The sequence below is a fragment of the Mobula birostris genome, chromosome 30, assembly GCF_030028105.1.
Source record: "Mobula birostris isolate sMobBir1 chromosome 30, sMobBir1.hap1, whole genome shotgun sequence".
Lineage (NCBI taxonomy): Eukaryota > Metazoa > Chordata > Chondrichthyes > Myliobatiformes > Myliobatidae > Mobula > Mobula birostris.
The window spans coordinates 33,769,379-34,033,115 of NC_092399.1; the positions used below are offsets into that span (position 1 = coordinate 33,769,379).

General features: G+C 45.3%; 1 protein-coding gene and 1 long non-coding RNA gene across 2 annotated transcripts; one reads left to right on the forward strand and one right to left on the reverse strand.

Moving 5' to 3' along the window:
• Positions 1-63,648: 63,648 nt before the first annotated feature.
• Positions 63,649-203,780, reverse strand: LOC140190473 (potassium voltage-gated channel subfamily KQT member 4). Its single transcript, XM_072247087.1, has 2 exons — positions 203,336-203,780; positions 63,649-63,715 (listed from the first exon to the last, which is right to left on the reverse strand). Exons 1-2 carry the CDS (start codon positions 203,689-203,691, stop codon positions 63,649-63,651), a joined length of 423 nt encoding a protein of 140 aa, XP_072103188.1. The 5' UTR covers positions 203,692-203,780.
• On the forward strand, positions 177,040-184,950 carry LOC140190608 (uncharacterized). The gene is made up of 3 exons (XR_011883648.1): positions 177,040-177,191; positions 183,610-183,653; positions 184,835-184,950. It is a non-coding gene; the product is annotated as an uncharacterized lncRNA (long non-coding RNA).
• Positions 203,781-263,737: the final 59,957 nt, after the last annotated feature.

Sequence of the window (263,737 nt, forward strand, 5' to 3'; positions counted from 1 at the left end):
CAGTGTTTAACAGTCAGAGACAGTAGGGTTTAACAGAGATTTACCGGCCTATGTCAGGATATTGGTACAGTCAGCGATGTACCAGTTTCTGAGGCGGTCTTTAACAGTCAGAGACAGCAGTGTTTAACAGAGATTTACCCGTCTGTGGCAGGATGTTGGTACCGTCGGAGATGTACTTGTTTCTGAGGCGGTGTTTAACAGTCAGAGATAGCAGTGTTTAACAGAGATTCACCGGTCTGTGGCAGGATGTTGGTACAGTCAGAGATGTACCTGTTTCCGAGGCAGTGTTTAACAGTCAGAGACAGCAGTGTTTAACAGAGATTTACCGGTCTGTGGCAGGATGTACAAACAGTCAGAGATTGACCTGCTTCTGACGCAGTGTTTAACCGTCAGAGACAGCAGTGTTTAACAGAGATTTACTGCTCTGTGGCAGGATGTTGGTACAGTTGGAGATGTACCTGTTTCTGAGGCGCTGTTTAACAGTCAGAGATAGCAGTGTTTAACAGAGATTTACAGGTCTGTGGCAGGATGTTGGTACAGTCGGAGATGTACCTGTTTCTGAGGCGGTGTTAAACAGCCAGAAACAGCAGTGTTTAGCAGAGATTTTCCAGTCTGTGGCAGGATATTAGTACAGTCAGAGATGTACCTGTTTCTGAGGCAGTGCTAAATAATCAGAGACAGCAGTGTTTAACAGAGATTTACCCGTCTGTGCCAGGATGTAGATACACTCAGCGATGTACCAGGTTCTGAGGCAGTGTTTAACATTCAGAGACAGCAGTGATTAGCAGAGGTTTACCAGTCTGTGGCAGGATGTTGGTACAGTCGGAGATGTACCAGTTTCTGAGGTGGTGTTTAACAGTCAGAGACAGCAGTGTTTAACAGAGATTTACCCGTCTGTGGCAGGATATTGGTACAGTCAGCGATGTACCTGTTTCTGAGGCAGTGTTTAACAGCCAGAGACAGCAGGGCTTAACAGAGATTTACTGGTCTGTGGCAGGATATTGGTACATTCGGAGATGTACCTTTTTCTGAGGCAGTGTTTAACAGTCAGAGACAGCAGTGTTTAACAAAGATTTACCGGCCTGTGGCAGGATGTTGGTACAGTCGGAGATGTACCTGTTTCTGAGGCGGTGTTTAACAGTCACAGACAGCAGTGTTTAACAGAGATTTACAGGAATGTGGCAGGATGTTGGTACAGTCAGAGATGTACCTGTTTCTGAGGTGGTGTTTAACAGTCAGAGACAGTAGTGTTTAAGAGAGTTACTGGTCTTTGGCAGGACGTAGTTACATTCAGAGAATTACCTGTTTCTGAGGCAGTGTTTAACAGCCAGAGACAGCAGTGTCTAACAGAGATTTACTGGTCTGTGGCAGGATATTGGTACAGTTAGCGATGTGCTTGTTTCTGAGGCGGTGTTTAACAGTTAGAGACAGCAGTGTTTAACAGAGATTCACTGGTCTGTGGCAGGATGTTGGTACAGTCGGAGATGTGCCTGTTTCTGAGACGGTGTTTGACAGCCAGAGACAGCGGTGATTAACAGCGATTTACTGTTCTTTAGCAGGACGTAGATATATTCAGAGATGTACCTGTTTCTGAGGCGGTGGTTAACAGTCAGAGACAGCAGTGTTTAACAGAGATTTACTGGTCTGTGGTAAGATATTGGTACAGTCGGAGATGTACCTATATTCTGAGGCGGTGTTTAACAGTGAGAGACTGCAGTGTTTAACAGAGGTTTACCGGACTGTGGCAGGATATTTCTACAGGCAGCGATGTACCTGTTTCTGACGCGGTGTTTAACATAGATTTACTGCTCTGTGGCAGGATATTGGTACAATCAGCGATGCTCATGTTTCTGAGGCGTTGTTTAACAGTCAGAGAAAGCAGTGTTTAACAGACATTTACCGGACTGTAGTAGGATATTGGTAAATTTGGAGATGTACCTGTTTCTGAGGCATTGTTTACCAGTCAGAGACAGCAGTATTTAACAGGGATTTACCGGTGTGTGGCAGGATATTGGTAAATTTGGAGATGTACCTGTTTCTGAGGCGTTGTTTACCAGTCAGAGACAGCAGTGTTTAACAGAGATTTACCGGTCTGTGGCAGGATGTAGATACATTCAGAGATGTACCTGCTTCTGAGGCGGTGTTTAAAAGTCAGAGACAGCAGTGTTTAACAGAGATTTACCGGTCTGTGGCAGGATGTTGGTACAGTCGTAGATTTATCTGTTTTTGAGGCAGTGTTTAACAGTCAGAGACAGCAGTGTTTAACAGAGATTTTCCGGTCTGTGGCAGGATATTGGTACGGTCAGAGATGTACCTGTTTCTGAGGCGGTGTTAAATAGTCAGAGACAGCAGTGTTTAACAAAGATTTACTGGTCTGTGGCAGGATGTTGGTACAGTCGGAGATGTAACTGTTTCTGAGGCGGTGTTTAACAGTCACAGACAGCAGTGTTTAACAGAGATTTACAGGAATGTGGCAGGATGTTGGTACAGTCAGAGATGTACCTGTTTCTGAGGTGGTGTTTAACAGTTAGAGACAGTAGTGTTTAAGAGAGTTACTGGTCTTTGGCATCACGTAGTTACATTCAGAGAATTACCTGTTTCTGAGGCGGTGTTTAACAGCCAGAGACAGCAGGGCTTAACAGAGATTTACAGGTCTGTGGCAGGATGTTGGTACAGTCGTAGATTTATCTGTTTTTGAGGCAGTGTTTAACAGTCAGAGACAGCAGTGTTTAACAGAGTTTTACCGGTCTGTGGCAGGATGTACAAACAGTCAGAGATTGACCTGTTTCTGACGCAGTGTTTAACAGTCAGATACAGCAGTGTTTAACAGAGATTTACTGGTCTGTGGCAGGATGTTGGTACAGTTGGAGATGTACCTGTTTCTGAGGCGGTGTTTAACAGACAGAAACAGCAGTGTTTAGCAGAGATTTTCCGGTCTGTGGCAGGATATTAGTACAGTCAGAGATGTACCTGTTTCTTAGGCGGTGTTAAATAGTCAGAGACAGCAGTGTTTAACAGAGATTTACCCGTCTGTGCCAGGATGTAGATACACTCAGCAATGTACCAGGTTCTGAGGCAGTGTTTAACATTCAGAGACAGCAGTGTTTAACAGAGATTTACCCGTCTGTGCCAGGATGTAGATACACTCAGCAATGTACCAGGTTCTGAGGCAGTGTTTAACATTCAGAGACAGCAGTGTTTAGCAGAGGTTTACCGGTCTGTGGCAGGATGTTGGTACAGTCGGAGATGTACCTGTTTCTGAGGCGGTGTTTAACAGCCAGAGACAGCAGGGCTTAACAGAGATTTACTGGTCTGTGGCAGGATATTGGTACATTCAGAGATGTACCTTTTTCTGAGGCAGTGTTTAACAGTCAGAGACAGCAGTGTTTAACAGAGATTTACAGGTCTGTGGCAGGATGTTGGTACAGTCTGAGATGTACCTGTTTCTGAGGCGGTGTTTAACAGCCAGAAACAGCAGTGTTTAGCAGAGATTTTCCGGTCTGTGGCAGGATATTAGTACAGTCAGAGATGTACCTGTTTCTTAGGCGGTGTTAAATAGTCCGAGACAGCAGTGTTTAACAGAGATTTACCCGTCTGTGCCAGGATGTAGATACACTCAGCGATGTACCAGGTTCTGAGGCAGTGTTTAACATTCAGAGACAGCAGTGTTTAGCAGAGGTTTACCGGTCTGTGGCAGGATGTTGGTACAGTCGGAGATGTACCTGTTTCTGAGGCGGTGTTTAACAGCCAGAGACAGCAGGGCTTAACAGAGATTTACTGGTCTGTGGCAGGATATTGGTACATTCGGAGATGTACCTTTTTCTGAGGCAGTGTTTAACAGTCAGAGACAGTAGTGTTTAACAGAGATTTACCGGTCTGTGGCAGGATGTTGGTACAGTCGGAGATGTACCTGTTTCTGAGGCGGTGTTTAACAGCCACAGACAGCAGTGTTTAACAGAGATTTACAGGAATGTGGCAGGATATTGGTAAATTTGGAGATGTACCTGTTTCTGAGGTGGTGTTTATCAGTCAGAGACAGTAGTGTTTAAGAGAGTTACTGGTCTTTGGCATCACGTAGTTACATTCAGAGAATTACCTGTTTCTGAGGCGGTGGTTAACAGTCAGAGACAGCAGTGTTTAACAGAGATTTACTGGTCTGTGGCAAGATATTGGTACAGTCGGAGATGTACCTGTTTCTGAGGCGGTGTTTAACAGCCAGAAACAGCAGTGTTTAGCAGAGATTTTCCGGTCTGTGGCAGGATATTAGTACAGTCAGAGATGTACCTGTTTCTTAGGCGGTGTTAAATAGTCAGAGACAGCAGTGTTTAACAGAGATTTACCCGTCTGTGCCAGGATGTAGATACACTCAGCGATGTACCAGGTTCTGAGGCAGTGTTTAACATTCAGAGACAGCAGTGTTTAGCAGAGGTTTACCGGTCTGTGGCAGGATGTTGGTACAGTCGGAGATGTACCTGTTTCTGAGGCGGTGTTTAACAGTCACAGACAGCAGTGTTTAACAGAGATTTACAGGAATGTGGCAGGATATTGGTAAATTTGGAGATGTACCTGTTTCTGAGGTGGTGTTTATCAGTCAGAGACAGTAGTGTTTAAGAGAGTTACTGGTCTTTGGCATCACGTAGTTACATTCAGAGAATTACCTGTTTCTGAGGCGGTGTTTAACAGCCAGAGACAGCAGGGCTTAACAGAGATTTACTGGTCTGCGGCAGGATATTGGTACATTCGGAGATGTACCTTTTTCTGAGGCTGTGTTTAACAGTCAGAGACAGCAGTGTCTAACAGAGATTTACTGGTCTGTGGCAGGATATTGGTACAGTTAGCGATGTGCTTGTTTCTGAGGTGGTGTTTAACAGTCAGAGACAGCAGTATTTAACAGGGATTTACCGGTCTGTGGCAGGATATTGGTAAATTTGGAGATGTACCTGTTTCTGAGGCGGTGTTTAAAAGTCAGAGACAGCAGGGTTTAACAGAGATTTACCGGTCTGTGGCAGGATAGTGGTACAGTCGGAGAAGAACCTGTTTCTGAGGCTGTGGTTAACTGCCAGAGACAGCAGTGTTTAACAGAGATGTACTGGTCTTTAGCAGGACGTAGATATATTCAGAGATGTACCTGTTTCTGAGGCGGTGGTTAACTGTCAGAGACAGCAGTGTTTAGCAGAGATTTACTGGTCTGGGGTAAGATATTGGTACAGTCGGAGATGTACCTATTTCTGAGGCGGTGTTTAACAGTCAGAGACAGCAGTGTTTAACAGAGGTTTACCGGACTGCGGCACGATATTTCTACAGGCAGCGATGTACCTGTTTCTGAGGCGGTGTTTAACATAGATTTACTGCTCTGTGGCAGGATATTGGTACAATCAGCGATGCTCATGTTTCTGAGGCGTTGTTTAACAGTCAGTGAAAGCAGTGTTTAACAGAGATTTACAGGACTGTAGTAGGATATTGGTAAATTTGGAGATCTACCTGTTTCTGAGGCGTTGTTTACCAGTCAGAGACAGCAGTGTTTAACAGAGATTTACCGGTCTGTGGCAGGATGTACAAACAGTCAGAGATTGACCTGTTTCTGACGCAGTGTTTAACCTTCAGAGACAGCAGTGTTTAACAGAGATTTACTGGTCTGTGGCAGGATGTTGGTACAGTTGGAGATGTACCTGTTTCTGAGGCGGTGTTTAACAGTCAGAGATAGCAGTGTTTAACAGAGATTTACCGGTCTGTGGCAGGATGTTGGTACAGTCGGAAATGTACCTGATTCTAAGGCAGTGTTTAACAGTCAGAGACAGTAGGGTTTAACTGAGATTTACCGGCCTATGGCAGGATATTGGTACAGTCAGCGATGTACCAGTTTCTGATGCGGTCTTTAACAGTCAGAGACAGCAGTGTATAACAGAGATTTACCCGTCTGTGGCAGGATGTTGGTACCGTCGGAGATGTACTTGTTTCTGAGGCGGTGTTTAACAGTCAGAGACAGCAGTGTTTAACAGAGATTTACAGGTCTGTGGCAGGATGTTGGTACAGTCAGAGATGTACCTGTTTCTGAGGCGGTGGTTAAGAGTCAGAGACAGCAGAGTTTAACAGAGATTTTCCGGTCTGTGGCAGGATATTAGTACACTCAGAGATGTACCTGTTTCTGAGAGGGTGTTTAACAGTTAGAGACAGCAGTGTTTAACAGAGATTTACTGGTCTGTGGCAAGATATTGGTACAGTTAGCGATGTACATGTTTCTGAGGTGGTGTTTAACAGTCAGAGAGAGCAGTATTTAACAGAAATTTACTGGTCTGTGGCAGGATGTTGGTACAGTCGGAGATGTGCCTGTTTCTGAGACGGTGTTTGACAGCCAGAGACAGCAGTGATTAACAGCGATTTACTGTTCTTTAGCAGGACGTAGATATATTCAGAGATGTACCTGTTTCTGAGGCGGTGGTTAACAGTCAGAGACAGCAGTGTTTAACAGAGATTTACTGGTCTGTGGTAAGATATTGGTACAGTCGGAGATGTACCTATTTCTGAGGCGGTGTTTAACAGTCAGAGACAGCAGTGTTTAACAGAGGTTTACCGGACTGTGGCAAGATATTTCTACCGGCAGCGATGTACCTGTTTCTGAGGCGGTGTTTAACATAGATTTACTGCTCTGTGGCAGGATATTGGTACAATCAGCGATGCTCATGTTTCTGAGGCATTGTTTAACAGTCAGAGAAAGCAGTGTTTAACAGAGATTTACCTGACTGTAGTAGGATATTGGTAAATTTGGAGATGTACCTGTTTCTGAGGCGTTGTTTTCCAGTCAGAGACAGCAGTGTTTCACAGAGGTTTACCGGTCTGTGGCAGGATATTGGTAAATTTGGAGATGTACCTGTTTCTGAGGCGTTGTTTACCAGTCAGAGACAGCAGTGTTTAACAGAGATTTACCGGTCTTTGGCAGGACATAGATACATTCAGAGATGTAACTGTTTCTGAGGCGGTTTTTAACAGTCAGAGACAGCAGTGTTAAACAGAGATTTACTGGTCTTTAGCAGGACGTAGATATATTCAGAGATGTACCTGTTTCTGAGGCGTTGGTTAACAGTCAGAGACAGCAGTGTTTAACAGAGAATTACTGGTCTGTGGCAGGATGTTTGTATAGTTGGAGATGTACTTGTTTCTGAGGCGGTGTTTAAAAGTCAGAGACAGCAGGGTTTAACAGAGATTTACCGGTCTGTGGCAGGATAGTGGTACAGTCGGAGAAGAACCTGTTTCTGAGGCTGTGGTTAACTGCCAGAGACAGCAGTGTTTAACAGAGATTTACCGGTCTGTGGCAGGATGTTGGTACAGTCGGAAATGTACCTGATTCTAAGGCAGTGTTTAACAGTCAGAGACAGTAGGGTTTAACTGAGATTTACCGGCCTATGGCAGGATATTGGTACAGTCAGCGATGTACCAGTTTCTGATGCGGTCTTTAACAGTCAGAGACAGCAGTGTATAACAGAGATTTACCCGTCTGTGGCAGGATGTTGGTACCGTCGGAGATGTACTTGTTTCTGAGGCGGTGTTTAACAGTCAGAGACAGCAGTGTTTAACAGAGATTTACAGGTCTGTGGCAGGATGTTGGTACAGTCAGAGATGTACCTGTTTCTGAGGCGGTGGTTAAGAGTCAGAGACAGCAGAGTTTAACAGAGATTTTCCGGTCTGTGGCAGGATATTAGTACACTCAGAGATGTACCTGTTTCTGAGAGGGTGTTTAACAGTTAGAGACAGCAGTGTTTAACAGAGATTTACTGGTCTGTGGCAAGATATTGGTACAGTTAGCGATGTACATGTTTCTGAGGTGGTGTTTAACAGTCAGAGAGAGCAGTATTTAACAGAAATTTACTGGTCTGTGGCAGGATGTTGGTACAGTCGGAGATGTGCCTGTTTCTGAGACGGTGTTTGACAGCCAGAGACAGCAGTGATTAACAGCGATTTACTGTTCTTTAGCAGGACGTAGATATATTCAGAGATGTACCTGTTTCTGAGGCGGTGGTTAACAGTCAGAGACAGCAGTGTTTAACAGAGATTTACTGGTCTGTGGTAAGATATTGGTACAGTCGGAGATGTACCTATTTCTGAGGCGGTGTTTAACAGTCAGAGACAGCAGTGTTTAACAGAGGTTTACCGGACTGTGGCAAGATATTTCTACCGGCAGCGATGTACCTGTTTCTGAGGCGGTGTTTAACATAGATTTACTGCTCTGTGGCAGGATATTGGTACAATCAGCGATGCTCATGTTTCTGAGGCGTTGTTTAACAGTCAGAGAAAGCAGTGTTTAACAGAGATTTACCTGACTGTAGTAGGATATTGGTAAATTTGGAGATGTACCTGTTTCTGAGGCGTTGTTTTCCAGTCAGAGACAGCAGTGTTTCACAGAGGTTTACCGGTCTGTGGCAGGATATTGGTAAATTTGGAGATGTACCTGTTTCTGAGGCGTTGTTTACCAGTCAGAGACAGCAGTGTTTAACAGAGATTTACCGGTCTGTGGCAGGATGTTGGTACAGTCAGAGATGAACCTGTTTCTGAGGCGGTGTTTAACAGTCAGAGACAGCAGTGTTTAACAGAGATTTACTGGTCTTTGGCAGGACATAGATACATTCAGAGATGTAACTGTTTCTGAGGCGGTTTTTAACAGTCAGAGACAGCAGTGTTAAACAGAGATTTACTGGTCTTTAGCAGGACGTAGATATATTCAGAGATGTACCTGTTTCTGAGGCGTTGGTTAACAGTCAGAGACAGCAGTGTTTAACAGAGAATTACTGGTCTGTGGCAGGATGTTTGTATAGTTGGAGATGTACTTGTTTCTGAGGCGGTGTTTAAAAGTCAGAGACAGCAGGGTTTAACAGAGATTTACCGGTCTGTGGCAGGATAGTGGTACAGTCGGAGAAGAACCTGTTTCTGAGGCTGTGGTTAACTGCCAGAGACAGCAGTGTTTAACAGAGATTTACAGGTCTGTGGCAGGATGTTGGTACAGTCAGAGATGTACCTGTTTCTGAGGCGGTGGTTAAGAGTCAGAGACAGCAGAGTTTAACAGAGATTTACCGGTCTGTGGCAGGATGTTGGTACAGTCGTAGATTTATCTGTTTTTGAGGCAGTGTTTAACAGTCAGGGACAGCAGTGTTTAACAGAGATTCACTGGTCTGTGGCAGGATGTTGGTACAGTCGGAGATGTGCCTGTTTCTGAGACGGTGTTTGACAGCCAGAGACAGCAGTGATTAACAGCGATTTACTATTCTTTAGCAGGACGTAGATATATTCAGAGATGTACCTGTTTCTGAGGCGGTGGTTAACAGTCAGAGACAGCAGTGTTTAACGGAGATTTACTGGTCTGTGGTAAGATATTGGTACAGTCGGAGATGTACCTATATTCTGAGGCGGTGTTTAACAGTCAGAGACAGCAGTGTTTAACAGAGGTTTACCGGACTGTGGCAGGATATTTCTACAGGCAGCGATGTACCTGTTTCTGAGGCGGTGTTTAACATAGATTTACTGCTCTGTGGCAGGATATTGGTACAATCAGCGATGCTCATGTTTCTGAGGCGTTGTTTAACAGTCAGAGAAAGCAGTGTTTAACAGAGATTTACCGGACTGTAGTAGGATATTGGTAAATTTGGAGATGTACCTGTTTCTGAGGCGTTGTTTACCAGTCAGAGACAGCAGTGTTTAACAGAGGTTTACCGGACTGTGGCAGGACATTTCTACAGGCAGCGATGTACCTGTTTCTGAGGCGGTGTTTAACATAGATTTACTGCTCTGTGGCAGGATATTGGTACAATCAGCGATGCTCATGTTTCTGAGGTGTTGTTTAACAGTCAGAGAAAGCAGTGTTTAACAGAGATTTACCGGACTGTAGTAGGATATTGGTAAATTTGGAGATGTACCTGTTTCTGAGGCGTTGTTTACCAGTCAGAGACAGCAGTGTTTAACAGAGATTTACCGGTCTGTGGCAGGATGTAGATACATTCAGAGATGTACCTGTTTCTGAGGCGGTGTTTAAAAGTCAGAGACAGCAGGGTTTAACAGAGATTTACCGGTCTGTGGCAGGATAGTGGTACAGTCGGAGAAGAACCTGTTTCTGAGGCTGTGGTTAACTGCCAGAGACAGCAGTGTTTAACAGAGATGTACTGGTCTTTAGCAGGACGTAGATATATTCAGAGATGTACCTGTTTCTGAGGCGGTGGTTAACTGTCAGAGACAGCAGTGTTTAGCAGAGATTTACTGGTCTGGCGTAAGATATTGGTACAGTCGGAGATGTACCTATTTCTGAGGCGGTGTTTAACAGTCAGAGACAGCAGTGTTTAACAGAGGTTTACCGGACTGCGGCACGATATTTCTACAGGCAGCGATGTACCTGTTTCTGAGGCGGTGTTTAACATAGATTTACTGCTCTGTGGCAGGATATTGGTACAATCAGCGATGCTCATGTTTCTGCGGCAGTGTTTAACAGTCAGAGAAAGCAGTGTTTAACAGAGATTTACCGGTCTGTGGCAGGATGTACAAACAGTCAGAGATTGACCTGTTTCTGACGCAGTGTTTAACCTTCAGAGACAGCAGTGTTTAACAGAGATTTACTGGTCTGTGGCAGGATGTTGGTACAGTTGGAGATGTACCTGTTTCTGAGGCGGTGTTTAACAGTCAGAGACAGCAGAGTTTAACAGAGATTTTCCGGTCTGTGGCAGGATATTAGTACACTCAGAGATGTACCTGTTTCTGAGAGGGTGTTTAACAGTTAGAGACAGCAGTGTTTAACAGAGATTTACTGGTCTGTGGCAAGATATTGGTACAGTTAGCGATGTACATATTTCTGAGGTGGTGTTTAACAGTCAGAGACAGCAGTGTTTAACAGAGATTTACTGGTCTCTGGCAGGATGTTTGTATAGTTGGAGATGTACCTGTTTCTGAGGCAGTGTTTAACAGTCAGAGACAGCAGTGTTTAACAGAGATTTACCGGTCTGTGGCAGTATATTGGTACAGTCAGAGATGTACCTGTTTCTGAGGCGGTGTTTAAAAGTCAGAAACAGCAGGGTTTAACAGAGATTTACCGGTCTGTGGCAGGATAGTGGTACAGTCGGAGAAGAACCTGTTTCTGAGGCTGTGGTTAACTGCCAGAGACAGCAGTGTTTAACAGAGATGTACTGGTCTTTAGCAGGATGTAGATATATTCCGAGATGTACCTGTTTCTGAGGCGGTGTTTAACCGTCAGAGATAGCAGTGTTTAACAGAGATTTACTTGTCTGTGGTAGGATATTGGTACAGTCAAGGATGTACCTGTTTCTGAGGTGGTGGTTAACAGTCAGAGACAGCAGTGTTTAACAGAGAATAACTGGTTTTTCGCATGACGTAGATACAGTCAGAGATGTACCTGTCTCTGAGGCGGTGTTTAACAGTCAGAGACAGCAGCGTTTAACAGAGATTTACCGGTCTGTGGCAGGATATTGGTACAGTTAGCGATGTACCTGTTTCTGAGGCGGTGTTTAACAGTCAGAGACAGTAGTGTTTAACAGAGATTTACCGGTCTGTGGCAGGACATAGATACATTCAGAGAGGTAACTGTTTCTGAGGCGGTTTTTAACAGTCAGAGACAGCAGTGTTAAACAGAGATTTACTGGTCTTTAGCAGGACGTAGATATATTCAGAGGTGTACCTGTTTCTGAGGCGTTGGTTAACAGTCCGAGACAGCAGTGTTTAACAGAGATTTACTGGTCTGTGGCAGGATGTTTGTACAGTCGGAGATGTACCTGTTTCTGAGGCTGTGTTTAACAGAGATTTACTGGTCTGTGGCAGGATGTAGAAACAGTCAGAGATATTCCTGTTTCTGACGCGGTGTTTAACAGTCAGAGGCAGCAGTGTTTAACAGAGATTTGCTGGTCTGTGGCAGGATATTGGTACAGTCAGAGATGTACCTGTTTCTGAGGCGGTGTTTAACAGTCAGAGACAGCAGTATTTAACAGAGATTTACCGGTCTGTGACAGGATGTTGGTACAGTTGGAGATGAACCTGTTTCTGAGGCAGTGGTTAACAGCCAGCAACAGCAGTGTTTAACAGATAGTTACCGGTCTGTGGCAGGATATTGGTACAGTCGGAGATGTACCTGTTTTTGAGGCGGTGTTTAACAGTCAGAGACAGCAGTGTTTAACAGAGATTTACTGGTCTTTGGCAGGACATAGATACATTCAGAGATGTATCTGTTTCTGAGGGGGTATTTAACAGTCAGAGGCAGCAGTGTTTAACAGAGATTTACCGGTCTGTGGCAGGATATTGGTACAGTCAGAGATCTACCTGTTTCTGGGGGGGTGTTTAACAGTTAGAGACAGCAGTGTTTAACAGAGATTTACCGGTCTGTGACAGGATGTTGGTACAGTCGGAGATGTACCTGTTTCTGAGGCGGTGGTTAACAGTCAGAGGCAGCAGTGTTTAACAGAGATTTACCGGTCTGTGGCAGGATATTGGTACAGTCAGCGATGTACCTGCTTCTGAGGCAGTGTTTAACAGCCAGAGACAGCAGGGTTTAATAGAGATTTACCGGTCGGTGGCAAGATGTTGGCACAGTCGGAGATGTAGCTTTTTCTGAGGCGCTGTTTAACAGTCAGAAACAGCAGTTATTAACAGAGATTTACAGGTCTGTGGCAGGATGGTGGTACAGTCGGAGATGAACCTGTTTCTGAGGCGGTGTTTACCTGTTAGAGACAGCAGTGTTTAACAGAGATTTACTGGTCTCTGGCAGGATGTAGAAACAGTCAGAGATTTACCTGTTTCTGAGGCAGTGTTTAACAGTCAGAGACAGCAGTGTTTAACAGAGATTTACTGGTCTGTGGCAAGATGTTGGTAGAGTTGGAGATGTACCTGTTTCTGAGGTGGTGTTTAACAGTCAGAGACAGCAGTGTTTAACAGAGATTTACTGGTCTGTGGCAGGATGTTGGTACAGTTGGAGATGTACCTGTTTCTGAGGCCGTGTTTAACAGTCAGAGACAGCAGTGTTTAACAGAGATTTACCGCTCTGTGGCTGGATGTAGATACAGTCAGCAATGTACCTGTTTCTGAGGCAGTGTTTAACAGTCAGAGACAGCAGTGTTTAACAGAGATTTACCGGTCTGTGGCAGGATGTAGAAACATTCAGAGATTTACCTGTTTCTGAGGTGGTGTTTAAGAGTCAGAGACAGCAGTGTTTAACAGAGATTTACTGGTCTGTGGCAGGATGTTTTTACAGTTGGAGATGTACCTGTTTTTTGAGGCAGTGTTTAACAGTCAGAGATAGCAGTGTTTAACAGATATTTACTGGTCTGTGGCAGGATATTGGTACAGTCAGAGATGTACCTGTTTCTGAGGCGGTGTTTAACAGTCGCAGGCAGCAGTGTTTAATAGAGATTTACCGGTCTGTGGCAGGATGTTGGTACAGTCAGTGATGTACCTGTTTCTGAGGCGGTGTTTAACAGTTAGAGACAGCAGTGTTTGACAGAGATTTACCGGTCTGTGGCAGGATGTAGATACAGTCAGAGATGTACCTGTTTCTGAGGCGGTGTTTAACAGTCAGAGACAGCAGTGTTTAACAGAGATTTACCGGTCTGTGCCAAGATGTAGATACAGTCAGCGATGTGCCTGTTTCTGAGGCGGTGTTTAACAGTCAGAGGCAGCAGTGTTTAATCTGAGTTTTACCGGTCTGTGGCAGGATATTGGTACAGTCAGCGATGTACCTGTTTCTGAGGCGGTGTTTAACAGCCAGAGACAGCAGGGTTTAACAGAGATTTACTGGTCTGTGGCAAGATGTTGGTGCAGTCGGAGATGTACCTGTTTCTGAGGCGCTGTTTAACAGTCTGAGAAAACAGTGTTTAATAGAGATTTACTGGTCTGTGGCAGGATATTTGTACAGTCGGAGATGTACCTGTTTCTGAGGCGGTGTTTAACAGCCAGAGACAGCAGGGTTTAACAGAGATTTACTGGTCTGTGGCAAGATGTTGGTGCAGTCGGAGATGTACCTGTTTCTGAGGCGCTGTTTAACAGTCTGAGAAAACAGTGTTTAATAGAGATTTACTGGTCTGTGGCAGGATATTTGTACAGTCGGAGATGTACCTGTTTCTGAGGCGGTGTTTAACAACCAGAGATAGCAGTGTTTAACAGAGATTTACCAGTCTGTGGCAGGATGAGGTGGTGCTTAACAGCTTCTTCTCTACCATCTGATTTCTAAATGGACAGTGAACCCATGAACACCACCTCACTACTTTTTTATTTCAGTTTTTTTTGCAGTGCCTACTTTAACTTAACTATTTAATAGACATACAGTATGTATACTTAGTGTAATTCTGTTTTTTTTCCTCTATACTTATTTATCATGTATTTCATTGTACTGCTGCTGTAAAGTTAACAAATTTCACGACATGAACCAATGATATTAAACCTGATGCTGATTCTCAACAGTCAGAGAAGGACCTGTTTGTGAGGGGGTGCTTAACAGTCAGAGAGGTAAGTGCAGCCCTCAATCCTGATTCTCTTATTGATATCAAAGCTCCCATAGCATTGGAAATGATGTCAGAGTGACAAAATTTCAAATCATAAACAACTCAGGGCTTTGGGGTGTGCTTTCCCTACAACTGACTGAATGATGCTAACCCATACATCCAACACCAGATCTTAGGTGATCACTCATCTTCCGTGCCATCAGAATATTTAGCATTCCCATCGTGCTATCCAAGGACACAACTCTGATTCCATTTTCCATCCCATAATCCCAGTGTCAGAATGCTTCAGCAGATATTGGCTGCTGTCACCGAGAACATGAGAGTGAATGAACAAACAAGGCTGGTGCAGCAAGCACTAGTCACTGGGATTAATCAGGAATACGGTCTTATTTCTGTCCTTTATGATGTAAAATCTGTTGTTTTGCAGCAGCAGTACAGAGCAAGACATAAACTTACCATAAAATACAAAACAAATCAATAGTGCAAGAAATATTCATGGCAATGATCATGCGTTCATGGACCATTCAGAAATGTTCATTCAAATATATTCATGGTAGTGATTCGTGGGTTCATAGACCATTCAGAAATGTTCATTCAAAAATATTCAAGGCAATGATCATGGGTTCATAGACCATTCAGAAATGTTCATTCAAAAATATTCACGGCAATGATCATGGGTTCATAGACCATTCAGAAATGTTCATTCAAAAATATTCATGGCAATGATCATGGGTTCATGGACCATTCAGAAATGTTCATTCAAAAATATTCATGGTAGTGATTGTGTTTCATGGACCATTCGGAAATCTGATGATGGAGTGGAAGAAGCTGTTCCTGAAACACGGATTGCAGGTCTCAAGCTCCTGTACCCCCTTCTTCTCGTAGTGTTGAGAAAGCACCTCCTGAAGATGTCCTTCATGGTGGGGAGGATTGTACCCATTGCACAGTTTCTGCAGACTCTTGTGATCCTGTGCATTGGAGCTTCCATTCCAGGCGGTGATGCAACTTCTCAGAATGCTCGACACCCTACATCTATAGATGCCTTTGGTGTTAACCCTCAGTGAACAGGACAAAGTGTTAACCCCTGGTAAGCTGGAGAAGAAAAGTCGACAGGATGCCTTGAATCTCCATGTAACTCCAGCACCCTCCCCGACTCAAAATCAAATTGCAAGCTGGAGCATCACTGACAAAACTGAGGCAACGTTGTTCCTTGACGTTTGTACTCTTTCTGTATCTGTTAGCTGTCCTCCCACCTGTTGCATTCTCTCTCTTACTCTTGTGACTCTTTCTGTCTGTTTCTTGCTGCATCCCTCTGTCTCTCTCATTCCCTGTGCCTAATTCTTACTGCCTTTATAGTTACACTGACCCTGCTCTGCTTTTGCTGATCTCCTCCCTGCTCAGTGTCCCTTTCTGTCGAAACAACACCCACAAAATGCTGGAGAAACTCAGCAGGCCAAGCAGCATCTAGGAAAAGAGTACTGTTGACATTTCAGGCTGAAACCCTTTGGCAGGGCTGGAGAAAAACGCTGAGGAGTAGATTTGAAAGGTGGAGGGAGGGGAGAGAGAAACACAAGGTGATCGGTGAAACCTGGAGGGGGAGGGATGGATTAAAGAGCTGGGAAGATATTTGGTGAAAGAGACAGAAGGCCATGGAAGAAAGAAAGGGGAGAGGAGCACCAGAAGGAGGCAAAGAGATAAGGTGAGAAAGGGAAAAGGAGATGGGAAATACTGAAGGGGGTGGGGGTGGAGGTGGGGCCATTACCAGAAGTTTGAAAAATCAATGTTCATGCCATCAGGTTGAAGTCTTTCACCGTTTCTGTCTGTCTTTCACCGTTTAAAATCAGATAGGTTTTAGCTGGGCTAGACTAATTACCGACCTAGATCCGAGGCAGAGAAATCTGAGCAGTGAACAGGCAAACAGGTTTGAGTGGTCGAATAGCAGACTAGGACTCTATTCCTCATTGTGTCTGTCTGACTGCCCCAAATGAGAAAGATATCATGTTCATATCCTTTAGAAAGGATGTTAAACCATTCACACAAGAAAGTCTGCAGATGCTGGAAATCCAAAGCAACACACACAAAATGCTGGAGGATCTCAGCAGGCCAGGCAGCATCTACAGAGATGAATAAACAGTTGTCGTTTCAGGCCGAGACCCTTCTTCAGTTCTGAAAAGAAAGGGAGAAAATGCCAGAATAAAAAGGTAGGGGGAGGGAAAAGAGAATAGCTGGAAAAGGAAGAATCTGACAGGAGAGGAGAATGGACCGTAGGAGATTGTGAAGAAGGAGAGGCACCGGGGAGCTGATAGGCAGGTGAGAAGAGGTAAGAGACAAGAGTGGGGAATAGAGAAGAGGGGAGGTGGAGGGAAATACTTTTTTACAGAAGGAGAAATCGATGTTCATGCTTTCAGGTTGGAGGCTACCCAGTTAGAATATAAGGTAACACACACAACACGCTGGAGGAACTCAGCAGGTCGGGCAGCATCTGTGGAAATGATCAGTCAACGTTTCGGGCCGGAACCTTTCGTAAGGTATTGCTCCTCCAGTCTAGGGGTGCTCTCATCTGGGCACAAGAGGAGGCCATGGACCAACATGTCAGAACGGAAATGGGAATCAGGGTTAAAATGGTTGGCCACCAGGAAGTTCCAATTTTGGTTGATGGAGCAGAGGTGCTCAATGAAGTGGTTCCCCAATTTACGATGGGTCGCACTATTGGTTAAACCATTAATCAGTTTTTACTAGTTAATCTTGGTTATTAATGAGACGGGGGCAGGGGTTGAACCGGAATTGTGCAGAAACTTTCTGGGCTTTGGGGCATTGCAAATTCTTTACAGCCAATGAGGTTTATGCAGAGTACGTGCAGGTTTAATGCAGAAGGGCACAAAGGAATGATTGTTGGTTGGAGGGCCAGTATTTGCCAGAACACCGGAAGGGGTTCCCCGTTCTTGTCTGGAGCCGCTGAGTGTCATGAAAACTGTTGTTCTGTGGCAGTGCAAGACATTAGAAAAGTTGCAAATATAAAGAAACACATTGTTCTGTTGGTGGTACTTCTGCGATTCAGAGGGTCCACGGAAGTCAAGGATGAAGCATTAATTTGTTGCTTGTGGCTGTTTTATTAAATGTTAGAAATACAGAAAATGAACAAGAAAGAGGAGCTGAGAGAACAAAGCAAAGGCAAAAGGAAATAAACGGTTGTGGTCTTCTCATACTCAGACCAGAGATAACACAACATTCATAATAACAATTAATCTAGAAAAATAATCAGGCTCAACAAGTGTGACACCTGCTACTGAAAACCTTCTAAAAAATACAGAAACAACTGTGCTGCAATTACAGAAAAACTCACTGAACAAATAATGTATGCAGGAGATTATACTAAATCCACATCCCAACAACTACGAAGTGGAAACTCACCAACACTGGCAACTTTTGTCCCCGCTTCCAGATCAACATTGTATTTTCTGTTACATGAAAGTGATGTGCTTCTCCCTGCATCCAACCCTTCCTTTTCCCTTCTTACTAAACCCATGGTGTTTAAAGGTCTCAGCTCTCCCATCAGCTGAGGCGTGGAAGGGCAGACTGACTGATACTCTGGCCTGTGCTTTCACTGGCTGTCAGGGACTGAAACTCAAGCTTGTTGGTTAATCTTCACACTCACTCTAAAGTAAAGATTAGTGGTCTGGGCAGTTTGTACTTGGCTAAACACAATCAGGAGGCTCAGATCCCGATCTCATAAAAATTGCACAGGCTGTTATTTTAAGTTAACACCTCTCTGCTTCAGTCTAACACATGCCACGTACATATTTAACACCTGGGAAAGGTTTCACTGCTAACGTAATGGTCTTTCTGCAGAAGCAGTGTTTGGGTTATGGTTAGAGATAACGGGGGCTTTGGGATGTGAGCCGTTCAATGAAGGGAGTGTGCTTTTGAGTTGTGTGCCTGATCTGGGTCTTTTGTTCAGCAGAAGATGGAGAAAGGAGATGCCAGGAAGGAGAGATCGTAGGCACCTGGAAGGAGTGGACTTGGAGTGGGGCGGGGAGTCGACGAAGCCCGGGGAAATCGATGGAGGATCGGCGAAAAGGGAACCGCGAGCTCCAACTTGTGCACATTGGACTGTTTCACTAAAATGGGCCCTTTTCTTTTTTGTTTTACTTTCCTAACCCTTTAGTCAAGTTAAGAATTATAAAGCTAAATCATTTAATTGCATATGGTGCACTGTCTGTAACTTCGTGGTACTGATTTGTAACAGGGTAACACATCACGCAGGATCCACTCAAACAGGAAGATTTGCACCTCAATTTCACATGTTTGGCGGGGGGGGGGGGGGGGCCCGAGATTGTCTTCCTTAGAATTACGCAGCCAACAGAACTTGAGGGTTACACATATAGACAGACGGTAGATCAGTTTTCAGCTCATTCCAATATCAAATCTCCCACATGACCATTAACTCAACCACCACAGTAATGAAACCATTTTCACCTGTTATACCCCTGACTGTCCCTTCCAGTTAGTGCATTTAAAAAGGCACGTTTCCCTACACTGAGTTATAAGAACAAATTTGATAACTTCATGTTTCTCTCCATCTGCAACCATCTTGCCAATTTACTTAACCGTGTTCTTGTATAATTAAAACGAACCGTATTTCATTGTTGCCCACTGCTGAATCTCATCCAGGAATATACCTAGTTCTGATGAAACATCAACAGTCAGAAATGTCAGCTCCGTTTCCCTTCCCCACAGATGCTGCTCGACCTGCTGAGTATTTCCAGAACCTTCTGCTTCTTTTTCAGATTCCAAGCATCTGAGGTGTCCTGCGTTTGAAACATGGCTTGCTAAGACTCTGAACTGTCACCTGCTGCCACAAATATAAAACTCAATTCCCTCGCTCGTAAAAAAAATGGAATATCTTAGGACACTACCACTCTGACTAATGGCAGGACGTGACGAGGAATGTGGCATTGTCCACCTCCCTCCCCAGCAGGATCAGAATCAGAATCAGGTGAAATTTGTCCATGGGTTCATTGACCATTCAGAACCCTGATGGCGGAGGGGAAGAATCTGTTCCTAAAACATTGATTGTGCGTCTCCAGGCTCCTGTACTTCCTCCCTGATGGTGGTCATGTGAGGATGATATGTCCTGACTGGGGTGATCACCCACCTATCTGAGGCATCGCCTTTTGATGGCAGGGAGCCTAGTGCCCATGATGCACTGGGTGAGCTTACCGTCCTCTGCAGCCTTTCCTGACCTTGAGCATTGGCATCTCCATACCAGATGGTGATGCAACCAGTCAAAATGCTCTCCACAGTCCATCTCTAGAAACTTGCTAGCGACATACCAAACCTCCTCAAACTCCTAATGAAGTGACGCTGCTGCATGCCTTCTCAGTAATTGCATCAATATGTTGGGCCTGGGATATGTTGACACCCAGGAACTTGAAAATGCTCACCCTTTCCACTGCTGATCCTTCAGTGAGGTCCACCCCCACCCCCACTTCCCCTTCCTGACGTCCATAATCATCTCTTGGTCTTACTGACACAGAGTGCAAAGTTGAGTGGCTTGCTAAAACCTGGATCCCAGTTGGAACTTCATAGGTGACAAGATGCAGCCCGGAAATTGTCAGGGACCTTCACCAATATTGCAACCAACTGACAGAAATATAGAACATAGAACACAGAATAGTACAGCACAGCACAGGCCCTTCGGCCCACAATGTTGTGCCGACCCTCAAACCCTGCCTCCCATATAAGCCTCCACCTTAAATTCCTCCATATACCTGTCTAGTAGTCTCTTAAATTTCACTAGTGTATCTGCCTCCACCACTGACTCAGGCAGTGCATTCCACGCACCAACCACTCTCTGAGTAAAAAACCTCCCTCTAATATCCCCCTTGGACTTCCCACCCCTTACCTTAAAGCCATGTCCTCTTGTATTGAGCAGTGGTGCCCTGGAGAAGAGGCGCTGGCTATCCACTCTATCTATTTCTCTTATTATCTTGTACACCTCTATCATGTCGCCTCTCATCCTCCTTCTCTCCAAAGAGTAAAGCCCTAGCTCCCTTAATCTCTGATCATAATGTATACTTTCTAAACCAGGCAGCATCTTGGTAAATCACCTCTGTACCCTTTCCAATGCTTCCACATCTTTCCTATAGTGAGGTGACCAGAACTGGACACAGTACTCCAAGTGTGGCCTAACCAGAGTTTTATAGAGCTGCATCATTACATCGCGACTCTTAAACCCTATCCCTCGACTTATGAAAGCTAACACCCCATAAGCTTTCTTAACTACCCTATCTACCTGTGAGGCAACTTTCAGGGATCTGTGGACAAGTACCCCTCGCAAGTCCACGACAACTCTACTTCATTGGCACAGTCAGCCTGTCCTGCAGATTCCACATCAGTGCAGCCAGTGACAATCTGGCAACCTTTAACTCCTTGTTGGAAATAACATCACTTCCAATTTCCAACCTAAATGGAAAATTTCTGAATCCACAGAAATGTGGAAAATTATGACTAAACCATCTGAAGTTTCTTTAAATGTTTCCCCTGACAATCTATGGCAAATTTTCTCTGTTGTCCTGGAGATATATTGATCATAAGGCCTATTACTTTACCTCTCTATATCAATTACCATAAACTTACTGTTGGATTATTTGAGGCACCGATCAATGTCTACAATCTTGGTTCACAAGGATGAATGCGCGTGTGTGTGTGTGTGTGTGTGTGTGTGCGTGTGTGGGTGTGTGTGTGTGTGGAGAAGGGAGTGGGGTGACAGTAATGTAGACCGTGGGCAGGAGAGAATAGGTCCCAATGCACAGTGTGTCCTGCCTGCCCTGAGATTGGTGCCTATGTGTATCAGGAGATAGAATCCAGCTCTTCCTCATGGTGACTGCAGCCGAACACTCTCTCAGATCTGCAACTGCTCTCAAGTGTGAAAGGCACATTCCCTCTCACCTTAAGTTAAATTTATGGAACTTTGGCAGCAGTTGATTGGCTTGATCTTGTGATGGAAATCTCAAGAGTACAGTTACTCCTCAAACAATCTGAAGCCAAACAGAAAGGGAGCAGCCAGAACCCAACGTTTTAATGGAAAATCAATGCTTTTGCACCAAATGTTATTCTGAATAAAGACATTCAGTTGTAAATATTTTACAACACACATGAGATTGAGGTAGTGCAGTCTGAGTGGTTTAACTGTCCAAGATTCAGTCCAGGGTGCTGCTGAATGAATCCATGCTACAGTTGACAAGTGTGAATCATTTTGAGAGACTACAAGTGACTGGCAAATCAGACAGCACAAGCACGTCCCCTGAAAGGTGGCAGAGGAACTAAACAGTATTAGCTCCAATGTTTCTCCTGCAATTAACATCAGCAATCATGAAAAAGTCATGCCAGCACCTGGTCAGGAGATGTGCCATGTCAGCAAGTACTCAAGCAAATTCCTACTGACGCACTGCTGAAAGTATCGTGACTGGTTGCATCGCAGCTTGGAACGACATCTCAGATGCACGGGAACACAAGAGGCTGCGGACACCGCCAGTTCCATCGTGAGCACAACCCTCCCCACCATTGACAGTTTCTACTGCCTCGAGAGGGTGATGCTTGACATCAGGGTTCCCCACTGTCAAGGCTATGCCTTCTTCTCACTACCTCACATCAGGTAGCAGCTGAAGACCCACACGACCAAGTTCAGGAACAGCTACTGTTCTGAACCCACCTGCACAGCCCTAAACCTACCAGAGACCAAGAGACACAAGGGACTGCGAATGCCGGAATCTGGAGCAACAAGCAATCTGCTGGAGGAACTCAGCCGCTCGGGCAGTACCGGTGGGACGAAAGGAATTGTCAACGACACAAGGGATTCTGCAGATGCTGGAAAATCAGACCAACAGACACAAAATGCTGGAGGAAATCTTGCTGAAAGATTGGAGCGACTGGGGTTGCATACACTGGAATGAGAGGGGATCTGATTGAAACATATCAGATTATTAAGGGATTGGACACGCTAGAGGCAGGTAACATGTTCCTGATGTTGGGGGAGTCCAGAACCAGAGGTCACAGTTTAAGAATAAGGAGTAGACAATTTAGAACGGGGTTGAGGAAAAACTTTTTCACACAGAGGGTTGTGGTTCTGTTGAATGCTTTGCCTCAGAAGGCAGTGGAGGCCAATTCTTTGGATTCTTTCAAGAAAGAGTTAGATAGAGCTCTTAAAGATAGCAGAGTCAAGGGATATGGGGAGAAGGCAGGAAAAGGGTATTGATTGTGGATGATCAGCCATGATCACAGTGAATGGTGGTGCTGGCTTGAAGGGCTGAATGGCCTACTCCTGCACCTATTGTCTATTGTCTATTGAAATCAACAGGTTAAGCAGCATCTATGGAGGGGAATAAACAGATGACATTTCAGGCTGAGACCCTTTATCAAGACAACCTTTTCCACATCGTGAATTTTTTTTTGCACTGTCTTACTTTTGCAACCTTATTTTCCACTCTGGTATAATTTTAAGTACAATTTCTGTATGATTTATACTCTATGTGTTGCCTGTGATGCTGCTGCCAGCAAAGCTTGTCTTTGTACCTGTACCTCACTGACTATCGCTGATAAACAGGTCAGCTGTATCTCTGCCCATTAATGACTTTGCTTGGCTTCTGAAAATGTGACTTCAAAAGAAATGAACTGGCAAGCATAAGGAGGAGGTGATCCTTGGCAAGAAGTGATTGAGTACTAGACAAATATAAGTTCTTTCGTTAAGTCTCCAAAGATTAGTTGTTACGTAAATTCAGTTGTTTTACTGATGACGGGAGCTTTGCAACCCACAGGGATCGCCAGATCCTGGCCAAGAGCAATATGGCTTCAATCCAGAAATACTATCCACATCCAACCATTAACATCTGCAGGTATATGAGATCCTGATTTATGGGGGCACTTAAAGACTGGGGCCATTGCAGTGTCTCTGTTAGCAAACCTTCTCCAGTACTGAGAGGGCCCCCTCAGCCCCTCAGTTGCTTGGCAGGTGACTGCATCACTAAGTGCGGGGCAGGAGTGTGGATCTGAACTGAGAGGATTGACAGGTCAGTTGCTGTCCACCAAGCAAAGCATGAACATCAGACAGGGCTCCAACTGTTGCTCGTCGCCCAGTGAGATTAGTCGACAATGGGCTCAGTCGTGGTTCAAATGGACAAAGGGCTCTTGCTCAGACTCTGAAAGAACATCTGTCTGACCAAGCACAAAGTCTACACTCAAAGACAATGTAAAAGAATGTCACTTAAAGATTCAATTATTTAATCCTAGTTGGGGCCTTAGAGCGGGTAAGGCACGTGTATTGATGGACTGAATCCTTTTGACCGAAGAAGAGCAACAAAATCCTGAGAGAAAGCGATTTTCAGAACCTCTGCTAACAGGGTGTATATGAGGAGCCTACTGAAAGGCCTGGGAAGAGCAGACATGGAGAGGATATTTCCATTAGCAGAAGAATCTAGAAACCAGGAGACTACCTCACAATAAAGGGATGTCCTTTTAAAACTCAAATGAGGAAGAATTTCTTCTGCCAGAAAGTGGTGAGTCTGTGGAATTTGTTGTCACACTGGGGTGTGGAGGCCAAATCACTGGAAGTATTGGAGGCAGAGATTGATAGGTAGGGGTGAGGGGTAAATGTTACGGGAAGAAGAGGGGAGAGTTAAGTTGAAAAAATAAGTCTGCCATAATTGAGTGGTGGCTATTGATATGATCAAGTCAGTTACTAAGAAAGAAATTTCGACAGAAAAACCACCAAAGCCACCAGTAAAGTATTAAACAACAAGTGATTATCACCACAGGCCACCAAGACTGAGGAAACCCTGAGACTGACACCAAATGTTTATGTCACGCAGCCATCTGTGGAAAAGAGTAAACAGTCAACGTTTCGGGCCCAGGCCCTCCTTCATCAGGACTGGAAAAAAGATGAAAAGTTAGAGCAAGAAGGTCAGGGGAGGGGAGTTAGAAGTACAAGGCAAAATAAAAACTGTTTATTTTAGGTTTCCAGTATCTGTAGTTGTTTTTTTTTGTAAATGGTCATTCAGTGTAACATTCTGACTGATTTTATCTTAACAGTTATTCGCATGCAGACTCAACGGGCCAAATTCCCTCATTCTACTCCTAAATCCATCGGACCTTAAGACATAGGAGCAGAATGAGGCCATTCAGCCCATCAAGTCTGCTCCACCATTCCATTGCGGCTGATTTATTATCCCTCTCAACACCATTCTCCTGCCTTCTCCATCAAGAACCTATCAATCTCCGCTTTAAATACACCAATAAGCTGGCCTCTACATCTGTCTGTGGGCATGAATTCCACAGATCCAGCACCCTCTGGCTAAACAAATTCCTCCTCATCTCTGTTCTAAATCGACGTCCCTCTACCCTGAGTCTGTGCCCTCTGGTCCTGGACACCCCCGCTGTAGGACACATCCACTCGATCTAAGCCTTTCAATATTGTTTTATAGACAGCACGACAATTTGCTCTTCAAAGCAGGTTGAACAAAGAGTTAAAAATTCATCGGGTTTTACAAGAACCACAGAGAAGACAAACACAAAGAACCTGAAGATTGGGTCTCCAAATAGAATTATGATTCACTGGCTAAACAGCTCCATTCCTTCTGAAAATGGCTATGAGCCAAAGAAACCACCTTCTTACTCCTCACTGAATGCAGTCCTCAGCTTATGATCTGTGTTACGCCCTGGTCAGGAGCTCCTCCAATCCCTCCCCCTGCTCTTCCCAGGGCTTTGCCCCTCTCCCTAATGCAGCCGAGGGTCAAATTCCGTTTGATGTCGTTCCTGTGAAGCACCTTATTGAGGGCTTTGGATAATTGTAAAAATTCACCGTTGTCTGTGTTTAAAATGAATAATAACTGAACCAGTTCATGAGGTTACAGTGGACTGCGGGGACTCCTTGTTCAGGCACACGCACTTTCCATTGGTATGTCATAAGTCCATGATTTATTGTGGCATATGAGTTATTGACAACGCTTCATTTATATTCCTAAACTGTTAACAACTGAATTGAACCAGGCGTTTAGTCCTCATTACCACAATGATGCATACCAGAGAAGGCTGGTATATCTGGCAGAAATTTGTCATCATGAGTAAAGTGGCAGGCAGAGTATAGGTAGCTTTGCCCACTGCCCCAGACCACCACCCCCTTCCCCTCAACCCAAGGGCATCCAATACCGAATTCACTTGCAAGAATGTCGGCTGTCTATCTGTACATGGCGCAATGATACAGCACAGATGGAAGCTCCTTGACATGAGATGACTGTGCCAGTTCTGTGAAAAAGCTATCCAACAGACCTCTTTCTACGTGAGAACTATTCTTTTCAAGGTCCACCTCTTGTTTACATTTGCACTCACCACCCTTGCACTGCTGCTTTGATCATCACAACTTACTGTGTTAAAGGAAAACTTCCTCAGCTTTCCCTCTGCTCCTGCCAATTATCTTTAATATACGTCCACTGGTTACCAAGTCTCCAGACACTACAAACAGATTCTCTTTATTTACTTTAGCAAGTCCTTCTCATCTTTCCTGTGGATCTTCTGCCAGTTATCTTAAATCATTGTCCTCTGCTTACTCACCTGTCAGAGAGTAGAATTTCCATTTCTTACAATATCTAACTCGCTCTGTATCTCCTCTGGTTTCAGACCGTTTTACGAAATTGCATTCAATTTGACCCAGATCTCATCTGCGCCTACAGAATATTGGTTCAGAAGACAGCAACTGAGGGTACGTACAGAGCTCAGGAAGGGGTCAGCAAGATGGGTAAAGAGACACAGGGTTCGCCTCTCTTACAAATTTTAACACTCACAGACTTTAACATCCGCTAAAGTCGGAAACTTTAAATTCTTGGCGTTATCATATTAGAGGACCAGTCCTGGGACAAACAAGTGTCATCACAAAGAAGGCACAACTCTACTTTCTTAGAAGTTTACGTAGATTCAGCATGTCATCTGAAACTTTGACAAACCTCTATAGATGCACAGTGGAGAGTATCTTAGTTGGTTGCATCACGGCCCGGTATTGAAATACTAATGCTCAGGAATGAAAAATTCTGCAGAAAGTGTGGGATACGGCCCTCTCCATCACAGGCAAAGCCCTCCTCCCCATTCAGCACATCCACAGGGAGCGCTGCCTCAGGAAAACAGCATCTGTCATCAAGGACCCTTCTCAGATAACCTCTCTTCTTGCTAATGTAGGGTTTCTCAGTAATGTTAACTGCTAAGGCTAATGTAATGGCTTTCCTGTAATGCTAACTGCTGATGTAATGGTTTCTCTGTAGCAGCAATGTTTGGGTTATTACTACAGATAACAGGTAGCTAACCAATGGGAGACAAGTTATTCTTTCTTGTATGTCTGGGAACCGGGCTTTCGGTCGAGGAGGAAGGAGAGGAAGGACGTGTGTGAGAGCGCTGGCAGACCACCAGACAGTGGAGACTGGAACCTGAGGGTCCGAGTGTCTCAGCGTTTCGGAAGAGGTTGTTTGTGGAGGAATACCTACTGCGTGAGCTCCAACTATTTGTTGTGCACAAATTATTTTATAAAAGTGGCACCTTTTTCTTTTATATTCTGTTTCTCTACTAACCACATAGCCAAAGTAAGAGTTATAAAGTGTAATCATGTAATCGCATATTGTGTACTGTCTGATATTTCACGTTGTGGGTTTGTCCTGTGGTGCATTACACAGCATCCACACAAACGTGATTACACCGTTTGGCCAGGCAGATGGTAGCTCCCCCTAGACGAACCTGAGTTAATCGAGCCTGAGTGTTACCCACCAGGAGCCTTAGGTCCCACACCACCAGATTCAGTAACAGTTATTACCATACAACCATCAGGCTCGTCAAGCAGTGTGGACAACTTCACTCACCTCAACCTCCAGACTCACTTTCAGGGGTCTTCAACTCATATCCTCAGTATCATTTATTCTTATTTGGACATTAGTTGCTTGTCAGTCTTTATGCATGCCTTTTCATAAATTCTATAGTATTTCTTTAGTTCCTGCAAAAGCCCGCAAGAAAATGAACCTCATGGTAGTATATGGTAAAAACTATGTACTTTGATAATAAATTTACTTTGAATTTGAGCTTAAAGTTTGTGATGGAAAGTTTGAGGTGGATCCCAGTGGAAGTAAAATTGGTAGATAAGTAGAGCGTAAAGGGTTTGGGGCAGAAGAAGAAAAGAAAGAAGATATTGAGAAGGAAAACGAGGGAGAGAGCGAACAATAGGAAGAGAAAGAACTGATCGTACAAAATGTGGAACTAGAGGAGAGTGAGAGCAGGAGGGGAGTAGGAATCAGCCTGAAAGAGGAAAAGGTCAAGATAAAACTAAAGGGGGAAGAAAGTGATGAGGAAGTATCTGAGCTTCCCTGAGATCGTACAAGGGAGCTGAGCATTCAAATGAAAAATACCCAACTGTCCTCTCTTTAATTCCTTGTCCTCTTCTTCTGAAGCTTTGCTCAATGGGGTCTGTGCTGTACACATCTGCCTGCCAGCCTCCAGTACCGCACCCTAGGGTGTGTTTCTCGGAGTACACCTGAAATGAGGACAATGGGTCACCAAGCTACCCCTGACCTTCAGCTGAAGCCTGGGCGAGGGGAGGATGACCCTCGAGAAGTGTGGGGTTTATGACTGTGGTCACACAGGCAGGGTAGTTGCTGTAGGATATGGGAAAGGGGAGTGACTTAATATCTCCAATGTATACAATATACGGACACGGTGATGGTCAGGCAGCACAGGACATAGCATTGTGCCATTACCTTTGCTCTACCTGCTGCAAAAGGCAGCATCAACTGCTGGCAACCCATTCAAATTCACATCCCCATTCCCTTTCTGACAGGTTTGTCCACGGCCTCCTCTGCTGCCACAATGAGGCCAGGCTCAGGCTGGTGGAACAACACCTCATATTCTGTTTGGGTGGTGTCCAATCTGATATGAATATTCATTTCTCCAACTTCTGGGATTGTCTACCTTCTCCCTCCTTCTCACTTTTTCCATTGCCCATTCTGGTTACCCTCTCCGGAGGGTTTCGGCCCAAAATGTCAACTGTGCTTTTTCCCATAGATGCTGCCTGGCCTGCTGAGTTCCTCCAGAACTCTATGTGTGTTCACCCTCTCACTCTTTCTCTTTCCCTCACCTGCACATCACCTCCCTCTGGTTCCTCTCCTTCTTCCCTTTCAACCATGGTCCACTGTCCTCTCCTATCAGGTTCCTTCTCCCCTATCATCTCCAGGTATTTCACTTTGTACCCCGCCCCCATGCCCACCCACCTTCCTCCTCACCTGGTTTCACCTATTACTAGCCAGCTTGTGCTCCTTCCCCTCACTCACCTTCTTGTTCTGGTTTCTACGGTCTTCCTTTCCAGCCCTGATGAAGGGTCTCATCCTAAAACACTGGCTGTTTATTCCCCTCCGTAGCTGTTGCCTGACTTTCTGAGTTCCTCCAGCACTTTATGTGTGTTTCTCTGAATTTCCATCATCTGTCCAATCTCTTGTGTTTCTGCCCTTTATGTCCAAGGTGGGTATCAATTACCCACCCACAGCACTCTCATTTACCAGCCCTTGGTCCACAACCCTCTGTGCCCATCAGTGTTTATCATGTAACTTCTTAAACGTCATGAGAGTCTCTGATTCCAGCTCTGCCTCCTGCAGTGCCCTCCAGATTACAACCACACCCTGGCTGGGAAAGTTCTTCCTCAGACCCCCTCTAACCTCAGTACCCTAAAGTTTTAGATATCTCCGGTACGTTCCCTGCAGGCATAGGAAAGACATTGAGGGATATGGGCCAAACGCTGGGTGATGAGAATCACGGCCAGCATGGACCAGTTGGCCCGGAAAGCCTGTTTCGATGCTGTCTGGCTCTTCGACTCTATCTTACCCTATTGATGCCTTTCGCCATTTTGTCCAGTTCTATCAGGTTCCCCCCCCCCTCCCCCTCAGCGTCTTCCTCTCAAAAGGAAACAAACCCCAGCTTCTCTTTTATTTTCTTTCTAACTGAAATACTCCATCCCAGGTCACAGAACAAAAAGTAGGGATGGGCCAGAGGGGTATGGCTTGGATGCTTCCACTGTGGTGAGCGGTTTTCCTTTAACTAGAACAAGGCACCGCCATCCGAGTACAGAGACTCGCTTTAACTAGAGAATAAAGGGAGTGTATAACAGGAACGTGACAGTCAGAAGGAGCCAGGGATTACAAGCAGCTCAAAGCATTCCTGAAATGCATATTAAACGTTATCAGGATCCATATTTATTTGGAGAGATTACATAACTGACACTTCCTGTGCAAACTGGCAATAAATGAGGAGTTTCCCAACACATCTGTATCTCACTAGAGGAAGGAGTACCAAATGAACAGCGCACCGTTGATGTCTCCTGGTACAGTGACGAAACGTTTGCAAATGAATTGCCAAGGTCGGAGAACAAGTCAACCCAACCATCAACCACTTGAGTTATACATTTTCCGAGGTTTTTTTCGTTTATTTATTTATTAATTAAGCTGCAGCCCCCAATAGGCCCTTCTGGCCCTTCAAGCGGTGCTTCCCAGCAACTCCGGTTTAACCCTTGCCTTATCATGGGTCAATTTACACTGACCAGTTAACCGACCAACCAGCACCTCTTTGGAGTGTGGGCAGAAAGGGGAGTGCCCGGAGGAAACCCACTTGGTCGTGGGGAGGATGAACTAACAACGGCACGCACTGAACCTATGTCGCTGGTACTGTAGGGCATTGTGCTCACCACCACGCTGCCGTGCCCCCCACCACCACCCCCCGCCAATGAATAAAGTAAAATAAGGGACTGCTGAGAAATGGGAGAGACTGCAACTCTGCTCTCGTTGGCACCACAGTGCCTCATGGTTTCCTAGTTCGGCACAGGGGCTGCGCCACACATCCTGGCGAAGGCGAACTCAGAGCGAAGGTGCGATCTTGATGATAGAGGAGTTTGGGAGGTGAGAATGATGAAAATTATAGGATACAAAAGCCTTGGAAAAGAACAGACAGATTAAGTAGTAATCCTGTTGATCTGCGTGACATTTTGGAGGGAGATACTAATCGCTAACGTCACGGCACCCAATAACCTGGCAACGCCATGTCTCTGAGTGATGAGCTCACCACTCTGGTATCGCTGGTGATAAGCATTGCATGGGAGGTCACATACTATCTTTTGAAGTGTATTATCTTTTTTTTCTCTCCAGCTGGGCTTTCCTTTCCTGATGTGGCAGAGGATTTGTTTGGATGGACTGAAAATATTCTTTTTCACATTCTTGCACAAATTGCTTCAGTAAAGCAGCGAGCATAAAGACTCCACTCATCCAGACATTCCCTCTCCTCCACTCTCCCACCGGGGAAAAGATACAAAAGCCTGAAAACACGGTCTACTAGATTCATGGACAACTTCTATCCCACTGTTATAGGACCGTTGAATATTTTCCTCGTGCGATAAACCATACTATTGACCTCATAATCTGCCTCATAATAATCTTTCATCTTAATATTTATCTGCACTGCACCTTATTCTATATTCTGTTATTGTTTTACCTTGTTCTACCTCAATGCACTGTAAAATGCTCTGTTCTGTATGCATGGTATGCAAGAAAAGTGGTGGTACATGTGACAAAAATAAACCAATTCCAAAACTAAATAATCATTTGATCTAGAGGAGTAGATAGTACTTCAACAAGAGGACAAGGCACTAGAGTTAGTTCTGAATCATTACAGCAAAGTTATGCATGGACACAACATGCCAAGAGATCTCCATCCAGTCTGTATACTTCCGTAGCCTAGGATCTAGGCTCCGAAATACACTAGTGAAATCCAAAAGTCCTGGAATAACAAAAGATTCAACAAATAACGTGGTAAGTTGTAAGCTACGTGTGATTTGATCAGCTATTATTGGCTGAGTAACCTCCCTTTGCCTCATTATTGAAGTGTAAGCAAACCCAACACACAACCCTGGGGATAGGGTTACATACCTGGAGTCAGCCACCAGTACGTAGGGATTCTGCCAACTACTGGAGCTATCCACACTCTGCCCACCTTCCACGTATCACCCTTCTCTGTTATCAAGGTACTGAAGATACTAGACTGCAAGTGGAACCTGGTGATGGACAGTCGTACGAGCTGCCTGGATAGTCAGCCATGTTGTTCTTATGCCAGGACCCTGGAAGACTGGAGTTGACCTGACGTTGCCTACAGCAACTTCAAACATAAACATGCACTGCTGATGCACTGCTGATGCACTGCTGATGTCTCCTCGCATGGTGATGAAACGTTTGCAGAACAACACCACCCAACCAAATAAATAAATCAAATGGTTGGCCAACTCTGGTTGACAAAGGGTACAGACAATCCTACCAGGCTTAAAGGCATCCGTTAGTCTTGCGAGACCATGGATCTGCGCCTAGAAAGTCTTCACTCTCCAGGGCACAGGCCTGGGCAAGGTTGTATGGAAGACCGGCGGTTGCCCATGCTGCAAGTCTCCCCTCTCCACAACACCAATGTTGTCCAAGGGAAGGGCACTAGGACCCATACAGCTTGGCACCAGTGTCGTCACAGAGCACTGTGTGATTAAGTGCTTTGCTCAAGGACACAACACATTCCCTCGGCTGGGGCTCGAACTCACGACCTTCAGGTAGCTAGTCCAATGCCTTAACCACTTGGCCACGTGCCCACACAACCAGGCTTACTGGTATAGTAAATGAGATGGCCACATGATGAAGTTGAAGCTGTACATTCTACGTTCCTGCTTACAACACCCAGTGTCCTCTGTGCAACTTTAACGGTCTTCCTAAACCTCTTTGCTGCATGTAAGGAGTCCATGATTCTACTCAGAGGTTTGTGCACGTACACACGCTGTCTGTCTTCACCTGCAGCCCTTTCAGAATTTTATCCTTTATATTAGATTGCATGTTCTCATCCATTCTGCACTCAGTGTTGTCTGCCATTGCAACAGCCAATTCTGTCATCAATTATTGTCCTATTGTTCACCGTGCTGACACATTGAGTCACCTGCAATTTGTAATCTGTAATGATGTACGAGTCATTAACGTATGCCTTTGCTCACCTCCCTCCAGCCCAAAGGGTATCACTGTGACTTTATATTCCTTTTTCCTTGGTCAGATTTATGTCCGTACTGTTTTCGTATCCCAACGAGTTTGATTTTGAACAGCATTCGCTGTCACTTTATATCGAAAAACCCAATAACTGTTAGTTAACTTTCTTCAACATTTTAGCTGTTTCAGTTTAATCTAGATTTATCCTTTGTGTACACTATAGTTAATTAAGGCTCTGTTGAACTACAAACTTTGCCCCCCGGATGTTACTGCTGTTGCTGCTTCCTGCACCCACCTAGCGTGTTCCCCTGAACCAGAATCAGCACTTGTTCTGCGCTCTCTGGGGTGGACAAGAGTTGATAGGAAAAGTTCTCCTAAACACTTCTCAGAAATTCTACCCGTGTTTATATTGTGTTCAGTTCTGGCCAGTTCATTGTAGAAAGGATGTACAACAGAAGCTTTAGAGAGGGTGCAGAGGAGATTTATCAGGATGTTGTCGGGATTAGAGAACAGCTCTTATAAAGATAGATAAGGCGAGCTCGGGCTTTTCTCTTTGGAGCAAAAGAGGATGGAAGGTGACTTGATAGAGGCGTACACAATGATAAGAGCCACAGATCAAGTGGACAGCAGAGACTTCTTCCCGGGGCGGAAACGGCTCACAACACGGGGCATAGCTTAAAGGTGTTTGGAGGAAAGTACGGGGGGATGCCAGAGGTAACTCTTTTACACAGCGAGTGCTGAGTGCATGGAATGCCCTGCCTGAGGTGGTATTAGGGAAAGATGCATTAAAGGGATTTAAGGAACTCTTGGATCACCACAGGGCTATAAGGAGGGACGGGCTAAAGGGCTAGCACAACATTGTGGCCCAAAAGGTCTGCGCTATGCTGAAGTGTTCTATGTTCTATGTTCTGCCTTCTACATCATTAACAACCCTCACAGTATTAGGATAGTTAAAGTCCTCCATTATCATTACTGTATTGGTCTTACACCACTCTCTCCCTTTTTGAATCTTTCTCTCTCTTTGTGATTTAAACGCAGAAATCCCTTCTTTTACTTCTTGGCTCTACGCACATGGATTCTACATGTGCCTATATTAGACCATAAGACACAGGAACAGAATTAGGCCATTTGGCTCATCCAGTCTGCTCTGCTGTTCCTTCATGGCTGATTCATTCTATCTCTCATCTCCCTTCTCTTGCCTTCTCACTGTAAGCTTTGATGCCCTGATTAATATAGAATCTATCAACCTCCACTTTAAATTCCACAGATGCACCACACCCTGGCTAAAGAAATCCCTCCTCATCTCTGTTCTTCGTAGTGGAGTAAAGAGAGTTACAGAGGCATGAGAGAGGAGCTGACCAAAGTTGGTTGGAAGTGGACGCTATCAGGGATAACAGCAGATCAAAAATGGCTGGAGTTTCGGGTGGCAATTCAGAAGGTGTAGGATAGATAGCTGAAGTATTCTAAAGGGGATATGAGGCAATTATGGCTGACAAGGTGACAGGCCCTGAACAATCCTAATACTTATTGACTACAGCTCAGTGTTTAACACAATCATTCCCACAGTTCTGATCAAAAAACTCAAGACCCTGGGTCTCTGTACCTCCCTCTGCAACTGAATCCACAACTTCCTCACCAGAAGACTACAATCTGTGCAGATCGGAAATAACATCTCCACCTCACTGACAATCAACACCGGAGCACCTCAAGGATGTGTGCATAGGCCACTGCTCTACTCTCTCTACACCCATGACTGAGTGACTACCCACAGGTTAAATGCTATCTAGAAGTTTGCTGACAACAGAACTGTTGTTGGCAGAATTTCAGATGATGAGGAGATGTACAGGAGTGGGATAGATCAGCTGGTTGAGTGGTATTGTAACAACAACCTTGCACTCAACGTCAGTAAGACCAAAGAATTGATTGTGGACTTCAGAAAGGGGAAGATGATGGAACAAACATCAGTCCTCATTGAGGGATCAGAAGTGAAAAGAGTGAGCAATTTCAAGTTCCTGGGTGTCAACATCTCTGAGGATCTATCCTGGGCCAACGTATCGATGCAGTTACAAAGAAGGCACAACAGCGATTATATTTCATTCGGAGTTTGAGGACATTTGGTATGTCACCAAAGACACTCGGAAATTTCAGCAGGTGTACTGTGGAGAACATTCTAACTGGCTACATCACAATCTGGTATGTGGGGGCACTACAGAGGATCAGAATAAACTGCAGAAAGTTGTAAACCCCGTCAGCTCCACCATGGCCACTAACCTCCCCAGCATTCAGGACATCTTCAAGAAGCAATGCCTTAAAAAGGCAGCATCCATCATTAAGGACTCACGTCACTCAGGTCATGCCAGGTATATATATATACCTCTTCCTGTAATTTACAGTTTTATTGTTATGTATTGTAATGTACTGCCGTCGCACAACAACAAATTTCATGACATAAGCCAGTGGCATTAAACCTGATTCTGATTCAAAGACAGCATAAAAAGCAAAAGAGAGTGCATATAATAGTGGGAAGATAGAGGATTGGGATGCTTATTAAAAAAAATGAAGGCAACTAGAAAACAATGAGGAGAGAATATAAAAGAGTTGTTCATATATTTAAAGAGTAAAAGAGAGGTAACAGGAGATATCGGACCGCTGGAAATGCCTGAAATTTGAGAGTGCCAGGGGTGGGGGGGGGGGGGGTGGCAGAAGAGAGTGTAGTTACTATTACTATGGAGAAGGAGCTTGGGAAGCTGAAAGATCTGAAGCTAGATAGGTCACCTGGTCCAGATGGATTACATCCCAGGATTCTGAAAGACATAGATGAAGAGATTATGGAGACATTAGTATTGATCATTTTCAAGAATCCCTGGATTTTCAAATGGATTCGGTGGGAAGGAAAACTACAAATGTCACTCCACTCTTTAAGACAGGAAGGAGGCAGAAGAAAGAAAATTATAGGCCAAGTAGCATGACCAGTAGTTAAGAAGATCTTGGAGTCCATTATTAAGGATAGGGTTTTGGGGTACTAACAGGGAGGTGATAAAGTAGGCCAAAGTCAGCATGGTTTCCTTAAGGGGAAATCTTGCTTGATAGACCTTTTGGAATTCTTTGAAGAAATAGCGGGTTGAATAGACAAAAGGAGAGCCAGTGGATGTTGTTTACTTGGATTTTCAGAAAGCCTTTGACAAAGTGTCACATATGAGGCTGTTACACAAGATAAGAGCCCATGGAAATACAAGAAAGACATGACCATGGATAGAAGATTGACTGACTGGCAGAAGGCAAATAGTGGGCATAAAGGGGTCCTTTCCTGGTCCACTGCAGTGACTAGTGGTGTTTCACAGTTGTCGGTGTTTGGACTGCTTCTTTTTATGTTGTTATTATGTCAGTGGTTTAGGTGATTGAATTGATGGCTTTCTGGCCAAATTTACGGATGATACATAGATAGGTGGATGGGCAGGTACTGTTGAGGAAGCAGGAAGTCCGCAGAAGGACTTAGATTGGGCAGATGGAACATACTGTAGGGAAGTACATGGTCATGCACTTTGGTAGACGGAATAAAGTTGTAGACTATTTTCTAAACGTGGAGAAAATTCAAAAATCAGAGGTGCAAATGGATTTGGGAGTCCTTGTGAAGGATTCCCTAAAGGTTAACTTGCAGGTTGAGTCTGTGGTAAGGAAAACAAATAAAATTTTAGTATTCATTTCAAGAGGACTACAATATAAGAGCAAGGATGTGATGCTGATGATTTATAAGGCAGTGGTCAGACTTGGGGTTTTGTGAGTAGTGTCTGGCTCCTTGTCTGAGAAAAGATATGCTGACACTGGAGAGGATGCGCAGGAATTTAACAAGAATAATTCCAGGAATGAAGGAGTTAACATATGAGGTGCTTTTGATAGCTCTGGACCTGCACTTGCTAGATTTTAAAAGAATGAAGTGGGGGGAGTCTCATTGAAACTTATCAAATATTGGAAGGCCAATATAAAGTGGATGTAGAGAGGATGTTTCCTGTAGTGGATAAGACTAGAGGACACAGCCTCAGACAGGTAGATGCACATTTAGACAGAGACGATGAGGATGCCAGAGGGTGGTGAATCTGTGGAATTGATTTCCACAGACGGCTATGGAGGCCAAGTCATCGGGAATATCTAAAGTGGAGTTTGATAGGCTCTTGATTAGTCAGGGCATCAAAGGTTAAGGGAAGAAGGCAGGAGAATAAGGTTGAGAGGGATAGTAAATCAGCCTTGATGGAATGCCACAGCAGACTTGATGGGCTGAATGGCCTAATTTGCTCCTATACCTTATGGCCCTGTAGTGTAAAGAGATGGCCCTCTTTTCTGAGGCTGTGCCTTTTGATCCTGGACTCCAGCACTTTTGGAAACATCCTCTCCACACTCACTCTATCTAGATCTTTCAATATTTGATAGGTTTCAATGAGTTCCGCCCCCCCACCCCCAAACCCGCCATTCTTCTAAACTCCAGAGAGTACAGGCCCAGAGCCATCAAACACTACCTATACATTAACCCTTTCATTCCCAGAATCATTCTCATAATAATCCATTCATCCAGTATTGAAACATGTTTCCTAATCAATATTGCCTTGCCTCTGCTCCCGTTCCTTCTCTCAAGACCAGGTCTAAAATTAGTTAGTAGGCTAGCTTGGCTCCCTACTCTGTCAAAGAAGCCAGTATTCAGCCAAGTCTATGTATGCTAAGAGACAGAAACAGCATTGTAACCCCACAAAATGCTGGAGGAACTCAGCAGGACAGGCAGTATTTATGGAAATAAATAAACAGTCGAAGTTTCAGGCTGAAACAGTTCCTCAAAGTTCAGCCTGAAACATCTACTCTTTATTAATTTCCATTGACGCTGCCTGACCTGCTGAGTTCCTCCAGCATTTTGTGTGTGCTGCTGAAGATTGTCAGCATATTCAGAATGTCCCTGTTGTAATACTGAAGGTGTTTGCACCAGAGTTAGCCTGTTTCCTGCCAAGCTGCTGTTACAAATATAGGTCGCAACATGAAAACTTCCATGGATAAGCATTATGTGGTAAAGGCAGGACAGGCTCCATCCAATTAACTGCTGCCCCATCAGCCCAGTTTCAGACATCAGCAAAATAAAGGGAAGTGTCATTGATTGCATCAGCCACTTACCGATGCTTAGTTTGGGTTTCACTGATAGCATTCAACTCCAAGTATCACCTTATTGGTTCAGTAGAAGCAGAACTTCTCAAGTGTAGCTATGACTGCTCTGGACACTGAGGCAGCACTTGAGTGAGACTAGCATTAGGGAGCCCTGGCAAAGCTGAGGGCCATGGACATCACTATATAAATAGTCCAGTGTTACCGCTGAAATCCAAACTTAGCATCAATAAGCTGGCCACTGGTAGGGTTATATTATCTATGACACCATTGCTGATGTCTCAGACTGTGCTGGTGGAACAACAATTATCTGGATTGGACCTGTCCTACTTTTAACGTTCAGTACTTGCCACCCAAGTCACATCTTGCATAGAGGTGGTGGTAGCTACTGCATGTCAATCATCTATGGACACCACTGGAGTCCTCAGGGCAGTGACATGGTCCCATACGTCTTCCACTGCTTCATCAATGTCCATTCTTGCTCGGCGAGCCTGACAGGAGATATTCACTCATTTCCTTCGCTCATAGCCACGTAGTTCAATTTGTAACTCTGAAGAAAATGAAGCACTCTGTGCCTTCATATAACATGACCCAGCCTATATGCTAATAACATTTGCATCAGAAAAGTGTCAGGCAATGGACATCTCCAACAACAGAAAGTCTGACCACCTACCTTTGATATTCAATGTTAAATGTCTCACTGAATCCCCACCATCAATATCCTGAGGGTCACGTTTGACCAGAAACTATCACTAAATACCCAGTGTATGCTAAGCACTAAGTACCTTGCAGGGCCACCAAACCACACAGCAAACCCTTCCCATTACTTACAAGCCATGTCTGAGGCGTGGTGGAATGGTCCCCTGTTGCTTAGATGAATACAGTTCCAGTAAGGCTCAAGAAGCTTGTGATGTTGCACATTATAATTTATCTGCACTGTTTTGTTTGATAGCTTTCACACTTTATTCAGCATTGTTAATTTTTTACCTTATTCTAGCTGAGTGCTCTGTTAAATGTTGATGTAACCTTTTTGGATCAGTAATAGAGATTCTTCCTATTTGCTCACATTCCTGGTTTAACCATTCTTCTTTGGCTTTTTGACATAAGCTTTTAACTTTTTTATCTAAGGACTTATATTCTATAAGATTTGTTTTCTTCCGTCCCCTTTCTTCCATTAGATTTTTGATTTCATCTGTCATCCATTTATTCTCTGTGCTTTTTTCTTTTTTAGGAATCACTGACTTTGCTGATTCTACCAAGGCATCCTTTAGAGAGTTAAATTTCATTTCTACATGATTGCTATCATCTTCAACAGATTCTATTTCTAGACTTTGAAATCTATTCCTTACTTCAATTGTAAATTTTTGTCTTAAGTTTTCTTCTTTAATTAATTGCAAATAGTCAAGGGATTGTTCAGGTTTTTGCTTCTTTAGTTTTTTAAGTTTTACTTTTATATGACATACTACTGGGTTATGGTCACTATTACAGTCTGCACCTGGATATGTTTTGCATTGAGTCACTGAGTTCCTAAATCTTTGGTTTATAGTAATAAAGTCAATTTGATTTCTAGTGTTATCACCTGGACTTTTCCAGGTCCACAAGCGTCTGGGATGGTTTTAAAGTAGGTATTCATAATGACCTGATTATTCATCTTGCACCATTCTACCCATTTCTCACCTCTTTCATTTCTTCCCCCTAGTCCAAATTTTCCTATGGTATTTCCATCAGCACCTTGTCCTACTTTAGAATTTAGATCTCCATGACAATAACAATATCTTGAGATTTGCATCCATTCTTTGCTTGTTCAAGCTCTTCATAGAATTTATCTATATCCTCATTTGTTCCATCTGTTGATGGTGCATATACCTGTATAGTTGCTAAATCAAATGTTTGTCCTCTGAATCTAGCAAGGAGCACTCTTTCTGATATTGCCTGATGTCCTAAAACACTTTTTGCCACGTTTTCATCCATAAGAATTCCTACTCCATTAGTATGGGATGTTCCACAAGAATAAATTAGTGTTTTATTTCTATTGTGACATGTTCCAGCACCTATCTAACGAACTTTGCTAATTCCATTAATGTTAATCTTTAGTCTTTCCATTTCATTTATCACATTGTCCAATCTTCCTGCTTGATATAGGGTTCTTACATTCCAAGTGGCAATAATTTTCTTTTTGCACAAGTGAAGCACAATAAGTTATTTGAAATATTACAGAAAACTCTAGATCTAGATTCGAAAGACCCTCACCTCATCAGAAATCTGTACTGGGAACAAACTGCCGCTGTAAGAATAGCTGGAGAAGTGAGTCAGTTTATGAAAATCAAGAGAGGCGTTAGACAAGGGTGTGCTTTCTCCCCTGATTTATTTAATGTGTACCATGAAACAATATTACAAAAAATAAGAGACATCTTGGGAATCAAAGTTGGTGGTGAAAACATCAATAATTTCAGATATGCAGATGACTGTATTAATTGCACGTACAGAGGAAGAACTACAAAACTTAATTGATGTAATTGTTGGAGAAAGTGCAAAAATGGGTCTATCTATCAATTGCAAAAAGTCAGAATGTATGGTGATATCCAAAATGAAGGAGAATCTTATTTGCAGGCTGAGAATAAACGGGGAAGACATAAAACAAGTACAGAACTTTTGCTACTTCGGAAGATGGGTGACATCAGATGGCAGGTGCGACATGGACATCAAAAGAAGAATAGGGATGGCAAAAGACACCTTTACGAGAATGAAGAGTATACTGACCAACACTAAACTAGGCATGACAACTCACCTCAGAGTACCGAAATATTACGTTTATCCAGTTACGTTATATGGCTCAGAATGTTGGACAATATCTAGTAACATGAGGAAACGAATTGAAGCAGCAGAGATGTGGTTTTTGAGGAGGATGCAAAGAATATCATGGATGAAGTGAATATCTAACGAGGATGTCATGAACAGAGCAAACACAAAAAGAGAAATAATGTATGAGATCATGAAAAGGCAGCGTAACTACATCGGACATGTGATTAGGAAAGAGGAGTTAGAATGCATGGTAATTATGGGAAAGATTGACCTGAAGAAAGCAAGAGGAAGACAAAGACAAATGATGATGGAGACAGCAGCCAGAGAACTGGAAATGAATACTAATGAATTGATCCACTTGACCCAAAACGGTAGTGTGTGGGCCATGGCAGTCAAAGCTCAAACTGGGCATGGCACCTGACCATGATGATGATGATGATGATGCAGTGTTAAATAATTTGTTCGGTATGAACAGTGTGCACGATGAGCTTTTCTCTGTGACAGTAATAAACCAGCACCGGTAAACCAGGACTAATAAATCAACACCAATAAACCAACACTAGTAAACCAACACTAGTAAACCAACACAAGTTAACCAACACCAATAAACCAATTCCAGTAAACCAACACCAATAAACCAACACCAGTAAACCAACACAAGTTAACCAACATGAATAAACCAATTCCAGTAAACCAACACCAATAAACCAACACCAATACAGTAAACCAATACCAATAAACCAACACCAATAAACCAAGATCAATAAACCAAGACCGATAAACTAACACCAGTTAACCAACACCAGTAAACAATTTCAATAAACCAACACCAGTAAACCAATTCCAATAAACCAACACTAATAAACCAACACCAATATCCAGCGTAAGAAATCAGTACAGGGCAAGACATAAACATTATAATAACTTAAAAAATAAACAAATACTGCTAAGACAAATAATGCAGAACCCATAAACACTACCTCATTATTCATCTTTTACACTATTTATTTATGTTAGTTTTATTAATATTCATCTTGTACTGTACTGCTGATGCAAAACTACAAATATTACGACATATGACAGTGATAATTAACCTGCTTCTGATTTCTTCATCACACCCACTACACACTCGCTCCCTCTTCCACCACATATTTTCACAAAATCATTCACGAAATGAATGCTCCCTCCCAAATCCAATCACTGAGCAAGTCAGGGACAGTAGGCACAGGTAGCTCTTAAGAGACGGCCGGCAGCTCTCAAGATGCCCTACAAGTCCACAAAAAGCTAATGGCATGCTGGCCTTCATAACAAGGGGTATTGAGTATAAGAGCAAAGACGTCCTTCTGCAGCTGTACAGGGCCCTGGTGAGACCACACCTGGAGTACTGTGTGCAGTTTTGGTCTCCAAATTTGAGGAAGGACTTTCTTGCTATTGAGGGAGTGCAGTGTAGGTCCACAAGGTTAATTCCCGGGATGGCGGGACTGTCATATGTCGAAAGATTGGAGCGACTGGGCTTGTATACTCTGGAATTTAGAAGGCTGAGAGAGGATCTTATTGAAACATATAAGATTATTAAGGGATTGGACACACTGCAGGCAGGAAGCATGTTCCCGCTGATGGGTGAGTCCAGAACCAGAGGCCACAGTTTAAGAATAAGGGGTAGGCCATTTAGAACGGAGTTGAGGAAAACCTTTTTCACCGAGAGTGGTGGATGTATAGAATGCTGTGCCCCAGAAGGCTGTGGAGGCCAAGTCTCTGGATGCCTTCAAGAAAGAGATGGATAGAGCTCTTAAAGATAGTGGAGTCAAAGGTTATGGGGATAAGGCAGGAACTGGATACTGATAGTGGATGATCAGCCATGATCACAGTGAATGGCGGTGCTGGCTCGAATGGCCTACTCCTGCACCTATTGTCTATTGTCTATTGTCTAAAAAGAGGTGGATACAGTCCATTCCATCATAAGAAAAGCCTCCCCGTCACTGAGCACATTTACAAGGAGTGCTGCCACAAGAAAGCAGCAGCCATCATCAAAGTCTCCCACCATCTTCTCACAACTACCAGCAAGCAGAAGGCACAGAAGCCTCAGACCCAGTTCTGATGGGGAGTGATGTCGGATTCCACACCACCAGGTTCAGGAACAGTCATCCTACAATCATCCTGCTCATGAACAAACGGGGATAACTTTATTCACCTCAACGCTGAACTGCTCCACAACCTATAGACTCACTTTTAAGGACTCTACAATTCATGTTCCCAGTATTATTTATGTTCATTTGCACAATTTGTCATTTTTTTTGCACATTGATTGTTTGTCAGTCTTTATTCTGCATAGCTTTTCATAAATTCTATTTATTTTTTTATTTTCCTGTAAATGCCTAGAAGAAAATGAATCTCAGGCAGTAAATGATGAGACATATGCAATTTGATACTAAATTTACTTAGACTTTGAAGTTGGACATTTCCCCGGTCTGGAAACCGTCATCACTCCCCATCATCACTGAACGTCCATCGTCACAGCACTGTGGGAATAACTTCGCCACAGGGAGCTCGGCTGCTCAAGAAAGCAGCTCACCTTCACCTCCCCAAGTGCTCGTATGGCTGGTATGAAGATCTGGTGTTGTCAGGGATGCCCATGTCCCTTCACTGAAGAAATGAGTTGCTCATTCAATCCATACACAGTGTTGTTACACCAGGTAAACCAGTTTACAGTGTTTGCATTTTGAGCTATAATTCACCATGTACACAGGCAGTTGCTCGATGCACTCAGTTATGACCATGAGACAATAACACGTTGGAGCAGAATTAGACCATTCAGCCCATCAAGTCTGCTCCACCATTCCATCATGGCTGATTTATTATCCCTCTCAATCCTGCTCTCCTGCCTTCTCCCCACAACTTTTGACAACCTTACCAATGAAAAACTTATCAACCTCGCTTTAAAATACTCAATAACTTGGCCTCTACACACTTCTGTGGTAATAAATTCCACAGATTCACCACCTCTGACGAAAGAAATTCAAAGTTCTAAGTAAAATTTATTATCAGAGTACATATATGTCACCACATGCAGCCCTGAGATTCCTTGTCTGTGGGCATATCTACAGAACAGTGACTGTAAGCAGGATCTCTAAACTGTAAACATCAGAAACGGGAAACAAACTGTGCAAATACAGATATAAATAAACAGGTAAACAATAAACAAAATTTCTCCTCATCTTTGTTCTAAAGGGACGTCCTTCTACTCTGGGGCTGTGCTGCCGGGTCCCAGTCTCTCCCACCATGTGTGTGCATACACACGTTCACAGAGTTGCTATACATGCACAGATTTTTTATTGCACTGGCACCCAGCTGTTTATTGTGCACAATGTTAATCACTGTGTCCACAGTCATTCATTGTCTACAGAGTGTCAAACACTGTGTCCGCAGTCATTCACCATCCACAGAGTGACACACACTGCGTCCGCAGTCATTCACTGTGCAAAGAGTGTCGTAAACTGTGTCCGCAGTCACTCACTGTCTATAGAGTGTTGTACACAGTGTCCGCAGTCACTCACTGTCTATAGAGTGTTGTACACAGTGTCCGCAGTCATTCACTGTGCGCAGTGTTGTACACAGTGTCCGCAGTCATTCACTGTCTATAGAGTGTTGTACACAGTGTCCGCAGTCATTCACTGTGCGCAGTGTTGTACACAGTGTCCGCAGTCACTCACTGTCTATAGAGTGTTGTACACAGTGCCCGCAGTCATTCACTGTCTATAGAGTGTTGTACACAGTGTTCGCAGTCATTCACTGTCTATAGAGTGTTGTACACAGTGTCCGCAGTCATTCACTGTGCGCAGTGTTGTACACAGTGTCCGCAGTCATTCACTGTCTATAGAGTGTTGTACACAGTGTCCGCAGTCATTCACTGTGCGCAGTGTTGTACACAGTGTCCGCAGTCATTCACTGTCTATAGAGTGTTGTACACAGTGTCCGCAGTCATTCACTGTGCGCAGTGTTGTACACAGTGTCCGCAGTCACTCACCGTCCACAGAGAGACATACGCTGGCAGCTATTGGTGAAACCGCCAGCCCCACACTTCTGCACCTCACAATAGAAAGTAAAACTCCGTTTCAAAACTAAACTGCGTCATGGGACGAATAAGCAGCACTGCGGCGTATCTGACTGACGATCTAATTGAAAATAACTGCGTCACCAGGGGTCTCCCTTTTATATACCTGTTGAGAACAGGTCATCATGTGACCTCACTTGCGAGAAAATTACATCATGTGACCTCGGCAAGACCATTCATCATCCTCAGTAGACAGTCACAAGACATTCATGAAATATGTAACACCAGTAATTCACTGTCCACAGAGTGTCGTACACTGTGTCTGCAGTCACTCACCGTCTGTAGAATGTCATACACTGTGTCCGCACTCATTCACTGTCGACAGTGTTGTACATTGAGTCCGCAGTCATTCACTGACCACAGAGTGTCGTACACTGTGTCCACAGTCACTCACCATCCACAGAGTGTGATACACTGTGTCTGCAGTCATTCACTGTGCGCAGAGAGTCATACATTGTGTCTGCAGTCACTCAACATCCACAGAGTGCCGTGCACTGTGTCCGCAGTCATTCTCTGTCCACAGAGTGTCATACACTCAGTCTGCATTCTTTCACTGTCCACAGAGTGTTATACACCATGTCTGAAGTCATTCACTGTACATAGAGTCTTTTACATTTTGTCCGCAACATTGACCAGCAACAATGAATATAGAATTGAGTCAGGTTTTATAAAAACAAACAAACATTTATTAACCTTTGCTCAAAAATAGAGAAATTTACTAAAAACAACTTAATTAACTGTAAGTTAACTGCAATACGGCAACTCTGGAACCCCTCTTAATAGGGTAAATGCGAAAACAGTTCTTAAAATAGTGAACTCGAAAGTACTAGAGATTTATACAGTCAATTAGGAGAGACTTTCCTGAAGTAAAGTATTCCGTGAAGACCTCATGTTACCGCTGATCCCAGCCGGAACCTACCTTGACCGCAGAATTCACGACAACGGAAATAAAACGGTTCAAAGGACCTGACCTTTTCCTTTGTAGAATAGACACTGCACAACCTTTTCTGCTTTAGCAGAGGTTATCTCGTGCAGATCACTCTTTTTTGAACGAAGATTCAATAATGGTCGATCCTATCCAATACTGCAAACGATATCAGCTTTACTCGATTCCTTCAGGTTCCATACCTTAGTAATGTCTTCACTCTCCAATACTACTGAAAAGATACACCAACAAAGCTGGCAGCTATTGGTGAAACTGCCAGCCCAACACTTCTGCACCTCACAATAGAAAGTAAAACTCCGTTTCAAAACTAAACTGCGTCATGGGACGAATACACAGCATAGCGGAGTATCTGACTGATGATCTAAATGAAAACTAACAAGAGGTCTTGCTTTTATATACCTGTTGAGAACAGGTCATCATGTGACCTCACTGGCAGGAAAATTACATCATGTGACCTCCGCAAGACCATTCATCATCCTCATAAGACAGTCACAAGATATCCATGAAGTATGTAAAAGCAGTCATTCACTGTCCACAGAGTGTCGTGCAATGTACCCGAAGTCATTCACTGACCACAGAGCGTGTACACTGTATCCGTAGTCATTCACTGTACACAAAGTGTCATACACTGTGTCCGCAGACATTCACTGTGCACAGAGTGTCGTACACTGTGTCCGCAGTGTCACGTGACCGGTAACAACGAATATAGAATTGAGTCAGGTTTTATGAAACAAACAAACATTTATTAACCTTCGCTCAAAAATAGTGAAATGTACTTAGATGCCCAACTTAACCGGAAGTCAACTGCTATACGGCAACTCTAGAACAGTTCTTAAAAGGGTGAATGCGAAAGCAGCTCTTAAAATGGTAAATTCGAACACAGTTCTTCGAATGGTAAATTCGAAAGTCCAAGAGATTTATACAGTAAATTAGGAGAAACTTTCCTGAAGTAAAGAATTCCTCAAAGACATCACATTCCCGCTGATCCCCGCCGGAACCTGCCTTGTCCTCAGGATTCACAACGACAGAAATAAAACGGTTTAAAGAAACTGACTTTTTCCTCTGTAAAATAGACACTGCACAACCTTTACCGCTTTAGCAGATGTAATTCATGCAGATTATTCTTTCTTGAACGAAGATTCAATGATGGTCGATCCTCTCCAATATCGCTGAACGATATCAGCTTTAATCGATTCCTTCTGGTCCAGTACCTTAGTAATGTCTTCACTCTCCAATACTACTGAAAAGGTACACCAACAAAGCTGGCAGCTATTTGTGAAACTGCCGGCCCAACACTTCTGTACCTCACAATAGAAAGTAAAGCTCTGTTTTAAAACTAAACTGCATCATGGAACAAGTACTCAGCATATCGGAGTATCTGACGATCTAACTGTAAATAACTGCGTCACCAGGGGTCTCCCATTCATATACCCGTTGAGAACCTCACTGGTGGGCAAATTACATCATGTGACCTCGGCAAGACATTCATCATCTTCCTAAGACAGTCACAAGAAATTCATGAAGTATGTAACAGCAGTCATTCACTGTACACAGACAGTCGTACACTGTGTCCGTAGTCATTCACCGTCCACAGAGTGTTGTACACTGTGTCCGTAGACATTCACTGTCCACAGAGTGTCGTGCACTGTGTCCACAATTATCCACTGTCCACAGAGTGTTGAACACAGTGTCTGCCATGTCACGTGACCAGCAACAATGAATATAGAATTGAGTCAGGTTTTATAAAACAAACAAACATTTATTAACCTTTGCTCAAAAATAGTGAAACGTACTCGAACGACTATTTTAACTGGAAGTTAACTGCTAAACGGCAACTGTGGAACAGTTCTTAAAAGGGTAAATGCGAAAGCAGCTCTTAAAATGGTAAATTCGAACACAGATCTTAGAATGGTAAACTCGAAAGTCCAAGAGATTTATACTGGCAATTAGGAGAGACTTTCCTGAAGTAAAGAATTCCTCAAAGACATCACGTTACCGCTGATCCCGGCTGGAACCTGCCTTGTCCGCAGGATTCACTACGACAAAAATGAAATGGTTTTAAGGAATTGACCTTTTCCACTGTAGAATAGTCACTGCACAAACTTTTCTACTTTAGCGGAGCTAATTCATGCAGATCACTCTTTCCTGAGCGAAGATTCAATGGTGGTCGATCCTGTCCAATACCGCTGAACGATATCAGGTTTACTCTAATCCTTCTGGTCCACGAACTTAGTAATGTCTTCACTCTGCAATACCACTGAAAAGGTACACCAACAAAGCTGGCAGCTATTGGTGAAACTGCCAGCCCAACACTTCTGTACCTTACAATAGAAAGTAAAACTCAGTTTCAAAACTAAACTGCATAATGGGACGAATACTGAGTATATCGGAATATCTGACAACCTCACTAAAAATAACCAGGGTCTCCTTTCTATATACCTGTTGAGAACAGGTCATCATGTGACCTCACTGGCAGGAAAATTGCATCATGTGACCTCCGCAAGACCATTCATCATCTTCATTAGACAGTCACAAGATATCCATGAATTATGTAACAGCAGTCATTCACTGTCCACAGAGTGTCATACACTGTGTCTGCAGTCATTCACCGGGCACAGAGTGTCTTACATTTTGTGCGCAGTCATTTACTGTCCACAGAGTGTTATGTTACATACCGCAAGGAGATCTTGTGACTTTCTTGTGAGAATGATATAATTGTCTTTTGGAGGCGCTTGATATAATTTTCCTGCCGTTGTGAGGTCACATGATGACATGTTCACCGCCAGTATAAAAGGGAAGACCCCTGGTGACGCAGTTAGTTTTCCAGTTAGAACGTCAATGCGATACTCCGCTCCGCTGCATATTTGCAAAATGACGCAGTTTTGATTTTAAATGGAATTTTATGTTCTAATGTAAGGTACAGAAGTCTGAGTCGGCAGTTTGATCAATCGCTGCCAGGTTTGTTAATGTATCTTTTCAGTAACATTGGAGAGTGAAGACAGGACCCTGAAGGAGACATTCGACGGGTTTAGAAAAGATCGACCATTATTGAATTCATTCAAGAAAGTGATCTGCATGACACAGCCTCTGCAGAAAGGCAGCAGAAAAGGCTGTGCAGGATCTGTTCTACGGAGGAGGAAGGTCAGTGCCTTTAAAACCGTTTTATTCTCGTCGTCATGAATCCTGTGGATAAGGCAGGATCCGGCTGGGAGTGGCAGTGATGTCGTGTCTTCGAGGAAGTCGTTACTTCACGAAAGTCTCTCCAAATTGACTATATAAATCTCTTGGACTTTAAAATTTACCATTCGAAGAACTGTGCTTGAATTTATTGCTTTAAGGACTGGTTTCGCATTTATCCCTTTAAGAACTAGTACTGAGTAGCGGTTTACTGAATAGCCGCATACTTGTTTATTTCCGGTTAGGGTTTTCATTTTTTCTAGTTGTTTATCAGGGTTTAATAAATGTTTGTTTGTTTATAAATCCTGACTTGATATATTCATTATTGCCGATCATGTGACAGTCATACACTGTGTCCGCTGTCATTCACTGTGCACAGTGTTGTACTCTGTGTCCAGAGTCATTCACCATCCACCGAGTGTCGTACACTGTGTCCACAGTCATTCACCGTCCACAGTGTCATACACTGTGTCCGCAGTCACTCACTATCCACAGAGTGTCATACACTGTGTCCGCAGTCACTCACTATCCACAGAGTGTCATACACTGTGTCCGCAGTCACTCACTATCCACAGAGTGTCGTACACTGTGTCCGCAGTCACTCACTATCCACAGTGTCGTACACTGTGTCCTCAGTCACTCACTATCCACAGAGTGTCATACACTGTGTCCGCAGTCATTCACTATCCACAGAGTGTCATACACTGTGTCCGCAGTCATTCACTGTGCACAGAGTGTCGTACTCTGTGTCCGCAGTCATTCACTGTCCACAGAGTGTCATACACTGTGTCCGCAGTCACTCACTATCCACAGAGTGTCGTACACTGTGTCCGCAGTCACTCACTATCCACAGAGTGTCGTACACTGTGTCCGCAGTCACTCACTATCCACAGAGTGTTTTACTCTGTGTCTGCAGTGTCCCATGTCCGGCAACAATGAATATAGAATTGAGTCAGGTTTTTTAAAAACGAACATTTATTAACCTTTGCTCAAAAATAGCGAAATGTACTTAAACGACTAACTTAACTGGAAGTTAACTGCTATACGGCAACTCTGGAACAGTTCTTAAAAGGGTAAATCCGAAAACAGTTCTTAAAATGGTAAATTCAAACACAGTTCATAGAATGGTAAATTCGAAAGTCCAAGGAATTTATACAGTCAATTAGGAGAGACTTTCCTGAAGTAAAGAATTCCTCGAAGACGTCACATTACCACAGATCCCAGCTGGATCCTGCCTTGTCTGCAGGCCTCATGACGACAGAAATAAAATGGTTTAAAGGAACTGACGTTTTCCTCAGTAGAATAGACACTGCACAACCTTTACCGCTTTAGCAGAAGTAATTCATGAGGATCACTCTTTCTTGAATGAAGATTCAATAATGGTCGATCTTCCCCAATACCGCCGAACAATATCAGCTTAACTTGATTCCGTCAGGTTCTGTACCTTAGTAACGTCTTCACTGAAAAGGTACACCAACAAAGCTGGCATCTATTGGTGAAACTGCCGGTCCCACATTTCCGTACCTTACAATAGAAAGTAAAACTCCGTTTTAAAACTAAACTGCGTCATGGGACGAATACACAGCATAGCGGAGTATCTGACTGACGATCTAGCTGAAAACTAACTGCGTCACCCTTCTATATACCTGTTGAGAACAGGTCATCATGTGACCTCACTGGCAGGAAAATTACATCACGTGACCTCCGCAAGAACATTCATCATCCTCATAAGACAGTCACAAGATATCCATGAAGTATGTAACAGCAGTCATTTACTGTACACAGAGTGTCGTAAACTGTGTTCGCAGCCATTCACCATCCACAGTGTTATACACTGTGTCCGAAGTCATTCACTGTACACAGAGCGTTGTACATTGTGTCCATAGTTATTCACTGTCCACAGAGAGCCGTACACTGTGTCCCCAATCACTCACTGTGCACAGCGTATTGTACACTGTGTCCGCAGTCACTCACCATCCACCAAGTGCTGTACACTGTGTTCGAAGTCATTCACTGTGCACAGAGTGTCGTACACTGTGTCTGCGGTCATTCAGTATACGCAGAGTGTCGTAAACTGTGTCCACAGTCACTCACTGTACACAAGGTGTTGTACACTGTGTCCGCAGTCATTCTCTATCCACAGAGTGTTTAACTCTGTGTCCGCAGTGTCACAGGACCAGCAACAATGTATATAGAATTGAGTCAGGGTTTATAAAAACAAACAAACATTTATTCACTTTTGCTCAAAAATAGCGAAATGTACTTAAACGACTAACTTAACTGGAAGTTAACTGCTATATGGCAAATCTGGAACAGTTCTTAAAAGGGTAAATCCGAAAACAGTTCTTAAAGTGGTAAATTCGAACACAATTCATAGAATGGCAAATTCAAAAGTCCAAGAGATTTATAGACAATTAGGAGAGACTTTCCTGAAGTAAAGAATTCCTCGAAGACGTCAAGTTACCGCTGATCCCAGCCAGATCCTGCCTTGTCCGCAGTATTCATGATGACGGAAATAAAATGGTTTAAAGGAACTGATGTTTTCCTCTATAGGATAGTCACTGCACAACCTTTACCGCTTTAGCAGAAGTAATTCATGAGGATCACTCTTTCTTGAACGAAGATTCAATAATGCTCGATCTTTTCCAATACTGCCGAACAATATCAGCTTAACTTGATTCCATCAGGTTCTGTACCTTAGTAACGTCTTCACTGAAAAGGTACACCAACAAAGCTGGCAGCTATTGGTGAAACTGCCAGCCCAACACTTCCGTACCTTCCAATAGAAAGTAAAACTCCGTTTTAAAACTAAGCTGTGTCATGGGACGAATACACAGCATAGTGGAGTATCTGACTGACAAACTAACTGAAAACTAACAGCATCACCAGGGGTCTCGCTTTTATATACCTGTTGAGAACAGGTCATCATGTGACCTCACTGGCAGGAAAATTACATCATGAGACCTCCACAAGAACAGTCACAAGCTATACATGAAATAGCAGTCATTCACTGTCCACAGAGTGTCATACACTGTGTCCGTAGTCACTCACCGTTCGCTGAATGTCATACACTGTGTCCACAGTCATTCACTGTGCACAGAGTGTCATACACTGTGTCCGCAGACATTCACCGTCCAGAGTGTTGTACACTGTGTCCGCAGTGTCATGAATCCCGTGATGGGTTGAAAAGGACCAGCAGAAATGGGACACATCTAGAGTCTGGCTTACTATAAATTAAGACTATATTTATTACTACTACGAATTAATATCATTAAACTGAATAATACAATACAAGTTATAAACTATTATATATATATATCCGTAAATGTGTGTGTGGATACAAAAAATAATAGTCCAGGAGGTAGATATCAGTCTTACAGCGTCAGGTAAGTTTAAGCAGTTCAGTTCACTTTGTGTTGCGTCGAGTTGAATTGATGGAGAGAGAGAGAGTTAATTGAGTTGATGTCCAAGTTGGCAGCTTTAGTTGTTCTTGCTTCGAAGTCTTCAGATTCATTTTGTGTGACCCCCCCCCCAACACAGACACAGATGGACAGAGCCCCTTCTAGGGAACGGTCTACTAACCTACAGCACGGGTTCACCACCAGCAGACCCCCACAGGCAAGCTCTTACCCGCACTGGTAATCACGGGTCTAAATTAATCAGTCGTTCGCCTCCACCCTCGTGGTGGTCTTAAGCTCCACCAGAGGTTTCTTGGGTTGCTTCCGCAGTTCTCTCATGCCGTGTCTCCTCTGTCGTTATCAGACCGAAGGATTAACTTTTTACAATCCATCCAAAATTCCAGCCTCCGTTAGCTCAACCACTCTGAGCTGTTACCATGGTGACTTCCCAGCTCGTGTCTCTCTCTCTCTCTCTTTTAATCGCCTCCTTGTTCATTAGACTGCTGAACTTTCTAGCAGTTTCTCACCTGCATGACACCTTCCCCCATTGGGAAAATTTTATTCTACAAGCAAAATTTTGCTGACTCACAAATTCTACACACCGAGCACTACATTCTACTCCACAGAGTGTACATTAAGCATTTACACAGTTTGTCAGCATTTTTAACAGTGGGATAGGCAGTCCGCAATGACATTGTCCGTACCCCTTAAGTATCTTATCTCGATATCAAACTGCTGTAAACACAGGCTCCAGTTTAATAAACGCTGATTTCGATCTTTAATCTTATCTAAAAACACCAAAGTATTGTGGTCAGTGTACACCACTAACGGCTTTTGTGCGGGACTAACGTAAACCTCGAAATGTTGTAATGCAAAAAAGAGGGACAGCAATTCCTTTTCTATTGTCGAGTAATTTTTCTGGTGCACATTAAACTTTTTGGAAAAGTATGCCTCCGGATGTTTAATACCATCATCCCCTCTCTGTAATAGCACCGCCCCTGCAGCTTCATCGCTAGCGTTCATCGCTAGGGAGAACGGCTTGGTGAAGTCCGGTGCCTTTAGCACTGGATGGTGACACAGAATACTCTTTAACTGTTCAAATGCCTCTTGGCAATGCTCATCCCATGCAAATCGTTCACTCTTTCTCAACAGCTTTGTCAGTGGAAGGGCAATATCTGTAAAGTTCTTGTAAACTTTTCGATAATACCCCATCATACCTAAAAACCTTCTCAATGCTCTCTTACCTGTTGGAATGGGTACATCAGTGATAGTCTAAACTTTCCCTTTCACAGGACCCAGTTAACCCTGGCCCACTACATAACCAAGATACGTGACCCTGCCGTGACCAAACTCACTCTTGGCAAGGTTCACTGTCAGATTAGCTTTAGAGAGCCGATCAAATAATTTCTCTACTGTTACAATGTGTTCTTCCGACATGTCGTTCCATACTACTAAATCATCAATGTATGTCCCAGTATTTTTCAAGCTTTGAATCACAGAGATTATCATACGTTGGAATGTCCTGGGGCAGTCTTCATCCCGAAAGGTATCACATTATACTTGTACAACCCCGAGGGGGTGACGAATGCCGATATCTCTCGAGCTCTATCAGTTAAGGGAACGCACCAGTACCCTTTTAGCAGGTCAATTTTTGTTAGGTACTTAGCCTTTCCCACTCTATCGATGCAGTCACCTATTCTGGGAATAGGGTAAGCATCTGTTTTAGTTATTGCGTTGACCTTTCTATAATCTATGCAAAATCTCATTGCACCATCGGGCTTGGGAACTATCACGCACGGGGAAGCCCACGCAGAGGTGGATGGCCTGAATATACCATTGGCCAACATATATTCGATTTCCTGTTCCACTACTTTACTACGTTCTAAATTCATCCTGTAGGGGTGCTGTTTCACTGGATCAGCTTGCCCCACAATGACATCAGGGGTAGCTATACTACACTGCCTCGGTGTATCTGAGAATAGATCGGAATGTTTCCCAATTAGCTCCTTTATCTGTTGCTGCTGTTTCAGTTCCAGGTGGTTAATTTTACTGTCTATGTTCTCCAAAACACTAGCATTCTTGAGTCGAGCTGAAACTAGACACTGCTTATACACTCACCGTTATCTCTGGGCTAGTCTTTGCAGCTGGGTCTTGTTTGGTCATGACCCCAACTGATACGGATTTAGAATCAAAATAAGGTTTGATTAGGTTCACATGCACTAATTGAGTGGTCTTCCTTCTACCAGGTGTCCTGATAACATAGTTCAGCTCATCAATTTTCCTCATTATTTCGTAAGGTCCACGAAATTGAGCCTAGTGAGGGTTATTCTCCAAGGGAAACAAAACCAAGACCTTATCTCCAACCTCATTGCTTTGCTCCCTCGCCTGTCTGTCATACCAGTGCTTCATATCAGCCTGGGAGTCTTGGAGATTGTGTTTCGCAAGGTCACAAGCCCTGCTCAGCCTGTCTCGAAACCCTAAGGCATAATCCTATACACCAATTCGCACTTCCTTATCAGACCATTGCTCTCCCAGTAAGGTCAAAGGTCCTCGAGGCCTATGACCGAACACAAGCTCAAACGGACTGAACCCCAACGATTCCTGGATCGAATCTCTTATTACAAATAGGAGTAAAGGTATACTTTCATCCCAATGTTTTTCATTTTCCATACAGCACATTCTAATCATGGTTTTGAGGGTAGAGTGAAACCTCTTTATCGCTCCCTGGGATTGGGGATGGTATGCCGCGGACAAAATTTGTTTTGCTCCCAGTTCCGTAACTATCTGTTGGAATACAGCCGATGTAAAATTACTGCCCTGATCCAATAGTATCTCCGTGGGCAGACCCACTAACGTGAAGAACTTAATAAGCGCCTTCACAACTGTTTTAGCCTGTAGGTTCCTGAGGGGTATTGCTTCTGGGAACCTAGAGGCAGCGCACATAATGGTTAACAAATATTGGTGGCCACCTGCAGTCTTTGGCAGTGGGTCAACACAATCCGTAATGACTCTGGAGAAAGGTTCGCCAAAAGCTGGTATGGGGTGAAGTGGCGCTTTTGGGATAGTCTGATTCGGTTTCCCTACCACTTGACATGTGTGACAAGTTTTACAAAAAACTGCCACATCCTTTCTTATACCCGGCCAATGAAATTCTTTCATAATCTTGTGCCCTGCCTTTCTAACTCCAAGATGTCCCCCTAAAGGCATTGTATGAGCCATCTTTAAAATTTCTGTACGGTAACCCTTCAGAACCACCACCTGCTGCACCAAGGCCCAGTCCTCATCGGCAGGTACTGTCGGTGGCCTCCACTTCCTCATTGATACCCTGTCCTTCAGATAGTAACCCATTGACTCCCTCTGAATTTCATCCTCAGAAAGAGCTGTCTCTTTTAAAACCGCAATCTCAGGATCCCTATCCTGCTCTTCCACAAGCTTCTGCCTGGACAATGACAAACCCCTCTTATCAGCCTCACTACCTGGGTCTTGGTCGAACACAGACAGTAGAAAAGTTTCAGATAAGTCAGTAGGATCCATACCACTGTCTTTGCACCTGACCCCTCTCATCCAGAACACTTCACTTCTGCAGCCTTCCTTGTCATACTTCTTGTGACGGCACATGCGGGATAAAGTTCACTGTCTGCGCTTGTCTCACTAACAGCAGGCCGGCTTGTTAGCTGTAACCATGGGTATACATCTTTTCCTGCCAGGTCATTTCCCAACAAGACATCCACGTTGTCAGAGCAGTGCTGCCAAGATAATCAAGGACACGACCCACCCAGCCAACACACTTTTTGTCCCTCTTCCCTCCGGGAGAAGGCTCAGGAGCTTGAAGACTCGTACGGCCAGATTTGGGAACAGCTTCTTTCCAACTGTGATAAGACTGCTGAACGGATCCTGACCCGGATCTGGGCCGTACCCTCCAAATATCCGGACCTGCCTCTCGGTTTTTTTGCACTACCTTACTTCCCATTTTTTTATTTTCTATTTATGATTTATAATTTAAAATTTTGATATTTACTAATTTGAACTATTTTTGATATTTTTAAAATTTAATATTTGTAATCCAGGGAGTGTGAAGCTCAGAATCAAATATCACTGTGATGATTGTCTGTTCTAGTACTAATTGTTTGGCGACAATAAAGTATAAAGTATAAAGTTAGCTATCGGTAATTTAGGTCGTATCCCTATCGCAACTGGTTCAGACACTAAGTCACATTTCAAAATTATTTTGTGCAAAGGCATGACCTCTGTTCACTTGCCAATACCTTCCAGAATATTCACTTGGTCCGTTTTTGTCTCGTCACCAAATTCTAAGACATCACTTAATATCAGTGACTGAAAGGCCCCAGTATCGCGCCAGATTCTTACTGGAACTAGGGGTGACCCCTCCTTCACAGACACAAAACCCTTGATAATAAACCACTCAATCCCCTCCTGAACTTGGCCAGACCCCACCTTCCTTCCTGTGGCCTCAGCCGCCGGCGCTCACACATCGGGGGTTTTCCCCTCCTCCTTTCCTATTTCTTTCTTCGGAATAAGACAGTTAGATGCCACATGGCCAGGCTTCCTGCAGTAGTAACAGGTAAAACTGGAAAACTTACTTTTGGTCGGTTTCCCCTCCTCTTTACCTCTGTCACTAGCCCCTCCCTTGTTTACGGTTTTACTTGGCAGATTATCCCGGTAACTCTTCTGATAACCCTTGTTCGGGAAAAGCTTAATCTTGTGAGTCAGGTCAAACTTATCCACTAACCTAGTGGCCGCGGAAAGAGTTTCAACCTCTTTCTCTTCTACGTATGTCCAAATCTCACCAGGGACTCACTCTGTAAATTCTTCGATCAGCATCACCTGTCTCACTTTGTGGTAGTCCTCGTCTACCTCTTTCGAGACGCACCACCGATCAAAGTACTTCTCCTTTTCACGGGCAAACTCTATATATGTCTGGTTCCCAGACTTCCTCAAACCCCGAAACTTCTGTCAGTACGGTTCTAGCACCATTTCATAGACCTTAAGCACAGACTCCTTCACAGTATCATAATTAGTCGACTCAGTCACAGATAAGGCAGAATATCCTTGCTGTGCCTTCCCTTTTAACACACTTTGCAGCAATACTGCCCAGTCCTCCCTCGGCCACTTCCTGTTCTCAGTCACTTTCTCAAAATGTAGGAAGTACCTATCAATGTCTTCTTCAGCAAACGGAGGTACCAACTTAATTTCCTGACTGACATTAATTGATACACCCCTCTCGCCACCACGGCCTGACACTTGACCCTCTTGACACCGCATCTCCCTCTCAAACTCCATCTGTTTCTCTGCCTCTGCAGCCTTGAACTTAAGCCTCTCCGTTCCTAATTGTTCTAGCTGTAACAGGGTCTCCTCGTCACCTATCGGAAACTCCTGTAGCGACTCCTCCTCAAATAACTCTTTCCCAACACAATATTCAGCTATTTTCCTCCAAATTCCTGCCTTCGTCATACTCTTCTGTATTCCGGAAAGTTTCCATTTCTTAGCAATGTCACATAGAACCTCCTTTCTGGCACTCCTCAGAAAAAGAGGAGTAGGGCTCTCTATAAATTCACTAGCCTCCATTTCTGCTGTTTTCCACACACAGATTAATTACAAGGGATTTTCCCAATCAAGACAAGCCCCCACACAATTTCAAAAATTGTCTCCAACCAAATTTGTTTAGATCCCGGATGCAGGCCCCAATTTTGTCACGAACCCCGTGACGGGTTGAAAAGGACCAGCAGAAATGGAACACACCGAAAGTCTGGTTTACTATAAATTAAGACTATATTTATTACTACTACGAATTAATATCATTAAACCGAATAATGCAATACAGGTTATAAACTATTTTAAATATATCCGTAAATGTGTGTGGATACAAAAAATAATAGTCCAGGAGGTAGATATCAGTCTTACGATGTCAGGTAAGTTTAAGCAGTTCAGTTCACTTTGTGTTGCATTGAATTGATGGAGAGAGAGAGAGTTAATTGTGTTGATGTTCAAGTTGTTCTTGCTTCCGAAGTCTTCAGAGTCACTTGGTGTGACCCCCACACAGACACAGATGGACAGAGCCCCTTCTAGGGAATGGTCCACTAATCCACAGCACAGGTTCACCACCAGCAGACCCCCACAGGCAAGCTCTTACCCGTACTGGTAATCATGGGTCGAAATTAATCGATTCGTGGCCACCACCCTCGTGGTGGTCTTAAACTCCACCAGTGGTTTCTCGGGTAGCTTCCGCAGTTCCCTCGTGTCATGTCTCCTCTGCTGTTATCAGACCGAAGGATCAACTTTCTATAATCCATCCAAAATTCCAGCATCCGTTAGCTAAACCGCTCTGAGCTGTTACTATGGTGACTTCCCAGCTCGTGTCTCAGCTCGTGCCGTACTCTGTCTCTCTTTTAATTGCCTCCTTGTTCATTAGACTGTTGAACTTTCTAGCAGTTTCTCACCTACGTCACAGCAGTCATTCACTGTCCACAGAGTGTTGTACTGTGTCTGTAGTCACTCACTGTCTACAGTGTCATTCACTGTGTCCGCAGTTGTTCACTGTCCACAGAGTGCTTTACACTGTGTCTGCAGTGTCACGTGACCGGCGACAATGAATACAGCATTGAGTCAGGTTTTATAAAAACAAGTAAACATTTATTAACCTTTGCTCAAAAATAGCAAAATGTACGTAAACGACTAACTTAACTGGAAGTTAACTGCTATACGGCAACTCTGGAACAGTTCTTAAAAGGGTCAATACGAAAACAGTTCTTAAAGTGGTAAATTTGAACACAGTTCTTAGACTGGTAAGTTCGAAAGTCCAGGAGATTAATACAGTCAATTAGGAGAGTATTTCCTGAAGTAAAGAATTCCTTGTAGACGTCACGTTACCGCTGATCCCAGCCGGAACCTGCCTTGTCTGCAGGATTCACAATGACGGAAATAAAACGGTTTAAAGGAACTGACCTTTTCCTCTGTAGAATAGACACTGCTCAACCTCTTCTGCTTTACTAGAGGTTACCTCATGCAGACGACTCTTTCTTCAACGAAGATTCAATAATTCTCGATCTTCTCGAATACCTCCGAACGATATCAGCTTTACTCGATTACTTCAGGTTCCATCCCTTAGTAATGTCTTCACTCTCCAATACTACTGAAAGGGTACACCAACAAAGCTGGCAGCTATTAGTGAAACTGCCAGCCCAACACTTCTGTACTTGAGGGGGAAGACCTGACAGGGGACGACCACTATGACCGGGTCTCTGGCACTGAGCCTGGCGCTGTTGTGCAGGAGAGAAGGAGGGAGAAGAGGAATGCGGTAGTCATAGGGGATTCCATAGTCAGGGGAATAGACAGGAGATTCTGTGAGCCTGATAGAGATACTCGCATGGTGTGTTGCCTCCCAGGTGCCAGGGTGCGGGATGTCTCGGATCGGGTCCTGAATATTCCGAAAGGAGAGGGCGAGCAGCCAGTTGTCTTGGTACATGTTGGTACCAATGACATAGATAGGACAAAGGAGAGATTTCTGGGAGTTAGGAAGGAAGCTGAGAAGCAGGACTTCCAGAGTAGTAACCTCGGGATTGCTACCTGTGCCACGTGCTAGCGAGGGCAAGAATAGTAGGATCAAGCAGATTGGTGCAGGTGGCAGGGCTTCAGATTCTTGGATCATTGGGATCTCTTCTGGGGGAAGTATGACCTGTTCAAAATGGACGGGTTACACCTGAACCCGAAGGGGACTGATATCCTGGCAGGCAAGTTTAATAGAGCTGTTAGGGAGGGTTTAAACTAATTTGGCAGGGGGATGGGAACCGGAATGATAGAGCGGAGGAAGGGGAAAACAGAAATAAATCTAAGATAGTGAGCAGTAAAGATGTCAGGAAAGACAGGCAGGTGATGGGGCAAATTTGTAGCCACTGGGATGAGTTGCAGTGCAATAAAGTTGCAGTGAAATCAAAGCGAAAAGTACCAAATACTGATCTGAAGGTGTTATACTTAAATGCACGCAGCATAAGGAATAAGGTGGATGATCTTGTCGTACAGCTACAGATTGGCAGGTATGATATTGTGGCCATCACTGAGACGTGGCTAAAGGATGCATATCTCTGGGAGCGGAACGTCCAAGGACACATGGTGTATTGGAAGGATAGGAAGGTAGGCAGAGGGGGAGGCGTGGCTTTATTGGTAAGAAATGATATTAAATCATTAGAAAGAGGTGACATAGGATCGGAAGGTGCAGAATCTTTATGGGTTGAGCTCAGAAATAGCAGGGGTAAAAGGACCCTGATGGCAGTTATTTATAGGCCTCCAAACAGCTGCAGGGATGTGGACTACAAATTACAGCAGGAAATAGAAAAGGCTTGTCAGAAGGGCAGTGTTATGATAATTGTGGGTGATTTTAACATGCGAGTGGATTGGGAAAATCAGGTCGGCACTGAATCTCGAGAGAGAATTTGTAGAATGTCTGCGAGATGGCTTTTTAGAACAGCTTGTTGTTGAGTCCACTGGGGATCGGCTGTACTGGATTGGGTATTGTGCAATGAACCGGAGGTGATTAGAGAGATTGAGGTGAAGGAACCCTTAGGAGGCAGTGATCATAACATGATTGAGTTCACTGTGAAATTTGAAAAAGAGAAGCCGAAATCTGATGTGTCGGTATTTCAGTGGAGTAAAGGAAATTACAGTGGCATGAGAGAGGAACTGGCCAAAGTTGACTGGAAAGGGACACTGGCGGGAAGGACAGCAGAGCAGCAGTGGCTGGAGTTTATGCGAGAAGTGAGGAAGGTGCAAGACAGGTACATTCCAAAAAAGAAGAAATTTTCGAATGGAAAAAGGATGCAACCGTGGCTGACCAGAGAAGTTAAAGCCAAAGTTAAAACAGAGGGCATACAAGGAAGCAAAAATTAGTGGGAAGACAGAGGATTGGGAAGTTTTTAAAAGCTTACAAAAGGAAACTAAGAAGGTCCTTAAGAGGGAAAAGATTAACTATGAAAGGAAGCTAGCAAGTAATATCAAAGAGGATACTAAAAGTTTTTTCAAGTATATAAAGAGTAAAAGACAGGTGAGAGTAGATATAGGACCAATAGAAAATGATGCTGGAGAAATTGTAATGGGAGATAAGGAGATGGTGGAGGAACTGAACGAGCATTTTGCATCAGTCTTCACTGAAGAAGACATCAGCAGTATACCAGACACTCAAGGGTGGCAGGGAAGAGAAGTATGCACAGTCACAATTACGACAGAGAAAGTACTCAGGAAGCTGAATAGTCTAAAGGTAGATAAATCTCCCGGACCAGATGGAACGCACCCTCGTGCTCTGAAGGAAGTAGTTGTGGAGATTGCGGAGGCATTAACGATGATCTTTCAAAAGTCGATAGATTCTGGCATGGTTCCGGAGAACTGGAAGATTGCAAATGTCACTCCGCTATTTAAGAAGGGGACAAGGAAGCAAAAAGGAAATTATAGATCTGTTAGCTTGATATTGGTGGTTGGGAAGTTGTTGGAGTCGATTGTTAAGGATGAGGTTACGGAGTACCTGGAGGCATATGACAAGATAGGCAGAACTCAGCATGGATTCCTTAAAGGAAAATCCTGCCTGACAAACCTATTGCAATTTTTTGAGGAAATTACAAGTAGGCTAGACAGGGGAGATGCAGAGGATGTTGTATATTTGGATTTTCAGAAGGCCTTTGACAAGGTGACACACATGAGGCTACTTAACAAGATAAGAGCCCATGGAATTACGGGAAAGTTATATACATGGATAGAGTGTTCGCTGATTGGCAGGAAACAGAGAGTGGGAACAAAGGGATCCTATTCTGGTTGGCTGCCGGGTACCAGTGGTGTTCCACAGGGGTCTGTGTTGGGGCTGCTTCTTTTTACATTGTACATCAATGATCTGGATTATGGAATAGATGGCTTTGTGGCTAAGTTTGCTGATGATACGAAGATGGGTGGAGGAGCCGGTAGTGCTGAGGAAACAGAGGTCTGCAGAGAGACTTGGATAGATTGGAAGAATGGGCAAAGAAGTGGAAAATGAAATACAATGTTGGAAAGTGTATGGTTATGCACTTTGACAGAAGAAATAAATGCAATTATTTAAATGTGGAGAGAATTCAAAGTTCTGAGATGCAATGGGACTTGGGAGTCCTTGTACAGGATACCCTTAAGGTTAACCTCCAGGTTGAGTCAGTAGTGAAGAAGGCGAATGCAATGCTGGCATTCATTTCTAGAGGAATAGAGTATAGGAGCAGGGATATGATGTTGAGGCTCTATAAGGTGCTGGTGAGACCTCACTTGGAGTACTGTGGGCAGTTTTGGTCTCCTTATTTAAGAAAGGATGTGCTGACGTTGGAGGGGGTACAGAGAAGATTCACTAGAATGATTCCGGGAATGAGGGGGTTAACATATGAGGATCGTTTGTCCGCTCTTGGACTGTATTCCTTGGAGTTTAGAAGAATGAGGGGAGACCTCATAGAAACATTTCGAATGTTGAAAGGCATGGACAGAGTGGATGTGGCAAAGTTGTTTCCCATGATGAGGGACTCTAGTATGAGAGGGCATGACTTAAGGATTGAAGGGCGCCCGTTCAGAACATAGTTGCGAAGAAATTTTTTTAGCCAGAGGGTGGTGAATCTATGGAATTTGTTGCCACGGGCAGCAGTGGAGGCCAAGTCTTTGGGTGTATTTAAGGCAGAGATTGATAAGTATCTGAGTAGCCAGGGCATCAAAGGTTATAGTCAGAAGGTAGGGGGGTGGGACTAAATGGGAGAATGGATCAGCTCATGATAAAATGGCGGAGCAGACTTGATGGGCCGAATGGCTGGCTTCTGCTCGTTTGTCTTATGGTCTTATGGGACCTTACAATAGAAAGTAAAATTCTGTTTTAAAACTAAACTGCGTGATGGGACGAAAGCGCAGCATAGAAGAGTATCTGACGGACAACCGAACTGAAAACTAACTGCGTCACCAGGGGTCTCCCTTTCATATACCTGCGGAGAACAGGTCATCATGTGACCTCACTGGCAGGAAAATTACATCATGTGACCTCCGCAAGACCATTCATCATTCTCATAAGACGGTCACAAGATATCCATGAAGTATGTAACAGCAGTCATTCACTGTCCACAGAGTACATGCGGGTAAATGCGAAAACAGTTCTTAAAGTAGTAAATTCGAACACAGTTCTTAGAATGGTAAATTCTAAAGTCCAAGAGATTCATACAGTCAATTATGAGAGACTTTCCTGAAGCAAAGAATTTGTCGAAGACGTCACGTTACCGCTGACCCTTGCTGGAACCTGCCTTGTCTGCAGGATACACGACGATGGAAATAAAACGGTTTAAAGGAACTGACCTTTTCCTCTGTAGAATAGACACTGCACAACATTTACTGCTTTAGCAGAGGTAATCTCATGCAGATCACTCTTTCTTGAACGACGATTCAATAATGGTCGATCCTCTCCAATATCGCCGAACAATATCAGCTTGACTCGATTTCTTCAGGTTCTGTACCTTAGTAATGTCTTCACTCTCCAATACTACTGAAAAGGTACACCAACAAAGCTGGCAGCTATTGGTGAAACTGCCGGCCCAACTCTTCTGTACCTGACAATAGAAAGTAAAACTTCGTTTTAAAACTAAACTGCGTCATGGGACGAATACACAGCACTGCGGAGTATCTGACTGACGATCTAACTGAAAACTAATTGCGTCACCGGGGTCTCCCTTTTATATACCTGTTGAGAACATCATGTGACCTCACTGGTGGGAAAATTACCTCCGTAAGACCATTCATCATCCTCATAAGACAGTAACAAAATATCCATGAAGTATGTAACAGCAGTCATTCACTGTACACAGAGTGTCGTACAGTGTCCACAGTCATTCACCGTTTGCAGAGGGTCGTACACAGTGTCGGCAGTCATTCACTGTCCAGAGAGTTATACACTGTGTCCGCAGTCATTCACTGTCCACAGAGTGTCGTACACTGTGTCCACAGTCACTCACCATCCACAGAGTGTGATACACTGTGTCCAGAGTCATTCACTGTACACAGAGTGTTTTACACTGTGTCCGCAGTGTCAAGTGACCGGCAACAATGAATATAGAATTTAGTCAGGTTTTATGAAAACAAACAAACATTTATGAACCTTTGCTCAAAAATAGCGAAATGTACTTAAATGACTAATTTAACCGGAAGTTAACTGTGACACAGCAACGCTAAAAACACTTCTCAAAAGGGTAAACATGAAAACAGTTCTTAAAGTGGTAAATTTGAACACAATTCTTAGAATGGTAAATTCGAAAGTCCAAGAAATTTATACAGTCAATTAGGAGAGATTTTCCTGAAGTAAAGAATTCCTCGAACACGTCACGTTACCGCAGATCCCAGCCGGAACCTGCCTTGTCCGCAGGATTAATGACAACGGAAATAAAATGGTTTAAAGGAACTGACCTTTTCCTCTGCCGAAGAGACAATGTACAACCTTTACCACTATAGCAGAAGTAATTCATGCAGGTCACTCTTCCACGAATGAAGATTCAATAATGGTCGATCCTCTCCAATATCGCCAAACGATATCAACTTGACTCGATTTCTTCAGGTTCCATACCTGAGTAATGTCTTCACTCTCTAATACTACTGAAAAGGTACACCAACAAAGCTGGCAGCTACTGGTGAAACTGCCGGCCCAACTCTTCTGCACCTCACAATAGAAAGTAAAACTTCATTTTAAAACTAAACTATGTCATGGGACAAATACGCAGCATAGCGGAGTATCTGACTGACGATCTAACTGAAAATAACTGCGTCACCAGGGGTCTCTCTTTTATACACCTGTTGAGAACAGGTTATCATGTGACCTCAATGGTGGGAAAATTGCATCATGTGACCTCTGCAAGACCATTCATCATCTTCATTAGACGGTCACAAGATATCCATGAAGTATGTAACAGCAGTCATTCGCTGTACACAGAGTGTTCTACACTCTGTCCACAGTCACTCACCATCCACAGAGTATCATACACTGTGTCCACAGTCATTCACTGTCCACAGAGTGTTTTACACTGTGTCCATAGTGTCACGTGACCGGCAACAATGAATATAGAATTGATTCAGGTTTCATAAAAACAAACAAACATTTATTGACCTTTGCTCAAAAATAGCACAATGTGCAAAGATAGCAAAATGTGTTGGAGGGAGGAGAAGATGTCGGCACGACAGCAGTGCGCGCGGCCACTTCGGTGGTGATGTCTGTTATCTGTGAAGTAGGGGACCGTGCACAATCCTGATTTGATGGAGACAGATGTGAGAGCACAGAGGAACATCTGGAAAACTTCTGAAATGCCCGCTTCACTGCCGCTGCTACTGTGTGGTAACCGGAATCTCCGGAGCAGAAGGCCCCGAATCCTCGGCTTTGCTTGTTTCAGCGGCTGGGGCGAGGTCAAAGGCACTCGGCAGAGGATGGCGCTCGGGTGGCTGTATCGAAGAAGCTGTAACTATATGTTTTAATTATGTGGTTCTGTCGGTGTTAGTCTTTGGTTTGTCCTGTTTTCTGTGATACATGTTTGACAAATCTTATTGAATTTTTTGATGAGGTTACTAGGTAAGTTGACGAGGGTAAAGCGGTGGATGTTGTCTATATGGACTTCAGTAAGGCCTTTGACTAGGTTCCACACGGAAGGTTAGTTAGGAAGGTTCAATTGCTAGGCATTAATATCGAAATAGTAAAATGGATTCAGCAGTGACTGGATGGGAGACACCAGAGAGTAGTGGTGGATAACTGTTTATCAGGTTGGAGGCCGGTGACTAGTGGTGTGTCTCAAGGATCTGTACTGGGTCCAATGTTGTTTGTCATACATATTAATGATCTGGATGAAGGGGTGGCAAATTGGATTAGTAAGTATGCAGATGATACTAAGGTAGGTGGCGTTGTGGATGATGAAGTAGGTTTTCAAAGCTTGCAGAGAGATTTAGGCCAGTTAGAAGAGTGGGCTGAAAGATGGCAGATGGAGTTTAATGCTGAAAAATGTGAGGTGCTACATTTTGGTAGGATTAATCAAAATAAGACATACATGGTAAATGGTAGGGCATTGCTGTAGAACAGAGGGATCTAGGAATAATAGTGCATAGTTCCCTGAAGGTGGAATCTCATGTGGATAGGGTGGTGAAGAAAGCTTTTGGTTTGCTGGCCTTTATTAATCAGAGCATTGAGTATAGGAGTTAGGATGTAATGTTGAAATTGTATAAGTTATTGGTAAGGCCAAATCTGGAGTATTGTGTACAGTTCTGGACACTGAATTATAGGAAAGATGTCAATAAAATTGAGAGAGTGCAGAGGAGGTTTACTAAAATGTTGCCTGGGTTTCATCTCCTAAGTTACAGAGAAAGGTTGAACAAGTTAGGTCTTTATTCTTTGGACCATCAAAGGTTGAGGGGGGACTTGATAGAGGTATTTAAAATTATGAGGGAGATTGATAGAGTTGACGTGGATAAGCCTTTTCCATTGAGAATGGAGGAGATTCAAACAAGAGGACATGAGTTGAGAGTTAAAGGGCAAAAGTTTAGGGGTAACATGAGAGGGAACTTCTTTACTTAGAGAGTGGTAGCTGTGTGGAACGAGCTTCCAGTAGAAATGGTTGAGGCAGGTTCGATGTTGTCTTTTAAAGTTAAATTGGATAGCTATATGGACAGGAAAGGAATGGAGGGTTATGGGCTGGGGGCAGGTCGGTGTGACTAGGTGAGAGTAAGAGTTCGGCACGGACTAGAAGGGCCGAGATGGCCTGTTTCCGTACTGTAATTGTTATATGGTTATATATCACTCCGGAGAAACATTGTATCATTTCTTAATGCATGTATGCATTTCTAAATGACAATAAAAAGAGAACTGAGTGTTCTAATAATCTAAAGTAACCAGAAGTTAACTGCTATACGGCAACTCTGGAACAGCTCTTAAAAGAGGAAATGCAAATACAGTTCTTAAAGTGGTAAATTTGAACACAGTTCTTAGAATGGTAAATTCAAAAGTCCAAGAGATTTATACAGTCAATTAGGAGAGACTTTTCTGAAGTAAAGAATTCCTTGAACACATCACGTTATCGCTGATTCCAGCGGGAACCTGCCTTGTCCGCAGGATTCACCACGACGGAAATAAAACGTTTAAAGAAACTGACCTTTTCCTCTGTAGAATAGACACTGCACAACATTTACTGCTTTAGCAGAGGTAATCTCATGCCGATCACTGTTTCTTGAACGAAGATTCAATAATAGTCAATCTTCTCTAATACCGCCGGACGATATCAGCTTTACTCGATTCCTTCAGGTTCAGTAACTTAGTAATGTCTTCACTCTCCAATACTACTGAAAAGATACACCAACAAAGCTGGCAGCTATTGGTGAAACTGCCGGCCCAACACTTCTGCACCTCACAATAGAAAGTAAAACTCTGTTTTAAAACTAAACTGCGGCATGGGACGAATACGCAGCATAACGGAGTACCTGACTGACAATCTAACTGAAAATAACTGCGTCACCAGGGGTCTCCCTTTTATACACCTGTTGTGAACAGATCATCATGTGACCTCACTGGCAGGAAAATTACATCATGAGACCTCCGCAAGACTATTCAACATCCTCATAAGACAGTCACAAGATATCCATGAAGTATGTAACAGCAGTCACTCACTGTCCACAGAGTGTCGTACACTGTGTCCTCAGTCATTCACTGCCAGAGTGTCAAACACTGTGTCCGCAGTCACTCACCATCCACAGAGAGGCATACACAGTATCTGCATTCATTCACCGTGCGCAGAGTGTCGTACACTGTGTCCGCATTCATTCACCGTGCGCAGAGTGTCGTACACTGTGTCCGCAATCGTACACTGTCCACAGAGTGTCGTACACTGTGTCCGCATTCATTCACTGTACACAGAGTGTCGTACACTGTGTCCGCAGTCGTTCACTGTGCACAGAGTGTCACAAACTGTGTCTGCAGTGTCACGTGACCGGCAACAATGAATATGCAGGTTTCATAAAAACAAACAAACATTTATTGACCTTTGCTCAAAAATAGCAAAACGTACTCAAACGACTAACTTAAGTCAGAGGGAGGAGAAGATGGCGGAGCGACGGCAGCGCATGCGGCCACTTCGGTGGTGATGTCTGTTATCTGTCAAGTAGGGGACCGTGCACAATTCTGATTTGATGGAGACAGACATGAGAGCATGGAGGAACAACTGGAAAACTTTTGAAATGCCCACTTCGGTGACGCTGCTACTGTGTGGTAACCGGAATCTCTGGAGCAGGAGGCCCCGAAATCCTCGGCTTTGCGTGTTTCAGCGGCTGGGGAGAGGTCGAAGGCGCTCGGCAGTGGATGGCACTCGGGTGGCTGTATCAGAAAGGCTGCTCGGAAGCTCAGAGTTTTCGGAAGGACGAACTCATTGTCGGTTGTGGTTGGTTGCTTCCAAGGCATCAGCAAGTTGACGGTGCCTGGAGGTTTATGGCAGGGAGTTTCTCCCTTTTGCCGCCTGCTATCGGGGACTAGGGAGTCGATCGACTGGGGGACTTTTGAGACTTTATTTACCGTGCCCATGGTTTGTTCTTCATCAAATTATGGTATTGCTTTGCACTGCTGTAACTATATGTTATAAATATGTGGTTCTGTCAGTGTTAGTCTTTGGTTTGTCCTGTTTTCTGTGATATCACTCCGGAGAAACATTGTATCATTTCTTAAGGCATGTATGCATTTCTAAATGACAATAAAAAGAGGACTGGGTGTTCTAATAGCCTAAAGTAACCAGAAGTTAACTGCTACACAGCAACTCTGGAACAGTTCTTAAAGGAGTAAATGTGAAAACAGTTCTTAAAGTGGTAAATTCGAACATAGTTCTTACAATGATAAATTCGAAAGTCCAAGAGATTTATACAGCCAATTAGGAGAGACTTTCCTGAAGTAAAGAATTCCTCGAACACGTCACATTACTGCAGATCTCAGCCGGAACCTGCCTTGTCCGCGGGACACTGCACAAGCTTTACTGCTTTAGCAGAGGTTATCTCATGCAGATCACTCTTTCTTGAATGAAGATTCAATAATGGTTGATCCTCTCCAATATCGCGGAATGATATCAGCTTGACTCATTGTAATCACTTGTGATCATTTTCCAATGTTCTATAGATTCGGGATCAGTTCCCGTGGATTGAAGGGTGGCTAACGTTGTCCCTCTCTTCAAGAAGAAAGGAAGAGAGAAAACAGGGAATTATAGACCGGTTAGCCTGATGTCGGTGGTGGGAAAGATGCTGGAGTCAATTATAAAAGATGAAATTACGACACATCTGGATAGCAGTAACAGGATTGGTCCGAGTCAGCATGGATTTACGAAGGGGAAATCGTGCTTGACTAATCTTCTGGAATTTTTTGATGATGTAACTATGAAAATGGATAAAGCAGAGCCAGTGGATGTAGTGTACCTGGACTTTCAGAAAGCCTTTGATAAAGTCCCACATAGGAGATTAGTGGGCAAAATTAGGGCACATGGTATTGGAGGTAGAGTACTAACATGGATTGAAAATTGGCTGGCTGACAGAAAACAAAGAGTAGCGATTAACGGGTCCCTTTTAGAATGGCAGGTGGTGACCAGTGGGCTACCGCAGGGTTCAGTGCTGGGACCGCAACTGTTTACAATATATATTAATGATTTAGATGAGGGAATTAGAAGTAACATTAGCAAATTTGCTGATGACACAAAGCTGAGTGGCAGTGTGAAATGTGAGGAGGATGTTATGAGAATGCAGGGTGACCTAGACAGGCTGGGTGAGTGGGCGGATGCATGGTAGATGCAGTTTAATATGGATAAATGTGAGGTTATCCACTTTGTTGGTAAGAACAGGAAGGCAGATTATTATCTAAATGGAGTCAAGTTAGGAAAAGGGGAAGCACAACGAGATCACGAGATCTAGGTGTTCTTGTACATCAGTCACTGAAAGTAAGCATGCAGGTACAGCAGGCAGTGAAGAAAGCTATTGGCATGCTGGCCTTCATAACGAGGGGAATCGAGTATAAGAGCAAAGAGGTCCTTCTGCTGCTGTACAGGGCACTGGTGAGACCACACCTGGAGTACTGTGTGCAGTTTTAGTCTCCAAATTTGAGGAAGGACATTCTTGCTGTTGAAGGAATGCAGCGTAGGTTCACAAGGTTAATTCCTGGGATGGTGGGACTGTCATATGCTGAAAGATTGGAGCAACTGGGCTTGTATACTCTGGAATTTAGAAGGCTGAGAGGGGATCTTATTGAAACATACAAGATTATTAAGGGATTGGACACACTGGAGGCAGGAAGCATGTTCCCGCTGATGGGTGAGTCCAGAACCAGAGGCCACAGTTTAAGAATAAGGGGTAGGCCATTTAGAACGGAGTTGAGGAAAAACTATTTCACCCAGAGAGTGGTGGATATATGGAATGCTTTGCCCCAGAAGGCTGTGGAGGCCAAGTCTCTGAATCCTTTCAAGAAAGAGATGGATAGAGCTCTTAAAGATAGCGGGATCAAAGGTTATGGGGATAAGGTAGGAACTGGATACTGATTGCGGATGATCAGCCATGATCACAGTGAATGGTGGTGCAGGCTCGAAGGGCCAAATGACCTACTCCTGCACCTATTGTCTATTGTCTATTGTCTATTGACTCGATTTCTTCAGGTTCCGTACCTTCGTAACGTCTTCACTCTCCAATACTACTGAATGGGTACACCAACAAAGCTGGCAGCTATTGGTGAAACTGCCGGCCAAACACTTCTGTACCTTAAAATAGAAATAGAAAGTAAAATAGAAAGTAAATCTACTTTTTAAAACTAAACTGCGTCCTGGGACGAATACGCAGCATAGTGCAGTTTCTGATTGACGATCTAACTGAAAATAACTGCGTCACCAGGGTCTCCCTTTTATATACCTGTTGAGAACAGGTCATCATGTGACCTCACTGGCAGGAAAATTACATCATGTGACCTCCGCAAGACCATTCATCATCCTCATAAGACAGTCACAAGTTATCCATGAATTATGTAACAGCAGTCATTCACTGTCCACAGAGTGTCGTACACTGTGTCCGCAGTCATTCACTCTCCACACAGTGTCGTACACTGTGTCCGCAGTGTCACGTGACCGGCAACAATGCATATAGAATTGAGTCAGGTTTTATAAAAATAAACAAACATTTATTCACCTTTGTTCAAAAATAGCGAAATGTACATAAACCATTAACTTAACTGGAATTTAACTGCTATACGGCAACTCTGGAACAGTTTTTAATAGGTCAATGTGAAAACAGTTCTTAAAGTGGTAAATTCGAACACAGCTCTTAGAATGGTAAATTCGAAAGTCCAAGAGATTTATACAGTTAATTAGGAGAGACGTTGCTGAAGTAAAGAATCCCTCGAAGACATGATGTTACTGCAGATCCCAGCCGGAACCTGCCTTGTCCACAGGATTCATGAGGACGGAAATAAAATGGTTTAAAGGAACTGACCTCTTCCTCTGGAGAATAGACACTGCACAATCCTTCCTGCTTTAGCAGAGGATATCTCAAAATGCAGGTCGCTTTTTCCTAAACAAAGATTCAATAAAGGTTGATCCCCTCCAAAACCGCCGAATGATATCAGCTTAACTCGCCTTGGCGAATTCCTGTACTTTGGTAAGGTCTTCATTCTCCAATACTACTTACAATAGAAAGTAAAACTCCGCTTTAAAACAAAACTGTGTCATAAGACGAATACACAGCATCGCGGAGTATCTGACTGACGATCTAATTGAAAATAACTGCGTCACCAGGGTTCTCCCTTTTATATACCTGTTAATAACAGGTCATCATGTGACCTCACTGGCGGGAAAATTACATCATGTGACCTCGGCAAGACCATTCATCATCCTCAGTAGACAGTCACAAGATATCCATGAAGTATGTAACAGCAGTCATTCACTGTGCACAGAGTGTCGTACACTGTGTCCGCAGTCATTCACTGTACACAGAGTGTCGTACACTGTGTCCGCAGTCATTCACCGTGCGCAGAGTGTCGTACACTGTGTCCGCAGTCATTCACTGTACACAGAGTGTCGTACACTGTGTCCGCAGTCATTCACCGTGCGCAGAGTGTCGTACACTGTGTCCGCAGTCATTCACTGTACACAGAGTGTCGTACACTGTGTCCGCAGTCATTCACCGTGCGCAGAGTGCCGGACACTCTGTCAGCAGTGTTACATACCACAAGAAGATCTTGTGACTTTCTTGTAGGAATGATGTAATTGTCTTCCAGCTAGAACATTAGTCAGTGTTTCTGTTCCATTGCATATTTGTTTTATGATGTAGTTTCATTTTTAAAACGGAGTGTTACATCCTATTGTGAGGTACAATAGTGCTGGATTGGCAGTTTACCCATTTCTTCAGATTTGTCGATGTACCTTTTCAGTAGTATTGGAGAGTGAAGAGTTTATCAAAGTACAGGATATGAAGGATTAAGAGAAGTTGGTATCATTCGGCAGTTTAAGAAAGGATCGACCTTATTGTGTCTTCGTAGAAGAAGTAGTGACCTGCGTCGAAGATAACTACTGCCAAAACAGCAACGTAGTTCATACAGGATTAACTGCCAACGGGACATCAACCGTCTCGACTTTACCGCACCTCGTTCCCATTCCAACCTTACTCCTTCGGAACGCTCTGGTCTCCACTCCCTCCGCACTAATCCTAACAGTATTAAACCCGCCGATAAGGGGGGTGATGTTGTAGTCTGCCGTATTGACCTCTACCTTGCCGAGGCACAGCGACAACTCATGGATACCTCCTCTTATTTACCCCTCAATCATGACCCCACTAAGGAGCACCAGGCCATTGTCTCCCACACCATCACCGACTTTATCCGCTCAGGGGATCTCCCATCCACTGCTACCAACCTTATAGTTCCCATACCTCGCACTTCCCGTTTCTACCTCCTACCCAAGATCCACAAACCTGCCTGTCCTGGCCGATCTATTGTCTCAGCTTGCTCTTGCCCCACCGAACTCATTTCTGCATACCTTGACACGGTTTTATCCCCCCTTGTTCAATCCCTTCCGACCTATGTTTGTGACACTTCTCACGCTCTTAAACTTTTCGATGATTTTAAGTTCCCTGGCCCCCACCGCTTTATTTTCACCATGGATGTCCAGTCCCTATATACTTCCATCCCCCATCAGGAAGGTCTCAAAGCTTTCCGCTTCTTTTTGGATTCCAGACCTAATCAGTTCCCCTCTACCACCACTCTGCTCCGTCTAGCGGAATTAGTCCTTACTCTTAATAGTTTCTCCTTTGGCTCCTCCCACTTCCTCCAAACTAAAGGTGTAGCTATGGGCACCCGTATGGGTCCTAGCTATGCCTGCCTTTTTGTTGGGTTTGTGGAACAATCTATGTTCCGTGCCTATTCTGGTATCTGTCCCCCACTTTTCCTTCGCTACATCGACGACTGCATTGGCACTGTTTCCTGCACGCATGCTGAGCTCATTGACTTCATCAATTTTGCCTCCAACTTTCACCCTGCCTTCAAGTTTACCTGGTCCATTTCTGACACCTCCCTCCCCTTTCTAGATCTTTCTGTCTCTATCTCTGGAGACAGCTTATCTACTGATGTCTACTATAAGCCTACTGACTCTCACAGCTATCTGGACTATTCCTCTTCTCACCCTGTCTCTTGCAAAAATGCCACCCCCTTCTCGCAATTCCTCCATCTCCGCCGCATCTGCTCTCAGGATGAGGCTTTTCATTCCAGGACGAGGGAGATGTCCTCCTTTTTTAAGAAAGGGGCTTCCCTTCCTCCACCATCAACTCTGCTCTCAAACGCATCTCCCCCATTTCACGTACATCTGCTCTCACTCCAACCTCCCGTCACCCAACTAGGAATAGGGTTCTCCTGGTCCTCACCTACCACCCCATCAGCCTCTGGGTCCAACATATTATTCTCCGTAACTTCCGTCACCTCCAACGGGATCCCACCATTAAGCACATCTTTCCCTCTCCCCCCCATCTCTGCTTTCCACAGGGACCGCTCCCTACGCGACTCCCTTGTCCATTCATTCCCCCCCATCCCTCTCTACTGATCTCCCTCCTGGCACTTATCCTTGTAAGCAGAACAAGTGCTACACATGCCCTTACACTTCCTCCCTTACCACCATTCAGGGCCCCGGACAGACCTTCCAGGTGAGGCGACACTTCACCTGTGAGTTGGCTGGGGTGATATACTGCGTCCGGTGCTCCCAATGTGGCTTTCTATATATTGGCAAGACCCGACGCAGACTGGGAGATCGTTTTGCTGAACACCTATGCTCTGTCCGCCAGAGAAAGCAGGATCTCCCAGTGGCCACACATTTTAATTCCACATCCCATTCCAATTCTGATATGTCTATCCATGGCCTCCTCCACTGTCTGAGTAGCCTCCAACCTGATGGCATGAACATTGACATCTCTAACTTCTGCTAATGCCCCACCTCCCCCTCGTACCCCATCCATTATTTATTTATATACACACATTCTTTCTCTCTCTCTCTCTCCTTTTTCTCCCTCTGTTCCTCTGACTATACCCCTTGCCCATCCTCTGGGTTTTCCCCCCCTCCCCCTTTTCCTTCTCCCTGGGCCTCCTGCCCCATGATCCTCTCATATCCCTTTTGCCAATCAACTGTCCAGCTCTTGGCTCCATCCCTCCCCCTCCTGTCTTCTATCATTTCGGATCTCCTTCTCCCCCTCCCACTTTCAAATCTATTACTAGCTCTTCCTTCAGTTAGTCCTGACGAAGTGTCTCGGCCCGAAACATCGACTGTACCTCTTCCTAGAGATGCTGCCTGGCCTGCTGCGTTCACCAGCAACTTTGATGTGTGTTGCTCATACAGGATTTGCTCGCCAAAAGAAACGTCCATTGCTTTTAAGCTGTTTATTTCCTTCGTCGTTAATCCTTTGGACAGAACTAGCAGGAAAGTCGCGTCTTTGAAGAAATCCTTCTCCAGAGAAGTCTCTCCCAATTGAATGTATAAATCTGTTGGACTTTCGAATTTATCATTTTAAGAACTGTATTTGACTTTACCACTGTTTTCACATTTATCACTGTAAGAACCAGTACCGAGTGGCAATTTGTTGAATGGCCGCATAGCAGTTAACTTCCCGTTAAGGTTTTTCGTTTTTTTTTATTGTTTATCAGTGTTTAATAAATGTTTGGCTGTTTTTATATAATCTGTCTCGATTTATATTCATTGTTGCCGGTTACGTAACATAAATTGTGGGGGCTCGTTCAGATTTTTCTTGGCAGTTGATCGGGACAGGACTATGCAAGCATGTGCAAGTCAGTCCGTGAGTCAGCGGGAGTATTTAAAAGAGGGCAGTTTGACGGAGCGGGCGACAGGGCAGAGGGAGACAGGGTAGGAAGGCTTTGGTTCGAGAGGCTTCGGTGAGCAGAGGCTGAGGACGAGCTTCACTCCAAGTGAGGACCTCTCCAGAGTCTTCAGCGAGGAGACTATGCCACAGTTGGAGAGGGGGAGAAGTGGTGAAGAGATGACCGCTAGGCTGATTCAGTGTGCTGCGTGCATGATGTGGGAGGTCAGGGACACTGATAGTGCCTCTGGCTCCTAGACCTGTGGAAAATGTGTCCAGTTTCAGCTTCTGAAGGACCGTGTTGCAGCACTGGAGAGGCAACTGGAAGACCTTAGGTTGATCCAGGGAAACGAGAGTTTTCTGGACAGGACCTACAGTGAGGTCGTTACACCCAGGATACAGGAAGAGAGTAGGAGGATGACGATGAGCAAGGAAAGGATGCTTGAAGTACAGGAGACCCCAGTAGATGTGCCTCTCGTAAACAGGTTCTCCCTCTTGGAAGCTGTCGGGACAGAAGATGATGCCAGCCTGAGAGGCGGTCAGGTCTGCGAGTCAACAATTGGCGCTGAAGCAAAGCCGAGGAGACAGACGTCAGGCAGAGCCGTGGCAGTAGGGGACTCCATAGTGAGAGGTACAGAAAGGGGGTTCTGTGGCAACAGGCAAGATTTAAGGATGGTGTGTTGCCTCCCTGGTGTCGGGATCCAGGATGTCATGGACCGATTGCAGGGAATCCTCAAGAGTGAAGGTGAACATCCGGAAGTGGTGGTAAATGTCGGCACAAATGACGTGGGGGAAGAACGGGAAAGACATTCTACGGCGCGACTTCAGAGTACTCGGAAGAAGGCTGAAAAGCAGGACTTCCAGAGTGGTTATCTCCAGTTTGCTTCCAGTTCCCTGTGCTGGAGTGGACAAGAACAGGGAGATACTGGATTTGAATGTGTGGCTGAGGAACTGGTGCAGGAAGCAAGGATTTACATTCTTGGACCACTAGGGTATGTTTCGGGGTAAGGATGAATTGTACAAAAGGGACGGGTTGCACCTTAATAAGCGAGGCACCAGCATTCTGGCAGGCAGGTTTGCCTCTGCAACACGGGTGTGTTTAAACTAAGTAGTGGGGGGGAGGGGACGAACTGGAAACAAAAGGATGGAGTAAAGGGGAAGTGAGAATAAGAAAAGTTAAGACAGACAGCGGAATCAACAGAGCAGAAAGCTGAAGAAGGGATTGTACAGTATGACCAAGTGAAACAGGAATTGATATAGGAGGTGAGGGGAGTAATGAATTAAAAGTATTATATATGAATGCACGGAGTATAAGAAATAAAGTGGATGAGCTTGAGGCTCAGTTGGAAATTGGTAAGTATGATGTTGTGGGATTAACAGAGACATGGCTTCAAGTGGACAGGGTCTGGGAAAAGGATATTCAAGGGTATACGTCCTATTGAAAGGACAGACTGATGGGCAGAGGGGGTCGGGTGGCTCTGTTGGGGAGGAATGATATTCAGTCCTTTGCGAGGGGCACATAGAACCAGGAGACTTAGAGTCAGTATGGATAGGACTGAGAAATTCTAGGGGTAGAAAGACCCTAATGGGAGTTATCTACAGGCCCCCAAACAGTAGTCTGGATGTAGGGTGTAAGTTGAATCAAGAGTTAAAATTGGCATGTCACAAAGGTAATGCTACAGTTGTTATGGGGGACTTCAACATGCAGGTAGACTGGAGGAATCAGGTTGGCACTGGACCCCAAGAAAGGGAGTTTGTGGAGTCCCTCCGAGATGGATTCTTAGAACAGCTTGTACTGGAGCCTACCAGAGAGAACGCAATTCTAGATTTAGTGTTGTGCAATGAACCGGATTTGATCAGAGACCTCGAGGTAAAGGAGCCATTAGGAGGTAGTGACCATAATATGATAAGTTTTAATCTACAATTTGAGAGGGGGAAGGGAAACTCAGAAGTGTCAGTATTACAGTTGAACAAAGGGAACTATGGTGCTATGAGGGAGGAGCTGGCCAAAGTTCAATGGAACAATACCCCAGCAGGGATGACAGTGGAACAGCAACGGCAAATGTTTCTGGGAATAATGCGGAAGGTGCAGGATCAGTTCATTCCAAAGAGGACAAAAGATCCTAAGGGGAGTAAGGGGAGGCCGTGGCTGACAAGGGAAGGAATCGACAGTATAAAAATAAAAGAGAAGAAGTATAACATAGCAAAGACAAGTGGGAAGCTGGAGGATTGGGAAACTCTTAAAGAGCTTAAAAAGGCAATACACGGAGAAAAAATAAGGTACGGAGGTAAATTAGCCAAGAATATAAAGGAGGATAGTAATAGCTTCTTCAGGTATGTGAAAAGGAAAAAAATGGTTAAGACCAAAATTGGGCCCTTGAAGACAGAAACGGGTGAATTTATTATGGGGAACAAGGAAATGGCAGACGAGTTGAACAGGTACTTTGGATCTGTCTTCACTATGGAAGACACAAACAATCTCCCAGATATAAAAGTGGCCAAAGGACCTAGGATAATGGATGAACTGAAGGAAATTTATATTAGGCAGGAAATGGTGTTGGATAAACTGTTGGGTCTGAAGGCTGATAAGTCCCCGGGACCGGATGGTCTGCATCCCAGGGTACTTAAGGAGGTGGCTTTAGAAATCGTGGACGCATTGGTAATCATTTTCCAATGTTCTATAGATTCAGGATCAGTTCCTGTGGATTGGAGGGTGGCTAATGTTGTTCTTCTCTTCAAGAAGGGAGGAAGAGAGAAATCAGGGAATAATAGGCCAGTTAGCCTGACGTCAGTGGTGGGAAAGATGCTGGAGTCAATTATAGAAGATGAAATTACGACACATCTGGATAGCAGTAACAGGATCGGTCCGAGTCAGCATGGATTTACGAAGGGGAAATCATGCTTGACTAATCTTCTGGAATTTTTTGAGGATGTAACTATGAAAATGGACAAGGGACAGCCAGTGGATGTAGTGTACCTGGACTTTCAGAAAGCCTTTGATAAAGTCCCACATAGGAGATTAGTGGGCAAAATTAGGGCACATGGTATTGGGGGCAGAGTACTGACATGGATTGAAAATTGGCTGGCTGACAGAAAACAAAGAGTAGCGATTAATAGGTCCCTTTCGGAATGGCAGGTGGTGACCAGTGGGGTACTGCAGGGTTCAGTGCTGGGACCGCAGCTGTTTACAATATATATTAATGATTTAGATGAGGGAATTAAAAGTAACATTAGGAAATTTGCCGATGACACAAAGCTGGGTGGCAGTGTGAAATGTGAGGAGGATGTTATGAGAATGCAGGGTGACTTGGACAGGCTGGGTGAGTGGGCAGATGCAGTTTAATGTGGATAAATGTGAGGTTATCCACTTTGGTGGTAAGAACAGGAAGGCAGATTATTATCTAAATGGAGTCAAGTTAGGAAAAGAGGAAGCACAACGAGATCTAGGTGTTCTTGTACATCAGTCACTGAAAGCAAGCACACAAGTACAGCAGGCAGTGAAGAAAGCTAATGGCATGCTGGCCTTCAGAACAAGGGGAATTGAGTATAAGAGCAAAGACGTCCTTCTGCAGCTGTACAGGGCCCTGGTGAGACCACACCTGGAGTACTGTGTGCAGTTTTGGTCTCCAAATTTAAGGAAGGACATTCTTGCTATTGAGGGAGTGCCGTGTATGTCCACAAGGTTAATTCCTGGGATGGCGGGACTGTCATATGTCGAAAGATTGGAGCGACTGGGCTTGTATACTCTGGAATTTAGAAGGCTGAGAGGGGATCTTATTGAAACATATAACGGATTGGACACACTGGAGGCAGAAAGCATGTTCCCGCTGATGGGTGAGTCCAGAACCAGGGGCCACAGTTTAAGAATAAGGGGTAGGCCATTTAGAACGGAGTTGAGGGAAAACTTTTTCACCCAGAGAGTGGTGGATATATGGAATGCTCTGCCCCAGAAGGCTGTAGAGGCCAAGTCTCTGGATGCTTTCAAGAAAGAGATGGATAGAGCTCTTAAAGATAGCGGAATCAAAGGTTATGGGGATAAGGCAGGAACTGGATACTGATTGTGGATGATCAGCCATGATCACAGTGAATGGTGGTGCTGGCTCGAAGGGCCGAATGGCCCACTCCTGCACCTATTGTCTATTGTCTATCTTGTTCCAAATTTTTGAGCTTAAGTGCTTGTTGAATTGCCATTCTGATTTGGAAAAGGGAAATACCCGATTTTTTTTTTTTAGTTTGATTGGTGTGTGAGTGGTATTCGGCAGCAACGAATATTGATAACTTTATGGATTCACCTGACCCGGAATTTTTTGCGAATGCGAGAAAATCTGTTGTATTGGAGATTGCTAGAAGGTTGGATATTAAGGGAATTACGAAGAGTACCACAAAGGCCTTAATTCAAAGAAAAATTGCTGAGCATTATATAAGTTTGAAAAAGTTTGAGGATGAGGTGTTAGATAGGTTTCCAATGAGTAATCTGGAAATGCAGTTACATCTTGAACAAATAAAGTTAAAGCAATTAGAAGCTGATTTGGAAAGAAGTCGGTTAGAAGCTGAAAATAAACAGAAGGAATTCTAGGCTAGAGAGGCCCATAAAATAAGGGAATTTAAAGAAAGAAAAGCTGAAAGCCAGAGGAAATTTCAGCTAGAGGTGGAGAAATTAAAGTCCGGAAACCAGTCTTCTGTCTCTAAGAAACAGTTTATTGCTAGTCGTAAGGTTATTTTGGCTCCTCCGTTTAATGAAGCTGAAGTGGACAAATATTTCCAGCATTTCGAAACTGCTGTTCTGAGTTTAGGGTGGCCAAAAGAGCAATGGCCAGTGATGTTACAAAGTGTAATTAAAGGAAAGGAACAACAAGTTTATGCAGCTTTAAATGCTGAGCAAGCACTGGATTATGATACTGTTAAACAGCATATATTAAAGACATATGAGCTGGTTCCAGAAGCGTATAGAGAAAGATTCAGAAATTTGAAGCAATCTGTGGAAAAAAACTTATGTGGAATTTGCCTACAAGAAATTTGTATGTTTTGAGAGATGGGTTTCCTCTAAAAATGTGCATGGGGAGTATAATAAATTAAAAGAGTTGATTTTAATGGAGGAATTTAAAAGGAGCATTCCTGTTGAAGTGAGGACATACTTAAATGAAAGGGACACTGCTACATTGCAGGAGATTGCTAAATTAGCTGATGAGTATGCTTTAATTCATAAGAATAAATTTTCTCCAGGTAGAACTTTTAAAAGGAAAAATAGCACAGAGAGTCAAGGTAAACCAGAAATTAAATCTGAAGTTAGTGAGAAAAGTAAGGATGAAGGGAGACATGTGAAGTAAAGACATTTTGGTATTATTTGTAATTATTGTAAGAATCCTGGACATGTAATAGCTAACTGTTTTCGATTGAAGAAGAACGAGAAGGAAGCAGTTCCAGATGCTTGTGTGCAGCATATTGAAACACCTGTAAATCCACAGGGTTCGATAAATACAAATAAAGCTTTGTTAGAGTCTGACCAAGTTAAGAGGGGATATGAATATTTTATAACAGAAGGATTTGTATCCTTGAAAGGAGGATCCAATTCAGTACCAATAAGAATACTTAGAGATACTGGAGCTTCTCAATCACTAAGATTAGACAGTGTGCTAAGGTTTAGTGATGAGTCTGACATTGATGAGGTAAACTGTATAAGAGGAGTTGGGAGAGCCCTTATGCCAGTACATTTACATAGAATAAATTTAAGTTCAGGAGTAGTTACAGGGGTTGTTAAAGTAGGACTACAACTCAGTTTACCTGTGAATGATGTTTCTCTTTTGTTAGGGAATGACTTAGCAGGTGGACAAGTTTTTCCTGAAGTGCATTTAACAATAAATCCTAATTCTGAGGGACCACAGAGGGATTCTAACACAGATTCTTCCTGTGTTGTAACAAGAGCTATGGCTAAGAAGACTGATGTACAGGATGAGGTTGTTACACATGACTATTCAACTCAAGATTCGAATTTTGAGGATGTGTCAGAAACTATTCTTACGTACATTATTTGATCAGGATTTTGGTAGTAAGTCTGACCATGAAGATTTGTCTTTATCTCGGAAGGAGATCATAGCAGAGCAGGGCAGCGAACCTGAGATAGTCAAATTAAAGGAACAAGCTCTTCCAGATAGTGAAATTGAGAAGGTGGCAGTAGGATATTATTTTGGAAAGGGAGTAGTAATGAGAAAGTGGAGATCGCCTATAATTCCCGCTAGTGAGGAATGGGAAGTTAATCACCAGCTAGTAGTTCCTAAAATTGTGCGTAAACCTAATCAAGTTACTCCAGTGGCTCCACTGCAACCAATTCCTGTATTTGGTGAGCCGTTCTCAAAAATCATTGTAGACTGTGTAGGTCCTTTGCCAAAAACTAAAACTGGACATCAATATTTGTTAACTATTATGTGCACAGTGTCTAGGTTTCCAGAGGCAGTACCTCTTAGGAATTTAACAGCCAAAACTGTGACAAAGACTCTTATAAAATTCTTTACATATTTTGGGTTGCCTAAGGAAATACAATCAGATCAAGGTAGTAATTTTATGTCTGGATTGTTTCAGCAGATAGTTTATAAACTGGGAGTAAAACAGATTATCTCATCAGCCTATCATCCAGAATCACAAGGAGCTTTGGGGAGATTCCATTCTACATTAAAAACTATGATTAGTACATATTGTGTGGAAAATGAAAAGGACTGGGATGAAAGTGTGCATTTACTACTTTTTGCAGTAAGGGAGGCAATACAGGAATCATTAGGTTTTAGTCCTTTTGAACTTGTGTTTAGGCATAGAGTTCGAGGACCTTTGGCCTTGTTGAAGGAACAGTGGATTAATAAAGATTAACTAATTTGCTAGATTATGTTTTAAAATTTAAAGAAAGATTATATAAAACTTGTAGCTTGGCAAAGGAAAATTTAAAATTGGTTCGAAAGAAGATGAAGACTTGGTATGATAAGGAAGCTAGGATGAGGTCATTTAAGCCTGGAGATAAGGTGTTGGTTCTTTTCCCGGTGCAAACGAACCCATTACAAGCCAAATTCCATGGTCCTTATGAGATTAAATCTAAGGTAAATGATGTGGATTATGTGGTAAAAACCCTAGATCGGAGAAAGACAACACAGTTGTGTCATATAAATATGATAAAACCGTATTATGAGAGAGGGATTGTTACTATGACTGTTGTGATCAATAATGAGTCTGATATTTATAAAAATTTAAGGGATGATTCATCTGAAACTCATTTTAAACCCAACGTTATTTCAGCCGAGTTACCAAATTCAAAAATCCTAGAAAATATTGATGAGAAATTAGCTCATTTACAGCCAGAGCAGAGACAGCAGATGAAAGAGATAATTTTTAAATATAGAAATTTATTTCCAGACATTCCTAGAAGAACCACCGTAGCATCACATGTTGTAGATGTTGCAGATGCAACACCCATAAAATAACATCCGTATCCAATGAACAGGGAAAAATGTGAACTTACTGAACAAGAAATTAAGTATATGTTAGCGAATGATATTATTAGACATTCTAATTCAAATTGGAGTTCACCGTGTGTTATGGTGCCTAAGCCAGACAATAGTATTAGGTTTTGTACAGATTACAGGAGGGTGAATGCTGTGAGAAAAACTGATGCATATTCAATCGCTAGGGTAGATGATTGTGTGGATAAAGTTGGACAAGCAAAGTTCCTTACAAAGATTGATTTATTGAAAGGTTCTTGGTGTGTTCCATTGACGGATAGAGGTAGAGAGATTTCTGCATTTGTAACCCCATCTGGGTTATATGAATGTAATTTTTTACCATTTGGGATGAAGAATGCACCAGATACTTTTCAGAGGATGATTAATAGTGTGATTCATGGATTAAAAGATACAGATGCCTATATTGATGATTTAGTTACAGGAATAACTTAATCGGAAGTTAACTGCTATACGGCAACTCTGGTACAGTTCTTAAAAGGTAAATGCAAAAACAGTTCTTAATGTGGTAAATTCGAACAGAGTTCTGAGAATGATAAATTCGAAAGTCCAAGATATCTATACAGTAAATCAGGACAGACTTTCCTGAAGTAAAGAATTCCTCGAACACGTCACGTTACCGCTGATCCCAGCCAGAACCTGCCTTGTCCGCAGGATTCACGGTGACGGAAATAAAACGGTTTTAAGAAACTGACCTTTTCCACTGTTGAATAGATAGTGCACAGCCTTTTCTGCTTTAGCAGAGGTAATCTCATACAGATCACTCTTTCTTGAACGAAGATTCAATAATGGTTGATCCTCTCCAATATCGCCGAACGATACAGAACATAGAATAGTACAGCACATTACAGGCCCTTCGGCCCACAATGTTGGGCCGACCCTCAGACCCTGCCTCCCATATAACCCCCCCACCTTAAATTCCTCCATATACCTGTCTAGTAATTTCTTAAACTTCACGAGTGTATCTGCCTCCACCACTGACTCAGGCAGTGCATTCCATGCACCAACCACTCTCTGAGTGAAAAACCTTCCTGTAATGTCCCCCTTGAAATTCACACCCCTTACCTTAAAGCCATGTCCTCTTGTATTGAGCAGTGGTGCCCTGGAGAAGAGGCGCTGGCTATCCACTCTATCTATTCCTCTTAATATCTTGTACACCTCTATCATGTCTCCTCTTATCATCCTTCTCTCCAAAGAGTAAAGGTGTAGCTCCCTTAATCTCTGATCATAATCCATACTCTCTAAACCACGCAACATCCTGGTAAATCTCCTCGGTATCCTTTCCAATGCTTCCACATCCTTCCTATAGTGAGGCGACCAGAAATTGACACAGTACTCCAAGTGTGGCCTAACCAGAGATTTATAGAGCTGCATCATTACATCATGACTGCACGCAGCATAAGAAATAAGGTGGATGATCTTGTTGTACAGCTACAGATTGGCAGGTATGATATTGTGGCCATCACTGAGACCTGGCTAAAGGATGCATGTCTCTGGAAGCTGAACGTCCAAGGATACACGGTGTATTGGAAGGATAGGAAGGTAGGCAGAGGGGGAGGCGTGGCTTTATTGGTAAGAAATGATACTAAATCATTAGAAAGAGGTGATATAGGATCAGAAGGTGCAGAATCTTTATGGGTTGAGCTGAGGAATAGCAGGGGTAAAAGGACCCTGATGGCAGTTATTTATAGGCCTCCAAACAGCTGCAGGGATGTGGACTACAAATTACAACTGGAAATAGAAAAGGCTTGTCAGAAGGGCAGTGTTATGATAATTGTGGGGGATTTTAACATGCGAGTAGATTGGAAAAATCAGGTCGGCACTGGATCTCAAGAGAGAGAATTTGTAGAATGTCTGCGAGATGGCTTTTTAGAACAGGTTGTTGTTGAGCCCACTAGGGGATCGGCTGTACTGGATTGGGTATTGTGTAATGAACCGGAGGTGATTGGAGAGATTGAGGTGAAAGAACCCTTAGAAGGCAGTGATCATAACATGATTGAGTTCACTGTGAAATTAGAAAAAGAGAAGCCAAAATCTGATGTGTCGGTATTTCAGTGGAGTAAAGGAAATTACAGTGGCATGAGAGAGGAACTGGCCAAAGTTGACTGGAAAGAGACACTGGCGGGAAAGAGGGCAGAGCAGCAGTGGCTGGAGTTTATGCGAGAAATGAGGAATGTGCAAGACAGGTATATTCCAAAAAATAAGAAATTTTTGAGTGGAAAAAGGATGCAACCGTGGTTGACAAGAGAAGTCAAAGCCAAAGTTAAAACTAAGGAGAGGGCATACAAGGAAGCAAAAATTAGTGGGAAGACAAAGGATTGGGAAGTTTTTAAAACCTTACAAAAGGAAACCAAGAAGGTCATTAAGAGAGAAAAGATTAACTATGAAAGGAAACTAGCAAATAATATCAAAGAGGATACTAAAAGCTTTTTCAAGTATATAAAGAGTAAAAGACAGGTGAGAGTAGATATAGGACCGATAGAAAATGATACTGGAGAAATTGTAATGGGAGATGAGGAGATGGCAGAGGAACTGAACAAGTATTTTGCATCAGTCTTCACTGAGGAAGACAGCAGGATACCGGACACTCAAGGGTGGCAGGGAAGAGAAGTGTGCGCAGTCACAATTACGACAGAGAAAGTACTCAGGAAGCTGAATAGGCTAAAGGTCGATAAATCTCCTGGACCAGATGGAATGCACCCTCGTGTTCTGAAGGAAGTAGCTGTGGAGATTGTGGAGGCATTAGCGATGATCTTTCAAAAGTCGATAGATTCTGGCATGGTTCCGGAAGACTGGAAGATTGCAAATGTCACTCCGCTATTTAAGAAGGGGGCAAGGAAGCAAAAAGGAAATTATAGACCTCGATGGTTGGAAAGTTGTTGGAGTCGATTGTCAAGGATGAGGTTACAGAGTACCTGGAGGCATATGACAAGATAGGCAGAACTCAGCATGGATTCCTTAAAGGAAAATCCTGCCTGACAAACCTATTACAATTTTTTGAGGAAATTACCAGTAGGCTAGACAAGGGAGATGCAGTGGATGTTGTATATTTGGATTTTCAGAAGGCCTTTGACAAGGTGCCACACATGAGGCTGCTTAACAAGATAAGAGCCCATGGATTTACAGGAAAGTTACATACGTGGATAGAGCGCTGGCTGATTGGCAGGAAACAGAGAGTGGGAATAAAGGGATCCTATTCTGGTTGGCTGCCGGTTACCAGTGGTGTTCCGCAGGATCCGTGTTGGGGCTGCTTCTTTTTACATTGTACATCAACGATCTGGATTATGGAATAGATGGCTTTGTGGCTAAGTTTGCTGATGATACGAAGATAAGTGGAGGGGCCGGTAGTGCCAAAAACTCCGGTCTAGCGATGCCATAAAGTCGTCAATATTCATTGCTGCCGAATATCACCCACAGACCAATCAAACAAAGGAATTGGATATTTCCCTTTTCCAAATCAGGTTGATAATTAAACAAGCACTTAAGCTCAAAATTGGAACAATCCTTACGAGCCCCCAAATTATGTCACGTGACCGGTAACAATGAATATAGAATTGAGTCAGGTTTTATAAAATAAAACAAACATTTATTAAACTCGGCAAAGGCGAGAAAGGGTGATAGATCCGAGATTGCTAGAAGGTTGGAACTTAAAGGAATTTCGAAGGTTACAACAAAGCCAGTAAATCAGAGAAAAATCGCAGCACACTATAAAGAGTTGGGTGTTTTTGATGAAGAAGTGTTAGATATGTTTCCATTGAGTAATCTAGAGAAGTAGTTACATATCGAACAACTAAAGTTAAAGCAATTAGAAGCTGATTTAGAAAGAAGTCAGTTAGAAGCTGAAAATAAACAGAAGGAATTCAAGGCTAGAGAAATCCATTGGAAAAGGGAATTTGAAGAAAGAGAAACAGAGGAAATTTGATCTAGAGATGGAGATATTAAAGTCCGAGAATCAATCCTCTGATTCTAGGAAACAGTTTGTTGCTAGTCGAGAGGTTATTTTAGCTCCTCCATTTAATGAAACAGAAGTGGACAAATATTTCCAACATTTTGAAATTGTTGCTCTGAGTTTAGCGTGGCCGAAAGATAAATGGCCAGTGATGTTACAAAGTGTAATTAGAGGCAAGGCACAACAGGTTTATACAGCTTTGACTGCTGAGCAAGCACTTGATTATGATATTGTGAAGCAGCATATATTGAAAGCATGTGAACTTGTCCCAGAAGCTTACAGAGAAAGATTCAGAAATTTGAAGAAATCTGTGGAAAAAAAACTTACGTGGAATTTGTCTACGAGAAATCTGTGTGTTTTGAGAGTTGGGTTTCTTCTAAAAATGTGAATGGGGAGTATAATAAATTAAAAGAGTTGATTTTACTGGAGGAATTTTAAAGGAGAATTCCTGTTGAAGTGAGGACATATGTAAATGAAAGGGACACTGCTACATTGCAGGAGTCTGCTAAATTAGCTGATGAGTATGCTTTAATTCATCAGAGTAAATTTTCTCCAGGTAGAACTTTTAAAAGGAAAAATAGCACAGAGAGTCAAGGTAAACCAGAAATTAAATCTGAAGTTAGTGAGAAAAGTAAGGATGAAGGGAGACATGTGAAAGAAAGACATTTTGATATTATTTGTAATTATTGTAAGAAACCTGGTCATGTAATAGCTAACTGTTTTCGATTGAAGAAGAAAGAGAAGGAAGCTGTCCCAGATGCTTGTGTGCAGCATATTGAAACACTTGTAAATCCACAGAGTTCGATAAATACAAATGAAGTTTTGTCAGAGTCTGACCAAGTTAAGAGGGGATATGAACATTTTATAACTGAGGGATTTGTATCCTTGAAAGAGATATCCACTCTGGTGCCAATAAGAATCCTTAGAGATACTGGAGCTTCTCAATCACTAATATTAGACAGTGTTCTAAAGTTTAGTGATGAATCTGACATTGGTGAGGTAAACTCTATAAGAGGAGTTGGGAGTGCCCTTATGCCAGTACACTTACATAGAGTAAATTTAAGATCAGGGTTAGTTACAGGGCCTGTTAAAGTAGGACTACAACTCAGTTTACCCGTGAATAATGTTTCTCTATTGTTAGGGGATGACTTAGCAGATCGGCAAGTTTTTTCTGAAGTGCATTTGACAATAAAGCCTATTTCTGAGGAACCACAAGGGGATTCTAACACAGATTCTTCCTGTGTTGTAACTCAAGCTATGACTAAAGATATTGATGTGCAGGATCAGGTTGTTACCCATGACTGTTCAACTCGGGATTCAAACTTTGAGGATGTGTCAGAAACTTTCTTACCTTCATTATTTGATCAAGATTATTGCAGTAGTCTGACCATGTAGTCTTTATCTCAGAAGGAGATGACAGCAGAGCAGGGCAGAGACCCTGAGACTATCAAATTAAAGGAACAAGCTCTTCCAGATAGTGAAATTGGGAAGGTGCCAGTAAGATATTATTTTGGAAAGGGAGTATTAATGAGGAAGTGGAGATCACCTACATTTCCTGCAGGTGAGGAATGGGAAGTTAATCACCAGGTAGTAGTTCCTAAAGTTTATCGAAACGAGATTTTAACTATGGATCATAGTATACCTTTGGGTGGTCCTTTAGGTGTAAAGAAAACTATGAACAAGGTTTTTAAACATTTTTATTGGCCTAGTTTAAGAAAAGATGTAGCGACATTTTGTAGAACGTGTCATACGTGTCAAATTGTGGGTAAACCTAATCAAGTTACTCCAGTGGCCCCACTGCAACCAATTCCAGCATTTAGTGAGCCGATTTTCAAAATTATTATAGATTATGTAGGCCCATTGCCAAAAACTAAAACTGGACATCAATATTTGCTGACAATTATGTGCACAACGTCTAGGTTTCCAGAGGCAATACCTCTTGGGAATATAACAGCCAAAACTATGACAAAGGGTCTTATAAAATTCTTTACTCATTTTGGGTTGTCTAAGGAAATACAATCGGATCAAGGTAGTAATTTTATGTCTGGGTTGTTTCAGCAGATAGTTTATAAACTGGGAGCAAAACAGATTACCTCATCTGCATATCATCCAGAACCGCAACAAGCCTTGGAGAGATTCCATTCAACCCATTAGGATGTATTGTGTGGAAAATGAAAAGGACTGGGATGAAGGCGTACACTTACTACTTTTTGCAGTACGGGAGGCGGTACAGGAATCATTAGGTTTTAGTCCTTTTGAACGTGTTTGGGCATAGAGTTTTAGGACCTTTGGCCTTGTTGAAAGAACAGAGGATTAATAAAGAGGTACACACTAATTTGCTGGATTATGTTTTAAAATTTAAAGGAAGATTACATAAAGCTTGTAGCTTAGCCAAGGAAAATTTTAAATTGGCTCACGAGAAAATGAAAACTTGGTATAATAAGGAAGCTAGAATGAGGTCATTTAAGCCTGGAGATAAGGTGTTGGTTCTTTTCCTGGTGCAGACAAACTCATTACAAGCTAAATTTCATGGTCCTTATGAGATTAAATATAAAGTAAATGACAAGGATTACGTGATAAAAACTACAGATTGAAGAAAGGCAATACAGCTGTGTCATATAACTATTATAAAACCGTATTATGGAGAGAGTCTGCTACTATGACTGTTGTGGTCTATAATAATGAGTTTGATCCCAGTGGGAACTTAAGGGATGCTTCATATGAAACACATTTTAATTCTTTCTGCCAGATTACCAAACTCCACAATTCTGGAAAATATTTGATGAGAAATTATTTCATTTACAGACAGAGCTGAGAGAGCAGATGAAACAGTTAGTTTATAATTATAGGGATTTATTTCCAGACGTTCCTAGAAGAATCACCATATCTTTGCATGATGTAGATGTTGGAGATGCAAAACCCATAAAACAACATCCATATCAGATGAACAGGAAAAAATGTGAAGTTGCTGAACAAGAAGTTAAGTATATGTTACAGAATAATATTATTAGACCTTCTAATTTGAATTGAAGTTCACCGTGTGTTATGGTGCCTAAGCCAGACAATAGTATTTGGTTTTGTACAGATTACAGGAAAGTGAATGCTGTAACAAAAACTGATGCATATCCAATCCCTAGGGTAGGTGATTATGTGGATAAAGTTGTACAAGCCAAGTTCCTTACAAAGATTGGTTTGTTAAAAGGTTACTGGTGTGTTCCATTGACGGATAGAGGTAAAGAGATTTCTGCATTTGTAACCCCATCCGGGTTATATGAATATAATGTTCTTCCATTTGGGATGAAGAATGCACCAGGTACTTTCCAGAAGATGACTAGAAGTGTGATTCCTGGGTTAAAAGATACAGATGCCTATATTGATGATTCAGTTACAGGAAATAATACGTGGAAAGCACATATTACTGCAGTAGAGAAACTATTTGAGAGACTTTCAAAAGCTAACTTAACTATTAACTTAGCTAAAAGTGAATTTGGTCATGCCACAGTGACTTACCTTGGTTATGTTGTGGGTCAGGGGAAATTAGCTCCTGTTCAGGCAAAGTTTGTTTGGACACAGTCTTATCAAGAGGCCTTTGATAAATATAAAAATATACTATGTAGTCAACCTGTGCTCAAATCCCCTGACTTTGAAAAACATTTTCAGTACCTGTAGATGCCAGTGATGAAGCTGCAGAAGCAGTGTTACTTCAAAGGGATGGAAGTGATGAAGTTGATCGTCTGGTAGTTTACTTTTCTAAGAAATTTAATACCCATCAAAGAAATTATTCAACTATAGAAAAGGAATTATTATCTCTTGTTTTGGCTTTACAACATTTTGAAGTGTATGTTGGTACTACTCAGAGACCACTCATAGTTTACACCGATCATAATCTGTTGGCGTTTTTGAGTAAGATGAAAAACAAAAATAGAAGATTACTAAATTGAGTTTGATGTTACAGGAGTATAATATTTTGATAACTCATATTAAAGGTAAAGATAATCTGATAGCTTATTGTCCATCTAGTTGCTAAATGTACGATGTAAATTTTTTTTGGAGTGGCATTTTAACATTTGTAACACTCCTACTGTATATTAGTTTGCAAGATGCTGTATGATAATACTGTGTATATTGTGTAAGTTGTAAGTTTTATACATTTGTTTTTTTTTGTAAATAGATAATTGTTAAAATTTTGCTCCTAAAAAGACCAAATTTTTTTTTGGAAGGAGGTGTTACATACCTCATGGGTATCTTGAGACTGTCTTATGACCATGATGTATTTGAGTATCTGATGAACATGATGTAATGGTCCTGTGGAGGTCACATGATGTAATTTTCCCGCATGATGTGAGGTCACGTGATGACATGTTCTCACCAGGTATATTAAAGGGAGACCCTTGGTGTGACGCAGTTAGTTTTCCCAGTTGAGTTTTAAGTTTAGTTCGTTATTTAATTCGTCAGATACTCCGTTATGCTGTGTATTCGTCTTATGACGCAGTTTCGTTTTAAAGTAGAATTCTACTTTCTATTGTAAGTAGTATTGGAGAGTGAAGACCTTACCAAAGTGCAGGAATTTGCTGAGTTGAGTAAAGCTGATATCATTCAGCGGTTTTGGAGAAGATCGACCTTTATTGAATCTTTGTTCAAGAAAAAGTGACCTGCATTTAGAGATATCCTCTACTAAAGCAGGAAGGATTGTGCTGTGTCTATTCTCCAGAGGAAAAGGTCAGTTCCTTTAAACCGTTTTATTTCCATCGTAGTGAATCCTGCGGACAAGGCAGGTTACGGCTGGGATCAGTGGTAACGTGGTGTGTTTGAGGAATTCTTTACTTCAGGAAAGTCCCGCGGGTTGTTAGTTTGGTCTTAGTGGATACACGAAACCATGTTGAGCTGAGTGCTGCGGGCCTCAACACGGACTGGACACGCAGCCGGCCTCTGGGACAGCACCCCTGAGGGTGCAATTGCCTTTCATGAAAACATTAGTAACTGAAGGAAACTAAAGAGGAGTAAACCGCAGGAAGTTCTCAAGAAATCAATAATTCCACATGGTTTAAGTACCCCAGCACAGCCTCTCTCTACCTCAGACTCAAATTCAGCTTCATCAACCCCACCAAAAGTGAATTTCAAATTATTACTCCGTTTTGTGTGAGAAGTTTTCCCTCACATGCCCACATTGTCTTTGTCCATCACTGAATGCCTGGCTGTGGTCCTTAACCATTCCACCATTAGCTGCAGTTTATGTCTAAACTAACAGCATTTCTACACCGCCATCAAATCTTCTCTACACCTTTCCTTCCCCAGAAAGAACCATCTCCAGCTTCTCCCTCTGCTCTCCTCCATCCTGCCCTTCCTCAGTTGCAGGGCCAGAAAACGGCAGAGTACTGGGCTGGACAAATGATATTTATAACGGCAGAGTCAAAGTCTCAACTCACTAGAATTCTTCAACAACCTCTTCCTCCTCCCGCTTGCTGTTACCTGATTGATGTTATTTGTTTTAGTCACTCCCTCATCGTTTCTATATTGTACTATGGGTCTGGGTTCCCACTGATCTTCTGCTCAGGAGTTGGTCTTTTATTGAACCCTGAATTTCACACAGATGTCACTAATGCATCTACTTCAGTTGTACAGAAAATCAAAGTCAAACCAAAACAAATTGATTATCAAACTGCATATATGCCACCATATGCAACTGTAACGTTCCGTTATATTGGCTCATGAATGTCTAGGGGAAATCCCGCCCAGCACCTGCTTCAACACTCCCCTCAGGGTCAATCGTCGCCCGAATCAATCACAAACATCAATCATCAGCCAGCACACCCAGTAAATTTTAACACATACACTTTATAGATATTACTAATTCTATGACATTAATATACATTTGATACAGAGAGGAAAGTAATGGGAAAAAAAAAGGCGCCAACACTTATCAAAGTCCAAGTTCTTCGCGCGCTACCGTTGGAGCTCAAGTTCGACGTCAGACGACCACCCAAATTCCGTCGACCCACGGCTCGGGACCACCCGAAGTGATCGACCGGAGCCTCTCCGCACGTCCGCCGTCCTCGTCTCTCCTCTGACTCCCCGCCAAAACTCAGTCCACAGTCATATCATGCAGCATGGCATCCGAAAACAAAACGATACGTAACCACCCATTGGCTAATAGCACCCTCTTATCACCCTCTAAACCACAATAAGCTGCTAGCGCAAACTCTCTGCAGCGTTAAAACACAACAAAGCCGCATTCCACAGATTAACATAACAAAATCGCCATTTTAAATGTAACAAAAGAAAGACCCCGTACACAACCTTGAGAATCACTTATTGCAGGCACTTGCAGAAAAAAAAATGCAATAGAGCTTATGAAAAAGTATACATAAAGAAGACTGACAAACAATGTGCAAAAGAACACAAACTGTGCAAATACATATATAAATAATACTGAAAACATGGTCGTATAGTCCTTGAAAATCAGTCCATAGTATGTGAGTTATTTCAGAGCTGAGGTGAGTGAAATGATTAAGACTAGTTCGGAAACCTGATGGTTGCAGGTTCCTGAAACCGTTCCTGAAGCTGGTGGTGTGGGACTGAAGGCTCTTGTTCCTCCTTCCCAATGGAAGCAGGGAGAAGGGGATATGTGGATATCCTGGATTAGTGGGGGGGGGGTTCTTGATGATAGATGGTGGTTTCTCGTGGCAGTGTTCCTTGTAAGTGAGCTCAATGGTGGGGAGGGCTTTGCCTGCGATGGACTGGGCAGTATCCGACACTTTCTGTGGACTTTTCCGTTCCTGGGCTATGGTGTTTCCATACCAGTCCATGATGCAACTAGTTAGGGCACTTTCAACTGTGCATCTATAGAAGCACTTGCAGGAGCTATGAACCTTTCTCGACCAGCAAACTGTCTGCAAAAGATCTAGTTCAAAGGCTCTCAGTTATCACCAGAAAGCATACTGAAGATCAGCTCAACACAGTCATATGTTATAATGACCTTATTCAGATGGTGTAAATCACTTGGTGAAAAGTACTGTTTCTCTGCAGCCAGACTGAAAAAAAACATATAAAGAGTGGCAACAGATTTTCCATTGACTCTGCCATTTGTCCAGCCCAGTATCCTGCCCTTTTCTGGCCTCGTAACTGAGGAAGGGCAAGACAGAGGAGAGCAGAGGGAGAAGCTGGAGATGGTTCCTTTTGGAGAAGGAAAGATGTAGAGAAGACTTGATGGAGGTGTAGAACTGCTGATAGTTTAGACAGAAACTGTAGCTAATGGTGAAATGTTTAAGGACCAGAGGCAGGCATTCAGTGATGGACAAGGACAATGTGGGCATGTGAGGGAAAACTTCTCACACAGAACCCAGCCGTGATTTGAAATTCACTTTTGGTAGGATTGATGGAAGCAGAATTAGTCAGGGCTTTCACACAGAAACTGAATAGAGAGCAGAAGGAAAGTAATCTGCAAGGTGATGGGGAATTCCTGCTAGGATTGCTCTACATGAACGCAATAGACACACGACACCCTTCACCTCGGTCAGCTTCTGTGACTCTGTTGTTGTTGTTATGCTCTGCGATCACGCAGAGGAAGAGAAACAACACACACAAAATGATGGAGGGAAGTAAACATTTCAACTGCGACCCTTCATTAGGCCTGGAAAGGAAGGGAGCGGAAGCCAGAGAAAGGAGGGAGGGGAGGGGGAGGAGGTGAAGCCAGGTGACGGAGAAAGTGGGTGGGTGGGGGAGGGTGTTGAAGTTAGAAGCTGGGAGGTGATAGGTGGAGGAGGTAAAGGGCTGAAGAAGAAGGAACCTGATAGGAGAGGAGAGTGAACCATGGGAGAAAGGGAGGGAGGAAGGGCACCAGAGGGAGGTGATGGCAGAAGTGATGAAGGGAAGCCAGAAAGGGGAATGAAAAAAAAAGAGAAAAGGGAGGGAGAAGAAGCTTCCAGAAGTTCGAGAAATTGATGTTCATGTCGGAGGCTACCAGGACCGAATATGAGGTGTTGTCAATCTGAGATTGGCCTCATTTTGGCAATAGAAGAGGCCATGGACCAACAGGTCAGAATGGAATGGGAAGAAGAATTAAAATTGGTGGCCACCGGAAATACTTGCCTTTTGTGGAGGATGGAGTAAAGCTGACCCCAGTCTGGGGGTTGTGGCCTCCTCTACATTACCCCTGTAGAGGGGCTGCACTGGGAGCACCAGATACGGTAGATGATGCTGATGGACTTGCAGGCGAATTGGTGCCTCACCTGGCCCGTCTAGCTTAGCACAGATCAGAACAACATCAGTCACAACTGCAACAGCGGGTCTGGGGCATTGGAATGGACAGTAAGGCCACTTCTGCCCCCTTGGCCTGAGTCGACGTAGTAGTAGTGCCCACTCAGCCACCTTCAGACAGCATGGGTTGTCATAGTGCCCTGGGATAGTGGCCATTCCAGCTGAGCTAACTGTCTCAACGGGCCTGTCACTGTCAGGCTTGGCTGTTGGGCTCACCACTGCAAGCAGACTGGACACTAAGCACACTGGACAGCTCAAAGGGCCATAGAGTCATACAGCAGGAAAACAGGCCCTTCAGCCCTACTGGGCCATACTGACCAAGATGCTCACCAAAGCCAGCCCCACTTGCCTGAGTTTGGCTCATATCCCTTTAAATCATTCCCATTTATGGCAACCAAGGCAGTGATCTCCTCGATGCAAGGACTAGAGCATGCCTATCAGGGGGTGACCTGGCTACCAGAGGGATGATAAACACAAGAGATTCTGCAGGAGCTGGAAATCCAGAGCGACACACTCAAAATGCTGGGGGAACTCAGCAGGTCAGGCAGCATCTACAGAGGGGAATAAACAGTTGATATTTCAGGCCGAGACCTTTTATCTGGATTGGAAAGGAAGAGGGAAGAAGCCAGAATAAGAAGGTGGGAGAAGGGAAGGGGTACAAGCTGGCAGGTGATGGGTGAGACCGGGTGGGTAGGTAGGGGAGGGAAGATGAAGTAAGAAGCTGGGAAGAGATGGGTGGAAGAGTTAATGGGCTAAAGAAGAAGTAACCTGACAGGAGAAGACAGTGGACCATGGACAAAAGGGAAGGAGAAGGGGAACCGAGGGGAGGCCATGGGTGGGTGAAGAGAAGAGAAGGAGTAAAAAGGGAGCTAGAATGGGAAACTGAAAAAGAGAGAAGATGGAAACAGGAGAAATTACCGGAAGTTAGAGGAATTGACGTTAATGCCATCAGGTTGGTAGCTACCCAGACAGAATATGAGGTCTTTCTCCTCCATAGATGCGGAAGGAGAGACTTGGGGATTGACGTGCCTGTTTCAGTTTGTTTGTTTTTTTTGTGGGTGGGAGGAGGGATTTGGGGGTTGATGTGTCTGTATGGTTTTTGTTCGTTTTTTTGTGCGGGGAGGGAGATTTTGGGGGTTCGCGCCTTTCTTTTCTTTGTTGGTTCCATGACGACCTAGAGGAGAAGAAGTTCAAGTCGTGTACTTTGATTATAAACGAACCTTTGAACCCACAGGTGCTGCTTGACTTGCTGAGCCAATCCAGCATTTTGTGTGTGTTGCTAGAAGGATGAGACTGGGTCCCTCCAGGTTTATAGCTTAATGTAAAACGAGATCATGCAGCCTAAGGGGATGACAGTATTGTTGCCGACTGCTGATCACTGATACTCCAGTAGGTCCCAAACCAGCTTTGCCTTTGTGCAATACAACTGTGAAATCAATGATGGCCTCAATCGGATAACTTCCCAGAGATGAGATGGTTCAGGGCGCCTCGTTAAAAGTGGCGTACCGATTAAAAGCTTGTGCTTCTCCAGCCCTCACCCAGCCGGCACAGTGTTATTCACAGTTAAACTGTCTCAACAACCACTTCCTGTAATAAATGATGGAAGGTGAGGATTGACAAAAGTTCTCTGAAAAGCCACTTAGAGCTCTGACGGTTCCTTTGGAGGTTATGCCCAGTTCCCTTATCCTGTCACTTTTATTAACAAATACTTCATAGAAATTTTAAACAGTTATTTTATCCTTTCATACACTTACTTTGAAGTGAAGATACTTAAACAGCTTACACATGTGCTACAAAAGAGGGCTACAACATCAGCTCAAAGTGTCCCTTCCATTTTTAGGAACTGCTACATTAACACACAGAGATATGAAGGCTGGAGACAAGAGAGACCACAGAGGAACCTGGAGCTGCTGGGGGGACACTAGTGTGTCAAGCAGCAGCCGTAGAGGCAGCTGACATTTCAGGTTGAGACCCTTCATCGGGACTAAGAGATAACGAGGAGATAAGCGATGTGAGGAGTTGAGAGCGAGAGGGGTGGAGGAAGAGCTGTCAAGAGATAGGTCGATCCAAGTGAGGAAGGGTGCAAGGCGGATGGAGTCAAGTGAGGAAGGGAAGGGTGGAGATGGCAGCTGAGGCTGGGAGGCGACAAAGAAATCCAGATTGTGCAATATTAGACTGGGCTTATTTCCCTCTCATCTTATCAAGATGCGAGATTATTTGTCACGTGTACAGCACAGCTAAAGACAGTGAAGTGCCCCATTTGCATTAACAACCAACACACCGAAGGATGTGCTGGGGGCAGCCCGCGAGTGACACCACACATTCTAGCACCGACCTAGCAAGCCTTCGACGAGCAGATAATGATAGACTGGTCAATCGGTTTATTACTACCACACGTACAGTGAAAGGCTGTGGTTTGCACACCATTCATTCAGAGTATTCCGGCACATCAGTGCAATGAAGTAATACAGAGAAAACCTAAAAACGGAAAGCAGAATGAAGTGTTACAGCTACAGAGAAAGTGCCAAGTGGGGAAACAGTAAAGTGCACTGCCATAACGAGGCAGATCGTGAGGTTAAGAGCCCATCGTATCATACAGGAGATCTGTTCGATGGTCTTATAACAGCAGGATAGAATGCATAATCTTTTCTACAATGTTCTTTGCTCCCTTGTTATAGCACTAACACTGGCCTTTTTCGCTTCCTTTTCACAATTAACAGACTGAATTGTTACACACTGTCGGGCTCCGTAACCAATACTATAAGGTACTGACAAGCCAAACATACCTATCTGCAGTCTGGATAGCAAAGCCATGGGACAATTACAATTCCTACGGGTACACTGTATATCACGGGCTTTTATCTCCTGCCAGCACAACCTGTCAAACAAGACTGTGCCCTGACTGCAATAGCACAGTGTGAAACTGGCCACAGCTAAGTGTCGACATGATTTAGTGTCCGTTTAAATGGATGGGTTTCAACTCATGTATAGGTCTGGTTAGAGGAATGGTGACAGATTTCTTTCCCTGACAGGTATTGGTGGGTGAGGTGAGATTTTTACAACTGGTAACTTCACAATATTAGGACTTAAGTTCAGATTTAGAGTCTGAGGGTTGTAGAGTTGAGAAACAGGGCACTTAGCCCAACTCATCAATGCCAACCAAGGTGCTTTCCGGAGTACTTGACTGCATTTGGGCCGTATTCCTCAAAGCCTTTCCATGAGCCTGTTCAAATATACTGGAAGTACTGTAATCATTACCACTTCCTCTGGCAGCTCATTCCACGTCCCCACTACCTTCTGCAGGAAAAACCTGTCACTCCAGTCCTCTTAAAATCTTTACCCGCTCACCGTAAACTTGCACCTCATGCCTTAGACCAGGTGCCTATGACTGTGACTATCTACACTCTGTGATCTTATAAACCTCTGCCGTCCAGCTTCCTCTAATAACCCAGGAAACATAACTCTTCTTGTGAGCCTTTTCTGCACCTTCTCTAACTTAATTTTGTCCTTCATATAGTACACTGAGCAGAGGTGCTCACAATATTCCAAGTGTTGTCTAACCAAACCTACTATAATTCAATGTCTCTGTCTGTCTAAATAGACAATGGATGGGGCGCAGACTTGGGCGATGAATATGGAGATCCTGGGCTGCCCAGACATCAAGATCCCCCTCTCGGCCTCGCGGATGTGGTCCAAAGGAATGCGAGGCAGTACGTTTGGCATCAGCTTGGCTGCAGAAGCTGCCGGGAGGTGACGTGATATGTCATCCAACCGCCTTAGGGGCTCCACTCCGGATTTGTGTAGGGTTTACTCCTCAGCCTTCTCTTCACCCGAAGATACCCACAAGGCAGTGGGATCCATAACCCTGGATAGGGGCCCATACCGGGTACTGTCAGCCAGAGCCAGCTGAACCCGGGACTCGTGTAAGGCAGGGTCATCACACCCTGTAGTAGTGACATATGAAGCCACTACTCACTACCTGACCTGCTATAAAGATGCAACATAATAACCCAACTCTTGTACTCAGTGCCCCATCTAAAGGGGGCAAGTGTGCAATATGCCTTCTCTGCTGTTTTATCTACCAGTATCACCACAATCAGTAAACTACATACTCGGTCCTTCTGTTCCAGAACACACGTCAGGACCTTGTTGTTTCCGATTTGAATCCTGCCCTGATTTAAGTTCACAGGATGCATCGCTTGTCAGAGTTGAATTCCACCACTTACAGAGCAAACATCTCCACGTTCTGTTTGTTTGTCAACGTTTTCCTTGAGGGACTCCCGGCTGCAGCCAGTATTCTCCCAGCAGCAGGATCCGGAGTGAAGAAGCTGGCACACAGCCGCGATCTTCATTCATGGAGAAGCTGTTGTTGGCATGGTTACATAACCTCTCTCACAGTTTGCATATCTCGCAGGTAATTGGTGGCAGGACACTTGCCAGGACAGGGGACTGGGGAACTGGTGCTGAGTTAGGATACCCATTATGTTACAGGCATCCATCGAACAGTTCTGTGTCTCACAACAGGATGGCAAGTAGCTGACTAGAAAGGGCAGCAACTATCGATGCAGCTGCAAAGAAGGCAAGACAGCGGCTATATTTCATTTGGAGTCTGAGGAGATTTGGTTTATCAGCTAAAACACTCGAGAACTTCCACAGATGTACCACAGAGAGCATTCTGACTGTCTGGGATGGGGATGGGAAGGGGTTGCAACTGCACAGGATCAAAAGAAGCTACAGAAAGTGGTAAGATTAGTCGGCTCCATCTACAGTACTAACCTCTGTTGTATCCAAGACATCTTCAAGGAGCAATGCCTCAGAAAGGTGGCATCCATTATTACAGACCCCCATCACCCAGGGCACGCCTTCTTCTCACTGTTACCATCAGGAAGGAGGTACAGAAGCCTGAAGGCGCACACTCAGTGATTCAGGAACAGCTTCTTCCCTTCTGCCATCCGATTCCTAAATGGACACTGAACCCACTGAACTACCTCACTTTTTATTATTTCTGTTTTCTACTTTAAATTTAACTACTTAATATACATATATATGCTTATTTATTTTCTATATTTATCATGTATTGTGTTGTACCAGTGCTGCTAAGTTAACAAATTTCATGACATATGCAGGTGATAGTAAATGTGATTCCGATTCTGAACTGAGAAGCCAGCACCAGGTGTCACTGTACCAGAGCAGCTTTTGAAGTGGTCTGTCTATTGCAGGACATCAGGTTAGAATATCATCTATCATTCTGCAGGCCTTCCTTCTGCCACTACCCAGGCTGGGACCCGGCTGGATTCGAACTCAGGACCGTCCGCTTCGAAGTCCAGTGCTAATGCCACTACACCACCGGCTGCCCCAAATATGTATATATAAAATAGTTAAATTAAATAAGTAGTGCAAAAATAGGAAATAAAAAAAATAGTGAGGTAGTGTCCATGGGTTCAATGTCCATCCAGAAATTGGATGGCAGAGGGGAAGAAGTGGTTCCTGAATCGTTGAGTGTGTGCCTTCAGGTTTCTGTACCTCCTTCCTGATGGCAACAGTGAGAACAAGGCACGTCCTGGGTGGCGAAGGTCCTGAATCATGGGCGACCAATTTCTCGGCATTGCTCTTGAAAATAACCTGGATACTGCAGAGGCCAGTGCCCATGATGGAGGGAGCTGACTCATTTTCCGACTCTCTGCAGTTTACTTCAGTCCTGTGCAGTAGCCACACTCCCCCCTCCCCACCCATACCAGATGGTGATACAGCCTGGTAGAATGCTCTTATGGTACATCAATAGAAATTTGTTAGTGACATACCAATTCTCCTCAACCTCCCAATGAAGTATAGTCGCTGCCTTGCCTGCTTTATAGCTGCATCGATACGTGGGGACCAGGTTAGGTCAAAGAGATATTGACACCCAGGACTTGAAACTGCTCACTCTCTTCTACTGCACCCTCTATAAGGATTGGCGTGTGCTCTCTCGTCTTACCCTATCTGAAGAGCACAATCAGGTCTTTGGTCTTACTGCAGTTGAATGCAAGGTGGTTGCTGTGACATCACTCCACTAACTGATATGTCTCTCTCCTGTACGCCCTCTCATCGCCATCTGAGCTTCTACCAACAATGGTTCAATCCTCAGCAAATCTACAGGTGGCATTTGAGCTGTGCCTTGCCACACAGTAATGGGGTACAGAGAGTGTAAAGAAGGGGCTATGCACACATCCCTGTGGTGCACCAGCTAAACACAAACAATTGGAGGGATATTGAGCTTGACCGTCGGAGGTGCTGAGGTTCTCTTCTAAAAATGATGCCCAATCCAACAGCTAACTGAAAGGCTTTGAGCCCCTCAGATAGTCTGAATACATAACAGGCATCCTCCTTCGGTCAAACTTATACCTAGTTAAGGATATTCCCTCGCTCTCGTCAGGCCCACTATGTCCAGAGAGTGTAGGAAGTGTGGCTTGGCTACAGAGTCATTGAGCAAAGTGTCAGATGCATCCCCTCTGTATCTTGGAGTTGAGGTACCGTCCCCTCTGTATCTTGGAGTTGAGGTACCGTCCCCTCTGTACCTTGGAGTTGAAGTACCGTCCCCTCTGTATCTTGGAGTTGAGGTACCGTCCCCTCTGTATCTTGGAGTTGAGGTACCGTCCCCTCTGTACCTTGGAGTTGAGGTACCGTCCCCTCTGTACCTTGGAGTTGAGGTACCGTCCCCTCTGTATCTTGGAGTTGAGGCTCATCAGACTGTGCTTCAGCATATGCAGATGTCTAAGCTGTTACTCGGAGGGGCAGGGATGGAGTAAAGTTGATTTGTGAAAGAGACAGAAGGCCATGGAAGAAAGAAGAAAAGGAGGAGGAGCACCAGAATGAGGCAAGGAGGTAAGGAGAGGGAGGGAAAAGGGGATGGGAAATGGTGAAGGGATGGGGGGGGTCAGGGACGGGTGGGGTTGGGAGGCATTACCAGAAGTTTGAGAAATCGATGTTCATGCCATTGGGTTGGAGGCTACCCAGACGAAATAGGTGTTGTTCCTCCAAGTGTGGCTTCATCCCGCCAGTGGAGGAGGTTATGGATGGACATATCGGAATGGGAATGGGAAGTGAAATTAACATGGGTGGCCACTGGGCGATCCCACTTGTTCTGGAGGACAGAGCATAGATGCTCTGCGAAGCGGTCTCTCAATCTACATTGGGTCTCACCGATATAGAGGAGGCCACACCAGGAGGACCGAATACGGTAGATGACCCCGACAGACTCACAGGTGAAGTGTCACCTCACCTGGAAGGACTGTTTAGGGCCCCGGATGGTAGTGAGGGAGGAGGTGTAGGGGCAGGTGTAGCACTTGTCTGCTTGCAAGGATAAATCCACTTGCAAAGGCGGGATACCGGCATCTTAAAACCAGTCGCTTCGGCCAGATGGGGCTCGTCGGCCATGATTGGCAGCTCATCTAGGAGAAAGAAAACAGATTTCAAGTCTCCACTGCCTTGTGGCTATATCCGTACTTGAGGAAGGCTTTGGGAGTAAACCCCGAGGAAAATCTGAAGCTGGAGTCTCGAAGGCAGTCCTGTGTTGACTTCAACACTGACTGGTACCTCCATTGACGCCACCGGTGCCAAGCTGTATCGGCCGCTACCGTTCCTTTGGATCCTTGAGCTGCATAGAGAGGGGCAGCCTGCTGCATGGGTAACAGCTTACTCTCCACATCGTCTGGCCTGGTTTGTCCACTGGCTTGAGTAACAAACACAGACAGTGAGGACACAACATTCATGGTCGACCCCCGAACAACAGAGGGCCCTTTGTCAATTTTGGAGAAGCAGCAAAAAAGATGCTTTTGTCTGTTTAAGGAAGAGGGATGAAGGGCCCTAGCCCAAAACGTCGACTGTCTCTTCCTTCCCAGCCTGGCCTGGTGAGTTCCTCCAGCATTTTGTGTGGAGGAAACGCTCAGAATTATTATGATAGCTCGGAAAAAAGATGAGAGCTGAATTCGTGGGAAGAAAAAACAAAGATTTTCACCATTAAATGAAAGAAAGGTTTAGCTGATGACAGCAGTCTGAATAATCTCTTAACAAAGACCATAGCCTGTATTTTTCTTAGAAGCAAAGCCAAATGTATAAATATTTTGTCCATTCGGGCAAAAACCCATTAGCTGGTAGTACTTTGATCACATGCAGTAGCTGATACAAAGGTCTCAGTGGATGTGGTGGAATGTCAGATGGTTTTTAACAGTTCTTTGGAACTATATTCTGCTTTGCATCAAGGGAACATTTCATAAGATTAATTTAATCAATAAATAGAAAAATTGTGTGGAATGGGCTCCTGCACCAACAGGCACCATCAGCTATAACTACACACAGTAGTGAAAGCATCAGTTGTCACAGCACTGGATGCATAACACATGGACATGATAACACACAGACACACACACACACACACACACACACACACAAACACACACACACACACACACAAACACACACACACACACACTCACCCACACACACGCACACACAACACATCCACATGCACCTAATGTATTCAGGGAGATAATCACAGATCACAAAGACCAGCCGTGCCCCCCACCCCCGAACAAAGGAAGGGTTTCCATGGAGTAAATGGCCTTCCGTGATTCTTATGTCAACTCTAAGGAGATACCGTTTTACCTTTGTCATGATCTACCTGAGCTACCTGCACAAGTAAAATGAATCTCACCTGCCATGATACTAACTTTGATATCCTATGTTGTGCTTCAGGTTGTGGTTCATTTCTCTGGGGTTGACCATCCTTCAGAATTCCTTTAAACACTTATCAGAGAAACAGTGTCAGTCGGTGGGGGGGTGGGGGGTCTCATTACCTCAGCCACTCTCACTTAAAAGTTTATATCGAATTATCCCTTAAACTTCTAAATTTTGTGGAACACCTGTCAGATTGATGCCATCTCTCCTCAAAACACTGCTCGGGTATAGATTGATAACTCACTTTGTGCAGTCTCCAAGTCCCCCATATAATGTCCAGAGAGTTTGTCCGGAATAGTTCTCCGGGTGTGGTCTAATCGGGGATTTCTACAACTGTGGAATAACTTCTTTCCTCTTGTACTCAGTGGCCACCAAGTGTATGCTCATGGTCTTTTTGGTTCAAGTTGTGTCCGTTCATATTTACCTGCATTTGCCCCAGATTCAACTATTTACAAAGTCAAGGACAATTTATATTTATTTTCACAGTATCTATGTACTGTATGTCACCATATAGTACCATGAGATTCATTTCCTCGCAGGCAGTTGCAGGAAAATAAAGAAATACAACGGAATTTATGAAAGACTATACATAACCAAAGACTGACAAATAACCAGTGTGCAAAAGAAGACGAATTGTGCAAAAACAATAATGAGAACGAGTTGACAGTGAGTCTGTAGGTTGTGGAAGCAGTTCACAGCTGAGATGAGTAAAGTTCAGGAGCCTGATGGTTGTAGAGTGATAGGAGAGGGGAACGTCGAATGTCGACTCAGACCATGAGAGGCCTGCGTTGGGCATTCTCATGCCTTACAAGGCGCAGATTGGAAGTCTGTGTGAGGCGCCACTCCTCGCACAGACTAGAGCAATGTGTGGTTAAGTGCCTTGCTCAAGGACACAAACACGCTGCCACAGCTGAGGCTCGAACTAGCGGCCTTCAGATCACTAGACGAATGCCTTAACCACTTGGCTACGTGCCCAACAGTAGAGCGATAACTGTTCCTGCACTTGCTGGTGTGGGACCTAAGGCTCTTGTACCTCCTTCATGATGACAGCAGTGAGGAGAGAGCATTGTAACATCCATTGACAGCTTACTGCAGTCCAGTCTATCCTGCTCTCTGTTTATAATTCATCAGTAAACGTGGATAGATGTCTTTCTATGCTAATCCTAGAGTTGCATACAGGGAGGGTGAACAGTTGTGTTACAAGCAAGGGTTCTGGCTGGATATCACAATTTACAGGTTGCCATTGTGAGTAATCATTCATTATCCCTACTGTCTCTCTCCTGCTGTGCAGCTGGCTCCCTAACCAGCTCAGCTATTCATTTTCCAACATCAGCTGACAACCTCTCATGTGGCTATTAACTTTTGGAAGTCCATGGAAAAAACATACAGAGACATTCTTCTTGATGTCAGTTACATCATCAAAGGCTTCAGACAGCGTCACTAAATAGGCAAATTATAAAACTTGCTGCCCTGCGCCCAACCAGACTTCTCAAGAATCAGCCATACCTCTGTAACGAGAGGCGATTATTACTCTGCACCATATCCATGTTTGAAATGCGACCGAAACAACTTTTGTACTGATATTGACATCGATTATTCAGATAATTGGGAGGATGAAGAATGGGTCTTTTTTTTACTGTCTCATAATTACCATCAGCTGCCTGTATATTTCTTTCATTTATTTTTGAGATACAACACAATAACAGGCACTTCTGGACCAATGGGTCTGCACAACCCAATAGTACCCGTGTGATCGGTACACTTTGGACTGTGGGAAGAAACCGGAGCAACTGGAGGAAACCCATGCCGGCTTGGGGAGAACGTGCAAACTCCTCACAGACATTGAACCTGGGTCGCTGGTACACTAACCACCACTGTGCTATTCCCTCTCTCATCTGATCTCCTTACCTGCCCACATCTCCCCCCTCCTTTTCTTCCACGGTCTTCTGTCCTCTCCTATCAGATTCCCCTTCTCCAGCCCTTTCTTTCTTTCACCAATCAACTCCCCAGCTCTTTACATCACCCTCCCCCTCTCCCGGTCTCACCTATCACCTACGACCTTGTACCTCTTCCTCCCCCTCCCCCGACCTTCTTACTCTGACTTCCCATCCTTCTTCCTCCAGCCCTGGTGAAGGGTCTCGGATGGAAATGTCGACTCTCTTCCATAGACGCTGCCTAACCTGCTGAGTTCCTCCAGCGTTTTGAGCATGCTGCTTGAGAACATAAGTTGTAGAGTCCTTGAAAGTGAGTTCATGGGCTGTGGATTCAGTCACTTTTTGTACGTTTTTCTGTTCCTGGATGTTGGTGTTTCCATCCCAGGCTGTGATGCAACCAGTCATGATGCTCTCCATAAGACCATAAGACCATAAGACAAAGGAGCAGAAGTCAGCCATTCGGCCCATCGAGTCTGCTCCACCATTTTATCATGAGCTGATCCATTCTCCCATTTAGTCCCACTCCTCCGCCTCCTCACCATAACCTTTGATGCCCTGGCTACTCAGATACGTATCAATATCTGCCTTAAATACACCCAATGACTTGGCCTCCACTGCTGCCCGTGGCAACAAATTCCATAGATTCACCACCCTCTGACTAAAAAAATTTCTTCACATTTCTGTTCTGAAAGGGTGCCCTTCAATCCTTAAGTCATGCCCTCTCGTACTAGATTCCCCCATCATGGGAAACAACTCTGCCACATCTACTCTGTCCATGCCTTTCAACATTCGAAATGTTTCTATGAGGTCTCCCCTCATTCTTCTAAACTCCAAGGAATACAGTCCAAGAGCGGACAAACGTTCCTCATATGTTAACCCTCTCATTCCCAGAATCATTCTAGTGAATCTTCTCTGTACCCTCTCCAACGTCAGCACATCCTTTCTTAAATAAGGAGACCAAATCTGCCCACAGTACTCCAAGTGAGGTCTCACCAGCGCCTTATACAGCCTCAACATCACATCCCTGCTCCTATACTCTAGTCCTCTAGAAATGAATGCCAACATTGCATTCGCCTTCTTCACTACCGACTCAACCTGGAGGTTAACCTTAAGCGTATCCTGTATAAGGATTCCCAAGTCCTGTTGCATCTCAGAACTTTGAATTCTTTTTCCATTTAAATAATAATCTGCCCGTTTATTACTTCTGCCAAAGTGCATAACCATACACTTTCTAACATTGTACTTCATTTGCCACTTCTTTGCCCATTCTTCCAATCTATCCAAGTCTCTCTGCAGACTCTCCGTTTCCTCAGCACTACCGGCCCCTCCACCTATCTTCATATCATCAGCAAACTTAGCCACAAAGCCATCTATTCCATAATCCAAATCGTTGATGTACAATGTAAAAAGAAGCGGCCCCAACACTGACCCCTGTGGAACACCACTGGTAACCGGCAGCCAACCAGAATAGGATGCCTTTATTCCCAGTCTCTGTTTCCTGCCAATCAGCCAAAGCTCTATCCACGTATGTAACTTTCCCGTAATTCCATGGGCTCTTATCTTGTTAAGTAGCCTCATGTGTGGCACGTTGTCAAAGGCCCTCTGAAAATCCAAATTTACAACATCCACCGCATCTCCCTTGTCTAGCCTACTGGTAATTTCCTCAAAAAATTGTAATAGGTTTGTCAGGCAGGATTTTCCTTTAAGGAATCCATGCTGAGTTCTGCCTGTCTTGTCATATGCCTCCAGGTACTCTGTAACCTCATCCTTGACAATCGACTCCAACAACTTCCCAATCACCAATGTCAAGCTAACAGGTCTATAATTTCCTTTTTGCTTCCTTGCCCCCTTCTTAAATAGCAGAATGACATTTGCAATCTTTCAGTCCTCCGGAACCATGCCAGAATCTATCGACTTTTGAAAGATCATCGCTAATGCCTCCGCAATCTCCACAGCTACTTCCTTCAGAACACGAGGGTGCATTCCATCTGGTCCAGGAGATTTATCTACCTTTAGACTATTCAGCTTCCTGAGTACTTTCTCTGTTGTAATTGTGACTGCGCACACTTCTCTTCCCTGCCACCCTTGAGTGTCCGGTATTCTGCTGATGTCTTCCTCAGTGAAGACTGATGCAAAATACTCGTTCAGTTCCTCTGCCATCTCCTTATCTCCCATTACAATTTCTCCAGCATCATTTTCTATCGGTCCTATGTCTACTCTCACCTGTCTTTTACTCTTTATATACTTGAAAAAGCTTTTAGTATCCTCTTTGATATTATTTGCTAGCTTCCTTTCATAGTTAATCTTTTCTCTCTTAATGACCTTCTTAGTTTCCTTTTGTAAGCTTTTAAAAACTTCACAATCCTCTGTCTTCCCACTAATTTTTGCTTCCTTGTATGCCCTCTCCTTTGCTTTAACTTTTGGCTTTGACTTCTCCTGTCAACCACGGTGCATCCTTTTCCCATTAGAAAATTTCTTATTTTTTGGAATATACCTGTCTTGCACCTTCCTCACTTCTCGCATAAACTCCAGTCACTGCTGCTCTGCCGTCTTTCCCATCAGTGTCTCTTTCCAGTTAACTTTGGCCAGTTCCTCTCTCATGCCACTGTAATTTCCTTTACTCCACTGAAATACTGACACGTCAGATTTCGGCTTCTCTTTTTCAAACGTCACAGTGAACTCAATCATGTTATGATCACTGCCTCCTAAGGGTTCCTTCACCTCAATCTCTCTAATCACCTCCGGTTCATTACACAATACCCAATCCAGTACAGCCGATCCCCAGTGGACTCAACAACAAGCTGTTCTAAAAAGCCATCTCGCAGACATTCTACAAATTCTCTCTCGAGATTCAGTGCCGACCTGATTTTCCCAATCCACTCGCATGTTAAAATCCCGCACAATTATCATAACACTGCCCTTCTGACAAGCCTTTTCTATTTCCTGCTGTAATTTGTAGTCCACATCACTGCAGCTGTTTGGAGGCCTATAAATAACTGCCATCAGGGTCCTTTTACCCCTGCGATTTCTTAGCTCAACCTATAAAGATTCTGCACCGTCCGATCCTATATCACCTCTTTCTAATGATTTAATATCATTTCTTACCAATAAAGCTACGCCTCCCCCTCCGCCTACCTTCCTATCCCTCTGATACACCGTGTATCCTTGGACGTTCAGCTCCCAGAGACATGCATCCTTTCGCCAGGTCTCAGTGATGGCCACAATATCGTACCTGCCAATCTGTAGCCGTACGACAAGATCATCCACCTTATTCCTTATGCTGCGTACATTTAAGTATAACACCTTCAGACCAGTATTTGGTACTTTTCGCTTTGATTTCACTGCAACTTTATTGAACTGCAACTCATCCCAATGGCTACAAATTTGCCCCATCACCTGCCTGTCTTTCCTGACATCTTTACTGCTCACTATCTTAGATTTATTTCTGTTTTCCCCTTCCTCCACTCTGTCATTCCGGTTCCCATCCCCCTGCCAAATTAGTTTCAACCCTCCCTAACAGCTCTATTAAACTTTCCCGCCAGGATATTGATCCCCTTCGGGTTCAGGTGTAACCTGTCCTTTTTGAACAGGTCATACTTCCCCCAGAAGAGATCCCAATGATCCAAGAATCTGAAGCCCTGCCCCTGCACCAGTCTCTCAGCCACGCATTCATCTGCCTGATCCTACTATTCTTGCCCTTGCTAGCATGTGGCACAGGTAGCAATCCCAAGATTACTACCCTGGAGGTCCTGCTTCTCAGTTTCCTTCCTAACTCCTGGAAATCTCTCTTCAGGACCTCCTCTTTTGTCCTATCTATGTCATTGGTACCAACATGTACCAAGACAACTGGCTGCTCACCCTCCCCCTTCAGAATATTCAGGACCCGATCTGAGACATCCCGTACCCTGGCACCTGGGAGGCAACACACCATGCAGGTATCTCTATCAGGCTCACAGAATCTCCTGTCCATTCCCCGACTATGGAATCCCCTACGACTACCGTATTCTTCTTCTCCCTCCTCCCTCCTGCACAACAGCGCCAGGCTCAGTGCCAGAGACCCGGTCACCGTGGGCGTCCCCTGTCAGGTCATCCCCCTCAACAGCATCCAGAACAAGATATCTGTTGCTGAGGGGGACAGCCACAGGTGTGCTCTCCACTATCCGGGCATTTCCCTTCCCTCTCTTGACAGTGACCCAGTTTTCTGACCCCTGTAGCCTAGGGATGACTACCTCCCTGTAGCTGCTGTCTATCACCTCTTCACTTTCCCTGATAAGCAGTAGGTCATCAAGCTGCAGCTCCAGATCTCTAACACGGTCTCTGAGGAGCAGCATCTCGGTGCACCTCTCTCCACTCTGCACCTAAAGAAACTTGTGAAAGGTTTTGGCAACATGGCAAATCTACACAAACTTCCAAGAAAACAGAGGTGCTGTCATGCCTTATTTATGATGGCACTCACGTGCTGGTCCACTGACATATTAATGCCAAGGAACATAACGATACTGATCCTCTCACTCCTTAATGAGGGCTGGCTCACGGATCTCTGGCTTCTTCATCTTGTAGTCAATGATCGGCTCTTTAGCTTTGCTGACGTTGAGTGAGAGGTCGTTGTGGTGGCACCATTCAACCAGATTTTCAGTCTCCCTCCCTTATGCTGATTCATCATCACCTTTGATACAGCCAACAACAGTGGTGTCATTAGTAGAACTGAATATGGCATTGGAGCAGTACTTAGCCTCACAGTGATAAGCATAAAGCAAGCAGAGCGGGAGGGGGTTTAGCACACAGATACCTGTACGGATGGAGATTGCGGAGGAGATGCTGTTGCCAATCCAGACTGAGTGGGGTCTGCAAGTGACGAAATCATGGATCCAGTTGCACAGGGAGATATTGAGGCCTGGGTCTTGGAGTGTATTGATTAGTTTTGAGGGGATAATAGTATTGAATGCAGAGCTGTAGTCAATGAAGAGCATCCTGATGTATGTACCTTTACTGTCCCGGTGTTCCAGAGCTGTTCACTGATCCACGGGCTGGTCGTAGGGATGTACACTGAGACAAACAATAACTGCAGCTGGTTGATCACCAACTCACTGGAAGGTGGATTTGGTCTGCCCGAAACCAGTGTAAGGAGAGGTCGAGGCTCGGGGATGCGAAACCTCTGTGGGGAAGCAGCACTGTCCTGGCTTGGCTCCTTGTACCTCTAAACACCGATGCACTGGGTCCTGTTGTAAAGCCTCTCAAACAATTCATGGGTGCAGAATTTAGGAGTAGATGAGAGAAGTGCTGATGGATTATAAGGGAGCGTGTTGAACATAGAGGGACCTAAGCTGAACATATTCATTGTATGTATTCTAAACCAGAATCGCAATCAGGTTCATCATCATTGACAAATGTCGTAAAATTTGTCGTGCCACTGCCACAGGACAGAATCACTCCATGTTCAATGATGTGCGGAACTACCGTTTAATCCAACGCTATCACAGCACCCGCAACCTGCCTTCAATGCTGCCGCTATCTGGAAAAGTTTGCATCTTCTCCCTGTGATTGTGTGGGTTTCCTCCAGGTGCTCTGGTTTCCTCCCACATTCCAAAGACTTACTAGTTAATAGGGAATTCGTCACGTGGGTGTAACTGAGAGGCATGGGTGTGTTGGGCCGAATGTATCACTAAATTCAAAACAAAAGATATGTAATATAGATTTGGCTTGTGTATTCTCTCGAGCTTCTTCATGCGTGATATAGAAAGTGTGCTGACAGGTCATATTTCAGCCTGATGGGTTGTATTTCTGCTCGGCTCTGGATCAAGGGAACCAGCAGAGTGGCAAACACTGCCCAGTCCATCATCACATCTTTTCGTTACTCCATCTTCATGGTGGGTTGCATCAAGAGGGCTAACAGTATAGTCAAACAAGCCTGCTACCCTGGCCAGTCCCGTTCTCCTTTTTATCCTCTGGGACATGACACGGGAGATTGAAAGGCCAGATGACAAGAATTAAGAACGGCTTCTTCTCCACTGGCCATGAGATTCCTGAACCAGCCACCTCATTCACATCCTCTCCCTGTTGGTGTTGCCATATCCTTGAACCCTCATTCCAGCCCATCCATTATAGACGCTCCAGCATTTGTTTCTGTATGACTTCAGATTTCATGATAATCAATGCATCATTCTGTTGTTTTGTACGCACTGCTGTAATCTTTCTTACCCCGTACACTCTGTGAGCTTCACACAAGACAGAAATGTCCTTGCCCCCTGGTGTCTGTGACAATAAACCAATTGTCGTGATTGGCAGTGCTCACGGTGCTTGAGCTGTGGAATTCCTGCAGTTCTGCACAGCCAGAACGCTACCTGCCGTCCTGACCTGGGTATCTGCGACAGCCTTGACTTTTGTCTACTGCTCCATACCACTTCAGTATTGATAAAATACCAGAACTCTTTGCGCCTTCACTGTTTGTGGGTTTTAAACCTTTGGCAACTCCTCACGTTTATAAATCAGACCGTCTTTCGGCTGTTTTTATGCACGAGAGCCGTTCTACGCACGTTGGAACACAAGAGATTCTGCAGACGCTGGAGAACCAGCGCAACACACACACAGAATGCTGGAGGAACTGAGCAGGTCAGGCAGCATCTATGGAAAAGAACAGACAGTCGACGTTTCGGGCTGAGACTCGCCAGTCCTGATGAAGGGTCTCGGCCTGAATCGTCGATTGTCCGTCGAGTGTGAAGACGCGCACTGAACATTTTAGAAATACAGTAGCTTCTTCCCCTCTGCCTCCAGATTTTTGAACAGTCCATCAGCCTATGAACACTACCTCACTACTCTTCTGCATTTTTATGTATTGTAACACAGTGATTTCATATGTCTTGCACTCTACTGCTGTCAAAGAAACAAATCTCATGACACATAAATGTGATGATAAACTTCATTCTGTGAAGCTAGCCTCCATCCTCCCGAAAATAGTACCTCCTCCCTAATGGTGGTATTGAGAAGAGGGTCGAAAGTTGGGGAACTCCAATTTCTGGCCACTTGTTCTTCCCTTTCAAAGTAAATGATCCCATAGTTGCCTGCTTTAAAATTAATTTGCCTCAGTCTCGCTCAATTACTTAAATCACTAACATCTCTTTGTAGTTTAACCCTTGCTGCTTCATGGTTTCAATGCCTCTCCCTTTGTTACAAGTGTTACTGATAGACCTACTCGTGTCTTTCTGCATCATTACTGTAGCCAGTTATCAACATGGTAAGAGCGTGATGTTCAAAGGATCCTTCTGATGATCTCCAGGCAGTCTGCCGACCTGCCCTTTGCCCTTGTAAACCTCAACGACTCAATCAGTTTCCTAGTGCAGTCGCTAAATTTGCTCAGTTTCCATATTCTACAAGACCTCTGCTCGGCACTTTGCTACTATTTAAGACCAACCATTTTCTTTCCCGGCCGGCTGGTGGTGTAGTGGCATCAGCGCCAGACTTCGGAGCAAAGGCTCCCGAGCTCGAATCCAGCCGGTTCCCTTGCACGCTTTCCATCTGTGCTGGGTTGAGCGTTGAGGCAGCAACTTGGCCTCGTAATAATATTAATACTAATATTAATAATAAGAAAGCCTGCTAAAAAAACACTGTCACGACGGCGTCCTGATGACTCCACTCGGAGTTAAGGGCTTTCTTCTCTCTTCTATTTTCTTTCCCACGGTGACTCACTCCCAAAGCCTCTCTGCATTCGAAATCTCCTCCTTTCAGATCAGACATAAACCAAAGCTCCAGCTGTCCTCTCTGCTTGAGTTAGAAGTTTTTGATGCCTTGCCCAATAATTCTTCCAGAAAAGTGATACAAAAGACAGCGGCTGCTGGAGGAACTCAGAGGACTGAGTGGAATCTGTGAGAGGTGGGGGGGGGGGGGCCAGTGGAGGAATTGCAGACATTTTAGGTCCAACCCCAACATCAGACGCAACCTGAAACATCGGCAATTCATTGCCCACTCAGCTGCTGCTCGACCCATCAAGATCCCCCTGCATTTACAACAGAACAACTGTTATTAAAACAGTTAATCCAGTCACGGATTTGTTGTTGTACTTTCTGCCTCGATTCGTCAAGGATCCTCAAGGCCTGCTTTGATTCATGTCCCTGTCACTCGGCTGATGGGTGGGCTCCACGTTCTTGGTCTCTGACGAGCGAAGACTTCACTAGTTGTGAGCAAATGACGATGTCAGGATTTCCATGAATTAAGCCACACAGACGTCAGGCGCACGAAAAGGAAATTGAGCTTGGAGACACATCGGAATATTTAACAGAGCTCCAGCAACCCAGGTACAATCCTGACCTCCATTTCTCCCTGAGATCACATGGGTTTAACCCAGGGGCTCCAGTTCCCTCCCACATCCCCAAGATGCACAGTGACTGGCAATTAATTGGAATTGGCTTATTATCGTTACAGTGAAAAGCTTTTTCTCGCATACTGATCACCCAGCTCAATTCATTACATAGTGTATTGAGGCAGTACAAGGTAGAACAATAACAGAGTTCAGAATAAAGTAAAACAGCTACTGAGAAAGTGTAGTGGAGGCAAACATTAAGGTGCAAGGTAGATTGTAAGGACAACGTTCTATCTTCTTATACCAAGGGAGCATTCAATAGTCTTATAACTGCGGGATCGAAACTATCCTTGAGCCTGGTGGTCGGTGCTTTCAGGCTTTGGTAACTTCTGCCTGACGGAAGAGGGGAGAAGGGAGAACGCTCATTGTGGGTGGGGTCTTTGACTATCCTGGCTGCTTCACTAAGGCAATCAGAAGTGTAGACAGGGTCTGTGGAGGAGAGGCTGGTTTCTGTCATGTCAGTCCATGGCCTCAGCTACTGCCATGATGAGGCCAAACTCAGGCTGAAGGATCAACAAATCATTTTCATCTGGGTAGCCTCCAACCTGACAGCACGAACATCTATTTCTTCATCTTTTTGTAATTTCTCTCCCCTCTCTTCATGCTCCATTCTGGTCACCTATTCTCTTCTCCTCCTTCTGGTTCCTCTGCTCCTTCCTTTTCTGCCATTGTCCACTGTCTTCTCCTATCAGATTCCTTCATCCTCAGCCCTTCGCCTCGTCCCCCAACCCCTCACAACTTCTTACTTCATTCCCTACTCCCTCCAACCAAATCCCCCCTTCACCAGGTTTCACCTGAGAGCTTCCCTTCCCCACCCCAGCTACTTATTCTGGTTTCTTTCTCCTTCCTTTCCCGTCCTGCTGAAGGAACTTGGCCAGAATAGTTCATTCTTATCCATACATGCTGCCCGACCTTCTGAATTCCCCCAGCGTTTTGTGCGTGCCATCCCCAGGGAGATGTTGGCAGGCTGCAGACTGCAGGAGTGAAGGTACACTGTGTTTGGAGGGGAGAGAAACGGGGCGTGGCCCACTCGGAGCTGTGGTGGGGAATGCTGGGATCGTAGGTGGACAGGCACCTTGGGTCTGAGATGCGGTTGCTGAAGGTGGACAGTGTGGGAGGAGCATTGGAGAATCGGGCAGTTCAGGAGTGGGTGGCCCTGGAGTGTTGCTGGGGGGTGAGGTCAGAGCAGACAGTGGCATTGGCTGGTTCTGGACGGTGGCAGTAGTCACTGGAATGCAGGGAATAGACACCAAGGGAGAGAGACATATCATAAGAAAGTCATAATAGGCAAGAGGGAAACTAAGAAGGTTACTCGGAAGGAAAGGATGAATTTTGAGAGGAAGCTGGTGACCAATATCACAGAAGATACTAAAAGCTTTTTTAAGTATATAAAGGGTAAAAGAGAGTCGAGGGTAGATATAGGACCAATACAAAATGACGATTTTTTTTTAAACTCAGAACAGGCAGGCCTCTAATCTTCAGCCTCCAGTGCACTTCAGCTACAGACACCAGGCTTTCAACTCCCCAGAGGGAGTCACAAACTTGGCTCCAGCCAATGGGACTCAAATTCCGGACTTCCGATTTGCTTCTTGGGCATTAATCCTTGGCATCATTCCAGGACATGCTGATCACTAAACACTGGGCCTTGGACTCTGGACACACCAATAATGGAGCCCCGAAGACTAGGCCTCAAACTCTGGACACGCCAATAACAGGGCTCTGAAGACTAGGCCTCAAACTCTGGACACGCCAATAACAGGGCTCCGAAGACTAGGCCTCAAACTCTGGACACACCAATAACAGGGCCCCGAACTCTAGGCCTCAAACTCTGAACACGCCAACAATGGGGCCCCGAGCACTAGGCCTCGAACTCTGGACACACCAATAATGGGACCCCAGATACTAGAGCTCGAACTTTGGTCTCAATGATTTGCGAACCCAGAGTCAACAGAACTCATTCCTCACGCCCGCACAGAACTGCGACTGGAACCTGCCTGTTCACTGACTTGGTTGAGGGTGGGGGGGGGGCTCTTATCCACTTTCTGCTGATCCAACATCCGACTTACTTTGGGAGGTCTAGTGCCAAAGTGACTAATGCAACTCCTCTCCCTCCTTCTCACCGAGTAAAACATCCTCAGCCAAATCAGTCATTTTACACTTTTTTCCAAGCATTTGCTCAAAGCAATGCAATGTCATAGCAAGCTGGCAGCATTGCGGAGGGCATGTTTCAGACTACCTGAGTGTGCTTCACAGAGACCAAACACTGATGCGTAATATTTGTAAAAAAAAAACAAGGTTGGATGACATAACCAGGGCTGGCTTGCTGGCAAAGAGATCCTGCCAATACATGGAGAGATTGTCAGCTTCAGTTCATAGGACACCTCTGACTTCCAGGCTGTCCTGGGAAGTTCACCCAGATGGAGACCGTTCTAACATTCCTGCTGAATCACAGATAATTGTCAATTGTTGCTCAGGTACAATTACATCTCTGGGTATTCTTGGCAACTTCAGCTGGCCCCAGACCCATAACCCTCCAGAGCAGAGTATTTCCATGTCCCACTGCCTGTTATTATATAGCAAACTACCTGTTTCCAACCCCACTAACTGTGCAAGAGTCTTCACAGTAACGTCCCTCGTCTTCCTATCAGGAACTTTTCCATATCTTCGGCCACCTCAATCCATGATCAGGGACTAGGTGCCCAGTTCACAGCCAGCTCCGGGGAGAAGCTGGTAAACAGACACTCTCCCTCACCATTTACCCAATTGTACTGGCATTGGAATTAGCTAATTATTGTCAGGAGTACTGAGATTCAGTGAAAAGCTGTCCATACAGATCGGATCATCATTGGTCTAGAACAATGTAAGACAATAACAATGCAGAATAAAGTGCAAAAGCTACAGAGAAAGTGCAGTGCAGTGCAAAAATGGCAGATCATAGCAATGTGGATTATAGTCAAGAGTTCAATGTCTTATGAAGCATTGAAAAACTCATTCAAACAAACCCCTCCTCACCCCCAGAATTCCAAGTAACAAAAAGTTCAATTAGCCTTGCAGGCTGATAGGCAGAAACCCAATCCATCAGCATCCCAGGACGCAAGTTTGGCCTGGTATTGTGAAGATCACTGTCAGCAATGGATACTGTCTCCCCAATCTGGCTCAGCTCTGAACAACAAGTACATTGTCGGCCTCTAATATGGTCAAGTCTGCTCCCAATCCATTGCTTGCAGAAAAAGACACATTACAGAAACTTCAGCTAGCCAAGCGTCCAATGGAAGGCAAGATCTTGAAGTCCACAGCATTAGTGAAGGAAAGGTAGATGCAATACTAATCAGGCTATGAGCTGATGAATGACGAGTGATTCTCAGACAGATGACTCAAAAGGCAGTTTCCGTATCCTGGATGAGTCCCAGGCTACCAGAAGGCAGCGAATACTCCTGCTGTTTAAGGGAGAGCGAGCAAAGCCAGGAGACAAACCGACAGCCTGGCATCGGCGGGAGGGAAATTATTGGAACTTACTTTGGAACAAGGACATGTGGAAGATCAGAATAAAGTTTAAAAAAAGATTTAGGAAAGCACGATTGTGTTTGAAAAGGTCTTCTGCTATTTCTGTGATATATCTAGGAGGGTGGCTAAGGAGAGATGAAGGGAGGCTGTATATTTGGGCTTTCAGAAGACATTTAGAAGAGGTTGCACACAAGAGACTGTGTCACGAGATCAGGGGATCATTGAGGTTTTATCAATTGACAAAGGGTGGGATAGTCAGTGTGACAGGGTACATGTGGTGATGGTAGAGCTCAGGTAATCTGATCCACTTACGCTGACTGACAGACAAACGACCAAGCTTCAACACACTCTGCCAAAGGCACCCTACGATCTTCAGTGTCTGCCCGAGGGAAGGGGAGCCTTGACTTAACGTCATCACACCAGATGACAACAACCCTCACAATCCAGCACTGCTCTAGGACGCCTCCTCACATTCGTGTTCAAGAATCTGGCCTACACGTGGATCCACAATCCTCAGGCTGCAAATTTAGTGGAAAAGATGACGTAGTACCCAGATGTTCTCTAAACAGTATCACGAGGAGGAGGATTAGGGCAGATGTTGGATGCTCTGCATGAAAGACAGCATGAGTTCAATGAGCTGATGGACTCTTTCAGTGTTGTAATTGGCTAAGGTAATTAAATAATATTAGACAGATAAAACGGTATAATATTATACAGATGATTTTTGAGGAATTAGTTTACTTACCAATAGAGCTCAGCAGTGAGAATGGCTTATTGTGAAGCAGAAAATCTAACCATGGCAATTATCAAGAACAATAAAATGTTTGAAATTTTAGTCAGGCCTATGTTAAGATGAAAGCAATATTCCAGTGAAATAAAACTACTTTTGCATAAGGAGATAATTTTTGATTCTGTGGAGATATGAAGTCAGATGTATGGACAAGGGACAGGATGCCTACGACACACTGAGCAATGCTCTGTCACTGTGGCACAGATCGAAAGGAGAGCCGGTGGAGAGGGGAAGAGGGAGGCACACTGTGAGGGAGTGAGACTGGATAAAGAGAAGGAGGGAGAATGGTCAAAGAGAGAACGAGAGAGATGCAGATAGCATGAAAAGGTCAAGGAAAAGTTTAACAGAGACAGACAGGCAGAGAATGTGAAATTGGGAGAGAGAAAGAGCAGCCCAAAAGCGTGAGAGAGAAGGAAGGGCAGCAAATGAGAAAATAACCAGAAATCCAGAGACTTTCGTTCGTAGAGAGACAAGTGCGGAAAAGCTCTATGGGCCCTTCAAAGTTGAAAGTTCAATGTAAACTCATTATCAAACTACATATGTGTCAGCATATGCAGCCCCGAGATTCATTTTCTTGCAAGCATACCCAATAAATCCAATAACCATAATAGAATCAATGAAAGACTGCACCAACAGGGAGAAGAGAGCATAACCTGGGTGGTGGGGCATAACCTCGATGATGGAAGCCGCTTTCCTGCATCAGCTCTCTGTGTAGATGTGCTCAATGGTGGGGAGGGTTTTACCCGTAATGGGCTGGGCCATACCCACTCCTTTTTGTAGGATTTTCCATTCAAGGGCATTGGTGTTTCTATACCAGGCTGTGATGAAGCGAGTCAATATACTCTCCACCACACATCTATAGAAGTTTGTCAAAGTTTTAGGTGCCATGCTGACTCTTCGCAAACTCCCAAAGAAGCAGAACTGGTGTGGTGGTTGCTTTGTCATTGTACAAAGGCTCGGGACAGGTCCTCCGAAATGGTAACACCAAGGAAGTTAAAACTACTGACACTCTCCACCTCTGATCCCCCAACGAGGCCTGGCCAATGGACTTCAGGTTTCCTCCTCCTGCAGTCAACAATCAGCTCCTTGGTCCTGCTGACACTGGGTAAGAGGTGGCTACTGTGGGCACCACTCAGCCCGATTTTCAATCTCCCTCCTAAACGCTAATTTATCACCACCTTTTTGCCCACCGACCTTGCACCTCCTCCCAGCCCAACACTGAATATAATTCGCAATTGTGTTTTTAAACATTGACATAACCACAGCTCAAGGGAAAATGGGAGGCATCATGTGCCAAGAAAAACACAAGCTAGGGGGAAAGCCACACTGAAGTACTAAGCTTTGGTTTAGGTATACTGATCAGCCAGAGACATAGATGAACACCAGACAACTTGCCTTTAAATTCTGCGGCCACTGTTTAACTCCATCAATACTGAACTTCTCCTGTGTGGAGGCCTGAACTCTATGAATTGCCTTTTCCGTTCAACGGTCTACTGTACTGTCTTTGTAAATCACAGCCAGCCATATCTCTCCACTTCTCTGAGCCGGGGTCTGTGGAACAGATCCCTTTGAGGGCAGACCCCCACAAAAAGACATTCATCTGGAGGCCTCTTGAATTGATACCCTAGTAGTCAAGATCCCATATGCAGACATTCCCCACTTCCCACAACTGGGGTCCCAATGACACACATCACTCACAGTGGATCCCATGAAGGTCTTGTTAGGGGAAAATACAAGATTACAAGAGATTCCGTAGGTGCTGAAAATCTTAAACGACGCACATAAGGTGATGGGGGAATTCAGCAAGACAGGCAGCATCCATGGAGGCGATGAAGCAGCTGAGGTTTCAGGCAGAGACCCTTCATCATCCTGGAACTTTGACTGCTTATTCCTCTCCATAGATGCTGCCTGACCTGCTGAGTTCCTCCCGCACTTTGTACGTGTGGAGTTAGCTTACAAATCCCTCAGGACTTATCTGACTGCCACTTTAGACTTGAGAGACTAACAGGCCATCCACGTTCCGGGATTCCGCTAATTTCTCCAATTGACTCTATTTTCTATGAGTCGAATTGACTTTATTTTCTATGAGTCCAATTGACAATTTTCTATGAGTCCAATTGACGTAGAATGATTGCATTTCTTACTTTAATGGCGAAAAGATGTATCTTACAACATTGGAAAGAGCTTAATGCTCCAACCACCTTTTTTTGGTTTTCTCAGACGATATTATGCTTGAATTTAGAGAAAATTAGAAGCAATCTTTATGATTCTTCACTTAAATTTGAACAGACCTGGAGATCTTTTATTCAATATTTTCATTTAATGTAATTTTTTTTCTTCTCTTTTTTGCTTCATATTTATATACCCTTCTTGTTTTTTTTTTACTGTTTTTAATGGAGGTCGGGTTTGAGGACATGATTTTAAGTTCTTTAACTCTACTTGGTTCCAAGTTAGCCCATTGCTTTGCTTTGCTTTTAGTTGGTAGCACGGTGGGTTTTTTGGGGTTTTTTTTTTCCTTTTCTCTATTGATATATATATATATATATATATATATAAATTAGTATACTATTACGTTACCTTAGTATGTTATGTTTAAATTACATTGTTTGTATCACTTTTTTTTCTGTATTAATATCTCCTGTAATTTTATTATATTCTAACAGTGTATTAGTGCCTATATGGCTTACCTTTTTGTATACTTATTCAATAAAAAGATTTAAAAAGAAAGAAAGAAAGACAATTTTCTATGAGTCTGATTGACTCTATTTTCTATGCCCACTAGTTGTTGTAGTGAGCAATCTTACCAATCTTACCATCAGGCAATACTCAACCCAGCACAGGTGGAAAACATGCAAGGAGTCGTCTGGATTCGAACCCGGGACAGCTCACCTCGAAGTCTGGTGTGGATGTCACTGCACTGGCAGCCATGTCCACTAGTAACATTGCATTAATGATGGCCACTACAAGTGAGATGACTAGTGGAGATAGAAACATTTTGGGTCAAAACTTGAAGCAGGAATTTGACCTGAAATGACAACAATCCCTTTCTTCTCACCAATTCAGCTCCACCCACTGAGATCCTCCAGCCCTGTTACTACAAATGACCACTCTCACGTAACAGACCCCAGTAACAACACTGCCAAAAGAACTTCCACTACAGATGCCAGCCACAGAGACTTCATGGATAACTGCATGTAACACATAACTCCCAGGATGCCAGACACCACCCTGTCTTGGAAACATATTTCTGGCTCAAAATCATCCAGCTGAAAAGTCCAAAGGTGCACAAGTCATGTGAACCAGGTGGAGCAGACCCCAGAGCTCTGAAGGAGGTAGCTGAACCAATTGTGGAGGCACTAGTAGTGATCTTTCAAGAATCATTAGATTCTGCAGTGATTCTGGAGACTGCAAAATCACAAATGTCACTCAATTCTTTAAGAAGTGAGCGAGGCACAAGACAGGCAGTTAAAGGACCGTTAGCCTGACTTCAGTGGTTGGCAAGTTGGTAGAGCCACTATTAAGAATGAGGTTTCAGGGTACTTGGAGACTCACGATAAACTAGCCTGAAGTCAGCATGGTTTCTTTAAGGAGAAATCTTGCCTGACAAAAATGTCGGAATTCTTAGAGGAAGTAACAGGCAGGACAGACAAAGGGGAATTGGTAGGTGTTGTTCACTTGGATTTCAGAAGGCCTTTGAAATTTTCAAAGTTCAAAGTTCAAATTATATGTCACCATATGTCACCGAGATTCATTTTTGTAGGCATACACAATAGAAAAAAAAGTACATTGACAATAGAATCAGTGAAGAACTACACACAAAGACTAGCAATTAATGTGCTAGAGAAGACAAACTGTGCAAGTGCAAAAAAAAGAAACTAATAATAATAATAAATAAGTAATATAGAGAACATGAACTGCAAAGTAAATCCATAGGATGTGGAATCAGTTGTTTACTTGGACTTGATGAAGGACTTTGAGAAGTTTCAAAATCCAAAGCTGACAGACACTAACATGGATAGAAGATTGGCTGACTGGCTGAGGGTAAAAGTGTGGGAATAAAGGGTCTATTTTCTGGTTGGCTGCCAGTGACTAGTGGTGTTCTGCAGGGGTCAGTGTTGTGCCTGCAATTTTTCATGTTATATGTTAACGATCTAGATGACTGAATTAATAGTTTTGTAGCTAAGTTTGCAAATGATACAAAGGTATGTGGAGTGACAGGTAGAGATGAGGAAGCAGATTGCCCACAGAAGGATTTGGACAGATTAGGAGAACCGGCAAAGGTGGAATACAGTGTAGGGAAATATATGGTCATGCACTTTAGTAGAAGGAATAAAGGTATGGAGTATTTTCTAAATGGAGAAAATTAGGACTTGAGAGTCCTTGTGCAGGATTCCCTAAAGATTAACTTGCAGGTTGAGTCAGTGGTAAGGAAGGCAAATGCAATGTTAGCATTAATTTCAAAAAGGATTAGAATATAAAGGCAAGATTGTAATGCTGAGGCGTAATAAAGCACTGGCCAGACCACATAGAACCATAGAACCATAGAAACTACAGCACAGAAACAGGCCCTTTGGCCCTTCTTGGTTGTGCCGAACCATTTTCTGCCTAGTCCCACTGACCTGCACACGGACCATATCCCTCCATACACCTCCTATCCATGTATCTGTCCAATTTATTCTTAAATGTTAAAAAAGAACTCGCATTTACCACCTCGTCTGGCAGCTCATTCCATACTCTCACCACTCTCTGTGTGAAGAAGACCCCCCTAATGTTCCCTTTAAACTTTTCCCCCCTCACCCTTAACCCATGTCCTCTGGTTTTTTTCTCCCCTTGCCTCAGTGGAAAAAGCCTGCTTGCATTCACTCTATCTATACCCATCATAATTTTATATACCTCTATCAAATCTCCCGTCATTCTTCTACGCTCCAGGGAATAAAGACCTAACCTATTCAACCTTTCTCTGTAACTGAGTTTCTCAAGTCCTGGGAACATCCTTGTAAACCTTCTCTGCACTCTTTCAACCTTATTTATATCCTTCCTGTAATTTGGTGACCAAAACTGAACACAATACTCCAGATTCGGCCTCACCAATGCCTTATACAACCTCATCACAACATCCCAGCTCTTATACTCAATACTTCGATTAATAAAGGCCAATGTACCAGAAGCTCTCTTTACGACCCTATCTACCTGTGACGACACTTTTAGGGAATTTTGTATCTGTATTCCCAGATCCCTCTGTTCCACTGCACTCCTCAGTGCCTTACCATTAACCCTGTATGTTCTACGTTGGTTTGTCCTTCCAACGTGCAATACCTCATACTTGTCAGTATTAAGCTCCATCTGCCATTTTTCAGCCCATTTTTCCAGCTGGTCCAAGTCCCTCTGCAGGCTCTGAAAACCTTCCTCACTGTCTACTACACCTCCAATCTTTGTATGATCAGCAAATTTGCTGATCCAATTTACCACATTATCATCCAGATCATTGATATAGATGACAAATAACAATGGACCCAGCACTGATCCCTGTGGCACACCACTAGTCACAGGCCTCCACTCAGAGAAGCAATTCTCTACCACCACTCTCTGGCTTCTTCCATCGAGCCAATGTCTAATCCAATTTACCACCTCTCCATGTATACCAAGCGACTGAATTTTCCTAACTAACCTCCCATGCGGGACCTTGTCAAAGGCCTTACTGAAGTCCATGTAGACAATATCCACTGCCTTCCCTTCATCCACTTTCCTGGTAACCTCCTCAAAAAACTCCAACAGATTGGTCAAACATGACCTACCACGCACAAAGCCATGTTGACTCTCCCTAATAAGCCCCTGTCTACCCAAATGCTTGTAGATTCTTTCTCTTAGTACTCCCTCCAATAACTTACCTACTACTGACATTAAACTCACTGGCCTATAATTTCCCGGATTACTTTTCGATCCTTTTTTAAACAACGGAACAACATGAGCCACTCTCCAATCCTCCGGCACTTCACCCGTAGACAGCGACATTTTAAATATTTCTGCCAGGGCCCCCGCAATTTCAGCACTAGTCTCCTTCAAGGTCCGAGGGAACGCCCTGTCAGGTCCCGGCGATTTATCCACTTCAATTTTCCTCAAGACAGCAAGCACCTCCTCCTTTTCAATCTGTACAGTTTCCATGGTCTCACTACTTGATTCCCTCAATTCCATAGATTTCATGCCAGCTTCCTTAGTAAATACAGACACAAAAAACCTATTTAAGATCTCCCCCATTTCCTTTGGTTCCACACAAAGCCGACCAATCTGATCTTCAAGAGGACCAATTTTATCCCTTACAATCCTTTTGCTCTTAATATACTTGTAAAAGCTCTTTGGATTATCCTTCACTTTGACTGCCAAGGCAACCTCATGTCTTCTTCTTGCCCTCCTGATTTCTTTCTTAAGTATTTTCTTGCACTTCTTATACTCCTCAAGCACCTGATTTACCCCCTGTTTCCTATACATTTCATACAACTCCCTCTTCTTCTTTATCAGAGTTGCACTATCCCTTGAGAACCAAGGTTCCTTATTCCTATTCAATTTGCCTTTAATCCTGACAGGAACATACAAACTCTGCACTCTCAAAATTTCCCCTTTGAAGGCTTCCCGCCTACCAATCACATCTTTGCCAGAGAGCAACCTGTCCCAATCCACGCTTTTTAGATCCTTTCTCATTTCTTCAAATTTGGCCTTCTTCCAGTTCAGAACCTCAACCCTAGGACCAGATCTATCCTTGTCCATGATCAAATTGAAACTAATGGTGTTATGATCACTGGAACCAAAGTGCTCCCCTACACAGACTTCTGTCATTTGCCCCAATTTGTTTCCTAACAGGAGATCCAATATTGCATCCCCTCTAGTTGGTCCCTCTATATACTGATTTAGAAAACTTTGCTGAACACATTTTACAAACTCTAAGCCATCTAGACCCTAACAGTATGGGAGTCCCAATCAGTGTATGGAAAATTAAAATCCCCTACCACCACAACTTTATGTTTCCTGCAGTTGCCTGCTATCTCTCTGCAGATTTGCTCTTCCAAGTCTCGTTGACTATTGGGTGGTCTCTAATACAGTCCCACTAATGTGGCCATACCTTTCCTGTTTCTCAGCTCCACCCATAAGGACTCAGTAGACAAGCCCTCTAATCTGTCCTGCCTGAGCACTGCTGTAATATTTTCCCTAACAAGCAATGCCACTCCCCCACCTTTCATTCCTCTGCCTCGATCACATCTGAAACATCGAAACCCTGGAATATTAAGCTGCCAGTCCTGCCCCTCCTGTAGCCAAGTTTCACTAATTGCTACAACATCATAATTCCACGTGTCAATCCACGCCCTCAACTCATCCGCCTTCCCCGCAATACTCCTAGCATTGAAATATATACACCTCAGAAGATTTTTACCACCACTCACAACCTTTCTATCAGCGGATTTGCTTAAACTTTCAACATCATTTATTTTCACCCCAGCCACACTGTCAGCTCTGGCACTCTGGTTCCCATCCCTCTGCAAATCTAGTTTAAAGCCTCCCCAATAGCACTAACAAACCTCCCTGAAAGGATATTGGTCCCCCTGTGGTTCAAGTGTAACCCGTCTCTCTTGTACAGGTCCCACCTGCCCCAGAAGATGTCCCAATGATCCTGAAATCTGAAACCCTGCCCCCTACACCAGTTCCTCAGCCACTTGTTCCTCCTCCATAGCATCCTATTCCTACCCTCACTGGCATCTAGCACAGGTAGCAATCCTGAGATTACCACCCTTGAGGTCCTGCTTTTCAACTTCCTAGCAAGCTCTCTATACTCACTCTCCAGGACTTCCTCACTCTTCCTTGCTATGTCATTGGTACCGATGTGCACCACTACATCTGGCTGATCACCCTCCCACTTCAGAATGTCATGCAATCGATCAGAGACATCCTTGACCCTGGCACCCGGGAGGCAACAAACCATCCTGGATTCTCTGACACGACCACAGAACCTTCTATCTGCACCTCTAACTATCGAGTACCCTATCACTACCGCTCTCCTTTTTTTCCCCCCTCCCTTCTGCACTGCAGAGCCAGACTCAGTGCCAGAGATCCGGCTACCGCAGCTAGTCCCAGGTAAGTCATCTCCCCCAACAGTATCCAATGCGGTATACTTGTTGTTGAGGGGAATGTCCACAGGGGAACCCTGCTCTGCCTGCGCTTTCCTCTTCCCTCACCTGACAGTAACCCAATTTCCCATCCTCTGTTCCTTTGGCGTAACTACCTCCCTGTAGCTACTATCTATAATCACCTCATTCTCCCGAATGATCCGCAGGTCATCCGCTCCTGCTCCAGTTCCCTAACGCGGTTTGTCAGGAGCTGCAGCTGGATGCACTTCTTGCAGGTGTCATTGTCAGGGACACCAGAGGGCTCCCTGACTTCCCACATCCTGCAAGAGGAGCATTCCAACATCCTGCCTGGCATTCTCTCTGCGCTAGACAATCTGAACAAAAAACTTACCGGAACCTACCCTGGCCTCTGCCTGTTCTCGCCGAAGCCTGTTTGAGCCAAAGCCGCCCCACTCTGACTCAGTCCACTCCGACAATGGCCGCTACAACAATGGCCGCTGTATATGGTGGTCTGCTTTTTAAACCTTGGCGCGCTACGTCACACGCTTGTGCAGTGCAGACCTTTCTCCCCGAGCAGTGTTTTAAAAAAAACCCGACTTTTTCGACCCGAATTCTTCCGCTCACTTCTTCAGCTACTTGCTTCGACTGAAACAAGAACCGTTGAAATTTTCCCTTTTTAAACCACATTTGGAATATACTGAGCTGTTTTGGGCCTCATACTTCAGGAAGAATATGCTGGCATAGGAAAAGGTCCAGGGGAGGTTTATAAGAAGAATACCGGAATGAAAGGGTTAACGTGCTTGATGGCTCTGGGCCTGGTCTTGCAGGAGTTTACAAGAATGAGGGGGGAATCTTATTGAAACCTGCCGAATATCGAAGGGCCTGGATAGAGTGCAAGCGGTGAGGCTGTTTCCAATAGTGGGAGAATCTCGAGGGCAGAACCTCAGAATGCAGATGAAGTGGAATTTTTTAGCCAGGGGATAGTTTCCACAGATGGCATTGGACGCCCTATCATTGGGTAGACTGTATTTGAAGCAGAGGTTGAGAGGTTCTTGATTTGTAAGGACATCAAATTTTACAGACAGAAAGCAGAATGAGACTGAGAGGGAAAATAAATCATCCATAATTGAAAGGCAGAGCAGACTCAACAGGCCGAATGGCCTTATGGTCTTGTGGCCTGCCCATCCATACTTGCGCACTCCTCGGGGACAGTAGCAGTTCAAAAGGCAGCTCAGCCCCACCTTCCCAAGGGCAGCTAGAGGTGCGCAATGAAACGGTGGCTCGGCCTGCAAAGCCCACATCCCCTGAATGTAAAACAGTGTGATTCTTCTCGTGAATGAGGGAGGTGCAGAAGAGTTTTGGCTGGCTGCCTGCTCAAGGACAATGCAAGGTGCCCACAATGTCTTGGTGGAGGACAGACGTGTTGACAGACCGGGCGAGCACGGTGAAGAGGAGGTGACTGGGGCTTGGAAGCAGGAAACCACTAAATGGGGGTACAGTGTCAAAGGTGACCCTAGTGCAGGCACTTGGCAAAGAGAGGGAACGTAGCCATGCAATCTGCCACACAGAGAGGATGGGGTTTGACAGAGGGGTTGGGGGAGTCATCAATATTTGTGGGAACGGATTTTGGATGGATGTCACCAAGTGCAAGGGATGAAACCACCATGAGGTGCCAAGGGTCAGGAATCTCAGAGCAACTTGCGAAGCCGGAGTGATGGCTGATACTGGAAATATTCCAGTTTTCTCCATGGAGCCATAAACTATAGAAATTTCCACAATAATCTGCAGTCTGACTAACCTAGTAGCATTATTTAAAGAATTCATGAAAGGAGCGAGAAATATCGGTGCGGGGGTACAGAAAATACAGTACAGGAGGGAGCAGGGCTGATTGATACTCAGGCTGGGGTTCCCAACCTTTTTTATGCTGTGAACTAAGGCCATTAGGCAAGGGGTATGTAGACCCCAGGGTGGGGACCTTCAGATCTGAGGAAGGTAGAAAACTATGTATTAAAATGGCAGCTGGGGTGGCCAATGTTTATGATTGACTTTATAAACAATAATGCACAACAAGATCTGCAGGTAAATCCTGCCTTTGGGGTTGTTAAACACGATGGTGATGACGACTGATGGTGTCAATGGTGGCTGCCCTCAGACAGCAGTTGGTTGTTGATGCAAACGATGCATTCAGCTGTATATCTCTATGCATTATCTGACTAATAAATCTCATTCTGAATCTTGATTACAGCACAACATGTGGCAGCATTAAAAATTACAGACTGAGTAACTGAACCATAAAACAACTTTACCATAAATAAATGTAGTGAGGGACAGAATGAATATCAAAACATCAGCTGCAATTAACAAAATAAGGGAAAGGGATACAGGTGGACAGGTGATTACACGGAGCAATGCAAGTGAAAAAAACTATTACAAATGTTAATAAAGCAATACCATTCATTACAGATACAGAACTCAAAAGAGAAGTTACTTTGAGCTTGTATTTGCCCGAACTCTGCTGGCATTTAGTGCACAGGTCACAGATCTGGACTCTATTCTATACAAAGGAGATGGAAAGTCCAGACAAAGATCTGGAGTGATGATCCCAGAAGGAAAGGCTGGGGAAGATTGAACAGACCGGAACATCTGGAGCTGAGTTCAGAAAGATCATGAATGTGGAGAAAATGGTGGCGTTCGTGGCAGAATCCAAAAATCTGATCAGAAAATAAAGAGAAGTTTTCTTACTGAGAGAGGAGTGAGAAGGTGGAATTGCCATCTCAAGGAGTGGCTGAGGCATGTGGTTTGGAAACTCTTAAGACACAACCAGACTCGACGTAAAAGGGAATAGAAAGATAGGCAAAAACACATGAAGTACAAACTCAGGCAGCGACTAGATGGGCAGAATGGCTTCTTTTGGCAACCTGCGCTGCGTATTCATGTGGCTCGAGCAAGGGCAATCCCTTTAGTGTTACAAGCAAGGGAAGATCTGCAGGTGCTGGAAATCCAAGCAACACACACAAAATGCTGGAGGAACGTCTATGGAAAAGAGTACAGTCGACGTTTCAGGCAGGGACCCTTCATCAGGACATTTTGTGTGTGTTCCTTTAGTGTTACATTGTATCACCAAACTTCGACAAGGAACGTGGCAACTGAGCGACGGGAAGCCCTTAAGCTGATAATGTTTTGAATGGAGGAGGCGATGTGTTTAAAGACAAAACTTCCAGAATGACTACAGAGATAGCCATTAAAGCACAGCGGAAAATGAAACTGTGATGCTTGCCACATTATGTGAGAGCCAGGCTGATCATAAAGAGTACAGAGAAGTAAAAGAAAGGAAATGACAGGGGAAAAGAGAGAGGGCAGGGCAAACATTTGGCAAACATAGAAGAGACATGCCATTACTCGATGGCTTAGGTACCACATGAGGACTTTACTCAGACTAGAGAAATGCTGCATGAATCTGTTAATGATAAATATAGATTTAACATAGAACACTACAGAACAGTGCAAGGTCCTTGGCCCATGACGTTGTGTTGACCTTTTAACCTACTCCTTCCAATATAACCTTCCATTTTTCATTCATCCATTTGCCTGTCTAAGTGTTCCTTAGATGTCCCTAATGTATCTGCCTCTATCTCCACCCCTGGGAGGATTCTCCACATACCCACCAGCCTCTGTATAAAGAACCTTTCCTCCAGTCACCTTAAAGTGATGCCCCCTTGTATTAATCATTTCCGCCCTGGGAAAACTTTTGCTCTCTACTTTATCTATGCTTCTTATCATCTTGCACACCTCTATCAATTCACCTCTCATCCTCCTTCGCTCCAAAAAGTCCCAGCTCGCTTAACCTGTAAGACATGCTCTAATCCAGGCAACATTCTGGTATATCTCCTCTGAACCCTTCCTAAAGCCTTCTTAGAATGAGGTGACCAGAACTGAACATGATACTCCAAGTGTGGTCTAACCAGGGTTTTTAGATCTGCAACATTACCTCGCTGCTCTTGAACTTAATCCTCTGACTAATGAAGACAGCACACCATACGCCTTCTTAACAGCTCTCTCAATGTGCACGGCAGCTTTGAGAGATCAATGGAGGTGGACCCCAAGTTCTGCTAAGAGTCCTGCTATTAACCTTGTATTCTGCCCTTAAATTCGACCTTCCAAAATGAATCATTGCAGGTTGAACTCCATCTGCCACTTCTCAGCCAGCTATGCATGCTGTCAATGTTCCATTGCAACCTGTACCAACCCTCCACACTATCTACTACTCCACCAACCTTCATGTCAGCTGAAAACTTACTAGCCCACCCTTCCACTTCCTCAGCCAAGTCACTTATAAGAATCACAAAGAACAGAGGTCCCAGAACAGATCCCTGCGGACCCTTCTTGACTCCGTGTTCCACATCTCTGGTCAACCATGGCAAACCATGTAAACTATGCTGACGGAGTTTTGAGATGAAGCAGAAGAGAAACTTGATCAGGGTAACTGGTTTATTATTGTCAATGTATCGAGGTACAGGGCTAAACTTTGTTTTTGCATGCCATCCAGACAGGTTTGTCATCACAACAGTGCCTCAAGGTAGAAGAAGAGAAAAACAGTAACAGAATGCAGAATGAAGTGGAATGATTTTCAGAGTCTGAGAATGTTGATTGCAAAGAATAGAGCAATTATAACAGAAGCAATGAGTAAAGCAGAGAGAAGCTCACATTGAATTGCCACACTCCAGTACCAGGATAGGTTAGATTATAAGGACACTCAGTCCTCTTTTATTGTCATTTAGAAATGCATACATGCATTAAGAAATGATACAATGTTTCTCCGGAGTGGTATCACAGAAAACAGGACAAACCAAAGACTAACTCTGACAGAACCACATAATTACAACATATAGTTACAGCAGTGCAAAGCAATACCGTAATTGGATGAAGAACAGACCATGGGCACAGTAAAAAAAAGTCTCAAAGTCCCCGAGACGATCGACTCCCGAGTCCCCGATAGCAGGCGGCAAAAGGGAGAAACTCCCTGCCATAAACCTCCAGGCACCGTCAACTTGCCGATGCCTTGGAAGCAGCCGACCACAGCCGACACTGAGTCCGTCCATCTGAAAACTTCGAGCCTCCGACCTGCCCCTTCGATGCAGCCTCCTGAGTGCCATCCTCTGCCGAGTGCCTTCGACCTAGCCCCGGCCACTGAAACAAGCAAAGCTGAGGATTCGGGGCCTTCTGCTCTGGAGATTCCGGTTACCACACAGTAGCAGCGGCAGCGGAGCAGGCATTTCAGAAGTTTTCCAGATGTTCCTCCGTACTCTCACATCTGTCTCCATCAAATCAGAATTGTGCACGGTCCCCTACTTGACAGACTACAGATATCATTCACCGGAGAGGCCGCGCGTGCTGCCATCGCGCCGCCATCTTCTCCTCCTCCTTTCGACGTAGTAAATGCGAGATTCCAAAAGCCCCTGATTAAGTTTTGCTTAATAGGTTTGTCATGATGGTTGACAGCCTTGGTATAAAAGAAACTGAAAGAGCATGGACGGAAAACTGGCTAGGCAACAGGAACAGAGAGAGGTGAGTGGCTGCTTTGAGTCCCCAGGATCTCTCCTTTCCTTTAGATACTCAGTGCCTTGGATGCACAAGCCATAATTTCCGAGTTCATGAATGACCCAGAACTGGGAGGAATAGCGAAGACTGCAAAAACTCCAGCCCTTGCAGATGGGATGGACAGTGAGGTGGCAAATGAAACTGAGGAACATGCCCTGTCAACCTTTGGTAGAGAAACTGAGAAGAGACATAAACTAGAGGGAACAGCTCAGAGAAGGGAACAAGAACAGGAGGATCAGGGACGATACACGGCATGCACAGTTCATCCAAGTTAAAGGGCGCATTGAGAAAGTTATAAAACAAAACATACTGTTTTATAAATAGTGGCATAGAGTACAGGGTGAAGTCACGAGTAACATCTAGAATACATTGGTTCAGCTGCCACTGGAGTACGTTGTCCAATTCTCGGCAATGCACCACACGGAAGATGAAAAGGCCTCAAAGAGAGTACAGTAAAAACTGGTCCAAGCAGAACAGTCCCAGCCTCTCCAGTCTACCTACATAGCTAAGGTCTCTCAGCACTAGACTTTAGTTATGCAGATAGACTGGAGAGGTTGGGACTGTCCGCCTTGGAACAGTAAAGGTCACGAGATGATCTGAAAGAGATATCAAATATCAGGAAGTTTCCAAATGGATTAGATCATAAGACCTGTAATCACCACCCTCTGGCTAAAGACATTTTTCCTAATTTCTGTTCTAAATGGATATCCCTTAATTCTGAGACTGAGCCCTCTGGTCCTAGTCACATCCTTCCCCATAGGAAACACCCTCTCTACATCCACTCTATCTGGACCTTCCAATATTCGACAGGTATCAATGAGGTGCCCCTCACTCTGCTGAACGCCAGTAAATACTCGCCCAGAACCATCAAACACTTCTCATATGTTAATCCTTTCATTCCTAGCATCATTCTCTTGAGTTCTGAATTTTCTTCCCGCTATATAATAGCCTATACCTTATTCCTCCTGACAAAGTGCATGACCATGTACTGAAACACGAGGAATTCTGCAGATGCTGGAAATTCAAGTAACACACATCAAATCTGCTGGTGAACACAGCAGGCCAGGCAGCAGCTCTAGGAAGAGGTACAATCGACGTTTCGGGACCAGACCCTTCGTCAGGACTAACTGAAGGAAGAGCTAGTAAGAGATTTGAAAGTGGGAGGGGGAGGGGGAGATCCAAAATGATAGGAGAAGACAGGAGGGGGAGGGATGGAGCCAAGAGCTGGACAGGTGATTGGCAAAGGGGATATGAGAGGATCATGGGACAGGAGGCCCAGGGAGAAAGACAAGGTGGGGGGGAACCCAGAGGATGGACAAGGGGTATAGTCAGAGGGACAGAGGGAGAAAAAGGAAGTGAGAGAAAGAATGTGTTTATATAAATAAATAACGGATGGGGTGCGAGGGGGAGGTGGGGCATTAACGGAAGTTAGAGAAGTCAATGTTCATGCCATCAGGTTGGAGGCTACCCAGATGGAATATAAGGTGTTGTTCCTCCAACCTGAGTGTGGCTTCATCTTTACAGTAGAGGAGGCCGTGGATAGACATATCAGAATGGGAATGGGATGAGGAATTAAAATGTGTGGCCACTGGGAGATCCTGCTTTCTCTGACGGACAGAGCGTAGGTGTTCAGCAAAACGATCTCCCAGTCTGCGTTGGGTCTCGCCAATATATAGAAGGCCACATCGGGAGCACCAGACGCAGTATATCACCCCAGCCGATTATTGGATGTATTATTGGATAGCTCACTTTGTATTTCATCTTTTCTCTCTTTATGGCTTTATTAGTTGCTTTCTGGTGGTTTTTAAAAGCTTCCCAATACTTCACCTTCCCACTAATTTTTGCTATATTGCAGTACATGCCTTCCCTTTTGCTTTTATGCTGTCTTTGACTTCCCTTGTCAATCATGGTTCCCTCATCCTCCTTTTAGAATACTTCTTCATCTTTGGGATGTATCTTTCCTGTGGCTACCGAATATCCCCCAGGAGCAGCAGCCATTGTTGTTCTTTAGTCATCCCTGCTTCTGATCCTTTCAAAACAATATTGCCCAGCTCCTCTCTCTCTGTAATTCTCTGCACTTCACTGTAATACCGATACATCCAATTTTTCCTTCTGCTTCTCAAACTGCAGGGTGAATTTTATCATATTATGATCACTGCCTCCTCTGGGTTCCTTTACCTTAAGCTTCCTAATCAAATCTAGGTCATTATATAACACCTAATCCAGGATTGCTGTTCTCCGAGTAGACTCAGCCACAAGCTCCTCTAAAAGGCCATCTCACAGGCATTCTACAAATTCCAATTCTTGGGATCCAGCGCATGATTATCACAACATTTCCCTACAAGGATTCTACATCTTCTGATCCTATGTCACCTCCTTCTAAAGATTTGATTTCATTTTTTACCAATATAGCCATCCCACCTCCTCTGCCTATTTGCTTATCCTTCGGATATGATGTGTATTCTTGGATGTTCAGCTCCCAGCTGTGATCTTCTTTCAGCCACAACTCAAAGATGCCCACAACATCATACCTGCTAATCTCTAACTGTATGACAAGATCATGTGCCTATTCTGTATACTGCATGCATTCAAATACACCTTCAGTCCTGTATTCATCGCCCTTTTTGATTTTGGACTCCTGTTACACTTCAGCTCATCCTAGTGACTGTAATTTTGCTCTATCAACAGCCTGTCCTTCCTCACATTCACTTTACACACTGCATTTATTTGTCTATCAACTACCCGTGCACAATCCTCAGCCCTATTACTCTGATTCCCATCCCCCTGCCAAATTAGTTTAAACTCTCCCCAACGGCTTCAGCAAACCTGCCCACTGGGATATTATTCCCCCTTGGCCTTAGGTATAATCCATCCCTTTTGTACAGGTCATACCTTCCCCAGAAGAGATTCCAATCAACCGGAAATCTGAAACCCTGTCACCTGCATCAATGCCTCAGCCACGCACTCAGCTGCCAAATCATCCTGTTCTTACCCTCACTGGCACAGGCGGCAATCCAGAGGTTACAACCCAGCAAATCCTGCTTTTCAGCTTTCTGCCCAATTCCCTATATTCCCTCTTCGGGACTTCTTCCCTTTTCCTACCTATGCTGTTGGTACCAATATATACCACGACTTCCATGTGGAGCCATGGGTAGTGTGGAGGAGCAGAGGGATCTGGGGGTACATGTCTGGGGGTAGTTAAGAAAGCTTATGGGGTGTTAGCTTTCATAAGTCGAGGGATAGAGTTTAAGAGTCGCGATGTACTGATGCAGCTCTATAAAACTCTGGTTAGGCCACACTTGGAGTACTGTGTCCAGTTTTGGTCACCTCACTATAGGAAGGATGTGGAAGCATTGGAAAGGGTACAGAGGAGATTTACCAGGATGCTGCCTGGTTTAGAGAGTATGCATTATGATCAGAGATTAAGGGAGCTAGGGCTTTACTCTTTGGAGAGAAGGAGGATGAGAGGAGACATGATAGAGCTGTACAAGATAATAAGAGGAATAGATAGAGTGGATAGCCAGTGCCTCTTCCCCAGGGCACCACTGCTCAATACAAGAGAACATGGCTTTAAGGTAAGGGGTGGGAAGTTCAAGGGGGATATTAGAGGAAGGTTGTTTACTCAGAGAGTGGTTCGTGCGTGGAATGCACTGCCTGAGTCAGGAGTGGAGGCAGATACACTCATGAAGTTTAAGAGACTAGTAGACAGGTATATGGAGGAATTTAAGGTAGGGGCTTATATGGGAGGCAGCGTTTGAGGGTCGGCACAACATCATGGGCCGAAGGGCCTGTAATGTGCTGTACTATTCTATGTTCTATGTTCTATGTTCCATCTGTTCATTAGATGGTGAAAACACTCCCCATTGGCAGAAAGAATAAAAGACAGGAGCACGGAATCAAGTTAGAAAAAGAGCTTAAAAAAACACCCCCTCCCAATAATAGGTATTGTTATTCAGGGAGTGGTTGAGTAATTTGGTGCTCCACTCAGGGAGAGCAGTGGAGGCGGGTTCAGTTGTGACATTCTAAAGGGAGCTAAGTAAATGTCTAAAAGAGAATTGGAGTGAGGGTTGGCACTAACTGGATTGTTCTTATACAGAGATGGGACAGTCAATGAACTTTCCGTGTCGAAACATTCGGTGGTGCTGTCAGATGCCATGCCTGCAAAGTGTGGCTCAGTATTCGAAACAGATGTGGATGCAGCGGTGACCGTGATGATAGCAGATAGCAACTTTGACTGTGAGGGCAGCTGGGTTTATCTCTGGATTATTCCAGCAAGGAGCAACAGCAAGCATGTGTGATACCCCTCAGCTGTGTACATTCAAATCATAGTCATCGCTTATTGTACGTAACTACCAGCCCTACTTTGTGAATTGCTCTGCATGGACCTCCCTTACAGGATCATCTGCAGGGGGGCTGGAGAACATTTAATTTCTGCAATATTCCATGCATGTTTGCATCTTTGCAGAACAAGCTTGCACAGAACTCCTTAGGCTCTCCCGTGTGTCTCAGCTTTATGGGAGTCAGCATGTTGAGGGGAAGCCTTGACTCACAGGTGGTCTGACTCAGAAAGTTCCTCCTATTGCGCAGCTTTGAACCTACAGTTTAGGTTGGCTCTTCAGTGCAGTACTATTGATGCCGTGACTTTATGTCCGTAGGGATGGTTTTGGGGTTAGCATGTAGAGTTAACGGTATGGTTAAGATTTAGGACAGGAATGAGGGAGAGTCTTAGCTCAGGGATAATAAATTAAGAGTCAGTGTCAGGAGCCAATATTCAAAGTCCATGACTGACCACTCCACAGTCAAAAGTCAACGGCCAGGAAGCATTGAGGAGGCCAGTAATCTCCAGATCAGCGGGCCCCAGCTCAGAGGTCTGTATGGGTAGGAGTCACAAGAGCTGGTGACTGCTGGAGGGAGGTCACTAGGGTTGGAAGACTGTGCGAATCCAGAAGTCGAGGCCCAAAGGTCAAACTCATGACTGGCAAGTCCTGGGGTCCATATCCAGAGGATAAAACGAACTGTCAGCAACCAGAGCTCAGCAAAGTTGAAGGTACAGGTTTGAAGATCAAAGCCTCTGGGCCAGGGATTGAGGAATAGAGAACCAATATCTATGAATTTGAGAGTCCGGGGCCAAGGAATGGAGACCTGGAGATGACTTATTTTGGTGTTGGATGTCTGTGTGTGTGAGTAGGTGGCTAAGATGGTGGGAAAGGGCATCTTTTCCTGTTGTTGGCTTGGTTTGTTCTGTTGTTGATGTTGTTGTCTTGTTTTGTTCTGTTGTTGCTGTTGCTGTTATTGGCTTCTTTTGTTCTGTTGTTGCTGTTGTTGGTTTGTTTTGTTCTGTTGTTGCTGTTGTTAGCTTGTTTTGTTCTATTGTTGCTGCTGCTGGCTTGATTTGTTTTGTTGTTGCTGTTGCTGGCTTGTTTTGTTCTGTTGTTGCTGCTGTTGTTGGCTTGTTTTGTTCTGTTGTTGCTGCTGTTGTTGGCTTGTTTTGTTCTGTTGTTGCTGCTGTTGTTGGTTTGTTTTGTTCTGTTGTTGCTGTTGGCTTGTTTTGTTCTGTTGTTGCTGTTGTTGACTTGTTTTGTTCTGTTGTTGCTGTTGTTAGCTTGTTTTGCTCTGTTGCTGTTGTTGCTGTTATTGGCTTCTTTTGTTCTGTTGTTGCTGTTGTTGGTTTGTTTTGTTCTGTTGTTGCTGTTGTTAGCTTGTTTTGTTCTGTTGTTGCTGTTGTTAGCTTGTTTTGCTCTGTTGCTGTTGTTGACTTGTTTTGTTCTGTTGTTGTTGTTGTTAGCTTGTTTTGTTCTGTTGTTGCTGTTGTTGGCTTGTTTTGTTCTATCGTTGCTGTTGTTGTTGTTGGTTTGTTTTGTTCGGTTGTTGACTTGTTTTGTTCTGTTATTGGTGTTGTTGTTGTTAGTTTATTTTGTTCTGTAATTGCTGCTGTTGTTGACTTGTTTTATTCTATTGTTACTGTTGTTGACTTGTTTTTTACAGTTGTTGTTGCTGTTGCTGTTGTTGGTTTGTTTTGTTCTGTTGTTGCTGCTGTTGTTGTTGACTTGTTTTGTTCTGTTGTTGCTGCTGTTGGTTTGTTTTGTTCTGTTGCTGCTGTTGTTGTTGACTTGTTTTGCTCTGTTATTGCTGTTGTTAGCTTGTTTTGTTGCATTGTTGTTGCTGTTATTGACTTATTTTGTTTTGTTGTTGCTGTTGTTGGTTTGTTTTGTTCTGTTGTTGCTGCTGTTGTTGGCTTGGTTTGTTCTATAGTTGTTGGCTTTTGTTCTGTTGTTGATGTTGCTGTTGTTGGCTCGTTTTGTTCTGTTGATGCTGCTGTTGTTGTTGGCCTGTTTTGTTCTGTTGTTGCTGTTGCTGTTGTTAGCTTGTGTTGTTCTGTTGTTCCTGTTGTTGTTGGCTTGTTTTGTTCTGTTGTTGTTGCTGTTGTTAGCTTGTTTTGCTCTGTTGTTGCTGTTGCCGTTGGCTTGTTTTTTTCTGTTGTTCTTGTTGCTGTTATTAGCTTGTTTTATCCTGTTGTTGCTGTTGTTGTTCGCTTGTTTTGTTCTGTTGTTGTTGCTGCTGTTGTTGTTGGCTTGTTTTGTTCTGTTGTTGCTGTTGTTGTTGGCTTGTTTTGTTCTATTGTTGCTGTTGTTGGCTTGTTTTGTTTTGTTGTTGGCTTGTTTTGTCCTGCTGCTGCTGTTGTTGTTGGCTTGTTTTGTTCTGTTGTTGCTGTTGCTGTTGTTAGCTTGTGTTGTTCTGTTGTTCCTGTTGTTGTTGGCTTGTTTTGTTCTGTTGTTGTTTTTGTTGCTGTTGTTAGCTTGTTTTGCTCTGTTGTTGCTGTTGTTGTTGGCTTGTTTCTTTTCTGTTGTTCTTGTTGCTGTTGTTGGCTTGTTTTGTTCTGTTGTTGTTGCTGTTGTTAGCTTGTTTTGTTCTGTTATTGCTGTTGTTAGCTTGTTTTGTTCTGTTGTTGCTGTTGTTGGCTTGTTTTGTTCTGTTGTTGCTGTTGTTAGCTTGTTTTGTTCTGTTGTTGCTGCTGTTGGCTTGTTTTGTTCTGTTGTTGCTGTCGTTGACTTGTTTTGTTCTGTTGTTGCTGTTGTTGACTTGTTTTGTTCTGTTGTTGTTGCTGTTGTTGGCTTGTTTTGTTCTATCGTTGCTGTTGTTGTTGACTTGTTTTATTCTGTTATTGCTGTTGTTAGTTTGTTTTGTTCTGTTGTTGCTGCTGTTGTTGACTTGTTTTGTACAGTTGTTGCTGTTGCTGTTGTTGGTTTGTTTTGTCCTGTTGTTGCTGTTGCTGTTGTTAGCTTGTTTTGTTGCTGTTGTTGGCTTGTTTTGTTCTGTTGTTGTTGTTCTGCCTATCATTGTGTGGATGCTATGTTGGTGCCAGGATGTGTGGTGACACTTGCAGGCTGCTCCCAGCACATCAATGGGTGTGTAAGTTGTTAATGGAAATGAACGTGAATCTGAATCTGTACTGAGATGTTCCATAGACAAGAGAAAATCTGCAGATGTTGGAAATCCAAGGAACACAAAATGCTGGAGGAACGCAGCAGGCCAGGCAGCATCCATGGAAAAGAGTAAACAGGCGATTATTCGGGCCCAAAACATCAGCTGTTTACTCTTTTCTATCGATACTGCTTGGCCTGCTGAGTTCCTCCAGCACTTTGTGTGTGTTGCTGAGACATTAAGCACAGGGCACACTGATAGAAAATATTCCCATGCACTATTCCACCAGAGAGTACAGCGTGATTCACCCAGTGCCCAAAAGAAAGGTTTTCCTTTTATCAAAACCTAAATCAAATAATGTGGCTTTTATTATGTTGTCTGTTTCTGCTTTCTGTCGTGTTTACAGTGCTGATCTCAACAGGACTCAGACCTGAAAAGTGGTTTGTAGCCTGTGATGTATTTCAGAACACACTGTGTTTAAGGAAGGTGCAGCATTGATACAGCCTCTTCCTTCATAAATCCAGATTCTACACGCCCATTTCTCAGCCCTGGTGTGTGTCAAACCACACTGGCAGCAGCTTTTGCTGAACCAGTTCCACCAGATTTATTTCCAAGCAGGGGAACTTTGAGCATCTGGTGTCGTTGGGGACTTGTTAGTTCTGCTCTTCTGCTTACAGAGGAGAGATGCTCATTGATCTGACAGCTATGAGCTGTCCTGTGTCGACTCTAGGCCAGATCAGCCAATTTCCCTCCTTTATCAAAGTAATGCTTTAGTGGTTAGCCTCAGCTGCAGACACAGAATGCTGGAGGAACATAGCAGGTCAGGCAGGATCTACGGAGGGAGGGGAACAGTCCATGTTTTGGGCCAAGACCCTATCCCAGAGATCAGAACTACATGCTTCACATTGGCAGTGAGTCTACAGACAAACCATCCCATATCGTTCTATTATTCTACTTTATTTGGAGATACAGCACAGTAACATTCCCTTCTGGTCCAGCGTTGCCCAGTTACACCCATTTGACCAATTAAAACATTAACCCCATGTGACCAGTTTTGAAAACCCTCTAGCCGGGGACACTTTGGAATGTGGGAGGAAACCAGAGCACCCGGAGGAAGCCATTGCGTTCGCAGGGAGAGCGTACAAACTCCTTACCGACAACTCTGGAGTTGACCCGGGTAGCCGGAGCCGTAACCGGGTTACACGAAACACTATGTCACCGTGCTCCCTTGAACTTAAATTCCCCAGCTGCCAGGGTGAGATTTAAATTCGGGTCTCTGGGTTACCGGTTCAGGTTTCTAGCTGCTGGTCCAGAGACTATCTGCAACCCCGAGAAACAGCCTAACCCCACAAAAATTTCAAATCCAAATCAATGCTGAAAGGCTGGTCATGGATGAAGTATTGAGTGGACATTGTGCTAATGCATAAATCTCTCACTCTTTAAACATTGGCAGCTAAATATTTCCACCTAGTGCTCGAGATCAAATACAAAAACAAAACATGACTTAGCATTAACAAACAGTGACAACCAGGGAGACGGCAAAAAATATTGGGGACTAGAATGGGAGCGGATTAAATACTCAGTGCACGACCTGAGAGCATTTGACTAGAGTGAAGATGGGATAGTACTCTCTCTGTCTCAGACATGATCACAATCTGCTATCTCACTGGCCTTGAACCACCTGGACAACAGCAATACCTGCATCAGACTGTTGTTTATTGATTACAGCTCAGCATTTATCAGCATCATACCCTCAATACCAACCAAGGAGCTTCAAAGCCTGGGCCTCAGTACTTTCCTCTGCAATTGGATCCTTGATTTCCTCATCAAGAGACCAGAGTTAGTGCGGATCAGAAATAACTTCTCCTCCTCGCTGACAATCCTGCGGACCTCAAGAATATGTGCTTAGTCTGCTGATCTGCTTTCTCGACTCCTACGACTGCATGACTAGGCACAACTCAAACACATTCTATAAGCTTGACTATTGTTGGCGGAATCTCAGATAATGACAAGGAGGCAGGCGGAAGTGAAAGAGATCAGTTGGTTGAGTGATATCACAACAACAGTCTTGCACCCGACCGCAGTAAGACCAAGGAATTGATTGTGGACTTCAGGAAGGAGAAGTCTCGGCCCGAGACATCAACTGTTTATTCATTTCCATAGCTGCTGCCTGACCTGCTGAATTCCTCCAGCGTTTTGTGTTTAAATTAAATAAGTGGTACAAAAAGAGGGCGAAAATAGTGAGATAGTGTTCATTGGTTGGTCCATTGTCCGTTCAGAAATTTGATGGTGGAGGGGAAAAGGCTGTTGGATGTGTGTGTTTGGTCTCCTGATGGTAGAAATGAGAAGAGAGGATGTCCTGGGCGATGAGGGCCCTTAATGACGGACGTTGCCATTTTGAGACGTTGCTACTTGAAGGCTGGTGCCCATGGCGGAGGGGCTGGGTTTGCAACTCTTTGCAGCTTTGTCCAATCCATGCAGTGGCCCCCTCCGTTACAGGTGGTGGTGCAACCAGCTGAATGCTGTCCATGGTACACCTGTGGGAACTTGCTCCAGTCTTTGGTGACACATCAAATCTCCTCAAATTCCTAACGAAGCTTAGCCATTGACGTGCCTCCTTTGTTATCGCATCAATACGTTGGGCCCAGATTAGACTTTCAGAGGTGTTGACACCCAGGAACTTGAACCTGCTCACCCTTTCCACTGCTGACCCCTCAATGAGGGAAATCCTAAGCAACACACACACACAGAAAATGCCGGAGGAATTCAGCAGGTCAGGCAGCATCCATGGAAATGAATAAACAGTGACATTTTGGGCCAAGACCCTTCTTCAGGACTGAAGAGGAAGGGGGAAGACAGCAGAATACAAAGGTGGAGGGAGGGGAAGAAGGATAGTCCATGGTTGAAAGAATCAGAGGGCAGCACAGGTCACAGAAGGGGAGCAGTGATCAGGGTTGCCAACTGTCCCGTATTAGCCGTAACATCCCGTATATTGGGCTAAATTGGTTTGTCCTGTATTTCCCCCGCTATGGTAGAGCGTTCCTATGAAACCGTTCGTAAGCCGAAATGGCGTAAAGCAAAGAAGCAATTACCATTCATTTATATGGGAAAAATTTTTGAGCGTTCCCAGACCCAAAAAATAACCTACCAAATCATACCATTAACACATAAAACCTGAAATAACACTAACATATAGTAAAAGCGGGAATGATATGATAAATACACAGCCTATATAAAGTAGAGATAATGTATGTACAGTGTATCAGAATTGGGAAGATTAAGCTAAAACCGATTTGTAGAAAAAAATCGGCACGTACACGTATGCGCACTTCACGCATGCGCACACAGGTGCCTGCGCAAGGCTTCATGGTCATGGTAGTCTTTCTCGGGGTAAACACAAGCGTCCCGTATTTGACTGCTACTTTTGTCCCTTAATTTGGGAGTGAGAAAGTTGGCGACCCTAGCAGTGATAGAGGGTCTCACTGAACTCTCATCGGAGAGAAGATTTAAACTTCTTCAGGGTTGGCCGCCCTCTAAGACACTTGGCAGTGGGGCAGCAAATCATAACCTCAGGAAAATCTGCAGATGCTGGAAATCCACACACAATATGCTGGAGGAACTCAGCAGGTCAGGCAGCATCCACGGAATTGAATAAGCAGTCAACATTTCAGGCCGAGACCCTTCAGATATTTTAAAAATATATATTTCTCACTGTAATTTATATTTTCTATGTATTGCCCTCTAATGCTGCTGCAAAACAACAAATTCAATTGTTTATGTCAGCGATGTTAAACCAGATTCTGATTCTAATCCTGAATTACCACTCACCATAATTACCTCAGCCTAATTTCCATCTCCTAACCTTGAATCCAAAGTCTAAGCAGCTGCGCATCCAGTTCCCTCAGAGTGTCATCATTCATTTGTCACTAGCAGACTTAAAAGGAACACGATGTCATACACCAGAGAGGCGAAAAGCTCCTTCCTGGTGTGCTGTACACGATGGGATACCGCTGTCTGGTACAACCCCAGTTGTCTGGAGCCCTGACACTGTCACACCATTGCTGGTGCTCCATTCTCTCTCCGGAGGGTAATAAACAGGGGACTTTCAATCACACCTTCTCAGAATCAGAATCAGCTTTAATATCACCTGTTTATGTCATGACATTTGTTGCATTACAGCAGCAGTACATTGCAATATACAGGAATAAAAACTACAAATTATGAAGAGTATACTGTATATTAAAAATAAATTACATAAGTAGTGCAACAAGAGGGAGAAAATAGAACGGGGAAGCGTTCATGTGTCTATTGTCCATTCAGAAACCTGATGGCAGAGGGGGCAAAACTGTCCCTGAAACGTTGAGTGTGCGTCTTCAGCTTTCTGTACCTCCTCCCTGATGGTAGCAATGAGAAGAGGGCATGACCTGGGTGATGGGGGTCCTTAATGATGGATGCAGCCATTTAGAGGCATTGGCTTTTGAAGGTATCCTCAGCTTTGGGGAAGCTAATCCCCATGATGGAGTTGGCTAAGTTTGCAACTCTCCACAGCTTTTTCCAGTCCTGTGCAGTGGCCCCTCCATACCACATGGAGTTACAATCAGCGAGGATGCTCTCCACAGTACACCTTCAGACATTTACAAGTGTCTTTGGTGACATACTAATTCTCCTCAAACTCCTACCTTCTTTGTAAATGCATCAATATGTTGGGTACAGGATAGATTGACACCCAGGAACTTGAAGCTCTTCACCCTTTCCAGTTCTGATCCCTCAATGAGCACTGGCGTGTGTTCTTCAACTTACTCTTCCTAAAGTCCACAGTCAATTCATTGCTCTTACTGACGTTGAGTGCAAGGTTGCTCTGGGGCACCATTCAGCCAGCTGATTTGGGCATCTCGCCTCATACGCTTCCTTGTCATCATCTGAAATTCTGCCAGTCATAGCTGTGTCATCGGCAATCTATAGAGGCCTTTTGATCTGTGCCCAGCCACACAGTCGTGGATGTGGAGAGAGTAGAGCAGTGGGCTGAACTCCCGTCCCTGGGTCACTGGGTTTGGAGTCACATAAAGGTCAGACTGGGTAACCTGCTTCCCTGAGATCTATTTAAAGTGAGCTTAGCTAATTCCGTTCAGAAGAAAAGAATTGAAGCTTTTTACTTACGGGATGAAATGAAGTTGTTTGGGAGAAGGTCCACATGGAACTGAAATATTGGTGGCAATCTGATAGGTCCATCCCAGTGTTGCACATTATGGAGAGTTTTCACAGGTAATTTATTAATGAACCATAGACGCACACACACACACACACACACACACACACACACACACACACACACCCCTATTGCCCGTTGTGCCACTGGCATTTAGGGCAGCAATGCAGGTCCTCCATCTCTGGCTGTGTTCAGGGCTTCCTTCATCGTGTCAGTAGCGTCCTCTCAGCTTTCACTACTGTCAGTCATGCAAGTCCCGGGTGAAAACTCAGGAATACCTTCACACTCAGGTGCAGAAGGATTCCTCATTGCTGTTTCCGTGACAGTTTTGTTTGACCAGTCAGGGTTGCTAACGCTGAGCTGAACCCCCGAGCCTGGAGGACCGGTGGACCACTCTTAGTCTGGCCTCTACTTTTTGACCTGATTGACGTGGATGACCCAACCAAGAACCCAGGCATAAAACCCTGACTCCAGCCAACAGAGCTCTCCGGGTCGCTGGGCACCCTAGCCTCCAAACCCAACGACAAGGTTGTGGTCCTCTTCGAGAACACACACACACACACACACACACACACACACACACACACACACACACACACACACACACATACACACACACCAACAACCCTACACTTATCCTAACTGACAATTTATTTTCAGATACTTCAAATGTTACTAATACTGAATTACAGAGGCACGCAAAAGTTTGGGCACCCCTGGTCAAAATCTCTGTTACTGTGAACAGTTAAGTGAGTAGAAGATGAACTGATCTCCAAAAGTCATAAAGTTAAAGATGAAACATTCTTTTCAACATTTTAAGCAAGATTAGTGTATTATTTTTGTTTTGTACAATTTTAGAGCAAAAATAAGGAAAGGAGCACCATGCAAAAGTTTGGGCACCCCAAGAGATTTGAGCTCTCAGATAACTTTTACCAAGGTCTCAAATCTTAATTAGCTTGATAGGGCTATGGCTTGTCACAGTCATCATTAGGAAAGGCCAGGTGATGCAAATTTCAAAGCTTTATAAATACCCTGACTCCTCAAACCTTGACCCAACAATCAGCAGCCATGGGCTTCGCTAAGCAGCTACCTAGCACTCTGAAAATTAAAATAAATAATTCCCACAAAGCAGGAGAAGGTTATAAGAAGATGGCAAAGCGTTTTCAGGTAGCCGTTTCCTCAGTTCATAATGTAATTAAGAAATGGCAGTTAACAGGAACGGAGGAGGTCAAGTTAAGGTCTGGAAGACCAAGAAAACTTTCCGAGAGAACTGCTCGTAGGATTGCTAGAAAGGCAAATCAAAACCCCTGTTTGACTGCAAAAGATCTTCAGGAAGATTTAGCAGACTCTGAAGCGGTGGTGCGCTGTTCTACTGTGCAGCGACACCTGCACAAATATGACCTTCATGGAAGAGTCATCAGAAGGAAACCTTTCCTGCATCCTCACCTCAAAATTCAGCATCAGAAGTTTGCAAAGGAACATCTAAACAAGCCTGATGCATTTTGGAAACAAGTCCTGTGGACTGATGAAGTTAAAATAGAACTTTTTGGCCGTAATGAGCAAAGGTACGTTTGGAGAAAAAAGGGTGCAGAATTTCAAGAAAAGAACACCTCTCCAACTGTTAAGCATGGGGGTGGATCGATCATGTTTGTGCTGCAGCCAGTGGCACGAGAAACATTTTACTGGTAGAGGGAAGAATGAATTCAATTAAATATCAGAAAATTCAATTAAGTACCAGCAAATTCTGGAAGCAAACATCACACCGTCTGTAAAAAAAGCTGAAGATGAAAAGAGGATGGCTTCTACAACAGGATAATGAACCTAAACACACCTCAAAATCCACAATGGACTACCTCAAGAGGCGCAAGCTGAAGGTTTTGCCATGGCCCTCACAGTCCCCCGACCTAAACATCATCGAGAATCTGTGGATAGACCTCAAAAGAGCAGTGCATGCAAGACGGCCCAAGAATCTCACACAACTAGAAGCCTTTTTCAAGGAAGAAGGGGTGAAAATCCCCAAAACAAGAAATGAAAGACTCTTAGCTGGCTACAGAAAGTGTTTACAAGCTGTGATACTTGCCAAAGGGGGTGTTACTAAGTACTGACCATGCAGGGTGCCCAAACTTTTGCTTTGGGCCCTTTTCCTTTTTTGTTATTTTGAAACTATAAAAGATGGAAATAAAAAAATAATCTTGCTTAAAATATTAAAGAAATGTGTCATCTTTAACTTTATGCCTTTTGGAAATCAGTTCATCTTCTACTCATTTAACTATTCACAGTAACAGAAATTCTGACCAGAGGTGCCCAAACTTTTGCATGCCACTGTATACAGCATAAAATGTGTTCCTTTCACCCCACCTCATGTACGCTGGTAGTGATGCCTCCCTACGTTAACCCCATTTTCCTGCAGTGGCCCCACATCTCTCTAAGCCTTTCCCACCTAAGTATCCTTTTAAATATTACAATTGTATCTGCGTCCACCATCAGTTCTGGCTGTTCATTCCAGATAAACACCACTGAACTAAAAAAAACAAATTAATAAAAGTTAGTGAATTGAGATGGTGTTACTTAAGGTCATGACTGAGGGATCACTCGCTGAGGACACTTACAATGATTAGATGTTTCAACTAATGGGAAACCATTCAACCCATGAGGACCACATTCCAGGGGAGAGGTCACCTGAACCTCAGCAGCTGAGAACTTATAGGCTGAGCTTCAAAGCATTGTTGACACATTGGCCAAAGGAAGGGGCTTACCCTCAACGTCCGATCCAGATTCAGATTCAGATTCAGTTTCAGATTTATAAACACATCTACATGGTGAAATGCATGGTTTGTGTTAAGATGTGCTGGGCCCAGCCCACAAGAGTCGCCACACATCCTCAAAGTAACCTACTGACCTGCCTCAGGAACGCTTCAAAGTGAGTGTCCATAAAATGTGGATCCCCCACACCCACCCCCAAACCTTGGGGAAAACCTTCAGTGAAGGCAGGCGTCAATGATCGTGACCTCAGACAAAACTCATTGTCCACCGGACGGCAGTGACCCTGAACCTTCCTTATTATGTTTCTGAGACTTGAAACGAAAAGGCAACTCAGGCTCCTAGAAAGATTCAAATGCAACCTCCATAAGGTCCCCCCAGTTGCCTGGAAGGAGAAGTAAATAAATGCCAATCATCTCCCAGACTAGCATCCCCAACAGTAAGGTCGCAGTTCTCAGTCCGCTCTGTTCGTCAATACACAAGGTGCCTGAAACAGACTTTCTGTTTCAAGTTCTGTCATTGGCAAGGATTACCAGGAAGTCAGAGGAGAAGATTCAAGGATGTGCTGAAAGCCTCTTTGAAAAATGCATCCTCCTCATAACCCCTGGGAACTTCTGGAGCATGGCCACTCATTTCCCATATCGGACCGCAAAGCACACCAGCGTGAGGTAAAAACTGCCCAGCGGATTATCGGCACCCAATTGCCCACCATTGAGAACATCTACCATAAACGCTGCCTGGGCAAGGCGAAAAGCATTATCAGGGATGCATCTCACCCTAACCATGGACTTTTTTAACTCTCCTCCCATCCAGTAGGCGCTACAGGAGCCTCCGCTCCCGCACCAGCAGGCTCAGGAAGAGCTTCTTCCCTGAGGCTGTGACCCTGCTGAACCTCACATCACAGCGCTAAGCAGTATTGCATCTGTATTGTACTGTCTCAGTACTTTTATATTTGTGTGCTGTAGCACTTTTTTATTCGCAGTTATTTTGCAAGTAACACTATTTTTTGCATTTCTGGTCAGATGCTAAATGCATTTCATTGGCTTTGTATCTGTACTCAGCACAATGACAATAAAGTTGAATCTAATCTAATCTAATCTGGAATCAGTCGTGATGGTATTGTGAATCTCAAAGCCCTGATAAGTAGCACACTGAGGGTCTATACAGGCGCCAACTCAGAAACTAGTCACTCCATCGGCCACCTCCTGCCCCAGCTTCCAAACAGTCTGTGGTTCCCACTTTAACCTCATCATTTACCCCAGAGGCTACAAACCCAGAACAGATGGAAGCCTTCCTCAAATCTGAGGGACTACCTGAGAAGAAGAGAAGTTGGACAGTTAAGTTTCTCCTGATCAGAACCAGAATCAGCCTTATTATCACTGACATTTGAACTTCGTTGATTTGTGGCAGCAATACATGAAAAATACTATATAACAATAAGAAATAAACACATCATACAAAACGAGAATGAAGTAGAGAGGTAGTGTTCATGGGCCGTTCGGAAATCTGATGGCAGTGGGGAAGAAGCAGTTACTACAATACTGAGTGTGTGTTTTCAGGCTCCTGTACCTTCTCACTGATGGTAGCAATGAGAAGAGGGCGTGTCCTGGGTGGTGGGGGTCCTTAACAGCGAATGCTGCTTTATTCAGGCATGGCCTTTCGACAATATCCTCGATGATAGGAAGCTAGTGCCCATGATGGAACTGGCCGAGTTTACGCCCCTTTTTTCCCGATCCTGTGCGTTAGCCTTTCCTGTGCATTGTGCGTCCTCCTTCCCGCACTGAAGTGGATCGAGGCTTGACATTCCCAAAGCACAGCCATCGGACTCTGAACACGAAGCTCACCATCGTCAATCAAGTGCTTGCTCTCTCTCCGTGCGGGAGTTAGGAGACAGAAAGGGGAAGGACAAAGGGCACGGCAATGGAGCAACGGCAGGGATTACAGATTGGGAAGTAATGAGAGGGACTGAAGGAAATATGAACAAATGTTATCATAATAAACTTGCTCCTTTACCTTGCCATCTGATGAAGAGGAAAGAGTTAAAAAAATAAAGCCAGCCATTATGATCCCTGGCACAGTTGGAAGATAAAAACAACTTATATATATACACATATAAATAATTTTTTGTATTATGAATTTGTTTTAGCTGAGTTACCATGGTGAGAATTCCCACGTTGTTTATATAATGAATTATAATAAATCAAGTTTGGACTGGGAATTCTGAACTAGCTTCCATTTCTCTGCTCTGCTACTTCAGTAGGTCTGTTATTTATCGCTTCTGCTCTCTCGCACAAAACCTGTGCTTTAATTATTCTGCAGTTAAGTGAGGAATACCACAGAATTTGAGGCTGACGCAACTTGTCAAAGATCCTCCTGGGCACATAACCCCTTTTAATCCTACAAACCACTGACAAGTTCTGCCTCGTGACACTCAACAGCAGTTTTCGAACTGACACCGTACAAGGGACAGCCTTAGAGAAGGCCCAACTAGCCTTAGTGGGATTTAGGGCTTCTGCAGTTGTGCAAGGTACTGGTATATGTTTAGCAATTGTCTGTTTTAATAATGAATCATACCATGTTATTTTTGCATCCATTTCTTAAAAGGAAGACGAGCATTTAAGCAGCGTCTTTATAACCTTGAGACATCTTAAAGTACTTCACAGCGATAGGCCACAGCAGTCATTTTTGTTAATACAAGAAATGCATATTTGTTCATAGCTAACCACCAGAAACAAGGAAATAAACAGAAAAGGGCATCGACTACAGCCGTTATTTGAAGTTGTGCCAGGTGTTGATGAGGCCAGATATGGAGTACTGTGTGTAGTTCTGGTCACCTACCCGCAGGAAAGGTTTGAACAGCAACACACGCAGCAGGTGGGGTAGCATCTATGGAATTGCATGAACAGCCATAGGAATGATATCAAGAAGCTTGAACGGAGAAAACGTACAAGGATTTGGTTGCGACTTGAGGATCTGAGTTACAGGGAAAGGTTGAATATGTAAGGTGCAACAATTAAATCCTAGAGGTATACAAAATTATGAAGACTATGAATGCATGCCAAAGTTTTCCCCTCAGGTTAGGGAAGAGTAGAACTAAAAGTCATAGATTTAGGGTGAAAGGTGAAGTATTTACGGGGATTGTGAGGAAAGACTTCACAGTGGTGTGGGTGTGGAATGAGCTCCCAGCAGCTGCAGGTTCAATTGCAATGTTCAAGAAAAGTTTGGATACATATATGATGGAAGGGGGATTGAAGTGAAATGGTCCAGGGCAGGTGGCTGGGACTTGGCAGAAGACCAGCTCAGCACAGACTAAATGGGCTGAATGGTCTGTTCCTGTGCCATAGGACGCTATGATTCTATGAATGTAACATTAGTCTTAATGATCCTGGTTTGGCCTCAACCAGGACAAAGAACACTTTTATTTAACGCAGTGCAAGGAAGTCATTGATGTTAATTGAGGGGGAAGCTGGAGCCCAAATTAGACATCATAGAGTTCTGACTGCAAAGTCATTGCTTATGCTGCCTCGGGTGAAGCGCCTGAATCTTCCCCCAGCTTCCCTTGTCCTCACTTCCACCTGACTGCTCTTCTTGGCCATTTACGAGGGGTGATTGATAAGTACGTGGCCTAAGGTAGAAGGAGTCAATCTTAGAAAATCTAGCACATTTATTTTTCCTACATTTACACAGTCCAGCAGTCGTGGAGCATACGGATCCCTTCTTTGTAGAAGTCGGCATCTTGGACCTCCAGAAAGTGGTCCACAGCAGATGTGATTGATAAGTTTGTAGCCTAAGGTAGACAAGATGACTTAACTTCAAACTTTCTGCACTTTCACTCGAAGAGTTGAACTGCATATGCATGTAACGAGAGCTGTACAACTCATCTCCTTCTGTAGGAGGGAACTATGTTGAAAAATAAATGTGCTAGGTTTTCTAAAATTGACTCCTTCTACCTTAGGCCACGAACTTATCAATCACCCCTTGTACTTCTGATCGGAAATATACCTTTGAAACCTTGTAACCCTTTAGACAAGCAAGGATATTCTAAAAAGATCAATGCATTTGAAAATGAACTTTGTCAATATGTCCTGACGAAGGGTCTCGGCCTGAAACGTCGACTGCACCTCTTCCTAGAGATGCTGCCTGGCCTGCTGCGTTCACCAGCAACTTTTATGTGTGTTGCTTTGTCACATGTACATTGAAACATACAGCAAAAAGTGTCAGTTATGTCAAATCAATTCAGCAAGGATTGGACTGGGCGGCCCACAAGTATTGCCACACTTTCAGTGCCAACATAGCATGCCCACAACTTATTACCCCTGACCGTACATCTTTGGAATGCAGGAAAGTGGAGAGAACATACAAGCTCATTACAGACAATGTTGTAATAACATTCCGCTAACCACTATGCTACCGGGCCACCCCATGTTATAGCCATATTATTTCTGACCAAACAAAACACAGCGTAAGATAACTTAAAAGAATTATCAAAGACTGGATTTGGCTCCTGACCAAGCATTAATCCCTTGCCTTTCCACTGACCGACTTGCAGCTAAAAGTACCCAAATTCCTCTTACCCACTTTCAGCCCAACAAAAACAGGTCTCAGACAGCAGTGATCATTTGCATTTGTATTCCCACAAACAGGAGAAGACCTGCAGCTGCAGGAAATCCAAAGCAACTCACATCAAATGCTGGCGGAGCTCAGCAGGCCAGCTGAAGACTCGGTCCTGAGGCAGGGTCTCGGCCCGAAGTGCGACTGGTTACTCTGTCCCCACAGATGCTGCCTGGCCTGCTGAGTTCTTCCAGTACTTTGTGGCTGTGTTAATTGAGAAATATCAGCGGCTATACTCACATCACTTAGATGCAAAAGAAATAATGCTTGCTGGTCCAGTGAAGGAGATCAGCAGTACAGGAGAAACCCAGGCAGGGAGCTCTGTCATGGGACACAGGCAGTTCTGGGCACCAAGCCAGCAGGAGAGTTGAGGAAAATGGGAGTCAGAAAGGAAACCAAATAATGTGAAGATCTGTGCTATTGCAGCAGGTGAAGGTAGAGCGGATGGGGTCTTTGACTATGTTGCTTTCCTGAGGCAGTGGGGTGTGCAGACAGAGTCTGTGCAGGGGAGGTTTGTTTTCAGGACAGACTGAGCTGTGTTCACAACTCTCTGCAATTTCTTGTCATCCAGCGCAGAGCAGCTGCCATACCAAGCTCCAGTGCATCCAGACAGGATGTTTCCTGTGGTCTATCTGTAACGCTGGTGAGAGTCGCTGGTGACAAGTCGGATCTCCTTCTCCTCCTGAGGAAATAGAGGTGCTGGTGCTTTCTTGTCTGTGGCATCTATGCGGCTGGACTAGGACAAGTTATCGGTAATACATCAGGAGTCCAAAGCCAAGAACAAACTAGTTCAGCTGTGCAGAGAGGCAGATTGAATGGATGGAATTAGCGGCAATCAGTAACCACCTCAGCCCAAGGAATGTCCGTTTGTGCATTCTGGTGAATTCCAGAGATCCCAGAATCCCAGTGAATCCCAGTGATCTGTAACCACCTCAGCCCGAAGGATGTCTGTTTGCGCATTCAGGTGAATCCCAGTGAATTCCGGTAATCTGTAACCACCTCAGCTAAAGGGAAGTCCGTTTGTACATTCTTTTTTGTCAACTAATTATTCAAAGTTACATGCCTCCCAATACAGGGATCTGACCCACAATATTGACAATTCCTTCCTCCCCAACCCCCAAAAGATCCTGCACAACATGCTGACTCCCTCCAGCCGATTGTCTGTCCACCACACTTGCTGTTTCTCTTTGTAAATCTATTTTTCCTTACAAAGTGGAGGGCTTAATTATTGGAGTACTGGTTGATTATGAAGTTGTTATTAGTTTTCGACATTAAATTAGCTGCTGAGGCTATTATGAGCAAATCAAATCCCTGTCCCCACTGTGATTGTAACAGCAGTTTAATGTTGATCTTTCTGCTCTTCCTCAACCCCAGTTGCATGTCCCATTGCGGCCCAAGCACTCACTGCGAGGCGCAGCGACAGATGTCTATAGGCGAGGAGGCTCACTGTTGATGGAAACTCCAGCTCTTCCCTAACTCTTGTCGAACTGAGCCAACAATTCTCTCACACCGTTAAGTATTTTAACTGCTTTCAAGGACTCACTGTATCAATGCACATAAACTATTTAATAAATTCTAAAGTGCCCTGTGTGTCAAAATGTTTACTTAATCTATAAACACAATACACAACGGAGAAAAGTAGAGCACCAATTTTACTTCATTTACAGGAACTTTGGAAGTCATTCACCAGCATGAAGTCTTCCTTATACATGGAGTGAGCTCCCATTTCAGGAGAACTGGGTGTCACGGCTGATTAACAAATTCCCACTGCTGTCTATAAGGAGTTTGTACATTCTCCCCGTAGCTTTGGTGCTCTGGTTTCCTCCGGGTGCCCTGGTTTCCTCCCACATTCCAAAGACTTACGGGTTAGGGTTAGTAAGTTGTGGGCATGCTTTGTTGGCAGCACTTGCAGGCTACCCCAGCGTAGCCTTTGTATTGTGTCGGGCGTTGACGCAACCAACACATTTCACTGTACCTTTCGATGTACATGAGACAAACAAAGCTCGTCTTTAATCTGAACCTCACCACAAGCTTGAGTCACCAACTGACAGAATGAAAAGGTTCAGTTGTTCGATAGCTAGAAGTGTGGGATAGTCGTAACACAACAAGTTCTGGATAGGAGATGTCAGCAGAAAATATCCGCAGCTCAGCATCAATCGGCAGCCTCTCCCTGGCACTGAAGGACACAAAGAGAGTAAGACCAGCTTCTGACCTCAGGTCAAGTGTTGGCTCCAACTTTACAACTGAGTCAATAATGGAAGGCTTGTTTCACTCCAAACATTCAGGCAAAACATCTCAACGTAGTTTAAGGAACGCTACAATCAGATATGCTGCCCTTCAGACAGGTGTTAAGATGAGGATCCAGTCTACCCTGAGACAGGCAAAAGTGATGCTGCAGCAGTAAGCTGAAGAATGAAGCAGGAAAAAACTGTCCTGATCAATAATTATTCTTCAGTGACAACACTAAAGCTGTTTTACCTAGCTGTTATTATCCTGTGTGAGGGAGCTTGGTATACACAAAATCTAGCTGTTGGATTTCCACCAATACAACAGTGATTATACTTCAGAAACATGCACGGCTGTAAAGTTTTGGAGTTTATGAAAGTCACGGCCAAGATGTTTGGAAGTAAAAGATCTATGACACGGGTAGTAGGGAGTTCTCCTCCTAGCCTTGCTGTTGACATTTGTCCCTTGGTGATCATTACCACAGTGCCATTTATGGGATCATGCTATGCAGAAATTTGCAGCTCTTTCCCAGATTGCAATTGTAACCATAGAGTCGTGCTTGGGAGAAATGCACGACTGACTTCCCTTCCTTCCTTTCGTCGGTTTTGTGGGCAAGGTCAGCAATTCAGGAGTACCTGTATTGGCCTCTGGAAGGAGAGGCAGGGGCCAGCTGACAGGGGGGCCTTCCCTGGGTATTGGACCATCTACATGAGCAGTGACATCTGCATCCTGGGAAGCAGAGGCAGCCAGCCCAGCAGAACCAAGAGTCAAAGTGACACTGGTTTCAGTTAAGCACCAGGCTGGTCGGTATCTGTGGGCGAAAATTTCAATGACCTTTCCTGAAAACTGCTCTCTGCTTTTATTTCAAATTTCTAGTAAGTTCAGTAAACTCGTTACAGGGCTCATTGGAGGTCTGTGCAACATCATTCCCATGGGAACTCAGTGCCACCACCTCTCTTTCGCCTTGGAAAACAGAAGCAAAGTCTGTGCCCCAACTAACTAATGATAATTGTTTTCATTTATCATGAATACTGGCAGGATGAGCTAACCAGAATAAACACCTCGATGCAGGTCTTTTCCACAACCGCGAACTAACTGCAGAAATTATACACGGGCATTAATCCAATGGGAATTCCATGGAAAAACAGTGAAACTAAACATAACAATATTCCAAAGTAGTTGGAGACTGAACAGGTACTTCCCATTGGGGTGAATCCAGGAGGTAGGAAGATGAGCTTTATAAGACCACAGCCCCACACCCCATTGTGTTTGCCCTGACAACCATCACCATTCTGTCCAACCAAAAGACCAGCACCAAGTCATGGCTGACACAGAACCCAAATTACTGTCAGGAGGACCAATACCATCATATGGTAGCCTTTTTCCCGATGCAAGAATTCAGATCCTAAAACATACTCACTCCTGCCTGAGGAGTGACTTGGATCTATTCCAATTTGCCCACCCTCACAACAGGTCAACAGCAGATGCCAGTTCATTGCCTCTTCATTCAACCCTGGAACATCTGGACAGTGAAGATGCATACATCAAGGTGTTTTTCATTGACTACATCTCCACATCAAAACTAATCAAAGTGCTTGAAAACCGAAGCCTCAATACCTCTGCTCCCTGATCTAGTCGCTTCACACTTACAACTGTGTGGCTAAGCACAGCTCCAATGCCATATAACAACTTTGTTGGCTAAATCAAAGCTGGTGATGAATCAGTATTGAGAAGAGAGACTGAAAGACTGGCTGAATGGTCCCACACCAACAACCTCTCACTCAATGTCAGCAAGACCAAAGAACTGATTATGGAATACAGGAGGAGGAAACTGAAGGTCCATGAGCCAGTCCTCATCAGAGGCACAGAGGTGGGGAGCGTCAGTAACTTTAAATTTCTTGTTGTTATCATTTCAGAGGATCTGTCCTGGGCGCAGCGCCTAACTGTCATTACAATGCCTCTACTTTATTAGAAGTTTACGAAGATTCAGCATGTCATCTAAAACTTTTAGATTATGAGAACACTCAGTCCTCTTTTATTGTCATTTAGAAATGCATACATGCATTAAGAAATGATACAGTGTTTCTCCGGCGTGATATCACAGAAAACAGGACAAACCAAAGACTAACACTGACAGAACCACATAATTATAACATATAGTTACAGCAGTGCAAAGCAATACCATAATTTGGATGAAGAACAAACCATGGGCACAGTAAAAAAAGTCTCAAAAGTCCCCAAGTCGATCGACTCCCGAGTCCCTGATAGCAGGCGGTAAAAGGGAGAAACTCCCTGCTGTAAACCTCCAGGCACCGTCAACTTGCCGTTGCCTTAGAAGCAGCCGACCACAGCCGACACTGAGTCCATCCCTCTGAAAACGTTGAGCTTCCGACCAGCCCCTCCGATTCAGCCTCCCGAGCGCCTTTGACCTCGCCCCGGCCGCTGAAACACGCAAAGCCGAAGATTCCGGGCCTTCTGCTCCGGAGATTCTGAACCACACAGTAGCAGCAGCAGCGAAGCGGGCATTTCAGAAGTTTTCCAGATGTTCCTCCGTACTCTCACGTCTGTCTCCATCAAGTCAGGATTGTGCACAGCACCCTACTTGACAGATAACAGACATCACCACCGAAGTGGCCACGCGCGCTGCCATTGTGCCGCCATCTTATCCTCCTCCATCTTTGATTTAAACTTTAACAAACTTCTATAAATACACGGTGAAGGGTACATTGACTGGTTGCAACACGGCCTGTAATGGAAACACCAATGCCCTTGAACTGAAAAGCCTACAAAAAGTAGCGGATGCAGCCCAGTCCATCACGAGTAAAGCCCAGTCCATCACGGGTAAAGCCCAGTCTATCACGAGTAAAACCCAGTCTATCACGAGTAAAACCCAGTCCATCACGAGTAAAGCCCAGTCCATCACGAGTAAAGCCCAGACCATCACGGGTAAAGCCCAGTCCATCACGAATAAAACCCAGTCCATCACGGGTAAAGCCCAGTCCATCACGAGTAAAGCCCAGTCCATCACGGGTAAAGCCCAGTCCATCACGGGTAAAACCCAGTCCATCACGAGTAAAGCCCAGTCCATCACGGGTAAAGCCCAGTCCATCACGGGTAAAGCCCAGTCCATCACGAGTAAAGCCCAGTCCATCACGGGTAAAGCCCAGTCCATCACGGGTAAAACCCAGTCCATCATGAGTAAAGCCCAGTCCATCACGGGTAAAGCCCAGTCCATCACGGGTAAAACCCAGTCCATCACGAGTAAAGCCCAGTCCATCACGGGTAAAGCCCAGTCCATCACGAGTAAAGCCCAGTCCATCACGGGTAAAGCCCTCCCCACCACAGAGCACAGTTACAAAGAGCATTGTCGCAGAAAGGCAGCATCCGCCACCAAGGACCCCCCACCATCCCTGCCACGCTCTCTTCTCACTGGTGACATCGGGAAGGAGGTACAGGAGCCTGAGGTTCCACACCACCAGGTTCAGGAACAGTCATTACCCTTCAGAGAGTTGTGGTTCTGTGGAGTGCTCTGCCTCAGAAGGCAGTGGAGGCCAATTCTCTGGATGCTTTCAAGAAAGAGTTAGATAGAGCTCTTAAAGATAGTGGAGTCAAAGGATATGGGGAGGAGGCAGGAACTGGATACTGATTGTGGATGATCAGCCATGATCACAGTGAATGACAGCGCTGGCTCGAAGGGCCGAATGGCCTACTCCTGCAGCTATTATCTATTGTCAGGGTCCTGAACCAGAGTGGATAGCTTCACTCATCCCAACTCTGAATTGATTCCACAACCAATGGACTCATTTTCAAGGCCTCTACAACTCATATTCTGAATACTTTGGTTCTTTGTATTTGCACAGTTTGACATCTTCTGCAATTAGCTGTCTGTCCATCCTTGCTTTCGTTGCCTTCTATTGGGTTTCTTTGTTTTCACTGTGAATCCCCACAAGAAAATTAAACTCAGGGTAGTATATGGTGACATATATGGACTTTGAGCTTTGAATTCACTGGGCAGTAGGCGAAGGAGTTGGGTGGGGTCAGTTAGATTAATTTCACATAAAACTGGCAGAGTCCAGATGGAATAAACGGTCCACTCCCAATGCTGCAACCATTTGGTGATTCTGTGATCAAGAGTTCAGAACTTCTTCCCATTCCCCCTGTCCATCCCCACACCTATACCACTCCCATCCCCGGCCTAAACCCAACCCTAGCCCATCCCAGTCCTCCAACAAATCCCGCCCCACCCCATTCCATCCTCCCACTATTTCCAAATCAGAATAAAACAAGTACTGTACTTCCAAGGGTAAACCCAGCCTGGAGCCTGGATACCTCCACAACACACTGTAACACATTCCACAAGTGCAACACTCCTACCCCTGGGCTATTTGTGTCACAAACTGTGCTGAGCCTCTGAGCCTTTCTCTCTGTGGCTGCTGAAAGAGGTTTACGCTCTAATTCCATGAATGGGAACCTGTGGAAGTTAACTTGCAGCTTTCTTGTGTCTGACTGAGACCTGGAGGAGCTATCGGATCCTCAGACATGCAGTGATCGGGATGAAATCCTGCCCCTGGAGATTATGCCAGGATTGCACCATCACTCACGGTTGCTACGGAGCCTTTGGAAAGTCATGAACAAGTGAGAATGGTACTCCACCTGTGGCTGAACCAATATTTTCGACAGGTTCATCTATACCACCACCTATAAAGCCCAGGAAATTAAATTGAATTTCCCAACATGCCCAATGACTTTTAACAAACTATACATGTATTCCCCTGATCTCCTTTGCGTCCTCCACTATTAGGATGAGGCCAAACACGAACTAGAGGAACGGTACCTCATACTGTCTTTGGTAATCTACAACCCATAAAACCATGAGCCACCGGAGGAGATATTAGGCCATTCTTATGGTTGCTGATCTCTATGTGAAAATCCTGGTATTTTAGCTTATAATAGAGAGGTAGGTGCACTTAATGTCAGAGAAATGTGCACAATATACATCCTGAAATACTTTTTAACCCAGCGAATGCAGGATCTTTGATTCGAAGATCAACAAGACCAAAAGATACAAGAGCAGAATTTGGCCAACCCAATGGCAGAAACATTGGATTCTCCAATTTCAGATAAACTGCTCTCCCTCTGTCCCAGTTTTCTCTCCTCCTGACCTACCAAAATCTTTCTACACCAACCCCAAACCCCATCACCCTGTTTCATTCCCTCCTACACCCATTCCATCTTCCTTTCACCCACACAGTTCTCTTGCGGGACTTCAATACTCACTCCTCCCATTTGCTTTCCCCAACTCTCTGATTTGATTCCATACCTTCGTCTCCTATCTGCAGGCATTTGTCGCCTCCACCTATCATCTCCCACCCTCTGTTGCCATTTTCCCTTCTCACTCCTACCCAAGACCATTTGCAAATCACCTCTGCCCACCTGGATCCACCCATCACTTGCCAGCTCCTGCTCCACCCTGCCCCACCACCTCTTTATTCTGGCCATCTCCTCTCTGCTCCTTCAGTCCAGATCAAGGGCTTTGGCTTGAAACATCAACTGTGCGCCTCCCTCCACAGATGTTGCCTGACCTGCTGTGTTGCTCCAGGTTCCAGCCGTCTCTCTTGTGTCCAATTTGCATATTTGGATTGGAAGATGGCTTGTCACTACCACGGGGCATCACAGAGTATTTTGCAGTGTCTGAATACCTTTGAAGGAAGTCCTGCAGGAAGCTGGCGGACTGTCTGTGCATGTGTACGTGGGGAGTCTTGCTGCTGCTTTTCTGTTGGTTCCGTGGACGTGCTACCTTGGTGCCAGAGAATGCGTGGCAACACCTACAGGCTGCCCTCAGCACATCCTTTGGCTGCATTGTTTATTGATGTCACTGTATGTTGTGATGGGCTGTACATGTGTTTATTCAATGAATCTGAAATCCAAAATCTGAAATGCCGTTTGGTAGGGCAGCAATGCTCTCTGGCTGTCCTGTCCTGTCAACAATCAATGGAGTTAAATGTGCAGAAAGAGTAAGTAAATTTAAGAAGGACAACAAAATTCAAGGGGCGTATCGCCCAGTAAGAGTTCGGGGAGCTGGGTTATGCACAATAGGCAGTGATTTAAACAGAGAGAGGAGAAATGGGTTAAAAATTCTATATCTGAATGCACAAAGCGTCAGAAATAAGGCGGATGAGCTTGAAGCTCAGGTGTGAATGGGTAACTATGATGTTGTTGGGATAACGGAGACATGGCTGCAGGGGAATCAGACCTGGGAATTGAATGTACAAGGGTATACATGCTATCGAAGGGACAGAAAGGTGGGCAGAGGGGGTGGGGTGGCCCTGTTGGTGAGGAATGAGATTCAGTCCCTTGCAAGGGGGGACATTGAATCAGGAGAAGTAGAGTCAGTGTAGATAGAACTGAGGAACAGTAAGGGCAAAAAGACCCTAATAGGTGTTATCTACAGGCCCCCAAACAGTAGCATAGATATTGGGTGCAAGTTGAATAGGGAGTTAACAATGGCATGTGGCAAAGAAAATGTCACAGTAGTTATGGGGGATTTCAACATGCAGGTGAACTGGGAAAATCAGGGTACTGGACCCCAGGATAGGGAGTTTGTAGAGTGCCTATGGAATGCATTATTGGAGCAGCTTGTATGAGAGCCAACCAGGGATAAGGCTATTCTGGATTTAGTGCTGTGCAATGAACAGGATTTGATAAGTGATCTTGAAGTAAAGGAGCCATTAGGAGGTAGAGACCATAATATGATAAGTTTTTATCTGCAAGTTGAGAGGGATAAGGGCAGATCAGAAGTGTCAGTATTGCAGTTGAACAAAGGAGACTATGGAGCCATGAGGGAGGAGCTGGCCAAAGTTGACAGGTCAGATATCCTAGCAGAAAAGACAGTGGAACAGCAATGGCAGGTATTCTTGGGAATAATGCACAAGGTGCAAAATCAGTTCATCCCCCGGAGAAGGAAGGATTCAAAGGGGGGAAAGTGGCCACAGTGGTTGACAAAGGAAGTCAGAGACAGCATAGCATTAAAAAAGAAGTACAACAGAGCTAAGGTGAGTGGGAAGACGGATGATCGGGAAATTTTTAAGGAGCAACAGAACTTAACTAAAAAGGCAATACCAGGAGAAAAAAATGAGGTATGAACGCAAGCTAGCTAGGAATATAAAGGAGGATAGCAAAAGTTTTTTTTAGGTATGTGAAGAGAAGGAAGATAGTTAAAAACAATGTTGGACCCTTGAAGAATGAATTGGGAGAAATTGTTATAGGAAACAGAGAAATGGCAGATGAATTTAATAAGCACTTTGGATCTGTCTATACTAGGGAAGACACAAGCAATCTCCCAGATGTATAGATGGGCCAAGGACATAGGGTAACAGAGGAACTGAAACAGATTGACATTAGGAAGGAAACAGTGATGAGTAAATTGATGGGACTGAAGGCTAACAAATCCCCAGGTCCAGATGGTCTGCATCCTAGGGCGCTAAAGGAGGTGGCTCTGGAAATTGCGGATACATTGGTGATCATTTTCCAATGTTCCTTAGATTCAGGATCAGTTCCTGAGGATTGGCGAATGGCTAATGTTATCCCACTTTTTAAGAAAGGAGGGAGGGAGAAAACAGAGAACTATCACCCTGTTAGCCTAACATCAATAGTGGGGAAAATGCTAGAGTCCATTATTAAAGATGAAATAGCGGCATATCTTGACAGCAGTGATAAGATTGGGCCGAGCCAGCATGGATTTACCAACAGCAAATCATGCTTGACTAATCTATTGGAGTTTTTCGAGGATGTAACCAGAAAGATAGACGCAGGAGATCCAGTGGATGTGGTGTACCTTGACTTTCAGAAGGCATTTGAAAAGGTACCACATAGGAGATTGGTGGGTAAAATCAGAGCTCATGGCATTGGGGGGAGGATATTGACATGGATAGAAAACTGGTTGGCAGATAGAAAGCAAAGGGTAGGAGTGAATGGGTGTTTCTCAGAATGGCAGGTGGTGACTAGTGGGGTGCCACAGGGCTCAGTATTGGGACCACAGCTGTTTATGATTTACATCAATGATTTAGAGGAAGGCATTGTGAATAACATCAGCAAGTTTGCTGATGATACTAAGCTGGGTGGCAGTGTGACATATGATGAGGATGTTAGGAGAATTCAAGGTGACTTGGATAGGCTGGGTGAGTGGGCAGAAACTTGGCAGATGGTGTTTAATGTGAATAAGTGTGAGGTTATTCACTTTGGGAGCAAGAACAGGAAGGCAGATTATTATCTGAATGGTGTGGAGTTAGGTAAGGGAGAAATACAAAGCGATCTAGGAGTACTTGTTCATCAGTCTCTGAAGGTGAATAAGCAAGTGCAGCAGGCAGTGAAGAAGGCTAATGGAATGTTGGCCTTTATTACAAAGGGAATTGAGTAGAAGAGCAAGGAAATCCTTTTGCATTTGTACAGGGCCCTGGTGAGACCACACCTGGAGTATTGTGTGCAGTTTTGGTCTCCAGGGTTAAGGAAGGACATCCTGGCTGTGGAGGAGGTGCAGCGTAGGTTCACTAGGTTAATTCCTGGGATGTCCGGACTGTCTTACGCAGAGAGGTTAGAGAGACTGGGCTTGTACACGCTGGAATTAAGGAGATTGAGGGAGGATCTGATTGAGACATATAAGATTATTAAGGGATTGGACAAGACAGATGCAGGAAATATGTTCCAGATGCTGGGAGAGTCCAGTACCAGAGGACATGGTTTAAGAATAAGGGGTAGGTCATTTAGGACAGAGTTGAGGAGGAACTTCTTCTCCCAGAGAGTTGTGGGGGAGGTGTGGAACGTGCTGCCTCAGAAGGCAGTGGAGGCCAATTCCCTGGATGCTTTCAAGAAGGAGCTAGATAGGTATCTTATGGATAGGGGAATCAAGGGTTATGGGGACAAGGCAGGAACCGGGTATTGATGGTAGATGATCAGCCATGATCTCAGAATGGCGGTGCAGGCTCGAAGGGCCGAATGGTCTACTTCTGCACCTATTGTCTATTGTCTATTGTATCAGTGCAAAGCTGGCTCCCACCAGCCGCTAGGTAATAACTAGATAACTTGTTTGAGCGCTGTTAGCTGAGAAGTAAATGTTGGCCAGAATTCGAGAACTTTGCTGATTTTCAAAAACTTGTTGGAAATATGTTGACTAAAACAATTATGACTCTTCTACAATTTTACACTTCTATTTTCCATATTAATTTTTTTTAAGGCACCAGACCCTGCTGCGCGTGTTGCTGTGAAATAAATCACTTTCATGAGCTGGGTCACAGTGGCCAGTCGCGTCTGCGGCTCACACTGCCAGTGTGCAGTTACTGATATACGTGAGCTGGGTCACAGTGGCCAGTCGCGTCTGCAGCTCACGCTGCCAGTGCGCAGTTACTGATATACATGAAGCCTGTGGGGCCCAGCAGCAAAGATATCTGATGGTCAAGTCTAAACAGGAAAGCAAAATTCTTATCATTTCATAATCAGCATGAACTGTAGTTCCATCAGATTTCAAATTAAATGCAGAGGTTATTTGATGATTACTTTACAATATTTAATATCATTGATGTAATCCAGCTCTTCTAGCTTCCAATGTCATTAATCACCAAACACAAAACATCTGACTTCAACCATGGTTAACTTAACGTCACTGAACAATTACACAGCGTGAATCACCAGACTTCTGATTGTCAGAAAGTCATGAAACAGTGCAAGGGATTCACACTACAACACCACCAGGCAGTTTCAAAGTAGATTCGGCAGAGCAGCACGCACAAATGCTCAAACAGTCAACGTTTTCAGCCCAGACCCTTCATCTTCATCTTCATCTTCTTCTCCATAGATCCTGATTTCCTCCAGCATTTTATGTTAAAGTAGATTGGCTGGGTGATGTCAATGAATCAGTTCGCTGGCAAGGAGCAGCAAGACTGTCACAGAGACAAGCACATCACCTGAATCCAACGGCAGGAAATTCGAGAGGCTTCTGCCAATTTCAGCTTCCTGCTCAGTACAATGAACAAGATCAATAATCCCAGCAATTCCAGATGAGTAAATCCATTAATGGACATTAGGTCGGATCATTAGATCCGTCATTAGGTCATTAAAGAAGGCCATTAATCAAACTATGGTATTAAACAAGGCCACAGAAGAAATCAATAAGGCATGTTAAACTAATCAAGAGGACTACAGTGCCTATAAAAAGTATGGAAGTTTTCATGTTTTATTGTTTTACAACATTGAATCACAATAGATTTCATTTGGCTTTTTCTGACACAGATCAACAATAAAAGATTTGTTCATGTCAAAGTGAAAACATATCTCTATAAAGTGATTAAATTAATTACAAAATAAAACGCAAAGTAATTGATTGCATAAGTATTCATTCCCTTTAATATGACACACCAAATCATCACTGGTGCAGCCAATGGGTTTTAGAAGTCATATAATTAGTTAAATGGAGATCACTGTGTGTTTCAATTGACTGTAGTAAAAATACACCTGTATCTGGAAGGTCCAACTGCTGGTGAGTCAGTTAACTGGCAAAAACTACACCATGAAGACAAAAGAACAGTCCAAGCAACTCCACAAAAACGTTATTGAAAAACACAAGTCAGGATATGGATACGAGAAAATTTCCAAATCACTGACTATCCCTTGGAGTGCAGTTAAGTCAATCATCAAGAATTCGAAAGAATATGGCACAGCTGTAAATCTGCCTAGAGCAGGCTGTCCTCAAAAACTGAGGGACATTGCAAGAAGGGAACTACTGAGGGGGGCCACCAAGAGACCTATGACAACTCTAGAGGAATTAAGGGATTCAGTGGCTGAGATGGGAGAGACTGCACATACAACAACTGCTGCTAGGGTGTTTCACTAGTCGCAGTTTTATGGGAGAGTGGCAAAGAGAAAGCCACTGTTGAAAAAAAGCTCACAAGAAATCTCAGCTAGAGTTTGCTGGAAGGCATGTAGGACACTGAAATCAGCTGGAAGAAGATTCTATGGTCTGATGAAACCAAAATTGAGCTTTTTGGCCATTTGACTAAACACTATGTATGGCATAAGCCAAATGCCACATATTGTCAAAAACACACCATCCCTACCATGAAGCATAATGGCTGCTGCATCATGCTTGGGAATGCTTCACTGCAGCAGACCCTGGAAGGTTTGTGAAGGTAGAGGGTAAAATGAATGCAGCAAAATTCAGGGAAATCCTGGAGCAAAATCTGATGCAGTCTGCAAGAGAACTGCAACTTGGGAGAAGATTTATTTTCCAGCAAGACAATGCTCCCAAGCATTAAGCCAAAGCTGCACAGGAATGGCTTAAAAACAACAAAGTTAATGCCCTGGAGCAGCCAAGTCAGAGTCCAAACCTTAATCCAACCAAGAATTTGTGGCTGGCATTGAAAAGGACTGTTCACTCACTATCCCCATGCAGTCTGACTGAGCTTGGGTAGTTTTGGGAAGAAGATTTTCCCAAGCATTTCTTCTTGGAGACTTTTAGGTATCACAATTCTACTACCTTTCTACAATATCCCATCCACAACAGACAGTTCTGATCTGTGGTTCCAATAATCTTGTACTACTGAGGTAGAGTCATGACTATTATCTGGCCATCCATCCATCACCACTTGTATTACCTGACTGAGAATTCTGTCCTTCTCTGTCTCAAGACGCAGCAGTTCCAACTTCTTGGGAGCAACAGGTATGGTCTCTATGATCATATCAACAAATGCCTGAACATCAACAGCGTCCCCGTAACTGTCTTGTTGTTGGATCCACAGCTCTGGAAAGTGTGTCAGCCGTGTATGTAAATTTTCTAGGTGTGTATGACACATTCAACGCATATCTTTGCAATATCTTTGCTAGATGGGAGACACCAGAGAGTAGTGGTGGATAACTGTGTGTCAGATTGGAGGACGGTGTGTAGCGGTGTGTCTCAGGGATCTGTACTGGGTCCAACGTTGTTTGTCATATATATTAATGATCCGGATGATGGGGTGGTGAATTGGATTAATAAGTATGCAGATGATACTAAGATAGGTGGCGTTGTGGATAATGAAGTAGGTTTTCAAAACTTACAGAGAGATTTAGGCCAGTAAAAAGAGTGGGCTGAAAGATGGCAGATGGAGTTTAATGCTGAAAAATGTGAGGTGTTACATTTTGGTAGAACTAATCAAAATAGGACATACATGGTAAATGGTAGGGCGTTAAAGAATGCTTTAGAACAGAGGGATCTAGGAATAATGGTGCATAGTTCCCTGAAGATGGAATCTCATGTGGATAGGGTGGTGAAGAAAGCTTTTGGTTTGCTGGCCTTTATTAATCAGAGCATTGAGTATAGGCGTTGGGATGTAATGTTGAATTTGTATAAGGCATTGGTAAGGCCAAATCTGGAGTATTGTGTACAGTTCTGGTCACCAAATTATAGGAAGGATGTCAATAAAATTGAGAGAGTACAGAGGAGGTTTACTAAAATGTTGCCTGGGTTTCATCTAAGTTACAGAGAAAGGTTGAACAAGTTAGGTCTTTATCCTTTGGAGCGTAGAAGGTTGAGGGAGACTTGATAGAGGTGTTTAAAATTATGAGGGGGATTGATAGAGTTGACGTGGTTAGACTTTTTCCATTGAGAGTGGGGAAGATTCAAACAAAAGGATATGGGTTGAGAATTAGAGGACAAAAGTTTAGGGGTAACATGAGGGGGAACTTCTTTACTCAGAGAGTGGTAGCTGTATGGAACGAGCTTCCAGCAGAAGTGGTTGAGGCAGGTTCTATGTTGTCGTTTAAAGTTAAATTGGATAGATATATGGACAGGAAAGGTATGGAGGGTTATGGGCTGAGTGCAGGTCGGTGGGAATAGGATAGGGTAAGAGATCGGCACGGACTAGAAGGGCCGAGATGGCCTGTTTCCGTGCTGTAATTGTTATATGGTTATATGGTTAAGAATGGGGAAAAATTGCAGGGTCCATATGTGCAAAGCTGATAGAGACATATCCACACAGACTCAAGGGAATAATTGCTGTCAAAGGCGCATCTACTAAATACTGACTTGAAGGTGGTAAACACTTATGCAATCAATTATCACACATTAAAGTTGCTGGTGAACGCAGTAGGCCAGGCAGCATCTGCATTCACCAGCAACTTTTATGTGTGTTGCTTGAAATTCCAGCATCTGCAGATTTCCTCATGTTTGTGCAATCAATTATTTTGTATTTTATATTTGTAATTAATTTGGATCACTTTGTAGAAATCTGTTTTCACTTTGAGACAAGAGTATTTTTCAATTGATCAGTGTCAAAAAAGCCAAATTAAATCCACTGAAATTCACTGTAATTCAATGTTGTAAAACAATAAAACATGAAAACTTCTGGGGGTGGGGTGGGGAGCAGAATACTTTTTATAGGCACTGTATAAAAGTCTCTATCAAGAGGGCCCTGGAAGGTAACTGATAGAGGTCACCCCACCCATGTGGGGATGCTCTCTTTTCCCTCCTCTGTCAGGCAAAAGTTACAAAAGCCTGAAAGCACATACCATCAGGCGTCGGGGCAGCTTCCAGCTTGCTGCTGTAAGATTATTAAACAGTTCCCTAAAACGATAAGATGGATTCCAGCTCACAATCTACCGTGTTATGATCTTGCACCTTATTGTTCACCTGCACTGCACTTTCTCTGTAACTGTTACACCTTATCCTGCATTGTTATTGTTTCACCTCATTCTGCCTCAATGCACTGTGTAATTCAGCCTGTGTTAACAGTACGCAAGACCAAATCTTTCTCTGCATCCTGGTACATGTGGCAATAAATAAACCAATTCCAGTTCGAAACTCCATCAGTGATTTAAAGGCACTTATTAAACCATCAATAGGGTTTTGATAGGTGTACCAAAGTGGGGTCTTCAATAGGCATTTTATAGAGTCCTTAAACTGATCAGTAGACCAATACACACTGCTTTTAAACAATAAAGCATTAACCAGGACCATCGTGCTAATCAAAAGAATTTTTAGTGTTTCCTGAAAAGGACAAATCAATGGGGCAATAAAAGAATTTTCCTTCCCTTTCTCTTATAGTCCACTCTCCTCTCCTACCAGATTCCTTCTTCTCCAACACTTGACCTTTCCCATCCAATTGGCTTCACCTTTCGTCTTCCTGCTAGCGTCGTTCTCCTCCCCCCATCTTTTTCATTCTGGTGTCTTCTCCCTGCCACCTCAGTCCTGAAGAAGGGTCTTGACCCAAAACGTCGAGTACTTATTCATTTCCATTGGCGCCGCCTGACCTGCTGAGTTCCTCCAGCATTTTGCGCGTGTGCGTGTGTGTGTGTTGGATTAAATCCTTGAGAAGGGCAGTAAAAGTGATAATTGAGCATCAAACTGGCAATAAGCAGAGCTAACTTCACTAATTACACATTAGGTGTGAAGATGCACACATTGTAAACGTAGCTGGGTGTAGGAAAATGTAAGTGACAGTGACAGTGTGAGTAACACAAGGCAAGTAACGGTAATATAATCTGAACATTTTCTACAAGTAGAGGTACTGTATGTTAGACACATTACAGGTCAATAAAGTGTACGTTGCAGAGAGATAGGAGGCATCATTAAAATATTAAATAGAAAGAAGGAGGAGACGCTACCAAGATCTCAGTAGAAGGGGAGATAGCAGAAATAGCAACTGCGGTGAGATCAATGAGGAAACGTTCCTGAGGCTGGCAGAGCTTAAACAAGTCACCAGGACAAGATGGGATCCTGATGAAGCGTCTCGGCCCGAAACATAGACTATTTGAACTGCTGAGGTCCTTCAGCAATTTGTGTGCACTCGCCAGGACCAGATGGGATGACGACAGTGAGGTTAGGAGTTTCAGAAAAGTTTGCCAGGTACTTTGATCGCCCCAGGAAAGAGGAACCATAGATCAATAGAACCAAAGAACACTACAGCACAGAAAACAGGCCATTCTGCCCTTCTAGTCTGTGCCAAAACACTATTCTGCTAGTTCCATTGACCTGCATCCAGTGCATGAGAGATGCCAGAGGACGGGAAACACATCACTGTTTCTCAGGGAGGGGTCCAGCAACTGCAGTTCAAAAGCAGTATTCAGGGAAAGCATTACAGGCACTGGAGAAAACAGCTTGGATAAAAGGGTAACAACGCAGATTTATTAAAGGTAATATTGATTGACCAGATTGGATTTTTTAAAGAGGTGTAAAGGAATATTGATGGAAGGAATGCAGCTGGTGTCAGCTATATTCATTTCCAGTATTTGATAAAATCACACACACACGCTCACACTCTCACTCAAGGCTGGTTGGTACAGAACCAACTGAAGATCATCAGAAATACTTATTGGAGCAGCTCTTTTGACCCCTCAAGCCTCCTTCACCAGATCTCAAAGTTGAAGGTAAATTTATTATCAAAGTATGTATATGTCTCTGTATACTACCCCGGGCTTGATTTTGTTGTGGGCGTTCACAGTAGATACAAAGAAATACAATAGAATCAGTAAAGACTACACACAACGATGGATTAAACAACCATTGTGCAAACACAAACAAACAAATAAATAATATCTATTGCTCCAGAATGTGAGTTGTAGAAGCCCCTTGAAAGTGAGTCCATGGGTTGTGGAACCAGTTCAGTGTTGAGGAGAATGTTTCAGGAGCTGATGGTTGGAGGGTCATAACTGTTTCTGAACCTGGTGGCGTGGGACCTGAGGCTCCTGTACCCCCCCCCCCCCCCGATGGCAGCAGCAAGAAGAGAGCTTGGACTGGATGGTGGGGGCCTTTGATGACGCTTTCCTGTGGCAGCACTCCTCACAGATGTGCTCTCTGGCAGGGAGGGCTTTTCCTGTGATGGACTGAACTGTATCTACTACCTCTTGTAGTCTTTTCCGTTTACGGCCACTGGAGTTTCCGTACCAGACTGTGATGCTTGAAGACTCGTACAGCCAGATTTGGGAACAGCTTCTTTCCAACTGTGATAAGACTGCTGAACGGATCCTGACCCGGATCTGGGCCATACCCTCCAAATATCCAGACCTGCCTCTTGGTTTTTTTGCACTACCTTACTTTTCCTTTTCTATTTTCTATTTATGAATTATAATTTAAATTTTTAATATTAACTATTGATTTATACTCCAGGGAGTACGAAGAGCAGAATCAAATATCGCCGTGATGATTGTACGCCATAGTGCCAATTGTTTGGCGACAACAAAGTATGAAGTATGAAGACTGTGATACAATCCTCGCCTACTTTCCTGCCTGCTCCCCAGAATTCTGGACTCCCCCTTACCGGTTGAGAATTCAGCCTCCACAGCTTTCTGGGGCAAAAAATTCCAAGAACTCATTCATCAAAAAGTTCAAAGATGTTCAAATTCTTCCCCCTCTTAACCTTACTCTGAAACAATGCCCTCTGCTCCTCAGCATTCGATGAGAGAAACTACCCTCCAGCATTTACCCTCTGCAGCTTTCTAGTATGTTTACATGCTTCATAAACATCACTCTCGTTTTGATACATCACCAATGAGTGCCTCCCTCATAAGGGAAACAATTCAGAGACTCTTTAAGATAGGCACGTGGGTGACAGGAAAATGGAAGGGTGGTAAGGGTTAGATTGATCTTGGATTAGTTTAGCGGGTCGGCACAATATCATGTTTTACCTCTGTGTCTGAGGAAATCCCTCTGCCCACTGAACTACCCTCATGACCCTTCTCTCAACTCTCTCCAGTGATTGCGCCTTAAATAAGAGAATTGAACTATCTGCGGTAGTCTAGAGATGGTGTTACGTGTTCCTGATTGCAGACAGACATCCTGACCTTTACACTGCAATCCTCGTCAAATCAAGCGGTCTTTGGTGGGATGGAGAGGAAGTCGGCTTGTGCAGAAGGCAGAGAGCAGGAGTGAAGAGCCATGGCTCAGGCTTGAGGACGTCAGATGGTGGTGTTCCTGTGACAAGCCACGGGAAGAATACCAAGGCTGACTGAGGAGGCAATACACACAAAGTGCTTGGGGAACTCAACAGGTCAGGCAGCATCTACGGAGGGGAATAAACGTTTGATATTTTGGGCCGACACCCTTCGGGACCGGAAATGAAGGCGGAAGAAGCCAGAGGTGAGGGTGGGGAGGAGTACAGCTGGCAGGTGATAGGTGAGATCTGGTGAGGGAGAGGGTAGGTGAGTGGAATGAAGGGAGAAGTTGAGTCGTGATGGGTGGAAGAGGTAAAGGGTGGAAGAAGAAGGAATTTGATAGGAGAGGAGAGGAACCAGGGGTGAAAGGGAAGGAAGAAAGGGCACTAGAAGAGAAGTTAAAAAAGGAACTAGAATGGGGAACTGAAAGAGAGAGAAATGGGAGATGGCAGGAGTTTGAGAAATCAACATTCATACCATAAAGTTGACTGAAGAGGCAGACAAGGGTGAGATGGAAGGATTAGTGACATGAGGGCAAGGAGGACAATAATAATGAAATGTCAGAGAGGGGTCTGGGTATACATGCACATGGCTGGCATGTTTAGAGAATGATTAGTAAAGCAAGGTCCAGGGATTTACAACCCCACCTCTTGCCCAGATACAAAAACAGGGAGTTTATGTTGAAGGTGTGTGAACACTAGCTGGGTCACAACCAGAATGCTGCATTCCATCCTTGTCAGCATTCTTCTGAGAGGCCTCAAGGGTCTCTGAGAGTGTAGGAAAGGTTTACTGGAGTGGTTCCAGAGATGAGAGGTTTCAGACACAAGGTTGGACTGGAGAAGTTGGAGCTGCTTCCCTAAGAGATAAGAAGATTCAGGGGAGGCTAAATTGAAGTGTACAAGGTCTGGGCTGGTTTAGGAGTGGTAACAAGGGAAAACGACAACCAGAAGGCACAGGTTTGAAACTTTCCACACAGGACATACAAAGTAGGATGTGAGGCCAAACTTTGATATCCAGAGCTGTGAGATTCTCTGCCTGTAGAAGTAATAGAAACAATGGGAATTGGATGGGCACATAAGAGAGAACAATTTGTAAAGCCATGGGGAAAGGGCAGTCAATGGGACCAATGAGATTCCTCTACTAAGAACCAGCTTAGACTCGATGCACCAAATGGTCTCTCGATGGCGTAAGAGAGCGAAGATTCAATGACTCCACATCAAAAGTACTTCACCGGTCACAACTAGGGTCATGAAAGGCACTAGAGAAACAAGTGTCTTTGTTTTATTCTCCCCCTAATTCTGTGTGTGTTTTACCATGTTGTGCTGTACACAATTCCTCGGTAGTGTGTGGGCACTGCCAGCAGTCCTGCTGCAGAAATTGCAACACTTGGAACTATGCATGTAGCAGTACACTCAGCCTTCGCTCAGCTCGTCCCCTCTCACTCCTGCTCTCAATGTCCCATGTCCTCGGAATGGACTGCGCCTCTCAGACACACCAGGAGCACTCAGATTTTTGGTTTCAAGGAAAAGGGGCACATCTGCTTGACCTGGAGGCTCACGAACACAGACCAATATCCTCATTGGTTCATATATATATCTAATAGCGTTGGGGTCCCATTTTACCCATGAAGGGCACTGAGCATCCTTCTCTGAACCTCCTTCCCCGTGTTTGGTCACAACTCAAGAACTACACTGACACTAATTAGCCTATCTTAAGAGATTCTGCACATGCTGGAAATCCAGAGCAACTAACACAGAACGCTAGAGCATCAACATTTCAGACTGAGAAGATGGAGGTCGCTGGCAAGTTTGCTGGACCTCCAAAGGGTGCGGATTACCAGTTCCATGACTATGAAACTCTCCCATCACATGATAGGAAGCACTTACCTCCCCTCCCCCACCCCCAACCATGAGCAACCCAGATGATGTCAAGGACAAGTTCAATGAAAAAATGAACTCAATTGTTGCTACTAGTCCCAAAGTGGTCATCCTTGGTGACTTCAATACAAGAGTGGGCCCTGACAGCATCTCCTGGGATGGAGTCGTTGGAAAATATGGTGTTGACTACTGCAACAGCAACAGTCTCCTACCAGTCCAGATACGTGTCGAACATGAATTGTTGGTCTTCAACACCGTCTTCCACCTTCCCTGCCACAACAGAACTTTGCAGATGCGTTCCCCCCTCTAAGCACTGGTTTCTAATTGACAACAGCATCGTCAGGAAGAGAGGCAGGCAGGACGCAAGGGTGACAAAATTGACATGCGGTGCTGAATGCTGGACAGACCACCACCTCATCGTAAACTGAACGTCCACATCCAGCCCAAGAGATGCCCACAAGGAAAGAAAGCCACAAGATAACTGAACAGCAGCAACATAAAGCAGTCTTCTGTTGACACTCTGGAAGACCACTTGAACTCCATCCCTCTGGACAATCGGAATGTGAAAACCGCTTGGTTAACCAAGTGCTGGTCTACGACACTGCTTCACAGATCCTGGGGCCTGCTACCAGAAAGTATACGGGCTGCTTTGATGAAAGCTGCCTCAACGTCAAACAACCGCTGAATGAGAAACATAGTCTCCTCAAGGCTTTCCTCAGTGACCCTGTCCATTTCAAAGAAGGATGCCTTCAGAAACATAGGACAACACCAGCTGTGAGAGGTGCAGGATTCCTGGCTGAGCAATAAAGCTGATGAGATGCAGGTGTATGCAGATAGGCAAGATTTTAAGAACTTCTACGCTGTACTAAAAAAAAGTCCATGGCCCCACATCATCTGGATCATCCGCTCTCCTTAGTGCTGATGGGAACATGCTGATCATGGACAGAGAGAACATTCTTCATTGGTGAGCTGAGCACTTTAAGAATATCTGTATCGTCCTTCGTCTCTAAGTGATGAAGCCATTGTTTGCCTGCCCCATGTACCTGTCAGTGAAGCACAGGATAGGCCCAGAAACTGATATATCAGCTCTCTAGTGGCAAAGAGCTTGGATCAGACGCAACACCAGCTGAGGCCTACAAGGAAGGTGGTGCAGCTCTTCCAAATCATGTGGCAGCAAGAGACAACTCCACAGCAATTTAAAAATGCTCCCTTCATCCATCTGCACAAACAACAGGGAAACCAGCAACCAGTAATAACTATCAGGGAACACACATGCCGGCTACTGCAGCCAAGGTCTTCACCAAGATTCTTCTCGACCACCACATATCACATCTCGACCAGGGACTCCTACCAGAGAGCTAGTGTGGATTCTGGAAAGAGCATGGGACTACCAACATGGTGTTTGCTGCAAGAGAAACGTCAGGGGCAAACGCTGTGTTAATTTGATGAAGGGCTTTGACGCTGTTAGCAGGGAGGGTCTGTGGAAGATCATGGCCAATTACGGATGCCCACGGAAATTCGTCACCACGGTGCCACAATTCCATGATGGCATGCGCGTGAGAGTTCAGGACAATGGCGAGACGATCCAAGCTTTTCCCTGACTTAAATGGGATCAAGCAAGGCTGCGTTGTGGAGCCAAGCTATTCAGTTTTCTGTTGTCTTCAGAGATGGCGATGTGGGCTTTGGCATCAGATTCCACAATGATGGGAAATTGTTCAACCTCAGGAGGCACCAAGCAAAACCCAAGGTTATGGCAGATAGCATCAGAGACTTCCTTTTTGCTGATGAAAGTGCCCTCAATGCTGGTTCAAAAGATGATATGCAGTGCTGAGTCGACAAGTTTGCTGATGTGTGTATCATCGACACCAAGAAGACTGAAGCCGTGCATCAGCCAGTTCCAGGAAATCATACGCTGAGCCAAATGTTACAATCAATGGTCAAAGACTCGGCCCGGTGAACAGGTTCACATATCTTGGCAGCACACTGTCCCAGAACATCGTCAATGATGATGAAATAAAAGCCAGGATCGCCAAAGCAAGCGTAGCATTGGGCAGACTTTGTACCGAGCTCTGAGATGCAGAGGCACAAGTCTCCAGACAAAGCTGAAGGTGTACAGGGCCATAGTCCTTCCCAATCTGCTTTACAGCTGAGAAGCATGGACACTGTACCAACACTGTACATGCCAAGACACTAAACCATTTGCACACGGTCTGCCTTCAGAAAGTGCCTCCAACATCAAGTGAGAAGACAGGATCCCCGACAATGAAGCACTTCCCAAGGTGGGCCTGCCCAGTATCTACGCTATCCTGATACAGTCCCTGTTACACTGGGCAGGCCATGTAGCTCATATGCCAGACCATAGGCTGCCTCAGAAACTGCTTTACAGTGAACTACAGAAAAGAACGCGTTCCCATGGACCCAAAGGAAATGCTATAAAGGCATCCTGAAAACTTTGCTATAAAAGTCTTTGGCACCAACCCAGGCACACGGTAACATATCACAGGGATATGGTTGAGTGGCACTCCTCCCTCCATAAGGGGGCAGTGACACATGAGGCAAAAAGGACAATTATAGCAGTGATACTGCCAAAGAAATTTGAGCATGGGTAGGCCTCCGCAGCCACAGACCAGTCCAGCACCTACAAATCGCAGATGACGAGAGTAGTTTTTATTGTTGCATGATGGACAAACAATAAGCTACCTTATGTATTTATTGTGTTTTTTTTTTAATTATTGTGTTCTTTATCTTGGTGTGTTTTGTTGTGCTGTATTGGATCTGAGTAACAATTAACTTGTTCTCCTTTACACTGTGTACTGGAAATTATACTAAACAATCTTGAATCCTCAATCTTCAATCTGGTAGGAGAGAAGAGTGGACCATTAGAGAAAATGAAGGAGATGGAGAACCAGAGGGAGGTGATGGGCAGGGCAGAAGACAGGAGGAAGAGTAAGAGGGGAGCCAGAATGTGAAATGGGAAAGGAGAGAAGTGGAGGTGAAGAGAAATTACCAGAAGTTAAAGATATTGATGTTCATGATTAGCCAGTCTGTTAGGTTCCTGTTGGTCAACTTAGTTTTTGTGTGAACCACCACCCAGAGATCAGAGATCCTCTCTGCCCAGGCCATGCCCTTTTCTTGCTGCCTTCATCAGGAGGAAAGTACAAGAGTCTCAGGACTCACACCACCAGCTCCAAGAACAGTTACTACCCCTCAACCGTCAGGCTCCTGAACAAAAGGGGATAACTACACTCACTTGCCCATCCATTCAGATGTTACCACAACCAATGATCTCTCTTTATCTTGCTATTTCATGTTCTCGTCATTTATTGTTATTTATTTATATTTGCATTTGCACAATTTGTTGTCTTCTGCTCTCCGGTTGATCTTTCTATAGGTTCGCTGACTATGCCAACAGAAAAATGAATCTCAGGGTTGTACGTGGTGACATGCATGTACTTAGATAGTAATATTTAGTTTGAACTTTGAATCTACTGATCACTAAAATTCAAATAGGATAAACTAGCTAATATTAAAATCTAGGGCCAAGTAAGAGAGTTGTTTTGTTCCCTGGACCTCTAGGATGTGGCAAACCAAGTGTGGACATCGAAACAGCTAGACATGATGAGTAATCACCAACATTGGGCAATCTTAAAAGAGAGGGAACAGTTAACTTCCGTCATTTCCTGGTTCATTATCCCTTCCAGTAACAAAAACAAGTTCTGTTCTTAAACTCAAACTAAATTATGAATGAGCTCCATAAATAGAGAACTTGCATCAGACTGACCTACTGACTCATAAATCATTTTTGCACCAACTATCTGGAGATAAGTAACGCACACAAAATGCTGGAGGAACTCAGAAGGTCAGGCAGCATCCATGGAAAAGAGTAAACAGTCGACGTTTTGGGCCGAGACCCTTCGTCAGGACTTCCGGAGATAAAGTGGAATCCTTTAACCTCACGTGCATGGCTGCAAGACATGGGTGGAACTGAATTGACACGACTGGCAGGTACTGTGTCCTCTTCACAAACTCTGGGAAGCAACTTGTTACCTTACCAGCGTTTCAAGTGTCCAGTAACAAGGAACAAAATTTAGCACCACCCCCCAGCCTTCTCAGGCATTCTCTTCAGGCTTTAACTGGCTAGGTTTAGGAGTTCTCCCCCTTCAAGGGGCGTCACTAGAATGCATTTCTGATCTTTATTATATGCAATGATAGGGGTTTACTGAATGTAAACCGACCAAAGTGTTCCCTGCGTTACAACATTAAAAATTCTTCGGAAAGTTCTTCTTTCATCGCCGAGTGTCCCCGAGGTCATTCAGACTGCTAAATGAGCACAAGCCATTTGTTTCCCTTTTTGGGTTGGCAGGCAGTGGGATTGGAATCCACTCCTGGATAGGAACATTGGAAGCTAAGCTGGCAACGTTACATTCGCTGGAGCCCAGGGGAAGGTGAAAGGTCCAGATCCCAAGGCCCCAGAGGAAATTTTAGGCAACTTTCCATCCTCTCATCTAAGCACTCACAATCTAGATTATAACAAAAATGAGGCTGGAGAAATAATAACAGGGGACAAGGAGACGGCAGATGAACTAAATGAGTATTTTGCATCAGTCTTCACTGTCAAAGACACCAGCAGTGTGCCTGATGTTGTAGTGTGTGAAGGAAGTGAAGCAGGTGCAGTTGCTATTATAAGAGGGAAGGTGCTCAAAAAGCTGAAAGACTTAAAGGTACATAAGTCACACGGACCAGATGAACTGCACCCTTGGGTTCTGAAAGAGGTAGCGTTAAAGAGATTATGGTGGCATTAGCAATGATCTTTCAGAAATCATTGGACTCTGGCATGGTACCAGAGGACTAGAAAATAACAAATGTCACCACACTCTTTAAGAAAGGAAGAAGGCAGCAGAAAGGAAATTATAGACCAGTTAGCATGACCTCAGTGATTGGGAAGACGTTAGAGTCAATTATTAAGGATGAGGTGATGGAGTAGTTGGTGACACAGGACAAGATAGTACAAAGTCAGCATGGTTTCCTTCATGGAAAATCCTGCCTGACGAACCTGTTGGAATTCTTTGAGGAGATTACAAGTAGGATAGATAAAGGGATGCAGTGGATGTTGCATATTTGGACTTTCAGAATGCCTTTGACAAGGTGCCGCACATGAGGCTGCTTAACAAGTTAAGAGCCCATGGTATTACAGGAAAGTTACTAATATGGTTAGAGCATTGATTGATTGGTAGGAGGCAGCGAGTGGGAATAAAAGGTTCCTTTTCTGGTTGGCTGCCTGTGACTAGTGGTGTTCTGCAGGGGTCGGTGATGGGACCGCTTCTTTTTATGCTGTATATTAATGATTTTGATGATGGAATAGATGGCTTTGTTGCCAGGTTTGCAGATGATATGAAGATTGGTGGAGGGGTAGATAGCATTGAGGAAACAGGTAAAATGCAGAAGGACTTAGACAGTTTAGGAGAATGGGCAAGAAAGTGCCAAATGAAATACAATGCTGAAAAATGCACGGTTATGCACTTTGGTAGTAGAAATTAATGTACAGACTATTTTCTAAACACGGAGAAAATCCAGGAATCTGAGATGCAGAGGGACTTGGGAGACCTTGTGCAGAACATCCTGATGGCTAACTTGCAGGTAGAGTTGGTGGTGAGGAAGGCATATGCAATGTTAGCATTCATTTCCAGAATACAAGAGCAGGGCTGTGATGCTGAGGCTTTATAAGGCACTGGTGAGTATTGTGCACAATTTTGGGCTCCTCATCTTAGAAAAGATGTGCTGGCATTGGAGAGAGTCCAGAGAAGTTTCACAAGAATGATTCCAGGTGTGAAAAGGTTACCATACGAGGAATATGATGGCTCTGGGTCTGTACTTGTTGGAACTTAGAAGGATGAGGGGGAGATCTCATTGAAACCTTTTGAATGTTGAAAGGCCTAGACAGAGTAGATGTGGAAAGGATGTTTCCCATGGTGGGAGAGTCTAGGACAAGAGGGCACAGTCTCAGGATAGAGGGGCCCCTTTCAAAACAGATGCGGAGAAACTTCTTTAGCCAAAGGGTGGTGAATTTGTGGAATTTATTGCCATGGGCAGCTGTGGAGGCCAGGTCGTTGGGTGTACTGAAGGCAGAGATTGATAAGTTCTTGATTGGGGATGGCATCAAAGGTTACAGGGAGAAGGCTGGGGAGTGGGGCTGAGGAGGGGAAAAGAGGGTCAGCCATGATTGAATGGTGGAGCGGACTCAATGAGCCAAAATGGCCTAATTCTGCTCCTATGTCTTATAGTCTTATAATGTTTTGTATAAAATTTACCCATCTTCTTCATTCCTCTGTTACCGCTCATTCAGAAGCCTCACCGACTTATACCTTAAATCCATCGATCTGCTTGTTTTATTGTCCACCTCTGGGAGATTGATTCACAACTGGGTGGGAGGCCACTGCGACTGCTTTCCTTTGGAGGACAATGCACAACTTGTGTGTGTGTGTGTGTGTGTGTGTGTGTGTGTGTGTGTGTGTGTGTGTGTGTGTGTGTGTGTGACATGGTTGGACATGCGAACAGGGTCATTCATCTTGGGCCTTTGGGTATGAACCCCAGTATCCTTCTGCTCCTCCTCATTGCTAAGATTCCTGCCACTAACCCTGCATTCTGCTTTCAAATTCAACCCTCCAAAGTGAGACTGTACACACTTTCCTGGGTTGATCTCCCTCCGCCACTTCTCACCCAGGCTCGGCATCTTGTCAATGTCCCATTGTAACCCACGGCAACACTCCACAATATTGACAACTCCAACAACTTTGGACATCTGCAGTGTAGTACTGCGGGAGTGGGATGGGGTGGGGGAGGGGTCAGCACTGGTCTTTGAGGTAGACATCCAATGCGATATTATGGGCTTGTACAATCTAGTTGTTATAGGACCATGTGAGCCAAGAGCAGAATTATGGTTTTGGGCCCATCGAGTCTGCTCCACCATTCTGTCATGACTGATTCATTATCCATGTCAACTTCATTCTCCTGCCTTCTCCCCGTAACCTTGATGCCTGAATAATGAAGAACCTGTCAACTCGACCTTAAATATACCCAATGACTTGGCCTACACAGCTGTCTGTGGCAAAGAATTCCACAGATTCACTACCCAATGGCTAAAGAAATTCCTCCGCATCTCTGTTCTAAATGGATGTCCCTCTGTTCTGAGAATGTGCCTTCTTGTCCTACATCCCACACTATAGAAAACATCCCCTCCACATCCACTCTATCCAGACCTTAGATATCAGTGAGATCACCTTCATTCTTCAAAACTCCAGCAAATACAAGCCTAGAGCCATCAAACGTCCCTCATTTGTTAACCCTTTCATTCCTGGAATCATTCTTGTGAATCTCCTCTGGACTCCCTCCATAAAGGGCCCAAAACTGCTCACAATACGTGGTCTGACCAATGCCTTATAAAGCCTCAGCATTACACACCCCTCCTTTAGCATTCCAGCCCTCTCAAAGTGAACGGTAACAATGCATCGCCTTCCTTATCACTGACTTAACCTACAAGTTTAACATAGAAATCTACAGCACGTTACAGGCCCTTCGGCCCACAATGTTGTGCCGACCATGTAACCTACTCTAGAAACTGCCTAGAATTTCCCTTCCACATAGCCCTCTATTTTTCTAAGCTCCATGTACCTATCTAAGAGTCTCTTAAAACACCCTATTGTATCTGCCTCTACCACCTTCACTGGCAGTTTGTTCCGCACACGCACCACTCTCTTTACCTTCAGAGAATCCTGCACGAGGTCTCCCAAGTCCCTCTGCACCTCTATTTTCTAAAATTTCCCCCATTTACAAAACACTCCAGGCCTTTATTCCTTCTGCTAATGTGCATGGTCATACATGTCCCTGCAAGATATTCCATTTCCACTTCTTCGTCCATTCCCCCAATCTGTCTAAGTCCTTCTGCAGACACCCTGCTTCTTCAACACTATGTCCTTCCAACTATCTTAGTATCATCCACAAATCTGGCCACAGAGCTATCAATTTCTTCATCAGCGTTATTAACATATAACGTGAAAAGAAGTCGTCCCAACACTGACCACTGTGGCACACCACTATTCACAGACAGCCAACCAGAATTGACCCCTTTATTCCTGCCAGTCAGCCAATCTTCTCTCCATGCTATTACCTGTCCCATAATACCATGCGCTCTTATCTTATTCAGCAGCCTCATTTTCAGCACTGTGTCAAAGCCCCTGAAAATCTAAGCTAACAACTTCCAGTTGTTCCCATGAAGGAACGCGGAAGGTGTGCAAACTCCATACCAACAGGACTTGAGGTCAGGATCAAAGGTGGGTCACTGGAACTGTGAGGAAGTAACTCTGCTCGCGGTACTGTGCAAGAGATTTCTTTAATTTCCGAATCATTGAGTAGGCACAGTAAAGATCAATTTATATTCGTGGTAAAGTTGAGTTCACACCCAAAATCCTAGTTCCCTTGCTGATCAATACTCACACTCTTACCCAGCTAATTCATTGCCATTTTCTGCTTTACTTGTGTACAAATACAGGACAAACAAAGCTCAGAATATGAAAAGGGGTGTCACCCAAGTAGCAAGGACTAGAGGCAAGCTTGCTATTGCAGACTTGGCACTCTATACACCGTTATATGATACCCTGTACAGTAAGCAGTAAGACTCAAGTCTCTCTGCCTCCCGTCACTGGTCAGCTCTCCTGAGCAGGACTATCATTTCCAAGCCTTTACTAAATTCAGCTTTACCAATTAGTTTGTTAATTATACAGTTCCATCACACATCCCCAGAATGGATGAATATGTCTTATAGACACAAAAGGTCCTCTATGCTGAACCAAATTCAGAAAACTACCTGATTCCTTCCTTGTCACTATTTCGACTGAGTACCAGTTAAAACGTAGAAACATAGAAAACCTACAGCACAATACAGGCCCTTCGGCCCACAAAGCTGTGCGGAACATGTACTTACCTGAGGAATTACCTGGGGTTACCCATAGCCCTCTATTTTTCTGAGCTCCTTGTACCTATCCAGGAGTCTCTTAAAAGACCCTATCGTATCCACCTCCACTACCGTCGCCGGCAGCCCATTCCACGCACTCACCACTCTCTGCGTAAAAAACTTACCCCTGACATCTCCTCTGTACCTAATTCTAAGCACCCTAAAACTGTGCCCTCTCGTGCTGGCCCTGGGAAAAAGCCTCTGACTATCCACACGATCAATGCCTCTCACCATCTTACACACCTCTATCAGGTCACCTCTCATCCTCAGTCGCTCCAAGGAAAAAGGGCCAAGTTCATGCAACCTATTCTCATAAGGCATGCTCCCCAATCCGGAAAACGTCCCTGTAAATCTCCTCTACACTCCTTCTATGGTTTCCACATCCTTTCTATAGTAAGGCGACCAGAACTGAGCACAGTACTCTATGAGGTCTAACCAGGGTCCTATATATCTGCAACATTACCTCTCAGCTCCTAATCTCAATCCCACGCCAAAGCACTGTATGCTTTCTTAGTCATACCGAGAGCTCATTGAGAGAGATTGCCAAACATTGTACTAGGCAGCTTGTAACCATCATACACCATAGGACATCTTACTGAATTTAACTAAGGAAACATACAATAATTAGCCATCAGCTTCATTATAAGGAAATTATAGAGCCAATGAAATTACTAATATAGAGATGGTCGTCTAAGGTCACATGAAGGCACAGATTCACAGCCTTATTTTACAATCTTTCTCCATAATTGGCAATCAGACAAGATTCCAGCTCACGTACTTCAGAGCTACAAGCCCCTACATAGGCAGAGGGTGACTTACTGCCCAGTGTGGTGATGCCCCTTAGGATCGTGAGAATAAGCCTCACACAGAATGTTTTCCTCAGCCTGCATGTTTCCAGCATCTCCCACTGCTGCTTTTGTTCACAGTCCCTCTGTTGTTTTTCTTCGGATCGTCTTCTAAAGCACTTATTTATAGTTCTCATGGATAAGATACAGCCACTGTGGCAAGAGATTAATATAACGGGTGTAGAACATCCTTCATCAAAACCCCCCACCACGTGGTCCTTGCCATCTTCTTGCAGTTATCTTCGGGCAGAAGGTACAGGAGCCTAAGTCCCCTAATAAAAGCTCTTGGCCCAAAGCGTGGCAGGGCAGGCTGTGAAGAGAAAAGCCTCTCCATAGATGCTGCCTGTTCTGTCGAGTTCTTTTGTCTTTATGAGGTCTCAGGCCAGCAGAGTCAGGAACATCTACTTCCCTGCAACCATTCAGTTCTTGAACCACCCTGCAAAATCCTAATCCTATGCCCTACGCTTTAGCAACACCACCACTTTGCACTAAAATGGACTTTGTTTTATTGTGCACTAAGTGTGCTCTTTCTCATAAAAATATATAATTTACGTTAACTTATGTTTTCTAGTGAATGCTGCTTATCTGATCCGTGTGCCCGTGATGCTACTGCAAGTAAGTTTTTCATTGCCCCTGTGCCTACGTGTGCTTGTGCATATGACAATAAACTCCACTTCGAAAAATCTCAGTGTTCTATGTAATAATCAAATTTCATCTTGTCGCCATAACTTCTCCTCCGCTTCAGAAACCCTGAGTCTGCCCGATACTCCTTGAGTTTCTCCCAAGAGATACGTAGATGGGAAAGCCAAGTATAGGAAATGGAACTAATTTGGATGGGAACTTTGATAGATTATGAGAACACTCAGTCCTCTTTTATTGTCATTTAGAAATGCATACATGCATTAAGAAATGATACAATGTTTCTCCGGAGTGATATCACAGAAAACAGGACAAACCAAAGACTAGCACTGACAGAACCACATAATTATAACATATAGTTACAGCAGTGCAAAGCAATACCATAATTTGATGAAGAACAAACCATGGGCATGGTAAAAAAAAGTCTCAAAGTCCCCAAATCCCCGATAGCAGGCGGCAAATGGGAGAAACTCCCTGCCATAAACCTCCAGGCACCGTCAACTTGCCGATGCCTTGGAAGCAGCCGACCGCAGCCAGCACTGAGTCCGTCCGTCTGAAAATTTCGAGCCTCCGACCAGTCCCTCCGATACAGCCTCCCAAGCGCCATCCTCTGCTGAGCGCCTTCAACCTAGCCCCGGCTGCTGAAACAAGCAAAGCCGAGGATTTGGGGCCTTCTGCTCCTGAGATTCCGGTTACCACACAGCTGGTTGGCTGGTTTCCATGTTGTTTGAAGCTATGAGTCTCAACTTTACCCTCTCCCATTCTGCTTGTACTGCTGGGCCTTGTGTGGCCAGTGTGCACAGGAGAAGGAGAGATATATTGGTCATTATCAAGGGGTGAGAATACACTTGGCAGCTATGCTTGGGCCCACGTTCTAGTTGCCATGTATTCAGAGACTTTGCAGCGGGCAGGTGGAATGGGCACGCTGCAGGGCCACGTACTCGGGGAGGGCTTTGCAGTCAGTGAACGCGTCCCAGAGATACTTCCCGAAATGAGGAGATGGTTCAAGTCACCAAAGCAAAATATTGCAGAGCTTGTAGTAGAAGCAGAAAATGTTGTAAATTCTCAGCGGGTTAGGTCAGGAGGAGGAAAGTGGTTTAGATCTTGGATCAGTGACCTCACACCAGATTAAGCTTGCAATGCTTTTCTCTCCACAGCCTGACCTGCTACGTACCTCCTGCCTTTTCTTCTTCTTTAATTTATGGATTAATTTTCTGCCTGCAAAATTACAAACATTAAGTCAGCCATGTGATGCACATCTCTGAAGGTCGTCATTTTTACTTCAAGGTAAACCAGTTGGTCCCGGTTGTATATTTATTAAGTAGAAACCCTGTTTGTTTTAGAAGCAGCTGAAGTGGTGACCCTCAGAATGACATAGATTTAATTTTACAGCAGGGTAACAGGCCCTTCTAGTCCAATGAGCCCATGCCACCCAGTAACAGCTATGAGACCGAATAACCTGCTATGTATGTCATTGGAATGTGGGAGGAAACCAGAGCACCCGGAGGAAACCTGGGCAGCCACAGGGGGAATGTACAAATTCCTTACAGACACTAGTGGAAATTGAACACAGGTCACAGGCACTGTAAAGCGTCATGATAACATCTATGCTACTGTGCCAGTCAGCAGCTTCCTTGCAGTAACATTCCCAGCAACGTCCCAGGGCCAGACAGCAAGAGGGTATTAATATAGATGGCTCAAGCAGGGAAATACGGAGAATTCTGGAAATTGTAGACCCAGTGGTAGGGAAGCTACTGATGAAGGTTCTTGGGGATAGGATTTACACACCTTTGAAAAGGCATGACTGGACTGGAGATGAGCTTTGTGCAGGCCAGTTCACATCTTACCTGCTTGATGGACTTTTTTGAGGAGGTGATGAAGGTAGAACGGTGGATGTTGTCTATATGGACTTTAGTAGGGCGTTTGACAGGTAGGTGCTTGGTACCTTAATGTTATTATAGCCTTGGGTGGAAGTGGGGATAAGTTCCCACTACCTATTAGATACTCCCAATGGTATACGTCTCTAACAACCAGATCCAGCTCCTGGCCTTCGGAAGCGGCTTAGCTACGAAGCCCAGCAGAACTGTTTCTACTGACAGGAGAAAGGGTAAAGTCAGGTTACCGGTGCCTTAAAACCAGTCGCTTCAAACAGATGGGGTTTGTCAGCCATGGTTGGCAGCTCATGCAAGAGAAGGAAGACTGACCTCAGACCTCTGCTGCCTTGTGGCTATACTCACTCATGAGGAAGGCCTCAGGAGTAAACCCCAAGGAAAATCGAAAGCCAGAGTCCCTAAGGCAGTCATACGCTGAGTTCAACTCTGACTGGCGGCTCCTGTGATGCACTGGTGCCAAACTGTATCGGTCACAGCCATTCCGTTCGATTGATCCGCTGTGCGGAGAGGGGGAGCTGCTCGATGGGCAACAGCTTGTCCTCCATTTCATACTGCCTAGGCTTGCGTATCACCTGCACAACTGAGACGCAACAGCCATGGTCAACACCTGCCAGCCTTCGGTGAGGGCCTGCAGTATGTTCCCGTGGTAATGGTGGGGGCAAATACAATAGAGGCATTTCTGGAGCCCTTAGACTAGCAAGAGGATGTGCCGAGAATGGAGGGGCGTTGGCCATGTGCAGGCAGAAGGGATGAGTTTAGTTAAGTGTCATTTGCTTAATGAGTTTAGCACGAACATTGTGATTCCCATGCAATACTTTCTCTGTTCCATATGTTCTACATTGCCCGAAGCTTGGTCAAACCTTCAAGACAGGCAAGCTTTGAAGAACCATGTGAAAGAGGCAGAACTGAGACACAGATAGGTCTACCAGACCTTCAGGCTCAGACTGCCACAGGACAAAAAGAGCACTCTGAACAGGACCTCAAATGAGGGTGAGCTGGAGGACGAGAGCTTAATATTATGGCGTCCTGACAATAATCTTTCCCTCAATGCCAACAGTCAAAAGAGTTGGTCATTGACTTCAGGAAGGGACTCTTGACTTCACAATCTACCTCATTATAACCTTACATCTTATTTCCTGCCTGCACTTCACTTTCTCTGTAACTGTGACACTCATTCTGCATTCTGCTACTGTTTTCCCCTGTACTACCTCAATGTCGTGTCTGAACGGTATGCAAGAAAAGCTTTTCCCTGTACCTTGATACATGTGACAATATTAAACTAATTTACCAGTAAGATTCAAAACACAATTAATAATTATTTTAACGAATAAGGTCTTATCCACCACCTGTGAACAAACAGCATTTTAAATAACTCAAAACAACTGAATTTAGAATCCAAACAGAACTGCTACTCTGCCTCGTCCCATCAACCTGCACCTAGACCATAGCCCTCCATATCACTTCCATCCATGTACTTAACCATGCTTCTCTTAAATGTTGAAATCAAACACACTTTCACCATTTCCACTGGTAGCTCAAACCACAATCTCACCACCCCTCTGAGTGAAGCCCCCCCGCCCCCATTCCCCTTAAACATTTCATTTTTCACATGGCCTTTACCCATGGCCTGTAGTTCTTGTTTCTCCCAAACTCAGTGGTAAAAGCGTGTTTGCATTCCTCTCATTCTCCTAAACTTGAGGGAACAAAGCCCATACGTATTCAGTCTTTCCTGATAACTCAAGTTGTCAAGTTTTGGCACCATCTGATAATTTTTCTCCATGCTCCGTCAAACTTATTGATAGTTTCCTATAGGTAAAACTGCCCATAATACTCCAAGCGCAGTCTCACCAGCGCTTTATATATCTGCAGCACTACATCCCAACTCCTGTACTCAGTACGTTGATTTCTGAAGGCCAATGTGATGAAAGCTCTCTCTATCTGTGACGCCACTTTCGAGGAATAATGGATCTGTACTCTCATTTCCCTTTCTTCTACTGCACTGCTCCGTACTCTGCCATTCACTGTGTAAGTCCTCCCAAAGTGCAACACTTCACACTTGCCTGCATTAAATTCAATTGGCCATTTATCAACTCATTTTTCCAGCTGGTCCACATCCCACTGCAAGCTTTGATAGCCTTCCTCACGGTCCACTATGCCCCTGATCTTGCAAATTTTCTGATCCACTCTACCACGTTATTAAATTATTAGATTATGAGGACATGCAGTTCTCTTTTATTGTCATTTAGTAATGCATGCATTAAGAAATGATGCAATGTTTTTCCAGAATGATATCATAACATGACAAACCGACTTAAAAACTAACAAAAACCACATAATTATAACATATAGTTACAACAGTGCAAAGCAATACCGTAATTTGATAAGAACAGACCATGGCATGGTAAAAGTCTCAAAGTCTCTCGAAAGTCCCATCATCTCACACAGATGGTGAACCTCCAGCGCCGCAAACTTGCCGATGCAGCATCCTGGAAGCATCCGACCACAGTCCAACTCCGAGTCCATCCGAAAACTCCGAGCCTCCGACCAGCTCTCCGACACCAAGCACCGAGCACCATCTCTGCCGAGCGCTTCAACCCCGGCCCGGCAACAGGCGATACATAAAGCCGAAGATTTGGGGCCTTCATCTCCGGAGATTCTCGATCGCACAGTAGCAGCGGCAGCGAAGCGGGCATTTCAGAAGTTCCTCCAGGTGTTCCTCCGCGTTTCTCACGGCTGTCTCCATCAAATCCGGATTGTGCACAGCCCCCTAGTTAACATATATGATATTCATTCGGAACGGCCGCGCGCCCTGCGTCGCGCCATCTTCTCCTCCCTCCACAATGCCATATATGCCAGATCATTGATATAGATGACAAACATCTCCCACCACTCTCTGGGTTCTCCCGTGAAGCCAATATTGAACTGAGTTTATTACTTCATCCTGAATGCCAAGTGGCTGGACCAAGCTCTCATGCCGGTCTTTGTCAAAAACCTTGCTAAAGTCCGTGTAGTCAACATCTACTGCCTTTCCTTCATCAGCTTTCCTGATAACCTCCATAGTTAGATTCACCCTACCATGCACAAAACTATGTTGACTATCCCGAATCAGGTCCTGTCCATCCAATTATTTATACATCCAGTCCCTTAGAACACCTTCCAATAATTTACACACCACTGATGTCAGGCTCACCGGCCTATAATTTTCTGGATTATTCTCCGCGGTTTTCTTAAACAACAGAACAATATTAGTTATTCTCCAATCCTCCAGCACCTCATGCACGGTTAAGGATGTTTTAAATACCTCTGTTGGGCCCCGATTTCTGCAGTAGCCTACCACAACATCCAAGGGCACACCTTTTCAGGTCCTGTGGAGTTATCCACCCCAATTTGTCTCAAGATAGCAAGCACCTCCTCTTCTGTGAGTGGGATACAGTCTATGACCTTACTACTGCTTCCCTTCGGTTCTCCAGAATCTGTGTTCATTTCCCAACTAAATACAGTTGCAAAAAAAATCCAAGCAACACACATCAAAGTTGCTGGTGAATGCAGCAGGCCAGGCAGCATCTCTAGGAAGAGTTACAGTCGACGTTTCGGGCCGAGACCCTTCGTCAGGACTAACTGAAGGAAGAGTTAGTAAGAGATTTGAAAGTGGGAGGGGGAGGGGGAGATCCAAAATGATAGGAGAAGACAGGAGGGGGAGGGATGGAGCCAAGAGCTGGACAGGTGATTGGCAAAGGGGATATGAGAGGATCATGGGACAGGAGGTCCGGGGAGAAAGACAAGGGGGGGGGCGGGGAACCCAGAGGATGGGCAAGGGGTATAGTCAGAGGGAGAAAAAGGAGAGAGAGAGAAAGAATGTGTGTATATAAGTAAATAACGGATGGGGTACGAGGGGGAGGTGGGGCATTAGCGGAAGTTAGAGAAGTCAATGTTCTTGACATCAGGTTAAATTCCTTGTGTTTACGCAAAAAAATCCATGTGATTGTCCACAACCCCACGCTGATCTTCAAGAGGAACAATTTTGTCCTTTGCTTTCCTTTTCCCCTTAAATATCTGTAAAAGCCCTTGAGAGTCTCCTTCACTTTGTCTGCCAGAGCAACGGCACGTCTTCTTGTAAGCATCCTGAATTTCTTCTCAAGGGTTCTCTTGCACTCCTTATATTCCACAAGCACCTCATTTGTTGCTTGCTGACAATGCTTATGATGCACCTTCTTTACGCCCCAGTATCTCTCAACAATGCAGGTTCCCTAAACCTGTTGGCCTTGCCCTTCATTCTAACAGTGACATACAAACTCTGGCCTCTCAATCCTACACTTCCCAAAGCCTCCCACTTACCAAACAAGCCTTTGCCAGAAAACAACCCGGCCCAATCCACACTGGCGGGATCCTTTCTGGTGCCATTAAAATGGGCCTTTCTCCAGTTTAGAATCTCAACCTGAGGACCAGGCCTATACTTCTCCGTAATTCCACAGGTACTGAAGCCAATGCAATTATGATCGGGAGATCCAAACTGCTCCCTACACACCTGCCTCGTCTTGTTACCCAGCAGGAGATTCAACATTGTTGTCTCTCTAGTCGGACCTCTATATATTGGTTCAGGAAATTTTCCTGAACAGGAACTTCTGCTCACGTACAAATTGACTGGGAATATCACACTGTCCTTTTACAATGTGGGAGTTCCAATTACGATCAGCAATTGTTATCAACTTTTATATCATGTTTATGACTCTGCTGTGGTGTCCTTCATAGCTGGTCGATGACTAAGCTGTGTTTGTTAGAGAATAGCGGATCTTATCCCGCCGGTGGACAATGCGCTCGGCAAACACGCCGGCAATGACTAGGGATATGGGACGGGGCGAGAACTTTCAGGCAGCGATTAGCAGCCCGGGATCGCCATGCTCACGTCCTGGCTATTATGTGCAGACATTCTCGCTCTCGCTGCGTGTCCAGTGAGGAGATTTCCTGAGACTTCGCAAGCATCCGCACCAAAGTCGGGGGCGGGGTGAAATTAATGCAGAGCTCAGCCCCGGAAAGAGGGCGGCGCGGGCCAGGCACCGAGCTGGTCCCGGGAGCCCGGTGCAAGGAGAGAACGGGCTCGCTCCCGTGTACCCTCAGGGGGACCTTGCCAACCTTCCCGACTGAACAGCCCAAATAGGTTCAGTGTAGCAGGGTGGGAAGTAAAGAGCCAACACACGAGGAAAGTGAAAGTTTCGGTTAAAGAGAAAGGGGGCGGGGGAGAGAGGCGCGAGTGAATATAGAGCAGGTGAAGATCGGGGAGAGGTAGAAGGAGATGACCGGGTGAAAACGAAGGAGAACATAAGAAACCGATGATGAACCATGGGGGAGAGAGGGGGAGGGAGATGGTGAGCGGGGAGAAGGGGGGGGAGGGAGATGGTGAGCGGGGAGAGAGGGGGAGAGAGATGGTGAGCGGGGAGAGACTGGGGAGAGAGGGGGAGGGAGATGGTGAGCGGGGAGAGAGGGGGAGAGAGAGGGAGAGAGATGGTGAGCGGGGAGAGAGTGGGGAGAGAGGGGGAGGGAGATGGTGAGCGGGGAGAAGGGGGGGGAGGGAGATGGTGAGCGGGGAGAGAGGGGGAGAGAGAGGATGAGCTGGGGAGAGAGGGGGAGAAAGATGGTGAGCGGGGAGAGAGGGGGAGAGAGAGGGAGAGAGATGGTGAGCGGGGAGAGAGGGGGAGAGAGATGGTGAGCGGGGAGAGAGGGGGAGAGAGATGGTGAGCGGGGAGAGAGGGGGAGAGAGAGGGTGAGCTGGGAGAGAGTGGGGAGAGAGAGGGGGAGGGAGATGGTGAGCGGGGAGAAGGGGGGGAGGGAGATGGTGAGCGGGGAGAGAGGGGGAGAGAGAGGGAGAGAGATGGTGAGCGGGGAGAGAGGGGGAGGGAGATGGTGAGCGGGGAGAAGGGGGGGAGGGAGATGGTGAGCGGGGAGAGAGGGGGAGAGAGAGGGTGAGCTGGGGAGAGAGGGGGAGAGAGATGGTGAGCGGGGAGAGAGGGGGAGAGAGAGGGAGAGAGATGGTGAGCGGGGAGAGAGTGGGGAGAGAGGGGGAGAGAGATGGTGAGTGGGGAGAGAGGGGGAGAGAGAGGGAGAGAGATGGTGAGCGGGGAAAGAGTGGGGAGAGAGAGGGAGAGAGATGGTGAGCGGGGAGAGGGGGGAGAGATGGTGAGCGGGGAGAGAGTGAGGAGAGGGGGGAGAGAGATGGTGAGCGGGGAGAAAGGGGGAGGGAGATGGTGAGCTGGGGAGATTGGGGGAGGGAGATGGTGAGCGGGGAGAGAGGGGGAGGGAGATGGTGAGCGGGGAGAGAGTGGGGAGAGAGGGGGAGGGAGTTGGTGAGCTAGGGAGAGAGGGGGAGAGATGGTGAGCGGGGAGACAGGGGGGAGAGATGGTGAGCGGGGAGAGAGTTGGGGAGAGATGGTGAGTGGAAAAGAGAGTGGGGAGAGAGGGGGAGGGAGATGGTGAGCGGAAAGGAGAGTGGGGAGAGAAGGGGAGGGAGATGGTGAGAGGAAAAGAGAGTGGGGAGAGAGGGAGAGGGAGATGGTGAGTGGGGAGAGAGTGAGGAGAGAGGGGGAGAGAGATGGTGAACGGGGAGAGAGGGGGAGGGAGATGGTGAGCGGGGAGAGAGTGAGGAGAGAGGGGGAGAGAGAGGGTGAGCTGGGGAGAGAGGGGGAGAGAGATGGTGAGCGGGAAGAGAGGGGGAGAGACAGGGAGAGAGATGGTGAGCGGGGAGAGAGTGGGGAGAGAGGGGGAGAGAGATGGTGAGTGGGGAGAGAGGGGGAGAGAGAGGGAGAGAGATGGTGAGCGGGGAGAGAGTGGGGAGAGAGAGGGAGAGAGATGGTGAGCGGGGAGAGGGGGAGAGATGGTGAGCGGGGAGAGAGGGGGAGGGAGATGGTGAGCGGGGAGAGAGGGGGAGGGAGATGGTGAGCTGGGGAGAGAGGGGGAGGGAGATGGTGAGCTGGGGAGAGAGGGGGAGGGAGATGGTGAGCTGGAGAGAGATGGGGAGGGAGATGGAGAGCTGGGGAGAGAGGGGGAGGGAGATGGTGAGCTGGGGAGAGAGGGGGAGGGAGATGGTGAGTGGGGAGAGAGGGGGAGGGAGATGGTGAGCGGGGAGAGAGGGGGAGGGAGATGGTGAGCAGGGAGAGAGTGGGGAGAGAGGAGGAGGGAGATGGAAAGCGGGGAGAGGGGGAGGGAGATGGTGAGCGGGGAGAGAGGGGGAGAGATGGTGAGCAGGGAGACAGGGGGGAGAGATGGTGAGCGGGGAGAGAGGTGGGGAGAGATGGTGAGCAGAAAAGAGAGTGGGGAGAGAGGGGGAGGGAGATGGTGAGAGGAAAAGAGAGTGGGGAGAGAGGGAGAGGGAGATGGTGAGTGGGGAGAGAGTGAGGAGAGAGGGGGAGAGAGATGGTGAGCGGGGAGAGAGGGGGAGGGAGATGGTGAGCGGGGAGAGAGTGAGGAGAGAGGGGGAGAGAGATGGTGAGCGGGGAGAGAGGGGGAGGGAGATGGTGAGCTGGGGAAATTGGGGGAGGGAGATGGTGAGCGGGGAGAGAGGGGGAGGGAGATGGTGAGCGGGGAGAGAGGGGGAGGGAGATGGAGAGCGGGGAGAGGGGGAGGGAGATGGTAAGCGGGGAGAGAGTGAGGAAAGAGGGGGAGGGAGTTGGTGAGCTAGGGAGAGGTGGGGAGAGATGGTGAGCGGGGAGACAGGGGGGAGAGATGGTGAGCGGGGAGAGAGGTGGGGAGAGATGGTGAGCGGAAAAGAGAGTGGGGAGAGGGGGAGGGAGATGGTGAGCGGAAAGGAGAGTGGGGAGAGAGAGGGAGGGAGATGGTGAGAGGAAAAGAGAGTGGGGAGAGAGGGAGAGGGAGATGGTGAGTGGGGAGAGAGTGAGGAGAGAGGGGGAGAGAGATGGTGAGCGGGGAGAGAGGGGGAGGGAGATGGTGAGCTGGGGAGATTGGGGGAGGGAGATGGTAAGCGGGGAGAGAGGGGGAGGGAGATGGTGAGCGGGGAGAGAGTGGGGAGAGAGGGGGAGGGAGATGGTGAGCGGGGAGAGAGGGGGAGGGAGATGGAGAGCGGGAAGAGGGGGAGGGAGATGGTAAGCAGGGAGAGAGTGAGGAGAGAGGGGGAGGGAGTTGGTGAGCTAGGGAGAGAGGGGGAGAGATGGTGAGCGGGGAGACGGGGGGAGAGATGGTGAGCGGGGAGAGAGGTGGGGAGAGATGGTGAGCGGAAAAGAGAGTGGGGAGAGAGGGGGAGGGAGATGGTGAGTGGAAAGGAGTGTGGGGAGAGAGAGGGAGGGAGATGGTGAGAGGAAAAGAGAGTGGGGAGAGAGGGAGAGGGAGATGGTGAGTGGGGAGAGAGGGGGAGGGAGATGGTGAGCGGGGAGAGAGTGAGGAGAGAGGGGGAGTGAGTTGGTGAGCTAGGGAGAGAGGGGGAGAGATGGTGAGCGGGGAGACGGGGGGAGAGATGGTGAGCGGGGAGAGAGTGAGGAGAGAGGGGGAGAGAGAGGGTGAGCTGGGGAGAGAGGGGGAGAGAGATGGTGAGCGGGGAGAGAGGGGGAGAGACTGGGAGAGAGATGGTGAGCGGGGAGAGAGTGGGGAGAGAGGGGGAGAGAGATGGTGAGTGGGGAGAGAGGGGGAGAGAGAGGGAGAGAGATGGTGAGCGGGGAGAGAGTGGGGAGAGAGAGGGAGAGAGATGGTGAGCGGGGAGAGGGGGGAGAGATGGTGAGCGGGGAGAGAGGGGGAGGGAGATGGTGAGCGGTGAGAGAGGGGGAGGGAGATGGTGAGCTGGGGAGAGAGGGGGAGGGAGGTGGTGAGCGGGGAGAGAGTGGGGAGAGAGGAGGAGGGAGATGGAATGCGGGGAGAGGGAGAGGGAGATGGTGAGCGGGGAGAGAGTGGGGAGAGAGGGGGAGTGAGTTGGTGAGCTGGGGAGAGAGGGGGAGAGATGGTGAGCGGGGAGACAGGGGGGAGAGATGGTGAGCGGGGACAGAGGTGGGGAGAGATGGTGAGCGGAAAAGAGAGTGGGGAGAGAGGGGGAGTGAGTTGGTGAGCTGGGGAGAGAGGGGGAGAGATGGTGAGCGGGGAGACAGGGGGGAGAGATGGTGAGTGGGGAGAGAGGTGGGGAGAGATGGTGAGCGGAAAAGAGAGTGGGGAGAGAGGGGGAGGGAGATGGTGAGCGGGGAGACAGGGGGGAGAGATGGTGAGCGGGGAGAGAGGTGGGGAGAGATGGTGAGCGGAAAAGAGAGTGGGGAGAGAGGGGGAGGGAGATGGTGAGCGGGGAGACAGGGGGGAGAGATGGTGAGCGGGGAGAGAGGTGGGGAGAGATGGTGAGCGGAAAAGAGAATGGGGAGAGAGGGGGAGGGAGATGGTGAGCGGAAAGGAGAGTGGGGAGAGAGAGGGAGGGAGATGGTGAGAGGAAAAGAGAGTGGGGAGAGAGGGAGAGGGAGATGGTGAGTGGGGAGAGAGGGGGAGGAAGATGGTGAGCGGGGAGAGAGGGGGAGGGAGATGGTGAGCTGGGGAGAGAGGGGGAGGGAGATGGTGAGCTGGGGAGATTGGGGGAGGGAGATGGTGAGCGGGGAGGGAGATGGTGAGCGGAGAGAGAGGGGGAGGGAGATGGAGAGCGGGGAGAGGGGGAGGGAGATGGTAAGCGGGGAGAGAGTGAGGAGAGAGGGGGAGGGAGTTGGTGAGCTGGGGAGAGAGGGGGAGAGATGGTGAGCGGGGAGACAGGGGGGAGAGATGGTGAGCGGGGAGAGAGGTGGGGAGAGATGGTGAGCGGAAAAGAGAGTGGGGAGAGAGGGGGAGGGAGATGGTGAGCGGAAAGGAGAGTGGGGAGAGAGGGGGAGGGAGATGGTAAGCGGGGAGAGAGTGAGGAGAGAGGGGGAGTGAGTTGGTGAGCTGGGAAGAGGGGGGAGAGATGGTGAGCGGGGAGATGGGGGGAGAGATGGTGAGCGGGGAGAGAGGTGGGGAGAGATGGTGAGCGGAAAAGAGAGTGGGGAGAGAGGGGGAGGGAGATGGTGAGCGGAAAGGAGTGTGGGGAGAGAGAGGGAGGGAGATGGTGAGAGGAAAAGAGAGTGGGGAGAGAGGGAGAGGGAGATGGTGAGTGGGGAGAGAGGGGGAGGGAGATGGTGAGCAGGGAGAGAGTGAGGAGAGAGGGGCAGTGAGTTGGTGAGCTGGGGAGAGAGGGGGAGAGATGGTGAGCGGGGAGACGGGGGAGAGATGGTGAGCGGGGAGAGAGGTGGGGAGAGATGGTGAGCGGAAAAGAGAGTGGGGAGAGGGGGGGAGCGAGATGGTGAGCGGGGAGAGAGGGGGAGGGAGATGGTAAGCGGGGAGAGAGTGAGGAGAGAGGGGGAGGGAGTTGGTGAGCTGGGGAGAGAGGGGGAGAGATGGTGAGCGGGGAGACAGGGGGGAGAGATGGTGAGCGGGGAGAGAGGTGGGGAGAGATGGTGAGCGGAGAGAGTGGGGAGAGAGAGGGAGGGAGATGGTGAGAGGAAAAGAGAGCGGGGAGAGAGGGAGAGAGAGATGGTGAGTGGGGAGAGAGGGGGAGGGAGATGGTGAGCGGGGAGAGAGTGAGGAGAGAGGGGGAGGGAGATGGAAAGCGGGGAGAGGGGGAGGGAGATGGTGAGCGGGGAGAGATTGGGAGGGAAATGGTGAGTGGGGAGAGAGTGGGGAGAGAGGGGGAGGGAGATGGAAAGCGGGGAGAGGGGGAGGGAGATGGTGAGCTGGGGAGAGAGGGGGAGGGAGATGGTGAGCGGGGAGAGAGGGGGAGGGAGATGGTGAGTGGGGAGAGAGTGGGGAGAGAGGGGGAGGGAGATGGAAAGCGGGGAGAGGGGGAGGGAGATGGTGAGCGGGGTGAGAGTGGGGAGAGATGGGGAGGGAGATGGAGAGCGGGGAGAGGGGGAGGGAGATGGTAAGCGGGGAGAGAGTGAGGAGAGAGGGGGAGGGAGTTGGTGAGCTGGGGAGAGAGGGGGAGAGATGGTGAGCAGGGAGACAGGGGGGAGAGATGGTGAGCGGGGAGAGAGGTGGGGAGAGATGGTGAGCGGAAAAGAGAGTGGGGAGAGAGGGGGAGGGAGATGGTGAGCGGGGAGAGAGGGGGAGGGAGATGGTAAGCGGGGAGAGAGTGAGGAGAGAGGGGGAGGGAGTTGGTCAGCTGGGGAGAGAGGGGGAGAGATGGTGAGCGGGGAGACAGGGGGGAGAGATGGTGAGCGGGGAGAGAGGTGGGGAGAGATGGTGAGCGGAAAAGAGAGTGGGGAGAGAGGGGGAGGGAGATGGTGAGCGGAAAGGAGAGTGGGGAGAGAGAGGGAGGGAGATGGTGAGAGGAAAAGAGAGTGGGGAGAGAGGGAGAGAGAGATGGTGAGTGGGGAGAGAGGGGGAGGGAGATGGTGAGCGGGGAGAGAGTGAGGAGAGAGGGGGAGGGAGATGGAAAGCGGGGAGAGGGGGAGGGAGATGGTGAGCGGGGAGAGATTGGGAGGGAAATGGTGAGCGGGGAGAGAGTGGGGAGAGAGGGGGAGGGAGATGGTGAGCTGGGGAGAGAGGGGGAGGGAGATGGTGAGCGGGGAGAGAGGGGGAGGGAGATGGTGAGCGGGGAGTGAGTGGGGAGAGAGGGGGGGAGATGGAAAGCGGGGAGAGGGGGAGGGAGATGGTGAGCGGGGATAGAGTGGGGAGAGATGGGGAGGGAGATGGAGAGCGGGGAGAGAGTGAGGAGAGAGGGGGAGGGAGTTGGAGAGTGGGGAGAGGGGGAGGGAGATGGTAAGCGGGGAGAGAGTAAGGAGAGAGGGGGAGGGAGTTGGTGAGCTGGGGAGAGAGGGGGAGAGATGGTGAGCGGGGAGAGAGGTGGGGAGAGATGGTGAGCGGAAAAGAGAGTGGGGAGAGAGGGGGAGGGAGATAGTGAGCGGAAAGGAGAGTGGGGAGAGAGGGAGAGGGAGATGGTGAGTGGGGAGAGAGGGAGAGGGAGATGGTGAGTGGGGAGAGAGGGGGAGGGAGATGGTGAGCGGGGAGAGAGTGAGGAGAGAGGGATAGGGAGATGGAGAGCGGGGAGAGAGGTGGTGAGCGGGGAGAGAGTGGGGAGAGAAGGGGAGGGAGATGGAGAGCGGGGGAGCGAGAGGGAGAGGCACATGCACGAAAGAGTCTGTAGATGTTGGAATCTACAACGCTAGTTGCGACAGGTAGATAAAGACAGAGACGGTCCCGAGACATGCACATATTTGAGATCGTTCCCTCTCCTTACACATCCCAACTTTGCAGTGAGGAGGCTCGGGCAGTGCGCTGCCCAGACACTGAGTGAAGAATGGGGTCTGAATCCCCAGGTCACCGCTTTCGCCCCCTCTCCCTCAGGCGGGGATCTCATGGGCTGATCCCCAACCGAAGCCACTCGGAACCCTATGCATCTTGGACCGGGGTCCGTCCCATCCCGGTGCTAACAATGGGGAAGATAATGTTTGGCCAACACGGATTAATAGGCTGTGTGGTCCGTCGCGCTCCCCCCGGGTACACAGTTATTTTCTAACGGTGAATCTATGATTGCATTACACAGATGGATGGGAGAACCGGGACCTGGGGTGTTCTTATTCAGGGGGGCAGCCCCCAAGTTACCGCCCGGTTCCGGAGAGCGTACCGAAGGGCTCAGCACCGGATCCGAGACGGCGAGCCTCGGGGAAGGCGGCGTCTGGTAGGGACGCTCTCATCCCCCCACACCATCTTACTGTCGGCGGAACCGAGGGATGGACAAGCTGATCTGAACCCGTACAATCCTCATACAGCCGGTAGACCAGTGACTTTTTACTCCTGGACACCACATGGTCCTTCAAACCTACTCTTCGGTCAAAACTTCAGAGGTCATTCGGGAACCGTCGTGATGACCTCTCCGCCAGGCCTGACCGTACCGCCAGACCTCACTTCTCAAGTCAATTGTCACCATTCAACCACACATGACTACAGTTGTATGGTTCTCTCTCTCTCTCTCTCTCTCTCTCTCTTTCTCTCTCTCTCTGCAAAGTGGGAGCAAGGGAATCATTGAAAGGTGGAATTGGTGGCGATTTTCTCATTGAACACCGTGACTCTCTGATGCAGAATGGCTGGAGGATGAAGGCATTTGAATTGGTGGGCGACTGGATGTGGACATCGCAGTCACCTAACCGTCCAGCGCCCGCAACCTTTCAGGTGGCCTCTGGACAAGCTGCCGTCTTTCACAGCTACCTGCCCCCGCCCCCTCGGCTCCATGATGCCGCCACCTCCCCCTCCCAGCACGCAGGGCATTGACCTTCAAACCCTACCCCAAACGCCAACACAGCCGCTGATTCCACCAAACAGCCAGAAAGATTGATCGGAGTCCCCAGCCTCTCCTCTCCATCAGAGACTTGGTCTGAGTTAGGGAGTCACCCACGGACATTCCCAAGTTGTCGGACCTGCACAAGCAGACACATCCCAGTCTCCACCCTGCTAATGGAATTGACCAGCTGCTCATTTCGGACTCATTGCCTGCAGCCTGTTTAACGCCAGGGGTTAAATAGGCTGCAGGTGATGAGTCTGGAATGATTCACTTGCTGCTCCCCGACAAATCCTGATTCACTTTGCTTGTGACCTGGGTTTCAGGAACAGAGTGGTGGTGTAATGGAACAGAATATGGGTTATGGCATAATGAAACAGATTATGGATTATGGAGTAATGGAACAGATTATTGATTATGTTGTAATGGAACAGATTACAGCACTGAAGCTCATGGATTCCAGTACCCCGAAGAAACAAGGTGCTGGTGGATGGTGAGGAAGGTTGTTAAAGGATTCAGCGGATATAGTTCGGATGGAAATAAGGCCATAGAAAAGGCGGGTAGACTTTAACCTTGACAATTGTGAAGTCTGGGTGCTGAAACGTAAGGAGGAGAGTATCACAAATGACAGGACCCTCTGAAGGCACCGATGTACAGATGATCTCGGGACCTCACAAATCCCTGAAAGAGGCAACTCAAGGAGATAGGTTGTTAAGGAAAGCAGAGGCCACATGTGCCTTCACTGAATACAAAAGCCGCGAAGTCATGTTGCGGGAGTATAAAACTTTTATTCGGTTGTACTGGCCTTACTGTGTGCAGTTCGGGAGTCGGGAAGTTAATCCTGCAACTTTATACAACTCTGATTAGTCAGCGCCTGGAGTGTTGCTGGTTACCAAGGATGAAGAGGCTTTGGAAAGAGTGCAGAAGAGGTTCGCCTGGATTAGGGAGTATTAGCTATACAGAGAGGTTGGGCACACATGTTTGTTTTCTCTAGAGTACAGAACCCGAGGGGAGACGTGATGGGAGCAATATACCAGTCTCCAGACCCACAAGTAAGAGGCCTGGGTACAGACGAACCGCTCCCTGTCTCGGCTCGGTTATACTGAATCAGTCCGTGGCTGGTAGAACCATCGCTGCTTAGTGACACAATCCCTCCGCAACCTAGACACGTGGGCAGAGTCAGTTCTAACTCCGGGGCAGTGAGCACACAGCGCTGCAATCGTATTTGAAATACCCGCTCACGTTCTGTGAACTAACACATCCCGTGTCAATTTCCAAAGGGTGAACAGAATCTTTTCCCCGGCGCATCACAGTTATAAACTGTTGGAAACACTCAGCTGGTCAGCTGCGGAATGAGACAAGAGAGTGAACATTACAGGTCAAAGACCCCTTAGACCTCCGCCAAGGGTCGGGGATGGGGGGTGCAGATTGTCGTCACCCTCTTACAGCAGCAATGCTGCTGCATCGGAGGTTTCGAGAGAAATATCGAGGGACGTTGTCCCAAGGAAAAGTTGGACAAAAGTGGGTAGTCCTCCTTGGAGCGTTACAGGCTAAGGAGAGCCCTGATAGAGGTTTTTTAAGTTATGAGAGGTATAGACAGAGTGGACAGAATCCTTCCCCGGGGTACACGGGGCATGCTTTAAAGGTTAGAGGCCATGGAGGGCTACGTTTTGTTTATTGCGGAGAGCGGTAGGTGCCTGGAAGGGTTACCGGGGATAGGAGTGAAGCGGGCAATTTGGTGGAGTTCAAAAGGCTTTTACACAGCGCGTGAATTTAAGGGAACGAAGGGATCTGGATAAAATTCGGGAGGGTGGCATTTAGTGGCAGCTAGATCAGCAGAACTCCGCTGGCCGAATGGCCTGTCGGTGTAATACTGTTCTGTTCCGATTTGGAGCATCTGACTCCATGGAAAGATTGGATAGACTGGGACGTTTACTTTGGAACACAGCAGGCTGGGGGGAGAGTGAACTGAAGTGTGTAGGGGTAAAAACCGCTGGAATTCTGAAATAAAACTGCAATATACTGAAAATACCCAGGTCAGGCAGCATCTGTAGGAAGAGAAACTATGGTTCAGGTTAGAGACTAACCATCAGAAAATTATGACGGCCATAAACAAGACAGGGCGAATGGCCTAAATAGGAACTGATTCTAACCAGGAAGGGTCTAATTCTCTTAGCAGAGGGTCAAAACCAGGAGACCAACATTCAAAACAATTGGATAATTAACCGGGCGGCCTCCCGCTCCGTAAAGTTTTTTTTATAATTCAGCTAACTCCAGATCTGAGCAACAGAGGCCACATCCGTGGAAAGAAGAGGTTACTGTTTCATTTGCCCCATTACAATGTGATTTCCTTAAGAGATCCCCCCACTCCCACCCCGGTAATGAAATAACTCCATTGCCCCGCTCCCCAGTATATTTCTCTCTAATCCGCTGACACTGTCAGTCACCTTCGACAAGTGATTAACACTCGCAGATACTCAAACTTCCTCCCATATTCGCCACCAGACTCGTTTCACCTCCCCTCTTCTTATGGGGTTCCGTCACCGCTGCTGACCCCCGCTACCATCCCTCCCAACGCCTGCCCATGGACACATCACACCTTATCTTACTCGTCCCATCAACTACCCCCCACCCCGACTCCCCACAATCCCAACGCACAACTGAACTTCCCCACACCCGAGCGCATCCCGCACTCAGAGTCACGACTTCATAATTGGCTGTAAAGATATTCTGCTGGGGTTCGAGCTAGACGAGATGGTAAATGTCCGTGATCGGGTCCCGCACAGGACCCCGAGCTGTGGACAGGTGGTTCCTCTGGGAACGAGAACCACCGGCGGCGGGACGAAAATCCCACCCGTACCACAAAGGTGAGGAGCTGAGATAGCGAGTCGTGCTTCAGAAGTTACGTGAAATGTAAAAGAACTTCCCCCACCCCCGCCCCGCTCTCGCCCACCCCAGTCTCCAAATCCCATAAAATTCGAACCCTGTCAAGTTTTCTTTCTTCTCCACCTTAGACACTCTGAGACACCCAAGCCCGCAGCAGGTAAACAGCTCCCAGAGATCAGCTTGTAATCTCAGGACCCCCCACCAAACTATCCTTGAGTCTCCAGAGCACTAGCGACGGGGCAGAATCTCGTCGGAATTCAGAAAGGCATGGGCTGTGAATGTTCGGCGGAAACACAACAGACCGCAGATGCTGTAATCGTGAACACGAAACAGACCATCGAAGGTACTCAGCCGGTCAGGCAGCTTCCGTGGAGGGGAAGGGATTTTCGACCTTTCGCCCGGGGTCCTGATGAAGGATCTAGACCCAGAACTCTGCTTCCGCAGATGCTGCCCGACCGGCTGAGTTCTTCCGGCAGCTTGTTTATGTTGCTCAGTGGGCTGAGTGCCGTCTGTAGCCCGAGCGGAAGCCCCATCCCTCCATCGCCCGACAAGGAGCGCGTGTGGGAAATGAATGCGAGCAGATAGCAGGGCAGCTTGGAATAAAACTTTGCCCCAACTCTACCAAGTGAATGAGAGACACGGAGCCGCGGCAATATTAATAACAATTCTCACTCTGCAGAGTCAGTGGGGGGACAAAACTCTCTCCCCATAAATAAATCCCTCCATTTTTAATGTTTTCGTGGTAACACTTTCTTTGCACCATAAACGGGCAGCGGGACCCAGCACACAATGTTTTCACTTTACTGACATTACACGTGTGTGGCGGAGATACTCTGGGCTATTACAGCGCTCCTCAGCCTGTACACCGCGTTGTTTCCAACAGCTGAACGCAAATAGGACATAAATTAAGTAGTCGAACTTGTAAACACAACAGCAAGACGGTTGGTTTATCTCGAGCACAGATACGAAGAGAGAACTCGGGGATCTGAAATGCCGCGATGTGTACTTGCCGTATTTTAAAACATAGGCAACTCGCGTGTCGCTGAAGTTGCTCATTAACTTAACTCTGGTGTTTGGGATTCCAGCGACACGGAAGGCTTAAACCAGCGGCATTCCCCGATTGAAGTCTCTCTCGTTACCCGCGAATGTAGGCAAGATAATAACGAGCCCCAACACTAGACTTCGACAGCATTAAACGGCTCCCGGAAAGCTCCAATACCACCCTTCAAACAGGCTTACAATGTTTCTGTAAACAGTCACACCGGTGTTTTGAAGTAAATGTTTGCGGTCATTTAGATGCATTTGGTGAAATAGCAGCAAGACGTATAAACAATCTTAATGTACACACTGAATATGCACTCCGACACAGTTTGTAAACAACTAAGGAAATGAATCAAACTATTACATATAACATTAGCTGTAAACGCTTCAAATAAAGTCTCCAGTACAGCATATAAACTTTGCACCTTTACACTTTGAAAAGGCCAGCACAGTTTGCAACATACGTATAATGAAAACGCAATTCCTAAAATGTGTAAGCAAGACTGTAAACATTTGGACCATGTAACGCACGCACCTCTTGCGTCGTTATTTTGAAAGCTGCGGGAAAGTGGGTGTTTGGTACTCACATGAAGGCATGGTAAATGAAAGCCCACCCGCGAGGTCTCTCCAGCACGTTGTACAAATAGTTCTGCAGTTTTCTGTAGCGAGCATTCCGCTTGTTTCCATGCTTGAGGGGCAGAGGTCTGCCCAGCAGCCCGACGCGAGCACTCTGCGCGCCGTCCCCGGGCACCGCCGCAAGTCCCAGTCTCTCGCCTTCTCCAGGCACCCCCGCCAGCCTGAGCCGGCTGCTGTGGTGCCGGTCTCCGGGACTGCCCGCCGTCCCATCCTGGCCCGGGAGCCCACTCTCCACCGCCGTCAATCCCACGAACTCCACCCGTTTCTCGTCCGGCATGCTGCCGTTATCCGCGTGGTTCCGGGGCATGTCTCCCGGCCGTGGGCTGGGGGTGGTAGGTTCTCCCGGGAAGGGCGCCGCTCACGAATCGGGAGGGGTTGGCTTGCAGAGCGTGGAAGACCGGCGGCCGGGAGAGTTTAACGGGACATCCTGCCCGGAGGAATGGGAATTTGAGAGTGTGCGGCAGCGTGTGCTGTTCTCGGGCTCAGGTGCCAGGCTTCGGACACCCCCGCCTCCGTTCCGACGCGCGGCCGCCTGCCATCTCCGGCTCGGCAGCGACCCGCCCCCTCCCGCCGCCGGAACGCCCCCCTCGCCACCCAGCGCACAGATGTGACCAGCACCACAGCTGGCGCAGTCCGGACAGCGAGAGGAGGGTCCCGCGATGGAGAGGAGTGTCCTGGGTCTGAAGAGGAGGGTGCCGGCTCGGTGGAGGAGGGTCCCCCGATGGGAAGGACGGCTTCGGGTCGATGGAGGAGGGTGTCGTCCGGCGGAGGAGGGTCCTGGGCCGGTGGAGGTGGGTGCTGGCCCGCGGAGGAGGGTGCTAGGTCGATGGAGGAAGGTCGGGCAGGTCCCGGGATCGGTCAATTGCCGATCGCCTGAGTAACACTAAAGTTTACAGCCGGAACCCCCAGCGATTGGGTACGGTCATTTCCGGACACCGGCACATCGTGAACACCAACCTTCCAAAATAAATGCACAAACCCACGGGTGCTGCCTGGGTATTTGAGGGTAATTTATTATTTTTTTTCGGGGGAGGGGGGCTGGGGGACGGTAGATGTATCCAGTGGCGGCGAGTGATTCCGCCCTCCCCCTTCCCAATTGCGAACCGCCGCGGCTCGGTCCTGGAACGGATCTCGGTACCAGGTGAGCATCTGGTTGTGTCTGCAGTCTTCCTGCACACGGCATCTGCAGCTTCGTCACTCTCCGACATATCCCAAAGGGATTTGGTGCGGTTTCAATCCCAGTTCATATCTGTTATCCTCCACAACTATAGAGTTAAACAGCACAGGACCAATTCAACTCGCCCGCTAACCTAAATGCCTTTCCGAGCTCGTCCCATTTAGAACATAGAAATTTACAGCACATTACAGGCCCTTCGGCCCACAATATTGTGCCGACCATGTAACCTACTCTAGAAGCTGCCTGGAATTTCCCTGACGCATCGCCCTCTATTTTTCTAAGCTCCTTGTACCAATCTAAGAGGTTCTTAAAAGACCCTATCGTATCCGCTTCCCTCACTATCGCCGGCAGCCTCTTCCACGCACTCACCACTCTCTGTGTGAAAAACTTACCCCTGACATTCCCTCTGTACCTACTTCCAAGCACCTTAAAACTGTGCTCTGTCGTGTTAACCATTTCAGCCCTGGGAAAAAGCCTCTGACTATCCACACAATCAATGCCTCTCATCATCTTATACACCTCTATCAGGTTACCTCTCATCCTCCATCGCTCCAAGGAGAAAAGGCCAAGTTCACTCAACCTATTCTCATAAGGTACGCCCTCCAATCCAGGCAACATCCTTGTAAATCTCCTCTGCACTCTCTCTATAGTATCCACATCCTTCCTGTAGTGAGGTGACCAGAACTGAGCACAGTACTGCAAGTGGGGTCTGACCAAGGTCTTGTATAGCTGTAACAATACCCAATAACTCATTCCAATCCATATTTCTATACACATCCTTCTCCCCGCTTTCAGAATCCAAAAGTACATATTATTCCTCTCCTCGCAGCAAGTTGGCCGTGCAACTTTTGTATCTGCTTTAAACAAGGTTTAAATCTGCATTTGACAAGGTTCCACATAGTAGGCTTATTCAGAAAGTCAGAAGGCATGGGATCCAGGGAAGTTTGGCCAGGTGGATTCAGAATTGGCTTGCCTGCAGAAGGCAGAGGGTCGTGGTGGAGGAAATACATTCAGATTGGAGGATTGTGACTAGCGGTGTCCCACAAGGATCTGTTCTGGGACCTCTACTTTTCGTGATTTTTATTAACGACCTGGAGTGGGGGTAGAAGGGTGGGTTGGCAAGTTTGCAGACGACACAAAGGTTGGTGGTGTTGTAGATAGTGTAGAGGATTGTCAAAGATTGCAGGGAGACATTGATGGGATGCAGAAGTGGGCTGAGAAGTGGCAGATGGAGTTCAACACGGAGAAGTGTGAGGTGGTACACTTTGGAAGGACAAACTCCAAGGCAGAGTACAAAGTAAATGGCAGGATACTTGGTAGTGTGGAGGAGCAGAGGGATCTGGGGGTACATGTCCACAGATCCCTGAAAGTTGCCTCACAGATGGATAGGTTAGTTAAGAAAGCTTATGGGGTGTTAGCTTTCATAAGTCGAGGGATAGAGTTTAAGAGTCGCGATGTAATGATGCAGCTCTATAAAACTCTGGTTAGGCCACACTTGGAGTACTGTGTCCAGTTCTGGTCGCCTCACTATAGGAAGGATGTGGAAGCATTGGAAAGGGTACAGAGGAGATTTACCAGGATGCTGCCTGGTTTAGAAAGTATGCATTATGATCAGAGATTAAGGGAGCTAGGACTTTACTCTTTGGAGAGAAGGAGGATGAGAGGAGACATGATAGAGGCGTACAAGATAATAAGAGGAATAGATAGAGTGGATAGCCAGTGCTTCTTCCCCAGGGCACCACTGCTCAATACAAGAGGACATGGCTTTAAGGTAAGGGGTGGGAAGTTCAAGGGGGATATTAGAAGAAGGTTTTTTAATCAGAGAGTGGTTGGTGCGTGGAATGCACTGCCTGAGTCAGTGGTGGAGGCAGATACACTAGTGAAGTTTAAGAGACTACTAGACAGGTATATGGAGGAATTTAAGGTGGGGGCCTATATGGGAGGCAGGGTTTGAGGGTCGGCACAATATTGTGGGCTGAAGGGCCTGTACTGTGCTGTACTATTCTATGTTCTATATTATGTAAACACTTTGTATTCTGCTTTTGGCCCATATCCCCGAGATGTTTCCTCCCCAGTCCAAATGTATTTTCAAAAGTCCTAATTGTACCCACCTCTGTCACTTCCTCTGGCAGCTTGTTCCACATATCCACCACCCTTGGCAAAAAAGATTTCCCCCAGTTCCCATTTGAATCTTTCCCCTCTCACCTGTGCAGTCTAGTTTTACAGTCCCCTACCCTTGGAAAAAAGGCTCTGACAATCCATTTTATTGGTGCCTCTCATGATATTATTAAACCATCAGGTATAGTTTACAGAATTAGGCCATTTGGCCCTTCGAGTCTTTTCTGCAAACTCTTCCTAACCTCTATAAGGTCTCTCCTCAGCCTCCTACACTCCTTAAAAAAGCACAATTCTCTCCAGAATCTCTTTATAACTCAAGGCTTTCAGTCCTGGTGAATCTATTTCTGTGCCTTTCCCAACTTTTGACATCCTCTTAGCTCGGTGTCTGTCCAAATATGAGCCTCTGAAATATGTGTTTGGAGCTTGCTCCCATCTTACCCAGATTATTCTGGATATGAATCAATCAAACTTCACCTAGATTACACTGAATTCCATGCTAAGATTGCTATTTATTCATGAATTTACAAACTACTGTCCCCTCTGTTAGTTTCTTGTCTGTAGTCCATTTCAGGTGGCTATGCTACTAAAAACAGAATATGTTGGTAAAACTCTGTGGGTCAGGCAGCATCTGCGGAAAGGGACGCTTTCACAGTTTTAGCTATAGGGGCTTGTCCCAACTGAGAAGTGGTTAGTTTAAGTGGCAGGGAAGGTGAAGAAGGTGATTTGGTGTAGCAAGGTGAATGTGAGTAATGGTGTAACCATTACATAGACTGTTACATTGAGATGTCCACAGAGGGACGCTGCTGACTGGCCCATTCCAGGTTGCAGGAGTACATCCTGAAGGATGCTCCGCAAGGACTTGGTGGGGAAGGACCACAGCAGAGGGTTCTTCTGAAGCTGGACAGGGTGAGGAAAGCCCCTCAATTACTATAGTTGTGTCCCATCCCAGGAGGGTAACAGGAGTGCCAACAGTCTTGTTAGTTTTAATGAATATAATCGGATAGTACATCAGGCATTGACTGAATGTAAGAATGAAAAGACATTGCACGGTTTATTCTTGTAAACATTTTTAATATGTTATTATTATTAAAGCCTATTTGATATAAAAATGACATGGACAGTTATATGCCTCTGACTGTGTAACCGTTGCTAATGTATACTGTGTTCTGTTGGCCTATTCTCTTTCCACTGATGCTTCCTGAACTGTTTCCAGCATTTTCCATTTTAATTTCCAATTTCCAATGTTTGTGTTGTTGAGTTCTTACTTCAGATGAGCGTGTTACTCTGCACACAAACTACCCAAGCCCCTAGACCATGGGAGACCCCGTGGTTTCCCCTGCCCCAGGGTACATGGAGAGAGCCGCCAGCCCTCTGCCCATCACACCTGAGCACATCTCAGCTGTCTGAGCAGGGTGGGGTGGAGATGGAGGTGCAGGGGTTGGGGGTTGGTGGTGTGGAAACTGGACTGTTCCTCCATCTCCGGCCACTTGAGGGCTGACTGAAAAGGTAACTGTCTGTAAAAGTTAAGCACTTGACCCAAAACAACACTTTCTTTTCCCCTAAGAGATGCTGCTCGGCCAGCTGAACTCCTTCAGCAGCTTGTTCCTCTAGATTCCAGCGTCTGTAGTCTCTCTGTCTCCAAATACTTTGGCGCTTTTGTTTTTTAAATTAAATTGTTTAATTAATTCTGCTTCTTCTGAAATGATTTTTAAAAGATCTATTTTAAATATTTGTTCAGAAATGTTTCTAAAAAGCCCCTTTGAGAGCCGGGGAGGCCAGCAGGGCTTCAGGGCATGTTGCTGGGGCCCCATTCACACCTGGAGCCCTCCCCACCTCACCGCACACCTGTCGGAGAGCCACTCGAATCCTCCACCTCTGGATCAAGGAGGTGCAGGAGAGCAGGATGGCGGATGGGAGACGGGGCGGGGGCCCATGCTCAGGATGAGCTGTCCCATTAACTCCTGTTCTCCTTGCCTGGATTCCAGCTTTCAGCCCACTCCTGGGGACCTCGGTCTGTGAGGAACCCAACCAAACTCCTCGACTCGGCTCCAGCTGGGTGTTCATCATGCAGTGCAGATGCCTTAATTACAGTTTCTAACTGTCTCATAGATTTCTAATCATCAGTTGATACACCACATTAACTCTTTGGTCCGATCTGGCCTGAAGTTTACTCCAGGGTATCTCCCATTCCTTTTAGAAACCAAGCCGTTCGTTGAGGGTCTCTGCTGGAAGTTGTTGAAGGGTATCGGATACCGTGTCTAGAAACCCTGCAGTCCCTCAATGAACAGGAAGGTCAATCCCAGTGACAATATTTCAAATTTTGCAGCTGTCACGAAGATTGGGTGAGTGGGGTGAACGATGAGATGGGCAACAGCAGATCTCAGGAGGTTACAGACGTACGATGGAAAGGCACGATGTGCGAGGGAGGGGCAGGCAAGAAACAGAGCATCATAGGCAGGAGCAGATTAATGGACAGTCACAGACAGGTTCCTCCCAAAGGACCACAACCCTGCCTCACATACCCGGAGAGCTTTGCTGGCTGAAGTCAGGGCTTTATGCTTTGGCCCTTGGTTGGGTAGCCCATGCCAACAGGTCAAAGGGTTAGAGGCCAGACTAAGAGAGGTCCACCGATCCTCCGGGTTAGGGGGTTCAGCTCAGGGCTAACAAACAGTAAAGAAGGACCCTTGTGCGTCTGCGTGTGACAGTGTTGCGGAGTTTCTGTCCGGGACTTGCTTGACCGACAGTAAACCGCGAGGAGGCCGTTCATGCCAGCAGAGATGGAGGAGCCTCGTTGCTGTCCTAAACACCAGCAGCGTGAGGAGCAAAAGAAGAACAGAGAGGTCTGGAGTGAATGTGTGTAAGTGAGGTTGCTAAGCAGCAGGAATAGGTGGGAAAATGACGCTGGGGGTAGTAACCAGTCATGGCATTAGAAAGGGAAGGGCTAGGTACACATCCTGAGCAGGATGTACACTGGACGGCGGAGGGAACTGGGAGTGGAGACTGTGCAAGGGATGGCCATAATCTTTCAATTCTCCTTTGACACTGGAGCAGAGCTAGAGAACTGCCACGTGGCAAGGAGATCCGGACATGACTAGGAAGCATAGGTTGGTTAAAATTACACAAACATCGGGAAATAGTCACGTAGCTCGCCGAACAGGACTACAGTTTCGGCAAGCAGGTGTGACCTCAGTGAGTGCAATGGTCCTCAGCTGTGCTCCATCACTCCATAAACCCCTGAAACGCGTTCCCCAAAATCCACTACTCTCTGTTTAGGTCCCAATCACTTCTGTTATCTTCAGACTGTTAACTTATGCATATAAATGATCAGAATGTCACAGCCCGGTCACTCCTGCCAACCTTTACACTAAATTTACATTTAACACAACTGAATCACTCACCATCTAAGTCACTCCTGACCATTTATTATTCTCCACACAATCCACCCTAACCCCTCAATTAGACTGCAGTCTGTAATTCACTTCTGCCTTTCTGTTTTTCCACATATTTTCCACTTGAACCCCTCAGTTAGATTCCAAACCATAATTAGATATCCTCTATTCCAAATATAAACCATTCAACCTCTTCAACTGGATTTTAGTCAATAGATTCCAGACTGTTAACCAGACCTGGGTGCCCATTATCCTATACGTGAGTCAGTTGATTCCTTGTTTAGCATCAGGGCTGTAACTAAATTCTGTCTATCTATTATATATTATTTTTAATATTCTGAGTCCCTCCATTAGATTCCACTTTGTAAACTACAGCATCCTGCACTAAAGTGAGCCAAGACTTTTGATTAGATTCCAGAACAGCTCAATTATACTCTGTCTGCACTAATGTAAGAAATATTATTACTACTCAAGGATAAAAAATATGCTGATGTCCAGACTTTCCACTATAATGAGGAGATGAGTGATGTCGAGTGAGACCAGAATTGAGAGTCAGGTGTGAGACTCCAAGGTTAGATCTGCATTGACTCGGACAATACTCCTCTTCAACCTTGTGGCTTATTCTGGTCAAACGGCCTTATTGCATTTGTAAACACCTCACTTTTTTAGGAAGCACTGCAACATTAAAACAACTCGATAAATATGGAATGATAAAATAAATGGAACAGCTGGAATCTAACTCAGTTGTCCTAAACTCGTGACATCGTCAGCTGTGGCATGAATACCACCAGGACCCTGTTGTCTCAGGGCCTCAGGGAGAGAAGTGACACCAGATTCAAGATTTAAGTTCATTTATCACATGCACCGTGAAATGGGTCATTTACGGTAACAACCAACACATCAGAGGGTGGGCAGCGGGCAGCCTGCTGGGGTGGCCACACCTTCCGCTGCCAACATGGCACACCCACAATGCTCGGCAGAATGACACAAAACACAACAAGCAACAATACAAGTCCTTGTCTCTCCTTACCACCTGAGCACGTACACAGCACTCTGACCACAAGACAGTCTCATCCGTCAGCCTCCAGCAAACCAGGAAATGGATACGGATTCAGACACGGGCACAGAAGTTGGGCTTTCCACGATGGCGAAATACCACTGCTGTTTCCAATGAGGGTCACACACACTGAAAGGGCGCAGGTCGAGGTTGTTAAATGAGAAGGGATAGTCACTGTTTATATTACACAGACTGAGTCAGACTCAGATAAGAGTGACTTCTCACCCATGTGCAGGATTCACTAGGACTAAGCAATCACTATTGCACCCACTATGAATCCTTCAACTCCGATGGATGTCACCGGTAGAATGCACTGTGAGTCAGATTTATCGAGATTGAACAGTCACTATTTATCCTCTGTGGTACGATTTGGAATTCCTAGAGGTAACTTCACTATTGACAGCACATAGAGTGAGTCACTTTAAGTTGCTACGACTGCAGCACAGGCAGCAAGTCAGATTCACTGCAAGAGCAATGAAACTATTTATAGTGCTGAGTGTAACGGAGCAGTTTTATCTGATCCTTCAGCATTCATTCGTGAGGATTTGGGCATTGCTGGATGTAACTCTCCAGCCCTAATTGTCCTTGGCAAGGTGATGGCGAGTTGCCCTCCAGAACCATTATAGTTTATACATTCAAAGAGAAACTGCATGGCCAAAGTACTTCATCAGCTGTAAAGTAGTTCTGGAGATTATGAAAGGCAATTGAAAGGCGTTATATGAAGCATGTTTCTTCTTCTTTGATGCACTTAATTTGCTGAAGGTGCTCCCAGAACACCTTCAGGAGGGAGTTTCCAGACTTTAGCGGAGCCATTCGATGACTCTATTAGCGCAGGTAGATGGGATCAGGCGGATGATCAGGTTGGCATTTACTAGATGGGCCGAAAGGCCAATTTCTGTGCCGTAGTACTTTGTGATTCTCAGAAACCGGGATACTTTTCAAGGGTAGGTAGGTAGGTAGAAGGCGGGGAGCGTAGAGGAGGCTGTGTTCCATGTACCTGCAGACTTAGATTTTGTATCTGGTAGAGGATGTGCATCATCATAGTCATAGTCATACTTTATTGATCCCGGGGGAAATTGGTTTTCGTTACAGTTGCACCATAAGTAATAAATAGTAATATGTAAATTATGCCAGTAAATTATGAAATAAGTCCAGGACCAGCCTATTGGCTCAGGGTGTCTGATCCTCCAAGGGTGGAGTTGTAAAGTTTGATGGCCACAGGCAGGAATAACTTCCTATGACGCTCTGTGTTGCATCTCCGTGGAATGAGTCTCTGGCTGAATGTACTCCTGTGCCCACCCAGTACAGTATTACAAGATGGCATGCAACTTGGACAGCATCCTCTTTTCAGACATCACCGCGAGAGAGTCCAGTTCCATCCCCACAACATCACTGGCCTTACGAATGAGTTTGTTGATTCTGTTGGTGTCTGCTACCCTCAGCCTGCTGCCCCAGCACACAACAGCAAACATGATAGCACTGGCCACCACAGACTCGTAGAACATCCTCAGCATCGTCCGGCAGATGTTAAAGGACCTCAGTCTCCTCAGGAAATAGAGACGGCTCTGATCCTTCTTATAGACAGCCTCAGTGTTCTTTGACCAGTCCAGTTTATTGTCAACTCGTATCCCCAGGTATTTGTAATCCTCCACCATGTCCACACTGACCCCCTGGATGGAAACAGGGGTCACCGGTACCTTAGCTCTCCTCAGGTCTACCACCAGCTCCTTAGTCTTTTTCACATTAAGCTGCAGATAATTCTGCTCACACCATGTGACAAAGTTTCCTACCGTAGCCCTGGACTCAGCCTCATCTACCTTGCTGATGCATCCAACTATGGCAGAGTCATCAGAAAACTTCTGAAGATGACAAGACTCTGTGCAGTAGTTGAAGTCCGAGGTGTAAATGGTGACGAGAAGGGGAGACAAGACAGAGCCAAAGCTTTGAAGAAGCATTCAAGCCACAGTTCTTCCAGCACTTTGTGTGTTAGACCAGATTTCTAGCACCTGCACTCTCCTGTGACACCATGTTTGCCAGTGGAGGAGGACCTGCCAGCTAAATGGACGGTTTCTGCCTGGATGGTATTTAGCGTTGTAGAGTCACGTGACATGAAAGCAAGCCTTTCTGTCCACCACGTGTGTGCTGACCATCGAGCATCCATTTTCACAATAATCCCACCTCAACCCATTTCAATCTCCCTACAATCCTATCAGCTCCCTCCCGATTCTACCAATGATCGATGCACTAGGGACAATATACAGTGGCCAAATATCTTATCAACCCACATGTTTTTGGGATGTGGGTGGAAAGTAGAACTTGTGGAAGAAACCATTATAGTCACAGGGAGAAGACACAAAGTCCACACAGAACGTCAGAAGCCGGGATTCTAGCTGGGTTGCTGGACGTATGAAGCAGCATTTCTACTTTCTGCACAGTGTTGCAAGTGTTGTTATTCCAAGCAAGCAAAGAGCATTCCACACACCTCGCGTATATCTCATCGAGGTGGAAAGGCAGGAGATGAGTGACCGATTAAGAAGATCTAACCTCTATCCTGTTCTTACAGCCACAATTTTGAAAGCAACAAACAAAATGTTGGAGGAACTCAGCAGGTCAGGCAGCGTCTGTGGAGGGAAATGGGCAGACAATGTTTCAAGCTCAGACCCTTCATCCGGGCTGGATGCAGGATTTCCACCTAAAACATTGGGCACTCATCTCAATACCAAGGGAAGTGGGAAGATCCTGTTGGAATGGATGCTCAGTATCTAACACGTGAATGATCTAGATGGTACTTGCCACTCGCCAGCTCAAAGTCAAAGTACGAGGGGTGATTGATAAGTTTGTGGCCTAAGGTAGAAGGAGATGAGTTATTAACTTCAAACTTTCTGCATTTTCACTCAAAGAGTTGAACTGCAAGTGTATGTAACGAGAGCTGTATAACTCATCTCCTTCTACCTTAGGCCACGAATTTATCAATCGGCCCTGCTGTGGACCACTTGGAGGTCCAAGACGCTCTCGTTACATGCACGTGCAGTTCAGCTCTCTGAGTGATAATGCTGAAAGCTTGAAGTGAATAGGTCATCTCCTTCTACCTTAGGCCACGAACTTATCAATCACCCCTGCTGTGGACCACTTCTGCAATGACGAGATCCGTATGCTCCACGACCGCTGGACTAAGTATGTACATGTAGGAGGGGACTACGTTGAAAAATAAATGTGCTAGGTTTTCTAAAATTGACTCGTTCTACCCTAGGCCATGAACTTATCAATCACCCCTCGTAAATTTATTTTCAAAGTACGTACACGTCACCACATGCTACCTCGAGATTCATTTTCCTGCAGGTATTTACAGGAAAATGAAGAATTACAATATAATCACGGTTGTAAGGTAATAACTGTTCCTAAAACTGATGGTGGGACTTAAGGGTTCTGTACCTTGTGCCTGCTGGCAGAAGCAAGAAGAGAATGTGATGGGGGTACAAGTGTTTTCCTGTGGCAGTGCTCCTGGTAAATGTTCTCAGTGCTGGGGAGGGCTTTGCCTGTGGTGGACTGGACTGGATCCACCATGTTCTGTAGACTTTTCTGTTCCCGACATTGGTGTTCCCGTATCAGGTGATGATTACTCTTCACTGTGCATGTATAGAAGTTTGTCGAAACTCATGCCTGGACATTGTCCCGTTAATGTTGCCCATGGCAAACGTTACACAGACTGATCGATTGTGTATGGCTCAGAACACTTCCCAATTATCAGCAAACTTATCATTTCTGGCCTTACCTTTGGAGGGCGGACATATGACGCAGCTGCTGGAGATGGTGAAGACTAGACTGCTGTCTCTAGGGATTCCTGCAGTGATATCCTGGGGTCAGGATGGATGGTTCCCAACAGCGATAAGCTGAAAGGCTCAACAGATGAGAGGTGTCACTACTGCTTATGTTGGGGTACGCCGTATTGATGGCAAAGAATCAATGTTAACTACACATTCCTCCTGCTGCCCATGATAATTGACTTCTTCAAGCTTTCTCTCACTCTGCTCTTCTCAAATCATTTCAGATCAGTGACTGCAGAACCTCACTGTCTCCACACTACCACCATGTCTGCAGCTTCACCTGCTCTGCCAAGGCACACTTCACACCAGAAGACAGAGGGTGGGGGTTGAAGGGACTCATTCCAACTGGAGGTCTATGATTAGTGGAGTTACACAGGGATCTGTATAGGGCCCTCTGCTGTTCGTGATGTATATAAGTGACCTGGATGAAAATGTAGATGGGTGAGTTAGCACATTTGTGGATGATACCAAGATTGGAGGAGTTGTGGAGAGTGTAGAAGACTGGCAAAGAGTACAGCATGATGTAGATCAGTTACAGATATGGGCTGAGAAACGGCAGACGGATTTTAACCTAGATAAATATGAGGTGTTGCTCTTTGGTAAGGCAAATGCAAGGAGACAGTACATTGTTAAGAACCAGAATCAGATTCAGGTTTATTATCATCGGCATATGTCATGAAATTTGTTAACTTAGCAGCAGCAATACATGATAAAATAGAGAAAAAAAATAAGGAAATCAATTACTGTGAGTATACATTATATGTATATTAAAGATTTAATATAGTGCAAAAACAGAAATAATATTTATTTTAAAAAGTGAGGTACTGTTCATAGGTTCAATGTACAGTACATTCAGGAATCGGCTGGCAGAGATGAAGAAACTGTTCCTGAATTGCTGAGTGTGTGTCTTCAGGCTTCTGTACCTCCTCCCTGACAGTAACAATGAGAAGAAGGCATGCCCTGGCTGATGTGGGTTGGGGGGGGGGTCTTTAAAATTGGACATTACTTCTCCGAGGCACAGCTCCTTGAAGATGTCTTGGATACTACGGAGGCCAGTACCCATGATGAAACTGACTAATTCTACAATTTTCTGTAACTTTTCTTGGTCCTGTGCAGTAACCACACCCCCACCTCCCATCCCAGAGAGCGATGCAGCCTGTCAGAATGCTCTCAATGGTAGATCTATAGAAGTTTTCGAGCATTTTGGGTGATAAACCAAATCTCTTCAAACTCCTAATGAAGTGTAGCTGCTGTCTTGCCTTCTTTATAGCTGCATCAATAAGTTGGGAGCAGGTTAGATTTTCAGAGATCTTGACACCCAGGAACTTGAAATTGCTCACTCTCTCCACTTCTGATCCCTCTATGAGGATTGGTATGTGTTCCTTTGTCTTACCCTTCCTGAAGTCCACAATCAGCTCTTTCATCTTACTGATGTTGAGTGCCAGGTTGTTGCTGTGACACCACTCCACTAGATGGCCTATCTCGCTCCTGTACACCCTCTCGTCTCCATCTGAGATTCTTCCAACAATGCTTGTTTCATCAGCAAATTTATAGATGGTATTTGACCTATGCCTAGCCACACAGTATAGAGAGAGTAGAGCAGTGGGGCTAAACACACGTCGTTGAGATGTGCCAGTGTCAGCTAGGATTAGATTAGATTAGACTATGAGGACACACAGTCCTCTTTTATTGTCATTTAGTTAGAACAGTGCAAAGCAATACCATAATTTGATAATGGGCACGGTAAAAATATCAGCAGTCCGCACAGATTATGGTCTTCTGGTTAGGAAGTCGAGGGTTCATTTCCAGAGGGAGGTACAGACGCCCAGGTTCTGCAATTCTCAGTCAGACCTGATTAGGGCAAGGTCCTTAACAGTGTTGCTGAGCAGGGAGATCTTGGGATCCAAGTTCATAGCTCCTTGAAAGTGTCTGCACAGATCGATCAGGTGGTTAAGAAGGTTTATGGAATGCTTGCCTTTATTCGTCGAGACATTGAGTTCAAACGTCAAGAGGTTATGTTGCAATTTTATAAAACTCTGGTTAGGCTGTATATGGGGCATTGCATACAGTCCTGGTCGCCCCATTAGAGGAAAATGTTGAGGCTTTGGAGAGGGTGCAGAAGAGGTTTACCAGGATGCTGCCTGGTTTAGAGGGCATGTGCTATCACGAGACGTTGGATAAACTTGTGTTGCTTTCTTTGGACCGGTGGAGGCTGAGAGGAGATCTGATAGAGGTTTATAGGGTTATGCGAGGCATCAATAGATTGGACAGAGAGTATCGGTTTCCTAGGGCATGCATTGAAGGTGAGAGAGGGTAGGCTAACGGGGGATAGGAGGGGTAAGTTTTTTAACTCAGAGTGGTGGATGCCTGGGACGTGCTGCCTGGTATGGTGGTAGAGGAAAATACATCAGAGGCTTTTAGGAGATGTTTGGAGAGGCACATGGATGTAAGGAAGATGGAGGGATATAGACATGGTGTAGGTAGAAGGAACTAGTGTTTGGGTGTTTCTATTTGCTTTTTAGCTGGTTTGGCACAACACTGTGGGCCGAATGGCCTGTTCCTGTGTTGTACTGTGGTCAATGTTCTATGAATCTATCCAATCAGGCTCCATCCTTGCAAACGTCCAGGTGTGGCCCTTGTGCTGGTGTCATCACAGTGTGAACCTCCCACTTCTCGGCTTCTCTGAAGCCTTTGATGTGGTCAATAACCCATGCTCTTTAAAAAGGGAGGGAGGGCTTATTAGCCTGCCTTCGGTGGTCGGCAAGATGTTAGAGTCCAATATTAAGGATGAGGTTTCAGGGTGCTTGGAGACACATGATAAGATAGGCCAAAGTCAGCATGGTTTCCAAAAAGGGAAGCCTTACCTGAGAAATCTATTGGAATTCTTTGATGAAACAAACCAAGCAGGATAGACAAGGGAGACTCAGTGGATTGCGTTTGCTTGGATTTTTAGAAGGCCTTTAACAAGGAGTCACACATGAGACATGTGTGGCACCTTGCTTAACAAAATAAGAGCCTATGATATTACAAGAAAGATACTAGCATGGATAAAAGATTGGCTGACTGACAGGAGGCAAAGTGTGGAAAAAAGGGGCCTTTTCTGGCTGGCTATCAGTGACTCGTGATGTTTTGCAGGAACTGGTGTTAGAACCACTTCTTTTCACATTAAATATTAATGAATTGGATGATGGAATTGATGGCTTTGTGGCCAAGGTTGCGGATGACACAAAGGTAGGCGGAAGGGTTGGTAGTGTTGAGGAAGCAGGAAGTCTGTAGAAAGAATTGGACAGATTAGAAGAATGGGCAAAAAGTGGCAGATGGAATGAAAAGCGTAGGGAAATGTATGGTCATGCATTTTGGCAGAAGGAATAAAGGCCGAGACTGTTTTCCAAGTGGAGAACCAAATCATTAATTGGAGGCTCAAAGGGACTTGGGAGGCCTAGTGCAGGATTCCCTAAGGGTTAACTTGCAGGTTAAGTGGTAAGGAAAGCAAACGCAATGTTAGCATACAGTTTGAGAGGACTAGAATATAAAAGCAAGGATGTAATGCCAGGACTCTATAAGGCATTGGTCAGAGCACATTTTAAGTATTGTAGGCAGTTTTGGAACTGTTATCTAGGAAGAGATATGTCAGAGAGGTTCCAGAGGAGGCTCGTGAGAATGATCCTGGAAGTACACGATTTAGGGCTTGATGGCTCTGGAGTTTAGAAGAATGGGGAGGGGGTGTTGTGTCAAATCTCACTGAAACCGAATGAATATTGAAAGGTGTGGAGAGGATGTGTCCAGTAACAGGGCACAGCCTCAGGATAGAAAGATATCCCTTTAAAACAGAGAGGCGGAGGAATTTCTTTAGCCAAAGGGTGATGAATCTGTGGAATTCTTTACCACAGTCAGCCGTGAAGGCCAAATCATTGGGTATGTCTAAAACAGAGGCTGATAGCTTCTTTATTAGTCAGGGCATCAACGTTTATGGGGAGAAGGCAGGAGACCGGGGTTGACAGACAAAATAAATCAGTCATGATGGAATGGCAGAGCAGTCTTGATGGGCTGAATGGCCTAATTCTGCTCTTATGTCTTCTGGTCTCTGCTGCCTCCCTTTCCCTCAGCTCCTCTTTAAACTCTCATTCCTTGGTGTCAATTGTGTTCGAATCTGACTCCCCCCCCACCCCCCAAGCATTCTTGGACTTTTTTATATTAATTGGGGCAGGAGGAGCTAATTTTCATGCTCCAAAGTTCTCCTGCAGCTTCCTGAATTCTCCAGTATAGACACATCTTGGAGACCTCCACATGGGCCCCCACTCTTTCAGGATGGGCAGTTTCCTTGGGAAGTTGTAACAGAGAAGCTTCATCCACGAGCACTTTGGAGCATGAGCGCATCATCGAAGAACAAACTAATGGACTGCACTGCCTACATTGGGATGCTCTGGTTGTGATCAGCAGCAGACCCAGCACAGACCTGGGACTGATCCTGAGGAAATACTCAGCGGCATACCGAGTCAATAGGTGCCTGCTCCTGAGCATCTGGAATCATTAACGTCTGCTGATTCAGGGCCAACTAGTCCGAGAATGTACCCACAATATTTATTGACTAAATAGATTTTACACTACTATTGCACTGTAATACACTTTCCATTTAAAAATTAGTCTTAAGAGTATACACAGAAAATACAATACAATCTTTCTTTATACTCATTATACCATCACATCACCAGTTCTACACTCTCTGGTCACTACTCAGTACACCTGTGCACCTGCTCATTAATGCAAATATCCAGTCAGCCAATCATGTGGCTGCAAATCCATGCGTGCACGGTCAAGAGGTTCATTTGCAGTTCAGACCAAGCTCCACAATGGGGAAGAAATGTGATTTAAGTGACTTTGACCATGGAATGGTTATTGGTGCCAGATGGGGTGGTTTGAGTATCTCAGAAACTGCTGATCTCCTGGGATTTTCATTCACGACAGTCTCTAGAGTCTACAGGGAATGGGTGCAAGAAAAAAAAAGCACCCAGTGCACAGCAGTTCTGTGGGCAAATACACCTTGTTAATGAGAGAGGTCAGAGGAGAACAGCCAGACTGGTTCAAGCTGACAGTAACTCTAATAATCATGTGTTACAACAGTGATATGCAGAAAAGAATCTCTGAATGCATAATATATCGAACCTGGATGACAGCAGCAGACTGCAAACATAGAATCAGTGGCCTCTTTATTAGACCATAACACATAGGAGCAGAATTAGGCCATTCAGCCCATCAAATTTCATCATGGTTGACTTAGTGTCCCTCTTAACTGCATTCCTCCGCCTTCTTCCCATAACATAGGATTCCCTGACTCATCAAGAACCTGTCAACCTCTGTTTTAAGTACACCCAATAACTTGGCCTCCACAGCCATTTGTAGCAATGAAGTCCACAGACTCACCAACCTCTGGCTAAACAAATTCCTCATCTCTGTTCTAAATGGACTTCCCTCTATTCTGAGGCTGTGCCCTCTGATCATAGATTCATCCACTATTGGAGGCATCCTCTCCGTATCCACTCTGTCTAGGCATTTCACTATTCAATACGATGTATTGAGATCCCCCCTCATTCTTCTGAACATCAAGCAGCACAGGCTGGGAGCCATAAAATGCTCCTCATGCGCTAACCCTTTCCCTTCCAGAATCCTTCTCATAAACCTCCTCTGGGCCGTCTTCAATGCCAGCACATCATTTTTATATAACGGGCTCAAAACTGCTCACAATACTCACTGTGGTCTGATATCCATGCTCACCTCTCTTTTACTCTTTAGATATCTGAAAAAAACCTTTGGTATCATTTTTTATTTTTTTGGCTAGCTTACCTTTGTATTTCATCTCGTCTGTCTTGATGGCTTTTTAGTTACCTTCTGTTAGTTTTTAAAAGCATCCTAATCCTCTGACTTCTCACTAATTTTTGCTATATTATATGCCCTCTCTTCTGCTTTTATGTTGTCTTTGACTTCCTTTGTGAGCCATCCTCCCTTCAGAGCACTTTTCTTCAGGATGTATCCATCCTGTGCTTTCTGAAATGCTACCAGAAACCCCAGCCATTGCTGTCCTACCACCATCCCCACTAGTATCCACTTCCAATCAGCTTTGGCCAGCTCCTCTCTCATGCATCTGTAATTCCCTTTACCCCACTGTAATACTGATACATCTGTCAGGTGAATTCTATCATATTATGATCACTGCCTCCTAAGAGTTCCTTTACCTTAAGCTCCCTAATCCAGTCTGGTTTATTACACAACACAAAATCCAGAACCACAAGATGTTCTAAAATGCCATCTCATGGACGTTCTACGAATTCCCCCTTTTGGGATCTAGCACCAACCGGATTTTCCCAATCTCCGTGCATATTGAAATCCCTCATGATTATCATAACATGGACTTCTCACACGCCTTTTCTATTTCATATTGTAATTTGATACAATATGTTAAACTACCCCCAACTATGATCTTCTTTCAGCCTTGACTCAGTGACGCCCACAATGTCATACCTGCGAACCTTTAATTGCGCTACAAGATCATCCACTTTATTTTGTATTTTTAAATATTCTTTTTATTTTTTATTCCATATACTGCATGCATTTTAATATAACACTTGTATTCCTCACCCTTTTTAATTTTGCCCCTCCCTTGTTACACTTCAACTCATCCCACTGACTGCAATTTTGCCCAGTCATCCTGCCTGTCCTTCCTCACAGTCTCACTCCACACTGCATCCACTGCTCCATCCTCAGCTCTATCATTCTGCTCTCCATCCCCCTGCCAAATTAGTTTAAACAGCTCTAGCAAACCTGCCTGCAAGGATGAAAGGATTTTCAGGTCTAACCCATCTTTTTTGTGCGCATCATCCCTTCCCCAGAAGAGATGACCAATGATCCGGAAATCTGAAACCATCAGTTCTTCAGCCATGCATTCACCTGCAAAAATCATTCTATTCTTCCCTCGCTGGTGCACAGGCAGCAATCCAGAGATTACTACCATTGAGGTTCTGCTTTGCGGCTTTCTACCTATATTCTCTCATCAGGGCCTCATTCCTGACAGGTCCCTCTTGCTTTTTAAAACTGGTGCGCAACGCTCAGAGAGAACTGTCTCCAACTCTCTCCGCGATCTCCTGCAAGTTCCAACAGGTCCCTCTCCAGTGTAGGAGGAACTGTACCAAAAAAAGTGCCACTCAGTGCATTTACAATGCCACAGAGATTAAAGAGATTTTAAAGATGAGCTTTATTTGTCACAGGTCCATCGGAACATACAGTGAAATGCGTTGTTTGTAACAAATCAAATCAGCGAGGATTGTGCTGGATAGCCTGCTGGTGTCGCTATGCTTTCAGCGCCAGTGTAGCCTGCCCACAACTGGCTGACCATAACCCGTTTGTCTGGAATGTGGGAGGAAACTGGAGCCCCCAGAGGAAACTCATGTGGTCATGGGGAGAAGATACACAGACAAAGCCTGATCTCACAGCTGGCACTGTAATAAGACTATAAGACATAGGAGCAGAATTAGGCCATTTGGCCCATCGAGTCTGCTCCGTCAATCAATCATGGCTGATCCTTTCTTTTCCTCCTCCTCAATCCCAGTTCCCGGCCTTCTCCCCGTAACCTTTGATGCCATGTCCAATCAAGAACCTATCAACCTCTGCCCTAAATACGTAAAACAACTTGGCCTCCACAGCTGCGCGTGGCAACAAATTCCACAAATTCACCACCCTCTGGCGAAGGAAATTACTCCACATAATTATGATACTGTGATACTGCACTGCTAATGTTTTCTCTTTAGATTACACACTCATGGAAACACCTGAAAAGATGGCACAGGCCCTCTGTGTCCGTGACCAACCCGCAAACCCCTTCAGCGAATCCCTCAGCACAGAATTTAATGCAGAAAGCCTCATGGCCAAGTCAGTTGAGCTCAGAAACTGAGTCAAGGCATTGATTTTTGATGTTATTGCAATCATGGAAATGATGTTGAGTAAAGGGAAGTGCTATGTTTGTTCTTAAAAAAGACAAACTGTGTGTAAAAGAACTAGCACATCTTTTTTATTTACAGTAGATGGGTCTCGCTTGACAGAAGCACATGTGACCAGCTCCCCCATGTCACTTCTGGTTCCGGGTTGACCAGCCCGCATGGTGTACTGGGAAATGAAGTTCTTTTTTATGTTCACACATAATAACGCAGGACCGTCAGTTTAATGTTCCAGGGCATAGATGTTTCAGGTGTGACATAGTGATGGCAAAAGAGGAGGGAAAGTCACAGAGCTGATTAGGGAAGGTGTTGCTGTAAAAGGGAAAGATGAAATCCTGGAGAAATTGTCTAATGAGGCCACAAGGGTGCAATTTAAACATAGAACATAGAATAGTACAGCACAGTACAGGTCCTTCGGCCCACAATGTTGTGCCGACCCTCAAATCCTGCCTCCCATATAAGCCCCCACCTTAGATTCCTCCATATACCTGTCTAGTAGTCTCTTAAACTTCACTAGTGTATCTGCCTCCACCACTGACTCAGGCAGTGCATTCCACACACCAACCACTCTCTGAGTAAAAAACCTTCCTCTAATATCCCCTTTGAATTTCCCACCCCTTACCTTAAAGCCATATCCTCTTGTATTGAGCAGTGGTGCCCTGGGGAAGAGGCACTGGCTATCCACTCTATCTATTCCTCTTATTATCTTGTACACCTCTATCAAGTCTCTTCTCATCCTCCTTCTCTCCAAAGAGTAAAGCCCTAGCTCCTTTAATCTCTGATTTTAATGCATACTTTCTAAACCAGGCAGCATCCTGGTAAATCTCCTCTGTACCCTTTCCAATGCTTCCACATCCTTCTTATAGTGAGGTGACCAGAACTGGACACAATATTCCAAGTGTGGCCTAACCAGAGTTTTAGGACTAAAAGAGGAGCAATCACTTTGTTAGGTTATATTACAGTCACTGGGAATTAGAGGAACAGAAATATCTAACTCCAATAGGGGTATTTTAACTTTCCCAATATTCACTGGGATTGCTTTAGTACATCCAAGATAGTTTTTTTGAGGCAATGTACTGACAATGTCCTACCAGAGAAGGGACTGCACTGGCCTCATTTTTTAGGAAACAAAACCAGGGAATTGGAATTGTTGACTGGAGACCACTTTGAAAACTGTGGCCACAATTCTGCGTGTTTCAAGGTAGTTTGTGAAATGGAAAAGACTGATTCTCAAGGTAAGGCTTTGAATTGTGGAGAGGCTGCTTTCAGCAGTACGAGAGAGGTCCTGACAAAAATCGACTGGGGTAGATGCTTCGCAGTCAAGACAACAGCTGACTTTTTAAAGAGTGTTAGTAAGAGTTCAGAGTCAGCATGTTCCAGTAAGAGCGAAAGGAAAAGATGGAAAGATGAAGGAACCTTCAATGACAAAGTTTATCAAAGCTCGGATCAGGAAAAACAAGGAAGCAAATGAAAACTAAAATAAAGTGCCCCCCCCACCCCGAGGAATATAAAGAAGGGTATTCAAAATGGAAATTAGGAGGGCAAAAATAGTTCATGAAATATCCTTGACTAGTAAATTTATGGAGAATCTTCAGTCATTCTATAAGTACATTAGGAGTAAGAAGGTAGTTAGAGTAAGAGTGGGGTCTCTTAGTGATCAAAGGAATAATCCATGTATGGAGCCAGAGGAAATGGGTGAGGTCCTAAATGAATACTTCTTATCTGTACTCACTAAGGAGAGGAACATGGAGGATATTGAGTTATGGGAGGAGTCCACTGATTGTCTAATGTATGTAGATATGAGGAAAGTGACAATGTTCGATGCCTTGGAACATATAACGATGGAAAAGTCCCCAGGGATGAGACTTATCGCAGAATTCCACCAGGAGTGAGGGAAGGACCATGACAGAGATTTTTGCGCCTTCATTAACCACAGGTGAGGTACTAGATGACTGGGAGTAACTAATCGTGTTCCTTTATTTAACTGAGCCTTGTGTCAATGGTAGGGAAATTATTGGAGAAAACCCTTAGGGACAGGATTCAGATACCTTTGGGAAGGCAGGGGCTGATCAGGGACAGTCAGAAGGGGTTTGTACCATATAGTCATAGACTCCTAGAGCATTACAACACAGAAACAGGCCCTTCAGCCTATCTAGTCTGTGCCTAGCCCCATTGACCTGCACCTGGCCCATAGATAGTGTGGGAGAGATCCTACCTCTTTAATAGGACTCCTATCATTAATAGAAAACAAAGGAAATCAATCAAAACACAGTGGTCTACATGGAGTTTAGTCAGGCATTTGACAAGAATCCACATGGTAGCTGGCCCAGAAAGTCAAGACACATTGAATCCTATGCTAGCTGGCTTCTTCCACCCGAAATTGGCTTGGTGATAGGTGGTCGTGCAAGAATCTTTTTCGGATTAGGAGTCTGAGACCAATGATGTACCACAGGGATTGGTGTTGGGACCCTTTTACGTGAATCATTTGGATGTCAATGTAGGAAGTATGATTAGCAAGCTTGCAGACAATATGAAAACTATTGGTGTTGTGTATGGGGAGGGAGGTTCTCCAAGGGCACAGCGTGATATGGATCAGGTGGAAAGTTGGGCAGAGTGATATTAGGTGGAATTTAATCCCAGTAAGTGTGAGGAAATGCTTTCTGCAAAAATCAAATAGGTGTAGGACATACACAGTAAGTGGTCAGCGTGAAGGAATATTGATGAACCCAGAGTCCAAGTCTGAAAGTGCTAACAGGTGTTGAAAGGGTGGTGAAGAAGTCAAATGGCGAGCTTGCCTTCATAGGTCGGGGCACAGGATATAAGAGTTCAGAACGGGCTGCCTGTAGAAGAGGTGGACGTAGGGTTGATTTCAACATTTAAGGGAAGTTGGCATAGTACATGAGTGGGAGGGGTGTGGAGGTCTATGGTTGGGTTGATGAGACCAAGCAAAGTAACAGTTTGGCATAGACTGGATGTGCCAAAGGGCCTGGTGTGTGGTGTAGTGTTTTTCTGATTGTGTTATGTTATGACTTTAGAAAACACTGGTTTGTCTCTTCCCAGGATGCTTGCCAAAGGGCCTGGTGTGTGGTGTAGTGTTTTTCTGATTGTGTTATGTTACGACTTTAGAAAACACTGGTTTGTCTCTTCCCAGGATGCCAGATGATGGGCACATGTCCACGGAAGACAAAATGGGGAAACACTACCAGTGATTGGAACCTATAACACTGTGACTACTTAGACTGAACAACTCTACATAGGACATAAAACACCACAAGCCTTTTGGTCTGCCGACCTTTTAGCCTACTCCAAGATCAACCTGATGCTTTCCACCCACCCAGCCCTCTATTTCCCTTTCTTCTCTGTGCCTCTCTAAGAGTCTCCTAACTCTCCATAAAGTATCTGCCTACACCACCACCATACCACTCTCTGTGTAAAAAGCCTGCCCCTGTAGCATCCTCCACCTAAAATGATGCCCTCTCATATTAGCCATCCCCACCATGGAGAAAAGGCACTAACTGACCACTTGATCTATGCATTTTATCACCTTGTGTACCTCAGCCAAGTCAGCTCTCATCCTCCTTCGTTCCAATGTGAAAAGCCTTAACTTTCTCGACCCGCCTTCATAAGACATGTTCCCTAATCCAGGCAGCATCCTGTTGAACCTCCTCCGCGTCTGCTTGAAAACTTTCACGTCCTCCCTATAATGAGATGACCAGAACTGTGCACAATACTCCAAGTGTGATCCAAACAGAGTTTTGTAGATCTGCAACAACATTCACGGCTCTTGAACTCAAGCCCCTGGCCAATGAAGGCCAACACACCATAAGCCTTCTTAACCACCGTGTCAACGTACACAGCAACTTTGATGGATCTATGGATGTAAACAGATCCAAGCGCTGTAGTTTTTATATTTATATATACTATATTTTCTATGAATAAAGCTTAGTTTTTAAATAAAAGAAATTTGTACGTGTGACAATAATAAACTAATTACCTGTTTCTGCTCGTTCACACCTGACAACAACTCTCTCGTTTAGCTGTTCTTCCCAATTGGGACCTGAAGGTTGATCTTCAAAAACGCACCGAACCCAGCAGCTATTCCTATCATCCGTGACAAGCTGCAGCCACCAAGTGGCCAAGCCACACATTATGGAAGGTGTGCTCTCTCATCACAAGGACACAAGGAACCAGGAGCAGGAGTAGGCCACTCGGCCCCTCAATCCTGCCCGCTTTTCAATCATGACTGCTGTACCCCTGACCTCCTCACCTGTGCCAGATCCCCATTCCCCTCAATTCCACAATCCATCAGAAAAGCTCTCTCCTCCCTAAATACCCTGTCCTCAACTGTCCGGGGGTAACACCAGGAATCTAGTGCTCAGGGATGCATCAGTGTGAGATGGCTTGAAAACCTGGGCCTCTGCACCTCCCTTTCCAACTGGATCCTCAATTTCCTCATCAGAAGACCACAGTCAGTGTGGATCAGTAATGACATCTTCTCCTCACTGACAATCAACACAGACGCATCTCAAGGAAGTATTCTTTGCCCAGTGCTCTACTCTGTCTAAACTCATGACTGTGTGATGAGGCACAGCCTAAATGCCATCTATAAAATCACTGATAACACCACTGTTCTTGGCAGGATCACAAATAGAGACGAGGAAGTGTAGAGGAGCGAGGTGATCGGCTGGTTCCATTGTGTCACAACAACTCGCATTCAGTGTCAGTATGGCCAAGGAATTGATTATGAACTTCATGAAGGGGAGGTCAGGATAACACATAACAGTTCTCATCGAGGGGACAGCAGCTTCAAGTTCCTGGACATCAACATCCCTGTGGATCCATCCCGGCCCCAATATGTTGACACAATCATTGCTACTGTAGGAAACTTTGTCACATGGTGTGAGCAGAATTATCTGCAGCTTAATGTGAAGAAGACTAAGGAGCTGGTGGTAGACCTGAGGAGAGCTAAGGTACCGGTGACCCCTGTTTCCATCCAGGGGGTCAGTGTGGACATGGTGGAGGATTACAAATACCTGGGGATATGAATTGACAATAAACTGGACTGGTCAAAGAACACTGAGGCTGTCTACAAGAAGGGTCAGAGTCATCTCTATTTCCTCAGGAGACTGAGGTCCTTTAACATTTGCCGGACGATGCTGAGGATGATCTATGAGTCTGTGGTGGCCAGTGCTATCATGTTTGCTGTTGTGTGCTGGGGCAGCAGGCTGAGGGTAGCAGACACCAACAGAATCAACAAAATCATTCGTAAGGCCAGTGATGTTGTGGGGATGGAACTGGACACTCTCACGCTGGTGTCTGAAAAGAGGATGCTGTCTAAGTTGCATGCCATCTTGGTCAATGTCTCCCATCCACTACATAATGTACTGGGTGGGCACAGGAGTACATTCAGCCAGAGACTCATTCCACCGAGATGCAACATTGAGCATCATAGGAAGTCATTCCTGCCTGTGGCCATCAAACTTTACAACTCCTCCCTTGGAGGGTCAGACATCCTGAGCCAATAGGCTGGTCCTGGACTTATTTCATAATTTACTGGCATAACTTACATATTACTATTTAACTATTTATGGTTCTATTACTATTTTTTATGGTGAAACTGTAATGAAAACCAATTTCCTCCGGGATTAATAAAGTATGACTATGACTATGAAGAAGGCACACCAGCAGCAAACTTCATTCCGTGTTTGAAGAGATTTGGTACCCCACCAAAGGCTCTAGGAAAATCCCATGGACGTATCACTGAAATAGCCTGACTGGTTGTATGGAGGGGCCATTGCACAGGATCGAAAGGGGCTGAAGAGGGTTGCAGGTTCAATCTGCTCTTTCACAGGCACAACCCTCCCCATCAAAGACATCCTCAAAAGGTGGTGCCATAAGAAGATGGATCCCTGTATTTAGGGCATGTTCTCATCTCGTTACTACCATCAGGGATGAGGTACAGGAGCTTGAAGACCCACACTCAATGTTTTAGGAATAAGTTTCTCTCCTTAACCATCGGATTTCTGAACAGTCCCTGAACTCAAGCACTACCTTGTTATTCGTCTTCTGGATTTTTTGCAAACTTATAGTAATTTTATGTCCCTGCACTGCACTGGTGCTGCGAAACAACAGGTTTCACGATGTGTGTCGGTAATAAACTTGATGCAGATTCTGACAGAAGGTGGAACGCTGGGCTCAATTCAGTGGAGCAATCTTCTTCACCAAGGCCGAGTCATGTGGACTCTGTAATGAGTCCAGCAGAAACCATTCAGAGTGCTAAAGGCAGGAAGCCTTGGGGTTACACAGACGGAAAGGGCAGGGGTTAGTGGGAGACAGCCAGCATCAGAGTGGTCTGTAAAGAATTGTTACAGGTACAGAGACTTGAAGAAAGGTCTCAGCCTGAAACCTATTTTACGTGTATTACAGTTACCATAAGTTATTTAAAAGACTTTTTGGCAGGTACATGAATAGGAAAGGTTCGGCAAGATATAGACCAAATGCAGGTGAATGGAACCTGCTCAGGTAAGCACCTTGGTCTACATGGATGAGTTGGGCCAGGGGGCCTTTTTCCATGCTGTATAATTCTGTAAATCTGCGACAAACACCTCTCACAAAGATGCAAGCCCTTGAAGAAGCCAGCAGCCGAAAGAGGCAATGTCTCCTGCAGAGCTCAGAGCAAACGCACCGGATAGTAGTCGTAGCAGAGGGTGAAGGGAGTGGGGAAGAACACTCCATGCATTTACTGCATCCCCGAAGAGAACAATAAGCAAAATGCTTTAACAACCAGTGAGGGAGAAAGCATTACCAGGCTCTCTGTCCCAGCGTGTTCAGCTGGAATGGACAAAGCAGTGTTGGGCACCGGTTTCGCAGACACAGCTGAAGTGACAAGGAAAGGCAGGAACCACTGGGCCCGCCAACATTTAGTAGTTATGGAATATGGATTTGATCCTGGGTTAAACTGGAAGGGGCCGTACAGTCAGAGGTGATATACTTCTCAAAGAATTCCAGAAGAAGGGATGAGGAGGTTTGTCAGCACAAGCGAAGTGTTGTGGCTGCTGCTGATGGTCAGGTGGGCTGGGATAGTTTGGTGGGGGGGGTGGGGTCTCTGGCTGACAGAAACCGGCCGCTCTGTGTTGTAGCTGCAACTGGAATGAGTTAACTGTAGGGTCAGTGGCCGCAGTGAGATGACCAGGGCTTCCGGCAGCTCCTGATGGATGGTCTCAAGGCTCACAGTACCATCCCAATGATCCCTCTCAACGATGAGCAGTCACGGGCCAGACAACCCCAGCAGGCAGGTGAATGCAGTATTTCTTCCAGAGGTTCTGAGCACAGCCTTGAACCTTGTCTCTCCCCACCCTGAAATCGACCCCTGGGTCAGAGGTCGGAATGAAGTATCATTTCAGGAGTCTGTCATTGCGACTGTGACTGGCCTAGTCTGCCCAACACAGGCAAAGGAGTGTAACAAGCACCTCAGAGCTGGGGGTGTATTGGTAGTTGTTTTGCTTCACTATTGTTACGTGCACCAAGACACAGCGAAAAGCTTTTCTTGCATGCTGTTCATGCAGATCAAATCATTACACAGTCCATTGCGCTAGAATAGGAAAAAAATAACAACACAGGATAAAGTGTGAAAGTTACCAAAATAGTGCAGAGCAGATAAACAGTAGAAGTGCAAGATCCCGAAGAGGTAGACCGTGAGGCCAAGAGTCCATCTTATCATACGAGAGGTCCTTTCGAGGGTCTGATAGCAGTGGTGTGAAACTGTTCCTGAGCCTGTGGTACGTGCTTTCAGGTTTTTCTAATGGGGGAAGGGACGTCCAGGGAGGGTAGTGTCTTTGATTACGCTGACTGCTTTACTGAGCCATTGAGAAGTACAGAGTCTGCGGAGGAGAGGCTGGTTTCTCTCAAGTCTGCCCATGGCTCAGCTACTGCCATGATGAGGTCAAACTCAGGTTGAAGGAGCAACACCATATATTCAGTCTGGGTAGTCTCTAACTTAGCATCATGAATGCTGATTTTTCCAACTTTCAGTAATTCACCCCCCCGCCCACCGCACCCTCCTCCTTCTCCTTCACAGGTTCCACCATCTTCAGCCTTTTATTGAAGATGGGGTATTCAGTGTGGCAGGGTACAATTAGTGAGTCAGATAATCTGTTATATTTACGCTGACTGAGGGCAGAGAGAGGAGGCTGGTTCCTGTGACGGACGCTGGTCCACGCGAGGACAGTGGCATCGATTCGCTCGTCCTCCCAGTGTATGTGAGGGTTTGTAGATTACATGCTAGTGGCATTTTCCCAGTGCGTTGAGGTGCCTGCTATAGGACAGGGGTCGCTGGTGTCTGGTAGACCACGGGTTCTGAGAAAGGTCTGAAGTTCCGGCGTTAAACACAGCAGGTTACTAAACCAGAGTTTGATTTTAGTGAGAGACTGCTAGTTTTACAATCCATCCTAAAACACTCAGCTGGGTGAACTCTGCCGGTCAAGCAGCATCCGTGGGGAAAGGTACTGTGGACGTTTCGTGTTGAAACTCTCATCAGGACAAGACAGAGCACAAATATGTTGACAATTCCTTCCCCCAACAGATGCCGCTGTATGTGCTGAGTTCCTCCAGCAGTTTACCTTTAGCTCCAGGTTCCAGCACCCGCATTCCCAACTCACATATTTATATTTTGACTTGCTGAATATCTGATTGACTGCCAGCCACGTTATACCGCTGTGTGGAGCCCTGATCTCCTCCCTCTCCAAAGGGTGAAAGGCCACACAGTCACAACCAGCTTGTTCAGTTTGGGCCCTGACTGGAGTGATCTGCAAAGTGACATTGCTCCCTGCTGGTCACTGGAGGTATAGCAGTCTTAGGCAGGATTAACATCCAGGGGTTCTCTGCCAAGCCCTCTGGCTCAGGGCCGTGGGTAACTAAACTACGAAGTGCGGAAGGAAGTTCAATGCAGCAAGGGTGAGCAACTTGCACTCGGCAGGAGGGAAGGTGACAGGGCAGGAAGAGTGGATGGACGGGAGAATCCGGCTCACAGGAGGAAAATGCATGGAGAGCAAGAGAAGGATCAGCAGGGATACGACCTGTGCAGCTCGCCGCAGAGAATCCTCACTTTGCAAGACGAGAGCGGGAAGGGCTCCGGGTAGTAGGTTGATTAATCTGTGCAGTGGCGGGGGTTTCCCATGGCGTAGCAGGGGTATAGCAGCACCAAAGGAGGGAAAATCAACACAGCCCCTGGATGTTAAACAGTTAATTGATGACCAATCGTGCATCAGGCTGTTATACCCCCAATGACCAGTAGAGAGCACTATCACTTTGCAGACAGCTCCAGTTGGGACCAGCTGGACAAACTGGTCACCACTAAATGACCTTTCGCTTTGGGGAGAGCGAGGAAGACGTAGGCACAAACATGGCAAATGGGATCTGATCGGGAGGTAGTGCATTCATGAAGGCTGCAAAAGGACAAGGAAAACATGGTAAATTATCGGATAATCAGAAACTAAAACTGGGAAGTATCTTGGAGAACATGTCCCCAGTAGGGTAGATAGTTAACATGGTTAAGGTGGCATAAGAGGTAACACCTCTTTAATTCCAGTGTTGAGTGAGAACCTACAATGAGTGTCCAATGTGTTTACAGCATCTGCCTTTCCCTCATAGACCCTCCCTCCTCGTCAAAGAGTTCTGTTGTTAATTAGACATAATCTGATTTTAAAAACCCTGTATTGAATTTCCCAAATCAATCCAACTTGTCAAACTTGCTAATTCTTCCACATTTCTTTCTAGAATTTAAGTAACCACTGAGTTTAAATTCACTGCTCTGTACCTACTCCTATGAAGAAGTGTGCAACATTTAGGACTTACCAGTCCTCAGACAGCAGCCAAGAGTCCATTGGTACGTGAAAGATTAGAGAGCTTCCACCCACAGCAGCCCAGCGTGTGCCACACTGCACCAGGTGCTTCATCCACTTTCAGTACAACTAGCCTCTCCAGAACATCCTCTTTATTAACCTGCAGTCCATCAGAATTTTAAAGCTGTTCTCCTTTTCTGAGACTCCAGTGAAGCCAGTGTCCCCAGTAAAACCATTTATCCCACACACACACCCTCTCTGCACGAGTAGGTTTCCACTTACAGAACCTGATGAACCCACCTTTTCCCTTACTTTTACACTCTTCACAAGCTAGTAAAAGCCTCCTGTCCATCCTTACTCATATTATCGCTGCTCCTCCCATTTGCCCTCTGAACTTTCTCTGATCATGCTGAAGGTCATTCTGACATCCGCCAGTGCCCTTTCCTCCAGGTTTAACTGTCTAACCTGGGTGCTCTGCCTTCAATCACCCTACCTTCCTCCTATCCAGAGTGTGCCTGCATCACCTCCACCTCAATGGTGCACCATTGCTTAGTCACAGTCGTGCTCCGATTACAATTTCATTCCCTGTGCCTGATCTCCTCATGGGGAGGCCGACCTCCTTTCCTGCCATTATTCTAAACTATGGTCACGGTTCCCCACCGCTCCTCCCACATTAGTATTTGCTCCACTTGCTTCCGCCCACCCACCCACTCCATAACCTGAACCAAGTCCAACAGTGCAGTCTCCCGCCCCAGGCTCCGAACAAGCTCACTGAGAAAGCTTGTGAGAACTCTTCAGAAATGTGTCCCCCGGTTGTCTCCGTATACTCAGCCTGTATGGAATCCTCCCTGTCAGCTCTCTTTGGCTACTTATCATCTCTATACAGGGACCGTACAGTGAGATTGCTGAGTTGTTTTTTTTAAAGTTTGTAGGGATGGTTTCGGGGACGGGGGGGGGGGGTGTTAGATTCAAAGTTGAAAGTACATTTATTATCAAAGCAGGTATACTGTATACAGCCTCAAGATTCATCTCCCTACTGACAGCCATGAAATGAAGAAACCCCAACAGAACCCATTAAAAACAAGACCAAACACCACAGGTAAAAAAGGACAAATTGTGCAAACGATAAGAAGTAAGCAAATAACATTCAGACCTGTAGTTCACTGCCATGAAGCCAGTCACCTCTGCAGCCGATCCAGAAGCCTGTTAGTTGTAGTTCTGTGCAGAGATGAGTAAAGTTTGCCGAGCAGCGAGCTGGACACCAACCTATCCCTTGCCTCCAGCCCCAACACCCTGACTTTTACGATCTGGGCCAACGCTTAAATCAGCTTGTTCCTCGCTCTCAGACCCAGGCCTTACTGCTTCGATACCCTTTCAGGCCCAGGCCCCGCTGCCTCAAATCGGCCTGTAGCCAACCTTTCCAATCTGGCCCTGAACTTAAACCGGTCAAACATCAGCTCGTTCCAGGTCCTCGGACCCGGACTCTGCCGCCTTCACTCTGCTGCTTCGAATCAGCTCCAAGTCCACTCCAGCAATGGCTAAGCGTTGGCCTGTTCCTCACTCTTGGGCTCCACTGCCTCAGTTTGGCTTGCACACGCCACATCGCAACTGTCCTGCATCTTTGAGACTTCGGTTCACACAGCAAAAATGTCAGGTCTCACGGGCAGATCAAAAGCTCAACTGCAGAAGGGAGGTTACATGCAGATATCATTGTCCAGAAAAAATGTGATTAATAGAGTTTTGCTTGCTACAAGTAAGGCGTTGCTTTGTTTTACTAGCACCATCCTAGATTGGGTTGAGGGACAGGGATGTGGGGCAACTAGAAGACAGACTGGACTCTAAACCTCTGCTCCGCATTCAATGGCCAGCAATGCGGGCATGGTTGGATGTTGGGCCAGCAGACTGACAAGGACGAAGGGTGCGCTGTCATCAGCAATACCAGGGCTCGAGGCCTGGAGTTCAGGGTCCTCATTCAGGCTCCCCCTTTGCCATCATCAGTAAGTCCTGGGTCGATACCGACGATCGAAACTGGAAGGTCGTTTGGAAATCCAGATCAAAGCCTGAGAGTTGATTAGAAGTCCAGATCAAAGACTGAAGGTTGATTAGAAGTCCAGATCAAAGACTGAAGGTTGATTTGAAGTTCAGATCAAAGACTGAAGGTTGATTTGAAGTTCAGATCAAAGACTGAAGGTTGATTTCGTTGTTGTTGCTTTGTTCTGTTCTGTTGCGTTCAGTGCTGTGACGCTCTGCTGAACACGGTGGGCGTGCTATGCTGGCACTAGAATGAGTGGAGACAATCGTGGGCTGCCCCTAGAACATCTTTGTTGGTTCTTTACACAGACGCACTTCACTGTATGTTGCATTGTGCACGTGATAAATAAATCTGAATCTGTATCGGAGTCCATTTCTGTGCTTCACCCCAGGACCCAGCAGCAGGAGCTGGCTGGAGCGTCCAGCTTTTGTATGGGATCTTGTGGGGACTTTAACTAGATCGTGTGGATGCAGTCGAGGCTAAGATAGGGCAGTGTGCAGCAGGGCAGCTAGAAATTACCCTCCAAAGGATTTCTGTGGAGGGAGACTGAATGAATTATAGATCAAGACCATCATGGCCAATAAGGCTGAATCCGAGGAGAGCAAGAGAATTTAAAACAAGGATTATGAAGTGAAAGCAGGAAGGAATATTATTTTCTCCCTTTTCCTCTTCACCACCTATCTTTAATCTGCTTTGCCTTATCCTTCCTTTCTCCTCCATCCCGTCTTCCATCTCTGTTGCTCTTTCGGGCCTCTCTTGCCTTGACTCCCTCTTCCACCTTCCTTCGCTTTTCTTCAAAAGGACACAGCCACAGCCGCGATCTATTTCTGGCCGTACTGATCCACGAGGAAGTGCATTCCATAACCCTTTATGCACATGCTCTCAGCTCTAATTTATATCCGTCATTATCATAATATTCTCAACATACTAAACATCCGTCACTCAAACTCACGTTTTGCGGTTTCAAGATAATGATCAGCAAGAAATAGAAATTGTCATAATTATTTACTGACAATTTAATCTCTAAATGTAAATGGTGTACAAAATGAGACAGCCTGATTTCTTACACACACTTAAAAATGTTTTTCTATGATTAGGATTTGGGTTTCTAAATGACAAATGGATCTTTTTACTAGCTTTACTTTCAAATCTAGAACATCCTCAATCTTGAGAATATTTTGATGATCAGTATCTCATCCTGTTGACACTATACATCAGACTAACTGCTTATCCATCATGTTGCACTGAATACACACCACCAACATAGAAAACCAGGAAACATTGCATGGAGATAACCACAGTTCAAATTGGGCTCTTCCCAAATATTTCTTATGAAGATGTCATCTCTTGGACTGAAAACAAAAGGCCTGCTTTGCTATTAACACAAGAGATTCTGCTGACGCTGGAAATCCAACACGACGCACACAACATGCTGGAGGAACTCAGCAGGTCAGGCAGCAGCGTCTATGGAAAAGAGTAAACAGTGAACGTTTTGGGCCGAGACCCTTCACCAGGACTAGGAAGGAAGGGGGAAGACACCAGAGGGGGAGGGGGAGGAGGACAAGCTAGAAGTTGATAGCTGAAGCCAGGTGGGTGGGAAAGGTAAAGGGCTGAAGAAGGAGGAATCTGATTTGACGGGAGAGTGGACCGTGGGGGAAGGGGGAGCAGGGTCACCAAGCGAGGTGAGGAGAAGAGGTATGAGGCCAGAGTGAGGAATAGAAGAAAAGGGAAGGGGAGAGAAAAAATTATCAGGAGAAATCGGTGCAGCCATCAGGTTGGAGGCTACCGAGACAGAATACAAGGTATTGCTCCTCCAGCCTGAGGGTGGCAGTAGTAATTTGAGAAAATCCCAGCAATTCAAATCGAGAGTTCTAAGCTCTTCCCCAAAGTTAGTCTCTCTGACAGGACCCAGTTTATCATTAAGTCTCATTCTATTAATAGATACTGGTGTATTGAGAGGTCCTTGTCATCAACACAACATAATCTACTGATAGATCCCAGTATATTGATAGATTGCGGTCTATTGATATATCCTGGTGCATTAAAAGATAATCTTTGTCTGTTTGCAATGCGTTGGGAGAGGCCTGAGATGGACTTCTGACTCTTGGAATTGGAATTGAAACTGGTTTATTATTGTCACATGCACTGAGATATGGTGGAAAGCTTATCTTGCACACTAAATACTTTAATTTAATACTCATGCATTGAGGGAGAACAAGGTAAAAGAATAAAAGAATGTAGAATAAAGTGTAATCTCTACAGAGAAGGTGCAGTGCAGGTAAATAGCAATGTGCAAGGTCACAACAAGGTACTTTGTGAAGGCGAGTCCATCCTAACATATGTGGGGACGATTCAATAGTCTTATAACCATGAGGAAAAATCTGTCCTTGAGCCCACTTCCAGGCTTTTTTTTTTTTACCTTCAGCCGAAGGAGAGAGGGGAGAAGAGAGAATGTCAGGGCTGGTGAGATCTTTGAGTACAATATGCTTGCTGCCTTACCAAGGCAGCAAGAAGTATAGACAGAGTCGGTGGAGGGGAGGCTGGTCCCCATAATGTGCTGAGATGTTCCCACAACTCTTTGAAGTTTCATGTGGTCAAGGGCAGAGCAGCTGCTATACCAAGCCATGGTGTATCTGCATTGGATGGCTTCTATGGGGCATCAATAAGGATTCATGGGGAACTGCAATTTCTGTAGCCTCCTGAGGAGGTAGAAGTGCTGGTGAGCTTTCTTGGTCATGGTGTGTACATGGTTGGATCAGGACAGGCTATTGATAGATAGATAGATAGATATACTTTATTGATCCTGAGGGAAATTGGGTTTCGTTGCAACTGCACCAACCAAGAATACAGCATAAATATAGCAATACAAAAACCACAAACAATCAAACAACAATATGCAAACTATGCCAGATGGAAATATGTCCACGAAATAAGTCCCTGGCTCAGGGTGTCTGACCCTCCACGGGAGGAGCTGCAAAGTTCGATGGCCACAGGCAGGAACAACCTCCCGTGACGCCCAGTGTTGTATCTCGGTGGAACATGGCCGGAGGCCAACAGCAAAAAGTTCAATATCTGGTCTACAAACACGTTTCTCGATCGTAATATGACCAGGATTGCACCATCTGTTGTTAACCAGAACAGCAAGCCCCCAACTCCTTTACGCTTACCGCTCTCAGTGCACCTCTGGTCAGCCTGAACGGTCTGGAAGCCGTCCATGGAGAAGTTTTGATCGGGTATGTCCTCGTGCAGCCCCGTTCCAGTGAAACACATAACACTGCACTCCCGAAATGTTCTCTGACGCCTGGCTAGCGCCGTCAACTCGTCCATTTTAATATCCACTGAACTCCTCTTCTCCATAAATCTCTGTTGTCTCGACCCGGTCCTCTTTCCTCGCCTTTGTGATCCCCCTCTGCATCCTCTGTGTGTTTTCCTCCAGATTTCAGCCGGGGTGTCTGCCGCTCTGCTCGCTGAACCAGCCAGCATAAGCACAATCAGCTGGCCCCTGGAATAAACAATGCGACCATACTGCTGCCCCACTAATGAGAGGTGTCCGAATGTAACTATTTCCAGCGCTAAAAACCCAAATAAAACTCTCTCCACCAGCATGTTAGAGAGGGTGCAGCTTCAACATGTTACCGTGAAAAAAATACAACAAATGTAAGTTAAAAAAGTAACAAAACTAGTCGGAACGGCTGTAACAGGCTGCATGCACGACCGGCTCATGTGCACGCATTGGTTATGTTCACTCCTAGGAAATTGCAGCTCTCAATTCTCTTGCCCTCAGTACTACAGATACGGACTGGAGAATGAGCACCATCCCTCTTCCTGAAGTCAAAGACCAGCTCCATTGTATTGTTGTTACCATGACACCATGTCTCTAAGCTTTTTATCTTAACCAATTGTTACCTGAGATATGGCTCACTGTGATGGTGCCTGCAAACATGTAGATAGATTTAGAGCAGAAGCTGTCTGAGTGCATAGGGAGTAGAGTAGGGGGCTGAGGATACAGCTGTGTGGAGCACCAGTGATGAGAATCATTGTGGGAGGTGTTGCTGCCTGCTCTTCCTCATTGTGGTCTGTCTGTCAGGAAGTCAAGGATCCAGTTGCAAAGAGAGAGCAGAGAGATTGAAATTTAGCTGAAATAATTGTAAAAAATAGTTACTTGGAAACCAAAGAAAAGGCATAAGTTAATAGAAATTAATTAAAAGTGTGTAGGCTGTCTGCCCGGAACCAGGGCCGGCTCCTCATATTGACACCTGCACTGTAACAAGCTGAACTCAGGGGTGTTCCAGCAAGCTCCTGGCCCCCTGAAGTTCCACCAGCAGTTGGGCAGTCCAATGAGCTCCAGAATTTCAGACATAACCAGGTGATCAAACTGTCCACTGTAAACAAGGACATAGGCATGTCCTGGGGAAGTGATTGACCAATTATCCTCAAGTGCTCTTTCCTGACACCGCCCCAGCCCAGTCTCATTGTCAGGTGAAACTTCTCTGAGAACCTCCCACAAGACTCCTATTGAAAGCCCACTGCTCCTCCTGGTTCCTGAACTGTGGGCTAATTTGCTGTGGGTTGATATTGGCCTGACTGAGGTGAAGGAATCCCGATATACCCATTAGTGTCAGCAGTACTACTTGATCCACATCGTCATGGACAGTGCCTTTCGAGCTCCAACAATTCAGTGTGCTGCCCATTCGCTGGAGGAGGAAACATAATAAATCCCCTTCCTCAGGGTTGATAGAGGTCAGAGTGCAAATGTGCAGGAAGGGTCACAGCCAGAAGAACAACCTGCCCAATACATGGGATTGAAGGCAAGGAATTTGAAGGCAGATAATTAGTTTACTTATTGGAGGGGGAGAAGATGGCGGCACGACACAGCTTGCGTGGCCACTCCGGTGAATGATATCTGTAATCTGTCAAGTAGGGTGCCGTGCACAATCCTGATTTGATGGAGACAGACATGAGAGAATGGAGGAACATCTGGAGAAACTTCTGAAATGCCTTTTTTTTGCTGCCACTGTCACTGCTTCTGCTCGGCTTCACTTGTTGCTCGGTGGCTGGGACACGGTCAAAGCACTCGGCAGAGATAGTGCTCAGTGCTCGGTGTCGAAGGGCTGGTCGGAGGCTCAAAGTTTTCGGACGGACTTAGAGTCGGCTGGGGTCGGGTGCTTCCAATGCATCAACAGTTGTCGGTGCCTGGAGGTTTATGGCAGAGGGAGGTTCTCCCTTCTGCCGCCTGCTATTGGGGCTAGCGGGAGTCGATTGGAACTTTGAGACTTTTTTTTTTACTGTTCCCATGGTCTGTTCTTTATCAAATTATGGTATTGCTTTGCACTACTGTAACTATATGTTATAATTATGTGGTCTTGTCAGTGTTAGTCTTTGGTTTGTCTTGTTTTTTTGTGCTATCACTCTGGAGAAACATTGTACCATTTCTTAATGCATGCATGCGTTTCTAAATGACAATAAACGAGGACTGAGTGTCCTCATAATCTAATCTAAAATTATAATATGCAACATCAGTGCGGACTTGAGTCGGCCAGAGTTTTGGTTTTGAGCGTTGTACCAGGGAGGGGGATAAGTGGCAGCTGTGTATGTCTCATCTTGGCAGCCACCACACTGTGTGTGGCTAATAACAGTATATAAGCCTCGCTGGGGCATGTGGTTTCACAGAGAGCTCTTTATCTGCAGAACCAAAGGGTGAAGAGTTCACTGTTCTCAGTACAACTCACCACAAGGGTGGGCAAGATCCAGGTTTCTAATGAGCCCCTGTATTCCAGATACCCTCTTCCATCAACGCTCCCCCATTCTGCCGAACTGTTCACCGATCTGAGACCTTTGCTGGGAGATGATCTACTCAGCTAGACCCTGTGCCTGAGGATTCTCCCATCTTTGGATTCAGCCAGCTTTGGGCATTCACACCCATCCCCAGCAGTCTGCAGCCTTCTGCTGACTGGCTGTCTTTCAATACACAACAAAAGGCTGGAGGAACTCGGCAGGGGAAAAAGAACAATGACATTTCGGGTTGAAACCCTTCAGCAGGACTGGAAAGGAAGAGGGCAGAATCCATTGTAATAAGGTGGTTATTGGAAACCACAACCTGCCCTACTCCATTTTCCGTCAGGCTCATGGTGGGGGGAGTGGGATTGGTGTCAGCTTGTCCACCCCTCCAACCACCAGCAATCACCTTCCCGGCACTTATCCTTGCCACTATGCTAAGTGCTACACCTATCCTACACCTTCCTCGCCACCAGTCACGGCTTCACACAGTCCTTCCAAGTGAGGTGACACTTTAGCTGAGAGTCTGTCCGGGTTATCTATTGTATCTGGCGCTCCTGGGGCGGCCTCCTCTACATCGATGAGACCTGCACAAACTGGGAGATCACTTCATCGGGCACTTTCACTCTGTCCATCACAATAACCAGCATTTCCTGGTGGCCATTCATTTCACTTGGACTTCCCGTCGCCACACTATGTCCGTCCGTGGCCTCCCTACAGCCACTCTCAGGCTGGAGAAGCAACTCATTTCTGGGTAGCCAGACTGATGGTATGAACATTGATTTCTCTAACTTTCTCCTTTATTTGTTTTATTTCCTCATCCCATTCTGGTGGCTCTCTCATACCTTCTCTTCTTCTCCTCCAGCCTCATGACCTGCCCGTCACCTCCCTCTGTCTCCCCACCCTCTCCTCTTTCTTCCACGGTCCACTATCCTCTCCTATTAGATTCCTCCTTCTTCAATTCTTCACTTCGCCCTCCCATCACCTCTCGGCTTCTCAAATCACTTCCTCTCATCTCCCCCTCCCTCAGGCACCCACCTCAGTTTGTACCCCTTCCCCTCCCCTACCTTCTGCTCGTGGACTGTTTCCCTCCATAACTGCTGCCTGACCTGCTGAGCTCCTCCAGCATTTTGTATCTGGGTCAGGATTTCCAGTACCTGCAGAACCTCTCACGTGGCTAAAGTTCCTCATTCCGAGTTGTATTTTCCAAACTACACACAGAATGTGACAGCAATACCAACCAATTTCTTTTTGAGCTCTTCCCACTTTCTGCCGGCGGGATTTGAGCTCACCATCTTTTTCGGCCGAGCACACTGGGGTGATGGAAAATGGCCACTGAATGCAAGAGGAGGGAGATAATGCCCCAAACTTTACAAAACGTTGGCCATGCTTCTGCATGCAGTTCTGGTCTCCAAAGGAAGGATGAAAGGTGACTTGATGGAGGTTAACGAGATTACAAGGGGCATAGATACAGTAGATAGCCAGAGAGGTTTTATCCCCCCCCCCCCCCGCCACAGGGCAGAAATGGCTAGTACAAGGAAGCATAATTCCCCCCCCCCCCCAAACAGGGCAGAAATGGCTAGTACAAGGGAGCATAATTTTAACGTAATTGGAGGAATATCAAAGGTAAGCTTTCATTTAAATCAACAGAGAATATTAAGTGCATGGAACATCCTACCAGGGGTGTTGGTAGAGGCAGATACATTTGGGGCATTTAAGAAACTCCTGTATAGACAGGTGGATGATAGAAAAATGGAGGGCTACGTAAGAGATTAGATTGATCTTAGAGTAGGTTAAAAGGTCAGCACAACATCATGGGCAGAGTGCCCTGTACTGTGCTGTAATGTGTGTTTTACTGTACGTTATATGTGAGAGGGGATAGGAATCCACCAGTGAATTGCCCCGGTTAGAGTGTTTGAGTTATGAGGAGAGGTGAGGCTTGATTTGCTTTCCCCGTAGTGGAGAAGTGATGGGTTAGCTATACCCCTCGTCATTAGAGTATCTGAGAAACAAAACAGATTCCCTCATCAGCGATAATCAAACTAGAAGATATGGATGTGGGCGGTGAGGCAGAATGGCAGTTAGCGTAATGCAGTGCTACTGACCCGGGTTTGTACGTTCTCCCCCTGACCACATGGGTCATTTCTGAGTGCTCTGGTTTCCTCCGTCATCCCAGAGGTGTACGAGCTATCAGGTTAATTGGTCACATGGGCATAATCGGGTAGTGTGGGCACATTGGGACGAAAGGGTCAGTTACTGTGTTGCATCTCCAAGTAAAAAATAAACATTTTGGATAATGAGCAAGCGATTCAGAAGAGATCCGAGAGGTCCCTTTCATCCAGAGAACAGTGAGCACCTGAAACACACTGCTGGACAGGGTGGTGGAACCAGAACCACTGGCAGTTTCTCGTGGGCACTGGAGTTGAGTAAGTGACTAATGGAGGTGGGTGCCCACCGGTTGGTGTGGGAGTGGTGTGGCTGTGCCAATAATGAATTAGACTCGATGATTCAATGAACTCCGGGAGAGTGGGCAAACACCACATACGTTACCGAGGGAGCTGGTTGGCGGGGGCAGTGAAGCAGTACCCTACCAGCTACACCACCCAAACACATCTGTGTGATAAAAGGAATATTCCTCAATCTAGTCCTGTTCAGACCACGACAGCTGTACTGTCACTGCTTTTACATCCTTACAGAACACAATAGTTCCGCCACCTTTCCTACCAATTTCTGTCCACTTCCAGTTGAAGCATGTCTTAGTCCCTCCCTGGGTTTCTACATCTCCATCTCAACGATATTAGTGATTAATATCCACCGTCAGCCCACAGGCTCCCACACCTGCCACAGTGAAGAGACTTCCAATACCAGAGCTTCTGAGATCTCCTTCAGTCTGCTCAACCATTGTTCTCCCTTCACCACAGTCCATAGGACTCTCAGTGTGATCGTTCCATTGCCCATTGCTCTGTTGGCCCCCTGTCCCCCATCCAGAGCAAGGTTAGTGTTCCCTTTCTCCCCCCGCCCCTCACCTTCTACGTATTGAAGAACAGAAGAGAAAAGGAGCAGGGGGAGGCCACCAAGCTTTGCTAGCTGATCCCACTTAATACTCAATTCCTTATCCATCTCCACCTTAAATATATCCACCATCCTCTGGAGCAGAAATTCTAGAGACTCACTACCTTCTGAGAAGGAATTTCTGCACACCTCAATTTTAAATGACCAGCCTTTATACTGCAATTATATTTTCGTTTTCATAATTATCCCACCAGTGAACACATTTCAACATCCACCCTGTCAACCCCTCTTAGGAACTTATTTTAATAAAGCTACTTCTCATTCTTCTAATCTTGCAATAATACAGATACAATCTCCCTTGTTAAGACAACTATTCAATCTCAAGAATTCACGCAGTGAATATCTGTCTCACGGGCACTATAACAGAGTTGACTACCTGTTGCACCTGCCTGATAATTTCTTGCGAGTGTGCACTAGATGACAATCCATCTTTTGATTCCTCCAACACACACAAAATGCTGGAGGAACTCAGTGCATGTTGGCTGGATTTCCAGCATCTGCAGATTTCCTCTTGTTTGTGTTTTGATCCCTCCTACCAATGTGAAAACTCTATTTATCAGGTTTTCACCCAGTCGCTCATTCTATCTGGAATCTTTTGTCAAATCAAAACATCCTCGTTAAAACACGTCCTTCCACCTATCATCATATTAATGGCAAATCTGAAAATCTTACTGGTCACTAATATAATAATTGAGGGTCAAGAACAAATGGGGAGTCAGGGAGAGATTAGCGTAACGGTACTACAGCGCTGGTGACCAGGTTCCAATTCCTCTGCTGTCTTTACAGATTTTGTACACTCTCTCGGTGACCGTGTGGTTTCAATTCCTCTGCTGTCTGTACGGAGTTTACACGTTCACCCCGTGACCATCTGGTTCCAATTCCTCTGCTGTCTGTACGGAGTTTGCACGTTCAACCTGTGACCATGTGGTTCCAATTCCTCTGCTGTCTGCACGGAGTTTGCACATCTCCCCATGACTGTGTGGTTCCAATTCCTCTGCTGTCTGTACGGAGTTTGTACGCTCTCACTCCGTGACCATGTGGTTCCAATTCCTCTGCCATCTGTACAGAGTTTGCACGTTCACCCTGTGACCGTCTGGTTCCAATTCCTCTGCCATCTGTACGGAGTTTGCACGTTCACCCCGTGACCGTCTGGTTCCAATTCCTCTGTTGTCTGTACGGACTTTGCACGTTCACCCCGTGACCATGTGGTTCCAATTCCTCTGCTGTCTGTATGGAGTTTGCACGTTCACCCCGTGACCATGTGGTTCCAATTCCTCTGCTGTCTGTACGGAGTTTACACGTTCACCCCGTGACCGTGTGGTTCCAATTCCTCTGCTGTCTGTATGGAGTTTGTACGCTCTCACCCCGTGACCGTGTGGTTTCAATTCCTCTGCTGTCTGTATGGAGTTTGCACATTCACCCCGTGACCGTGTGGTTCCAATTCCTCTGCCATCTGTACGGAGTTTGCACGTTCACCCCGTGATCATGTGGTTCCAATTCCTCTGCTGTCTGTACGGAGTTTGCACGTTCACCCCGTGACCGTGTGGTTCCAATTCCTCTGCTGTCTGTACGGAGTTTGCACGCTCTCCCCGTGACCGCGTGGTTCCAATTCCTCTGCTGTCTGTAAGGAGTTTGCACGTTCACCCCGTGACCGCGTGGTTCCAATTCCTCTGCTGTCTGTACGGAAGTTTGCACGTTCACCCCGTGACCATGTGGTTTCAATTCCTCTTGCCGTCTGTACGGGGTTTGCACGTTCACCCCGTGACCGTGTGGTTTCAATTCCTCTTGCCGTCTGTACGGGGTTTGCACGTTCGCCCCGTGACCGTCTGGTTTCAATTCCTCTGCCGTCTGCACGGGGTTTGCACGCTCGCCCCGTGACCGTCTGGTTCCAATTCCTCTGCCGTCTGCACGGGGTTTGCACGCTCGCCCCGTGACCGTCTGGTTCCAATTCCTCTGCCGTCTGCACGGGGTTTGCACGCTCGCCCCGTGACCGTCTGGTTCCAATTCCTCTGCCGTCTGCACGGGGTTTGCACGCTCGCCCCGTGACCGTCTGGTTCCAATTCCTCTGCCGTCTGCACGGGGTTTGCACGCTCGCCCCGTGACCGTCTGGTTCCAATTCCTCTGCCGTCTGCACGGGGTTTGCACGCTCGCCCCGTGACCGTCTGGTTCCAATTCCTCTGCCGTCTGCACGGAGTTTGCACATCTCCCCATGACTGTGTGGTTCCAATTCCTCTGCTGTCTGTACGGAGTTTGTACGCTCTCACCCCGTGACCATGTGGTTCCAATTCCTCTGCCATCTGTACGGAGTTTGTACGCTCTCACCCCGTGACCGTGTGGTTTCAATTCCTCTGCTGTCTGTATGGAGTTTGCACATTCACCCCGTGACCGTGTGGTTCCAATTCCTCTGCCGTCTGTACGGAGTTTGCACGTTCACCCCGTGACCATGTGGTTCCAATTCCTCTGCTGTCTGTACGGAGTTTACACGCTCTCCCCGTGACCGCGTGGTTCCAATTCCTCTGCCGTCTGTACGGAGTTTGCACGTTCACCCCGTGATCATGTGGTTCCAATTCCTCTGCTGTCTGTACGGAGTTTGCACGTTCACCCCGTGACCGTGTGGTTCCAATTCCTCTGCTGTCTGTACGGAGTTTGCACGCTCTCCCCGTGACCGCGTGGTTCCAATTCCTCTGCTGTCTGTGAGGAGTTTGCACGTTCACCCCGTGACCGCGTGGTTCCAATTCCTCTGCTGTATGTACAGAGTTTGCACGCTCGCCCCGTGACCGTCTGGTTCCAATTCCTCTGCCGTCTGCACGGGGTTTGCACGCTCGCCCCGTGACCGTCTGGTTCCAATTCCTCTGCCGTCTGCACGGGGTTTGCACTCTCGTCCCGTGAGCGCGTGGTTCCAATTCCTCTGCCGTGTGTACGGAGTTTGCACGCTCACCCCGTGACCGTGTGGTTCCAATTCCTCTGCCGTCTGTACGGAGTTTGCACGTTCACCCCGTGACCGTGTGGTTCCAATTCCTCTGCCGTCTGCACGGGGTTTGCACGCTCGCCCTGTGACCGTCTGGTTCCAATTCCTCTGCCGTCTGCACGGGGTTTGCACGCTCGCCCCGTGACCGTCTGGTTCCAATTCCTCTGCCGTCTGCACGCTCGCCCCGTGACCGTCTGGTTCCAATTCCTCTGCCGTCTGCACGGGGTTTGCACGCTCGCCCCGTGACCGTCTGGTTCCAATTCCTCTGCCGTCTGCACGGGGTTTGCACGCTCGCCCCGTGAGCGCACGGTTCCAATTCCTCTGCCGTGTGTACGGAGTTTGCACGCTCACCCTGTGACCATGTGGTTCCAATTCCTCTGCCGTCTGCACGGGGTTTGCACGCTCGCCCCGTGACCGTCTGGTTCCAATTCCTCTGCCGTCTGCACGGGGTTTGCACGCTCGCCCCGTGACCGTCTGGTTCCAATTCCTCTGCCGTCTGCACGGGGTTTGCACGCTCGCCCCGTGACCGTCTGGTTCCAATTCCTCTGCCGTCTGCACGGGGTTTGCACGCTCGCCCCGTGACCGTCTGGTTCCAATTCCTCTGCCGTCTGCACGGGGTTTGCACGCTCGCCCCGTGACCGTCTGGTTCCAATTCCTCTGCCGTCTGCACGGGGTTTGCACGCTCGTCCCGTGAGCGCGTGGTTCCAATTCCTCTGCCGTGTGTACGGAGTTTGCACGCTCACCCCGTGACCGTGTGGTTCCAATTCCTCTGCCGTCTGTACGGAGTTTGCACGTTCACCCCGTGACCGTGTGGTTCCAATTCCTCTGCCGTCTGTATGGAGTTTGCACGCTCGCCGTGTCCGTCTGGTTGCAATTCCTCTGCTGTCTGTACGGAGTTTGCACGCTCTCCCCGTGACCGCGTGGTTCCAATTCCTCTGCTGTCTGTACGGAGTTTGTACGCTCTCACCCCCCCACCACCATGACCATGTAGTTCCAGTTCCTCTGCTGTCTGTACACAGTCTGCATGCTCTCTCTGTGACCATGTGGGTTTCCTCCCACATCCCAGAAATGTACAGGATAGAGGGGGTCAATTGGTCACATGTGCAACTGGGCGAAGTGAGTTGTTGCGCGGGAAGCACCAGTTACCATATAACCATGTAACAACTACAGCACGGAAACAGGCCATCTCGGCCCTTCTAGTCCGTGCCAAACTCTTACCCTATCCTATTCCCACCGACCTGCACTCATCCCATAACCCTCCATTCCTTTCCTGTCCATATATCTATCCAATTTAACTTTAAATGACAACATCGAACTTGCCTCAACCACTTCTGCTGGAAGCTCGTTCCACAGAAGTTCCCCCTCATGTTACCCCTAAACTTTTGTCCTCTAATTCTCAACCCATGCCCTCTTGTTTGAATCTTCCCCATTCTCAATGGAAAAAGTCTAACCACGTCAACTCTATCAATCCCCCTCATAATTTTAAACACCTCTATCAAGTATCCCCTCAACCTTCTATGCTCCAAAGAATAAAGACCTAACTTGTTCAACCTTTCTCTGTAACTTAGATGAAACCCAGGCAACATTTTAGTAAACCTCCTCTGTACTCTCTCAAGTTTATTGACATCCTTCCTATAATTTGGTGACCAGAACTGTATACAATACTCCAGATTTGGCCTTACCAATGCCTTATACAAATTCAACATTACATCCCAACTCCTATACTCAATGCTCCGATTAATAAAGGCCAGCATACCAAAAGCTTTCTTCACCATCCTATCCACATGAGATTCCACCTTCAGGGAACTATGCACCATTATTCCTAGATCTCTCTGTTCTACTGCATTCCTCAATGCCCTACCATTTACCATGTATGTCCTATTTTGATTAGTCCTACCAAAATGTAGCACCTCACACCTTTCAGCATTAAACTCCATCTGACATCTTTCAGCTCACTCTTCTAACTGTCCTAAATCTCTCTGCAAGTTTTGAAAACCTACTTCATTATCCACAACACCACCTATCTTAGTATCATCTGCATACTTACTAATCCAATTTACCACCCCATCATCCAGATCATTAATATATATGACAAACAACATTGGACCCAGTACAGATCCCTGAGACACACCACTACAGACCGTCCTCCAATCTGACACACAGTTATCCACCACTACTCTCTGGCGTCTCCCATCCAGCCACTGCTGAATCCATTTTACTACTTCCATATTAATGCCTAACGATTGAACCTTCCTAACAAACCTTCCCTGTGGAACCTTGTCAAAGGCCTTACTGAAGTCCATATAGACAACATGCACCACTTTACCCTTGTCAACTTTCCTAGTAACCTCATCAAAAAATTCAATAAGATTTGTCAAACATGACCTTCCACGCACAAATCCATGTTGACTGTTCCTAATCAGAGCCTGTCTATCCAGAAAATTATATATATCATCTTTAAGAATACTTTCCATCAATTTACCCACCACTGACGTCAAACTCACAGGCTCATAATTGCCAGGTTTACTCTTAGAACCCTTTTTAAACAATGGAAACACATGAGCAATACGCCAACCCTCCGGCACCATTCCCGTTTCTAATGACATTTGAAATATTTCTGTCAGAGCCCCTGTTATTTTTACACTAACTTCCCTCAAAGTCCTAGGGAATATCTTGTCCGGACCTGGAGACTTATCCGCTTTTATATTCCTTAAAAGTGTCAGTACTTCCTCTTCTTTAATTGTCATACTTTCCATAACTACCCTTCTTGTTTCCTTTACCTTACACAATTCAATATCCTTCTCCTTAGTGAATACCGAAGAAAAGAAATTGTTTTAAATCTCCCCCATCTCTTTTGGCTCCGCACATAGCCATCCACTCTGATTCTCCAAGGGACCAATTTTATCCATGTTGTATCAATTGATACAGAATAATAGATAGATAAATAAACAGACAAACTGACAGATAAACAAATAGATAAATAGATAAGTAAATAAAGCAACTAGTAAAATGAACTGATAATTAAATAAACTAACTGATTTTTTAAGTATTCCACCCGTTACATCCATCCACGCATTATTCCAATTTTATTTTCTATATGCTTACCAGTTTTTAATCCATGCTTACAAACTTCTTTCAACACCATAGGCTCTTAAATTATGCAAGAGCTTCTTACGTGGCATCTTCCCAAATGCCATGTGGAAATCTAATTACACATCTACAGGTTCCACTCTATCAACACTCATCGTCACATCCTGAAAGAATTCAAGCAAGTTTGTCAGACATGACTTACCTTTCATGGAAAACAAGTTGACTAGGTTTGATTATGATCAGAAGGACAAGCCATCTCCTTTTTGATTATTAATCCTAGCCACCTACTGCTGGCCCATAGCTCCCTGTCTTCCATTTTCCTCCCTTTTTATAAGAAGGGGGTCACAACAGCTGCTCTCCAATCTTGTGGTATTCTTCCAGAATTTAATGCGCTTTGAAAATTTTCAGATCTAATTCATGTGGAATTAATAACATGTTAAAACTCTTTAGATGGTGTGCATATGATACCGAATTCCTTCCCAACAGAGGAGATAAAAGATTTGAGTTATGGATAAAGAAAGGTCTTACAACCTACCTCTCATTTATAGATAAAAGAGTATTACAAAGTTTCCAAATCCTGCAGGACAAACATGGCCTAGAACATAATGACTTTTTTAGGTACCTTCAAGTACGAAACTATGTTAACCAGAGTTGTAGATATACAGACCTATCAACAGCAGAATTAGAATTTTTCAAGATCCTGAATTCGGCTTGCAGTTCAATACCTAGTAAACCAGTTTCTCGAGTATATAATGCACTCTCCCATGCTAAAAATGTAAACACATTGTATATTAAAGAGAAGTGGGAGAAAGAAGCGGGGTTGGTACTTTCAGAGGAGGCTTGGGGGAAAATATGCAGCTTTCAATGGTCCTCGACTAATTCTTTGACTTGGAGAGAACATTGTTGGAAAAACATTATAAGATACTTCAAGACCCCATATCAGGAAAAATATAAAGATACAAACGTGATGTGTTGGAGAAAGTGCAGCTCCAAGGAGGCAAATCATTTTCATATTTTCTGGGATTGCCCTAAATTAAGTCTATATTGGGAAGGTATTCATAGAACATTAGTTAAGGTACTTAGGTCCCAGATACCTCTGAACTTTGAGATGCTCTATTTGGGGCATGTATTGTTTCTTGAACAGAAGGAAGATATAAAGTTGCTGCAGGCCCTCTTAGCGGCAAGTAAGAAATCAATCACTAGAAAATGGCTAAATCCAATACCACCTACATTAGAAGATTGGCACGAAATTATCTTGGAAATATTTAAAATGGAAAAGTTGACTTATTCCCTGAGAATTCAAAAAGAAAAATTTTATCAAATCTGGAATAAATAGATTGAATATATAACCCCAATGCGAGCAGACTTTAGATGACTCTCCTAATGATTTATACTGCTCTTCTCATCAACACAGTAATATTGCTAACGTAAGCACCCCTAGTCTAAATGTCTTTTTTTTTTTTGTTTTCTTTTGGAAAATAGAGAATTAACACAAGTAAAGGGAAAGATTTGGGAAAGATAAAAAATGGAAAAATTAAGTAAATAAGTGCATAGGAATTGGATAATTATGTCTGCGGGCAGGAGCAAGCATGAACAAATTAGGATATAACCACCTACAATGGTTGTTACATAGGCTTATATACAACATTTTGGACCAGTGGAAATGGTCCAGAAGAGTTATATGGAAACTATTATTAACCATTTTTCTTAACAACTAATACCATTACTTAGCCTAATAGGTTAGATTTACCACAGTACATAATTATCTATTTAAGTGTCTAATTTCCTTTTCTATCATCTCAATGTGTACTTAAGAATGTATAAATAATTATAGTTTTATACATATAAATAAATGGAAAAGGTTATGTGTGTGAAAAAGTACATGATATTTGTGAATTCCTTATCCGAATAAAAATAAAATTAAAAAAAATAAAAAAAAAATTTAAAAAAAAGAAAATTTTCAGATCAATATCTCCAATGCCTTCATAGCCTCTTCCCTTTAAACCCTTGGATTTAGTGCTGGAGTTTCTCCAACACTTCATCCTTCATATTTGAAAGTTCTGCAAGTTCCTCCATGTTATTTGAAATTAGCCCATCTGTTGAATAGGAATACTTGCAGTGTTCTCCACAGTGAAAAGTGAGGAAATCAAAAATCCAACTGCACAAGGAAGCATTGAAGCCAAGGACTTGAAGCTTATTGGTTAGTTTGAGGGAATGATCGTACTGAATGCCGAGCTGCAGTCAATGAAAAGCATCCTGATGATGTGTAACGCCCCGGTTCACATCTTCACTGTTATGCTGTAGGTATTTCATTTAGCAGTTCTGTCAGAGCAGTCTGTTCTGCTTTCAGCCTGTTGGGGTTATTGTTGAAGATTGACCCTGTGTTTAAGAAAGCATACGGTGTATTGGCCTTCGTCAATTGTGGGATTGAGTTTAAGAGCTGAGAGGTAATATTGCAGCTATATAGGACCCTGGTCAGACCCCACTTGGAGTACTGTGCTCAATTCTGGTCACCTCACTATAGGAAGTATGTGGAAACCATAGAAAGGGTGCAGAGAAGATTTGCAAGGATGTTACCTGGATTTGGGAGTATGACTTAGGAGAATAGGTTGAGTGAACTTGGCCTTTTCTCCTTGGAGTGGCGGAGGATGAGAGGTGACCTGATAGAGGTGTATAAGATGATGAGAGGCATTGATCACGTGGATAGTCAGAGGCTTCTTCCCGGGGCTGAAATGGCTAGCACAAGAGGGCACAATTTTAAGGCGCTTGGAAGTAGGTACAGAGGAGATGTCAGGGGTAAGTTTTTTTTAAAAAAACACAGAGTGGTGAGCGTGTGGAATGGGCTGCCGGCGACAGTGGTGGAGGCGGATACGATAGTGTCTTTTAAGAGACTCCTGGACAGGTACATGAAACTCAGAAAAATAGAGGGCTATGGGTAACTCTGGGTAATCTCTAAGGTAAGGACTTGTTCGGCACAGCTTTGTGGGCTGAGGGGCCTGTATTGTGCTGTAGGTTTTCTGTTTCTATAAGGGATGATGAGGAATGTGTGTCATCCGATTAGGATGGTGGAACTTGGGGAGGGACACCAAGTTTGGTCTTGGGGCTTTTGGCTTGGCGGGAGATGAAGAGAAAAAGCACTGAGGAGTACCAGTCATAGGATACGACCCGGTGGGAGACCTGTTTGTTCGAAATGTATTGTGAGCGACGTTCAGAGTGGTGTCTGCTTTATGCAGACTAAGGGCCCAGTGCTTGAGTGACAGGGAAGTTCAAGATGAGCTCCAACATTTGACTGTTCAATTATAATGGGCCCTTTTTGTCTTTTCTTTATTAACCCTTTAGTTAAGCAAGTTTCATAAATATAATTCCTTTAGTCTTTGTAGTGCACTGCCCGTTATTTCTCAGCACTGGGTTGTAACAGGGTAGCAGATTACACAGCATCCACATAAACCGGAGTTTGAGGTGGGAGAGCCATCTCAGTCTCATGGTTTTGGTGGGACTGGAGTGTGTATTCCCTTTGCACAGCCAAGGAAACCAGCAGGGTTCCATTTGCATATAAACTGTCTAGATGCTCCAGGGTTGAGTGAAGAGCCACTAGATGGCATCTGGTATGGACCTGTCGCGCCGATACACAAATAGGAGCAGATCCAAGTCACTTCTCAGGCAGGAGTTGATATGCTCCATCACAACCCCTCAAAACATTTCAACTCCGTGGATCCAAGTGCTACTGGATGATAGTCATTGAGAGAGGCTCTTCTTGGGCACTGGTACAAGTAAAGCCTGCTTGAACTAGACGGGTACCTCAGACTGTCGAAGTGAGAGGTTAAAGATCTCAGTGAACTCTCCAGCCAGTTGATCAGTACAAGTCTTTAGTTCTTGGCCATGCACCCCATCTAGGCCAAATGCTTTTCATGCGCTCACCGTTGTGAAGAATGCTTGCACGTCAGCCTCTGGGACTGTAATTACAGGATTATCGGGTGCTGTGGGAGTTCGTGATGATTCCTCTATGTTTCGACAGTCAAAGCGAGCATAGAAGACTTTGAGTTCATCTGAAAGCGAAGCCCTGCTGTTGCCTTTACTTGATTTAAGAGGTGATAGCATTCAACACCTGCCACAACTGTCAAGCAGCCTTTGTTGTGGGGTGGGGGGTGGGAACCAGAGTACCAGAGCAGATAGTGGAGCGGTTGTGGAGACAGATGTTGATAAGACCTCGAAGTCAGGAATCAAAAGGTTGAGCACACTGGGACTAATGTCCTGAGCTGCTTATACTTCAATTCAAGAAGGATCGTAGGAAAGGCAGATGAGCTCAGGACATGGATCAACACCTGGAATTATGATATTGTCACCATTATTGAGACTTGAGTAGTGAGTAGTGGCTCCATATGTCACTACTACAGGGTGTGATGACCCTGCCTTACACGAGTCCTGGGCTCAGCTGGCTCTGGCTGACAGTAGTGACAGATGGGCCCCTATCTAGGGTTACGGATCCCACTGCCTTGTGGGTGTCTTCGGGTGAAGAGAAGGCTGAGGAGTAAACCCTACACAAATCCGGAGTGGACCCCCTAAGGGAGTTGGATGACGTATCACGTCACCTCCCGGCAGCTCCTGCAGCCAAGCTGATGCCAAATGTACTGCCTCGCATTCCTTTGGACCACATCCGTGAGGCCAAGAGGGGGATCTTGATGTCTGGGCAGCCAAGGATCTCCATAGTCATGGCCCAGGTCTGCGCCCTGGAAAACCGGGCGCATCCATTACCTACTTAGATAGACGGGGCCATGAATATTGAGACTTGTTTGCTGGAGGGGCAGGACTGCCAGCTCAATATTCTGGGGTTCTGTTGTTTCAGAGGTGATAGAGTGGGAACAATTAAGGTGGGAGGGGTGGTGTCACTCATCAGGGAAGATGTCACAGCAGTGCTCGGTCAGCACAGTCTGAAAAACTTGTCTAATGAGGCTTTAGTGGTAAAAATGAGGAATAAGAAAGGTATGAGCAAGTTAATGGGGGTTATAGTACAGACAACCCAACAAGTTTGTGGGACTTAAAGGAACAAATTTGCAGAGAGATCACAGACTGTTGCGAGAAACTTAAGGTTGTTATAGTAGGTGATTTTAACTTTCCACATATTGACTGGGACTCCCATACTATAAAAGGGCGAAAAGGGATGGAGTTTGTCAAATGTTTTCAGGAAAGTTTCCTTAATCGGTACATAGAAGACTCACGAGAGAATGTGCAATACTTGATCTCCCAATTAGGGAATGAGACAGGGCAGGTGACAGAAGTTTGTGTAGGGGAACATTTTACATCTAGTGATCATAATGTCATTAGTTTCGAGGTAGTTATGGAAAAGGACAGGGCTGGTCCTTGGTTTGAGATTCTAGATTAGAAAAAGGCTAGTTTTTGATAGCATCAGAAAGGATCTGACAAGTGTTGTTTGGGATAGGCTGTTTTCTGGCAAAGATGTACATGGTAAGTGGGAGGCTTTCAAGTGAAACTTTGAGAGTACAAAGCATGTACGTACCTGTCAAAATAAAAGGCAAAGATAACAGGTTTGGGGAACCTTGTTTTTTGAGCGATATTGAGGCCCTGGTTAAGAAAAAAGGAGGTGCATAGCAGGCAGGAACAAAGGAGGTACTTTATTATAAGAAATGCAAAGATAATTAAATAACCCTCAGTGACAGGTGAGGTACTGTAGGATTCGAGGATAGAAACTGTTGTACCGCTGTTTAAGAAAGCCTCTAAAAATAAACCAGGAAATTATAGGCCGGTGAGCCTGACATCAGTAGTGGGAAAGTTATTGGAAGGTATTCTAAGGGACTGAATACATGAGTATTTGGAAAGACAGGGACCGTTTATGAATAGTCAGTATGGCTTTGTGCCTGGTAGGTCATGTCTAACTAATTAAATAGAGTCTTTTTGAGGAAGTTACCAGGAAAGCTGATGAAGACGAGACAGTGGATATTGTCTACATGGACTTCAGCAAAGCATTTGACAAGGTCTGTCCTTCATGGGAGGCTGGTCAAGAAGGATCAGTCGCTCGGCATTCAGGATGAGGTTGTAAATTGTATTAGACATTGGCTTTGTGTGAGAAGCCAGAAGGTGTTGGTGGACGGTTGCCTCTGACTGGAGGACTGTGACTAGTGGAGTGCCACAGGGATTGGTGCTGGATCCATTGATTTTTGTCATCTACAGCATGATCTGGATGATAATGTGGTCAACTGGATCAGCAAATTGGTGCATGACACCAAGATTGGGAGTGTGGTGGGCAAAGCTTGCCGCAGGATCTGGCCCAGCTGGAAAAATGGCACTGAATTTAATGCAGACAGGTGTGAGGTGTTGCACTTTGGGAGGACCAGCAGGGGAGGGTATTACAGAGTGAGTAGTGGGGCACTGAGGAGTGTGGTAGAGCAAAGGGATCTGGGAATACAGGTCCATAATTCATTGAAAGTGGTGACACAGGTGGATAAGGTCATAAAGAAAGCTTTTGGCACATTGGCCTTCATAGATCAAAGTATTGAGTAAAGGAGTTGGGATGTTATGTTGAAGTTATACAAGATGTTGGTGAGGCCTAATTTGAGTATTGTGTGCAGACTTGGTCATCTACCTACAGGAAAGATGCAGATAAGAGTGAAAGAGGAGAGGGAAAAAAATGACAAAGCTGCTGCCGGGACTGGAGGTCCCGAGTTATAAGGAAAGATACCATAGGTTAGAGCTTTATTCCCTAGAACGTAGTAGACTGAGGAGAGATTTGATGGAGGTGTACAAAATTATGAGGGGTAAATAGGGTAAATGCAAGTAGGCTTTTTCCACCGAGGCTGGGTAAGACAACTAGAAGTCATGGGTGAAAGGTAAATTATTAAGGGGAATGTGAGGGGGACTTCCCTCACTCAGAAGGTGGTAATAGACAATAGGTAGGAGTAGGCCATTCAGCCCTTCGAGCCAGCACCACCATTCACTATGATCATGGCTGATCATCCACAATCAGTACCCTGTTCCTGCCTTCTCCCCATATCCCTTGACCTGCTATCATTGAGAGCTCTATCTAACTCTTTCTTGAAAGAATCCAGAGAATTGGCCTCCACTGCCTTCTGAAGGAGAGCATTCCACAGAACCACAACCCTCTGTGTGAAAAAGTTTTTCCTTCATTCTAAATTGTCTACCCCTTATTCTTAAACTGTGGCCTCTGGTTCTGAACTCCCCCAACATCGGGAACATGTTTCCTGCCTCTAGTGTGTCCAATCCCTTAATAATTTTATATGTTTCAATCAGATCCCCTCTCATCCTTCTAAATTCCAGTGTATACAACCCTAGTCGCTCCAGTCTTTCAACATATGACAGTCCCGTCTTCCTGGGAATTAACCTCGTGAACCTACGCTGCACTCCCTCAATAGCTAGAATGTCCTTCCTCAAATTTGGAGACCAAAACTGTACACAATACTCCAGGTGTGGTCTCACCAGGGCCCCGTACAACTGCAGAGGGATCTCTTTGCTCCTATACTCAACTCCCCTTGTTATGAAGGCCAACATGCCATTAGCTTTCTTCACTGCCTACTGTACCTGCATGCTTACTTTCAGTGACTGATGAACAAGGACACCTAGATCTCAAAAACACAAAATAATCTGCAGATGTTGGGATCAAAGCAACACTCACAGCACGCTGGAGGAACTCAGCAGGTCGGGCAGCATCAGTGGAAACGATGAGTCGACGTTTCGGGCTGGAACCCTTCGTCAGGACTGAAGAAAGAAGGAGGGGGAAGCATTCTTCAAATCCTTCCCCCCCTTCTTTCTTCAGTCCAGATGAAGGGTTCCGGTCCGAAACGTCGACTCATCGTTTCCACTGATGTTTGCCGACCTGCTGAGTTCCTTCAGCGTGTTGCGTGTTCACCTAGATCTCATTGTACTTCCCCTTTTCCTAACTTGACACCATTCAGATAGTAATCTGCCTTCCTGTTCTTGCCACCAAAGTGGATAACCTCACATTTATCCACATTAAACTGCATCTGCCCACTCACCCAACCTGTCCAAGTCACCCTGCATTCTCATAACATCCTCCTCACATTTCACACTGCCACCCAGCTTTGTGTCATCTGCAAATTTGCTAATGTTACTTTTAATCCCTTCATCTAAATCATTAATATATATTGTAAACAGCTGCGGTCCCAGTTCCGAGCCTTGCGATACCCCACTAGTCACTGCCTGCCATTCTGAAAAAGACCCATTAATCCCTACTCTTTGTTTCCTGTATGCCAACCAATTTTCTGTCCATGTCAGTACCATCCATTCAGTAAGAATGTGGAACAAGCTGCCAGCACAAGTGGTGGATGTAACTTTGATTTCAAAATTCAAGAGAAGTTTGGATAGGTACATGGATGAGAAGGGTATGGAGAGCTGTGGTCCAGGTAGAGGTCAATGGGACTAGGCACTTTAAATGGTTCAGCGAAGGTTTGAATGCCATATCTGGTGTGCTGGGAGCAAGCCATAGAACACAATCTCTCATTTTCCCTTGATACAGCAATCATGTCCTCAGTGACTGCACATTTGATAACAAGATGCTGCGTACAGGGGGTCTCATTCCTCTGTGTTTCAGCCCCCCACCCCAGTCTTGTTTCCAGCCATGATGATAAATCTAAGTATGCTCAAACCTGCTTGCTTGAGTCAGCCGAGTCCTTCAAAAGATCATGAAATCCACAGTTCATTAAAGTTGATTTAAAAGCACATTGCTTAAAGGGAAATTACATGCTGCAACAAGGTATATTTAAAAGTACTGTAACATAGCCATGGTTCACAGGCACCTCCTTTGTTAACCACACATTGTGCCTCTTTCTCATGGAAGTTCTCCTTCTAATTGGGATAAATGCATGATATTATAGACCAGTTGATTGAATACCTACCACATTACATCTACTTATTTTCCCAGTTTACTATCATACCATTTTAATTGCCCTTACTGAATTTGAAGATAGTGATTTTAGCCCTGTGACATTCGCCCTCAAACTGCACCTGGAATTCTATTATATCATGGTCTCTACTTCCTCAAGGATCTTTAAACACAAATGCATATTAATCCTACCTCATTTACCCATGACCGAATCTAAAATATCTTCTTTCCAGATAGCTTCTTTTCCAAGAAAACAAAAGAATAAAAAAAATGTGCACCAGCCATACTTCTCCTACAATATCCTTGCCAATTTTGTTCAATCAATCAATAAATAGATTAAAATCTCCCATGTTCCCTTCAATAATGCCCGGTGTATTTCCTAGTTCATGTTCCACCCTATGGAAGTGGAGTTGACCCATATATACTTCCACCAGTATCTTCCTGCCATAGAAAATAGGTGCAGGAGTAGGCCATTCGGCCCTTCGAGCCTGCACCGCCATTTATTATGATCATGGCTGATCATCTAACTCAGAACCCCAACCCAGCCTTCCCTCCATACCCCCTGACCCCCGTAGCCACAAGGGCCATATCTAACTTCCTCTTAAATATAGCCAATGAACTGGCCTCAACTGCTTCCTGTGGCAGAGAATTCCATAGATTCACCACTCTCTGTGTGAAGAAGTTTTTCCTAATCTCGGTCCTAAAAGGCTTCCCCTCTATCCTCAAACTGTGGCCCCTCGTTCTGGACTTCCCCAACATCGGGAACAATCTTCCTGCATCTAGCCTGTCCAATCCCTTTAGGATCTTATACGTTTCAATCAGATCCCCCCTCAATCTTCTAAATTCCAACGAGTACAAGCCCAGTTCATCCAGTCTTTCTTCATATGAAAGTCCTGCCATCCCAGGAATCAATCTGGTGAACCTTCTTTGTACTCCCTCTATGGCAAGGATGTCTTTCCTCAGATTAGGGGACTAAAACTGCACACAATACTCCAGGTGTGGCCTCACCAAGGCCTTGTACAACTGCAGTAGTACCTCCCTGCTCCTGTACTCGAATCCTCTCACTATAAATGCCAGCATTGATAGTCAGGATTTTAAACCAAACCAATTCTACATTATTATTCACCGTCTCTATATAATGACTCGACTCTGTTCAAATACCATCTTTGATTAAAAACATTGCCCTGCCCCTTTCCCCTTTGATTTGTTCATTTATAACCTGCACCCTGCACAATTTTTTCTCTTAATTGATTAGATGTCCCATTCTTGAAGTTCTCCCCCATTCCACCCAGCCCTGTTCCCAACTATTTTTTTGGAGTTCTGTCTGCAGTGCTGTTTATGCCACTCCCTATGACAGTCATGATTCAGATAAAGCCCATAGCAAAGGATCGTATGTCTCCTTCAAAAGTAATGGTGCCCGTATCCCTTGAATTTTAACCCATTTCTCCCACACCGCACTGAGTCATCCATTTACCTCTCTAATATCATTTAGACTTTGCCAGTCCTCGTATTCCAAGTATTAATGTGGAAATGATCACCCCTTTTCAATTTTGCCCCATACTCTTCATAATCCCTGAGCAGAACCTCTTTCTAGTCCTACGTCATTAGTGTTCACATGGACCTCACTAACTGGATCCTCTGCTACCAATTCCAGCCCCAAAAGTTGTTGTAAACCCTAGCATCAGGTAGGCAAATCAACCTTCAGGACTCCCTAAACTTGCTGCAGAGAACAGGTACCTGTTATGAATACTACAATGCCTATAAAAAGTATTCACCCTCCCCTACCCTTGGAAGTTTTCATGTTTTATACGATTGAATCACAGCGGGTTTAATTTGGCTTTTTTGACACTGATCAACAGAAAAAGACTCTTTCGTGTCAAAGTAAAAACAGATCTCTGCAAAGTGACCTAATTAAAAGTATAAAACACAAAATAATAGATTGCTTAAGATTCACCCCCTTTAATATGACACACCAAATTATCACTGGTGCAGCCAATTGGTTTGAGAAGCTACATAATTAGTTAAACAGACATCTATTTTTGGAGACCTCTGTGCAGGCAAGGTGTTTCAATTGACTGTAGTAAAAACACCCCTGCATCTGGAAGGTCCAACTGCTGATGAGACAGTATCCTGGCAAAAACTACACCATGAAGACAAAAGGACAGTCTAAACAACTCCATGAAAAGTTTATTGAAAAGCACAAGTCAGGAGATGGATACAAGAAAATTCCCAAGTCACTGAATATCCCTTGGAGTACGGTTAAGCCAATCATCAGGAAATGGGAAGAATATAGCACAGCTGTAAATCCGCCAGAGCAGGCCATCCTTAAAAACTGAGTGACCATGCAAGAAGGGGATTAATGAGGGAGGCCACCAAGAGACCTTTGACAACTCTGGACGAGTTACAAGATTCCGTGGCTGAGATGGGAGAGACTGTATATACAACTGTTGCCCGGGTGCAGCTTTATGGGAGAGTGGCAAAGAGAAAGCCACTGTTGAAGAAAGCTCACATGAAATCTCAGCCAGAGTTTGCCAGAAGTCATGTGGGCGGCTCTGAAGTCAGCCAGAAGATTTTATGGTCTGATGAAACCAAAATTGAGTTTTTTTGCCAACAGACTAAACGTTATGTTTGGCATAAGCCAAACACTCCACATCATCAAAAATACACCATCCCTACCATGAAGCATGGTGGTAGGTGCATCATGCTGTGGGGATGCTTCACTGCAGCAAGCCCTAGAAGGTTTGTGAAGATAGAGGGTAAAATGAATGCAACAAAATACAGGGAAATCCTGTTGCAGTTTTCAAGAGAACTGCAACTTGGGAAAAGATTTGTCTTCCAGCAAGACAATGACTCCAAGCATAAAGCCAAAGCTATACAATAATGGCTTAAAAATAGAGTCATGTCCTGGATGGTCAAGTCAGATCCAGACCTCAAACCAATTGAAAATTTGTGGCCAGACTTGAAAAGGGCTGTTCATTAGAATTAAAATTTTATTTCTTACATTCATTACACGACATGAGAAAGTAAAAATCTTTTCATTGTGTCTCCGTCGCTATGTTCACTCACAATCTCCATCCAATCTGACAGAGTTTGAGCAGTTTTGTAAGGAAGAACGGGTAAAAATTGCAGCGTCCAGATTTGCAAAGCTGATAGAGACCTACCCACACAAACACAAGGCTCTAATTGCTGCCAAAGATGCACCTGCTAATTATCGACTTGAAGGGGGTGAATACTTATGCAATCAATTATTTAATGTTTTATATTTGTAATTAACTTCGATCACTTTGTAGAGATCTGTTTTCACTTTTGACACGAGTCTTTTTGTGTCGATCATCCAAAAAAGCCAAATTAAATCTACTGTGATTTAATGTGGTAAAACAATAAAACATGAAAAGTTCCAAGGGAGGTGAATCCTTTTTATGGGTACCATACATTTCGCTTTACTGTCCTCCACTTGAATGCCTCTCGTGTTATAGACAGTTAGCACGTCCTCTCAGCAGTCTCTGCCCTCATCCAAACAGGAAGCAAGGACCTTGCACCTGTTAAAGGCAAGAACTGAAGATCCTCTGGATTCTTCTACTTGCCTCTTCTGCAGTCACACCAATTGCTCTGGAGAAATGGGCATGAGTCTCCATATTGGTGATGTAATATTTATGGTGAAAACAACACTACAGTCTTATTGGAGACAAAGAACCATGATATAGGCTCGGATGATGAAGGACTACCATAGTGGAGAAACTGGAGATGTGTTTTTATGCATCTGTAGTCCTTATGCTTGACACAACTTTGGGTAGCGCCATAAAGAACAAAAGGAACACTTGTGATAGGCTGAAGAAACAGAAGGAGAGAAGGTGAGTGCCTGCTGAGAGAAAGTGCGGGTTTGGTAATTGCTGGTAATCTATCTGGAGGAGGTAAACTTTGACAACCCAGTTTGGAAATCCTCATAGTTCGGCAGTTGGCTCAACCCGTTGTTTCCTGTGCCTACCTTAAACTAACTGTGACCATGTTTCCGGTACTCCCTGGGTCCTGGCTCCCATGATTCCAGTTAAACTCTTCTAACCCCATTTCATATGTTCCCTTCAAACATGCACTTTACTGGAATATTTATCATGCGTCTATACTTAAAAGAATGTTTTAAAAATGATTGGGTGTGTTAGCAGCAGTAACATCCAATAGTATGAGAAATCTGCTGAAGATAGAGGATGCTGGATTATTGGAGTTTTACTGTGAAAGGAGCAGAACAGGAACAGAGAGAAAAGGACAAGGCTGGCACGGTGAGATATAGAACTGTAGTTGCTGGAGATAAAACAGCCAATGCTGAAAATACTCAGCAAGTCAGGCATGTACGGTGAGAGATAAATACCAAGTTACCTCACAGATTGAAGACATTTATCAGAACCGGTCAGTTCCAACACAATCTAAACAAAGAAGACAATTGTAGGGATGAGGGAAGAGTTGGCTCTGATTGACTAGAAAACACATTGAAAGCTGTGACAGGGTAGGTAAAGGACAGCATTTAGAGAAATTAGGTATAGTTTGAAGAAACGCAAAGATCCGACAAATGGGGGACAGGAGGAATTAAAGCCAGAATTAAATCCACGGAAGAAGCTTTTATGGTCGTCAAGAATAGCACTTAGCCTGTGGGTTGGGAAGAGTTTTCAACTCAAAGGAGGCCAAGAAATTGTTAAAGGAAAGTAAGATTGATTGCCAAGAAGAAAGATAAAGAAAAATGTTTACGCTTCCAATAGTATTGTAGGGTGGGGTGGGGAAGGAAATGAGCAAAGGCCAATATTGGCTTCTGATAGAGGTGGAAGGAATTACATGGGAATAAGAAAATAGCAAAGGAATTACATAGATACTTCATCTTCACCTTCAAACCTCCCTGAAGTATCTAGTGAGAATAAGGAAATAAAGGAATTAAGTACCTAAATTTTCAAAAATGGTTGAGACTAAAAGCTGATAAATCTCAAGCACCTGTTAATCAACATCAACATATTTTAAAAGAAGCAACTAGAGAGGAACCAAACTGATTATCATCTTTCAATAGTCTTCAAATTCTGGAATTGTTTCTGCATATTGCAAAATACCATGTGCAGCCTCATTAAGAAAGGAGGGAAAGAGAAACTACTGACCTGTAAGCCTAACACCGGTAGTA

What these genes read in the sequence shown, in the direction of transcription:
- LOC140190473 (XM_072247087.1), bottom strand. Translation starts at nt 203,691, where the DNA reads ATGCCCCGGAACCACGCGGATAACGGCAGCATGCCGGACGAGAAACGG. An exon ending in TTCATTTACCATGCCTTCAT is followed by an intron (nt 63,716 to 203,335) that starts GTGAGTACCAAA and finishes TTCTATTGTCAG; the next exon opens with GTACAGAAGAGTTGGGCCGG.